Genomic DNA, 288,358 nt, shown 5'->3' on the forward strand with positions numbered 1-288,358 from the left:
GAAGATGAACATACCTAATATGTATGTCTCCTATTTCCCCTACAACAACAACCCTGTGAGGTGGGTTGAGTTGAGAGAGTGACAGGCTCAAAGTCACCCAGCTGGCTTCCATGCTTTCATGCTGGCTTTCATGCTACACAAAAATGGTTCTCTTACATCTCTTACTGATGTTTATCTCTTAAGGGGGTTTTTTTTAGTATCCTTATTTTCATTTCAGTATTGGAAATGACTTGTTTATGTTGAAGGAGGGGAAACTAAGCTTTAGTTGTTTGCTTGTTTCCATGGAATGTATGTTCTTAAAATATTATTGCAGAGACAAACTCTTTCTATTTAGTGGTTACCCAGCATTATAAGTTTGGCATACTCACTTTCTCTTAGTCCTAGACTGGAAAATTGGAAAATATCTATTTACCAATCTGCGCTGAAACAGCAGGGTAGATTATGGACCATAATCTTTAGTTATGAGGCCTTCCTTAATACTGTAATGTATTGATTAAGGTCATAATACTAATTTATTATTTATATTTCCAATACCATTGATGCAAACAATTACAAAAAAATATGTATTTTCAACAAGTTAGCCAAATATACATACAGCTAAGCCTTCATTCAGTATTTCATCAACAGTCTTTTGTGAGGGGCATGCTCAAAACAGCTAAAAGGCAGCTTGAAATTCCAATTTCCTGAGGTAAAATAAATTGCCTTGTTCAGTTATATAGACAATTTTGAGAAATATAATTAATGTAATTTAACATAATGAAGCCAAATGGAAAAGCAGTTCAAACACAATCAAATTAATAGAATTTTGTATTGTGATTTTCTAATACCCTTTCATCAAACATAGCATATCTTTGGCATACAGTAGCCTATTTCAATTATAATCACTTCTACAGATTGCTGTAGTATTTCAAGGCCTCTGAAGGCATCCAATATCAGCAATTCTATTAGAAAAGGAAAATGGGGTTGTATTTTGATTTTAATATTTAGTTTTGTAGAAAGCTATAAATCAATCACAATAATACTCTCAGTCCCAGAAAATCCTAAATCAAAGCTGAAAAAAAGCCCTTTATATTTCCACTGAATCTAAGATGAATGTCCACTCTTGTATTCTTCTAGATTGCTAGGAAGCTTTTTAAAATGTTATTAAAAATGAGCAATACCTGTTGGAACCTTTGGCAGAGATGCTACCATACTTCATCCTGGGTGAAATTCAGAAAAGAAAAATTCTGTACGATGGTTTTTTTTCTGTTAATCATGAAAGGCAGCAGATAGATTCCATAGCACCCAGCACTGTTACTAAACTCCTTTTGTTTATTTTTGTCTCTAGGCAACCAGTCCTGGAAGTAGGCAGGAAAGCTAAGAGCTCCTACCAAAGTATGAGTTACTATATATTTGCTTTTAATCCTGTGTTCTGCATTTTGCTCTTCTGGAGCTGGTACACTCTTCTGTAAGATAACACAGTTGCTTTCATCCATGAGGCTAGATAGGATCCAGCACCATTATATCACCCTAAATAATAGAGAAATGATTTGGAATTTTAGGAAGGAAATTCCTATGACCATCCTACTAAGCCATACTGCCAGAAACACCTTCTCTCTTTTTTTATAATAGAAACCTACCCAAATGGTTAGTTCTGTATTGGTTCCCTGCTTAACTAGGAAATATCATGCATTGTTGAGATTTGCAAGCATGGTATAAGCTAGCAAGAATAGTGCAAGTTTATGAACAGAATACTGTAGCCTCCTTTAAACAAGTGAATACATCTTCTTGTAATGGAGTGGGGGTTGTATTTGCGTGCATTTATCTCCTGTGCATTACTCCTGAAATTACATATTTATCTGGACAGGCTGGAAAAAAAGTTTTGCCACTGCTCCTACTGCAATAGCCCACTTAGGAAGTTCTAGTGAGTAGAGTAGCAGCCGATTATTCAATATACTGAAGATCAAACAGCTGTTGCTATTGCAACAGGCTTAGATGCAATAAAAACATGATTTCTGTTTTGCAGAAATCTAGCACAAATAGAAATAATAATTGGAAATAGTACAAACAATGTCCAGGGGTAGGTTATGAAATGGAGAGGAAAAAAAGGAAGTGCATCAAATTCTCATCTCTTTTTCAGTTGAATGCTTTGATTTGTACCAGCAGCCAAATTTTAGCGCTATCTTTATTCGTTATCAGTCTTCTCACTGTTATCAGGTTTCTTAAGAGAAGCATACAATACAGTTGTCCACACAGGTACTATTCTTTGCCTAGTGCAGAAGAAATTTGAAAATCAACAACAATTGCTGAGCTAGCCCTGTAAAAATTGCTGAGCCAGTTATTCTCAGTGATTAAAATGGCATGGATGAAGGGGGGAGGGAAAAGAATGTGGTAGTGGCTCAGAGTAGAATATTACACTGCCAAGAGCAAGGTGCAATAAAAAGGCAGCATGACATCATCAAGACTGTAAAATAGGAGAATAATGTTGATAGGATTGGTTAAAAAAACACCTTTGCATTTTGTAGGCTAGATCTCATCCCTTTAAAAGGGATGGAATGCATCAGCACCTGTAACTTAAAATTGCTGGGGATGTTCAGCTCTTACTTGACCAGAGGAATGAAGGTACAATAAGCTGATAGGCAACAGGGTATTGAAAAATAGATCTTTAGTCATTCTGAATGGGTCCTCATGCACTTAGCACAGTGTGAAAGAATGTATTTCTTTGGGTAAAGACGATAGTAATGAAATGTTAAAGAAGGAGAAACAACAACTCTGTCTTCAGAAAATTGAAAGCATGAGAAAGAAACTCAAAATAAGCCAATCCTACAACAATAAAGGATATGCTTGGAATCTTGCACCTTCTCTTTCTTAACCTTGCCTGTCTTGAAAGATTGGGATGGGGAGATGAGAGAGTGTGACGTTGGTAAGAACAAAAGCAAAAATAGGAGACCAGTCACTATGCTTTTGTGCTCACATCCAAGGTTCAGAGACAAGTCCAAGGACTACATCACCACTTAAAAATGGGGAAATGATTTAATTGTAGAAGTATTATTAATAGAGGACCTAACTGATTTTGCAGTAGCTGATCTTCTTTTTTAGCTAAATCTTACTTTGACTCTTCTATTTGTTCCTGAATGCTGGCTGTGTTTCTAGACGGAGATTTACTACAGTGACCTTGGTGAAGCTCTGACAACAGAGTTGGGACAGTTCCAAATCAGTGGTTGTGTGAGATGTTAGTTCTAATGTCTGGCAGCATTAGCTGCCCTTGGCTGACCTCAAAAAGGATCCAACATGATTCATACTTGGACCAAAGGAAACCAAAACGATGCTGGAAGAAAATAATGACAATGTCTTTCTGACAAGAAAAGTTCATGGCCATACCATGTACATTACAGATGAATTATTGTCATTTGTACTTCTATAACTGTCTGGTTTGGCACAGCAACCAAACAAGACAAATGGAGACTCCAACAGATAGGACTGCAGAAAAAATAATTATTATCCTTCCCATCTTCTTTATTACACCGTCTTATTGGTAACTTAAGGGACGCGGTGGCTCAGTGGGTTGGGACGCTGAGCTTGTTGATCAGAAGGTCGGCAGTTTGGCAAGTTGAATCCCGAGTGCCGCGTAGCAGAGTGAGCGCCTGTTACTCGTCCCAGCTTCTGCCAACCTAGCAGTTCGAAAGCACGTAAAAATGCAAGTAGAAAAATAGGGACCACTACAGTGGGAAGGTAACAGCATTCTATGCACCTTTGGCATCTAGTCATGCCAGCCACATGACCACGGAGACGTCCTCGGACAAGCACTGGCTCTTCGGCTTTGAAACGGAGATGAGCACCGGCCCCTAGAGTTGGAAACAACTAGCACGCATGTGCGGGGGAACCTTTACCTTTACCTTTATTGGTAACTTTATTATGATTATCATTACTCTGTTGCTTTCGATGTATACAGAGGGCTTTTGCAAATTCCTTCTGTGTCAAATCCCACTTGGACAATAAAGTAGTCTATTTTGTTTTGTTCTGTTCTATTCTAACCTAATCATCAGAAGCTCAGTTTGAGAGACAATTATTTTGCTTAATTATATTCAATTATATTCAAAAATTTGGAACAGGTATATTTCTGATAAACTTTTGATTTATTGTGCTTGGTCTCTTATCAAAAAAGTCATTATGTGTTCTTGGAAAGATACTTTTACACTAGATATCAAAGTCTGGCTTGATGCAATGTGCCATCTTTTTAGCCTTTGAGTTAGTATTTTATTGGTAAAAAAGAAAATACTGGACAATACACTTTCTGGTCATCAAAATTCAGTTTGTTTAAAAACTAATCTATAGCAATTTCTTTATAGTTACAATGGTTCTATTTGATTTAGTGTTTATTAGTTTATTTCTAAAAGGGAGATGGTGGCTCAGTGGGTTAGGATGCTGAGCTTGTCAATCAGATGGTCAGCAGTTTGGTGGGTCGAATCCCAAGTGCCGCGTAGCAGAGCGAGCGCCTGTTACTCGTCCCAGCTTCTGCCAACCTAGCAGTTCGAAAGCACGTAAAAATGCAAGTAGAAAAATAGGGACCACTACAGTGGGAAGGTAACAGTGTTCCGTGTGCCTTTGGCGTCTAGTCATGCCGGCCACATGACTACGGAGACATCCTCGGACAAGCGCTGGCTCTTCGGCTTTGAAACGGAGATGAGCACCGACCCCTAGAGTTGGAAACGACTAGCATGCATGGGCGGGGGAACCTTTACCTAGTTTATTTCTATTTTATTTCCTTAGTATCCTGTTTGTATTCCTGCTATGTTTGCACTCATATTTTTCCTTAATGTATATATATAAATTTAAAAAGCACAAATTAGTTATATTTTTAGCTTAACATGCTATGAAAACTTGCCTCTAATTAGTTTTGGAATCAAATGGAAGTAAGGCAAAACTGTCTTATCAGTTTCTGAAGTAGTGACTGTCTTCATTGGCTGAACTTCAACTCCCAGAATTCCCCAACCAGCCATATCCACCTGTCTTAAAGTTGCCAGGTTTGAGAAATCCAAGCCTAAAGATTGATTGATTGATTGATTGATTGAAAATTTCCTCAGCATGAAAAGACAATGTCTTCACTTTGGACTTTGTTGTGTGAACTGCTATCATGTTTCCCACATAGAAGCCAACCCTGGCCTTATTTGGAAAATCAAATAACTCAAAATTGCCTTCATTTCAGGAAGACTTACACTTATATGCTGGAGCTACCAAATCTAGACTGGAAAAATTCAGAGAACTGCTACATATCATCAAAGAGAAACACTGATAGTCATCATGTACACATAAGTCCCAAGAAGTCCCAGGTTAGAGTGCTCTTTGCCTAGAAAAGGGAAATCATAGGCTTGGTGAAGACTAAAGGAATTTTAATACCATTTACGGTACATCCCAGATTACAGCACTTTGACACTGGCAAGACACTATACTGGTCTGTATAATTTTAGTTTAACCTTTTCGGTGAACCCACTGGAAGTTGCAAATGTTCATGGAAACACAGTCAATTATGGCTTGTTCATCAAATCATTGCTAAAACATTGTATATCCAATGTATCAACTCACATATTTGCACCATACATTGTATGATGCTGAATTGCAATCTGTGGTTAAAAACAATGCCTGACTCCACACAGCATTATGGTTTAATGTGATGACTGGTTTGTATGTAATTTATTTGGTTTTAGCTTAGACATTGAAGTTAATCAGGTTTATGGTTTAACATATTGAAGAAACACAACTGTAATGCACCATTACAATACTGTAATGCAGTGGACACTACCAGAATATTTTCTTCTAGGCGTACCTGTAACTGGACTCACTAGATGCTGGTGCACTAAATGATTTGTTTGCTTTTCTTTAACATGCTGTATGAACTCAAAGATAGCTCAGAGATAGCCTGGACAAGTTGAAGCAGATGTTGCCTCCTCCTGTTTTACATATGTGATAAACATAGTATTTAAAAGCATCTGATGAATCTATAAAATGGGGATCCATGGGCACGTGGATCAGAAAATGAGTATGGATCTTCCCATTTGCCCAATATACTATTAGTACTGGAAAACTGCATGCTGACATTGAAACCATCATACATACTTTCCATTCTATTACAATTATTGAGACAAAAATTAGAAACTTGAAATAAAAAGTGGGAAGAGAAAAATTGGTTTTGGTTTTCTACACCAGGGCTTTTCAACCTTTTCACCCATTGTACCACTTTTAGTATATGGCAACATCCAAGTACCATCAGTCACCTAGCAAGGTGTCAATAACCTGACCAAAAAAAGGAAAAAAGTGATGAAGTACAGGTAGTCCTCGACTTACAACAGTTCACTTAGTGACTGTTCAAAGCTACAATGGCACTGAAAAAAGCACCCCCCAAACCACAGCCGAGCAAGACACCTGCCTGCCTGCCAGGTGGCGCTCTTCCTCTTGTCTGAGGTTTTCATTGTTGTGAGCATTTCTGTTGAGGATTGGCAATGGGGGTGGGGTGGGGTGGGGTGTTTGGTTCCCCCCATCTGCTGGGTGGTTGCAGCAGGTTTTGGTCACTTCACATGACCCTGGGACACTGTGACCATCATAAATTTATTTTTTATTTATTTTAATTCCATTTATATCCCGCCCTTCTCCGAAGACTCAGGGCGGCTTACAAGCTTAGCAGTAAATATGAATCAGTTGCTATGCATCTGAATGTAAATCACAAGACCCTGGAGATGCTGCAACATTCCAGATGATTGGTGCTTCTTCAGGGCTCAGCAGAAGCAGCAGTATCAGCACCGAGCACTAGCTGCAGCCTGGTGCTGATCCTGGCGCTTCCGCTGAGCCCTGACAGCCCTGCAGCTCCAGCCGTCTCTCGCTCAAGCTTGTGCGGTGCTGCAACCGGTTCAGCTCATTCCGCTCCCCTGCTACCACTTTTCTAGGATGGTCGCGTACCACCTGCCAGGTGCCAGTGTACCACAGGTGGTACCCGTACCACTGGTTGAAAAGCCCTACACATCCCTGTAAGCCTGGTAAGAGTATAAATAGAGCAACTCACATGCAGTCATATTTAAGCATTATCACAGGCTGAAGGCTAAACAATTACAAATAGAGTTTACATTTGGAATAAACATTTATTGGACTGACTTCAGTCCAGGCATGTGTAGGAAGCGGAATTTGATGAAGGCTAAATTCAAAACTCCATTCTGCTCATTTGAATCTTACATTATTTACATTAGTTATTACTGCAATGTGAAAGTAAACGAATTATCACAATTTTAAAGCAATAAGACAGGAAATATATAGCAACAGTTGTTCTTGTCCATGAGCCAAATCAATAAAATACCATCTGCTTCTTCAACTCCTACAAAAGCAAAAATGAGAACATTTTATGTTAATTTGCATGGCCTTACGTTCCGGGAAACAATGGATAATAAGTATTCTGGTTTGTTTCATGCTATTTTTTCACAATTTCTTTTTCCAGTTTTTCTTTCCTTCTCCCATTAGCACAGATAAAATTTGCTGATACCTTTTCATTCAAGACCCATCAGATCCCTATATACCTATACATATTCTTATTTTCCACCCCCATTCATTTGGAACAGTCAGCGTCTGTCTTTAAATTTCTTATATTTGTTTGTATTTAACATCTAAGATATAGTCCCTCTCCTTACTGCTCCTCCAACAAGTTCTCCATAATTACTCCTCCTGTTTGACTATTTATGTATGGTTTATTTTTCTAAAAATAGTGTTCTTGATTTTTCTAATTTTTGATCACTAATTCTGGTTTAATGAGTTTCTTTTCTTAATTGTCTGAATTCTGCAGCTATTTATACCATGACTCTAGGCTGTAGAGTTCAGTTTTTATCTTTGAATGTTGTAAAAGGGGACGAGATTGCTCAATCATTTGGAAGCCTGCAGATATTTATGTACAGCAATTTAAGATGTTTCCTGACTTCTACTGATTAAACATGCTCTCTTGAACATGCTCTAGTTAGTGATGATAATGGATTAGACTTGTTTTAGCAAAAAAAATGTTGAAGATGAAGAAACAAAAATCTCAGTTTAATTGTATGTTCAGACATCTTTTGCCTTTTCAGTATGGATTCCTAGGGAAAAGTAACTTATAGCTTACAAATTATTGGGTAAATAATTCCATTTGTGGTACTTTTTGATGGCTGTCTGTTAATAGAATTTTAGTAACTCCAGTAAAAGAATCAGTGAAATCTTCAAGGAATTGAAGATTTGAATGCATATTACATTTTTTAAATTACAATAAATACCGTAATTCAAGGAATACAAACATTCTTTTATACCTTAACTATGAAGTAGTTACCGGTAAGTGTTCAAGATGGAAACCTTTAATTCAAATCTATTTTAGTTATAGCTTGAAGATAACAATTTCTTATCCTCAATCCCTCTTCCCTTTTTAATATCTAATTTTGCTTTTTCTTTATTACTCTAAAGGTTAAGAAATATCCTTTGGCTGAGTTTGCACAGATACTTGATTAATTAAAATTTTAGGGGTTTTTTGAGTCTTATGTTTTTGACACTCAGTTCATGTAATTCGTCTGTGATTGTGCAATCATAGAAAATGTCTTACTCCAATAATCAAGTTAAACTTGCTGTGTAAGACTAGCCATTGTGAATTCATGCAGGGTAAAGTAAATAAACACATTATTTATGTTGAGCTTTTGGTGTTTATGTGAGATTAATTTTTTTAAAATTGAGATTCTGGAGCTCTGTGGCAGCCTTCCCAAACCTAACGTTTCCAAGTGTATTGGGACTGCTATCTGAGAAGGATAGTAAATTATAGGGAAGAATGATTTAAAAAAAACAAACTCATATTGCTATTGTGATTAGAATGTAATTTGTCACTCACACAATACAGGCTAAATTTACTTTCAAATAAGACCCTAGTATGACCAAGGCTACAAACCCATGGCTACATCCGAACTTTTTCTACCTATACAGTATCTATGCAAAAATCTAAAAGGCCACACAGAGTTGTCTTGGATGGTGAGATGGACAGCATATAAACTAAATAAATAAATGCAAAATAAAACAAAAACCTTATCTTATATAATAATAATAATAATAATAATAATAATAATAATAATAATAATAATAATAATAACAATAACAATAATAATAACAATAATAATAAATTTGGAAGGGACCTTGGAGGTCATCTAGTCCAACCCCCTGCTCAGGCAGGAAACCTTATACCAATTCAGGCAAATGGCTGTCCAGTCTCTTCTTAAAAACCTCCAGTGTTGGAGCATTCACCACCTCTGGAGGCAGGTTGTTCCACTGGTTAGTTGTTCTAACTGTCAGGAAGTTTCTCCATAGTTCTAGGTTGCTTCTCTCCTTGACTAGTTTCCATCCATTGCTTCTTGTCCTGCCTTCAGGTGCTTTGGAGAATAGCTTGCCTCCCTCTTCTTTGTGGCAGCCCCTGAGATATTGGAACACTGCTATCATGTCACCCCTCACCCTTCTCTTTGTTAAACTACACATACCCAATTCCAGCAACCGTTCCCTATATGTTTTAGCCTCCAGCCCCCTATTTCTTCATTTTATCATGATGTGATTCAGACTCAAATTAAATGAATAGAAATCTTTGGGAGTTTCCTACATTTTATGATGCATACGTGGGCCACCATGGGTACTGAGACATTTCTAATTTCTGTAACTTCTGTAAGGATTTTGCAGATAATGAAAATCTTTTCAGAAATAGCTAGGATTTCAAGAACATGATACAAATACCATTTTGCATAGATGTATTCCTAGACTATAGGAATCTCTCCGACCCTCTATCTAATTAGAAAAAGAATCAAACTACTTTGACAGATGGTAAGATGAAATCTTTTTATTTTTCAACACGTTCAAAACAAAAAGAACCAAAAAGGCAGTCCACATTAACTTTCAACATTAACATAGAATTGCTGCTGACTAACATCGAATCATTATCATACTTCATACTGCTGTGAATATTGATATATATAATTATGGTATCAGTTTATTAGCTGTCATGTTATTTATCTGATCAGCATTTTTTTTTACTTTAACTAAAGGAGGACTGAAGGTAGTATAGAATTTTCTTGTCAGAGTTTAATTTCTGCCAAAAGTTAAAATTACACACACACACAGACACACACATTGATTTTATTAACACATATTCTCAGGTTATTTCTTTTGATAATACAAGTTTAACTTTCATTCTGATTTGGCCTATATGTGGCTGAGCAATACTTTCTTAAGATTAGATATTCTCAGCTTTCCCCGGCCTCTTTCTTTCTGGATGTGTTGCATTTCAGTTTCAAAAATCACTAGTTAGCACATTTAAAGGCCTTTCTGCCAGGAAACTCTGGAAGCAGATCTAGCATATCTGCAGGGCAACAGATTGGGGAATTCTGGTTAAAATATGAAAATAATAATAAATGATGCCAAAGCATATCTTGCTGCTGAAGATACTACTTTTCTCACTGTGGATACAGCTTTGAAACTGTTTGTCAGTTAGTACATTCTGTTTTAAATTATCCTATATTGCTTTGGTATTAAGAACTCTATTCCTTTGGAATGAGAACTTTAACAATAATCACCACTGAGACATAAAATATGTACTTGAAAATTTTCTAACATGACAACATATTAGTATATTACAAATAACAAGGAATTAGGCAAAATTATTAAAATTTTGCTCATATGTAGTATGTTACTGCATTATAGTCATTAAGAAATATGGATAAAGAGATGCAGTTTATTTTATTTGTCATTTTTTAAAATTCACCCATCCTACCCAAAGTGACCCTGGGAGATGTACAGTAAAATCAAGAATTGAATCATTTTGCAAACCCATTAAAACAAGAAGTATGGATAAAAGAAAACCATGAGAAGAAGATGTATTACCAGCAGGCAGGCTCCCTATTACTAGGGAATCCCAAGTGTTGCTGAAAAAAAACCTGTATGTCCTGTATAATTTTGTACAATTTTATCCCATATAGGAAATTGGGCTGCAAAACAATGACAGGTCAGTCACCAAGTGAATTGTTATGGGTGAGTATGAATCTCTGGCTTTCATGAAATGTTGTGTGGTCCATGTCACTGCAGTAATATATATTGCCCAACAGACCACATTTAAAACATTCTGGCTAGTATCCTGTGCGAACATGCCCACCCCAAATCCCCTTTTGTTCTCAAGTATTTTCTAATCTCTGTAAAGTCAGGATTCAAATATATATACTTAAACTTAATTTTTATGGTATAAAAATAAAAAATAATGTTGTCTTAATGTGCTCATAGAAATTATTCTTAGATGCTTGAGAAATGGCTGTGGAAAGATGCTCTCTACATGGGGCTGCCCTTGAAGACCACCCGGAGGCTTCAGCTGGTGCAGAATGCGGCCGCGCGGGTAGTGATGGGAGCATCCCGATACTCCCATATTACACCCCTCCTGCGTGAGCTGCATTGGCTACCAGTTGTCTTCCGGGCGAGATTTAAGGTGCTGGTACTTACCTTTAAAGCCCTACATGGCTTAGGCCCGGGATATTTGCAGGACCGTCTGCTACCGGGGACGACTTCCCATCACCCAGTGCGATCACACAGAGAGGGCCTCCTCAGGGTGCCGTCGGCCAGACAATGTTGGCTGGCGACCCCCAGGGGGAGGGCCTTCTCTGTGGGAGCACCAGCCCTTTGGAACCAACTCCCCCTTGAGCTTCGGATGGCCCCGGACCTCCGGTCCTTTTGCCGCGACCTCAAAACTTTTTTCTTCCATCAGGCTGACCTGGATTGATGATGGATTTTTAAATATGTTTTAATTTTTAACTGTGTAGTTAATTTATTTTGGGGCTGTTATTTAATTCTTTTTTAATTTTTGTATTGTTGTTTTTTATTGTTGTTAGCCGCCCTGAGTCCTTCGGGAGATAGGGCGGCATATAAGTCCCAAAAATAAATAAATTAAATAAATAAATAAATCACAATGAAAGGAACTGGCTAGAAGACTAATTGGGCCCCTTTCCTTTTTCATGATAGAATATTGAAAACTTAATGCATATCTATTTATCTTTTGCTGCTTACCAATATGGCAAATACACCAACCAAATAAATAATATGGAGAGAAAAGAAGCTGGTCATAGTTGGGAAACTTCCAAAGAATTGTACTTAGAAAAGCCATAGCTAGGCTGTATATTCAGGCTCAGAACAGTTGATACCTGAAACCTATAATTGGTAATTCGGGCTGTGCTTGGTATTTTAAGCTGGTATTTGAAAATTTCTGTTTTCACATTGAGGAAGCTAATTGTATAGAGGAAAAATGACAATACATGAAGTAATAAGTCTGAAGATAAATTATATGGGCCTAGAACAGAGTGTTAGGAATAGAAATTGAATTTAGCAAGGGGAATGTTAAAAAAAGAGGAGCTTAAGATAATTTAAAATGCAAGATTCATAAGAATAAGGGGAAAGGAGGTGGTAACTGTCAGGCCTCAAAAACCACAAAAGACAAGTTGACAGTTATTTCTGAACAGTGTTCTTTATTGTTCTTTACCTGTAGACATAAATTTTGCCAAACTATTGATATACTCTAAGAATTGCTAGGGAGGAGCATTCTTAACCTTCTTCTCCCAAATAAATTCTCTAAACTCTGCTGTCTCTTTGCCCTCTAGAATACAGCTCTGAAGTCACTCACATGTAGCAATAAGAAACTGAAATCACTGTTGTTGTTGTTAGCTGCGAAGTCGTGTCCGACCCATCGCGACCCTATGGACAACATTCCTCCCGGCCCTGTCCTCTACCATCTTCTGGAGTCCATTTAAGCTCACGCCTACTGCTTTAGTGACTCCATCCAGCCACCTCATTCTCTGTCGTCCCCTTCTTCTATTGCCCTCGATCTTTCCCAGCATTAGGCTCTTCTCCAGTGAGTCCTTCCTTCTCATTAGGTGGCCAAAGTATTTGAGTTTTAGCTTCAAGATCTGGCCTTCTAAAGAGCAGTCGGGATTGATCTCCTCTAGGACTGACCGGTTTGATCGCCTTGCAGTCCAAGGGACTCGCAGGAGTCTTCTCCAGCACCATAGTTCAAAGGCCTCAATTCTTTGGCGCTCAGCCTTTCTTATGGTCCAACTTTCGCTGCCATACATTGCAACTTGGAAGACCATAGCCTTGACTATACGCACTTCTGTTGACAGGGTGATGTCTCTGCTTTTTAGTGTGCTGTCTAGATTTGCCATGGCTTTCCTCCCCAGGAGCAAGCGTCTTTTAATTTCTTGGCTACAGTCCCCATCTGCAGTGATCTTGGAGCCCAGGAAAATAAAATCTGTCACTACCTCCATTTCTTCCCCATCTATTTGCCAGGAATTGAGAGTGCCAGATGCCATGATCTTGGTTTTCTTAATGTTAAGTTTCAACCCAAGTTTTGCACTCTCCTTCTTAACCCGCAACAAGAGGCTCTTTGGTTCTTCTTCACTTTCTGCCATTAGAGTGGTATCATCTGCGTATCTTAGGTTGTTGATATTTCTTCCGGCAATCTTAATTCCAACTTTTGATTCATCTAGCCCTGCCTTTCTCATGATGTGCTCTGCATATAAGTTAAATAGGCAGGGCGACAGTATACAGCCTTGCCGGACTCCTTTCCCAATTTTGAACCAATCAGTGGTTCCATGTCCAGTTCTCACTGTTGCTTCTTGACTCGCATATAGGTTTCTCAAGAGACAAATAAGATGGTCTGGTATGCCCATCTCTTTAAGAACTTGCCACAGTTTGTTATGATCCACACAATCAAAGGCTTTAGCATAGTCAATGAAGCAGAAGTAGATGTTTTTCTGGAACTCCCTAGCTTTCTCCATGATCCAGCGTATGTTGGCAATTTGATCTCTAGTTCCTCTGCCTCTTCGAAATCCTGCCTATACTTCTGGTAGTTCTCGATCCACATACTGCTGAAGTCTAGCTTGTAGGATTTTAAGCATGACTTTACTAGCATGAGAAATGAGTGCAATAGTGCGATAGTTTGAACATTCTTTGGCACTGCCTTTCTTTGGAATTGGAATGTAAACTGATCTTTTCCAATCCTGTGGCCACTGTTGAGTTTTCCAAATTTGCTGGCAAATTGAGTGTAGCACTTTTACTGCATTGTCTTTTAAGATTTTGAATAGCTCAGCTGGAATACTGTCACCTCCACTAGCTTTGTTGTTGCTCAGCTTTTCTAAGGCCCACTTCACTTCACATTCTAGGATGTCTGGCTCGAGGTCAGTGACTACATGTGATCTAAGGTTACTGTTGCATTTATAAAAAACATAATACTCCACACGGAAACTTTATTTAACTTCATTTTCATTATTCTTCAATGAAATTTCATTTTAATATATGCCGATTAATGTACATTCAAAGTGACAATAAAGTTATTCTTCTTATTATTATTCTATTCTAAATTCCTAACAGGGAAAAGTAGCAAAAGAGAATAGAAGAAGGTACATAAAGACGTGTGTGTGTGTGTGTGTGTGTGTGTGTGTGTGTGTGTATGCTGCTGCAATAAAATAAAAAAGGCAAATATTGTTTATAGCTACATAAACACAGAAAATAAATAACCAAGCCAATTCAATACATTACCTCATTTACAGAAAAATGAAAACTGTAATAAAATTATCTCTATTTTGAACATTTTATGAACAGATGCTAAGCTAAGATAGTTCATTTTTATTGTTTTCAAAAAGAGATCACTTGGAAAATACCAGAATTTGATTTCACTATGTACAAAAGACAGTGAACAGACAAAATACTTATTTGATTTTTCTCTTCAGTTTTCTTCTCTTTGTTGCAAAATGGGTTTTAGCTGGAAAGTGAAGGTGGAAATATATGAACACTTTTGATCATAGTGTGTTCTCTCAGCTTTTAGAAATAAGTTAGACACAGAAACAATTTAAAAAGCAGCTTATTAAAAAGGATGAAAAAGATATTCTAAAATGGAAGCAAATAACTCATCCCAGAAAAAAAATATTATTATACACAGTCATTAAAACACTATCTACAGCAGACATGTCAAACTTGCGATGTCACGTGACGTCGTGAGACATATCGGGACTATTTCGCCATTGCTGGCAATGGGGTGAGCGAGGCTTCTGATCTATAGTTTCATTATTCATTACTCATTCACTCATTCAAATCAGGAAGGGAAAAAAATCCAATAGTTTTAATCTTGTGGGAATTCAATGTATCAAAATCCAATCTGAATTACCCATCTGTTTGCTTCAGAACTTAAATATATCACATTCAATTTGAAAGAATTAGGTTCAAGAAGAATAATATGTGGCTCTCTTAAGCCCAAACTAAGGCTTTAGGTACATGGTGCACAAAAATCCATCTGTCCAAAACACTCATCTAAATGAAAGGTGTATATTTAATATTGCTAACTAAAGTTCTATAAAAGTATGAACAATGGTTTCTGGTATATGGATAGATAGATTTATTCCTCTCTAAAAACAGAAAACAGCATCTTTCCAGATTTTGCAGTCAGCAAGAAAGACTTGAATTCAGATAAAGTGTGACTAACCTTGATCAAATCAGATAACTTTATTGTGGTCCTTAACCAGCAGAAGATCAACCCTGATTATCTAATTAGATGCAAAGAATGACCAAACTACAATTTGCCCTTGGATACCATGGCTCAAGATTGTAATCATGTGGATTATGTATACTAGATAGGCAGTTAGGTTCCATCTCAAGAATCATCCGGCTCAGCATACCATAAAAATAAATCCATTGATGATGACACTGGTAGAAAAGTATTTCTGATTAATTTTATTTTAAGATCATAAGACATCTTCTTGTACATCAGCTGAGGTCATGTTTCAGTCTGACAGGACATGGTCTCTTTAAAATGCAGTTAGCCATCCTTCTATGTCCTATTAGTAAGGTTGCATTAAAGGACTTGCAGTTTTTATTACTGTAGGAAGAGTATATTGTATAACCTCATTGCTGAAGGCAGTCTATGATACAAAAGCTCTTGGACAAGCAGCACATGTGGCTGAAAAGTCAGCTATGATAGGGCTTCTTATCACTTGAGATTTACAAAGATTGTTTGCCTGGAACTTTGCTCCCCAATATTTGCAAGTGAATCAGCAGGAATATCAGAAGTTAAAAAGACTAGGCTCCCTTTATGCAATGATGTTTGTATTATCTATGAATAGGCAGTGTAATTTTAGTTTAAATAAAAATTCTGAATTTTCTTCTCTTCCCCACCTTCCCGAAAATACAGAAGCTGACAGCTATAAGATTGTGATGTCTCATTTTTTTTGTATGACTCATTACTCAGAAATGTCATAGTAGTTGGCTGTAAGAGCAACAACATAATGCAACATTAAGTGCCTTTTGGGAATCGTGTAGCAGCCTTGCACCTACAGGAAAAGAGAAAGGATGGTTGGAGTGGAATGAGGGTGTCCTAAAAAAAACAACTCTCCTCTCCACTAAGTTCCAGTCCCCTCCCTTCCTGTTCCCAATCACTGTATTGCCAGATGGAAGGACTTGTAGCTGACGAACCAGCAAATGAGCTTATTCGCTTGTCAACTGCAGTCAATTTTGTATAGTCAGCTAGAAAGTCACCAGATTCTGGTTGTATTCACACAATATGTTCATCCATATTTAACTGAACCATGGTTTACTCAATCAGTTCCATGGGTCTGCACACATATTGAACACCAAATTAATTACATTGGCTGAATGAGCACAAAATACTGAAACACAATCTAGGCAAACATTTTAGTTTTCCATATTGTGCAAACCTTCATGCAAACAAAAGCCAATTAGGTTAAGTGAGCAAGCATACTCAGCAACCACAATTAAGCCTGCCAAGACCTATACCGGATCTATACAATACATTAAGCCCCTGGGGTTTAATTAATTATTCTATTTGCTGGATTTTCCCAACAGACTGAACCATAAAGCATAAACCAATGGCCTGGATCCTGCAAACACAGCTACTTGTCTACGTCTCAAAAAATATACTTTCCAGAGTGCTTGGCATGTTTTGATGCTAGAGGGGCAGAATTTGACCTCCTACTCAGTTCTAGCCTCATCAGCATAATGCCAGGATAAACTTTTTATATCTACACGTTGGTATTATGAGGTAGCATCCATCCCTAATAGGCCTTCTTGGACATTGGGTTTGTATGACATACATGACCACAAACAAGGCAACCATTTCATATTGAGCAGTGTGTTGGGACACAACCTGTGTGATTAGGTAATGGGTTAACCATGTGTTCTCCGAACTCAGGTAATTGCTTCAACAAATTGGTCATGACAAAGTTGTGTAAATGCTGCAAGGGTGATGAGCGCTACCGACTAAACCAGGGGTCTTCAAACTTGGCCCTTTTATGACTTGTGGACTTCAACTCCCAGAATTCCTCAGCCAGACAAGCTGGCTGAGGAATTCTGGGAATTGAAGTCCACAAGTCATAAAAGGGCCAAGTTTGAAGACCCCTGGACTAAACGAAAACCTAAAGATAAGGTTTCACAGTCAGGTTGACGCACGCTGCATTTACCTTTAATTTTCTACCGCCGCCTGGGAAAGCCAAGGGAAGTCATCAAAACAATTAAAAAACTAACGTTAGAATATTTCGGATATGCGATGGGACCCCCAGAAAAATACGGTACACTCCATTTAATCCTCGAAGGAAAGATCGAAGGCAAACGAAGCCCAGGCAGAAGAAGAACATCACGGCTTCCAAATCTTAAGGGACTGGTTTGGGCAAAAACTCAGCAGCCCTTTTTCGTGCGGCTGCTGCTAAAAACAGGCTCGCCAACCTCCGATAACGGAGACGGCGCAAGAAGCAGCCTTCTTCTGAAGCGCGCAAACAACTCGAAGAGGAACTTTTGCCAAGTCGTACAACTCCGAACTTACACCGCAAAGCACCGTTCTTCCACACCGATGACGTTTAGCTCTGCCTATTTTCTTAATACGCTATACCAGCGTTTCCCAACCTTAGGAACTTGAAGATGCGTGGACTTCAACTCCCAGAATTCCCCAGCCAGCTATGCTGGCTGGGGAATTCTGGGAGTTGAAGTCCACGCATCTTCAAGTTCCTAAGGTTGGGAAACGCTGCGCTATACTACTTACTCCGGTCCTGTTCTTTTTACGTGGGGGTGGGTGGGGTGGAGGAAGGATTTTTAACGCCGCCACACGGTCATCGTTTTTATTCTGCCCCACCCTTCCCCTGCAAAGCGAGTCTGCGCGGCCGGTGGAGACAGGCGACCTCCTCGAAGAGGAAAAAGTCAGGCGCGGCGGACCGAAACTTCGGTCGCGTTTTTTTTTTTTACTCTTCCTGCCATGCTCCACGCCGCGGCTCATCTCTTCGTCGCGGCCGACGCACCGAGAGCGGGAGCCCTCCGGCCGCCCAGCCCTTGAAGCGGCCGCCAGCTGCGATAGGGAACAAGTGCAGCCCCTTGCCTCGGGCCGACTGGGCTGAAGTCGCCGCCGCCGCCGCCGTGCGCGGCTGCTCTTCCTGCCTCCGCGCTTGCAGCGGCCACGGGCGGCTGGTTTGGTGGAAAAGGAGGAGGCGGAGGCGGAGGAGGAGAAGGGAGGGAGGCGGGGAGAAGAGAATGGCAGCAGCCAAGGAGCCCGGAGCGGCACCAGCAACAGGGAGCAAGGCCGGCGAGGGGGAGCCGCCGCCGCCGCCGTCGTCCTTCCAGAGCCGCCTGTGGAGGAGCCTGCAGCTGGGAGGCAAAGGCAAAGGCAAAGGCAGCGGCAAAGCGGGAGCCGAACGCCGCAGTGCGGAGACCTCGCCGTCGCTTCCTCGGAGCCACGCCATGGAGCAGCCGGCCAAGGCAGACTTGTTAACGGGCGGCGGCGGCGGCGCCGCCAGATGGGCCGGGTTGAGGCGTCGAAAGCACGTGCTGGACCGCGTCTTCTCGTCGTCTCAGCCCAACTTGTGCTGCTCTTCGGCCGAGCCCCTGGAGGCCGGGAGCGCCGAGGCCGGCTCTGCGCTGCGCCGCCTCCGCGAGCATCTCCTTCCCCATCCCCAAGGCAAAGGGGGTCAGCGGCCCGGCCGGGGGCCCGACGAGCCGGCCGCCTCTTCCTCGCCGCTCCCCTCGGCGGCTACCCCAGAAAAGGACAGGCTAGGCGGGGATGGAGCCCTCCGAGCCGAGGCGCGGGGGGAGCCTCCGCAGCAGCAGCAGCCCCGACTCGGGGCTCACCTGTCCCATCAGAAGAGCTCTTCTCTGCCCGGCAGCACCGCCTGTCTGGAGCAGTTGCTTCAAGATTCGTCCGCCAAGGGCAAAGCCAAAGGGCCGGAGGGCAGCGGCAGCCCGGCGGGGAGCCCTCGTTCTTCGAAGATATTACAGGCAGGTGCTTTACGGTGTTTCTTTTGCAGCGGGGGTGGGTGGGGTTGTTGAAGCAGTTATCTGGTTTCCTTTAGCTCAGTCTCAGCAGGTTTGAGATGTGTGGACCAGGCTGGCTGGGGAATTCTGGGAATGAAAGTGCCCACAACTTCTTAAAGTTGCTGACAGAGAATAGTTGTTTCCCCAAGTCTTTTGTGGGGGCAGGGGCGGGGTTGGGTGGGTGGGTGGGTGGGAAGAGGAATGGGATGCTAAGAAAAAAAAGATGGAAGTAGTACAGCTGGTCCTCGACTTACAACCACAATTAAGCCCAAAATTTCTGTTGCTAAGTGAAACATTTGTTAAGTGAATTTTGTCCAATTTTACATCTTTTCTTGCCACTGTTGTTAATAATAATAATAATAATAATAATAATAATAATAATAATAATAATAATAATAATAATAATAATAATAATAATAATAATAATTTTATTTATATACCGCCCTTCTCCCGAAGGACTCAGGGCGGTGAACAGGGCAAATATATAAAAATACAAAAATACAAAAGTTAAAAAAGAATTAAATACAATGCCCAAACTAAAACAGTAAATACATATATTAAAAAACAACAATAAAATCCCAAACCCATCCCCCCATCAGGCCAGGCCGGCTTGTTCGAATAAGTGCGTCTTCAGATCCCGTCGGAAGGAGCGAAGGTTGGGCGCCATCCGGAGCTCGACCGGCAACCGATTCCATAAATCCGGGGCGCCCACAGAGAAGGCCCTCCCCCTGGGGGCCACCAGACAACATTCTCTGACCGGTGGCACCCTGAGGAGGCCCTCTCTGTGGGAATGCACAGGGCGGACGGAAGTTGATGCCGGCAGCAGGTGATCCCTGAGGTACTCTGGACCCATGCCATGTAGGGCCTTGAACACCATTACCAGTGAATCACTGCAGTTCTTAAGTTAGTAATATGGTTGTTCGGTGAATCTGGCTTCCTCTTTGGCTTTGCCTGTCAGGTCACAAAAGGTGATCACGTAATCCCAGGAGCTTGCAACTCTCATAAATATGAGTCAGTTGTCAAGCATCTGAATTTTGATCATGTGACCGTGGGGATGGTGCAGTAAGTGTGAAAAACTGTCATGTCAATATTTTCAGTGCTGTTGTAATCTTAAATGGTCACTAAATGAACTGTTGTAAGTTAAAGACTACCTGTATTGAGAAAATATAGAGTTCCTAATAGAAAATCAGTTTGTTGACTGTCCCTTAAAAATGTTGTGAACTGCAACTATATTACAAGACTGCCCCCAAATAAGTTGTGTTAACTTTCCTGTTCTTTCTGTTCTTCCTGCCCTCCTCTGAATTATACACTTCAAGAAAACTGATGAGCAGCTGTCATTTACTTTTTCTAACGCAAAGGGAAGGATTTGTATGTTTGTTATTTCACTCCTGGTTCCATAAGACATTCCACACAGATCCAGGTTTTCTACCTGATATAGAGAAAAGGCTACCAATGGTTTTACTGCGTTTAATATAAGAGGCATTTTACCAGTGTGTTACAGTTGCTGCCTGTGAGTTTCCCCTGGGGTGTCTTGGTTGACTGATACAACAACTGAATGGTGACCTTATACCTGTCAAGCATGATAGTCCTTATATGTAGGATGTACAATTTGCTCTACTTTAAGTTTTAAAAAGGTTCAAAAATTCAACCTTGGCAAAGATATAATCTATAGTCTAATAAGAGTATGTACTTGGTTTGTGTATGTAACATTTAAGGGAAGTGATTAGGTAAATAACGTTTTAGAATTTGTGAAATATTTGTAAAAGCTCCCTTATTTAGCCAGAGTGTGTGGTAGTATGCCATATATCCTTCCGAGGTAGGTAAAATGAGGACCCAGATTGTTGGGGGCAATAAGCTGACTTTGTAATAATGCCGCTTGGGGGGGGGGGGCGAAAGCCCTAATAAGCAGGCATATACATAGAATGAAGGCTATTGCTAAGCACATTGATTTGTGCTTTTTAGATTGTAAGCCGCCCTGAGTCTTCGGAGAAGGGCGGGATATAAATGGGATTAAAATAAAAAAATAAAAATATGATCTATCCAAAGAACCAGTGGTAGTTTACAGGTGACTTAGCATGCTCATGTTTCCTGTGAGTGAGATGAAACATTGCACACCTAGAATTCTTGGCACACGCTTCAATTGATTCCCCCCCCCCCAGCAGTGTAGTATCTAAAGTAGCCATCAGAAAGCATAATTTTCTGTTGCTTTGTAATCTAAGTACAGGTAGTCCTCAACTTACAACAGTTCACTTAATGACAGTTCAAAGTTACAGCAGCACTGAAAAAAGTGACTTATGACTTTTTCACATTTATGACCATTGTAGCATCCCCGTGGTCCCGTGATTTACATTTGGATGGGTTGAAGGAAAAGTCTTAATCATGGTTCAGTCCAAGCTGGGAATAAACATGGCGACTGCTTTAGAAAGAAGGTTGCAGTTTATTGAAGAGGAGAGCCAGACAGAAAGATGGCTCTGGAAGAAAAGAAAAAGAGCACATGTAGGGAGTGGGTTTATATACTCTCTGGGGCTCTTGAGGTTGTTTCCTGTTCCTGTTTGAGGCTTTGTATTTCCTGTGTCATATACCGGTAGTTTGACCTGAGTCTGAGTGTGTCTTTCTGGTATTCTGATGGTGGTGGGTTAATCCTATTATGTCCGAAAGGTCAATCCTGCTTCCCTGGGGTTGTGGCTGATGACTCTTAGATTTTTTGTCTTGATTCTAGGGATCTTTCTTCCTAATCCTAGTTTCCTGACTCCAGTCTTTTTGACAAGATTATCTCATCTGCAATTCTGCAGACTTGGTTTCTGTTTGGGACAGAGAGACTTGGGGGCAGGGTTGGTTTCTGCTTTTAAAATCCTTTAGGGAAATATATTCTGCCTTTTAAATATTTCCAAAAATATTTCTTTCTCTGGGAGGGGGGCTGACTTCCCACAGATGCTTCACAACTAACTGACATGTATGACAATTACAGTGTCTCAGGGTCATGTGATCATCTTTTGCAACTTCTACAAGCAAAGTCATTGGGATAACCAGATTCACTTAACAACCATGTTACTAATTTAACAACTGCAGTGATTCACTTAACAATTGCGGCAAGAAAAGTTGTCACAAATTTCTCACTTAGCAACATAAATTTTGGGGTCAGTTGTGGCTGTAGGTTGAGGACTACCTGTATAGACATTTTGTCTTGCCCTTCGCGATCGAACTACAGCTGAACGTTTAGGTTTCTTGACTGGGTATTGATTTTTAACTTATTTGGAAGCAACAAGATGGAAATCCATCTTAGTTGCTTAGTTTAGTTGCCCTTGCTGGTGAAAAGGCCCAGCTGGAAATGATTGGGCAATCTGTGCCAGTCTTCAGTCAGCATTCCTAGACTGTTCATAAGACAAGCACCGAATAAAGAAAATAGGTTTATATAATACCTGAGCCAAATCAAATCCATGCCTCTGCGAAATGTGCAGACGTAGTCTCAGTGTTGTTCAGAGTGCGGCAAAGTATTTTTATGTAAGTGCTAACAAATTGCCTAAGTAAAATTTAAATCTGTAGATGCCCTCGGATAAACTGTATTTCAGATGAATGTACTTCATCCTTACAACCTTAAATCTACATATTTATTACTGATAATGTAGCAGTGCCCAGGGTTGTTGGAAGACTTTGGATGGTAGCTGCAAGGTTCCTTTCTGACAGCATGATTAGTCATGCCCTATTTCTTAGCACATTGTCTTGGAAGTGAGCCCAGTTGATTGCAGAGCACCCGCCTGTAGACATAAATAAGGTTATAGCTATACTTTGTGGCATTGTTTTGTTTATGTTGTTACCCTTTAAGAATTAAGTTTTATTTGTGGATCTAGCCATGTATAGTTTACAACCATATTTCTCTGCATTACTTGATTTAGCCTACTTGGTATAATTAAAAAGAAAGCAAATGTCCAAGGTTTTAGCATTTTTTTAAAAAGCTGGACCTATAAGATGGATGGCAAAAAAGAGTCAAATGAGACAGCAGCATAAGACTGCCTTGACATTGTATGATAAAGGTATACTTTTTAAATAAATGGTACTAGTACTACCAGCAGTATGTGGATCGAGAACTACCAGAAGTACAGGCAGGATTTCGAAGAGGCAGAGGAACTAGAGATCAAATTGCTAACATATGCTGGATCATGGAGAAAGCTAGAGAGTTCCAGAAAAACATCTACTTCTGCTTCATTGACTATGCTAAAGCCTTTGATTGTGTGGATCATAACAAACTGTGGCAAGTTCTTAAAGAGATGGGCGTACCAGACCATCTTATTTGTCTCTTGAGAAACCTATATGTGGGCCAAGAAGCAACAGTGAGAACTGGACACGGAACCACGGATTGGTTCAAAATTGGGAAAGGAGTCCGGCAAGGCTGTATACTGTCACCCTTCTTATTTAACTTATATGCAGAGCACATCATGAGAAAGGCAGGGCTAGATGAATCAAAAGTTGGAATTGAGATTGCCAGAAGAAATATCAACAACCTAAGATATGCAGATGATACCACTCTAATGGCAGAAAGTGAAGAGGAACTAAAGAGCCTCTTGTGGCAAGTGAAGAAGGAGAGTGCAAAACTTGGGTTGAAACTAAACATTAAGAAAACCAAGATCATGGCATCCGGCCCTCTCAATTCCTGGCAAATAGATGGGGAAGAAATGGAGATAGTGACAGATTTTATTTTCCTGGGCTCCAAGATCACTGCAGATGGGGACTGCAGCCAAGAAATTAAAAGACGCTTGCTCCTTGGGAGGAAAGCCATGGCAAATCTAGACAGCACACTAAAAAGCAGAGATATCACCCTGTCAACAAAAGTGCGTATAGTCAAGGCTATGGTCTTCCCAGTTGCAATGTATGGCAGTGAAAGTTGGACCGTAAAAAAGGCTGAGCACCAAAGAATTGAGGCCTTTGAACTGTGGTGCTGGAGAAGACTCTTGTGAGTCCCTCGGACTGCAAGGCGATCAAACCGGTCAGTCCTAGAGGAGATCAACCCTGTCTGCTCTTTAGAAGGCCAGATCCTGAAGCTAAAACTCAAATACTTTGGCCACCTAATGAGAAGGAAGGACTCACTGGAGAAGAGCCTAATGCTGGGAAAGATTGAGGGCAATAGAAGAAGGGGACGACAGAGAATGAGGTGGCTGGATGGAGTCACTGAAGCAGTAGGCGTGAGCTTTAATGGACTCCAGAAGATGGTAGAGGACAGGAAGGCCTGGAGGAACGTTGTCCATAGGGTCGCAATGGGTCGGACATGACTTCGCAGCTAACAACAACAACAACTAGTTGCATTGCCGTTTTTTTAAAATTCCTCATTCTCTCAAACATAATTTATTAGCCCTTTTGCTTTTTCCTAATACCTGTGTGGTTACAAAAATCAATTATAGCAACTGCATTTGTGCACTTTTTATTTTTGTGGAGATAACTTGATAGCTGAATGCATAAACATTTTGCAAGTCTTTGTTGAAAGTTTTGTAGGCATTGTCAAAGCAATGGGAGTTGAATTTCAAGTATTAGTTCTCTAAAGTAATAAAAAGGTTGAGAGAATTGCAAGTCTGTTACATATGTAATTTACTCAGTTTTAATAGGTGTACAAAGATGATATTAATTACATGGCTATAAATTAAGAGACTTTGGATGATAATTATAAGGGGAAAGGAACTCTAAATTGTTCTGTTTTTGACACTACATAGTAACAGGTATAATATATAACATGGGATAAAACCCAGTAATATAACTACGCATGGAATATGGGAGCAACATACATGAAATAACATGCATCAAGAATAAAAATTGAATTTATAGAGTAACACTTCACTTTCAATATTTTCAAATAATTATTTTTACCATTTGTGAAAGGACATAATTATACAACTTCTATAAAAATGATGCAAATTAAATAAAAGGTCAAATAAAAATGGACACAAATCGCATAATTTGACTTTCTTCATTAATAATTGTTTTTAGAAACTAGGACTACAGATTTCAAAGTTGAAGCAATTGGTTTGGTGAGCTCTAGTTCTTTTGAGTTCAAAGTTTAATGGAGTGGTATTTTAAATTCATTATTTATTGTTTTTAAATATGCCTTTCTACTTGATTGGACAGTAAACATAATGAGTAATTAAAATATATAGAAAAGATTTTTTTAAAATTGAAATGAATGGTAAAGTTAGCTGTTAAAAGTCTCCTCTTTTGCAAAGGAGAAATACAGTTTCAAAAGAAGTATATTTCACAGACTTAGTGCAGCAGAAAAAGGTGCTCTTCTAAGCAGCAGATAAAGAACCCTAATTGGGAGAGGCATTTTCAATTTTGCCCCTTTTTGAATATTAGCAACCAAATGTGCTTGCAATGGATTGGTCGGTCATACAGTTGGACCTTTAGTTATTTAAAATTTAAATAATTAAATGATATAACTTAAAGTATATTCTACCCATCATTCAACTTCATTGTCCTCATATTTAGAGACTAGTAACTTTCTTAATTTTAATATGAAGTTAAGAGAGTGGCTGGCCTCTTTAAATTAAATTTGGAAGATGGGGCAACCCTTTCCTTATATTTTTGTTTAGTATATTTGGATTTTATCTTGGTAATTGAAACACCAAATATAACCACCCCCCTCATCTTTGAACTTGGGCTTTTTTTTAAGCTGAAAGATAAGGGAATATGGGGGTTACCAATTTAAAAGAGGTAAGTGAAGCTCTGCAGAAAATAATGCTATCTTGGAATAAGAAGCTAAATTTGCAGGAGACATTGCATGCATAGTCTTGCATAAGACTGATGGAAGAACCAGAAAACATGGTTTTGTCATTTGGCATACAGATCTGGCGAGGTTGATGGAGAGCCTGCTAAGTGGATGTATTTTTAGGAAGATGAATGGTGCTCTTCTGTTGTTCATGTTTTTATGATTTCAGTAGTTTCATTTTTAATTATTTTTGTGGTTATGTTTGGCAAATTTTGTATTTTCTGGATTTTTAACTTTGTAAGTTGCCCAGGGTCATGGTAGGGAGATGGGCAGCTATATAAATTTAATAAATAACTTTGCCAAATAAAAATTTTACTATATGATTGGCTTTCTTTTTCTGTATCAATTTTAATCAGCATGAATAACAAGACAAATCTATGAAACAACTTGAACATAACAATTTTTACAGTCTATTTTCAGGGTTCCTTTTCAATTTGCTGTTGCATGCAAAATGTTGCAGTTATAAATAGGCTTACTCACAAACAGTAATTACAGTACAGATGTGCTATTCATTTCATATGAGCAGATAAACTTGGAACTGAATTCTCCCACTAGGGCAGGGGTAGGCAACCTCGGCTCTTTTATGACTCATGGACTTCAACTCCCAGAATTCCTGAGTCAGCATAGCTGACTCAGGAATTCTGGGAGTTGAAGTCCATGAGTCATAAAAGAGCCGAGGTTGCCTACCCCTGTACTAGGGTAATCAAACTTGATATTCTGCACATAACTAATATACAAGAAAGTACTTATTTTCTTTCTGGAATATATTCATGTTAGATAGGTTCATTAGCAATGAATGAAAAGGATGTATTTTTGAGAAAGAAAAAACAGTGACAGAGCATTATATTGTTGCTCTTCCATTCTGTAGCACAGAATTCTATTGTTACTGACACACATTTTGATACGGAGTGGGTTTGTTTATTTTCTGTGTAGTTGTAAATTTGTAATTGGTTTTTATTATGATCATGAACTTGAGGTGGGAAACAAAATCCAGTAAAAGCAATAAAATTGTGTAAAATTTCAACATAGGCAAAATCAGAACACCAAGATAGCAATAACAAAATACAGATTCAGTCTTAGGTGTTGAAACTTTATAAACATGTGTTTTAAAAGTTACTTGGAAGTAAGATCTGTTAATACTAGTGAGACTTTATAATAAACAGGATAGGATTGACAAATTCAAGGACTTAGGGAGTGTAGACAACAGAGTTATTAGTATGGATAGATATAAAAATAACTGCCATGGGTGAAACTTTGAACCAGATTTCTCATAAAAGACAATATGGTGATGTATTTTTTCACAGTACAATCTGTATGCATGTGCTAACATTGCAAACAGACTGGTGGTGATAGGCGATTTCTCAAAACTTAAATGAGTTAACTTTGTTTTTTTTCCCTTAAGAATTCTTGGCTCTTAAAAATCACATCAATTTTGAATGGAGTTGAATGGAATTTGTTTAACACAAATTCCAATGATAGAGCTGAGCTGAAATGTTTAGCAATCTTTAGAAAAATCTTCTTTGGAAAAAGAAAAAAGGAAAGCTTTTGTATAGCGGCTCCTAGAAATGCATAATATTTTCCCTATTTTAGAAAGTATGTCCGATTGATTGCATTTTGTGATGTAATTCACAGCTCAACAGTTGTGCATAAAATATATACGATATCAATAAGACGGCAGGACAATAATAGCAAAACAGATCAACATTACCCTAAAAATACCTGTGATCATTAGTAGAGGAATTAGAAAGAGTATCTGGTACCCGTATATCTAGAGCAAAACAGTACCGTAATTAGAATTTTTTGACCCATGATCTCTTAATTGTAGCATTTGAATTAGATTTCTAGAATATCATTGACTGAAGTGATTGACTGAAATATCATTGACTGAAATGATAACCCTTCCGTATATAGTGAAAAAATTGTGCATGGATCACTTTATTATGATAGATTTCAACACAGCACTGATAGAGTTCCATGCATCTAACTCGGTTCAGATAAAAATGCATGTAAGTTTTGTAGCTTCCCCTTCATGCTTTTTTCAAATCAAAGGTTATATTATAGAGTTACAGCTGTTGAATCAGCCCAGATACAAAGCTAAAATAGCTAAATAAATTAAATTTAAAAATTAAAAATAAAATGAAGTAAAATAAAATATGCTAAGTAAATAGAAAGCATATATTTGTCCAGAGTACTTGTCAAAAACCTGGATTTTAAGAAACAAGATTTGTTCCCTAATTAATTTTACACATAATTGTTTTTTCTAAAAAAGCATGTAGCATCAAAGACAGATGCCTAAATTCAGAATAATATGTGATTATGTAAGATTAGAATGACAAAGGTAATAGAAATGTTACCTTTTGCATGTCAAATATTTGCAGAGAGAACAGTGGCTCATATGGGAATGATGTGTCATATCATTACTAAAAATATTTGAAGTCTACTCTTACTATAAGAACAAGTATGCTATAAATACAGTTGTAGAACTGTTACTGAAATGTTCTTCTGTGTGCAGCCTGAATGTCACCAAGAAATCTCTTTCATGTAATCCCAACCTCCCACTCCTGTTTTTTTATCAGCAACCAATCACAGATCCACTCAGCCATTCAAATCAAATGTATGCCCAGATGAAAATTTCAGTAGCAGTTGTACATTTACATTGCATGTAAAAACTGCATATGTTTTCTGATTATTTGGTTAAAAAGTCCTAGTTTATTTTTCATGTATGTCTTTCTTTTAGTCTAAGGAGCTTCCCATTGTAAATATATTTGAATCCTGATATCTTTAATAATATCATGCTGATTTCTAACAGCAGTGTAATTAGGATAACAGTCTCTAGCCAGATGCTGTTGAACAGATTTTTCTATTTTTTTTTTCATCCTAAGTCTGACAGGCTGCAATTTAAAGCTTAGGTTCTTGGCTCATGTCTAGCAATTTGCACTAAAACATCCTCTTGAACTTACTCAGTTCAGTAGAAAAAGCATCTGGTATGATTTTTAATTAAAATATTATATTTCCTGATGTTGGATTTATGATGATATGCATCTCAATAGTGATCAGGCATAGCTAGTTAACTATATTTTGGCTACTAAGGATAGCAAGCTGTGCTTAATTATGAACTGGTTGATGGGAGTGGTTGGGGTAGAAAAAAAGGACAATAAATAAAAATCTGCAGATCATGAAGGGAGATGGAAGTATTAGTCAGTGAAACCTGTTAAAGCAGTCATTGGGGGAAAAAAATCAAAGCATTGATTGATGATTAATTGATTGATTATGGCCCATCAAGTCATTGTCAACTTTAACAAACACATAGATTTTCTCCATGATGGAGAAAACTGGAACCATCAATTTTTCCAAAGCTGCATTTATTACTGCTGTAACTAAGTTTATCACCTTGCTGTTAGTTGTTCTTTCCTTTCCTTCCACCTTTCCCATCTAAAGCTTTGCATAATGTATTCCAGTTGGATAATGGGAGCCTGTTCATTTGTGCTTCAAGTGGATTGATTTGTTTGATGCTTGTTTTCTTTCATTGAATTCTCAGGAGCAGGGCTTTTTTTCTCATAGAACGCTCAGAATGGAGTTCCAGCACCTTTTTTGAATGGAACCTTGTAGGGTAGGCAAGGTGGGTTGTATGGCATGTGTGAGTTCCGGCACTTTTTTCTTTTACAAAAAAAGCACTGCTCAGGAGTGTTCTCAAATATCAAAGTTCAAAAATGTCAATACGTTTCCTATATTGTGTCTTCCAAGTCCAACTTTTGCTTCCATAGAGTGTCACAGGGAACACCATGTGTTTATAGGATTCTGATCTTTTAGGTATAGAGACATTATAGCCGTTAAATCAGTCAAGGAACTAAAAGATCACAGCATACTTACTCATAAAGTTTACCGCTTTTATTGTATACGCATTAATGCTCAGAATGAAAAATAAGAGGAGCTTCAATTTTACTGTAGATGAACAAATAGTATTAAATGAAGCCTGATGGAATGATTCCCATGTTAGGACTGCAATAGTGGAAAGAAGCAACACAAATCCTTTTATGCCGTCCTTGCTTTTATTTACTCCAGACTCCTATATGTATATTGCCTTTGTTGCTTAAATTACTCACTTCTCTTTTTTTATATTCATTATCCTCAACTTCATCCAACTTCAGCAACAAACCGGAGAGTCAGTTTGGTCTAGGTTAGAAAGCAAGACAGTTCAAATCCTGCCTTAGCCATGAAAGCTAGCTGGGAGACTATGGGCCAGTTACTGTCTCTCAGCCCAACTCTTCACAAGGTGGTTGTTGTGGGGAAAATAGGAAAAGGAAGGTTTGTTGGATATGTTCCACTGCCTTGAGTTATTTGTAAAAATAAAAAGGTGAGCAATTAATAAACTAACCAACTAAATTAGTCGCCTTCTTTTTGACCTTCCTTTTGATCTCCTACATACATACATTCATAAATAGAATGATCTATGAGATTTTCATTCATTCATTCATTCATTCAGTATGACCAAACCTCCTTGATGTACTTCTTTCATATTGGTCATTTCGCTTTTGTATTTAGTTCATATTCGTTCATGTACCATTCATTCTTGTCCCTATCATACTGTATATTGTTTTATCACACACAATTTCTAATTATCCCATCCCCATTCCTTAGATAACCTATTTCCTCTGTATTTAGTTAAGAATGCTTTTTCTGACATAGCCAACTTCCACATCTTTATAAAAAGCAGGCAGAGGCATGCTTGTGTATACAACCAATTTCACTTGTTTGGAAAATATTTAATTCTTCACAATAGACGATGTACTTTTCACTAACACTCTACCAGCATATGCATATGTTGTTTCCAGTTTTAGCATCTTTAGTAAATGTTCTACCAAGGTAACACAAATTCATCCATTTGGTCAATTTTTCACAATTTATGTGGAATGTGCAATTGTTTACTCGCTTTTTCTGGCAAATACAACTATTTAAGCCTTGGTGCATTAATTTTCGGATATGTAGTCCTGTTTGCATCATACATCATACATCTGATATAATATTACCCAATATTAAGCATAAGAATCCTTCTAGATCACCCTGCTGGATTAGACCATTAGCCCCTCTATTCCAGCAGTTTATTCGCATATTGGCCAACCATCTGAACAAGGAAGCCCACTCGTCTGCCAGCAGATGGCCTTCAAAAGCAGTCACCATCAAGGCTAATAGCATTTATTTTCATGACTGCCATTAATTATTCTGATCTTTCTTTTGAAGCCAGCCAAGGGGCGAGCCACACCATATTTCATGATAATATATGCAAGATGTTTATGTCCCCAGTTTAACACACATTTTGTATTAAAGCTAGGTTCTTGGACTAATAAGGATTCAAGTAAGCTGTTGAATAAGGTCCTTCTCATGCTCTGCATTGACATCAGTTCAACCCTTCAATGAAACTGTGTAACATAGTTCTTGTTGCTGTGTTCCAAGCCAGCCTCTTTCCTTATTTCCACTTTCCATTTACCGGTACTCTGCTGCAAGATTAATCTTGCCTCTTTTCCATATGTGAGCTGTACTTTCTTTTCTTTCAGTCATTCTGCTTTCATTCTTGTTTCTTTCAGTTTTTCCCTATTCTATCATGCCATCCTCCCGCCTTCATTTTGACACTTCAAAGAAACTGTTTCACATTCTGAGCCCCAATTGCCCTTTTATTCTTCACTAATTCTGTTTGTCTGGGTCACCTCAGATCCAAATCTATCCAATCATTGACTCTCAGCACAGTCACATTTCCCAGTTCAAGACTTGTGTACAGTCTGGGGTTCGCTTGGACTCTTAGCTCCTGCTTATAAAGCAGATGGCAGTTGTGGCCAAGAGGCCTTTGCACTGATACATCTTGTGTAGCAGATGCACCCTTTCCTGGACTGAGAAGCCCTTCAGGCAGTCACTCATACCCTACTAATTTCACAATTGGATTACTGTAACACATTCTACATGGGGCTATCCTTGAAGACCAGCCAGAAGTTGCAGCTGTTCCAGAAATGGCAGTGATTGGGACCTTGCTTTACAGATAGCCCTTGATTTACAATCACAATTGCGATTAGAATTTCTGTTGCTAATCAAGGCAGTTGTTAAGTGAATCATGCCCAATTTTACTATGTTTATTGTCACATTTTTTAAGTGAATCACTTCAGTTAAGTGAATGACACTGTTATTAAGCAAATCCAGCTTCCCCCATTGACTTTACTTTCTGGAAAGGTCACCAATGGCAATCACGTAATCCTGAAACCATTGTAAATACACATTGATTACTAACTGCCCAAATTTTGAGCCTGTAACCTATAGACGGTGTGTTGTAAATGCGGAGAGTTGCCATAAGTCACTTTTTTTCAGTGGCATTTCAACTTCAAATGGTCACTCAACAAATGGTTACAAGTCAAAGACTACCTGTACATCCATGTGACTCTCTGCTGGTTCATAAATTTCACTGGTGTCCATTTGGCTTCTGGATGCAGTTCAAAGTGCTGTTACCTTTAATGCATTTCCTGACATAAGCCCCGAGTAGCTTAGCTACTATTTATTTTTATCTCTGCCCCATTCGGTTTGGTACAGTTGGGGAGTACACTCTAGGCCAGCGATGGCGAACCTTTTAGAGACCGAGTGCTCAAACTGCAACCCAAAACCCACTTATGTATCGTCAGGTGCCGGGTGGGCGTGGCCCATTGGGTAGGCATGGCTGTGGTGGCAACGGCAGACTAGGTGGGACTAAAAAGTTCAATTAATCAGTTCCAACTTTGCGAGATCTTTTTTTTCCCCATGAGAATTTGAAATTGATTGATTGAACCTTTTTTTTTGCACATGGCAGCGGAGGCCTAAAGTGAAAAGGTTTTATAAAACCCAGCTGACAGCACGCGTGCCCACAGAGAGGGCTCTGCGTGCCACCTGTGGCACGTGTGCCATGGTTTGCCACCACGGCTCTAGGCCCTTTCAATTAAAGATTGCTATCTTGCAGGGCCCAAGAAGCATCCCTGCAGTGTTGCAATTCCTGCCTTCTGGAATGATCCTTCCCCTGAGTTTTGTATGACTCCCATCCTTATGTTCAAGGAATAGTTGAAGGTGGTTCTTCCGGGCCTTGGGATAGGTTGATGGTGAGCCCCTTTCAGTTTGGTTCAGTATATTTTATTTTAGCTTGATTGTATGTCTGTGATATTTTGCTCTTCTGATCTGTTGTATTGTCTTTTAATAACTTGGGTTTTAATTATAAGCTGCCCAAAGTTGTTTAGGAATTGGGCAGCCTACAAATGAAAAAAAAAAACAGTGAAATTTATCTTGTCCTTAATTTCCTTGCCTTGCCATAAATGCACTTCATTGTAAATGAAACAATTTGATTTTTTTTAAGCAAATACCCATCAACCAGGAAGATTTATTTAAAAGCTGGTTCTTAGAAAAGAATTAAGGTGTTTGATTACAGTTCCTAGTTTAAATGCTTTCTGGAGCAAAGGGAATATTGTAGAAAACGTCAGTCCATACGAACGATATCATAAGGAAGATTAATATTGTTTTCTTGACAGTGATCAGATATCAGTCACGTAATGTAGATGGTTATCTTCATGTAAACACTTCATAGTCTCATGATTTGCATTAATGCAACAAATGCAAGTTAAAATTGATATGGAATTCATTGCAGTCAAAATATTAACAAGTAAATTTACAGTAGGTTATTTGAACAGAACAGTTAAAGAAAAATCATTTTCAGAACACTGTTCAAAACAGTGCTATGAAGTCAAAGTATAATCACTTGAAAGGCCCCCCCAAAAAATTGAAACAAAACCAGAACTGTTTTGAACTCTGAATCAGAAATTGATCTTCCATACATATTTTTTATAAGAAAGAAAGGGAATGATATAATTGTCTTCCAATCATTTCTAAATATAACTATTCTGATAATTATAATGCCTTGGTAAGACCACATATGTTAGATACACATACAGTGTCTTGGTAATGCAATACATGTATTAAGATTTGCTTTTTTAAAAAAACACCTCTATTCCTATTTTCCCTGCTTTGATGTGACGATTGAATCAAAAATTATGAATACATGCTACTTCTAAAAAAAATCATGAAAAAAGATAACTTTCCTTTGCATTAAATATTAAGCACATTCAGAAGCCTGGTGTTAATTTTGATTTGTTTTGGAAATATTTGGAAGTTACTGGATGTAAAAACGCATTCATTAAGATAATCAGTCATATGCTTTAGAGATGTTCAGATGTCCAGAAACAGATTACCATTCATATCTTTGTGCACGGAAACATCTTTGCTTTATTATGAGAAAGAAAGAGGGAAATTTTGTACAAAACGTTTGTACATTTGGCTCCCATAAAGAAAAGCCTGAGAACACGAAGTATTTTATCTGAAATAAGATAAAACGTGACTGTCACTGCAGATAGAGGATGCCAATTACAGAAAAAGATAAAATACAGAAACTAGTGGTTAAAGTGCTGGTCTAGAGTTCTATGTCTCTTTTAGGTGGGAAAGCCAACTGGGTGACCTTGGGCTAGTCATACACACTCAGCTTTCAGAAGAAGGCAATGGGAAACCACTTCCAGAATCTGGTCAAGGAAACTTCAGGGACATGTCCAGGTACTCTCCAGGAGGAAGCACTGATTCAAAAAGGAAAAGGAAAAGGAAGGAGAAAACGGGAGGGAGGGAGGAAGGAACCTGTAAAAGATATGTTTGTATATTGTATATTTGTATAATGTCTAATGAACTTTTTAGGTCAGGGGTGTCAAACTCAATTTCATTGAGGGCCACATCAGCATTGCGGTTGCCCTCAAGGGGCCGCATGGGTACGGCCAGGGTGGGCGTAGCCTACTGGGTGGGCGTGGCTAGAGTGGGTGTGGCCTACTGGGTGGGCATGGCCAGCTCTACATCATTCGCATCAAGGGTGCCTATGGGGGCCTGGGCAGGAGTGGGACAGATCTGAGGGTCTCTGGCAGGAGGAGGGTCTCTGGGCCAGGGCCAAGGCAGTGGGGGCCGTTCCCTCACTGTTTCCAGGATGGGTTCGTGGGCCACATGAAACCACTTTGCGGGCCGGATCCGGCCCCCGGGCCTTGTGTTTGACATGTCTGTTTTAGGTGAAACAATTGTGGCAATGGATAACACTACACATAATTAAACTTTAGAATTTACTACCACAAGATGTGGTTTGGCTATTAGTTTGCCTGGTTTCAGAAAAGGATCGCACAATTCAAGAAAATCAGGGAATTAAGGCTTGTTTTATCCTATATAAGCTAGAGAGTGATGGATTTTAGAGTTTATAGTTGTTAGTATATGATTGTTTATGATTGCTTTTTATATATATACCGGTACCTTGTATTTAGCTCTGGGAAGTCGGGGGGGGGGAGGGGGGGAGGGGGGAGAGGTAGGGGGGGAGAAGGGAGTGGGAGGGGGGTTTTAAAGGAAAATTGTATGTTAAAACTTTTCAATAAAAAAAAAGAAAATCAGGGAATCATGGCTATTAGCTCTGATAGCCATTGACTGCCTTTGACAGAGGCCATCTGCTGAGAGTGGACCAGTGGATGTCCTTGTGCACTTGGCTGACTATTGTGAGAACAAACTGCTGGACTAGATGGGCTAAGAGTCTAATTCAGCGGGTCTCTGCACAGATTCTCGTTTGTTCTTGAAAATTATGCACTTGGTTTTCATCACAAAGTCTTCATTTCACTGGGTTTACCTTTTCTTTATAAAATGTTGCTTGCTTAATTTATATGAAATTAAATTAAATTGCATGGGGGATAAAGGAACAAATAACATTCTGGCAAAACCATGAGTTTTCAGAGAGTTTGTTAAAAAAAATAGGTTGATTCAGCATTATCTTCTTTCATGATTAATATTGGTTTGCCTAATTAAACAGTTTTGCAGGGGAAATCTTGTACAAGCTTAAATAGCAAATTCAGTTTAAATAATGGATTTATATGCAATAAATCCTGGGCCCTCCTTATCTTTTGTTTTCACAGCTGAATAAAATGCTAAATAGAATGAATAATTGTTTTCCTCAGTGCAGAATTAGTTGCATTATTATACAGTATTTGGTGCAATCTTTTCAGTGTATGTGATTTCTGTAGTCTTGCACTTTATTTATTTATTTATTTAATCCCATTTATATCCCGCCCTTCTCTGAAGACTCAGGGCGGCTTACAATCTAAAAAGCACAAATCAATGTGCTTAGCAATAGCCTTCATTCTATGTATATGCCTGCTTATTAGGGCTTTCTCCCCCCCCCCCCAAGCGGCATTTTTACAAAGTCAGCTTATTGCCCCCAACAATCTGGGTCCTCATTTCACCTACCTCAGAAGGATGGAAGGCTGAGTCAACCTTGAGCCTGGTGGGACTCGAACCTGCACTAATTGCAGGCAGCTGGTGTTACTTATTTTCATGAAGCATCTACAGCTATGGCCCCTTTATGACTTGTGGACTTCAACTCCCAGAATTCCTGAGCCAGCATGGTCAGTCCACAAGTCATAAAAAAGCCATAGTTCCCCACTCCTGTTCTATAGTAACACTACAGGTAGTCCTTGATTTAAAATTGTTTGTTTATTCAAAGTTACAACGTCACTGAAAAAAAGTGACTTATGACCGTTTTTCACACTTACAATCATTTGTAATCGTATATAGTAATTATGTTCCAAAGTTTGCTCCCTGGCATGTCTTTTTTCTGTATTGCATTTTGCTGTAAGAGCTCAAGATCTGCACAGAGACCTTTTAGCTCAGACAAGCAGATGCCCCTCCCCCAGGGCACTCCACTGAGGAGAGCCTTAGGGTTCAATCCCTTTCTTCCACCACAGTGAAACAGTCCCCAGAAGAAGAAGAATTGCAACATCATAGCCCCTACTTCCATCTCCAAAAGGAATGCTGAGGGATGCTGTGATCTAGGTCAGGGGGGCCCATATTTTGCAACTTTAAGACTTGTGGACTTCAACTCCCCGAATTTCCCAAGTAACCATGCTGACTGGGGAATGAATTCTAAGAACTGAAACCCATAAGTCTTAAAAGTTGCCAAATTTGGAGACCCCTGATCTATATAGCATTGAAGATAGCTGAGAGATCTAGTTAGTAGCACCAGGAGGTAATTGAATTTACTGAACCCTGGAAGGAATGTCAACCGTATTGAAAATCGTCCACTGACTCCTTATGATTCTCAGATAAACTCTTCTCTCAGTAGTGGTGATAGCTTACATCAGTGCTTTTTTTCTTAAAAAAAAAAGGTGCCGGAACTCTCATCTTGTTAATCTTTTATTTATATAATTTTATTTATATATTTATTTATTTATATAATTAAAAATATATATTTACTGGTTATCTGGATTTTTGTCACACAGCCTGAGCTGCACAATCACTGGGAAGCGGGATGTATTAAAATATGACACAAATTCCACCCCTTACATCACAACACCAGTACAAAAGGGGGAAGCTTGTACTGTGGTAGTTTTATTGTATTATTACTGTATTCTGGAACTGAGTACTATAAACTACTATAGTACTTTAAAATCTACTTAATGCAAATGACTTTATAGTTTTCTTTCATTGCTCTGAGACTTTGTTGTGATTTGAATTTTTTTGTAGTATTGTAGCATGGATAGAAAAATATTTTTTTTATTTGAACAGCTTATAGAGCCAGTTCGGTATAGTGGTTAAGGCATCTGACTAGAAACTGGGAGACCAGGAGTTCTAATTCCACCTTTAGCACAAAACCAGCAGGTAACCTTGGACCACAAACTCAGCCCTGAGAAGTAGGCAATGCAGGGACTCATTTAGGCAGTTGCCAAGATTCAACATTGACTTGATGGCACCAGAAAAAAGAACAACCCTGCCCCATTCAGTCAACTCTGAATAAATTACCCCAAATCCATTTGTCTGGTTAAGATGAGAAAAATAGAAAAAAAGTCAATATTACATACATATGTCAATGCATAATCAAATAAGTCTAAAAATCACACATTATTTAACCATGACTACCAAAGTAAGAGAAGCAATCTCAGCAACTCTGCTTCCCAGACCTAATAAAAACAACCAACTTCTAAAAGTCAGGAAGGAGCTAGGCCACTCAAATATCTGGAGGCATACTGTTTCACAGGAGGGAGGCAACAATTTGAAAGGTGTTCTTTGGCAAGTATGGATCACAGTCTCTAAATGAGGGTACAGGTAGAAACTTATCTTATTGGATCTTGTCAAGCAGGCAGAAGACATTGGGAGAAGGTGTTCCCACTATATTCAGGCTCTGGACCATGAAGGGTTTTACATGTGGCAGTACCTTGAATAGCACATAACATACATAGGTTGCAATTATTGAATCATCTTTCCTGTTCACTACTCATTGTTTCTGAGGCAGTCATTAAAGTCTGACAGTACAATGTAGTCTTGTATATTATACTTAATTTAATTTCAGTTGATCAATGATTAATTTGGGTTCATATTTTTTAAAAAAATCTCAAGTATGATGTGTGCAAATGCTCATGGATTTGTTTTATTTATTATAGATATATTCTGTTTTTAAAAAACATTCCCAAGTTATATGTATATAATATAATATTAGCTTAGTGTAGTATAATAGCTTATAGGTCCCTTTCATTCAATTGTATTCATTTATTCATCTAATAAGGCTCCCATGGAAACCACAGAATGAAATGTATAATTCAAATCTAATATATAAAAGTATTTACAACATAGCTTAAAAATAGTAACAAATTATAAAAAGAATTTATAATAGCTACTAGGTTGAACTTATCTCCAAGATGCAACTTTAAAATAAAGATGATCAATAAGAGCTATGGAAAGTTGAATAGACTGAGATTTTAAAAATCCGTTGGGCCTGAAAAATCAATAACATAGATACCTGAAGAACTCACAGGAAAGGCATTCCAGAATTGTTAGTTAATCAATAAAAACCTTGCTCGTAGCTAGTTGAACATGATATCTCTACTGAATGTGAAGACTGTTTTTGGCAGGTCTTTTGTTTGTGGAGCATGAGTAGGAAAATATAGAAAACTATAGCCTTCGAATTTAGTTGCTTTAATTCATAAAGAACTTCACAAGTTAAAAGTAAAAGTTAGTCTTAGCCTGGACAGAGACGAGGAGTTATTGATGACTCTACAACAGGGGTGTCAAACACAATTTCACTGAGGGCCGCATCAGCATTGCGGTTGCCCTTGGGGCCAGGTGGGTATGGTCAGGGTGGGTGTGGCCTACTGGGTGGGCGTGGCTAGAGTGCGTATGGCCTACTTCAGGAGTGTCAAACTCAATTTCATTGAGGGCCGCATCAGCATTGCGGTTGCCCTCAAGGGGCCGGGTGGGTATGGCCAGGGTGGGCGTGGCCTACTTGGTGGGCGTGGCTAGAGTACGTATGGCCTACTGGGTGGGCATGGCCAGCTCTACATCGTTTGCATCAAGGGTGCCTATGGGGGCCCAGGCAGGAGTGGGACAGATCTGAGGGTCTCTGGCAGAAGGAGGGTCTCTGGGCCAGGGCCAAGGCAGTGGGGGACGTTCCCTCACTGTTTCCAGGATGGCTTCGTGGGCCACATGAAACCACTTCGCGGGCCGGATCTGGCCCCTGGGCCTTGTGTTTGACATGTCTGGCCTACTTGGTGGGCATGGCCAGCTCTACATCATTTGCATCAAGGGTGCCTATGGGGGCCTGGGCAGGAGTGGGACAGATCTGAGGGTCTCTGGCAGAAGGAGGGTCTCTGGGCCAGGGCCAAGGCAGTGGGGGCCGTTTCCTCACTGTTTCCAGGATGGCTTCGCAGGCCACATGAAACCACTTTGCGGGCCGCATCCGGCCCCCGGGCCTTGTGTTTGACATGTCTGCTCTACAATAATGATGAGATGTTTGCAATACCTAAAGTCTACTTATGCATCTTCTGCTGATTAAAGTTTTATAACTTCTTAGTTTCACCCACCAGAAAGTTATCCACGATCCTCCAATAGCCAACAATTTCTTATATTCTGTGTGTATCAAATATTATTTACTTTACCTTTTAATATTTTACCATTTATAATTTATAGAAGTTAAAATTAAGGTGACAGTTGTACTAGATCTTTATGCTTTCTGGCTGTTTTTGTGAGAAAAGTGTAAGTCTTTCGAGCTTTAAGATTCTTCTGAGATCATTTTTTTTTCATTTTAGGAAAACAAATAATTGTTGAGCTAATGATTCATCATAGCTAGAGTTTGAATAAAAATTGAACCAGTTTTCAAATTAGTACTTATGATTAATGATTCAATATTAGTACACAAATAAGCTAAGAATATTTATGACTTATTTTAATGCAAAGGCTTCTTACTTTGGTACCTTATAATCTACATTATAAATAAACTTGCCAAGCCACAATGTAACATTTTGAAGTCAATGAAGATGTTTTTAACCTCCTGGAATTTTAAAACCTAAAATTCCTTGGATTGTCTATTTCTCTCTATAAGCTATAGTGTTATATTTTACTTGCTTAACTTTTTAATGACTTTAGAGCATTGCATTATTTGAATGCTATCTTGTAAGTATTTGTGCTAAAAATGTATATTTCACAAACCAATTCTCAGACTTGGAATATGACTCTTTAATAGAAGAAGTATCTAATACTTTGTTTATACTATGTTTTCCCAAAAATAAGACCCGGTTTTTTGTTTTTTGTTTGCCTTCCAAAGAGGCACCTTGTGGCGCCAGCCCACTTCATTCTGCAACTGAGAATGGAGCTCAGGCCTGCATTTCACAGTCAGAGGCCTTTCTGGAAGGCCTGTGCAGCCGAGAACTGAGCTACGGATTGAATCCATAGATGAAGATGTTTAAGAAGATATTGGGCAACCATTTATCTGAAATTGTATAGGGTTTCCAGCTGGAGCAGCGGGTTGGACTTGACCCCCAAGGTCCCTTCCAACTCTGTTATTATTTTAAATTGTGCTCACAAGTTGAGGTCTACTTATAATGTGATGGGAAAGGGATACATACCACATTAGGATCCTGAAAGAAGATATATCATGATTTGTGAGGCAATAATTGATTTTCTTATTGAAAACTTTAAAGATTTTGTTTCTCAGTTAATGGAATAGGTTTTCTCTCTAATAATGAGTGTCTTTTTTTTGGTTCTCATATTAATTTAACACAATTATTTAAGCTGCTCAGTTACTAATGATAAAAAGGTTCCCCCGCACACGTGTGCTAGTTGTTTCCAACTCTAGGGGCCGGTACTCATCTCCATTTCAAAGCCAAAGAGCTAGTGCTTGTCTGAGGACGTCTCCATGGTCATGTGGCCGGCATGACTAGACGCCAAAGGCGCACGGAACGCCGTTAACTTTCCCACCGTAGTGGTCCCTATTTTTCTACTTGCATTTTTACGTGCTTTTGAACTGCACGTTACTTGCTGGGACAAGTAACAGGTGCTCACTCTTGTTACGCGGCACCTGGGATTCGACCCACCAAACTGCCGACCTTCTGATTGACAAGCTCAGCGTCCTAACCCACTGAGCCACCGCATCCCTTGTTACTAATGATACATTACTATAATTATTGAAAATGTTCAAAATAAAAATCTTAACATAATAGGATGCTGATATTCACAATAGTATTAAAAAACCCCTAACCCCAAGGCCATGAAGCAAAATCCAAATCCAAATAGGCAGTAATTTCATTTGGTCAATTGCATTTTGCAAAACCATTGAGATTTTTCCAGAGTCAAGAAATTTGACAAAGACATTGTTATAAAAGTGGAAGCAAAGAAAAATGTATTAATGACAAACTGCTGTTAACACTGCTTATTAAACTATATAAATGTGTGATCACTAGACTTTCTGTATTACCTGTTTAAGTTTTTTATTTCTGTTCTGTTGATCATTGTTCTAACTGTCAAAACAGGAAAAGTAAATTGTAGAACAAGTTGTTACCTATAGAATACAACTGATCTTTTGTGAGAAGGTAATAATTTGCTTCCATCATTTTTATCTCATTTTTATGTACCTGCTGAAAATTCTTAATATTTATAAATAGGAAGAGAATTGTTAAAAACTGTTACTGTCAGTCAGTGATGTTATTATCTAATGTTCTACAGTTGTTATGAGAATAAGGAATTTTAGTTTCCAAACAAGGTAATTGAGAAAATACTAAGGATGTTTTAATATTTTCTTTATGCTTTTTAGAGATTTGGTCTTGCTGGGACAAGTAATGTAGAATTGCCACCTGCTGAACCAGGAATGTACCAATTGGATATTACATTAAGACGAGGTACTAACTTGGCAGCTCGTGATCGAAGAGGTAAGAGTATGCCTCCAAAAATGTTCTAATATAGCCAGTTTCCTAAAGACTGAGATGAGTTTGATAAATAGTAATACCACTATTACATTAGTTTATATATTTTGTAATGATAACTTTCCCCTTAACATAAGGATTTTGTTGGCTTTAAAATGTTTTTTAGCAACTTATAAAATAGACAGCTAGAGCGGATAGTAAATTTGTATCAAACATATTTTGCTTATATCTGGGTTTTTCAAATTTTAGAAGGCAATGAACTTTTTTTTCCCCAGACTTTTTTTTTTGGCCCCAGGATGTAAAGACATATTTTTAAAAACATGAGCAAAAGAATACATATTCACTCTCTGACTTGGTCCTGGATTCGGAACCATGCATTGTTAATTGGACTGTAATCCCAGGTAAAGGGCAGAAGAATCAGTATTGGCTGCCAGTTAACTGTTGAGTATGTTCAAGTAATTGTTTTGCGACTAGATGCATACACACTTTTGATGATGTGTTGGTATCTATTGTGTTGGAATATGTTATATTTCGATAGTTGAATATAGGTCAGATTTGTGATAAATGGAGCTTAGAAACAGAATAGTTTACCACTGAAGCAGTCATTCCTTTTTAGATCACTGTGTGCTTTGTCAGTTTAATACCAATTGTTATTGGTAATACTGTGAGTCTTCAAATGGATATGGGAAGAATAGAATCAAAGAGACAAAATATGAGAAGAATTTTTAGGCAGCATTTGTCTGGTGGTTATAATTGAAAGTCAAGTATTATTTTTTTAAGAAATATTGCATTTAGCCTTTTTTATTCTTAACTCTTAAAGCTGCTGTGATAAAATGGAAAAGCCTTTAATGTGATTGTAGTTTAATATTATAGATATCATAGGCACATACAAAGATTAGTTGTTAATATACTCGGGTTTTTTATATTAATTGACATCTCTGACAAAAGCAAGCATCTCTCTTTGGTAGTTTTAATCCTAGTTCGTTTTATGCTTTGGGAATATATAAGAAGCAGTTCAATGAGATACAATAGTCTGCTCCCTCTAACAAATTTAACACATTTTAAATCACGTTATTTACTTTTCAGTAGATAATTATCTCAGATACTTTCACAGCTGACTTAGAGTAAATGGTATTTGAAAAGGTTTGCTTTGTGAATTCTAAAAGGATAGGGCTTTCAAACAGGGCTTAAAACTAACTATGGATGTGAAAATACTGTAATATACCGTATATACTTGAGTATAAACCGAATTTTTCAGCCCACTTTTCGGGCTGAAAAAATCCACTTCGGCTTATACTCCAGTGAACAAAAAAAAGAACTGTCCCTTCGTTCAGAACAGGCTGCTGAGAGAAGGGAGCGGCAGAGCCTTGCAGAGCTGGTGGCAGTCCAGCGTTGTTTCTCCCCCTCGTGCGTGCGTGTGTGTGTCAGACCCATGGGAATGGCTGGTAGGGAAGCGGCATTCCGGCATTCCCCTCCTTCCTGTGTGTTGAGCCCATGGGGCTTGACACACAGAAACGCAAATGCCGGACTGCCGCCACCTTTACTAGCCATTCCTGCGGGTCTGACACACACACACACACACACACACACACACACACACATGCACGAGGGGGAGAAACAACGCTGGACTGCCACCACCTCTGCCAGCCCTGCAAGCCTCTGTCGCCCCGGCGTTGGTGGTCGAGCTCTTCGGAGCCGGCAGAGAATCTCCCGCAGGAGGAGGTCGCGGCTTTCTCTCTTGCTTCGGACTGCAAGGATTTAAACTCCAGGAACAAATCCCGATGGAAGTTTTTTTTAAAAAATACTCCTCCGGGTCGGACAGGGGACCCAGGCTGAGGTCTAGGGGTAGTGGGGGGGGCTCGCGGACATAGATGGGCTCAAGTGGAAGCCAAGCAGCCCTCCCGAATCTGGGCTTCTGGACGGAGCAGCCGGTGGTGTGTTTCAAAAAGCAGAAAAGTTGGATTTTGAACATTTCAGCAGCGCATCTGCACCCGCTGCTTTTAGAAAGTACGAGGACCGGCAACTCCACTTCTCGGCTGATGCAGCGGGAGGCCGTGGGTCAAGCAGGCTACGCTTCCTCAGGTGCTGCAACGGCACCCGTTTTCCCCGGCGAGTTTTCACTACCTGGCCCCTGCAGAATCGCGGCGGTGCCCCCGGAGGAGCCTACCCCGAGGCTGCGGCTGATTTTTCCTTCTCCAGGCCTCTGCCGCCCAGAGCGTTGTTTCTCCCCCTCGTCTGTGTGTGTGTGTGTGTGTGTGTGTGTGTGTGTCAGACCCACGGGAATGGCTGGTAGGGAAGCGGCATTCCGGCATTCCCCCCCTTCCTGTGTGTCGGGCCCACGGGGCTTGACACACAGAGAAACACAAATGCCGGACTGCCGCCACCTTTACTAGCCATTCCTGCGGGTCTGACACACACACACACACACACACACACACACACACACACACACGAGGGGGAGAAACAACGCTGGACTGCCGCCACCTCTGCCAGCCCTGCAAGCCTCTGCCGCCCCGGCGTTGGTGGTCGAGCTCTTCGGAGCCGGCAGAGAATCTCCTGCAGGAGGAGGTCGCGGCTTTCTCTCTTGCTTCGGACTGCAAGGATTTAAACTCCAGGAACAAATCCCGATGGAAGTTTTTTTTAAAAAAATACTCCTCCGGGTCGGACAGGGGACCCAGGCTGAGGTCTAGGGGTAGTGGGGGGGGCTCGTGGACATAGATGGGCTCAAGTGGAAGCCAAGCAGCCCTCCCGAATCTGGGCTTCTGGACGGAGCAGCCGGTGGTGCGTTTCAAAAAGCAGAAAAGTTGGATTTTGAACATTTCAGCAGCGCATCTGCACCTGCTGCTTTTAGAAAGTACGAGGACCGGCAACTCCACTTCTCAGCTGATGCAGCGGGAGGCCGTGGGTCAAGCAGGCTACGCTTCCCCAGGCGCTGCAACGGCACCCGTTTTCCCCGGCGAGTTTTCACTACCTGGCCCCTGCAGAATTGCGGCGGCGCCCCCGGAGAAGCCTACCCCGAGGCTGCGGCCGATTTTTCCTTCTCCAGGCCTCTGCCGCCCGTTTCTGTCTGACACACATACACACACACACACACGCACGAGGGGGAGAAACAACGCTCTGGGCGGCAGAGGCCTGGAGAAGGAAAAATCGGCCGCAGCCTCGGGGTAGGCTTCTCCAGGGGCGCCACCGCGATTCTGCAGGGGCCAGGTAGTGAAAACTCGCCGGGGAAAACGGGTGCCGTTGCAGCGCCCGGGGAAGCATAGCCTGCTTGACCCACGGCCGGCGGGGGAGACCGGTGCAGGGACACGCCGGGGAGCCTCCGCCGTGGGGAGGTGCCGCCACTGCCTTTCGCTCCTCCACGACTGCGGAGGCTTCCCGGCAGCGACGAGAGCCGCAAAGCAGGAGCGCCCGCAGGACGGGTCGCGGCTGGAGGGCCGACCTTTTTCCTTCCGTGTACGGAGCGAAGCGCTTCGACTGCGTCGTGGAAGCGCCACCCGAGAGTCTTTCGGGTGGCGGATCCAGCCCCGCCACGGGTACTGAGTTTGAAGAGAGGCTGGGCCTCCCGCTGCATCAGCCGAGAAGTGGAGTTGCCGGTCCTCGTACTTTCTAAAAGCAGCGGGTGCAGATGTGCTGCTGAAATGTTCAAAATCCAACTTTTCTGCTTTTTGAAACGCACCACCGGCTGCTCCGTCCAGAAGCCCAGATTCGGGAGGGCTGCTTGGCTTCTACTTGAGCCCATCTATGTCCGCGAGCCCCCCCCCACTACCCCTAGACCTCAGCCTGGGTCCCCTGTCCGACCCGGAGGAGTATTTTTTTAAAAAAACTTCCATCGGGATTTGTTCCTGGAGTTTAAATCCTTGCAGTCCGAAGCAAGAGAGAAAGCCGCGACCTCCTCCTGCGGGAGATTCTCTGCCGGCTCCGAAGAGCTCGACCACCAACGCCGGGGCGGCAGAGGCTTGCAGGGCTGGCAGAGGTGGCGGCAGTCCAGCGTTGTTTCTCCCCCTCGTGCGTGTGTGTGTGTGTGTGTGTGTGTGTGTCAGACCCGCAGGAATGGCTAGTAAAGGTGGCGGCAGTCCGGCATTTGCGTTTCTCTGTGTGTCAAGCCCCGTGGGCCCGACACACAGGAAGGGGGGGAATGCCGGAATGCCGCTTCCCTACCAGCCATTCCCGTGGGTCTGACACACACACACACACACACACACACACACACACACACAGACGAGGGGGAGAAACAACGCTCTGGGCGGCAGAGGCCTGGAGAAGGAAAAATCAGCCGCAGCCTCGGGGTAGGCTCCTCCGGGGGCACCGCCGCGATTCTGCAGGGGCCAGGTAGTGAAAACTCGCCGGGGAAAACGGGTGCCATTGCAGCGCCTGAGGAAGCGTAGCCTGCTTGACCCACGGCCTCCCGCTGCATCAGCCGAGAAGTGGAGTTGCCGGTCCTCGTACTTTCTAAAAGCAGCGGGTGCAGATGCGCTGCTGAAATGTTCAAAATCCAACTTTTCTGCTTTTTGAAACACACCACCGGCTGCTCCGTCCAGAAGCCCAGATTCGGGAGGGCTGCTTGGCTTCCACTTGAGCCCATCTATGTCCGCGAGCCCCCCCCCACTACCCCTAGACCTCAGCCTGGGTCCCCTGTCCGACCCGGAGGAGTATTTTTTTTAAAAAAACTTCCATCGGGATTTGTTCCTGGAGTTTAAATCCTTGCAGTCCGAAGCAAGAGAGAAAGCCGCGACCTCCTCCTGCGGGAGATTCTCTGCCGGCTCCGAAGAGCTCGACCACCAACGCCGGGGCGGCAGAGGCTTGCAGGGCTGGCAGAGGTGGTGGCAGTCCAGCGTTGTTTCTCCCCCTCGTGCGAGTGTGTGTGTGTGTGTGTGTGTGTCAGACCCGCAGGAATGGCTAGTAAAGGTGGCGGCAGTCTGGCATTTGTGTTTCTCTGTGTGTCAAGCCCCGTGGGCCCGACACACAGGAGGGGGGGAACGCCGCTTCCTTACCAGCCATTCCCGCGGGTCTGACACACGCACGCATGCATGAGGGGGGGAAACGCCGGACTGCCGCCACCTCTACCAGCCGTTCCCGCAGGTCTCACACATACACACACACACACACACACACACACACGCACGAGGAGGGAAACAACGCTTGGCTGCCGCCTCCCTAGCAGACCTTCCCTGCGGGGATGTGCTGCCAGGAAGCCTGGCAGCCTGATGAGCGGACCCTGCGAACCGCGGCCGAGCCAGCTCCGGGATGCTGCCAGAGTCAACGAGCGGCTCGTCGTGGCACAGAATATAGATATGTTGCTAAGAAGGGGCCAAGCTTATACTTGACATACGACCGACAATCTTTGCTGGCATGGCGAGTTTCTAGTTGTTTTGGAACTGTTGGTGAGACCGTTAAAAGTCATTGGCGCTGTTTGAATTTGTTCTACCAGCAGCAAGATCTGACTGCTGGCCCAGTGATGGATTCTATTGCAAATCAGGGCTGTTTCCAGAGGAGGCAGAGGAGGAGAGGACCTGGAGCTTATGGAGCGAAGGAACTGGATGAGTTCCTTATACTTATACTCGGCTTATACTCAATAACTTTTCCCAGTTTTTGGGGTAAAATTAGGGGTCTCGGCTTATACTTGAGTCGGCTTATACTCAAGTATATACGGTAATAAGTATTTGCTAAGCTTAGTTTTCTATTCTTTTTGGCTTGTGTTTACAGTATGTGGACAGAACTTCAGCCATACCTTTCCTATTGGTTAAATCTGTCAGATATAGTTAAAGGTGAAGATCAGGTTTTTGAAAAGATGTGTTTCATTAACCAATAGGCTGATGTTCTACAATCCTTATTTAAAAGCTTGATTTGCCATTTTTGAACACTGCATGTTCTATTATAAACAAACCTTTAAGATCTAGAGAAGGGATGTTTACAAAGATAGGTCTGCTAGCACAGACATGACTTCCCCAGATATTGTTTCCCACCTTGCTAGGAAGTTATTTTTGGTCTCTACTTAGTATTTAGGAAATCTCTAATGATACATCTTTAATGTTAATGTTAATTGTATTTATCATTAATCTTTGGAATTGTGTTTAATTTTGCTTGCCACATTGAGTGATTATCTGAGCGAAAATATGTGAGTTTAAATGAAATATATAAATTATGTGAAATGAAAATAACTCACTGCTTTATTAGGTAATTACTTTTGCATGACTATTTTAATTCTTGAGTCCTTTCAGCTGAATTACAGTTACAATTCATGTGTTATATTTATTGACTGACTGAAAATTGTATTTAATTCACTTTATTTACTGAATGATCACTTTGTGTGCAACATTTTATAGAATACAAGAGAGGTAATTATGCACAGATGAAGGGGAAAGTTTCTATTTTTCTGTTACCTTTTTCTTTTTCTGTACTTTTTCATTTTTTTCTTTTATAAAAGTGTTTTTCATTCTATAGGTGTGTTTGGTTTACTTATGTATATAGTATAAACTTTAATAAAATTGATGGAAAAAAGAGGGATAACTGTGACTTCATAAACTGACTTCACATGAGAAAAAACTGGAATATGAATCTTAAAATGTGTTAGAGACTCATAATTAGCATTCTTGTGTTCTTTTGAAGTTTCTGGATGTCATTGAGAGTTTATACAAATGAAAAGTCAGATTATATATGTAATAATAATGTCATCTAAGCAAAATTATCCTGCAATTTATGTGATAAATTATGATTAAATTATAAATCAGCACTCTAATTCACCCATTTCTTATGAATGAAATTTGCTGTTTTAATCTGTAGTCTTGTGAATTGGTTGTTGGAGAGGATCTGGACATATAATTATGAATAAGCTAAAATTTTGCTCAGTAACATTGTCAGAGTGATAGTTCTGAGAATCAAATGATTCAATGTATTACATTGAGTACTGTATATAAAAACTTAGAATTATTAATAGAAGAAATTGAGACAATTATGGCAACATGTTTTCATTCAACAAGGTTAATAATCAGTAATATGCTTTCTCTTGAAGAATGAACTGTACAACAAGATGCTATAAAGACCATTTTTAAACATAGACTACAAAGTAAGGTTACAAACTAGTGAATATTTTAACTCTATATAAAAGGTAGATTTGTTGTTTCAAAAACTTTATACAAAAATTATTTCAACAGAATTCAGCAAGATAGTGGTCATATAATACCTTGGACAGAAGTGATGTAGTCTAAATAGTTTCTCAAAATAATTGACCTGTTATTTGTTTATTTCTTTTCTGTTTTTCATAGAAATTGATACGTAAAGTGACAGAGCATTTGATTCCTATATATTGAAGAGAAAGTTCAGTAACTGCCATCAGTGGAAGTGTACAAATGGTGTAGGCAAAGCTGAAAAAAATTAGCTGGTGCTGCTTATAATGCTTCAAGGTTCTTATTGAACAATAATTATCCCCATTATTTATCTCATTCATTGATTTGACACATAACACTTACAATAAATAATATTGTTGTAAATAATATTGTGGTAAATGAAGGATTACCTGTTGCAACCTAACCAATTCTCCTGGATTTTCATGTTGTTGTTGTTGTTAGTTGCAAAGTCACGTTCGACCCATCGTGACCCCATGGACAACGTTCCTCCAGGCCTTCCTGTCCTCTACCATCTTCTGGAGTCCGTCTAGACTCACGCCTACTGTTTCAGTGACTCCATCCAGCCACCTCATTCTCTGTTGTCCCATTCTTTTCTTGCCCTCAACCTTTCCCAGTATTAGGCTCTTCTCCAGTGAGTCTTTCATTCTCATTAGGTGGCCAAAGTATCTGAGTTTCAACTTCAGGATGTGGCCTTCTAAATAGCAGTCAGGGTTGATCTCCTCTAGGACTGACCGGTTTGATCGCCTTGCAGTCCAAGGGACTCGCAGGAGTCATCTCCAGCACCATAGTTCAAAAGCCTCAATTCCTTGGTGCTCAGCCTTTCTTATGGTCCAACTTTCACTGCCATACATTGCAACTGGGAAGACCATAGCCTTGACTATACGCACTTTTGTTGTCAGGGTGATGTCTTTGCTTTTTAGTGTGCTGTCTAGATTTGCCATGGCTTTCCTCCCCAGGAGCAAGCGTCTTTTAATTTCTTGGCTGCAGTCCCCATCTGCAGTGATCTTGAAGCCCAGGAAAATAAAATCTGTCTGTTATGTATTGGACTCACTTGTAATACCACGTGGTAAGCTGGAGCAGCTAACGGCTCTCCAGCAACTCAGACTCCCCATCTCCAGTATGGCTATTGGCTGCCCCTAGGCGGCAATGGGTTGCTTCAAACCTATTGGCTGCCGCCTAGGGGCCAGGCTATAAATTGCTGCAAGCTGCAGCCCAATTCTCAGTTCAGATCCTGTAAGCAATAAACCATGAGCTTTGCTGAACTCACTTGCCTCGTCTCCTTTCCTGCACAACGAACCCACTACACAACACTGTCACTACCTCCATTTCTTCCCCGTCTATTTGCCAGGAATTGAGAGGGCCGGATGCCATGATCTTAGTTTTCTTAATGTTAAGTTTCAACCCAACTTTATAAATAAATTTGGTTGGGTTTTTTCCAGCCTGTTGAGTATAAAAAGGGGTTGTCCCTGACATTCAAACAGGGCCAGTCGTAGGCTGGAACAGAACAACTATGTGCTCTGCAGCCAAAGATGGAGAAGCTCTATACAGTCAGTAAAAACAAGACCAGGAGCTGACTGTGGCTCAGACCATGAGCTTCTCGTTGCAAAATTTAGGCTTAAACTGAAGAAAGTAGGGAAAAGCACTAGGCCACTCAGATATGAACTAAATCATATCCCTGACAAATATACAGTAGAGGTGACAAATAGATTTAAGGAATTAGATCTGATAGACAGAGTGCCTGAAGAACTATGGACAGAGGTTCGCAACATTGTACAAGAGGTAGCAACTAAAACCATCCCAAAGAAAAAGAAATGCAAGAAAGCAAAATGGCTATCTGAGGAAGCTTTGCAAATAGCTGAGGAAAGGAGGGAAGCGAAAGGCAAGGGAGAAAAAGAAAGATACACCCAATTGAATGCAGAATTCCAGAGAATAGCTAGAAGAGATAAGAATGCCTTCTTAAATGAACAGTGCAAAGAAATAGAAGAAAACAATAGAATAGGGAGGACCAGAGATCTCTTCAAGAAAATTGGAGAAATGAAGGGAACGTTTAATGCAAAAATGGGCATGATAAAGGACCAAAATGGCAGGGACCTAACAGAGGCAGAAGAGGTTAAGAAGAGGTGGCAAAATTACACAGAAGAACTATACAAGAATGAGCTTAACGTCCCTGATAACCACGATGGGGTGATCACTGACCTCGAGCCAGACATCCTAGAATGAGAAGTGAAGTGGGCCTTAGAAAAGCTGAGCAACAACAAAGCTAGTGGAGGTGACAGTATTCCAGCTGAGCTATTCAAAATCTTAAAAGACGATGCAGTAAAAATGCTACACTCAATTTGCCAGCAAATTTGGAAAACTCAACAGTGGCCACAGGATTGAAAAAGATCAGTTTACATTCCAATTCCAAAGAAAGGCAGTGCCAAAGAATGTTCAAACTATCTCACCATTGCACTCATTTCTCATGCTAGTAAAGTTATGCTTAAAATCCTACAAGCTAGACTCCAGCAGTATGTGGATCGAGAACTACCAGAAGTACAGGCAGGATTTCAAAGAGGCAGAGGAACTAGAAATCAAATTGCCAACATACGCTGGATCATGGAGAAAGCTAGGGTCCAGAAAAACATCTACTTTTGCTTCATTGACTATGCTAAAGCATTGGATTGTGTGGATCCCTGAATAGATCCAGCTGTGAATCCTCTATGTCCAATACCTCGTGTTCGCACGGCTGAGTCTGATGAGGAACATGACAGGAGGGGCCAGGCTGAGAGTCCTGCAGTGCATCAGAGCATCCCTCTGACACCAAAGGCTCTCCAAACCCCTTCTCCTCCTCCTCTTCAGAATCATCAGACTCAGCTGCCGGTATCACAGGCTGACGCTCAATCACAACAATAAATTTGATTTCTGTGTTGACCGTCTGGTGATGTCCCTGTGTAGAGCCATCTCGGGTTGTTGGAAAAGAGTGTTTGCTATGATCATCGTATTTTCTTGACAAAATTCTATCAGCCTGTGCCCTGCTTCATTTTGTAATCCAAGGCCAAACTTGCCTGTTATTCCGGTTAACTTTTGGCTTCCTACTTTAGCATTCCAATCTCCCATGATGATAAGGACATCACTTTTTGGTGTTATTTCTATAAGGTGCTGTAGGGCTTCATAGAACCAGTCAATTTGATCCTCTTCAGCACTGGTGGCTGGGGCATAGACTTGGACTAGTGTGATATTGAATGGTTTGCCTTGGATTCGAACTGAGATCATTTTGTCATTTTGGGGAGTGTATCCCAGTATTGCTTTTCCTACTCTTTTATTGACTATTAAGGCTACTCCATTTCTTCTGAAGGATTCTTGCCCGCAGTAGTATATCTGATGGTCATCTGAATTAAATTCACCCATTCCTGTCCATTTTAGTTCGCTGATTCCTAAGATGTCGATGTTTAGTCTTGTCATCTCTTGTTTGACCACGTCCAGCTTTCCTTGATTCATGGATCTTACATTCCAGGTTCCTATGGAGAAAAAAATCTTTACAGCATCGGCCTTTCCTTTCACCACCAGATATATCCACAGCTGAGCTTTTAGCTTTGGCCCAGTCACTTCATTCTTTCTGGCGCTACTAGTACTAGCCCTCTGCTCTTCCCCAGTAGCATATTGGACACCTTCCGACCTGAGGGGCTCATCTTCCAGCATCATATCTTTTTGCTTTTTGGTACTGTCCATGGGGTTTTCATGGCAAAGATACTGGAGTGGGTTGCCATTTCCTTCTCCAGTGGATCAGGTTTTGTCAAAACACTCTGCTATGATTGGGTGGCCCTGCACGGCATAGCTCATAGCTTCATTGAATTACGCAAGCCCCTTCACCACGACAAGGCAGTAATCCACGAAGGGGTGGATTTTCATAACGGTTTCAAATTCTCCCACTCTTCTTAACCTTCCTCCTTCATTCTTAAGATCATTCTTAAGATCAAATTTTATTCTTCCATCAATTTGTAAATACATCAACCATGGTATATTTCAGCTTACGCTGAATAATTCTTGCTAATGTGTTTAATCCATGATTTATGGACAGCAGTTAACAGGACTGGGTCTAATATTGACTACAGGATTCTGTTTTATGAGCCCATGATTTGTGTAGGTTTATAACTGAGCCTCAAAAGAAAGATTTTTGCTGTCATACTGCCACCATGTGTTCAGCAAGGGCTGTTGCTGTTATAATTGCTTTTGGGCTTTTTTAAATAGTGAGACTAAAAATATTTAATATTTTTAAGCTTGTAAGCTGCCCTGAGTCTTCGGAGAAGGGTGGGATATAAATGGAATTAAAATAAAATAAATAAAAAATAAAATAAATAAAGTAATAATTGTCATATTAGAATGTAGGATAAAAAAGCCTTAAATATTTCAATAAATATTAGAAGTCTGCTTGAAACATTGTTTACTAGGACAACTGACTTGGCATATTTGCGTTTTTAATTAAAATTAATGAAATATGTTAAAACACAGGTTATATTTGTTATGGACAAACCTATTCAGCTTTATATTTACATGGCATGATACATTTAATAGTAAATATTGATCAAATCACATCAGTGTAATTTTGTTTTTAAATTTCATTTACCTTCTAAATTATGCATTCAAATGCATGTCTATACACTTTTGCTCATGTGGACATTTTATTGCAGGATTAAATCTTATAATTGGCTATTTATATTCTATGATAAATTCTGAATCCAGACAGAATATTTTAAAGAGTGTATTGAGATATTTCCATGTAAAGTTATTCAGAGATCAGGGGATAATTTAACAGATGGCGAATATACACACAGTTTTAAATTCAGTGTAGAACAATTTCAAATATTAAACTATCGCTTCCATGTTTTTTTATTGTTTGATCTGGAATTTATCTCAAATATTTGTTTGTTTCTGTTGCATAATGTTTACAGTCTTTTTAGTTATTGAGAAAGAGGTTAATAAAGGATATTTCTAGTGTTTGGCAAGATAGAGCATTAGTCTGAATTTGACTTTGTTTTTACTTAACCTTATTATACACTGGAAGATAATTTTGCCTTGTCATTGCCTGATGAAATATTACAAATATATAAACTGTATTTATGGAATGATTTTGAATAAATGAAAATGCATTCCATGTTGCTCTTATTCACAGTAATGTGCAGTATGCATGCACTACTTTAAAGTAAAATAGAAATAAAAGCTCTTCTGAATGTCATCTTTACAACCATGAAAAACTATTTAATATAAAACAGTAGATGTTTTATTGTAGGAATTGCACATTTTGCTTTAAGAATTAATATATGAGGTCTTACTTTATTCTCTTTGTCAGGGGTATTTTTAATTGCTAATTTTAAAGAAACTATATAAAAGCAATGATATAGTTTCATAATCCACCATATATAGAACCTACATATATAACAAAGCAAGGAAAATAATAATAAATAAATAATATACATATGGTAGTAACCAACCAACAACCTTCCTGTCACATGTTAGAATTACCAAATCTTGAGTTTCAAAGAAAATAAATGTAGAATTGATCCAATCTCACTCTTATTTTAATCTTTTAAAAACATTTGTTACTCCCGTCATCTAAAAAGAGAAAACTAGCTGCTTATTGTTGTTTTACTTTAAATTTATGAGCTCCCAAGAACATCTAGTTTTCATATATAACCTTAACTTTTGCTTCAGGAACAAGTGATCCATATGTCAAGTTTAAACTTGGTGGAAAAGAAATCTTTAGAAGTAAAACAATCAGTAAGAATCTTAATCCTGTTTGGGAGGAAAGAACTTCCATTCTTATTGAGCACTTAAGGGAACAACTGTATATAAAGGTAAGTCACATCCAGTTCTCCTTAAAAATAGCAATAATAGTACATCTTACTGATCTCAGAGCTTAATCTTAACAGAAATATTATTAAAGGGCACAATACAACATCCTTATTAAAATTGCAATATTCATCAAAATATTCCAGAACACAGCAAAATAAAGTCTTCATAACTTTGATTAATGTTTGAGAAATTATGCCAGCCAGAAAAAGAAATAGTAAAAGAGAACTTTACATATGTATTTTATAAAAATGAGTACATGAACTTTGGGACCAATTAGTTTGCAGTATCATCTAATAATTGCATGCCTCATGTATCTATTTGTGTAAACATTGAGTTAAGTTTATGAAATCTGTTTTTATTAATAAATGTTATTTGTTCATCTTAGGTTTTTGATTATGATTTTGGACTTCAAGATGATTTTATGGGGTCAGCTTTTTTGGACCTGAATTCCCTAGAACAAAATAGGTATCATTTTATGAAACTCAATGAATTTCATGATGTATTTCTTTCTATTTCAATGTGACTAGGGATACAGAGAAATAAAAAAAGAAGTTGAATGCTACACTACCAATACTAGTTAAAATAAAAATACTAGAGTTGAATTATCACAAATTTATGAAAAGAGAACTAGGAAGCATTGTCTTCCCTTCCCTTCCTCATCTACTTTTCTTTCTGTTTTACATCTTTTAAACTACTTTGGGACCATTTCAAACTGGAAGGGTATAATGTTTGAACTTAGATGATCAGCTATAGTGGGGTCTCCATATTTGTGATGGTATGTGTCCATCATATTCTCATCCAAATGGTCCCAGATATTTCCTACATATGTCTGAACACTGGCAGAGATATAGGAAACAGGCTATTGTGGGGAGTTGAAGTGAAGGTAGTTCCTTAGCTTGAAACAACAGGGCTTTGGGTTGGGAAGGACCAAGCTGGGAATGGCTTGGATCATGTTGGGTCCTTGGCTAATGATCAGTAGAATTCAATTAAGAGAATTGCTGGGATTGCCATTGTTAAGTAATGCAGTCACATGATGTCATGCTTTGTGACAGCATCACTTAGTGACAGAAATTCTGGTCCCAGTTGCCACTGTAACTCAACAACTACCTGTAATATTTACATTGCTTTTAGTAAATATTGAAAGTTTGGATATGAAAAAATATCCAAACTTTCAAGTGTTTATTAAAAGTTTGTACAGAACAAAGCTTTGTATCCACGATAATGTGAACATTGTGTTCTTGTCATTTTAAGATGTCAGACAGTCCTTGGTGTATATTAAAAGCCTTATCCATAAGTTTACAAAAATTCCTGGACTTGTTCTTGCTTTACATTCTCATTGTTTATTTGATGAAGGTGATAGAAAGCAAAACATAACTCATGAGTTATTAAACTCTTTGTCCTGAGGCAGGCAGTCTGTAGAAGCATAATTTTAGTGTTTTCATTTTTCTATTGACCTATTTTTCTAGGCCTGTTGATGTTATATTGAGTCTGAAGGACCCACATTATCCAGACCAAGATCTTGGGACTATATTATTAAACGTGTTGCTGACCCCAAAAGAGCAACAGACGGAAGGGGTAAGTCTATGCTAAATGTCATATAAGCAAAACGTTTCTGACTGGCCTATAAATGTCTGAACTTGTCAGAGAAGATAATTCAAAAAGACTATTTTTTGAGTGTGTATGTATATGAATATATGCATTTGAACACCACACATCTACATTCTAAACATTTACAGCTAGTGATGAGCTTTTGTGATGGATTTGACTACAACATAATTGTAATGAGATGTTGATAGAACAGAATATATAATTAGTATAGAATGTATTTCATACAAATTTTATCAAATTTGTCAAATTTGCCCAAGTCAATTTTAAGATTTTGCTTTCAAGGTCAACTTACAGTGAAACTTGCCATTAAAGAAACAAATACTGAACAATTTCAGAAAAAGAATAAAATGCCTCACCATTTCTTGAATGTACTGTAACATCCCAAAAAAAGAGGCCAGAAGCAAGAATTGCTTTATTAAGAATTGGTAACAACCTAATCCCATGCTTGGAATAAAAAAAAATAACACCAAATTTTCCTTGTTCGAGTATTCGTAAGTAAGTACCTTTAAACTGGTATGTCAGAAAAACATTATTTGGAAATATGAGCAACTATTCTCTTCCTAGTTAATATTATTTAATATTTTTATTACTTTTCCAGGAGAAAGAACTAACAAAAGTCTGAGGCACGGCCCTGAAAAATTTCCAAAAGTTGTTACCAAATTAAAATCTGTAATATAACAGAATGAGGGGAAGATATTAAATATGTAACTGAGTTACATTTAAATGGAATCAGATTTCTACTCTGCCTCACCCACAGTTTTTTCTAATGAGGCATGAAAATGCTAAGCTCAGCCCTTCATCAAGATTCAAGGCAATTCTGTCTACTATTCTGTTTCACTCCCACAATCATAAAGATACAGGATTAATTAGATTGAGAGATAATGACCAGCTCAAAGCCACCTACTGAGGCTATGTACTTGAATGTGGAGTCTGGGTCATCCTAATCATAATTCAGTGTCCTAACTTCTGTACCATTGTATCACTCTCACAATTGTGAATAGAATATAGAATAATAAATTTATTGTCACTTTCAATGTACACTAATCGGCCATTTTTTTAAAAAAATTCCAAGTTTGTTAAATGCTTTCAATCATGCCTCTGTAAAAAGGGGCCAGGACAGAAGGAGAAAGATGTGTTCTCCTCATCCAATGCAGGAAATGCAGACACTGGTTTGCACGCTTCACTAAGGAGAGACCAATTCAGATTGTTAATTATCTGCACCCCCTAGATATTTAATACTGTTGACCATCTCTACAGCTGCATTTTTGATACTGAGTGAAGTATGACTGTGCTGGCTCTTTCTAAAATCTACAATGATCTCCTTTGTTTTATCAACATTTAGAATTTTAGAAAAGAAAAAATGGTTATCGAATGTCATTCATTGTTATCTGTGATATAATTAGTAGATTTCTACCATTATATACTTCATATAATTATACTTTTCAAATTAGTCAGCTTTTTTGTTACAGTAATTTGGAATTAAAAAGTTACAGTATGGAAGCATTTCCATCAGATATTTAACCTATATGACACATTGTCAAAACAAATTATATTTTAATTACCTTATACCAACTATCCAGTCATACTGTAATGGTAACTTGAAAAGTATCAGAGATAGGATAAAAATATTAAATTAAATTGTGAGTTTGTAATGCTTTAAAAATATGTGGAATGGAAAGGCATTTCATTTCATGTTTTTGTTATGTATAGTATATGCTTTTAATAACGTGCATCTCATAATGTAAAATGCCTAGTAGCCAATACATGGTTGCCTGGGACATAAAGAATCTTGATGTAGACCATATTATGATGCATAAGATGATAGAATGGCTAAATGCTAATTTATTGTTGGGTTAAAAGTAGCTTTCATTGAAAAAGGGTTAATTATAAATTAATATGCTCTGTATATGTTCATAGAGACACATTGATTAAAATTGATTTAAGTGTAAGTGTTCATGAATTAATGAAACTTCAAATGGATTAACTTCAAAAATACATGTTTAAGTATTTTGGAAAATTGCAATATCAAGAACATGTTACAGATAATGTTTTTTATGAGTATGTCTCTGGTCATAAAAGCAAACGAGTAAGACTTTCAATTAAAGGGAATGGAATGGGATTGTTGATGTGTTTGATTAGGAATTAGGAATTGTTAATGATGGAGTTTTAATGAGTACTAAAAAGGACAGCAGAAACATTCTATTTGGCTAATGGAGTAGCTGAAAAAAAACTATTTTGTTTGCTCTACACCAATAGTACTTTAATTCTCATAGTTTGAGACGTAACATGCTTTCAAAATGTTTTTAATTTATTTTAACAATTAAAAATAATTTAAAAGTTTTCTATATTTGGGGACATATGCTTAGATTCTTCATGTGCTCTCCATGATTCACATATATCTTGAGAAGATGGAATCTTCTAGAACTTACAGAATTTATTGGTGTGAAATCTTCATAGCATGGATGGCTACACGCAATTCTTGTTGAATCTCTTCAGTTTGTTTCAATTTCTGCAGGGAATACATATAGCACATTCATTCTCACAGCTGGTCAATCCTTCTAGAATTCTCATTTCTCTTTACCTTGTTCTACTTTAATTTTAATTTAATGTTTAAAGAAACCTTTGATCTTCCAGATTTTAATGCAAGAGGCTTCATGTACCTCTTCATGTCCTTTGTAATTTACACTACTTGTGTAATGATGTTGTGATCACAATTACACAAATGATATGATTTGCATCAGTTTATATAATTTGCAGAGTAGCATTAGTAAAATGATGTTTTAGTGTAATACCAGCATTATGCTGCCTTCTGTTATTTTCCTCATGATATCATCAAGTGATATAATCCATTTCATTTGTGTACTGTCATATAAATTAAGTAAGTGATATGATTTGCATTACTATGATAATGTAGGTTTTCAATTTATTCAACTTATTTCCAAAACTTCTCCCAATTTGTTAAAACTGGCATTTTTTCATGCATGAGCAATTTTTGGTCAAAGGCCACAAACCCTTGTACGGATAATTCTTGCTTAACATTCACCCATTCAGAATTATGACCATTCTGAACAAAGAGTATTTACAACTAGTCAGGGCTTTTATTCTCATAGAATGCTCAGAACGGAGTTCCAGTACCTTTTTTGGATGGAACCTTGTAGGGTAGGCAAGGCAGGTTGTATGATGTGTGAGTTCCGGCACCTTTTTCTTTCACAAAAAAAGCACTGCAACTAGTACTTCTAGTAGTAGCCATGGTAGCATCCCTGCAGTCACATGTTCATGATTCAGGTGCCTGGCAACCGGCTCCTAATTATGACTTTTCAACATCTTGCAGCACACGATTGCATTTGTAACCTTAACTACAACTTCCAACAAGCAAAATCAAAAGGAAACTGGCAGAAGATTGTAGGTGATGATTATGTGATCATGAGATGCTGTGAGCCTGTGAGATTTACCTAATGAGCACAACTGCAACTTCTGGAAGTGCTATCATATATCAGTACAGTTACATGACACTTTATGATCACATTGCTTCACAGTAGTTCCCAATCCCAATTACCATTGTTGAGTGAGGACTACCTGTATATCCTTTTTTTAAAAAAAACTTTGTTTCTATTTCTCTGAAGGCTTCTGCTGTACTAAATTTCACATAGTTGGATAGGCACAGCTATTGCTTTACTAGCATTGTGAGAGGACTTATAAAAATCTTTTGTAAGCACCAATATAATTTCTCTTTTTGCCTATGAATTTTCCCTTGGAGCCAAACAGTGGTGGGAAATGCTGAAGTTATAATGGTGTCTTGTCATGAGGTGTTTCATCAACCCTCCTTAGATCAGGAAGAAGCTTTGCAGAGGTAGATCTGGTATTGCAAATGCTGAACAAAGAAATACAGAGAGCAACCAACTATATCCCGCTCCTATGTCTTTGACTTAAAGCCTCCTCCACTCAACCCTCAAAGATCCAGGTGTCAGACAAGGTAACAACCAAAGACATAATTGCAGAGGAATTCTGAGATAGGATAGCAAGATTAATCTGTGAGAAAACTAGATCAGACAAGGACTATCAAGGTTACAGTATATAAAAGTTTGGTTCATTTAAGTGCTGCTAGAACACCAATGTAGTTGTGATAATCTTTTGTCATTTCCTTCTGTGAAGATTTCTGTTTTTATTGCTGCCTTAAATTCTGATGTCTTTGTGTTTGGGTTACATTCTCTTGCTGCTTACCCTTATGTACAATAAATCTGTCTGATCAAAATGTTACAAGTTTGGGCTGGATTTAGGATTTTGAAGAATAGCCTATTGTTCTAATTGTTCACATGTACTAATGCTTGTTGCAAAACCAGGATGCTCTTTTCCTCATCCAACATTTCTACAATGTTTCAAAAGTGGCTGGGGGCTTCTGGTGCATCCTTTGGGAATTCCCTGGGTTCTGCAATTTTGTTGTTGGCACAAGGAAAAAACCTTTGTAAATCATCAATGTTTGCTAAATTTGCTAACACACACATCCCACCAAAAACTATGGCCAAGATTAAATAAGAAAACAAAAAGACGTCTGCTCCAAATACTGGGCCCTGTATTTGTGGATCTTTTACCCTGCCAGTTTCCTCCATCTTCAATTCTGCCTACAATTCTATTGTCCACACAGATTTGGGTCTCAATTTTAAAATAAGAAATTTGTAATTGAAGTCTACCAAGATCTTGTTCTCTACACCAGAAACAAAGCTCTTCTCTTCCTCCATCTCAGGATTTTAGTGGTAAAAGGAGAGAAATCCATTATGTTGATCCTGCTTTTGGGAAATAACAGTCCCTAGTTTCTCTTGGTTCCATGACCTCTTGTTAACTGTTGCTTTCTACCATGGCTGAACATTGTCCTACACATGAAGCCTTTATTGGTCTTGATTAATACACATCAGCTCACTGGAGTAGTCCTTTCTACTGTAATACTAAAAAAAAATGCAAGTTCAGATATCAACTCTGATTTTTACTTGTTCTTCATCTAGGCTTCATGACTATAATCTTAACTACAGTTGTTATTTGTAAGAAAAACTCCCTAAATCAAGAGACTCCTGTAGTATCACTTTGGTATATCTCTTTGATTTTGGGATATTTTTCAGTGTAGCTTTCACACCTGAGTTCCACTGTGTGCATAGCTTTGGCTAAGATCATTCTCCACTATCAGGAAATCATTCTTCTATCTTCAGATACTGTTCAACATTCAATCTTCCAAGTGCTCTAATTTTTGGGATGCTACTCGGGGAACCTAGTTGATATTAGGTGCATAGCAACATATCATCAAAGTGGAACTTTCGGTAGTTTGGGCCTTTGAAAATCAATGCCATGGTGGTTTGTTATATTCACAAAAAAAAGGTGGTACCAAGTCTCTTCTGCTTTTACGCCTCCACTGAAATTTTCATATTGTAATAGGAATGCCAAAAGACAGCTGTGTCCATGAAGTCTTTCAGACCTGACTATTAAATTAGTGCTAAGGCATTTTCTAAAAAAAAATCATTTTTAAAAAATTAAGCATAACAAAATAGTGCCTGAATTTTTAAAATTGTTTTTTAAATAATCTAATGCAAATAAACACACCAACCTTTCTCGGTTGGCGGACTGGAGGGAAAGGGAGGGGGAAGCATTTTAAACGTCAACCTTAAGCTGATCAGAATAGAAGGAATTAAACTAATAATGTCAGCAGAGTTAGTCTGCAATACTGTGTTCTAACCACTGCGCCATCACAGCTCATATCTGTTCAGAACTGACCTTTTCTTGTCTGTGGATGCCTATCATAAGTACTTGTTATATTGGAGATTCCTCTCTCATATTGCTGAGTGAGATCTTGAATTTCTATATATCTTGTGCTCTGTGAAAGAGTAGCTTGAACTAGGATGTTCCTACTTCCAGATAATTTTCATTTCTTGCTCTTTTTGAGATGTTCAATACATCATTAGGTTATCATATAAAATTTCTTTTCTTCATTAAATAATTGGAGCTTAAATCATAATTGTGTTTCAGTGTGAACGTTTGTGGCTGTTTGATTTCTGTCTTTAATTATTTGAAACTTGTCTGATGTTTTGTCATGTACATTACTTATTTAGAAGACAGTTGGCCTCTATATGAACAAGTAAAAGGTGATTAAAATGATCTATTTTATTTGCAGACAATGCTAATGAGGAAGAGTTGGAAAAGAACAAGTAAGGTAATTCTTGACATGTAGCCTTGAAATAACTGATATTTTATAATATCTCACGTTGAACTTCAGGCTGTGACATGTAGCTTATTCTCTGTAACTTTTATTATTCTCTGTTGTATAATCATGACAATGGAATGGTTCTTTAATTACTAAAAAAATCTTTTATATATACTTTAGTAAAAGCTGACATATAGAGCTAGGTTGGTCCAGTAGTTAAGGCTAGAAACCTAATGCCTTTGAGTTTTAGTCCTGCCTTAAGCAGGACTTTGGGCCAGTCACACTCTCTTGGCCCAACTCACCTCACAGGGTGTTGTGAGGAAAATAGGACGGGGAACGAGTATTAGGTATGTTCGCCACCTTGAGATATTTAGAAAAATAATAAAGGTAGAAATGCATTCAGAACATTTGAATGCACCTAAATGTAGTCAAGACAGAGTATATATCAGTATCTATTCATATATTATACATATGTACATAATTTCTATTTATATATTATATATATGTATGTAATTCCTTTATATTATATATATAAAATCATTATGACAATGTGGCAGACAAATCTAAAAAATGTGAAGTATAACTATAAAATAAAGACTTTCTTAAGCAAGAATATGAATATATGAATATATACATACTTTGGTCACTGGCTTTGCTTCCTGTAGTTTTGGGAATGACAAAAGACACTACTTTAATAGGTAATATGAATGTTTCTATTTTGAGAAATATAATATTTCTATTCCTCTTTTTTAAAATGCTGATATGCATGCAACTTTTGTTGCATATAATTTAAAAGCAGATAAGAAGTATAGAATGGAGCTTTGTTCTCATTGCTTGTTACATGCTCCAAGATGATTTATATCCATTTGTCACTGTATTCATTATCTACCTCATATACTTCAATAGTTTTTTTTTAAACATATAAAATATCTATCCTAAGGTTGTTTTTTATAGTAAAATGCCTCCCTCAATAGTGCTGTAGCTTCTTTTTAAGTTCACTATGCCTCATAAGATATTATTGCCTCCTCATTGTTATAGTGCTTCACTATATTTTCCCTCCTTTAAATCATAAACTGAACTAAATACGCAACAAAAAGTTTTCTGACACTAATATGATAAATAAACTGTTAATCACTTTAGAAACAATTGCTATTTTCAACCTGTAGAGATACATAAGGTTATGTTCTAGAACATTTTGCTTCTAGAATTCATAAATTCCATGCTAAAAATAAGGAACAAAAATCTAACACTGATTGTTGTTTGTTATCATTTGGTATAAGTTTATGTTGGAGTTCTTGTCTGTTAGCAATCCTATGCCATTTGGTCCTCTTTGTGTATGTACCTATGAATAAGATAGCTTTTGCCTCTCTAGATATAGCTGTATTGAGACGGTGTGACTGAGGTATCTGACAATTGTTCCTAGATAGTTGCTACTTCTTACCATTCCTTCTGATTATTTAATTTTTATTTGAGATCAAATTCTGGTGGTGACCACCCAGTAATTGTTGTCATTATTGAATTTGTAGAGGTTTTTCTGCTTTTACATCTGATGCATAGTCTTTCTTGAAATAAGAATAATAAAATACATGTTTGTTTTCAGCATTAGAAAAAAGATTCATAGCTAATTATCTGTGAATAATTGTGCTGGGTCATACTTGGGTCATGAATGAGAGTAGCTGTGTGATTTAATACATTTAAGAAGGAATTTTCTTGTTCTTAAATTCAGTTTGCAGTTTCAACAGCTCTTTCTGCTTCTGCATTGACTTGTGAATAGTATGTGCTCTTTATAATATTGCTAAAGTTATACTTCTTTGGAAAGAGTATAAAATGTTTCCTTGACAGTTATGCTGCATTATCAATTTAGGAATTCATCAGGATATCATCATGTACTTGTATTTTTTGAGCAAGTAATAAGACTTGGTAGATTACAATCTTGAGATAACCTGCAAAAATAATTTATGGCAGCTAAATATTTATGCATTTGAACTTCACAAATATCATTTCCAACATCTCAGAGGATTTATTTTGAACCATGTTTTGTTTTGCGGAAAGTCACCTTTTCACAAAAGTCTTTCTTTTTACAATTTTTTGTTTGTTTGTTTCAAGTCTGTGTAGATTCCATTTTTCTTATGTACTGGATTTACTGTCAGGCTTCTTTTTTTGTCTAATATTCAATTCAATATTCAATATCAGATTACTTAGAATTTTAGCATCTGCCTGATTACTTTTATTTATTTAAATTGTTTATGGTTGCCCCCTCCAAAAGATTCTGGATAGTGTACAAAGTCAGATAATAATAATAATAATAATAATAATAATAATAATAATAATAATAATAATAATAATAATAATAACAACAACAACAACAACAACAACAACAACAACAACAACAAATAATTATAAATAATAATAAATAATAAAAAAACATAAAACAACACAGCCAGCCCAGAGTATATGGTCATAATAGCAACAGGAAGTGATCACAGCAGACCGAAAAGTACATTAATCTAGGCCTGGAAACAAATCCAGCTTTCCCAGAAGAGAAGGCAGAGTCCATATCTCCAGAAGGGTGCTGTTCCAAAAGGAGGGGGCAGTTACACTTCTTGGCAAATGTACTATCTGTTCTTTGAACAATAGCTGCAAGTCGAGAACTCCAAGTTGCACAATGGTTTCAAATGGGAGAGTACTGCCCCATCCAAAATCAAGAGGAGTAACATGCCCGGTCTTGGTGGACCAAACAACTATAGCTAGTCACTCTTGTCAGGACTGAGTAAAGTATGTTTCACACCATCCAAACCTGAACAGCCTCCAAACACTGGGTCAGTACATCAACAACTTCAATAAAGGAGAAAATTTGTAGCTTAGGGTTGAAATGAGAGGTCCTTGGTGCTCTCTGAGCTTGGTTGTTTTCTTGCAGATGTTTCATTACCCAAACTATATAACTTCATCAGGGCTTATGATAGTGAAGTCACCCAGTTTGGGTAATGAAACATCTGCAAGAAAACAACCAAGCTCAGAGAGCACCGAGTACTCCTCATCAACAATTTCACCTGTGCAGTTTGGATTTGATACATAAAGCTGGATTTCATCAGCATACTGATGATACCTAAGCCTTAATTAATGTGTGATTTCACCCAGCAGTTTCATATAGATGTGAAATAGGAGAGATGAGAGCATCAAACCCCCCCAAGTGAAAAGGCACAAACATGATCTCTCCGCACAGTAACACTGACTGAAACTGACTCTTGAGGAAGGAGGGTAATCAGTGCCACACAGTGAGTCCTAAGTATAGTATCAAAAATTGTTTGAGAGATCAAAGAGCACCAAGATGGATGCACCCATCCCTTGTCACAAAATATTTTGAACTGATGCTTATTTAGATAAAAGATGAGAAAATAAATCTTAAGATTTATTTGTATTAATTAATTATTTCTTAATTAAGAAATAATTCAAATTAGAGATTGTAACAAGAAGACAATTATTAACAAATATGATTTCTCAAATGGACGAGAAGAAAAATAGAAAGAGTTGATCCTAAAATGGGCCTCTATTCACCTAATGTTTATGCTTTTTACTTTTCCTTATATTATCCTGCATAGGAATAAATGTTCAAGAGGCAGTAGGGACAGTGAGGATTTGGGTAATCCTGTTCATGAATATCAAATATGTTTCATTCACACAATCAAGATTTAAGGCATTGTTTTCAGATATTATGGATATTTTGTTCTTAATTATTTGTCCTGGAATCTTGTTGTAGATAGTTGCATACCTCTTAGGCTAAATGCTGGTGCTAATTTGTAAACATTCTTTTCAGCCAGTTAAATGAAAATTTTGTTCAAAAGGTTTTATTTTAATTTTCAATGTATGCCCAGAAGATTCCCCAGATATGTACAAACCACTATTTTATATAATATCTATTTTATTTATTGTCATATTTTCTTTCAAACTATATAGTATCAAGGTAGTTTTTAAATTCAGCTCATTCTTTGCTTGCAATCGTTTTAAAAAAGAAACTCTTGGTGTTTTCTTTATTTTTATTTTTTAACTTCAAAAGTACTTTGTAGTTTTTCTTAACTACCTTGACATGCTTTGAGTAACTGTTGGATATAAATTATAGTGACAATAAGACTTAGGGGTAATTGCAAGCAAAGCAATATTATAAATTATTCTTCATTATAAGAAAGATAACAAAAGTACTAGATTTTCTGAATATGGTGTATTTGAAAAGTTGAGAGGCTACTAAACAGATTTATAAAAGATTAGGGTGTGCATTTTTATTGCAAGTCAAGTACATTGTAGCTGCTAGTTACAAACATCATCTAAGAACTTTCAAATAATTCTTTGTTTGCCAGAGAACAAATTGCCCACTAACCAAAGACTTCCTATATATATAATCACCATTCCATTTTTTCCATTTTTTTCAAAAGCGGAGTAATACTAAAGAATAAGATGCAGTTGTTTCTTGCTATTCTAAAATCTTGTTTTCATCAAGATTTTATCAAAAAGATTCATCAAAGAAGTTTCCTAAACATTAAGAAATGTTTCTACCTTTCCTAAATATTTTCTTAAAATAGCCATTCTGTTTTAAAAACAAATTACAAAGTTATTGTTTGCTTCTGATTTAGTAAATGAGAGTTCTCTCTGCACCTGAAGTTTCAGACCCAGAGTATACGTCTGTCAGACCTGCACAGAAAATCTCAGCTATGGAGAGGAATAGTCAGTATCATTTTAATTGAAGGTCGTGGACTCAAAGCCATGGACTCAAATGGACTGAGTGATCCATATGTGAAATTTCGGCTGGGACATCAGAAGTACAAGAGTAAGGTAACTTTTGACTTTCTTAAACTATTTATTAGAGACTGTGGTAGAATTTTTTAAATGTAACTTCAGCACTTTTTTGTTGAAATTGCTGTTTGACTATTATGGTTCATTGCAAACTGGATTTGACATTTTTATCCACCTATTGAGTCCTTCCTAAGGACCTGGGATAGACAAATATGGATATTTGATGGTGTTACAGATATTGTCACAGGATGTAAGCTGTTCTGAGTAAGGCCACCTTTTGCAATTGACTGATGATGATTTTGTCAATGTCAAATATGTTCAAGTGGTGCTCCAGTTGTTTTGGAATTGCACTCAAGGCACTTATTGCTATTGGTACTACCTTTGCTTTTTTGCCAGTCGTTGTATTTCTATTTGCAGGTCTTGATTATTATATTATTATGCTACTGAAATAGTGAAGTGTCGATTAGCCTTAATACTATGCAATGTTGGAACTTTAGATTTAAAGCTAGTGACTTACTAAATCAAATCTCCAAATACAATTATATGATTTTAGACCTCGGCTTAATCAGATACTTGAGCATTAGGCTATATTCCACAAAATACAGATAAATGTTGGATTCCGCAACAAGAAGTACAGGAAGGATGTTGAATAAATGGAAAAAGTGCAGAGGAGAACACCAACAGTGATGTAAAGTTTGGATAGTAAACCTTGTGAAGAATGATTAAAACAGGGGTGTCAAACTGCCAGTCTGCGGGCTGGATGCGTCATGCCAAAACTGCACCTATCCCATTGCCGACAATGGTAAAAAAGTCACGATACGTCGTGATACGTCATGTGATGTTGCGAGTTTGACACCCCTGGATTAAAAGAACTATATGTTCGGATTTTAGAATATAAAGCTAAAAGCAGTGCTTTTTTTGTAAAAGAAAAAGGTGCCGGAACTCACACATGTCATACAACCCACCTTGCCCTACCCTATAAGGCTCTATCCAAAAAAGGTGCCGGAACTCCATTCTGAGCATTTTATGACAAAAAAAGCCCTGGCTAAAAGGATACCTAATGGTAGTCTTCTAATATTTGAAAGGCCATCACAGAGAAAAGCATGTAGATTTGCTCTCCCTAAGTGTGAAGGTAGGATAACAATCAAATAGGTGGAAGCTTTACAGAGAGAAATCCAAACTCAAAGAAGAATTTGTTAATAATCAGTTAATAAACAGTGAAACATCTTGCCCTCCAGAATAATGAGTACTCTGTCATTACAGATCTTCAAACGAACATTGGATAATTTTTGGAATGGCCTTAAGATTTCTGCTTTGGGAAGGGGATGGGTCTAGAAGACCTCAAAGATTAATCCCATGAGTTACTGGCTTTTAATTTGAAAAAGAATATAGGTAATTCTCTATTTACAACCACAATGGGGTCTAGAATCTCAGTTTTGAGCAAAGTGATCATTAAGGGAGACACGGTGTGACTGCTTCACTCAACAGTAGCAATCCTAGACCTTCCAGTTGCAGTCATTAAGCAGCCACATAGGTCATTAAGCAGAGCACCAGGAAGAGGGTCTGGGCCTCCCAGGCATGGTGAGGCACAGAGAGGACCTGGCATTCCCACTCTACTGGGGAGTCCTGGGCCCTCTCCCCACTGACCAAGGAGAACAATTGTGAGAACGATGGTATTTGCTTTTTTTTTTTTGCTAGATTTGGAAAACCCTTAATGCCCTGGTGAAGCAGATCTCAAATCTGGTGAAAATACTATAAATGTCAGTGTTCTGGAAATCTCACTAGCATTTTTCCAAGATTTGAGGACTGTTCCTCCAGCATGCAGGAGGATTCTTACTTCCCTACATAGAGGGGAGAGGAAATTCCTTGGTGTGCTGGGTAAATAAACCTCAAACTCCAACATTCCCATCTACTTCAACCTCCTCTGCTGTTTTCCTCATTAACTTTCTGAGGAAGGCAGCAGAGAAATTGCAAATTGTGACCACATGATTGCAAAGTACTTGGCAACTGATCATAAATGCAAACAGGTTGCCAATGTTTCAAAATGAAGTCATGTGACAGGGTCTGAACTGTGTTCCTGTCTCAGATACTATTTTGGTCAGGAATAAAACTCTTATGCAATAAATTAAATGATACATTTTATGTAGTTTTTGAGAATTGGATGAGGAATGTCCTATTTTATTTTTTATGTAATGTTTGTTTTTAATAATTCAGCTCTTTTTATTATAGGTTTTTTTAAAGGAAAGAAAAATGCTGAGAAAAGAAATTAATTTTTTATGAATGTCAGATTGAAAAAAGGTGTAACATCTGTTTCATCTTTCTGTGTCTCTAAGCAAGAAAAAAGTTAATCTATTTTAAGAGTTTGAAGGAGAAACAAACTAGAAACTCGGTATATCATTTCTTTTGTGATGTAAAAGGCGAATGTGCTAAAGCAATAAATAATATGCTGTTATAATTTTCATACTTCTTTGTGTGTTTTGAGAAAATTTTTACATGTTTCTCATTGACCATTTTAATAAATGTGGATAAATGTTATATTTCCTGCTATCCAGAAGAGAAATATTATTTAAATCCAAAACTAAGTAGGTAAATATATACCTATTAAAATAGTCAAAATACTATTTTTCTTGGAGATAAAAAGCATCATAACTCAGAAATATTTTTTTTATTTTTTCCTCTAGATAATGTCAAAAACTTTGAATCCCAGGTGGAGGGAACAATTTGACTTACATCTTTATGAGGAACGAGGTGGAATTATTGATATTACAGTATGGGACAGAGATACTGGCAAAAAGGATGATTTTATGGGCAGGTTTGTCTACAAATAACTTATAGTATGAGAATGAGCTTTGAAGAAGAGAACATATAATTTTGAATTGCTTGAAGTCATTTTTTGTATTTAAAAGAAGAAATAACATTTAGAAATTGCCTAATTCTGTAGGAAAATAGTTTTTTTTAAATTTGATGGAAGATCTTATTAGTTAAAATCATCCCTTTTCAAAATTATATTTCAAAAGAATTAGGTTGCAAAATTAGGGTTCTGTTGATAATATTTGATAATTAACTCAGTTATTGGCTGTACAGTACTTTCTATCTATCTGACATATATATTACATTGGAAGTTGTAATATGATCTTTGAAATAATATGGGCAGCTATAGGTTTTAAATAAGCAGACAGCAATAACAATAGCACTTAGACTTACATACTGCCCCATAGTGCTTTATAGGACTCTCTGGGCAGTTTACAATGTCAGCATATTTTCCCCAACAATCTGGGTCTTCATTTTAGTGACCTTGGAAGGATGGAAAGGTGAGTCAACCTTGAACCCCATCAGGATCAAACTACAGGCTATGGGCAGCTCACCTGCAATACTGCATTCTAATCACTGCACCATCAAGGCTCCTCGGATAGATGTAGTTCTTGAAGGGAGTCTATCTGTTTGTTTGGGGTTTTTTTATTCTTAGACAACTTTTAAAATTAAATTGGAGGTAATAGTTCTTGTAAACCTTGCCTGTTATCTGTTTTCATGCTTAGGTTAGGGCTTTGCCTATTAACAGTTCATTATCAGCAAGGAATTTGCCGCACAGGAATTGTAAATAATGTGCAAAGATAGGTTTATTTCTTCACCCACCTCCATGTCCAGATTATGAAGTTCATATGATGCTGATTTCTGGAGCACAAAATCTGCTTATCCTTTTCCTTTCTGACTTACTAGGCACTAGTTGGGAAGTACTTCTAAAATTCTGTCTCTTTCCCCATCTCCATAGGTGGAGGTATATCATTATAAATTGTGTTTCCAGAAAAAAGTGTTGAATGTGTGGCCAAACATTATGTGTTGCACTCTGAACCAAGGTGGATAGATTTCATTTACATCTCTGGTTAAATGCCAATATTACATATGTTGAAATCTGACCAATAAAACTTTTAATCTCCATGTTTCCCTCCCAAATCAAGATCTCCCCCATCTAAAGTAGTTTTTAGACCATGCAATCAGAGGCTGTAGTGAACAGGGGAACTTCATTCTTTGCTGCTCGGTCAACAAAAGGAGTTCGGTCAACATTAGCAGTTGACCTCTGCCCGCCAGGTTTCCAGGTGCTGCACCAGCCTCGGGCTCACGGGAGGGGCGGGGGAGTGGCAGTTATCATCAGGGAATCCCTTAGCCCGCGAGAGACCACCGTCCCTCAGATGGTCGGGTGTGAGTCTCTCCTACTGAGATACGGCCCAGGGGCGCAGTTGGGCCTGCTGCTGGCGTACCTACCACCTAATCGTGCAGCGGCGGCCCTGCCCGAGCTACTCGATGCCCTCTCAGGGTTGGTGGTTGAATTCCCAAGACTCATGGTCTTGGGCGACTTTAATCTACCGTCCCTGGGAGGATCGTCCGAACTGGCTCGGGAGTTCATGGCTTCCATGGCGGCCATGGACCTGTCGCAAATAATTTCTGGACCGACTCATGAGAGAGGCCACACCCCAGACTTGGTGTTCTTGTCTGGACGGTGGCGTGATGATATCGGTGGGGGTACCACAACTGTTGCGCCCCTGTCATGGACCGATCACCACCTCCTGCGGCTAGACTTCCCCCTTGCCACCCCCCACCGTGGGTGCACGGTGCGAGTCAGATGGTACCGCCCTAGGCGCCTAATGGACCCTGATAAGTTCCAGGCAGTGCTTAGGGACACGCATGCACTCCCTGCTCACAGCTCGGCGGATGCCTTAGTGGAAGCCTGGGAAAAGGCAGCCACGGAGGCTCTGGACCGAGTTGTACCCTTGCGGCCTCTGACCCGGCGCAGATCCCAGCGAGCCCCATGGTTCACCGAGGAGCTCCGGGAGATGAAGCGTCGGAGACGGGGCCTAGAGAGCCGTTGGAGATTCAGTCGATCCGAATCCGACCGATTGCGACTAAGAATCCTCACCAGGTCTTATCTCGCTGCGATAAGGGTGGCAAAATCCAACTATTTTTCCACCCTCATCGCGTCCGCAGATAATCGCCCGGCTGCCTTGTTCAGGGTGACTCGCTCCCTATTAAACCAAGAGGTGAGGGAGGAACCCTTGCAGGGTCGAGCCGAGGAATTCGGTCAATATCTGCTGGATAAAATTGCTCGGATTCGAACTGGCCTGGACTCCAACTGGGCTGAGATGGAAGAACAAGACATGGACAGTCTTGTCGACGTCATCTGGGAAGAATTTGATCCTGTAACTCCTAAGGAAGTGGACAGGATTATGAGAAGGTTGAGCTCCTCCACATGCTTACTGGACCCGTGCCCTTCCTGGCTGGCCTATGCAGCTCGAGAGGGGACACGAGGCTGGTTCCTAGCGGTCATCTCTGCTTCTCTGAGTGAGGGTCACTTCCCCACCGCCTTGAAGGAGGCGGTGGTGAGACCTCTCCTCAAGAAGCCCACCTTAGACCCATCCTCTTTGAATAACTTTCGTCCAGTCTCCAATCTTCGCTTCCTTGCGAAGGTTGTTGAGAGCGTGGTGGCGCACCAACTTCCTCAGATCCTGGATGAAGCGGTTTATCTAGACCCGTACCAATCGGGTTTCAGGCCGGGCTACAGCACGGAGACGGCATTGGTCGCTCTGATGAATGATCTCTGGAGAGCCCGGGACAGGGGCCATTCCTCTGTCCTAGTCTTATTAGACCTCTCGGCGGCTTTCGATACCATCGACCATGGTATCTTGCTGCGACGCCTCAGGGGACTGGGAGTGGGAGGCACGGTTCTGCGTTGGTTCTCCTCCTTTCTCCAGGGTCGCTCACAGTCGGTGCTGACAGGGGGACAGAGGTCGACCCCGAGGCCTCTCGCTTGCGGAGTCCCTCAGGGGTCGGTCCTCTCGCCTCTCCTGTTCAACATCTACATGAAACCGCTGGGTGAGATCATTCGCAGTTTTGGAGTAGGGTACCATCAGTATGCTGATGACACCCAGCTTTTTATCTCAACTCCAAACAATATCAGTGATGCCCTAGACGTGATGTCCCGCTGCCTGAAAGCGGTCCGGGAATGGATGGGGAGGAACAGGCTTCAACTGAACCCGGACAAGACTGAATGGCTGTACGTTCCGGCAAGCCAGGATATTCAGAACGTCCCATTGCTTAACATCGGGGACAAGTTACTACCCCCGGTTGATAGGGCCCGCAACCTGGGTGTCCTCCTAGACTCGCAGCTCTCCCTAGAAGACCACATAGGAGCTGTGACCAAGGGGGCCTTCTCCCGGGTTCGACTAGTTCGCCAACTACGGCCTTATCTGGACCTGGATTCCTTACGTACAGTCACCCATGCCCTTGTGACCTCTCGCCTAGACTATTGTAACGCTCTCTACATGGGGCTGCCCTTGAGATCCACTCGGAAGCTTCAACTGGTGCAAAGTGCAGCGGCACGGACACTCTTGGGAGCCTCCCGATACTCCCATATCACACCTCTCCTCCGTGCGCTGCACTGGCTTCCGGTTGCCTTCCGTGTGAAGTTCAAGGTGCTAACAATGACATACAAAGCCCTACATGGCATGGGTCCGGACTACCTACGGGAGCACCTTCTGCCAATGTCAGCACCCCACCGTCCTGTGCGCTCCCACAGAGAGGGCCTCCTCAGGGTGCCACCGCTCAAGGAATGTCGGCTGGTGGCCCCCAGGGGGAGGGCATTCTCAGTGGGTGCGCCAGCCCTCTGGAACAGCTTACCAACCGAAATCCGGATGGCCCCCGACCTCCGTACCTTCCGACGCGACTTAAAAACTTTCCTGTTCCAGCAGTCCGGCCTGGCATGATAGCGTTAATTGGGATCCCAGTTTGTTTTCACTATTGTTTTTTATTATTTTTATTGGTCATCTGTATACCTTCCTTCCTCTGTACACCGCCCCGAGTCCCTCGGGAGAAGGGCGGTTTATAAAAACTAATAAATAAATAAATAAATAAATAAATAAATAAATATTGGATTCCCTGCTATGAATTTTTAAAAGTTATACAAGGAAGTTAAAAGTACATTTCATTTCTATTACTCTGTTTTCTAGCATTTCAACTTCATAGGCAGGAATATGATACTATAAAATATCTGTTTTGCTGAATGACAAAATAGATGAATTTGAAGATTTCATCCTGAAAACAAGAAGTAAATATAATATGATTCATTATATGTAACTGAGTTCACAGTATTTCATAGCATTGTTGTAAACGTAATGACATGTTAATCAAAATGTTTGTTTCTAGGTGCCAGGTTGACCTGTCAACTCTAAGCAAAGAGCACACTCATAAGCTAGAGCTGCCTCTGGAAGAAGGCGAAGGGCATCTGGTACTGCTGGTTACATTGACTGCTTCAGCCGCGGTCAGCATCTCTGACCTCTCAATGAATGCCTTGGAAGACCCAAAGGAACAGAAAGAAATCCTAAAAAGATATGTATGCAGCATCTTTTTCTCTTTTTTTGCATAAGACTACAGTGATAAACAGTGAAATGTAAAAGGAAAACTTACTTACTTACTTACTTTTTTACTTGCTTACTTGCATACTCATTTATTTGGCTTATATGCTGCCATAATAGTCCAGCTCCCATTAGCTAACAGTAAAACTATACAATACAGTTTTACCAAATGGTAAAAATAGGGGATGAGATCCTTCTGGTCACAATTTCCACCACTTACAGTAGTCTGGTGTCCAAAAGAGCCCAGAAGTCAGAGTTCTTCTAGATAACCCCCCCACCCCACCCCAAGAGAATGGTTAAGAAACCAACATAATAAGTACTAAAAAATTGTTGAAGTCTCTTTTCTTAGAATGTCAGTTTAGTATGGCAGCCATAGTTGTCTCTTCTTCCCATCAACCTGTTGCTCACTCAGGACTATATATAGTAACTCATCTGTACTAACTTGTGGGTAGCTTTCTCCAGTTTATGGTGATAAAAGGTTATTCTGTTTATTTTTAATAAATAAATATAATTTAACTTGATTTTATTTTTTCACTGAAATGTTAACTTCTTGTTATAATTAAGACATTTCCTTACTGAACATTGCCAACAAATAATGTCTTTAAGTAGCTGAAGAATTGGATTTTATATATGGATCAACTTTGTTGTTATTTAAAAAAAGTCTTTCCTTCAAGGATTTGTTCTATTAGAATCAGATATTTTAGTAGTTTAGAAATATAACATAAAGATATAATAAGGATACTGAATGTTTAAAATCTGGATTGAACATTTTGAAAAATATCCTGTCCTTGTATCAATTGTGTAGTTTTAGTAAAGGAACAGCAAGGGGAGCTCTTACTCCAGCTTTTATTAATATTGGATTCACTAAAACTGACTTAACTAAACACAAAGAAGAAAAGCTATCTCCCCTAAAATTACAAAGCTTTTATTGTATAGGTTTGCCAGGTGTTTAAAAGTTATCTCTAGACACTGCATTAAGCTAAATTCTGACTAACAAAGGGCTGTTTAATTTTTTTGTTTGTTTTTGTTTTAAAATATTCCTGTTCTATAGTTGACATCCTCACAATAAGTGAATTTAATAAAGATGTACCTTATCAGGCTGTGCAGATAATATGAAGTGCTAGTACTATTGCTGTACAATATTCTTCAAACAGATTAGCAGGATGTGTGCTTCAGCAAATTTATTTTACCTATCTCCACTGAATCAGCTGCTTGCAAGTACTTGTACACATCATACACCAATAGAATTATAAACACCATTTAATAGAGGTGACTTAGCCAGGCTAACCATTATATTTTTAAAATCAAGTAAGAACTAAGAAATGTACTAAACAATCTAAAAATGGTAATGGTAATGATTGCCAGTATTATTTCAGATTTTTGAATCAACTAAGGCAAGCTGATCTGTCAGACTATCTTGGGAGATAAATGCATTTCTCAGATATTAATTTTAATGAAATATGCATTTTGGTCTCTAGTATATCAGAAAAATATGAAGCAAAGGATGTTCATTGTTGTGATTATCTTATAATAATAAGCAAATAGCCAGTAAATCACAACTCTTGGACCTACATCTCTTTTCCCCCAGTTTTTTATTAGTTTAAGCAAATTTTAATAGAAAATAGAAACATCATTTTTTAAAAAAAGTATGACATTGAAAAACTCTGATTATCAATATGTTTATTTCAGACATTACATTGTTTACTTACAAGCTGAATAACTTGGTTCATCAACATGAGCCATACATAGCTGCAATAATTCTGGATTCGTAGTATACTATATATATAGCCATGTCCAACATATTTTTGTAGCAAATCTTTATCCCTACATATTTTACAGGAAATCTTCAATATTAGTGTTGTTATTCTTCACTAAATCTGAAGTAAACATTATGGGGTAACTGACAAATTCATGATCTTTTTTACTCTAAAACTATTTATAAAGTTTTATTTTTTATTTTTTTAAGTATTTAGAAGGAGGTCTTTCTATTTAAAAATGTATTTTGCGCTGTTTTTGAGACTGAAAAGAGTAAATGCACTGACCCTGCCATCAGATCAAATAGTCTTGGAAAATGACTCTATTACTGTCATTTAACCATTTGTAGCAGAACATCAGAGCCCTACAAATTAAAGAGGCATTACTGTTTGAACCATTTTATCACAATTGTATGAAAAGATTAATTCCTTTTGGGATGGGAGGAGGGCCATAATGGGTAGCAGACCAAAAGAGAGATTCTGTGACCTTTTCAGAAAGGGTATGCTGAACCCCTGCTCCCCCTTGTCACAGTTTAAAAACCAGAGAAGCTAGTTTAGTGAAGAAGTTGTTAGCATTCCATTTTTATTATGACATTTCACAGTCATCCGATTTAATGTCCCTTGACCGGATTGTCCACTGTGAGACGATGGGCTTGAAATGTTATTTAGAGCATTGATAAAAGGTGAGCAGTTATAAGATGACAGCGAGTCATAAGGCTGGTGCTGTGACATTAATTTTCTCCATAACAGAGATGGAATAAGACGTCATGGTGACAAGCTGTCAATCAGTGCTGGCCCCTCAGTGTATCTTGATGCCATAGGATGGGGTATTGGTTCTCCCATAATAGAGCTGAACTGAGATGCTCTCGCTGACAGCTGCTGCAGCTATACAGAAAATATATTATACAGCCTTTCATTAAAAAAATAAAGAGGACTCATCTCCAGAGCATTTCAATCTTTTCCCATCTATTGAGGGCTGAAAGGATTCACAGCAAATCATAGATTTCTGTGCTATGGAAATTTGAAGCCTCCAATACCATCTGGGTTTTGAGGCCTCCAACAGTCTTCATAAATAAGATGACTGATAATCATCTCATAAATCATTACTTTAAGTTGCATGCTTAAAGTAATGTATTAAAGTCATTTGCTTTTCACAAAACCCTACAATAATCTGCAGTATGTCATTGGCTAAGATTGTCAGAAACGCAGTAAATTGCTTTAAATCAGCTGACTAGCAAAATCTAAAAGTTCAAACTATAATTATCCCACTGGCAAATAATAGTGGGCGAAATATTGCTAGATCTTTTTAAATGAACGGAATGTGCTTAAGGTGAAAAAGTCGACTTTTGCTTTTGTTCTGTGTTAACAGGAAATGCAAGACAAATGCACTTTCAAAGCAACAAAAAAGACTTTTAATTTCACCATGCCTGCCTTCCTACCTCCCTTGTTCAACATAGTAAGGAACTGTAAAATATCTATATTAAAATGCTAGGATTGACAAAAAGAAGCCCCCAGACCTTTTTGAGAACTATAATAGTGTAAATGATAAGTAATGACAAACAGCATTTTTCTGTTGCTTTCTTTAAGAACCAGTTTTAAACCACATCAGGAAAACAAAGGGAGGGGGGAAGGAGAGGTTGTCTCCCTGATTAAGCAAATTTCTAATAGGCAAATATTGTGAAATTAAAAGTTAACAGTTATAGTATTAGTGATCTTATAGAATGCTAGAGCTATCTGAATATTGATGTGCTATATAAACTATATTGTCTCTCATCTGTGAGATGTATATTGTGGGCTTTTTGTCTCATTCTTATTTATAAATGGGTCTGTCTAATACATGGTTAAAATTTCAACTTTTTTCAAGCAGAAAACATTTTTGTTAAGCAGAATACGATTAAGAATTTAAATTTTGCACCATAATGGAAAAGAGCATTAATTCAGGCTTTTGCTAAAATCCAGATTTGCTACTTTAATGGGATTTAACCTGTTAAGATGTTTAGAAATTCATTCGTTACTTCTTGTTTCCTGATTTTTTTAAAAAAATACTATTTTTAAAAGACAACACTTTTATAAAATATTTTAATTATACTTTATAAATTAATGATTATATAGTAGTAATTATACTTTATAAATTAATGATTATATAGTAGTAATTATAAATCTATACAGTAAATATAGTTTTATACCATAATAATATATGAAATTTGAACACATGCTGTCTTTACGCAATTAAAGCTTATAAACAAATTAAAATAATTACTATTTTATAAAGAATATGAGGAAGCTGTAGGGAATAAAGCTAAGTGGTATAGAAATATATTTCTGTATTTTCATGTTTGCATAATTTTAGTTTTGTTACAGATATCTCATAAAAACACTCCAGTTTCTAAATTATATCTCAAGAACCTGCTAAATCTCTGGTTTGTAGAATAGAAATACCTTATGACCAAGGTGTCATCATTTAATATAATTCTGGGCACTATTCCAATTAAATAATGATTTAAAATAATCAGCAAACATTAAATATCATCTTTTTAAATTAGACTTGTTAAATTATGTATTTGGAATAGAACCGAATATTTTCTCTATTGAGTGTCAACTAATGTTAAGGAATAAAAGTGGTATGACAGGAACCAGTGGTTTCCATGCCAGTGGGGAACTAGATGAACATAGTTCAAGTGCCTTCCAAGGCTATCAAGAGTTCAGTCAAATACCTGCTGACTGAGGAAACTTGGAGAAAAAAAGCCTAGAAATCGAAACCAGAATCCATACATATATAAAAACTTTGACATCTCCGTACTATAGTGGAGACATATCTATATGTTTCTTTCTGAATTCTTTCTTTTTGACTACAATCAAAACTAATGCTGCCAAGCTTGTCCATGAGCCTTCTGCCAAGTAAGCCAGTCCAGAATAAAGGGCTGAGTCAGGCCTAAGTGCACAGTTAGGATATATTAGGAACATATGTAATGAAAGCCATTAGGACAACTTAGAACAGGCATGTCAAATTCACGACGTCACGTGATGTCGCATGACATATCACAACTTTTTCCCCATTGCCGGCAACGGGGAGGGCGAGGTTTCAGCGTGATGCATCCAGCCCGCGGGCTGGCAGTTTGACATGCCTGACTTAGAACATTCAAGAAGGAACTGTTTCTTCATATTTTGCTTTATTTATGACTTCACGGTATCTTCCCAAATTTTGTGTATGTTTCTAGAACCTAATGCAGATGTTTCAAAATATAAAGGATGTGGGATTTCTCCAGGTGAAGGTCATCAGAGCAGAAGGTTTGATGGCAGCTGATGTTACAGGCAAGAACTATTACCATTTTTATGCTAATCAGTAGCTACTGACTAATTTTATAACATTACACTTTACAAAACCAAAAGTATAGCAAATAAAACTGAAGTTTGCTAGGTTTTCTTCTATTCTTGCTTCATGATGAATCTTTTAAAAACATTTCACAAATAAATTTGTATTTGGGCTTTTGAGAACTCAAATTCTTACTTGACAGAAAAGATGAAACAAAGCAATCACATGGCTGCCAAAATATTTTATTCTGAGAGCCTTCAACAAATTACTGTATTTACAACATAATTACATGAAATGAGTTAAATCTTTATCATGCTTCCATGTCCACATCCCTTCCTCCCTTTGGGGACCAAGCCCTCTGGGACTATATCCACTCTTTTTCTCAAAATGTGTCCTCCATTTCCCAAGTTGTCCAGGCCCTCTATCATCTGGGATTGGATAACCCGCTGCATTCCTTCCTTCCTGGTGACTGGGTGCTCATGAAATCCTGGACTGACTCCGGTCCCCTGGCTGAACAGTGGAAAGGACCCTTCCTCGTCCTTCTCATGACCCATATGGCTGTCAAAGTTGCTGGCATTTGTGCCTGGATTCACCACTTCTGTCTCAAGACCTCTGATCCTCTCGAGAACTCTGATTATCATTGGACTGTAGCCCCTGATGCTTCAGTTGCATGCCAAAATACCAGAATGGTGGCTAGTTTACCAACAGCCACTCAGTGATTCGTCATAAGCACTCTGTCTTTTTCCACCATGTGACTTGATATACAAAGAGGCGGCCAGGAAGATATAGTGAAGGAAGCAAAATTTGAAGCTCATAGAGGGTCAGTCTATAAGGAAGACCTTCCAGCAAACGCCACCCAGTACAACCAGGGTGTGCAAAAACCTTGTAACATGAAGGTACCACCCCACCCCAAAACAAATGGAGGGTCCATTTTGGGAGGTCTGGAGTACCAACACACACATTCAGAATATCCAGACCTGGACAAAACTGTTAAATGTTACCAATTACTGGATCTGTGCACACTATCCCTGACTGGCACTCAAGTTGGTCATCGAAGGAGTGCTATTGGAAGCCCACTGCTACCAAATCACAAATTTTACGTGTCCCAAATCACAAATGTTGGAAGACGTCTGTTCTCCATAATAAAAAACAAAGTTGTGCAAAGTTGTGCAACCCCTACCTGGCTGGGGTTGGTTCCTGGATATTTTTTTTTGTTATCCTTTTTGTCATCTTACTTTCTTCTTCTGCTGTTGCATACATTGTCTTCCTCTGATCATGTCTGCCTGACCTAACACCTGGCTCATTAGACATCAGAAGTGTGATTCATATGCTGTCTCTGTCTTTGCTAATCATACCTCTACGTGCTGCTCAAAATAAGAAGGGATTATATTGATCAGAATTCTTATAACTATAATGATTGGTTAAAAGGTTCTTGTGTTGGAATGGCAGAAATAAGGTTTAGGCCTTATCAGGCTCTTGGCATTGTGGAAAGTTCCATAAGAAACCACAAGCATGTGAGCTAAGACACATGCATTTTTGTAACTGCTGTACCTTGTCTACTGTATGCCCATTTCCTATTATATCAGGGGGCCCCAACCCCCAGTCCATGGACTGACATTGGTCTGCAGCATGCCAGCATCTGGGCCACGCAACTAAATGAAGCCCTATCCATGGGATGCAAGCAGCACGCAAAATCATGCCCCTCCGGTCTGTGGAAAAAACTTTCTCCATGGAACCAGTTCCTATTGGCCAAAAGGTTGGGGGCCACTGTGCTATATAACTAACAGGAAGTCAGCAAGAAATAAGAAATCTATATATACTTCCTTCAAACAACCTTCAGGGTTTTCCCAAACTTATGGGAGGACCTGTCTTTATTCAGCTGAATAAACACGTATTTTTAAAGAGAGATAACCTGGACTCTGTCTCTTTGGTTGCATCAAGACACACCTGATTTCTGCTTGACAATACCATGCTAGTTGTAAGTATGAGGGCTGGTTGTAACTACTACTAATTTGGCACTGTTAAAAGTTGAACTGTTGCTGAATGAATGTTTGTTAAACAAGGACCACCTTTAAACTATTTTCATAATACTTTTGGATATCTGTATGTGTGTATGCCTTAAAGTCAGCTTTGACTTCTCGTGATCTCCTGAACAAGTTACTGCAGGTTTCTTAGCAATGTTTTTGGAAATGGTTTACCATTGCCTCCTTCCTAGTCCTGAGAAAATGAATGACTGGCCCAAGATCACCCAGATGGCTTTGTATCTATGGTGGAACTAGAACTCACAGTCTCCTGGTTTCTAGCCTGTTGCCTTAACCAAAACACCAGACTGACTCTTTTTCCTAAGACTGGGCCTGGTGAAATTATGGACCTCAGATCACCACAGAGATTATCAGTTAAGGAAACTTGTAGATGGTTTACAGCTAATTTCTGTAGACTTGCAGGAATAATGTTTTCTAAAAACCTATCTAAAATTGCAAAGTGGTTATTGTATAATGATCTCTGTTGGATCTTTGGTAAAAAGAAGCTTAACCTCACTCTAGGGAACAGATAACAGTGTCTCCACTAATTTATTTATTTATTTCGATTTACATACCACCCTTTTCCCGAGGGACTCAGGGTGGTTTACAGGGCAAATTAAAACAGTACAATATATACAGGTTAAAATTAAATTAAATTAAATAGCCCCAAAATAATTAAAAATTAAAACCTTAACCCAAAACCCTCAGTCCAGGCCGGCAAACTCGAATAGCCAAGTTTTTAGGTCCCGGTAAAACGAGCAAAGGTCGGGGGCCATCCGGAGTTCCACAGGCAGCTGATTCCAAAGGGCAGGCGTGCCCACCGAGAACGCTCTCCCCCTGGGGGTCTCCAGCCGGCACTCCCTGACTGGCGGCACCCTGAGGAGGCCCTCCCTGTGGGAGCACACAGGACGATGGGAAGTTGATGCTGGCAGCAGGTGCTCCCGAAGTTAGTCCGGACCCATGCCATTTAGGGCTCTATAGGTCATCACCAGCACCTTGAATCTTACCCAGAGGGCAACTGGAAGCCAGTGCAGCTCGTGGAGAAGAGGCGTTACATGGGAGTATCGGGGAAAACCCCATGACAATGGAAAAAAATATTTTGAGATTTGAAGGAGGGGGAAAAGTTTTACTTTTTCTTCATTACCTTTACATTTATAACCCAAAAAGGAATGGAAGAAGTTACAATTGGGTTAACCTAATCTTAACTGGATTAAGATTGGACTGTTTTTTCCTACTCCCAGCAGAAAGCAATATGCGTATATACACACACACACATATACAGATGTATATACATACACACATATGCATACACATACACATACAAACATTCAAGGATATATTTTGATCTCCAACAACACATTATACACATTATACCTTTGTTTAAGTAAATATATCTGTGTCACAATCTATTACTAGTTAAAAATACCAGACACAGGACGCATTTATTTCTGAAGCTAAGATATATCATATGAATGGAGCTAACCATCTACCCATGGCTTTATGCTTCTCTACAAGTTGCCTTTTTCAGCTGTGAGATGTGACCTGATGGTGATTGTTGAAAACTGATGGTCAATTTCCCTCTAATTTTGAGTTGGGATTCACTGTTAAAAAAAACAAAACCCAATTCTCTCCAGAACATTGCTCTGCACATATGTAAGATATGATTTGAGCCTTCAACTTTTACCAAAATATGAAGAGCACTCCTTTCCCACCAAGTATTGCCCTAAGCAATCATACTCAGGTTGTAGTGGTTAATAGTTCACTGATATTATACACACAAACACATATACAGAGTCTAATGTAAGAAAACAGCAAAGTAAAAACTATTCCAGCTTTTAATCTAGTCTCTGAAATAATTAAAATATATGTGGGACATAACTATTACAACTTTTCTCATGATCTAAAGAAAAACCTAGTGATCTGGAACAGTAGTTTTCAGTTACTGTGCCATGGTACATTTGTGTACTGAGAAAAATCCACAGGTGTGCTCCATTGGTGAGTCACAAGTGAATGATGAAAACCCCTTCTCCAGGGCTAAAGTGTCTTCATTTCTTCTCCCTTGTCCCTGTGAAGTTGCAAGAACTTTAGTTTCATGAACCAGCTTTGAGAAGTTAGCACTTTTTCAGTGTGCCACGGAATGAAAAAAGGCTGAAAATCACTGATTTAGAAGGAACATGTGTTTAATGGCTGAGGGAATTAATTGAGACACTCTGATCTATACGCAATCTGGTTTGAAAATATTTTAGAAAAAGTATTTGGGTCTTTCAGACAGTTTTCAGACTTTCCAGAAATTGTTTGTGAAATGATATCTATGCTTGTCATGTAAAGTTCTACAGAAAGAGAAAACAGTGTTTCATGATAAAATATTTTTGATTTTTCATATATTGTTTTATATCCCACAAGGCTTCTTGTAATTGATAAACGTGGCTGGTCATTTTTATTGTTAGATTGCTTTCTGTATTTAGATCTCTAAGCTTTGAATTTAATATTTATAATATCTTAGTTCATGACTCAGCTGGTAGGAGCACCTGGTTGACCTATTCTCGGTTGGAGAATTAAACAAGGTCATATCTGGTTTTTACATGGTTAGGAAAATTTCACGGAAAACCAGATTAATAGACAAAGCTACAGTGTTAAAAAAAATTGTCCCTGAAATCTCCAAGAGTCAATCCTGACTCAAAGGAGAGTTTACTTTTTAATACTATTGACACTATCAGTGAAAGAGACTGATATAAATATAATTCATAGACATGAATGCACAAATACTGTGCTGTAATAGTAAAAAGATTTGTATGTGCGTGTATGCCTATCATTATATGACCACATAAATTATACTAAGACCTACTGATAATCAGCAAGTCTTATTCTGAATTAACCATGTTCGGTATTGCTGTAAGACGTATTTATATTTGATTTTTTGTTACTTTTATTATATGCTATTAATTGGTAGCTATTATTAACATTTCAAAGGAAGGTATTTATGACTTCCAGTATTCTATTCCAGTATCGACATAACAGTAATGACTGGAGTAATGATACACTTTATGGAAACTTCCTGATTCTTTTTACTATAATATTGTAGCATAGCTTGTATGACTGACATTCCCAAAATAAAGTTCTATCCCTTAAATATTTTTCAGATATATTTTTAGACATGGCACCATCATGTAATAAAAGTTGTGGTATCTTTCAGTAAAAGCAATTCTATAGGAACCTTCTCTTTGATTTTATTAATAATAATATTTATTCTCTTCCCAGTGAAAGAATGAATCTTGGTAACCAATGAGATGTAAAATAAATGAATCTCATTCATTAGATTAATGGGAAAGAAAGTTACAGGGTATTTTTGTTTGTTTACTAAAACAGTATTTTTGAGTCAGTTAAAATGGATACTATCCTGAGAAAAATTGAAAATTATGGGATCCAATTTGCCATAGAGCTATCAGAAAAAAGAGCTTTTTTCTTCTTTGCTTTTTTCTCTTTGTGATTGATATTTTCCATGGAGATCTATAACTTTTAAATGAAGGCCACTACTAAATAATAATTAATAGACATCATCACTGAAAATATCTACAGATTTTATTCAGACAAACCCACATCTTAAGATGTTTAAGAAGTAGCATCTTAAATTATTTTAAAAACAGAGTATTAAATATAAAATACAACAAAAATGTTTTTATAAAACATTTTAATAATGGCTGATTATCGTATGTGAAATAATTCTTTAACTCTCTATTCTTTGTATGTTTAATAATAGCTTGTTGATTTAGTGTTTTCATGCAGTGTTCATACGTTTTAATTAATATGGTTGGTGAAAGATTATTGCAAAAACAACAGGAAAATGATGTCGAATCCTTCTTTTTACTACTACTAACTGAGTCTTACTTTTGTTAAAAAATTAAAACACTGAAACTCATTAGTGGAACCTGCATTTGACAGGCTGCCTAGAAAACAGTTTATTTTTTGCTATCTCTGGGTTTTAATTAAGATGTGTTCAATTATAGTCTCATACACACACTGCCCCTGCTTGCTATGTCATAGATGGGTGATCAGGGTGCTTTCAGATGGTCCAGCCCATGACTTTGACCTTCTGCGCAGTCCAGTGTTCCCTGGGGAACCGTTCAGCTCATGAGGTCTGATTTCACACTTCCAGGATGCCTCAGCTCTCTTAACAATGACAGGGAGACAAAGCCCTTTAGAACATGCCGCACTGGGACTTGTTTAAATTGGAAACTAGAGAGGAGTCAAGGAACGAGGTTATGGACTACAGAATAGTGCTTTTAATAAAGAGCTCACAGCTCTGGTTCAGCTCAACGAGGGTTACTTCTGTACAATTAATTGAGTCATTTATCTAAACCATCTTAGGTGTCTGATTTCTCACAGAAAGATGCAGATGAGATATGCACAGAATGAATTTTAACACTGACTGCTGTGGGAGTTTTAGTTTGCATTAAACCGTGTATTTGGTTTTTTTCCCCCCCATGGTCTTAATTGTATATGATTTTTTAAAAAAAATTAAAACGGTTATTGGCATTAGGGAAAAAGAAATACAGCTGGAAAGATAGATCCATTCTCAATGCAAGCAAAATTTCTAGAAAATAGTGCTCTTTTGTTAATGTTTAGCAATCATATTCTTATTCATCATGCTATGCTCTTGAGGTTAGCAGCTGCATAATGCATCTCAGACAATCTCCATTCATGCCCCAACTTTAGTCAATAGGTAGCATCATGTTTAGCTGAGTCAGAGGAGTAGAACGTTTCATATTAAGGACTGGAGGTAGCCCGTAAAAAGCTTGTAGGCAGGTTGTCAGCAAAGTAAGTAGTCAGCTTGACGGCCTTGAAGACATTCAGATAGCTCCATGGAAAATACACCTACTGTATTATTGCAAGAAAATTCAAAGCCTTTATTTGAATCCTGTGCAGATCTGATTTTATGTAATCCTGCTGTCTGAAATTTGGAATGAAGGTAATTAAAAATAAATTAAATCATAATTGAGTAATTGATTTCAACTGCCTCTTCTGTCAAGTTTTTAAGAGAGACCTACTCTTGGTCACCTTCTACTGTAGATGATTCTGAGTCTTCAGTGGAATAATATAATGGTGAATTTTTTGTTTGGAACTTGACCATACTCACATTTTAAATAGATCTTTGGGGTATTCTGTGTAGAGAAAGTGCAGTCCACCTTTGATAACAGATTCTGTAACCTTGAAATGGTCAACCCTGTGCTTGACCAATCCATTTGGTCCATTTCATCTTGTTGCTGGTGGTGGAGCATGATTTGGATGAATCAGAGGAAAAAAATTGTTATCACATTTTTTAAAGCCCCTTTAGGGATGCATTTTAAAAAGAGCTTTGTTGCTGTGATGCTACCAGCCCCTACACACAGACACACACACACACACACACACACACACACACACACATACACACCCTTTTATTTTTTAATTCTTATCTCCAGGAGTTTTCAGTAGAAATCCAAATAAAACATTCTCTGTACCTTTAGAGCAAAATTGTATACTTGTTTCATCTCAACATCATGCAAGCCTGTTGCTACAATTCTCTAAAGAATGAGAATGTTATGGTCATGTGCATTGGGAGCAAAGGAAGAATGATATATTCTTCTCCCTGCCAGTCTCTACTGGCAAATCGCTGGGAGTCTATTGCAGTATACAAAATAAATAGATCTCACACCCTGTGTTTCCAAGGCTTTATTGTAACTCATTGGATCTGAGAAGATTCTTCAGAGGTTTGTCATGGCTGCTTGGGTTTTTGTCTCCAGACCTCATCACATGCTTTTTTAGGTCATTCTGCAGCATTCCCAAACTCCTAATAATCCTTTGGATTCAATTTGATGAGAACAGCTTTACATCTTCTCACTTTCTCTGCCATCCACTGAATGCCGAAAAGGTCGCCATCTATCCAATATTAATATAATAAGATGTTGTGATTGATAGAATGGTCTTAAGGATCACTTTGGAGTGATTGATGGGGTTGATCTTTCTTTATTTCTTCTATAGATGTTGTAGATATGTTCTTAGTTTTATATACTCTAAGCTCCTATATTTGGGAGTGTGGTGGCTCACCTGATTAGAAGGTTGGGTTGACAATCAACAAGCTCACATTCAAAACCTGAGTCCTGCTGTGTGGCAGGGCAAGTTCCTGTCAATCTCTTCAGCTTCTGTTCACCTAGCTATTTGAAAGTGTGCAAACACGAGTAGTTAAATAGGTACCACTTTGGTGGGCACATTAATGGTGACCTGAAAGGAGCCCCCAACCAGGTGTCCCCCAGGCAACAGTGATGTCATCAGCTAATCCTTTCAACCTGGAAGCACCTCTGTGTTTTGGGAACGAAAGCAGCAGCAGCTTCTATATTCGTATGAGTAGGCAGCATACAAACGTGTACAAAGAAATAAACATTGGTAATTTGGGATCTGATAAATTTTTTAATGCAATCTTTACTCAAAAATGTGCACAGTATGTGAATAAATGAAGTAATTGAATGCAAGCATGCATTTTTAGAAAATATATACAATTATGAGTCTATATATGAGTCTACAATGCGGACTGGAAACTCAATGGAATTATGAGTACATGCAAAACTTGACTGATTTACTCATCTCTTCTGATGACATTTGCTTCTACCTCGCTGCTTCAAAACAGCTTAAAGGATATTCTCATGTGGACTTTTTTTTTCTTTTGAAGCTCAACATGTTCAAAACCAACTGCTCTTTCCTTTAAAGGTTTTTTTTTTCTTGTGCACTTCCCATCTGCTTTGTGTAACAAGTGCAGAGCTTTCCTCTTTGCTTTTTATGTTCAATCTGTAAATATTCTGTTGCTACTTCCATTTTAATATTGAAAAAAATGAATCCTTTTATCCAGGTGAAAACTCACTGATGTCCTGATAACCTCATACCATCTCTGCTCTTGTTTTATTGCTTAACCTTGGTCATTTTTCACTTTATCCTTATCCACAACTAACAGGTAGTGGGGGAAATCTCTTATTACTCTGGGAATGTAAACTCAATAAATTCCAACACTATTCAGTAACATGAGATGTTTGTCTTCACTACCAAAGTTCTTAGAGCATTATCCCCTTATCTCTTTGCTTTAGTATTGCAATGATTCCTGATCTTGATCTATTCTCATCAAAAATCATCAAGTTCTTTTTTCAGTAATCTATTTTTCTGTCCATTGTATAGATTCTGAAAAATGTTGTATATGGTGTGCCTTATATTAACATGAAACTTTTGGTAACATTTGAGTGCTATCAGGGACCAGATCTTATGATTGTATTAAAATAATGCTTTTGCAGCTGCTTTGCTCATTAAGTATTTCTGGGCTCAGTTTAAAATTACCGGTATACTGTTTATACAAATTTTCATAGTTGGTTAGAAGCATTGCCTGCATCTACATGTGGATCTCTACATTGTGTCTTCATCTCAATCTATTTCACAAATGATTCTTAAATTTAGAGCTTAGGTAACTATTTTTCGTTAGATAAAAAAAATTCTCTAGAAGGATGAAAGGACAAGAGGCATTCCTTAGCTTAATCAGTTTTTCCCCTTTAAGCTTCCTTGATTTTATGAGTTCTTTCTACAACCAGTTACATTTTTTTATCCTTGTGAAAGATTTCCACAGAAATGGTGCTACATATCAAACTATATTTTTAAAGCCTCTGGCTCATCTTTATAATTTTCATTTTCGAACATAAATAAAGTGATAGTGAAATCTGAGAATATCTATATAGTATGACACTTCCTAGAAAGTATGTTTAGAATAGGAATGTCTGTGTATGAATTGTTATGTGCCTTGATCAACTAGCTTCCAATCATCTGTGTTGGTATTGAAAATACTTGTGTTATGGGCAAAAATGTTTGGAGGAGGGGAAGAAGGAAAAAGCTAAGGCCATCAGTGCTGCCAATAAAGGGAGGTAAGGAAAGGAAGGCACTGAGAACACTGGAGAAATTAGGATGGGCCAGTTGTTTATCTATCACCCATGTGCTGTGTCTTCAAGCACAGTACATTCAACCAGTATTCCTGCTGCTAATCTTCCTGGGGCCTCACAGATGCTTTCTCTATTGTGTCCTTGGCTTCCAGCTCTGTCAGAAGGTGAACAAGGAAGAGGAAGTACTACATGCACAAAAAATCACTGTACTTCTGTCAACCAGAGTGACTTTTATTCTTACGGTGCAAATAAAGTGAATAATTTCTGCTTATATTTCTAAAATACAGTGTTATACATAAAATAATATGCAGGAATATATAGAGCTTCTTGCAATTCTGCAGCAATTCCAATTGGTCATTGCTTTGTTATGTTAATTTCTTTAGGTAGCTGGGCAGTACTTTCCCTTCTTAAGCTTAGCTTTGAGAGGAGAAGATAATAATAATGATGATAATAATAATAATAATAATAATAATAATAATAATAACAACAACAACAACAACAAAACAACAACAACAACAACAACAACAACAACAATAATAATAATAATAATAATAATAATAAGTTGGAAGGTATCTTGGAGGTCATCTAGTCCAACCCCCTGCTCAGGCAGGAAACCCTATACCATTTCAGACAAATGGCTGGCCAGTCTCTTCTTAAAAACCTCCAGTGTTGGAGCATTCACCACTTCTGGAGGCAGGTTGTTCCACTGGTTAATTGTTCTAACTGTCAGGAAGTTTCTCCTTAGTTCTAGGTTGCTTCTCTCCTTGACTAGTTTCCATTAGTTGAAACAAATTACAAATTACCATTTAATGTGGTATATTTGAGGTCCTAAATTTGTGATATGTCATTACAGAATATTTTATAAAAAAATTGTTGCCCAGTGTGCTATATTTTACACTATGATCTATCTTGAGCAACATCAGTCTAATAGCGTATTTTAGTGGGAAACATTTGCTACTCCATTTCTCTCTTGCTTTTGTTGCAGTTAATTTTCATTTAATAAAATAGCCTTATCACGACATAGATTATTTGGAAAAGTATACTGAGTATTCTTGAGTATACTGAGTATTCTTGAGTCAAAAATCCATTTTGTTATCACATAACTGTAATGTATGAAAATAGTGAATTTTGTCATCACACACTGTCTTGCACTATATCCTGAAATTTCAGTAAGATTCTCTCTGAAATATTAAATTTGGCAATATATTTTAATCTAAATAGCGCTACAAATGTAGGCAAATGTTAAAGTTTATGACATATAGTAATCTTCAAGAAATTTTAAAAATTAAATGGTAGATAAACTGTTATCTATTTTTTCTAGTATATCATCCTTAAAATTAAACTTAAATGCTATTATGAGATCTATGTAATATGTGGAACTTCTGTTAATAGAAATCTATTCATTTGTAATTTTCTATGTTTTAGACATCGGAATATATTTAACATGAGCAGTGTTTTATATAATAAAAATGCACTATACATCAGGGCTCTGTCTTTAAAATTGGAAGGCAAAATACTGCTAAGGCATGAAAATTGCTGTTTGCAACACTTTTTACAGTATCACATAACTGTATCTCTCATACAGTTCTGTGAAAAGGCATGTTTAATCCCAAACTAATATCCACACTCCATCATCTTTGCCTTTAATCCAGAGTATTCCACTGCAATACTTTTATAATTTACCACACAACATTACTAATAACCAATTTTAAGATTATTTGGTTTTTAGAGTATGAATTGTTAATTACATAGAATGCCAAGATAATTTTAGGTTGCAAATTCATAAATGTCTCTAAAACTTTTTGCAGGTAAAAGTGATCCATTTTGTGTAATTGAATTGAACAACGATAGATTGTTGACCCACACAATATATAAGAACCTTAATCCCGAGTGGAACAAAATCTTCACTTTGTAAGTCTTACCATACTTTTTAAAATTTCATTTACAAGTTTGATTGTGGCTTTCAAAATTATCAGAAATAAATTGCTCTAATTTCTTAAGCACAACAAATAAATGTCTTTGGAATAAATAGTACCCAAGATAGTGAAGTACCTATAAGCAAATGTTTTTTGTGTTTTGGTAATCTATTTTTATTGGTGATCTTCAGTATGTTCCAAAACATTTTAAAACTTAATCTGGCAAAGTAACGAAATGTATTGCTGCTAAGATGCTGGAAGAGATATCTTATACATTGGAAACTTTTAAAAAATGCCTTGCATCATGTAGGAAGTTTGAACTATTTAGTTTAGGAGTAATTAGATCAAGCTTCATAAACTTTGGAATAGCTGAAGAAGGTGGAATTGGAGTTCATCTAAGGTGCAATAAATCAGAAAAATGCTGGCCCCAAAGTAACTGGCAAAGGACCTGAAGGATTTCAGATGTATTTTTCCCATAATACTTGGTGATATCAAAGACTGAATCTGGGAGCTGATAGTAAGTATTATATACTTATTTTTGTTCACTTATTTAGGACTTTAAAATCTAGAATCTAAAAATCATAGGAGCTTGCATCTGGATATCCAAACCAACTCCTGTTTTGAGGGCTTCTGAAGAGCTTCAAAGCCATGGCTGTCCCAGAAAGCATTTGGGAATAGTGAGGATTAAAATGTACTCATTGGGTAGTACTATTAGAGGATATTGTTGCTATTTTAATGTTTTTGTTACTTGATGAAAGTAGCTCAGAGTCATTTTTAATTGAGCAGCAAACAAGCTATAATAAAAACGGAACTAAGTTTCTTTGTATTGCTTTTTTTGTAAAGAATGGATTTAGGATTATTACAGCACATGGATCAATCATGTTTAGCCCTCTAGAATAACAATTTGTGCACCCCCAATACCCCAACACCCTCTGAAATTCAGTGCATGATTTAGAGCAATTTATCATGAGTTGCTTGGCTAAAGTGGGGAAACAGAAGCTTTTCCTAATCCAACCCTAAACCATCTTCCCCAAAATATCTTTCAAGTGATACTACCAAACACTCTTCTGCAGCCCCTTTAAAGGTCAGGAGGCTAAGAAAGTTTAACACCTAAGACATGCCGATTCCTGTTATAAAGGACAGCCAAAGCTTAGTGATAAATCAGCTGTCAAAGGAGTAGGCTGAATAATTTGCTGAATTGGACATTAGTAACACAGTACTTTCTAACTAGTTATTGTGATTCTTCATTTAATAAAAGTGAGTTAACTATAGGAAGGAATGTAAAAAGGCTTTGTAATACCTGTATTTTAATATAAGAAAACTGATCTATTGGAGATGAATTGGTAGATAAAAAGTTATAGAGAATTGGAGTAGATCTTACAAGTTTACCAATGGAAATATTTGATTTTTTGAATTTGAAGAATGAAGGATCATCTTTTTATTGTAATTTCTCCTAATTATATTACAAGAAAAACAAATCTGTTTCATGTTCTTTACAGTTTAATAATCCCCTGAACTTTTCTGGTTAGGGCTTTATTTTTGTTGTTTCTTCTTGTTCTTGTTTATATTTTATATTTATTAAATTTTTATACCGCCCTTCTCCCGAAGGACTCAGGGCGGTGTACAGGGCAATAAACATTAAAAAACAAAGTAAAAAAGTTAAAAACAATTAAATGATTTATGCCCGATATATACAATAGTTAAAACCATATTAAAACCCAACCCCAAACCCATCAGACCAGGCCGGCTTGCTCAAATAAATAGGTTTTTAGATCCCGCTGGAAGGAGCGAAGGTCAGGGGCAATCCAGAGCTCAACCGGCAAGCGGTTCCACAGGTCTGGCGCACCCACAGAGAACGCCCTCCCCCTGGGGGCCACCAGTAGACATTCTCTGATCGGAGGCACCCTGAGGAGGCCCTCTCTGTGGGAGCGCACTGGACGGAGGGAAGTTGCTGCCGTAGGTAATCCGGACCCATGCCATGTAGGTCTTTGTAGGTCATTACCAGCACCTTGAATCTCACCCGGAGGGCAACCAGCAGCCAATGCAGCTTGCGGAGCAAAGGTGTAACATGGGAGTATCGGGAGACTCGATTCAAGCCAAAACCCCCAAAAGATTAGTGTAAGAACATTATATGATCGGCTTTCTAGTCCTACAAGTCCAACTTTCATACCAAGCTTTTTTGGGAGAATGGGGGTAGAGTGCTTGCAACTTCAGGTCCTCTGTAACAGTCGTGACTTTATTTCAATCTGTTAATGGATGGATAGCATCAGTCATACCTTTAATTAATTTTGCTTCAGGTTGAGCAATAGTCTGAACATGATGTGAAATGCTACATTGAATATCTGCTTATGATCAGACATGTACTTTCAGGCTTGCAAGATTCTGTTCGTGTAACTTTTCAATAAAGTAAAATATGTTTATCTGGTTATGCTCTGTCTCACAAAGCTTAACCACCTAGATAATGGCAACCTAGCTACAATTGTTCAAATATAGTAACCCTTACGTTTGGATTACATGATGCACTCAGTGTGGGGCTGCCCTTACTTATTTAAAAAATCTCATTTGGTGGAAAATGCTGGGAACAAGTTGCTAAGCAAAACACTTGGCCATGTTCATGTTACATGTTGTGAAAACAATTGAATCAGCTGCCTATTAGCTAATAAAGCAAGTTCAGATTGTACTGATGTAGAACTTGGAACCAGTTCAAATTTCAGATTAAGATTATTAGGGGAGAGCATTATGTGTGAAGCAGGAGTGACATTTTACACATTTTCTGTAATATGCCTGCATTCTGAAATGTTCTACCTTAACATTTGTGAAGTGTCTGCCATTACAACTTTTATTTTCCTTTTCATACAAGCCTTCACCACTAATTTCTGATTTGTTCTCTTTTTCCCTATTTTTAGATTGAGCATTATTTTAGTACTACTCTAACATACTTTATATTTTAATTCCATTATAAACCACCTTGAGATTTTAAATAAAATATTAGTTATAGACAGATGTATTTATTAATGTATGTGTATTATATAAACATATACTTTATATTACATAAATATAGTAATATATTAAAATGATTATGTCCTTAATATGTAATTTAATAATTGTAATAATTATTTTTTAAAAAATGATATCTATTTGGCTAGTTGGAAAAAAACAGGAGAAAAGACTGACAGTTGTACAAGGTCCTGCTCTGTTCAAGTGTGTTTATAAGTGATATAACAGAAAGATTGCTAGATAAGGTTTGTCTTTTTGATGATGACATAAAGGTGTAGAATAGAGTTGATGTTCCTGGGAGTATTCGTAACATGGAAAACAGTTTGGCATTGCTGCAAGTTTGGTCAAAAATGTGAAAACTGCAGTTCAATGTTTCCAAATGTAAGATCATGCACTTAGGAAAACAGAATCATCTGGCAGGATATAGTATTGGGGGTACAATGTTAGACAGAACAACAGAAGAACAGGATTTGTGTGTGCTTATAGCTGATGACTACAGAACGAGCAAACAGTGTGGCCAGGTAGCTGTGAAGGCAAACAAAAAGGTCCTAATCCCACTATTTAGATCTTTAGTTAGCCCTCCTTTGGAATACTGTGTTCTGAAGACCCCACTTAAAAAAGATATTGGTAAGATTTAACGAGTCCAGAGATGAGCAACAAAAATGGTGCAAGGTCTGAGGGACTAAACATTAGAGAGATTGGAGGAAGTGAATTCATACAGCTTGGTGGACAAAAAGGAATGAAACCTTTAAATATATTAAGGATGTGAATAAGGTTCTAGAAGGCAGTATTTTCCATATAAAACAAAAATCAAGAATACGGGCTTAACCTCAAACTAACAGGAGGGAAGTTCAAAAATAATGTTAGAAAGTATTACTTCACAGAATGAGCTTGGAACCAACTTCCAGTAGAGGGAGCTGGGTCAATCCTCAGCGACTGAGTTTAAATATGCTTGGGATAAATACATGTCCATCTGCCAACAACATTTTTTTTAAATAAAATCTAATAACAAACCAACCAACAAACCAACAAACAAAAAACAAAGTCAAAAGGACTACTAGAGGGGTTTTTGCCATCGGTTTTTTATATGGCTATGGTCTTCCCAGTTGCAATGTATAGCTGTGAAAGTTGGACCATAACAAAGGCTGAGTGCCAAAGAATTGAGGCCTTTGAACTATGGTGCTGGAGAAGACTCCTGCGAGTCCCTTGGACTGCAAGGCGATCAAACCGGTCAGTCCTAGAGGAGATCAACCCTGACTGCTCTTTAGAAGGCCAGATCCTGAAGCTAAAACTCAAATACTTTGGCCACCTAATGAGAAGGAAGGACTCACTGGAGAAGAGCCTAATGCTGGGTAAGATTGAGGGCAAGAGAAGAATGGGACGACAGAGAATGAGGTGGCTGGATGGGGTCACTGAAGCAGTAGGCATGAGCTTAAGTGGACTCCAGAAGATGGTAGAGGACAGGAAGGCCTGGAGGAACGTTGTCCATGGGGTTGTGATGGGTCAGACACGACTTCACAACTAACAACGACAACAAATGTTTCTTATTTGCTCGATATGTTGGATCCCAATATCTCACTATAAAAAGAGATGGATAGAAGTTTTCATCCCACCCCTTCTTCCCCATCCTCTAGACCTAAAACAACTAAAAATGATACCCTGTTCTTACAATCCTGTTCAAGATAGAGGGAATGGAAGTTAATGGAAAATTGAATTGAATCTAAAAGTTGTTTAATTTTATTCAGTTTCTCAGTGGTAAATTGGCTCTGCTTTACTTCACCAATACTCATAAATGTTTTCACAAGTTTTATTTCTTATTACTCCTAGCATTTATTTTTACAAGTGATTTCCTCTAATATGATTCTTTTTCTTATGTACTATGTTGCAAACTTTTATTTTCAAGATCCTCAAATTCAGTAAATATACATTTCCAGTTTTCCTTTATATGATGAAAGCCTTTTTTTTCCTATACAAGAGGAAAGAAACAGGCTGAGAAGGGCTAGCAGAGGATTAGGGATTTGCCCTATATGTGGAGGCTATGCAGAATGGTCTTTTCTCAAAGCTCCAGCTTTGACATTAAAATTCATTCTGGATAAATGGTGTCTAATTTAAAACTGAAGCAAAAACTTAACTTCCAGCAACCATGAGACCATGATAGTCTTAAAAGAGTGATTATTTAAGTGCCTTCAACTGCCAATTCTTGCAGGAGGTCTAGAAGAACAATGTGATCAATAGTTTCAACTTTGCCAAGAGATCTAGGAAGACAAGGATGGTTGTTCTCCCTTCTCTCAAGTCCTGCCACAAGTGATCCACAACAACCAGTCTGGTTTCCATTACATGGTCCTCTAGTGCTCCCTGAAATTTTAATTCCGTTATTTTCTCAACATCCTTGGTGGAGCAGTGGGCTAATGCCTCCTTAAGTAACACCAGCTGCCTGCAATTTAGTGCAGGTTCGCATCCCACCAGGCTCAAGGTTGACTCAGCCTTCCATCCTTCTGAGGTAGGTAAAATGAGGACCCAGATTGTTGGGGGCAATTAAGCTGACTTTGTAATAATGCCGCTTTGGGGTGTGTGTGAAAGCCCTAATAAGCAGGCATATACATAGAATGAAGGCTACTGCTAAGCTTGTAAGCCGCCCTGAATCTTCGGAGAAGGGCGGGATATAAATGGAATTAAAATAAAAAAAAAATCCTTTCCAAAAAGGAGAGGTTGGAGTTAGAGGAAAGGCTGTTCGCGATTGCTGGTTCCACAGCCATTTCTCAAAGAGTGAGCAGGCTAGGACTTCTTTAAAAGCTGCTCAGTAGTCCTTTCCCTCAAAGAAGAATTGATGACTGCCAGAGTCCGACTGCCATTTCCCTTTCTAGATGCTTTAGCCAGACAGATGTGTCAAGTAGAAATACTAATATTATAGAAAACTTTCTCTACTAACTTGAGCTTATGAGGCTCAGAAACTTACTAGGTAACGTCACAAGTTGATACTTCTATAACTTCAAAAGATTCCATCCATCTGGCTTCCAACTCAGAGCAAATTCAAGTGATTTTATCGATAAAATGCTCAGCCAAACGATCACAACTTACACTAATTGGTTCTTCCGGCCCATCTTTGCCTAATAGGGTCTGGGACACTCTAAACAGTGCAGCTGGCAGACATTCCACAGACACAATAAGGGCAGGGAAGTATGTAATTGCCAAATGCTCAGTATTATGCCTGAGTTGTATTCCTATTTAAATTGGTCTTCTTTTAGCCCTCCTTTTCAGGTTTATACTTTCAAAAATACATGTACTGTTTGTTTTTGGGGGGGACTTAGTGGTGCATTTTTGTTGACAACCAATTCAGTGACTTTGCACCTCTTTCTGCCTCACCCTTTTTAGCAATATTAAAGATATACACTCAGTTCTTGAAGTGACAGTTTATGATGAAGATCGTGATCGGAGTGCAGACTTCCTAGGCAAAGTGGTTATTCCATTATTGTATGTAAGTTGATATTGTTATTGTTATTATTATCATCATTGCCATCGTCATCTGCTCTGAATTTCTTTATGCTCATGGAAACAATCAGTACAGGCTGTCATTTCTCAACCCAGGTCTGTAATAGGAATACTGAAAAAAATTTAACATACTCAATTCACGGCCATGTTGAATCCCATGATAGTTAATTTTTCCTGACAGACTTGGTCCTGGTAATGAACAGGTACTTGTCAGAATTGCCACAGTTGTTTTGGGTTCTCTGTCAGTTTCAGCAGCTGGGGGTCAAAGGTCATGGAGGGAGTGTATTCAGTAGAGACTGTGAGACAGACGGCTGTCATGTCCTTTTCCTGCAGATTCAAAATGGTGAACAGAAAGCCTACGTTTTGAAAAACAAGCAGCTGACAGGACCAACAAAGGGGGTCATCTATCTTGAAATGGATGTGATTTTTAATGCTGTAAGTCTTAACTTTGGCTTTTTTGTACTGCTAAAGAGTTCAGTTTCATGAAAGCTTTTGTTCCTGATTTGTAGAGAATTTCTGTCATTCCTCATTTTCTCTAAACTTTGATATATGCTGCAGAATACTCTTCCGCCACTGCCTGAGACAGTCACACTTTATCACCTCACTGCTATTGCTGTAATATATACACAAGCATGAGCTGCTGTGCTTCATATTTCTAGCTTATAATCTTGGTCTTGCGATTTTGAAATGCTGTGATAATGGTTCTAAATAATACGTGTATAAGTGCCTAAATATCACGATATTCTGATGTTTAGGTGAAAGCCAGCATCCAAACATTAATGCCCAAAGAACAGAAATATATTGAAGAAGAAAACAGACTATCTAAACAGGTAAAGATTTAGAATTGCAATATTATTGTGCAATTTGGGGTGGGGGTTTTTGGGGCGGGGGGAATAAGCATTTAAAGCACTTTTTGATTTATAACAAGTTTATCTGGACATGTGAGTGTGTGTGTGTGTGCGCGCGCACACACACACACACACACACACACACACACACACACACACACAGAGGTGCCCCACTGCAAGCAAAAACTGAGCTTTAGAAAAGTGCCATGAGAATCACAATAAAGTCATCAGTTTTCCCCTGTGTATCGGGTAATGGCACAGGTGGCTGTAAACTTAGTCTACCATACATTTTGTGGCTAATTTGACCTACAGGAACTCTCATATTATTGTGGATTAGAGAATCTATCAGTCTTTTGTTCTCCTAGTTGTAATACTGTGGTCCTTATTAGACTCTTAAGGCAACAGACTTTTGACTCTTCAAAGACTGACAATTATATTTTTTCTGGTTGTGTGTTTACTCTTACTAGCTGAAATATTTACTTATGAATAGTGACTATTTTAAAATTTTCATTTTGTTGAAGAATTGGTTAAATTAATATTAAAATCAAATTTATTCTATATTTTTATTATTACAACTATAGTAACTAAATAAGCTCTAAATTAATCTGTTTTTCCAGAACTGATTCATAAACTGACTAGTATTTGTATACTTCTTACTTAAAATATAGAGTTACTTTCAGTAAGGACTTTTTATAAGCAATCATTATTTACATAAGCAATCATTATTTACATAATCATAAAATAAGCAAGTACTCTTTTGTAATACACAAAACTAAATATTTTCTGTACAGTTTTCCCAGATGTTTAGAAATTAGTGGGCACATTTGCAGACAATGGATGGATAATCTTTATCACATAGTTTGAACTTAAAATTTCTCATTAAAGAAATCTTGTTTTAAATAAAAACAGGTACAGTATTATGCTTTAGAATGCAACAAGTTAGCAAGTTCTTTGAAGTGAATTTTTTGAATAAATTCAAGGTAATATCTTTCCAAGTACTGGTAAAAAGGTCTTCATAGTTTTAAAAAAGAAATGCATGGTTTTTTATGTCCTTTTAATGTTTTGTCATATCTTAAATGGAAAAACAAGTAAAATTGCCTGAGAATTACTGCATATGTCATTTCTTATAGCTAGTATAACATTTTGTTTAAAAAAATCTAGATTAATTTAGTAAATCTTTGAACCTCAGTGCTTGGAGCATAGTTACATATTCATAATGAAAGCTTAGTGAGTACAGCAGCATTGTCATTTCTTCTATTGTGCTGCAGAGTAAAATGATACAGCCTTTTATATTTTGCAATTACTGATAAACCTGTGGATACCTATTGACAATTCCTTTTTCATTTTTCAGTAATAGCACTTTTAGTTTATACAGTGTATCCTTTTAAGATAAAGTGTGAAACACGGTCAGAATATATTCACCAGCACAAAAGAAGCTAACACATGCTCTGTGTTTCTTACCTCTAGGTTCTTCTAAGGAACTTTATCCGTGTGAAACATTGTGTCATGGTCATTATAAATGCTGCCTACTTTATAAATGGCTGTTTTGAGTGGGAGTCACCACCAAGAAGTCTGGCTGCTTTTGTGGTATGATATTTTTAATTTATTCAACACATTATTAATCATTTATGGCATGTTTAATGGTAAACAATTATTAATTTTGCACACAAGCTTAACAACTCCCATTTGTCACTAAGGTCAGTAGGAATGGCTAAACAAACCATAGAAGAATTTTCTGAGGTTTATTTAACCCCTTCTACTGGCAGGAGAAGCAAACCAGGAGCAGTCAAGTAGGATACATCAGCAGGTTACTTTTTCACAATAAGCCAAAACTGAATGTGCAAACACAGATAATACTTAATAGTCTCACATTTGGAACACACTGTTATCAACTATTCACCAAGTAAGCAATAATATTGGACAAATCAGTAGTTTTAGATTGCACCCTGAATTATTGAGCTCTTAAAAAAATGATTTACTTATCATCAGGATTAGGAAGATTAATGCAGTCAGTGGAATCTTTATTATGTCATTCTTGATGAATTAGATTCCTGGTCATCAAAGACAACTTGTGATACGGTTTTGTTGTTTCCTAATCTTAATGTATAATCTGCAGCATTCTTCTGGTAAAAGGTTTTTTTGCTGTGTGGGTAGATTTCTACCACTGTTTATACAATAAATGATACTAATGTTGAAGATATTGTATATAAAGGTTGTTTTCTATATTTCCTATATAGCACTACTATGTTATTAAGTACAAGAAACTGAAATTGTGTTTTGTATGGTGTTCAGACAACTGTTTAACCCAAGAAATTAAAGAGCAGATAACGTCAGGCTGTCTCAGGGTTGCAATGATGTTTTGTTGGCTTTTCATACCTTCCCTCCCGAAAGCTGAGATAAAACAGTTGCCGGAGGCGCAGTCCTTTCTTCTCCCTCCCTTCTAGCTGACATCAAGGGGAAAGATAGTTCACAGAGGAAGTATGCAGAAGCAGCAAAGTGTTACAATGTAGTGATAGAGGAAAACAGAGCAATAACCCGCAATGCATTTCCCCCCTCCCCTCCAGGAGTATGGCAGATCCCAGAAGTATAGAAAGAGTAGGCTTAGAATTAAAAGTAGAAAAGGGGCCCCTTAGAATATGGTTTCTGACATCCTGCCTCCCTTAAAAAAAGAGAGATCCACCTGTGGAGACATAGAGACAAATATGCCCTACGCACAGTCATTCATGCGCTCGTGACCTCTCGGATAGACTACTGCAACGCTCTCTACATGGGGCTGCCCTTGAATACCACTCGGAGGCTCCAGCTGATGCAGAATGCGGCCGTGCAAGTTGTGATGGGGGTTTCCCGATACTCCCATGTAACACCTCTGCTCCACAAGCTGCATTGGCTTCCAGTTGTCTTCCAGGTGAGATTCAAGGTGCTGGTGATGACCTATAAAGCCCTAAATGGCATGGGTCCGGGTTATTTACGGGAGCACCTTTTGCCGGCGTTAACTTCCCATCGCCCTGTGCGCTCCCACAGAGAGGGCCTCCTCAGGGTGCCGTCAGTCAGGGAATGTTGACCGTCGGTCCCCAGGGGGAGAGCATTCTCTGTGGGCGCGCCTGCCCTCTGGAATCAGCTTCCGGTTGAGCTCTGGATGGCTCCCGACCTTCGCTCGTTTCGCCGCGATCTGAAGTCTTGGCTATTTGAACTTGCTGGCCTGGACTGAGGGACTGGGATTTTAGATCTTAAATTTTAAAAATTTTAAATTTTAGCATGTGTTTATTGTTTAGGGCTATTTGATTAAATTTCATTTTAATTTTTATACATTATGTGTTGTTTATAGTGTTTTAATTGCACTGTACACCGCCCCGAGTCCCTTCGGAGAGGGGCGGTATATAAATCCAAATAAATAAATAAATAAATAAATAAATAGGTTAATCAGATTTGTTCGGGTATTCAATGTGGAATTTTTAAAGTAATTTAGGGGCTTTAATATGGCATTTGTGGACCCATTCATTTCAGGAGGATGGGAGGTGTTTCTACACCACTAAGTATTGAGTGGAACCATGGTAGTTCCTGGAGTCTAAAATTTCTTTAATTTCGGAATGTTGTTCCCCTTCTACCATAACGGGAGGAGGGGCGGAGCAACAGCTGGTCTTAATGGTGACTGTTGCTCGTGTTTTAGAAGGCTGCAGTGGAAGATTGGGTGGATTTGCCTGAGGGATTTTGGGAGCTCCAATTCCACTGTTACTGGGTTTATAATTTTGATAATGGGGAATGGTCCTACATATTTGGGTCCAGGTTTTTTATATGATTGTAAGGATTTTAGGTACTTGGTGGATAGGTAAACCATTTCCCCCACAGTAAAAGGTTTTGGCTCAATTCTCTTTTTATCTACTTGAATCTTATATGCTTGCCTAGCCTCCTCCAATGCTTTCCTAACCACTGGCCAAGTGTTCTTTAGTTGTGCAATCCACTCCTTTAACAAAGGGATGGCTGGTTCTGCAGGGGAGAGTTCTGGCATTGGGTTAAAGCTTTGCCCTGTGGCTACTTGGAATGGAGTGTAGCCCGTGCTGGAGTGAACGGCATTGTTGTAAGCAACCTCAGCGAATGCGAGTAGGTCGGTCCAGTTGGTCTGCTGGTAATTAATAAAGCATCTTAAGATATAGTTCTAGTACTGAATTCAACCGTTCAGTCCCACCATTCGTTTGCGGATGATGACTAGATGACAGCCTCTGGGTGGTCCCTAACAGAATCAAAAACTCCTTCCAGAATTCTGATGTGAATTGCACTCCTCTATCTGATATGATGCACTGTGGGGCTCCATGCAGTCGATATATGTGCTGAACAAACAATTTCACCAGTGTTTTTGCTGTAGGAATTTTTGAGCAGGGGATAAAATGCACTTGTTTGGAAAAAGGTCCATTACAACCAGATGACTGTATTTCCATTGCTCTCTGGTAGCTCTACTATCAAGTCCATAGAGATGTCCTTTCAAGGTGCCGAGAGGGTTGCTACTGGCTGTAGTAGCCCAGGTGATTTTCCTTGTAATCTTTTTGCAGACACATGAATTGGGCAGCTGCCTAAGTAGCTTTCAATGTCCTTCTTTATTGATGACCACCAGAATTGCCTTTTAACTAGGTGTAATGTCTTCACAAACCCTGCTGATTTTGAATTGTGGCAAAGTTGCATGAACTTTGACTTTTGGGTATGTATAATTTTTCTCCCACCCAGGGTAGCCCATCTGTGATAGTGCATAGGTTCTTGTCACTTAGGAACCATTCGTCAGTTTTTAGTGCTTTTCTTAATTCAATTCCTGCCTGGCTCGCTAACAGTTTTTGGAGTTTGGCTTGTACTTGGGTAGTTTCTTTTGCTGCCAGTTGCATTTCTGGCATGAGTGGTTTTGTTATACTAGCCCGAATGCTATTGTGGCATTTAGATAATGCGTCTGCCAGGAAGTCCCCTCCCCCCGGCTGATGTTTTAGTGTGGAATTGGACTGGTGGAAATGTTGTGACTCCCGTGCTTGCTTAGGGGTAAATTTCCTGGATGTCTTAAGTGCTTCCAGGTTCTCATGGTTGGTCCTCTCTTGGAAAGGAATTTTGTTCCCCTCCAAAAAATGCCACCATGTGAGAAGACCCCATCGCACTGCATATGCCTCCTATTCCCAGACTGCTCACCTCTGTTTCAGTGAGCTTTCTCAATGTGTATGCACAGGGCTGTAATGCCCCTTTGTTGTTCTCTTGTAATGATACAGCCCCCACTACTACATCGCTGGGGTCTGCCTGAATTACAAAAGGCTTGTTGGTGTTGGGGTGCCTTAGAACTGATTCTATGGAAAACAGATTTTTCAGCCTCTCAAATGTGGCTTGGCATTCTACTGTCCATTTTAATGGCTGGCTTGGCTTGGGTTTTCCCTTCCCTCTCGTTTTAAGTAAGTTCGTGATTGGTAAGGTTATTTGGGCAAAAGAGGTAATAAATTGCTGGTAGCAGTTGGCGAATCCAAGGAAGCTCTGCAATTGCTTCCTTGTGTGGGGTGGCACCCATTCTAGTACCACCCGGACTTTCTCAGGGCCCATTTCTATGCCCTTTGGGGATATATGGTATCCCAGATAATCTATTTTATCCTTTTGAAATTCACACTTAGAAAGCTTGGCATAGAGGTGGGCTGCCCATAGTTTGTTTAGGATTGCCCTGACCAGTTTGACATGTTCATCCATGGTCTCTGTGAATATAAGTATGTCATCCAGGGACTTCCGGTGGCGACGCGACGCCGAAGACAGCCGTTTTCGGGCTGCCCGCTCCGCAGCTGTGTTTTTCCATCGTAAACAGCGCCGATCAGCTGTTTAGATGGATTTGAAGCCCCCTCCTCGGGAGAAGAGGAGGGGGTGAGGCCCCAGGTAGGGGTTGAGCTCTCTGGGGCCGCCTGAGCTGAGAGCTTGGGCGGCTGAAGGATGAGCCCCCCCGAAGCCTGGGTTGCTCCGAGCTGCGCAGCGCCTCTGCTCTGGGATTATTGGAGCAGAGCCAGGCGTTAGCAACCACCCCTGCCAAAAGGAAATAACTTTGATTATCAAGATGCAGGCAGAGCGGTACAGGAGGTCAAGGTGAAGTGGACTCTTTATTTTTACTCTCTAGCTCAATGGATTTTATAGCTTCAAAGTGAAAGTGCGTAATAAGTGAAAGTGGGAGAAGATGGCGGCTAAAACTTCTAAAGCTCTCCGGAATGCGGGGTCTTCCCTGGTGCAAGAGACCTCATTGCAAGCTTTGCTTCCTCCTGCATCTCTCCCGGCATTGACGCTTAAGGATTTACAAGGCGCTTTTGGAAAGCATGCACAATTGATGTCTGATATGATGGATGAAAAGTTGAAAAAGCTGGAGGAGAAAATGGAGGAGAAAATGGAGAAATTGGAGAAGAAGATAGAAGAGAAGCTGAGAGCAATGAGGGTGGACATTTTGTCTAAGGTTGAATCCGTAGCTGAATGTGTGCTACAGCTGGATATAAAAGTGGAGGATCTCAGTCAAAAGAACTCTATATTAGAAGCAAAAGTATTAGAAAATGAAAATATAAGGGATACGATGGACGGAGATTTGAGCCTTGTTCAGTATAATCAATGCAGTATGCTATTATAATTAGGGGTTTAAAGGAGAATGGTAAAGAAGATTTAAAGCAGCTGATTTCTGAGGCTCTGGAAGGGGTACTGGGCCAGTCAGCATCTGAAATTGAGGGAAATATGGATAAAGTTTTTCGTGTAAATTCATGGATTGCAAGACAGAGGAAGTTACCCAGAGATGTGGTGGTCTATTTTACAAAGAGAGTAATGAGAGATGAAGTCATTCAAGCTGCTTATGATACTAATTTGGTAGTGGCTGAGCAAGAAGTTTTGGTTTTAAAAGAGATCCCTCCGAAGATCCTAAGGAGAAGGAAAGATTTTGCATTTTTGGTACAGGAACTTAAGAAACGTGATATTAAGTTTAGATGGGAGATTCCAGTTGGATTGGTGGCGACGCATGAAGGTAAAAGACATCGTTTGGTTACTGTGGCTCAGGCACGTGATTTTTATAGTAATGTGTTAAAAGCAACCCCCCTATCATTTTTGGAAGCTGCAAAAGGATACGGTGGGGGAAAGCCTCAAGACGTTACAGATAGACAGACAGAGGACAATGGTGTTGGAGGGGATCAAGTCACAGTTTCATCGGTTGCTGCAGGAGGCCAGAAAATGACGCGTGCCGCCCTAAGAAGAGCGAGACGAGAGCAAGAGCAAGACCAGCAGAAAGTTATGGAATTTTCAAAGTGTGCTTACAGTGAAGAGTGGTCTAAAGAAGTTTTGGGGGTCATGACAGAGGTGCTCCAAAAGTTTTGGGGCGTTAAGATTGCTGATTAATTTTTAGATTAGAATGTCAATGGAGTAAAATTATTATAGAGGAGAAAGAAGGTTTTTTTTTCTTTTTTTTCTTTTTGTTAATATTTTACACAATTTAAGATTGCTTGCTAGAAAAGTATATTAGGGTTATGGACTTAAAGTATGTGTTGAACTAAGAATGGGTATGTAAGCTCCTAATTAACAACAAGTTGTTTTAGAGATTGCCTAAATCTTTTTTTTATATATTCTTTGTATTTGAACTTTTATTTGAACTTAAGGATGATTTGGAATTGCGAGACATTTGGCGTGATACATGCAAGAACTATTTTTGATCGTAGTTTAGTTTGGTTGGAGATTATTAAGATTAACAGAGATAGGCGCTTTTGGCGTGTAACTGAGAATTTGTTTGGAAATTAGAGAAAGGTGGGAGAATGCAAATAGCAGGTGAAAGTTTTTTTCTTTTTTTTTCTTTTCTTTTTTCTTTTTTTTTGAAATTAATATGAATAAGGACTGGGATTAAGAAAATTTATTTTGAGTAAAGCTCTTTTTTGTTTTCCTCTTTTTTTCTCTACTTTATTTGTAATGTTAATATTGTTTGTATTCATTTTATATGAGCTAGAGAGAGATAGAATTTATAGTTTATTGTTGATAACATAGGGGTGTTTATGTTTGTTTTTTGATTTTATGCCCTGTATTTAGCTCTGGGAAGTCGGGGGGGGAGGGAGTGGGGGAGAGGGATAGGGAGGGTTGGATAGGGTTGGGGGAGGGGGGGATTAAAGTCAAAATGTATTGTAAAACTTTTTAAATAATAAAAAAAAGGATGTCATCCAGGTAAATGAGTATGCCCTTGTATAGGTGCTTCCTTAGTATGTCATTTATCAGCTGCATGAATACAGCAGGAACTCCCTGTAGCCCAAAAGGTAGGATTCTTAATTGGTAACATCCTAAAGGACAATTAAAGGCAGTTTTCCACTCGTCTCCTTATTTAATTCTAATTCGATAGTACGCTTCCCTTAGGTCTAGCTTGGTGAAAATCTTCCCCTTGAAAGGTGAGATAGCACATCCTTTGTGAGGGGGAGAGGGTATAGATTGATTTCGCTTATTGCGTTCAAAGCCCTATAATCCACACAGAGGCGAAGAGTTCCATCTTTCTTTTCTCGGAATAGTACAGGGGTGGCCATCTTTGACTTTGCTGGCTGAATGAAACCCCTTTCTATATTTTGTCTATGAAATTCTGCATTTTTTCCAAATCCTCTGGGCTCATAGAGTATAGTCTAGGCTTTGGAATCTTTGCTCCGGGCATGATTTCTGTTGCACAGTCCGTGGGCCGATGCAGTGGCCGCTCATCAGACCTCTCTTCACTGAATACTTCAGCTAGGTCTGTATACTCTGGTATTTTGGGTATTTCCTTTTCTCTCCCTATTGCAGCTTTCTAGGTCGGGGTTCCCCCTGATTGGGGCTGGGCTGGTGCCTTGGCTGATTCCCCTTTTGGGAACCTAAGTTCTGCCATTCTGCAGTCCATTTGGCTAGCCATGCCATGCGTAGGGATTATGGGACATACCATACCAGGGGTTACCACGAACGTTATAGTCTTTATGTGGTCCCCTAGGGTGAGTTGAAGTGCTAGGGTGGTGGGCATCCCCCCTGCTATGGACCCATCTAATTGACCGAATGAAATCGGTTTCTTCAGCCTCCTCACCGGTATTCCTAGATTCCCCATTAGTGTTCGGCTGATAAGGCAGTGGGTGCAACTGTAATCAATTAATGCCCTGACTTCTACAGCTTCAGGCATGGTCAGGGCTAGCAAAGTTACTGTCCTGGTGAGGGGTGCAATGGGTCCACTTACCAGGGGTTCGTCCTTGGAGTTATCATCAGATGAGTTGGATGCTCCCGCTGTGTGGGCCGGAGTTGCCTTTCCTCTCTGAGCTTAGGGGGGGGGAACTCAATGGTCTCCATGTCTTTCATGGATGCCTCCTGTGGCTTCGCTTGTGGTTTTCTGGACTTCCTGGCCGGGGTCCGGTCTGATTTTCCAGTTGGGGTGCGAGAATGGCATTCAGTGGTGTGATGTCCTTCCTTGCCACATTTGAAACACCCAGTGGTTCTTTTAGAGGTAGATGGCTGCTTTGCTGTCTCACAGGTTGGCTACAGTGGTGATTTCCCCATGGTCTTCCTCCTCTGTGTTGCCTCTTGGCTAGGTTGATCTAGGCTTCCTCGGCTAGAACGTACCAATCTTGCAGTCAATGAGGATCTCCCCAAGGGATGGAGACATCATAGAGTTCGTAGTTTAAGCCATCTTTGAAATGGCTGAGCAGGATGTCCTCCGGCCAGTTCAGTTTGCTGGCCAGGGTTCAGAATTCTTGGTTGTATTCCGCCACCAACTATCTGCCTTGCTTCACCGTCTTTATTCATTCCTGGGCTTTCCAGTTGGCCAAAGGATCTTCAAACCTGCTCCTGAGGGAGACCATGAAGTGGTTGAAATTCAGTAGCTCTGGAGCATCAGAGTCGTGGAGGACTACAACCCAGTCTGCTGCAATGCCATCCAAGGCAGTGGGGAGGAGTCCTGGCCGTACTCCTCCATATACTTTAGTACTTGGGTTAGGAAGAATCTCATGTGCCGCGGCTTCCCACGGAACTTCATATTTAATGGAGGGAACTTCTGGATGGACCGTTGTCTCTTCTTCCATTTGTGTCATCTTCCTTCTCTGTGGCTTCCACGTGATGACGGGTGGCTGCAGCATTGGCGACTGCGGCGGGTTCGTTGGCTCCATCAGATGGGTCTGGGGCCTCGGGTTCAGGCTCCCCTTCATTTCCTCTCCTGCTGGATCCCAGGCAAATGGTGAATCAGTAGGATTCGGCTTTCTCCTCCTTCAGGGAGTTGAGGGCTATCTTCATCATGCTCATTGCCTGTTCCAGTAACCGGCTGGAGTGCTCCTGGCGATTGTCTTCGATGAGATGGAGGTACCGTTCCATCTCCTCCTTCAAGCCTGGTTGATGACTGCCCTGTCTGAGCGTCACCTTTCTGGCCTTCTTCTCCCAGTCATCCTTCTTCCCAACGCCCATTGACCACCTAGGCTTGTGGTGGCATTCTGTCACCACCTCCTCTTCCGAAGAGCTTGAGGATTCAGAACTGGAATATTTACAGGGGTCTGCTTGATGGGAGGTTCCCCCCCATAGCATGTTCCTCTCTATTACATTGTCTGACATGATTTGTCAAGTCCCCTGCTAAGGGCTTTCCTTCGGGGCTGACTATTACTGCAGATCCTGTCTAATGTCAGGGCCCACTTCAAAACCTCATCCTAAGAAAGCAAAACTTGTGGAAGCATTTTCTTCCAAAAGGAACTTTTATTAGGAGAAGCTGATAGCAGGCATAATAGACAGGATCTGAGGGTTTCCCGCTCAGATCAATAGGTTAAAAGTGTCCCAAGCAAACCCCACCCCAAAGTACATCCAGTCAGTTCAAATGGGCCAATCCCCAGGTGTTAAGTCCGTTGTGGGAAAGAGCAGATAATGCCAGGCTGTCTCAGGGTTGCAGTGGTGTTTTGTTGGCTCTTCACACCTTCCATTCTGAAAATGGAGATAAACCAGTTGCCAGAGGCACATTCCTTTCCTCTCCCCTCCTTCTAGCTGACACCAGGGGGAAAGATAGTTCACAGAGGAAGTATGCAGAAGCAGCAAAGTGTTACAGTGTAGTGATAGAGAAAAACAGAGCAATAACCCGCAATGCATTTCCCCCCTCCCCTACAGGAATATGGAAGAACCCAGAAGTATAGAAAGAGTAGGCTTAGAATTAAAGGTAGAAAAGGGGCCCCTTAGAATATGGGTTCTGATAGAGTAACAGGTTTTAAGAAAGAATCAAAATATAGAATCTTAACATTTTTAAATAATATGACTGACTTCTCATAAGGGAACACCTGCTGCCGGCATCAAATGCCCTTCGCCCAGTGCGCTCCCACAGGGAGGGTCTGCTCAGGGTTCTGCCGGTGAGAGATTGCCGGCGGGTGACACCCAGGGATAGGGCCTTCTCAGTGGGAGCGCCTGCCCTCTGGAACCAGCTGCCGGTGGAGCTGAGAACTGCCCCCGACCTCCGATCATTCCGCCGGGGCCTGAAGACCTGGCTCTTTGAGCTCTCGGGCCCAGGCTGAGGAGAAATTTTTAACTGGGGTTTTAATTGTGTACAGGGTCAATTTAATATTTTTTAATTTGGTTTTAACTTTTGTATGTTGGATTTTTAATTTCCTGTAAACCGCCCTGAGTCCTCAGGGAAAGGGCGGTATATAAATGTAACTAAATAAATAATTAAATAAATAAATAACCTATCCTACTGTCAAAGAGCCACAGTAAATACATAGCTTTTTATTATGGTTCATTTTTAATAGCAATTATATCTCTGAGTCTTAACATATTTACTGATTATAGTATTGCAACCTACATCCACTGTTCTGCAAAATTTAAACTATTTAAAATACCTTTGAATAGTAAGATTTAAACAGTTCTAACAAATTGGAGAGCAAATGAGCAACACTTGAAATAATCAGATAGAAGCAAAGTTGTCCAAAGTGGAATCCCATTTGTTTTTCTTACAGATGCTTGAGAGGAGAGGATTATCAAATAGCATATTCCTTAAGTCACAGCAGGTGCCAGCACCTAGACATTCTTAAAAAACTAAATATCAGACATGATTAAAACTTGGAAAGAGAGACAGCACAAAATTCCAGGATGACAGTCTAGACTGAAAAGTCAAATGTCCTGAACAAAGGAAATGATAAATCATGTTCATTCAGTTTTCTGGAACACAACACAACATGGATATATTCATGTAGTCAATGTCCACTCAAGGGACATTTTATTACTTAACTTCCTCTAATGGAAATTTTGTGAATTTTGTTCCAACAACTGTGAAGTGTTCAGTTCAGATAACATGTTCCAAAGCTTAGAATTTAAATAATATAGATACAAATTATTTAGTTTTCCCTCCAATAGGTGTTGTTCTCCCAATTAGTATATTGATCATAACTAAGCATTCAGTTTACAAAACTAATAGATTTTTTTAAACATTAGCTTTTTTATTAAAGTTTAAATTAATTCTATATAATTTTAACATGCAATTATTCAAAATACTTTTTATTTATACTTAATATGTGAAAGTAACTTCTAACTAGAAATTAGAAGAATTATGTCTGCAATAGCCTAGTATCAATATCAAAATGTCTTCCAATTTGGGTTTAATTCTCTTTAGCTCTTAACCACACATTCCTGTACTTACGGCAGATAAGGATGTATGCAACCTTTTTCCTCCACTGTCATATTACTTAATGGGCTGAAAAATAATTGGATGTGTGATTTAAGTAAAAAGAGGTACTTCAAAATGAATCAGTGAATTATTTTGGCAGACAAATTTTACTTTGTAAATAGGTTTGTGGATAATTTGTGGTACTTTGGACTATTTTGAATTGTTTTAGCCTTTTCAGTTGTTATACATTAAGTGTTGCTATGTTAACATTAACATTTGATATTTTACACATTTATTTCCTCCATTGCTGTGTGGTCTTTGGGGAAATGTGCTCTAATGCTACATGAAAGAGACAAAATATTGATCAGGTAACATTTCAGTTACACTTATGTATGTTGCAAAATTAATGAAAATGCCAGGCAAAAATGTCAGAGTGCACAAAAAGGTAGGGTTTGAATTTGGACAATTTAATGAAAAGTTTAAGATTTATGCTACCATATGTTCTTTTAGCCTGCATTATAGCAGTCATAATAAAATAATTGCTGCATTACTTAAAGGAATACTAAGCCTTAAAAATGGCCAATCCTCAAAATTAGTGATATTCTCAAATTACTTAATTTAACTTTATTGGTATAAATAGTCAAATCTTGATCTAAATAATAACAATTCATTCATATAAGAAAGATACAAATGTGCCACATTTTTGCAGGAGCTTGGAAGACTTTGTAGTCTTCTTTCTATTTTAGCTAACATTCATCTGCAACCTGTTTTAGATTTTTAAAGTAAATTTAAAGCAGTTCTGGTTCTATTTTCCTGTTTTAGTACTCAGATTTATTTAGCTTAGGTTTGTACATATTTATGTAAACCATTTCTATGTTTAGCCATCACACATGAAAAACTAGAGGTCCATCTTGAAATGATTAAGGTCTTAAATTGTCATTACAAGTTTACGATTAATAGGGGATTTGTGGGATAACAATATAATGGAGAAACATGAACATTATTTAATAATTAATTTTTGGTAAATGTGCTTTTATATAAAACCAAAAAATTAAGAAATAATTTATGTAGTAGAAATATTTTGAAAATAATTCTGAAAACTTATTTATGAAGCTGCCTAAATAAAGAGGTATTGTCATTTTTATTCAGTTAGTTATATTATTATACATTCCAACTTTTCTCTAGGAGTTCAGGATGCTATACATAGAATTCCCTCTCCTACTTTTCTGCAATAACCCTTGTATTGGAGGTAGAGAGTGACTGTCCTAAAGTCATCACTTCCAACGGATGACTTTGTATTTGATTCTAGGCCTCCATAGTTAGAATCCAGTAATAACTATTACACAAAATGATTTTTATTTCAGTAATAAATAAATAACTAGGAAAAAAGGACTATAGAATCAGCGCTTAGATGTTTTTGTTTTTTACCGTGTAATCAAAACATTGCATTTCTCCACATATTTTTTTACTATATATATATATATATATATATATATTATTTAATATTGTTTTCTCATAGAGGTTGTAAGAGGAACTTTCCTTGAAATAAGACGGTAGCAGTTGAACATCTTCTGGACCATAAACCTAGGCAGATGGCATACATCTGTTATTACCATAAAAGTGTACTGAGATTTTCCACAGTTACAGAACATGTTCACATTGAATGACTGTGACAATTTCAGTCTGTGTACTTTGAGAGAATAACATTTATTGTTAAATTCAGAAGCCTGCATGTAGCATTTAACCATAGTCTTTTGATCCTCATTTTCTCTCTTTGGAGCCTTTGGTGCAGATCCCACCAAAACAGCTGCTTCTCTGGACCTGAGGTTTGGCAGGGCTTCATCAATTCCACATAGGGGAAATAGTTTGGGACTAAAGGAGGTGGTGAGACACATAAAATTACATGGAAGTACATTTCATATCTATGCCAAGTAATTTGATTTAAATTGTTTCTTTAAAAGACAATAACATTGATTTATTTTGTATCCGTATTTAAATATTCAATTTAATAATTAGGCATACAACCATAGAATCTTCTTACTACCACAAATTACTATTCTCTTTGGGTGGGATAGGGGAGTGATTAGATCAGTTCTCATACAGTAAGAAAAATAGTTAATCTGATGATGAAAAATCTCAGGCTATCTAATTCATAAATAAATATCTTGATATCCCCTCCCCCCAGGTTATGGTTTTATTTCTATTCTTTTTCATATCCAGTTCCATTTGTTGAAATAATGCTTAGCTCGTTTTGCCTTCTTTGTTGTATATCTCAAATGTCCATAGTTATCTACTTCATTTGTTTTTAGTCTGAGACTGTTTTTGAATTTCCAGGTATAAGGTGAAATTTTAAGTAACAAACCTTCATTAACAACTTTCCTTAAGTTCCTTTAAATAAGTTCCTTATTTAAATATAAATTTAGCAAACTTCTAAGGAAAAAACCCATATACTATGAGCAGTGTTTTTATTATAGAAATTCAGCATGAGCAAAATTATAAATTTGGATTCCGATTTGTACTTAAATAACATTTTAGTGCATTTTATCTCTGGGCAGAAATTTATTTCTTGCAAAACCCTAAGACAGATATTGTGGAATAGGGATCTGATTGAAATCACCTTTCTGAAAATAATGGACCTCTTAATTTATGTGGAAGGAACAGGAAATTGTAAAATATTCTATTTGAAATACAGAATTGTGTTTGAGAAATACTTTCTTAAAGATGAAATTAAAGAAAAAGCTATTTAAAACTTTATTTTTTTAATAAATGTTTTATTAATTTTCTATTTTTACAATCATGAGTACTTAATAAACAACGTGTTGTCTAGGTCTATTGGTAATTCAGTGGTTCGTATTAACTTTCTCAGTCTAGTTCCAATATTACACCATCCAGTGCTTCCTTGGTCCTTTCTTCTTCCACTGGTATGCATTTTTCCACACTGGGCAAATACAATTCTTGTTACTGTTAGTACATATTACAATTAAATATAGACATCTTCTTTACATTTTTCTGGAATTATACATACTATTGATAGTGTCAGTTTGTAATATCTTTTCTAGCCAGAACATATCTCAATTGCATTTGCACTTAAAATCTATTTGCTCAATCAATATCCTGTTTTTCCCGCTTTTTTAAAATTTTAATTTCTCATCAATGTTCAAAATATCTCTATTGCTTATAATTTTCTCATAATAAATTATATTTGGGTAACCAAAAGCTTCCCTTATTCAAACCGTTTTAAAATTTTCATATTTCCCATCTCATAGCAAAGTATAATATTCTAATTAGGGTTATTTAAAACTTTATTGATAAGGAAGAGAGGGAAAAAAGTCATTTTGTAACAGTTGTCAGGGCGGTCCACAACAATCCTACTATCCTCAGTTTTTTAAAAACAATCTCAGAAAATTTCTGTTAAAAAACTGACAATTATAATTCCTAGCTCATCAAAATAAAAAGAAAGTAAAAAATACATTTTTAAAAAAAGTACTAACAATAAATTATTCTGAAAAAAAATGAAGCTGCTTTTAAAGGCCAACACAGAATTAGAATATATTGAAAATGCAATTAATGTCAACCACATAGTAGCCTTCATTACTCTCAGAACCATATAGGCAACATGAATACCATGTCTCCATTCACATTATAATGGTCACCTTCCTTAACTAGAAATGACTCGTTAATGGGCCAATTCAGGTTATTCTCTACCTCATTAAAATGATAAAGCCAAAAAGAAGAAAAAAGGCTAATCTAACATTAGTTGATCACTGTCTAAAAACTAAAATCTGTGGCAAGTGAAACTTGACTCTTGGTGACTTCATGGTCATGCATACTTACTACTTACTGTTGATGTTATAGTATAAATAATTGCTCATGTGGAAGTAATACATGCAATATGCTATTAAATGTGCTTTAATTTAAAAATAAACTATAATATTTGTTGAATCTCTTATGACCATCTTTACATCTGTCTGCATAAACACACTAAATAAACATTTAAAAATATATCCCTCTGAAAACTGCATATCCTTTCGGTCACCCTGGATCCTTATCATTTTTGTTTTAGAATACTTTGTATGCAGCAATAAACAATATTCTTCCTCTTACTTTTCTGTAAGATTGTCACCTAGTCAGTGTTTTGTCCTGTAATGAAATCAGTGTGTGTGGGCAGCGTCTCTCTCTTTCTTCCCTTCCTGTTTATAATGGGTGAGATGGGGGAAAGGACTCCTCTCTTTCATTTCATGTAGTGTTTAATCCTAGTGATTCTCTCCATATCATCCCTACCAGGGTGGTTTAGCTAGAAGCATTTCATGTGCCTCCCCCTCCTGTCTTTGCTGCCATAAAGCTTTTGCAACTCCCATCCTTCATTCCTAAGCTCTTTGTTTACAGCATTTTCCTTCTCTACGCTGTTCTACTTGCTGTGCAGATCAAGGCAGAACAAGCAGACTAGAGTGTTTTCTGGGCTGGGCTGAGATGAGATAGCACGAACCAGTTGACGGGAGGCGTGTATACCTACTTATCTTACCTCTGAAAGGCAAATGCACAGGGCTTCAGTATGAATTAAAAGCTAAACAGGAATTACGCTGTTTAATTTAATTCTAAATTAAATTGAAGTTCTAACCAACGAATGTTTGAATCCTTCACGAACAAGTGTTCTATTGGAATTATAAAAATGATTAGTGAATTATTTTGGGTGCAGTTCACAATATCCCAAACTTTGTATTTTTTAAAAGCTGGAAGGCAGTCTGTGAAGTTAGTAATATTTCAGGAATATAAACTTTTGCAACTAAAATTAGTAACTATCAAAATATTCTTACGGGACAGTTTTTCACTGAAGTGGTATTTGTATCTCTACTTCGGTGCTGAGTGTGGATTTGTATATCTTCTTTCTTTAAGCAGATATAATATGTATCCATTTCAGTGTCTGAGCATTTGAGTGCACCAATGCAAGTCATAGCTGATAACTCGGGCAGCCCATCTCGTACTTCTGTAGAACCATATCACTGAACGGTCTGGAGTTACCTACACAAGAAACAATTACTCTATTAGGGTCAAATACCCTTTCACCTTTCTACCTGAACACCTGCAAATTGAGCTGTATCACATTCAGAATTTTAAGAACAGAGCCATTGTAAAGGGGTGGTTTGTTTCTGGGAGAAACCTACGCCAGTTCTCTCTTAAATGAAAGACAAGTCTGTTGTTACTTAAGGGATATTAGGCTTCACTGCATTTTTGAGGAAAACAAATTTGCTGTAACTTTATCTGTAATGTAGTATTGAATGGGTGCAAATAGACTCGATAGCATGTATAGCAGAGCAAGAAAAATAAGAGTTTGTTAAAGTGATGAAAGGGATTTCTAACCCTTATATTTCTAAGGGATACCATATCAGAATCAAGGGTTGGAAGGGAAAATGTCTTAGTTTCAGCATGAACATTAAATACCTGCACAGTAATTTACCCAAAAGTATCATCAAAGAAGGATGTTTTATCTATTCTAAACTCACAGTGAACTTATACATTTCCTGAAAGTAAGATTGATGGTCTTTGAATTAGAGGTTAGCAAAGAGGTAACTGCCAAACTATGTGAATTTTCATTGTGGTAATGCCTTGTACATTCATTTGCTAATTTCATTATTTTATCTTTTATTTCAAATATAACTAAGATATATAAGTACATGTTTCTTCTTCATTTTCCTTTGTTATTGATAATTTGCAAAGCAAATTATCGTCTGCTATTTTTATTAGGAATTTGAGGTTTTGGCCAAAAATTTGAAAGACATTATGGAAAAAAGGCATGTGTTATCATTATTAAAAATTTATCTCATTGTGAAATGAACTTTAAGATATACAAACAAAAATATGTAGTTGAATTAGGTTTTAAATTGAAATAAATATATTAAACTGGTATACTCTACAACTCCTTTTAATACTATACTATACAACTCCATTTAAATTTGGTAGAAGTTGTCCCATAGAAATTTATATAGGATTCCTGTCTTATTGTTGTATTTCAAAAGTGCCAGTGCATATGGCCTACATATAAGATGTATAATTGCCAATTTAATTGAAAAAGTGTTACATTCTCATAAAGGATTTTGTGACATAGATGGTTTCATTATATAATGTTTCACTAGATTTTTTTCACTTATTCATCTCATTTGAATGTTTACTGGGGTTTTTTTTGCATTTGAACTTTTTAAAAAATTTACCATAACAATGAGATCTTACAGAATAAAAGAATATTTATATAAATTATATCTCATATTTTAATGTATGAATAACTTTGGTAGCAAAAAATGAAAGTAAATGATTTGGCTATCTGGTTTTCTTTAAAAATATTTTAATGAATTCTGTATGAAACAAAATTTACTAGTATTAAAGTACATATTGAGAAAAATATTTCCAAATCATGAAGGGAGCATTAATGTTCCCATGTTGCGGCTCACCAAGATTGCAAATTACACACATCAGAGAGAAACTGGAGCAGTGAAATTATATGTGATATATCCATCAAAGGTGAGATAAATGACCTGAGTATTTGTGGGTTTTCTAATTCCTATATTCTGGTAATAAATTATTCAAATTAAATATTTCAAGAAATATGATGTAACTGATTTAGAGATGCCAGAGATAAATAGATTTCAAAAAAGAACCTACATGTCTTCTAAAAAAATCTGAAACTCTGGTGTTATATGCATTTAACTGGAATAAGCCCATTTTATGTAGTTGAAGCTTATCTATGCAGTTTTACACTGATATAAATCTCACTAAATAATTGTTTTTGTGTAATTATAAAGCTGTAATCCTTTGTGTAATACACAAATTGTGTAATACACAAATTCATGGACATAAAATCTATTGCAAGTATGATTTCTGAATAAACATAGAATTGGGCGTTAAAATGCAGACCAGAGTCAATATAAGTTAGATTTCAGTAGAATGAGAGACAATAAAATGTTTGTTGCCTTGGAAGAATCATGCGTGTCTCTCATATTTTCCATTCCTGTTTTATCAATGGCAAAATGCAAACTGTGTTCCTGGATGACAGAACAGATCAATTTTTACATGAGATTTATATTATTTTAACATATCTACTTTAATATATAGTTTGTACTAAGGAAGTTGAAAAGTTTGATTTAACCGAAGTATGACTGATCTTTTAGAGAATCATTCTGTCCAAAATGAATAAGATAAAATTTTAATACTGTCTAAAGTTTAAAGCATTATAGCCACAGCCAAGAGTTTGATTAGAATTATTATATCAAAGTTTTTCTTTTACTTAATGCTTGTCTTTGGTAAAGCCTTTTTAAACTTCTTTCTAACAGTAACCTTGACTGCCGCCCAAATGAAATATCAAATCTACAAAGCTTTATAAATTAATGACAAGTCATGAATCTTAGAGTTTAATGCACCATCTTATGTCTTATAATTGACAGTTATGTATCTTTTATAGATGTTAAGAAAGCAGAAACATTTCATAAAAGTCCTACCCTAAAATATTTTTCTTGATGTACATTTCTTCCCTCCTTTCAAGAAACATGAGGTTTTTTTTGTTTGTTTGAAGATAATTATGCTTATTGTTAAAAAAATTGTAAGGGGAATAGTCAGTGCAAATAAGAACATGCTTTTCTCTATTATACATTCAATAAACATATACCTGTTTGAAGTGTAAAATTATAGCATGGATAACAGCAGAGTATATAATACTGAAGAAATATCTAAAAATTTGTACAAGAATATATATTTGTGTGTGAAATACAATTTTAATATATAAACTTACATTTTATTCCTAGAATTTAATTTTATGGTCACCATTAAATATGAGATTGTGTGTTGGAATCAAGTTTAATAATTTCACTAATAAAACTGGACTATTTTGTACTTAGTTGTTTCATTTTTTACAGATGAAAGTATTGTCAGATTTATTGTTAAATTGTTTTTAACAATATGTCTTTTTCCTAAATCTACTATTTGTTGTAAAAACATACACTTTGAACAGAAGTAAAACAAAATATGTAATGTCTTAAAGGACACAGAATTATTTTAATGTCAGATTTTTAAATTAATATCCTGCATAGAAGTTACAAAGCAGTTTAGAAATAAAGTGTAGTTAATGTTAAAAAATACTTTTAAAATTTCATTATCCTAATTTGATTTAATTAGATTCAACAGTTTAAATGTATGCCTGAGGGTTATCCTTACTTACCTATAATTTAATAAAATATAGGGAGAAGTTGCAAAAAAGTTGTTTTTTTAGATTATGAAAATTAATGAATGGAATTGACCTATTAAATATAAATATATAGACTGAAATATTACACATATACCAAGTTATGCTATTACTTTTGAAAGATTTTTAAAACAGGTGGTTAATAGTTGTCATGCAGAAAAACATAATTATTTAAAGTGTATTAAGGAATAAAGCTGCTACTGCATAAATGTTTCATCCACTCTAGGAAATAACATTTAGAAGTAAGCTAGCCTGATTTAAAGATGTTTTCTCCAGCAGCAGAAGCACAAATAATGTCTCTTGTATCAGTGTTAGTTGCTTTTACTGTAATATTAGAAACAGCTCTTTGTCAATGTGCTTCAGTGGCAAAGTCATCTAGAAAAGGTATTTAAACAAACCTACTGATTAGAACATTAGGTCATTTGCAGTAAGCAATATTTGTAAAGTTTCAACATTTTCCCTCATCGTTAAGCTTATTATTTCACATTTCTTTGTTTTTTGTTTTATTTTAGCTCAGTTTTTAAAAAGCTCAATAAATGTCATTCTTTAAAAGGAGTTTCACTAGCATTGCATTAACAGAAACTTAAGCAAGCAGAGGCAAGAATGGACAATTTTAAATTTAGGTAAAAGCAGAAGACATTCTTCAGATATCTGATATCACAGTATTTTTATGTTTTTGCTAATTTATAAAACTTCTGATTCCTCCTTTTAGCAAATTAATAATAAATGAATGTTGTTCTGCATTTGAACCCCTAGGTAGCACTATTGTCTCACAAAACCAGTGACATCTCAAGACAAGGATTTATTTATTTATTTATTTATTTATTTATTTATTTATTATTCCTTATAAACCAACTCTAACTAGCACTACATTTGTATAATTCTCAAATTTAATGATGATCTTATGGCGAGTGGCCTAAATATGCTCTGAGATTTTCTCTTTCCCTAAATGATCTGGTGGAGGAAAAACACAGTGACAAAATTCAAATTATTAGTTGAAATCCAAGAATTATTTTGGTGAGATGTGCAAAAAATATATATTTTAATGTGTTGCTTTTCAGCTATCAATACATCTGTGAGGTTCTGACCGACTATATTCTATTTCCTTTATTCAAAACACTATTCAGCACTCGCTTTATTTTCAAGTCACTAATGAGGTAAATGAAGTCTCAATCTCTTAATCTTGCTTTTCATCTTTAAACAGGGCCACCTACATGATTTCCAGTTAGCTATGTGAGAGAAATGCATTGGTTCTTATGAGGCTGGCGAGGAGCAGTAGTAAGCAAAGTCTTGTGCACTGCTTTTACCCCATTTATTAAGTAGCACTCTAAAGATAAGCAGCATGTATGAACATCTATTGCTGTTTCAGGGTTCCTTGGAAAGTGCAGTTAATAAACAGTGTAGAACAAAATATTATAGATGGATTTTTTTCATTGTCCTAGAAAGGGATCCCTTGCTTCAATGGTTAGTGAATTGCTACTAAAATAGACCCCTCTGGTTTACATGACTTGGTACTTTGAATCATCCCAGCAATAATGTTTTTACCAGATAGATTTTCCTTCCCCTTAAGGCAACTTCTTCTTAGTAGTTTTATTCTTATAATAAGTATATATTATGGAAGAAGGCTAAATTATTATTCTGATCTGCGTTCATGGCCTGTTTGAGTCAAATTTTGGAGCTTCATTCTATTTTATTGATAACAAAGCAGATAAAAATATTATTTTGAAGTTATTCCTTGCTCTAAGAAATATAGACTTCAATGATTACAATAGTTTTCTTTTATTCATTTCTCTCCCCCCCCCCAACCTTTGGTTAACATAAGACAGCTGTGAGTGCAAAATTCATTGAGATTCACTAAGTGGGATTAAAAAAAACCTACAAAGGCCTATTAATGTGCATCTTTATTATTCCTTTGTCAGCGTGCTGCACCATGGGAGACTTGAAAAGGGAACACTACAGCTTTCTATGAACAAGCTGTTTTCTAATCATATTATCTGCGCATTCGTGCGTATACTAGAACATGCAAAGTCAAATGCAGGTGGGAGGGAGCCACCCTTTGACTCACAGTAGTAGCAAAAATATTTCAGGCTATCAGCATGAGAGTTTTCAGCTTTTCATTGTCTCAATAAAAAGAGGTATCGTTATCTTGAAGGCAAAGAACACAAATAGATCCCCAATGTGTTTGCATGAATTCTTTAAAAAAAACAACCTTGCAATTAAAAATAAAATAGTGAGGGAATTCTAATACAAAAGAAACTGAAAAGTATTATGATGAAATCCATTTGGAGTGAATTCAATAAAGTTAAAAAATGGGAGCCTCTTTCTTCCTCTCTTTCCCTCCACCTTAAATTTCTGTGGTCACTAGCCAAGTTAGAACAAATGGTCCTTACAAAATGGTTCATAGTTTGATTTGTCAAAGAAGAGACGCTATTTCCATGGTATATCCCAAAAGGGAGCTTTTTGAATGCATGAACAGAAATGCAGATTGATGCAAAGGAATCTTCTGTCTGGGCAACCTTTTTACAATGGCTAATGTACTAGTTTGCACAGTTTAGTTACCAAATCGTTATATTTTATGTCATGTATTTTATTGATTTTTTAAAAACATAAATCATTTAATAGTTGCTAAACAATGTGTTTGCTGGGTTTACATTTGTAAAGAAAAATCATTAACAGTTCGTTTCTATAATCCATAATCCACATAGTACATTTAGTTGATTTCCACTTTTCCCCAAAATGTCTTATTTGCAAACCTTGAAATAATACAGTTCTTACAGTTACATACATGATTTTTCCCAATATTCCTAGAAATAATTTATTTTTATTTTTATTTATTTTATTGCATTTATATACCGCCCTTTCCCTGAGGACTCAGGGCGGTTTACATATAGATGTTGAACAGGAGAGGCGAGAGAACCGACCCCTGAGGGACTCCACAAATGAGAGGCCTCGGGGCGGATCTCTGCCCTCCCGTCAACACCAACTGCGAGCGGCCCTGGAGGTAGGAGGAGAACCACCGTAAAACGGTGCCTCCCACTCCCAACCCCCTGAGACGCCGCAGCAGGATACCATGGTCGATGGTATCGAAAGCCGCTGAGAGATCTAATAGGACCAGGACAGAGGAGCAACCCCTGTCCCTTGCCCTCCAGAGATCATTCACCAGCGCGACCAATGCCGTCTCCGTGCTGTGTCCAGGCGTGAAACCCGATTGGTACGGGTCCAGATAATCAGTTTCCTCCAGGAACAGAGGGAGCTGATGCGCCACCACACTCTCAACAACCTTCGCCAGAAAGCGAAGGTTGGAGACTGGACGGTAGTTGTCTAAAGCAGCGGGTCCAAAGCAGGCTTCTTGAGAAGGGGTCTCACCACCGCCTCCTTCAAGGCAGCAGGGAAGACACCCTCCTTCAAAGAAGCAGTTATTACTGCATGAAACCAGCCTCGTGTTCCCTCCCGAGCCGCATAAGCTAGCCAGGAGGGGCACGGATCCAACAAACAGGTGGTGGTGCTCAGTCTCCCCATGATCCTGTCCACATCATCAGGGGAAACAGGGTCGAACTCAGTCCAGATAACGTGCTCAAGACCGCCTGATTCCTCCACATCAGACTCTGCCCAGTCAGACTCCAGGCCGGTCCGGATCCAAGCGATTTAGTCCGCCAGATGATGACTAAACTCCTCGGCTCGTCCCTGCAAGGGATCCTCTCTCACCTCCTGGTTAAGGAGGGAGCGAGTCACCCTAAACAGGGCGGCCGGGCAATTATCTGCGGACGCGATAAGGGCGGTAAAGTAGTTAGACTTCGCCGTCCTTATCGCCGCAAGATAAGACCTTATAAAGGTTCTTAACTGCAATCGGTCGTATTCGGATCGGCTGGATCTCCAACCGCTCTCTAGACCTCGTCTCCGACGCTTCATCTCCCGGAGCTCCACAGAGAACCATGGGGCCCAACGGGATCTGCGCTGGGTCAGAGGTCGCGTGGGTACAACGCAGTCAAGTGCCCTGGTGGCAGCCGTTTCCCAGGCCTCCACCAGAGCATCGACTGGGCTGTGGGTAAGGGTGATAGGTATAGGCCCAAGCGCCCTCTGGAACCGATCCGGGTCCATTAGGCGCCTGGGGCGGAACCACCTGGTCGGTTCTGCCGCCCAGCGGCGGGGGGTGGCATGACGGAAAACCAGCCTCAGGAGGTGGTGATCTGACCATGACAGAGGGGTGATGGACGGGGAGCCCCCTCCCAGATCATCCAACCACTGTCCAGACAGGAATACCAGGTCGAGAGTATGATCCCCCACATGAGTTGGGCCCTCAATAACCTGGGTCAGGCCCATGGCTGTCATGGAAGCCATGAACTCCCGAGCTAACTCCGACGACCCTCCCAGTGACGGCAGGTTGAAGTCACCCAGGACTATAAGCCTGGGGAACTCCACCGCCAACCCTGAGAGGGTGTCGAGCAGCTCAGGCAGGGCTGTTGCCACACAGCTGGGCGCCAGGTATGTAAGCAAAAAACCCAACTGAACCCGAGAACCACATCTCAAGAGGAGGGATTCACTCCCGGCCATCTGGACAATGGTGGCCTCCCGGGGACACAAAGTCTCCCAAATAACCACTGCCACCCCACCACCCCTGCCCTGAGCCCGTGGCTGGTGCAGCACCCAGAAACCTGGCGGGCATAACTCGGTGAGAGGCACCCCTCCCTCCGAACCCAACCAAGTTTCCGTGATGCATGCTAGATCCGCACCTTCCTCCTCGATCAGATCATGGATGAGGGGAGCTTTGTTAACTACGGATCTAGCGTTAAAATAGACCAACCTGAGCTCAGGGGCCTGATCACCCTCATCCCCGGGTAAGAGGGTGCTAACCGGAGGGTCGGAGCGCGCCACCGCTTGGAGATAGCGGGGGCGCGATCCCAGGTGTTGATATGGCCCTCCGCGCAAACACCTGCTGCCATTCCCTATCGCCGTGGGGATTTGAAACCCCACCCCCACATTCCCAGAACCAGCAGCCACCTCCCCCGACCCCGTCCCGTCAGGACCTCTAACAGGTCCAGACTGAGTGCCGGTTAAAGATTCCCTCCCTACCCTCCCCTCCCTCCCCCTCCCTAACCTTTTAAAATAACCGGCTAAAAATTTTATCAGGGGCCTCTTAGCGCGTCTCCACTCGAGGCCCCTAGTTAAGCCCAGCCACTTCTCGGAACCCCAGCAATTGGGTCCGTCATCAAGGGGAATGTTAGAAAAGAAGGCTGGTCGTATCCAGGAAGGAGAAACCCCTCTGAGGGCGCACAAGTCCGATCCAGAGTACTGTATGCGAGCCATGAGATGGAACTGTCCATATGAGCCATTGTTCACAAATGGGGTCAGAAGTTATTAGCTGATGAGATGTTAGTTCAGATGTAAAAAACATTAAGTCCGGAACGTGTCTTCATTCAGCAGTCTGCCAATCCGGCTCTGCTCTCACCTGAGCCGGTCCAGACAAGAGCCCATGACTGTCCTCTCACCTAGCCATGAAATCCAGCCTGGGATGGATAAGGGCAGCGTTGCTGGGGAAGCAAAAGTCCACCTTGCTAGTCTCTCACACCAGCAGGGGATTGATAGCCAGTCCAGAGCCGCCCTCTCACCACGGCCTGTCCTAGACTCCTTCCGGAACATCATAGGGAGGTCACGGGAACAGGAGAAAAAATGTCCCAAATCCTGTTCCAGCATCCAGTCCATCTTAGAAAGTAGCAAGCAGACCATCCAGCACACTAAATCCATTTCTAGGGCTGCAGGGGGCTCAGTTATAAATGTCAAATGCTCAGATTCAAGCAGCCAAATCTCCATCGTCCTCTGAGAAAAAGGAGACAGAAAAGTCTCCCCCATAGCCTCCACGCCGAGACGGGAATCCGCAGCCATTTTATAAGCGGAAAGGCCAGGAGCAACAGACAGGAACAGAGAGATCCACACGGCTGCAGACGGCGCCCTCCAACCGAGTTCAGGCGCCTGATGATCCATCCAGAGGTCTGCAGCAGGATCCTAGGCTACCGAAGTCATCTCAGTCTGAGAAAGCTTCCCCAACGCCCGAGGAAGGGAGAGCGAGCGATCAGTTCTAGCCAGCACAGCGCCTGACAGCTGATCCAGAGCACCAGCTGATCGGCGGCAAGCTACAGGCCGCCCGGCCGCTGCCGCTGCCGCTTCTACTTCTCTGGGGGGGGGGGAAAGGCTCCACACCGCGAAACGGTGCTAGCCTGCTGTTCCTACACCCCCCCTCCGAATATGCCCTTCGGCTGGGCTTTCGTGAACCTCAACAGTCCCCCATTGTGTAGGCTCACAGCAGAGCCCAACGAACGCCGCCCGTGGTTGCCGCCATCTCTATCTGTCTGCTGTGCTAAATAGCCAGCTTCTGGTATAGCCCATCAAGAAGGGGTGAGCCTGCCTCCTCACAAGTAATGATCGCATAAATATAATATTTCTTTTCTATCTAATCATTCTGGTTGCTTCATCTTATATCATGTTACAGTCCTTATTTAGATTTGTTTCTCCCATAAAGTTTGAAGTATTCTTGCTGGTTAAGATTTTCTCAACAGTTAATTACATTTAAAGATTTAAATCCATTTTTCCCACATAAACCATCTCAACACTTTTACATTTCTTAAAGAATAGGTAAAAAGAGAGAGCAAGAGTAAAGAAACATAAAAAGAAAAATACTACTTAAAATATATATTCCTCCTAAGCTAATATTTATTTATTCCCAAAAATTCTTACTCTTTTTAACCATGATTAAAAATATATTTAATCTTTAAATATTCCATTTAATGTGCCTAGTCATCTAATCCTTTAACACTTATTCAAAACACTTTTTTCTTTTTTATACATTATAATTTTCCTAAATTCAGACACATTTAATTATCTAAAACATTTCCTTCATCTAGGCCATTTCAGCAGTATTATATTACTTATATCAGACATGTCAAACACAAGGCCCGGGGGCCAGATGCGGCCCGCAAAGTGGTTTCATGTGGCCCGCGAAGCCATCCTGGAAACAGTGAGGGAACGGCCCCCACTGCCTTGGCCCTGGCCCAGAGACCCTCCTTCTGCCAGACCCCCTCAGATCTGTCCCACTCCTGCCCAGGCCCCCATAGGCATCCTTGATGTGAACGATGTAGAGCTGGCCACGCCCACACAGTAGGCCATACGCACTCTAGACACGCCCACCCAGCAGGCCACGCCCAGCCTGGCCATACCCACCCGACCCCCTGAGGGCAATTGCAATGCTGATGCGTCCCTCAATGAAATTGAGTTTGACACCCCTGACTTATATCAAGAAATAAAATGAGGGGGGGAAGCATATAATATTATTTAAGGAATTCATGTCTCCTAGAATGATATATGTATTCAGAATATTTTCTATTTCTTTAACCGTATTCAAACAAATGTTTCTTTTTAAAATATTCTCTCTGTAGATCCCATCATCTATTTTCTTAATTTTCACTTTGATCTTTTTCCTTTGACCAGTATCTTTCTTGATCAATGTGTTTTGCTGAATCAAAAAGGTTTTCCATATATTCATGACTATTGCTGTAGTTATAAGAACTAAATTGAATAAAGTGTCTTTATGTGAGGCTTTTGCTTTTTCATGTTTCTTGAAAATGTTTTTCTCTTTCTCCTTCTTTGCTTCTCTTACCACTTCCTTTCTCTCTGATGTTTGCAACATCTCTACATTCCATTTTATCCAATCTGTTTTTTGTCCTCAGATTTATTTTGTAGTCTTAAGGGATGAGTTGTTTTTTCCATTTCTGGTATATTCCGCCCCCCCACTAGGATTAAATCATGTTTTCTTGCTTTGTTAAGTTCCATCTTTGATTCTTTATTTTCAATTGTATGTCCACTTATTTGTTTTGTCTGCTCCTTCTCTGTTGTTGTTTCCTGAAAGTTTTTTTGTTGTAAAGTTTTTTATTTTTTATTTTATTTTAATTCCATTTATATCCCGCCCTTCTCCGAAGACTCAGGGCGGCTTACAAGCTTAGCAGTAGCCTTCATTCTATGTATATTCCTGCTTATTAGGGCTTTCACACACACCCCCAAGCGGCATTATTACAAAGTCAGCTTAATTGCCCCCAACAATCTGGGTCCTCATTTTACCTACCTCGGAAGGATGGAAGGCTGAGTCAACCTTGAGCTTGGTGGGATGCGAACCTGCACTAATTGCAGGCAGCTGGTGTTACTTAAGGAGTTAACTTAAAGATAGATTGGTTTGTATTTTCAAAGTTATTTTGGATTTCTTTGTGATCTCCTCCTGATGGGTATTTATGTTTTCCTGGTGTGTCCTGTCTACATGTCTCTGATCCATGATGGCCAAAATTTGGAGTTTACCTTCTTATCTGCAAATAGCTTTAGAGTCCTGGTTAAATAGATGTTTGTAATCCAAAGAGTTCAAAAAAGATTTTTTTCCTAAAGTTTATAATTCTCTTTGTCTGCAGCCCAGATTGTTGTCTTTTTTTGTCACAGCTGTTCTTTATTATTAAAGCTTTGAAGGTCACAAACATAGATTAGCTTTTCTCAGGTTTTGGCAAGTTCTCTATGGAAATCATAGCTATCATAATCTTCATCCACCACTAGGTGTCAGCATCTATTTACTTTTTCAATATGAACAATGGTCTTTAAAATGAGAGTCTTAACCATTCAACAGTCTTAAACTTGTCCAAAGTTAAACTTTAGCTTTGAAGTTTATAAATTTATTTCACTACCATATATTTTGATCCTTCATAGAAATTTTAATTCACCACTTCTGTTAGTATAGGGATGTGGTGGAAGTCCCCCTTCTTCACTTTTGGAGGTATTTTGCTTCTTGGGGATCTTTTCCAGGAAATTAAGTGTAGAATAGAAAAGGGAGAATCAGATTCCTCACCCAGTTTCAAGCACGCTGTTTACTGTAGTGCTGGTTAGTTCTTTTGGACTCTGGTTGCAAGTAGCTTGAGCTGATCAATGAAATACAGCCTTTCTCCTGTCGGGTTAGAAGGCTTTCCCCAAGACAAATGGAATGACCACTGTCATTCCAGAGTCGCCAGGGCACCCTGCTTTCTTTGCCGCCTCTCCGGAGCCACTTAGAGTCTCCAAGCAGAACGAAAGTTGGCTGTGGGGGTGTGGTGGTCCGCAAGCCCACGACCAGTCGCTACTGCGCAGGACCGGAAGTCTCTATATTTTAATTATGATAAATAATCATTTTGAAAGTATGTTTAGAACCATGACTAAAATTTTGGGGAAATGGGAACAATCTGCTCATAGTCATAAATATTATTTAGATTTAGAATCCATAAGCACTTTTGCCAATACAGGTAGTCCTCAGTTTATGACTACAATTGAGCCCAACATTTCTTTTGCTAAACAAGATGTTTGTTAAATGAATCTCCCCATATTTTACAACCTTCCTTGCCACAGTTGTTAACTGAATCACTGCATTTGTTAAGTTAGTAAAACAGTTGTTACGTGAATCTGGATTCCCTATTGACTTTGCTTGTCAAAAGGTCACAGAAGGATCACATGACCTTTGGACACCGTGACCATCATAAATATGAGTCAGTTGCAAAGTGTCTGAATTTTGATTCTATGACCATGGGGATGCTGCAATAGTCATAAATGTGAAAAATAGCCATAAGTCACTTTTTTCAATGTCATTGTAACTTTGAATGGCAGTGTTGTAAGTCGAGGACTACCTGTACTGCAGGAGTACCTATTTTCCTCTTTAAATGTAACTTGTTGTTATGCAATAGATACAATCCTAGAGAATCCTTCAACCATCTTTTCAGTAAGGAAGGATGCGGGATTGAGAAATTCTTGGGTATTAATTAGTTTGTACAATATTTAGAATCTGATTTAATTTACAGTATTGTAATATACATTTGATTTGTTCATACATCACTTGACTAAATTAACCAAGTCTTACAAAAGTTTAATGATTAAGCAATTGATTATAGTCTAAGCCAGGGGCGTCAAACTCAATTTCATTGAGGGCCGCATCAGCATTGCGGTTGCCCTCAGCGGGCCGGGTGGGTATGGCCAGGTTGGGCGTGGCCTACTGGGTGGGTGTGGCTAGAGTGTGTATGGCCTACTGGGTGGGCGTGGCCAGCTCTACATTGTTCGCATCAAGGGTGCCTATGGGGCCTGGGCAGGAGTGGGACAGATCTGAGGGTCTCTGGCAGAAGGAGGGTCTCTGGGCCAGGGCCAAGGCAGTGGGGGCCATTCCCTCACTGTTTCCAGGATGGCTTCGCGGGCCGCATGAAACCACTTTGCGGGCCGGATCCGGCCCCCAGGCCTTGTGTTTGACATGTCTGGTCTAAGCTTACGATTCCAACATGTTCCCTGGAGGCACTATTGTTCCTGCGGGGACATGCAAAAGTATTGTCCATATTGATTCTCCATTTATTTTATTGAAAAAGTAAGATACCTACCTAGTTGAAGGTGTGTGTATGTAATTTTCTTGTTCCACTAAGGGCTATCCCTTAACTATGGTCCTTGTAATATCTGAGCTTCAGTACTTAAAAATAAATCTGCATGTGCCTTTAGATCCCTCATCTTTTTAACTAGAATTTCTTCATGATGCATTTATGTATTACCCTCGGTTCAAAAGTGTGTGTGTGAGGGGGGGGGGCAATATGCAAATCAGCTATGATTTGATTTGAAGATTCAATTCAAAATTCTAATTTAGTAAGTCAGCTTAATTCAATGTGAAAAACTGGTTGGAATCAGTTCCAGGACTTGGCTCAATACAAATGTTTGTGCATGTACAAAATCCATCAAATGTCTTAATCTGATATGAATGCATCTGATTCGATATGATGATTCAGTTCAAAGGGGTGATTTGGTTGACATTCTGAACTGAAATTTTGTATATCCTTTTTGATATATAAAGGAAAAATGGTAGTCAGTGTGGTTATATGACAGTGAAATAGAAATAGAAATGATTATACTCCCCCTGTGATTTGTGTTTCATAAAATATAAAATATATGAGACAGTTTGGTCTAGTGCAGGGGTAGGCAACCTCGGCTCTTTTATGACTCATGGACTTCAACTCCCAGAATTCCTGAGTCAGCATAGCATTTTTCAGGGATTCACTATAGTAGTCCTAATCGCATAAGGTGTGCTGCTGCAAAAGATGCAATAAAGGGGAATGCTGCTCTGAAGTTCAATCAGAATAGAGTTGGAAGGGACCTTGGAGGTCTTCTAGTCCAGGGGTAGGCAACCTCGGCTCTTTTATGACTCATGGACTTCAACTCCCAGAATTCCTGAGTCAGCATAGCTGACTCAGGAATTTTGGGAGTTGAAGTCCATGAGTCATAAAAGAGCTGAGGTTGCCTACCCCTGGTCGAGTGGGTAAAGCACCAAGCTACAAACCTGGCTGACCTTGAGGCAGTCTCTTCCTCTCAGCTCAACCATCTTCACAGGGTTGTTGTTGTGTGAAATATAGGACAAGGAGTAAAGGAGTATAAAGGTATGTTCACTGCCTGGAGTTATTTACAAAGTAATAAAGACAGGATAAAGAATTCTAATAAAATAAATAAAAATATGTTCAAAATTAATAAAAATGCTTCAAAGCTCCTCATTGGTTTTGCTGCAAGAAAATAATGAGGCCGCCCACATCAGTCAGCAGACTGGAACCATTAGAAAGCTTTTCATTTCCTATATTTACAATAAGTATGGATATAAAGCATATAATTTACTTGAAGTCACATTAAACACAAAATCAAACAGTTTGATACTAGGGATTCAGAATATCAGTAATAGCTGCTCTTTTTCCAATAACTTTTCCCAAGAACTTGGCCACTATAAGCAAAGTTAGTTCTGTAAATAGGCATGCCCCATTGAGTCAACTATAAAATGTTGGGTATGCTCTCATTTCCTGAATAATGAATGTATAGATATTCCATTAGTCTACAATATCTGTTGACATTCATATAGACATTAAAACATTCTCCATACACTAACACTAACACAAGATTCTGGCTCATATGGAAGCTCCTGTGCAGTCACCTGTACATGCGAAGGATTTCATCTGCAGAGATAGAAACTAACATCCTTGGAGCCGGCTTAACGATTGTGGATGTCTTATTAGGAATATACACATTTTGAGCATCTGGCTAACATAACATGAAGGAAAACATGAAAGAGGTTAATGTCATACTGATTTCTGACAGGGCTGTATGCTTAAAGTTTCTAATGTATTCAAGGCAGAGGAAAAACAAAAAAATGGCAGCAGGGAACTAAGGATGACTAAATTACTGGTCTTATACAGCTTGACAGACATTGATGAGTAACATAATTGTGTCTAGAAGATATGTTAATAATAATAATAAGTTGGAAGGGACCTTGGAGGTCATCTAGTCCAACCCCCTGCTCAGGCAGGAAACCCTATACCATTTCAGGCAAATGGCTGTCCAGTCTCTTCTTAAAAACTTCCAGTGTTGGAGCATTCACCACTTCTGTTGGGTTCTACCTTTAATGATGTGGAAGACTCTAATGAGAAAGTTATGTTCAGATAATGTGAAGGCAATTTTTGTGCTTCTAAGTCCAGTACTGAGTTCTATGTTTACCGTAGTAAGTGCCAATAAATTATTTATCAAGCTTCTAAGAACACTTAGATTAGGTAGGATTGTACCTGTAGAAGCAATTTAAGTTTTTTTTTTAAAGCAGGCATCTCTAATCTGGGAGCATTTTATCATTTTCTTATGAGCTGCTCACCTAGTTGTATTTGTCGATGTATGTTGATATTGCATATTTTTGTAGAACATATTAAACTATAATGATTTGTAATTATTGGTTTTATCTTGATTTTTCTCTTATTTTTGTATATATGTTTGTATTTATATGTGTTTGTATATAACCTGTGTGTGTGTGTGTGCACGCACACACACATTATTGTTTTCCACATTTTATAAATACTCTGAAATCTTAATGGAAGTGTTTCTAACAACGTTAAACTCAAAGTTAATTAACTAAAATATTGATTGTGTTATGGCATGTGCAAGGTTTTGGTTAACATTTCCCCTTGTTGTAGAGTTTGAGTTTATTTTCATGTTTTGAAGCAAATTCTCATGATATCTGTAAATTATCTCCTTGGGGGTGTTTTTTTCCTGAGATAATCTGACAGAATTTTCCTGCAAGGTATGCCCATCAATTCTTCACATATAGCACCTCTGTGCTTCAGGCTGTATGCAAATTTAATGCCCATCTCATTTCTGTTTCTCTTACATGGATGACAGACATTGCAACAATAACCTACACATTTTCCTATGGGGATTTATATAGGCTTTCCTTATATATAAGAACATACCTCTATTTCTGATTTTTCCTGTGTCTTTCCATATAATACTATATATACAAAAAATATAGGAAATTTATGAGATACATAGATTAAATGCATGTACCAATATATGTCTCTCTGTCCTACAGAGACTAATCATTACTAGAAAAATAGATGTGATAAGCTAAAGTGAAACAAGAGTAATATATATTGAAAAAATATTTCTAATATTTGAGAGTTTCTGCCTTTATAAGCAAAACAAAAGCTATAACATAAGAAATGAGTTTTTGTTTTTCCAAAATGAGCACTGTGAGTATAAATAATGTAGTTGAATTTAGAAGCAACCTTTTAAATATAGGTCAGGCTTTTCATTATAAATAGCTTAAAGGAATTGTGGTGTACGTCAGTGGCCCCCAACCTTTTGGGCTGTGGGAACCAATTCTGTGGAGAGAGATTTTTCTGCAGACTAGAGGGGGCATGGTTTCATGTGCTTCTTGCATTCTGCAGATCGGACTTCACTTGTTTGCATGGCCTGGTTTCTGGCATGCCTGAGATTGGTACTGGTCCACAGACCAGGGATTGGAGACCCCTAGTTTATATGTTAACACTATCCTTGTATTTTCCAAGGAAAATTGAAACATATAGTACATCATCCTAAATGTGAGTGGAGTAACTTGTGTTGCTGAATGCTTGAGAGCAATAGAATTATTTTCTGTTTGAGAGTTTCTTTGCAGTTCCTCACCTCAGGAGAATGCAGAATGAACTTGCTGCTAAAAACTAGGCCATGTCTGTACAAAACAAGTAACAAGTATACTACAATCTTGGGCACAGCTTTGTTTCCAGATATGAGCAGGACATGATTATGAGCAAGTCATAGTATTTGAGAATTGTTAAAGACTGCAGAGCTATTTTTTTTCTACACTGGTATTTCATGCAGTGTACTGGCTTAGGAATTATTTTTTAAGAGAAAAAAAATGATATCCTGGATAAAATGGAGATAGGAGCCATGTGCCTCCCAGTGGGTTCCTATTCCTACTTTTATACCAACCCATTCCACCCAAACTTAAACTTGCAAAAAATGGCCCTTCTAGTAACTTTGTAATTCCCCTGATATTCACCTACAGCAATCTAGAACTTTGGGGATCTTGAGTTACAATCCTGACCCCTGAACTAGTAGAGGCGAATATATGCTATCCCTCAAAAATTGCTTACCTCTGAACCAGTAGAGGCGAATATATGCTATCCATAGGTGTTATTCTAGGTCTTTTTTGATGGGTTGCAAAAAACAAACTCTTTTACTTTGTATTTTGTGAATATTTAAATCTGCATCAATACCTTTTATATCTTGAGAGGTTTTGAACATCATATAACCCACCAGGGCCTACCATAGTGATTGGAATTCTATAATTTGATATATCACTTCTTGTAATATTACAATTTATTAGCATCATTCCTCACCCCACCCCTTGGTAATTGGTGAAAATGGAAACTCCACTTGGAGCCTTGCTGCCATTTACACAGCAGTACCTTTGCCAATTCCTTTTAGAAATCAGCAGCTTCATTAGGAAATAAAATGGCAGCTCTCAGCACCAGTTGGAATTTACACTGCTCAATAGGGTAATAAGAAATGTAGATCTAATTGATAAGCAGCAAAGGACTAATGATAATACAGGAGAAAGCAATAAGTGCACTTTTATAAAAGTAATAATTATTAATTTATTTTATTTATTTATTTTAATTCCATTTATATCCCGCCCTTCTCCGAAGACTCAGGGCGGCTTACAAGCTTAGCAGTCGCCTTCATTCTATGTATATGCCTGCTTATTAGGGCTTTCACACACATGATTTTATTGATTTTTAAAGTTTACTATTAACATTTTTAAAAAGTGTTTATGAATACAGAATATTTATAAACTAAATAGCTTTCTGGTTTGTCTATATTACTATTCAATAAAGGATTGTGAACTTTAAAAGAAGAAACGTACATTATAGATACAGTAAAACTGCATGGTGAAAATAAAAAGAGAGAAAACCCTACACTAAATTGCCTATGAAGGGAAAAACATATATTTAGAAACTTTAACAAACAAAAAGAGGGGGCAAAGAAAAAAGCTAAACAAAACAGAAAACAAAACTAAATTACATATATAAAAAGAAAATATCACATTATTAAAATGATATAACTTTTTTGTATTTATCTTGGGATTCAGTTTTTCAACATTGAATTATAACTTGGCCGTATAGAATCATATTGACCATCTTGCCTCTCTCAGCATAAATCTGAGATTTCATATTCTGATACACAGTAAATTTTGCAATGTCCCTTCTTGATGTTTTAGATAAAAAGTTACTCATAAGTCCATACAGGGGGTGTGTTTTGTGTATGTGTATGTGTAAAAAGTAGCAGTTGTAAACAAACTATGACAGCTGAACATTTTGCTTGCTAAAATTTATAAAGGGCATTTTAATTAGGGTTAAATGTTTGTAAATGTGCTCAGTGTTGATGGAATTACAGTAGTTTATCACAATATGCCAGGAATGGTAAACTATGTTTTCAGAACTATCCTTTCTGAGATCAACAATTATGAAAGTGTGAGTATGTAGATTTTATAATAAAGGGAACATCACTCTGTTTAAGAGTTCAACCTTGAGAATGGTCAGCTGAGCTGAATGGTGTTTGAGAAACAGTATATTCAGCATAAAAATGCACCATCATTTGGCTTTTTTAAAAGAAAAAGAAAAAATGTTTGACTTTATGTCTTGATCCAAGATGTCCATATTACTGGAAGAAAAAAAAATCCATACTTTCTGTATTACACTGCAACAAAAACAAGCAATAAACCTGCCACAGAATTATAGCAAAAAGGAACAGTAGTCCAGTTTCCCTGGCAAGTGGCATGTATTCCTTATCCTGTAACACATTAAGAATGAGATCAATGTGACTTTCCTTGCCCTCGGCAATATCAGTATTTTGCCAGATCTGATTGACTGTCAGGTCATAGTTAAGTTTATTAGGTGTACTAAATCAGCAACAAAAAGAGAATAATGTGTCCGTAAAGATGTGGCTCTTAAACACAGATAGAGAAGTTAATTTCAAGGGTTGCAAGTGGTATGAAATCTATGCAGTTGTTTACCAAACAAAAAAGGAATGAGAGCCAATTTGGTGTAGTGATTAAGTCATCAAGCTAGAAACTGGGAAGTCATAAGTTTTAGTCTGCCTTTAGTACAAAATCACCTGGGTGACCTTGGGCCAGTTAATCTCTCTCAGCCATAGGAAGGAAGCAGTGGCAAACCAATTTTGGAAGTGCCAAGAAAAAAATACTCAAAATTAACAATACAGTATATTTAATAAAATAGTTGCAAGCTTTTACATTTCTGAAAACTTTGGTTTTTTTCTCCTTCCCATCTATTGTTTTCTAGTTTTTTATGTATTGCCCTGTTCACCGCCCTGAGTCCCTAGGGAGAAGGGCGGTATATAAATTAATTAAATAAATAAATAAATAAATAAATAAATAAATAAATAAATAAATAAATATTGTTACTTTAATGTTTAGCTCTCTTCTCTAATGTAAGTTCTTCACAAAAAAAACCTTTCAGTTAACCTTAACAAAATTATTGATTCATTATAAGTTCTTTTTTCCTTCTTTTGCATTGAATACTATATAACAAAGAATTGGAAAGATAGTAAAAGAAAGAGTTGGAATATACTTATCTATTACCTTATCGTGAAGCTATTGTGTTGCTTCCAAACTTCATGTGATGAAGCAAAATTTATTTTATATTCATTTATGCAAACATACTTATGCAGCTTGGAATGAATTCTGAACTAACTCCAGATTCACATAATACTTGGCTTATGTATAAAGCATCTTGTTATTATTACATAAGGAGGAATGTACATTGAAGTATTAATATGATCACATGAACTGTCATTTAAATATTTTTGGGAGTAGCTTATTTTGTCCTTTCAAGGATGCTAAGATTAGGGATGAATTTGTATGTATAAGAAACAAGAAAGCTTTATTTCCATTGGTGAAACTCCTTTATTTAAAATTGAAAGCTTAAGGCTGTCCTTCAAAAACACAGTCCTATTGATCACTTTGAAGTGAATCTATCTCTGTTACAATCATACTGGCTTTTTGTTTGCGCAAATGTGCTTAAAATAGCTAGATAATAGATTTCTCAGTTTTAAGAATTTAAATAGTGCCTTATACTAGCCTAGATTTCTACATTTTGCCTTCCATATTTCTATTGGTTTTATTTTCTATTGGAAAATAGATATCACACATACTTACTGGCAATTTCTCAGAAAATTAAATGTAAGGTGACAAAGTTCTATTGGAATTCGGCTTATGTAATGGTTAAAAGGTTCAAAAATTAAATGTAAAGTTTAAATTAAAAACTTAAAGGGCACTTTCATCAAAATGCCTAACCTTTAACCGATTGTAATATTGCTTTATCTCTTTGTGTTGCTGATCTGGCAAAATAATCTTTGAACAATATCAATAACTGATTACACTCTGAGTTTTTAAAGATTGATCAAATCTCCAGAAACCGCCTATGAATGAAAGGAGACCTCCAGGAAAAAAAAAACATTTGTTAGATGGTGCACGTGTCACAACAAAGCCATGAATTGGCAAACATCACCTAAGAGCTGCCCTTTCCTATTTAGAGAGGAGAAAGAATTCTTGCCTGTTGTTTTGAAGGTGTATTTGAAGAAGTGTTCAAAAATAATTATTTTAATTGGGAGTTATCAAAATAAATTCATATAATCTAATTATTCTTTCATCTATAATAATATAAAATGAACACCTTTGTAATAGAGCCTTGGTGGAGCAGTGGGCTAATGCCTCCTTAAGTAACACCAGCTGCCTGCAATTAGTGCAGGTTCGCATCCCACCAGGCTCAAGGTTGACTCAGCCTTCCATCCAGGTAGGTAAAATGAGGACCCAGATTGTTGGGGGCAATAAGCTGACTTTGTAATAATGCCGCTTGGGGGGGGCGAAAGCCCTAATAAGCAGGCATATACATAGAATGAAGGCTATTGCTAAGCACATTGGTTTGTGCTTAGATTGTAAGCCGCCCTGAGTCTTCGGAGAAGGGCGGGATATAAATGGGATTAAAATAAAAAAAATAAAATAAAATATATAAAAACTGGAATTTGAAAGTGCAGTTCAGTTCTTAAGATATACTTTCCTTCCAATCCCAGCAGTAGACTCAAGTTCCTTTTGTTGATAGTATCATAAAAATACATTGCCAAAATATATTTCTAAATAAGACTGTTCATTTGGAATATTTTTGTTAGGGATATCTATATCCCTATAGATCCCTATATCTGCCCTTTTAATTGTGACTTCCCTGCAAATGATGCCATTTAAGTCAACTACATAATATAAAAATGGAAGAACTTCGACACAAATGATATAAATTTTAACATGTTCAGATTTAAGAGATACCTCTTCCCCTGAATATTCCATTAAATTGAGATTTTATTCTATTTAGCCGAGCAGTTAAAAATAACTGTGATTGGGAGATTTGAAATATCTGTTTTCTTCCATGTTTTATACTTTAAAGGAGGAATTAAGTAGTTTATTTCTGTGAATGAAGCTTTTAACACCATTGTAAGTGAATATATAATTCTTCTTCTTTCATTCTTGTACTTTCTCCACATCATCAAAATTCCCCAATTCGCTGAAACAGGAAGCTGCACAATTATGAATATCAAGGGAAGCTTCCCTGGTATGTATTCCATTGCAGGATATCTGAAGATAAATAATCTTTTTCTTGGTTCCAGCTTTTCCTTATTGGAACATGGAATTTTGAGCTGTACATGATTCCACTGGTCTTGTTGCTGCTGTTGGTGTGGAATTACCTCTTGATCTTATCAGGAAAAGATAATCGGCCACATGATACTGTAAGTTTTTTTGAAGCATATGTGTATTTGTTAACAAAAAAATCTTGAGAGTAGAATGTTTTTTTCAAGGTCTTATCCCAGTGTCTGAAGATATAGAGGTCTGGATGGGCAGGCTTAAACTCAACAGTAACAAGATTGTGGCTTAAAGATCAAGTAGCAGCTATAGCCAGGAGGGCTTTTGCACAGATTCATCTCATGCATCAATTACGAATGTTGCTGGACCAAGAACCCCTTCTTAGGAACATTCATGCCTTGGTTATCTCATTTGTGAATTACTGCAATGCATTACTCTACATGGGGCCGGTCTTGAACACCATTTGGAAGTTTCACTATGCAGAATGTGGTAGCATGTTCAGTTTTAGCGAGTCAGCTGCTCTGGGTTTCATCCATTAAACAATGTCATCTGACGAGATGCAAGAAACATGCCTTCTCTATTGTATACCTACCCTCTGGAACAGTATCCCTTCAGAATACTACTGCTGCCCTGCTTTCCTTTTGGGTTATGGGCACCTTTTGTAAGGAGTTTTGTCTGTTCCACCAGGATAACATCTTTCTTTTTTGTTATTTAGTATTGTTCTTAGATACAAGAGTGCCTTTTCAGATATATTTTAGGAGAAGACCCTTGGGGCTCATGCAGTTCTCTGTTTAATGTAAACACGATGGCAGAAGATGTCCAACGAGGAGAGCCTAAGGTTTTGAATGTGGAAATAACATTCAGAAATAACCAGAATTTTTTTTTAAATCCCCAAGAAACTCTCAAAATATTTTATACTGTTGTGATGAACAAGATGTGTTACAGATATCTACCCTTAGTACTACTTAAAAAGAAACAAGAGTAGTACTGTACTTGAGGAAGATGGTATAGAATCTGGCAACCTAGCTGTATAACTTCAGTGATATTAATAGTAGAACTTAGATTGCACTTCTTTTTTCTTACAAACAGAAAGAAGGAACTAAACATGGTGGCTCCATATGATGAAATCATTATGAATTATATTGCATTTTACCATTTTATGGAGGAGGAACACTGTTTTTCTTAACGATTATCCTACATTATTGAATTGTCTGCTTGTTTTTGCAATGTGGTCATTTGGTCCATATACAAAAACTTATCTGGCAAGCCTTACCAACCATAGCTTCACAGAACACAATGAAAGACTCTCAGATCTCCATGATTCAAAGAAACCCAAGAACTAATTGGTGGAAGAGAGGCATTTCATGATGGTTGATAATTACCTGATAATGGGCAATTTCCTGCTGAAAGGAACTAAGACTTCACAGTCTGGAAGTGAATAGGATGATCTGTCAAGGTGGTACCACTGAGAAAGATTTATGTTTTTTGATCATGGGCTGTGCTGCCACACAAAGACCTTCTGCCAAGAGGCAAGCTACAAAGATGGATATTTTTGGCACCTCACTGAATCCATCAAGAACACATTAAACCAGAATGAAAGAACTTTTACAAAAGTCAAGAACTGAATACACTTCCCAGGAACAGGGGCAACAATACAAGAAATAAAGGGAGAAGCAGAGAGGCAGAGAGGGCTCATTGGCTGGAAACTATGTAATAAAGCGAGCAGGAGTACTGCCACAATTTCAGATGTTTCTATAGCAATGAATACAGTGTGTGGCAAATAAAGAGAATTTGGAACCCTAAGAAAGGAGGATATGACTATGTTGTCCTTGAAATAGTGATATCAAGGGGAGAGGAAATAGAGAAGAGTCAGATTTGTGCATTGAATTTCAACAGATCAGATTGTAATGAACTCAGAGCCAATGGCGTGAAATACTAAAGAAGTACAGGAATAGATGAGGATATAAAATTATTTGAAAGAAGATTCTGAAAGTGCATGAACAAATAATATGGAATTAAAAAGGGAAATGTATGAAGAAAGCTGCATGGAAACCCACAGTTTGCTAAAATCCTGAAAAACGAAACAAAACAAAAATGGTAGGAGAGGAACATAACCAAAAGAGGAATATAAAGCAATTATCAGAAACTACACAGTTTGTGTCAGCAAAATAGAAAGGCTAGAATATGCAGAAGCTTGGAAAAATATCCCAAATAATAAAAAGGACTTTCCTGGGTGTACAGCAGAAACAACAGAAGAGTAAAACAGGCTGTAAATCTATTACAGAGAGGAAGGGAGAAATATTTTAATTTGTCTTTTACATTTGTCTTCTCTCAGAAGCAAAGCTCTAGAAGGCAATCATTGGGTGGTACAAGTCAGAATACGTAAGAAGAAAGAAAAAGAACAGTTAGGCAAACTTGCATTAAGTAAGGGCTAGTTAACCTCTTAGGTCTTTTCCAAATCTGTGATTCTGTACAAACAATGACCTTACTAATTAAATTCCTGTGTAATTATGGCAGGTACACCCTGTTTGATTTCATTCACTCTTTACACATACATTGTGCCACTCTATAGCATATTCTGAAGTCCCTGTCCATGCACTGTATCTCAGCACTACATGTCAAATAGATTGCTTCATTTACATACATTAATCTACACACCAGAAATGATGTTCCGCTGGAACAGTGGGAAAAAAACCCTTCTGATTCTCCAGAAGTCAGACTGCAGTTCATATCATCCCCACTCAGGAAGTGTTGGGGATGTTGATAGGGTTGATCGTTAAAAAGAGGTCATAGATTCCACTTCTAGCCATAGAGCAAGATCTTATCTGAGAGGCCTGATGTTTTGTTCATGATTGACAGATCAAATATGACCTTCACATTATGCCACTGGGAAAACACAAGATGCCTCACGTAGCTGTACAGTTGCAAAATATTTGGGCTCATCATAAAAAGTTTTGTTCACTAGCCTTTATGACAATCAGACAACCTCTTTCTGTCATTATGAACTTAAATACCAAGGTACCAGATATTTTTATGTTAAATTTATAGTGGTAACAAAGTAAATAACATCTTTTCAAAGCTTTGTATGAGAAATATATTCAACTGATTAAATCAAAGTTTCTACTGAAGTATTTAAATTTCAGGTTAGGATTTTACTTAGCATTTATTTTTAATCTAAAGGTTAAATAAATATGAATCTTGAGAATTATTCCTGCAAAGGTTTTAAAACTCTTAGACAGACTCAAAGTTTAAGTATTTAATTATCTATGTAAGGCTTCATTTAAATGCAATAGAATCTAGGCTGATTAAAAAGCAGGTAGGTAGGTAGGTAGATAGATAATTATTTTTATTAAATGTAATAATATGCATGTTTGTGTCCTTACCAGCTACTCATTCAGTGACCAAGTTACAATGGTGCTGGAAAAAAATTACCTAATGGCTAATTTCTGAACATACCAAGATACTTCCCTCAGTCATGTGTTTGCATTATAATCAGTATACATTGACCTATGCCTGACGTGTTTTTTTTGTTCTCCCCCCCAAAAAAAATTCTTGCCTCCCCACCAAGCATGGAGATTGTAAAGTGATTTCAAAAGAGCAAGCTGTTTGCTCTTCTAGACATAGAAAGCAATGCAATCGCACTGGCAGCAGGGAAAGGGTCAGGCAAAAAAAGTGCTTGCTTTTTTTCTTTTTCCATCCTCCCAGAGCAGAGAGACTGGAGAGGAAGATATTTCAAGAAAGTATTGTAAGCTGTTTGTGTAGCACACCCATGTATCCCAGTCCCAGGCTGTGAGTTCAATCATATTGCTTTTGATGTGCACAAGAGCAAAACCTTACTCTCTTGCAATCCCCTTCCAATATCTCAGCTTTCTGCATGGAAGGGAATGGCAAAGGGGAGATTGCTTACAGAATTCATTTGATTTTTTCCCCTCTCTCCCCTCCCCCTTCTGCAGAGCAGAGAGGTTGTGGAAGGGATTTCAAGAGAGTACTGTAAGCTGTTTGGGTAGTGCACCTGCAGCTCCCAGTCCCCGGCTGCTGGTGCAATTGGATTGCTTTCAATGTGTACAGGTCAGTAAGTAGGGGCTTGAACATTCCAAAGATTGGAGCAGTTGAAGCTGAAGGTGTGAAACTGAATAGTCTTATCTCTTTTCAGCAGGAGCGCACAGTCACAAATCCCTTATTTCCCACTTAGTGACTGCTTGGCTTAGAGGCAGAGTTGTCACACTCATTTAGGATAATCAAGCAAGGGCTACTTGTATATGATTTGTAATGAATGAAATACATTATTAGGCTCGTGAAAGAACCATTTCCTTTTAAGTGTTTGGTTAAAATTGAAGAATTTGTGAATTACATGACCTAATTTAGAAAGCACTCTGTTCGTAAAAAATCAGTTGAAACCTCTAAGAAGTGGGGAGCCAAACTCCCTTTCTCTTTTCTTTGATTTTTTTTCCTATTCAGATGAATGCTGTTCAAGTAATAAGTTGTATAGAAACTTTACATCATGGTGTTTGCATTTTAAGGGTCCATTTTATTCTATAGTTACTTGAACTTGAACTATTAAGAATTGTTTTCAAATTATTGCTGGCCATTCTTAGTTTTGTAGATTGTCAAGTGTCATAACTTTTGAATAATATACAACTGGCTAAGTTTTCAGAAATGTTTAAACTTGTATTTTTGGATGGCTGTGTTGTGAAAATGACCATATAGACCAGGCATGTCAAACTGCCAGCCCACGGGCTGGATGTGTCACTCCGAAAATACGTCCAACCCCACTGCCGGCAGTGGGGGAAAAGTTGCGATACGTCACGTGATGTCATGTGACACTGCAAATTTGACATGCCTGATATAATCAATGTATTTCAATGGGCATGTTAATTGTGGGAATATTCAGTTTGACCTCAACTACTTTCTCATGATCTAAAGTCATCTGAGTTTTATATACTGTATTCTGTTTAAACTGTGCACATTTAATCATTTTATTTTATAATTACACACAAGCCCTGTAAATCAACTGATATGGCAAACACATATTATGCTTTGATTGTACAGAGACAAATGGGAAGAATATGAATCAACTCCAGATTCACCCAAATGCCTTTAGTAGCTTAGAGTGAAGATGTTGATTTGGGATGCAGTTCTGTTCTTATTGTTGATTCAAAGAATAGGAGAAAGAAGGAGAGAAAGGAAAGGAGGCATCAACTCTACTTATAAGTTATGTTACCAGATGCCTAATCTGTATTTTTGTTATATGAAAATAGCTTGATTGAAAGTTTGGGGGAGGTTAAAACTATAAAATAAATAGTTTTGTAAATACAGTGCAATTCATGAATTACAGTGTGTAATGTGAGATTAAACAGAAATCATAATAAAGTGTTTGTGTGTGTATGTATACACACACACACACACACACACACACACACACTCACACTATACTGTATGGAGTCAACTTTCACAGACTCCTCTAATTGTCATCTGTATTCATATATTAAACATGGATCTATCCCTGAAATCAGGTCGTTAAGTAGCTTCCCTTCTTATGTGGCATATACAGCATATACAGCTGTGACAAGTGACATTACAGAAGGTCATGTCACTTTTAACTGCTTGCATCTGATTTCCCTGGTGCTTTCCTTTGTTTGATTAATACTATTAGTTTGTGAAATGCAGACAGCAATTTTTTAATGGAAGATATCTAGCCATTTTCTGAAAGTTTATCTTGTTATATATTTTTATGAATTATTCCAATGTTATGTTACATGATATATCCAAAAGACTAAGAATGGCCAACAAAAATTGGAAAACAAATCTAAATAGACCAAGCAACTATGGAATAAAATAGACACTTAACATGCAAATACTGTGATGTAAAACTTCCACATGATTGTTATCTATAGCACACACATTATTTGAACAGAAAGTAGAACCAAAGATAACAGAAGGGGATATTGGGTTCTCACATAATAGAATAGGTTTTAAGTTACTGCGTGTATTAGACAGCTTCCTAACTGAAGCCCTGGGATTCATGAAGCATTTCCAGATTCTGCTTTAGTATTTATAGTAAAAATATAAATATTTCATTCCTGTTCCAACATTACCACCACTAGGAGCTACATTAAAATCTATATCTATGGTAAACCTATGGAGCCTTTTGAATTTCTAAGGGAAGTATTGTGGAATATTGGAAAAACATTGCTAGAATGAAAGTATAATTTTAATTAATATATCAGGATATGTTTTAACACAATGTATTAGACTGCCAAAATGTACATGAAAAGCTAATATATCAGGGTTTCTTTTGTACCCACTGGCTTTTTTCTGTAGAACGTTTAGGAGTACAAGCATGTGAGTAGATCTTGTATCTGCAGTGTATTCTCACTGTACCTTAAAATCAACCCCCATTTACCCCCATTTTGTCCTTTCCATTTGCAACAAAAATACACTCAGTATGGGTAGTCCTTATTTAGTGACTCTGTCATACAATGAACAATCACACTTAGGATGGTGATAAAAAGTAATTTTACAACAGATCCTTGCATGCAGGCCTGCAAAGCAAAGCAAAGGTGAAGTAAGTAAATATAGTTGTGGCTTCAGTTAGTGTCCACTTAATGACCAAGTTGCCAGTATCAGTTGTAGTTGTTAAATGAGGACTACCTGTAATTTTTTACCATAGCTGGGTGTAAAGAATGCTGGCACATTAAGTGGCATGGCTTCATATCAGCAGAGCTGCATTCCATTGCTTTCCCAGAGCTAGGCCATTTGAAAAGACAAACTGGGAGATGCAAGCAAGTCAGGCTATCCCCAATGAAAAAACCAACATCTGCAAGTGCACACACGTTGTGTTGTGTTGCACACACATTGAAAATTGCAATTATCCATCAGCAATCTTGCCATTTTGCATAACAAAAGAAAACAATGTATACAATACATGCAACAACATTTAAGGGTTCATAAACCTCAAAATGATTAGGCATAACTTTAAAAAAAGTGTAAAAGCAGGGAGGCTGAAATAAAAAGAACAACTCCAAGCATTTCAATAATATTTCTTAAGTTCCTTTTTCCTTGCTGTGTTGTTGGAAAAATATATTCAAATGTTAACAAACAAATACCAGCATTCTATTGCTGCAAATCAAACATTGTAGTAGATTTTTCCTTCCAAGTTTGTACAGCAATCCTTTTAGCCAATCTCCATGATCCACAAATCCACAGTTCCTGATATTTTAATAATAGGATATTGCAAAGAAAATGTATGTCTCCTTAACATAAAATAGATAATGGATTCAGAGCTGTATGACTAACCTTGTTGATGTCAGCTCAGAACAAGACTTCAATAGGGCAAGACAAAATTATATGGGTTAATACTCTAATTCCTGAGTTATGTCTCTATCACCAGGGTGATTGTAACTAACCCTTACTGAAAATTCTCTAGACAATCAATGTGCCTGAAAGAAATGTATTGTTAAATTAATTTCAAGAAAATAGGAAATTAATTTCATTTATTCCGAAGACAAAGTTAACTTTTTTATATCAATGTCATCAGTTTACATCACCTTCCTCTAAAGGTTTATTGGCTTTTAGGACTGGCTTTCTCCTGGCCTGAAGTCCATTCAGATGCATCCTTTCCTCGGGAAGGAGGAGTGGTCTTGACACACTTACACATTTGAACAGGGCTACCATATCCCCTCCCCAGTCTTTTCCTTTCCTTCCATCTCTTTTGGTTGCTACTTTTCTGGACAATTCTGTTCCTCAGCCCCATTCCCTTTGCAATTTGCTTAAAATGTGCCCACAGGAGGATTAGTTTTTCAGAGTAGTGCCACGTTAAGTGCATCACCAGCTTTCCCCTCATCTGCCAGTTGCCTTTTCTTAATACAATCCGTTAAGAATCCGCAATCCAATTCTGCTCTTGCTCAGCTTGGGAGCTCCATTAGCCTTCTGTTCATAAGAGAGTGACGGGGCCATGCTTTAATTATCCTGTCCCCAAGGCTGGGTGGGTGCCTGCCTGGAATGCATCCCTCAGCCCTCCTTCTCTCTGCTTTGGTAACCCCTGGCAGGCAGCCATCTGGGGACGGTCTACCCCATGATGATGCTTGGATGTTGCCACTCAGCTGTCCCATAGGTTGAGGAGACTTGGGTGATTCAACAGCAGGTGTAGCTGAGACTGCATTGAGCAACAGGCAGCTGTAATTAGAGGGGGGGTTCGCCAGCCCAAATCCTTCATGGGAAACTAACGGCCTGCCTGTTAGGAAGTAAGAAGGTACAGCTGTTCTCTGCAAGGCCATTAAGGGGGATTTGGCCAGGCCTTGGGGGGGAGGCACCTCAGCTTTGCATTAAAGTTGGCATTAAATTAAGAAAGAGTGGGAAATTAAATAATGGAATGACTGCAGAAAAGAGCAACAAAGATTATTAGGGGGCTAGAGGCTAAAACATATGAAGAACCGTTGCAGGAATTAAATATGTCTAGTTTAGTGACCAGGGGTGACATATAGCAGTGTTTGAGTATTTGAGGGGCTGCCACAAAGAAGAAGCAGTCAAGCTATTCTCCAAAGCACCTGAAGGCAGGACAAGAAGCAATAGATGGAAACTAATTAAGGAGAAAACCAACCTAGAACTAAGGAGAAATTTTCTAACAGTGAGAACAGTTAACCAGCAGAACTGCTTGCCTTCAGAAGTTGTGGGTGCTCCATCATTGGAGGCTTTTCATAAGAGACTGGTTAGCCACTTTTCTGGAATGGTCTAGAGTAGACTCTAGGGTCTCCTGCTTGAACAGATTGTTGGACTAGGGGACCTCCGAGGTCCCTTCCCTGCTCCTGATTTCAAAAGTTACAACTGCATCTGGCTGAAATAAATCCAGTAACAAATGTTTAGGTTTGCTCTGAATATAAACTGATAAAATATGCAGAGGTGTTAATAGGGAGGGAAAGGAGGAACAAACAACAAAAGACGTCATGACACAACTCTAGGATTCGTGTACCTGTATCCTGGATTGATGCAAATACAAAAGCCTGAGGTTTTGAAACATGAGATCATAAATTGTTTCAGCATTTTTTGCAACATTAATTGTTTTCCTGCAAAATTAAAAAAGAATTAAGAAGAGAGCTTCTAAACTTCTCGTTCCTGCTTACCTCCTTTTGTACAGCCAGGATGATAAGTTTAGAAACTCTCAAATCTCTGCTTTTGATTAATCATAGATTGTAAGGTAGGAATTGTAAGGACTATTAAGATAGGAATTGTGTTTAATTGGAACAAAGATTACATTATTTTGAGTAATTACAGTTAAAATTTGATATTCTTTGATATAATCAGTTGGTAGCAGCCAGGAGGGTTAAAAACATAGCTATCTACTTTTGTACATGCTTCATAATATGTTATATAGTATGTAGTATAAATAGTATATTAAAGCTTTGTTTCTAGCTCAACTATGTGTTGTAACTTTTTTTGCACATTAAAAAAACCTTACTACAAAAAGGTTAAAGAAACAAATATTTCCTTTTTAAACTCTTGATTATTGCTACTCTTTATGCCTGGAGGTGATGGAGGACATGCTACAGGACGAGGAAGAAGAGGATGACAGAGATGACAAGGTAATTATCTTTCCTGGCACTTGATACCTAGGGATGGCAGAATGTAGACACAACTCTGCTTTTGCAGACAGTTAAAAAGGAATGGGAGTGTTTTGTGATACAGAGCTGTTTATCATCTTAACAATACCATGGTGTGTTATAGAAAGTATTAGAGATCTATAAACCTTTCCTTCCCTTTCCCTCCCCTCCTCCCCCACCACATCATGTTTTTGTCCAGAGCTGGCCCATTTTTTCCTCTTTCTTTCAAGAACAAATATATTTCAGCCTGTCTGGAACTTGATAGCTGTTGTGAAGAAAAGTGCAGTGAAAATTGTTTTTGAAGGACAAAAATGTGTCCTCTCTGGAGTATTTCAAATAGGACTGTACCTCCGGGTGGGAGGAGTGTTGTAAAAATAGAAATACCATACTGTTTGAAGGTAGTCTATTGCCATCTGTAATTTTCTGAGAATTACTTGGTAGAAGAGTGGTGTGTGTGTGTTGCACTCTGTAAGATATTTAAATAATCACAATTCTCATCTGCCTCTTATCGATAGATTTGGGATTGGCATTGTGTGGCCCAGCATCAGTCTAAGGGACTGGTTGCTCTTTCAGCCATTGAGAATATTGCTCAGTTCCTAGGTTGCTGTATGGGCTGAGAATTTCCACCACAGTAAATAACAGTGAGTTAATACTGGTTATTGAAGCAAGCAATAGGACTGCAAGGCTGTCCCTGGAGAAGAAGGAAGACGCATAGAGAGGAAATTAGAATGACCTTGTAAGAAAGAGACTGTGATGGTAGCTGGCAGGGCTGGTTTATGGGGAAAAAAGTGCAGCAAGATAAATGTCTTTTAAGAACTTTTAAAATGAAGATATTGAGGGAATGAAATATTCAGATTATTTTAACGTGTTCCATTTAAATGCAGAAAATGCTGACCTTCATAAATGTTCACGTACTCTTTTAATAAACCATCAACGGTTTTTTGAACAGCAGTGAAAAAAAACCCCTAACTTAATATATGCCTTTGACCTTTGTTGCTAGTAGAGACGTACAGTTCTATATCACTACAGGAATTTTAGGCTGGCAGCCAGAAAACATTTGACATGTAGGAAAATTTACTGTGATTAGTTTACTCAGAACAATTAAGGTACATGTTTTGAAAGATGAACCTCTGAATATCTTTATTATTCCACATTCAGCAAATACATGATGCTACTTTTTTCTCTATGTATTTTAATGATTTTGATAACAGCTGCAATCATGAAATAATGTCACACCTAAATGTCTCCCATGCAAAGCCATATGTGCTGTTTTCAGTACAAAATGCTTAGCAATAGAACACATGATTTATCACGAAGGTCAGCCCTATAGCATAGTGGCTTTAACACAAAAACATTTTTCCTCTGATAAATGTCCGTCTGCTATCAATTTGGAAGGGTTTTTTTTAGCACCTGGGGGTATTTCATTATCATTTTTTTGTATTTTTAGAAAAGTTTATAACTAAAATCTCTTTAAACTAGACAACCTACCTATTCTTCTCTCTGATTAGTATTTATATGTGTGGATGTATTTGCATGTAAGTGTGTGTGTGTGTGTATATTCTTAATTTACTTTTGCTTAAGAAAACCCTGATAGTATTTAAAGGAGTTGCCTATTTGGTTAGTAAATAATAAACCAACATCTTTTACTGTTTGTATAAAAATGAGGATAATAATTTAAATAAAAACTAACATCTGGAATTATATCAATATTTAATATTGGCAATCTGAATCACTTTCTAAAATTCCAAACACTTTTAAATTGAACTATTGATGCCAAACAAATATGGGTGATTATCTACAATAAATAAGTATATTTTTAACATGGAAACTGAATGTTCATGAATAATTTCTATATAAAATGATTATATGTCCATAGATATGTAGCACAATATTTAATGGAAAGATTTATAATGAATAGTTTGGCAATGGGTTGTTTTTCAAAGTAGACTTAACAATATTTTTTGAAGAGAACATTCTCAGTTGAGTGCTTTCTGTATATTGTAAACTAGACTAAATCATAAGTGATTTAACTACTTCCATTTTAAATGAATATATAATTTGAGTTTTGAGAGAAAACAAATGTAAATTCTGCTGTGGTTGACCTCTAGATCTCAATATTGTTCTGTTTTCTCATTTGGTAAAATAGTAAAGTGAGGTCAGTGGGTCCTTTTATAGAATAAACATAAAAAAATTAATAAATGTGCCAAAACCTCACTTTAATTGAAACTGAAGCATATACTGCAAGGATATAAAATATGTCCCAGATGTTTAGCCACACGAAGTAACTTAGTTTTCCCCGATTACCACAAGGCAACTATTAATTCAGTAACCTTTTGACTTGGGGGTAAATGGGGCATTATAAGGCTGAGAACTACAGCACCTGTTTTCTATTTGATAAAGACCTCTGCACACTTTCCCTTAGCTGCTTCATGTGTTTTTGCTTAGCATATTGTTAGGTGATTATGATAAGGCTCTTTCCTCAGAATTGGTGTAGAGATTAGACACTTAAGCAAAATGAGTAGGTAACTTATTTGCTACTCAACCAAGTCTGTGTGGGCATTCAGAGAAGTATTTTTTTTTTAAGCTGGAATAGGATTGTGGGTTTTGATAGTTCCGACTAAAGTTGCAGGATCATAGCTACAATCAACCCCAATGTCTGTTATCAGTCTTGTCTTGTATAAGGAGTTTCATCGAATTTATGCAGAGTGGTTCTGATTAAAAATCTTTCTTATTCATATATGATTTTAGTATTAGATATGCTATGTTATTCGGACTTGCTGTTCAGTTAATATAAAGTCATATTTTATGTGAATATTATTTCTGTATATAAGAAATGTTCATTTTCAGATAAGATAATATATATAAGACCGGGTCTTATTTTCAGGGAAAAAGGTAGTAGCGAAAGTATATGTTACATTATGGAAAAAAATAAGATTGTTGGTTCAGTTCAGAAAAAAATCACCATTGCTTGCAAGATTGCATCATTTAATGACAGAAAAAGATGATAATTGTATCTAACTTCTATTATTAAAATTAAAGCAAGCTATTTAGTAGATGAATGCATCTTCAAACAGCTGCTTAAATGTTATAACACTGGCAATTACATGAAATTAAGCCACTCTTTAAGAAACTTTGTCCAACTGAACATTTAGGAGGTTATATAATATATTCCTCACCCAAATGTGCCATATTTCTTTCAGTAGCTACAATGTAAATATATTGCATTTCTTTATTAAACAAAACTGCCTTCTCTGTCACAGTGTCTGCTCTATTGAAGTGTTCCATGATGATTTGGATGACCCAACCCTGTTTACATTTCATAGGGCATCAAAGTTCAGGATAGTCTCTCAGGAAGTTTAAACCAACCCTAACTAGTTCATTGATTTCATTGACTTAAACAGAATAATCTTTAGATCCCAGGCATATTATTTTGGATGTTTATTGATAATTGATAATTTTTTTTGGTTTCAACCTCTTGAGCACTTCCTAGTCATTGTTGTGATATAGCTATATAAATATGTAGAAATAAATATATGAGTAAAAATTGAGAGCTTATTAATGTGATAATATATGTTAGCACTGATGGTGAATCATTATCTGAAAATGAGTGGTACTAAGAGATATATTAATCACATTTCTGAAAAGCCTTTATTTCCAGCCTTCATTTGCCCTTCTCCAAATAAGCCTCCAATGACAAAAAAAGTACTTAATTATATTAATCCATGGAAGCAAGAAAGGATGGTAAACAGAACTCATAACTGGATGATCACAATCACTTTGTTAGCACCAATTAAATTCACACAAACATATATTCAAACTTTTGAGATCCCTAGAACTGTTTTGCATGTCTTTTAACATGCAGCCATGTTCAATTTCAGTTGTATTTCTCCTTTCCATTATCTGGAAAGGAGATAATGTTTTTTGTAATTTCTTGCCTAAGGAAGAGATCTGCAGAACTGAAACATTTGTGCATACTTTTCTGATATTTTATGTAGTCTTTCTGGTCAGAGTCTATAGTTTTCAGAGAAGGTATTAACAGAGGGATAGAACCAAGAGCACATGAAGTGTTAGCACCACACTAGTTACCTTGGAAAGACCACACTTGGAATACTGCATCCAGTTTTGGTCACCATGTGTAAAAAAGATGTTGAGATTCTATAAAGAGTGCAGAGAAGAGCAGCAAAAATGATTAGAGGACTGGAGACTAAAACATATAAAGAACAGTTGCAGGAATTAGATATGTCTAGTTTAATGAAGAGAAAGACTGGGGTGACATAATAGCAGGCTTTCAATATCTAAGAGCTTGCCACAAAGAAGAGGGGGTCAGTCTATTCTCCAAAGCATCCGAAGGCAGAACAAGAAACAATGAATGGAAACTAATCAAGAAGAGATCCAGGCTGATGATGATGATGATGATGATGATATACTACTACTGCTAATAATAATAATAATGATGATGATGTTGGAAGGGACCTTGGAGGTCATCTAGTCCAACCCCCTGCTCAGGCAGGAAACCCTATACCATTTCAAACAAATGGCTGTTCAGTCTCGTCTTAAAAACTTCCAGTGTTGGAGCATTAACTGCTTCTGGAGGCAGGTTGTTCCATTGGTTAATTGTTCTGTCAGGAAGTTTCTCCTTAGTTCTAGGTTGCTTCTCTCCTAGAACTAAGGAGGAATTTCCTGACAGAATGATTAATCAGTGGAACAACTTGCCTTCAGAAGTTGTGGTTGCTCCACCACTGGAAGTTTTTAAGGAGAGATTGGACAACCATTTGTCTGAAATAATATAGGGTCTCCTGTTTGAGCAGGGAGTTTAGTCCAAGGTCTCTTCCAACTCTGTTATTGATTTTACATACTTGGAACCTATTTATTGTAACAACACCCAGGGAGGTAGTTGTTATTGCAGTTGTGTCATTTCTTTATATAATATATAAATATATTTTTATATACCAGTTTTCTTCAGTGAGCTTATAACACACAATATTTTGATCTTGCCTTTCATTTTAATTTCACAAATAACTTGTGAAATGATTTAGTGTGTGAAGTTTTTTGAGAGAGCAAGCAATTGAAGATGATTCTCTTGGAGGAAAAAGCTACCTAAACAGATGTTGTCAATTAGTTTGGAATTAAAGTCAGATGTGGGATTGCATCCTGTTCTAATCCTGATCCAGACTTGGGCTCTACAATCAAGGAGGTGGAGCACTTGCTGTAGCAAAAATGATATGTCACTAGGACATTTCTCGGTTTAACTACCTATTCCCTTCTCCATCTGACTTTAATTTTTTAAATATCCCTTTAATTAAAACTAACTACGAAGCTAGCACGCAGCAAAGTAAATGTATTATCTTCTGTAGCAACTTTATATGAATGTCAGTGTTTTCTATAAAGGGTCCTTGGTACATGTGTAGGAGGTCAAGAGTAAATTTGTTTAAACCTTAGATAATCTTATCTAACGAAAACCTTTGCTAAATTAGATTCACAATGTCATGAGATCATTTGCTGGCCTAGCTTGTGAGGATTTGCTCCTTGGTTTTAGAAACCTTTCAGTGTTTCTAAACCTTTCAGTGTTTCTAAATTGCTGTTTTAAATTAAATTATTTCTTCATTCTCTGTACTGGCACTCTTTTATACTCTGCGCCTGTTTCCTTATGCATTGGCACTGTGTATTACCAAATAGGCCAAGAACAAGTGTTAGAAAATTAACAATACATTCTTAAATCAGTAAGTATTGATGATGTAATATTTGGGCTTTTATGGCACATATTTTTTTTAGCAAAACAAATAAATAAATCTGAATCATTATTGGTAATTTCTGAGTTTAGGCTTGCCATTTATTCCCTCTGTCTGCCCGAAAGATTTTTTCCCCCTTTGTAGACTGTTTTTAGTAACAATGCATTGTGGCAGGCACTAGGATTAAGTCTGGGTAGTTACTGCATTTTTGTACCATTGTAGTAAATTATTTAGTCTTTTCATACATCTCATTGTAACTCCAGGCATTTTTACATGAAAAACAGGGGAGTCTTACTTTAAGTTAAACTGCTGAAGTAATTTTCCCCAAACAACAAATAGGATTTATTAAGTGTGTCATTCAGTAATGCTATAAAAGTTTTGATTGGAAGGAAATAGTCAGCCTTTCTTTTTATTGTAAAATGTGTTCTCAATCTATATTTATTTTATTATTTATTTTAATTCCATTTATATCCCACCCTTCTCCGAAGACTCAGGGCGGCTTACAAGAGCTCATCCTATCTCACTAACTGTTGCAATTATTTCGTTTGATCCAAAGGTAGCACATAAATCATCTGTTAACATAGCTCCCTTAAAAATGAGTTATATCTGCTGTAACAAAAATAACTTTAGTCACTATTGAACTGAAAAAGGAAATGATCCAGAAAATGTAACAGTTTAATTCCTTGCTTTAATTCTTGTTATTTATACGATCCTCTCTGCCTAATTGACAGATGTACTACCAGACAAATGATTCTATTTTTTTCTAAAAAAAGAATGAAACACACCAACTTGAAGATTTGTTTTTTAGTATTCTATACCTAGGTGTGTCAAGTACCATTATTTCATTACTGTCTTTTCTTCACCAGGCTAAACCTAACAGTGCCACACATTTAGTAATTTGTGGAAGAGGGGTGGGGAAAGCAAATACTTAAAAGTTTTAGGATAGTCTTAACTGGAACATTAACAAAAATGAATAGTATCTATTTCAACAGGGACAAATGCAATTGGATAGGACAAATCAGAGGCATGAGATAGGTCTGTTCTGGGCAACAGTATACATAAAAAGAATCTGGATGTTTTGGTAAAATCATAAGTTGAATTTGAGCCAACCTCTGAAAAAAAAGCAAATGTAATCTTTGGTTGCATCTGTGGAAGTACAGGTAATCCCCAAGTTATGAGCATTCCCTTAGTGAACGTTTAAAATTACATGATAAGCGCCCCTAGTGTTTACAAACAAGTCCCAAAATTACGAATGTTGCAGCACAATGACAGTTGTTCACCCTTACAAACAACCGCAGAGGCACTACAACATTCACCCTGGCTATTCCCTCCCCCCCACCTGCCGGGTCTCCATAGGCACTAGACCTGTGGATACTCACTTGTGAAGCTCTAGAGAGCCTTCACTTTCTTGGCCTGTTTCACTGCTTCAGGCCTTTGGTGCTTTCGCAGAGGCATAAAGTACCGTAAGATCATTCAAGATCAATAGTGTGTGATACCATGCTACTTATCTCGTGTGATCTCATGGTACTTTTGGCCTCTGTTCTTTGCAAATAGAGGCATGGACGAGATCTGCGGCAAAAGGCTTTGAAAATGGAGGGAAGGCCTGAAACATCAAAGCCTTGCCTTCATTTGCACAGCCTTTTGCCACCTTTGCAAAAAGCTTTTGCTACTGAGAACAGAGCCCCAGATTGACATTGCCCCCAGCCTCCTTTTCGCCAGCAGAGGGCTTTCCTGAAGGCCTCTCTACCGGTGGAAACAGAGCTGTGGGATGATGTGCATGTCACTCTGGGCCTCCTTTATGCTAGCAGAAGCCTTTCTTGAAGGGCTCTGCGGGCAAAAATGGAAGCTGGGGGCGATGCACGCATTGCTCCAGGCCTCCTTTTGCCAGCAGAGGCCTTTCCTGAAGGGCTCTGCCAGTGGAAAGGAGGCTGGGGGGCAATGCACGTGTTGCCCTGCGGCTCCATTTCTACCAACATAGAACTTCAGGAAAGGCCTCTGCTGGCAAAAAGGTGGTGGTGGGCAATGCATGCGTCACCCTGCGGCTCCATTTTCTCCGGCAGAGGCCTCAAGGAGGCCTTTGCTGCTGAGAACAGAGGCCCAAAGTGACACGCGTTACTGTGCAGGCTTCCATTCTCAGTGGCAAAGGCCTCCTCAAGCCCTATGGGGCTTTTCGAAGCAGTGCCCCATAGGCACATACAGTTTTCAGCCAGAGGCCGAAAACGTCAGGCCATGATCTCATGCGACTTAAGGCACCCATCCACTTTTGCAGAGGATAGGCGCCTGACTTCCCAGGAGATCAGGGCATCCAGAAGCTTTCAGTCTCTGTGCGAAAAGTGTTTGCATGCCAACGGGAGGCTTGAGGCAACATGTTTTCACTTCCCCAAACCTTTTTTCAGCGTACAAACATTTTTCTGCCCTAAGCCTGGAAGCCTTTGAAGAGACTCACCGAGGCTGCCTGCCATTCCAGAAGGGGCAGACAGCCCGGTGAATCAGAGAAGCTGAGCAGGGCATGCTCGTCCTATTCTCCCTTTGCTTTCACTACTCGCCAGGAGCAGGCAAAGAAACAGAGAGACTGGAGAGGAGACAGATCTTCACAAGGTAAGTGACCCAGCGTGGCAGGATGGGGGGGAGTAATTGTGGGGACCCCAGGGGACCCCAAGGCCTCGGTGGAGGCCTTGGGTTGCCTCCCCTACCCTGAGATACCTCATATGTGCTTAATGAACCACACATTTGATTAGTGAATGCGTTGGCAAAAGCGGGGAGTGATTGCATTCAAGGTACAAGATTCATTCCTACGAGCCTTCAAGTTACGAATGGAATGGGCAGGCTCCATTATATTTGTAACTCGAGGACTACCTGTATACCATCAAGATCAAGACAAATCATTATTTTCTATTTTGCTTCAGACCATATCTATAACATTACATCCAATTCTGGGTATTACATTATAGGAAAAACAAAAAAAGAGATCAACAATCAATATGGTAAAGGACCTGGAAGGAAAAACTTTAAAACAATGGTGGGTGGCACTAGTAGGTTTAGTATGGTGAAGGGAAAACTGTAATGAAACAATGGTGTATGAAGAACTTCATGTAAAAGTCAGGAAAGAATTGTTCATACTGTTCCAGAAGGTAGGGCAAGAAACAATGGGTTGGAATTAAAAGGACAGAGATTCGGTTTGGAGATCAGGAAAAAAAAATGTTAGTAGCAGGACCTGTTTAACAATGGAGCAGATTGCCTTAGGGAGGTGATGGACTCAGTGTCATTAGGGGTGTTTAAAGAAAAGCTGGACTGCTGTCTTTCAGGAGTACTGTAGTAGTGAGTTTCCTGCACTGATCTGGAAACTGGACTGGACAATCTCCAAATCCTTGAGAGAGAATTATTCCTTTATTATTTTGCCCATCCTATAACTGCAGAACTCGCCAACTTGAGATAAGTCCTTCTATTAAGACTAAGAAAGGTGAGTTAATCTTTTTTTTATTCCTCCCCCCCCATATCACAGGGAGCTATATTGCATTCAAGAAGGATGTCATTTGGTCTGTTCTCACTCTTGTCTATTTGCACAAAATCTTTTTCTTTAATCTTCCAGAAATGTGGCGTAGATATTTCTTATGTTTGAAATCATTTTAATTACAAATTTCAATATATTTTGTTTCAAGACAAAAAGATATAAAAACAGAAATTTAAAAATAATTAGAAGTTCCCTATGCATTTATCAATGAAAGGAGGCAGATTTATCTTCCAAGAGCAAACTGATTTTCCTATATTTTGTTGTATTTGGAAGGGAGGAAAAAAAATTAACAAAGGAAGAAGAAAAAGAAGTTAATGAACCCTAGTGAGTCATCTTCAGTTACTACTCTACCATTTTTTATTTTAAAAAGTGTTCATAATAGCAATGAAACATATTAAAAATATTGGTGCCAATAATATGTATTACTCATTTACCTGTTCCATATACAGTGGTGCTTAAAAATTAGTGAACCCTTTTGAATTCTCAATATTTCTACATAAATATGATCTGTACAATGAATACAGACCATCATTTTCCTTAATAAACAAATGAACAAGTATAATGCTGTTTGAGGGCTAGTTTGGTGAAGTGGTTAAGGCATTGGGCTAGAAACCAAGAGAGTGATTTCTATTTTCACATTAGGCACAAAGCCAGCTGGGTGACCTTAGGCCATTCACACATACTCAGTCCTAGAAAGAAGGCAGTAGCAAACAACTTCTAAAATCTAAAACTGCCAGGATCCTAATAATGATAATAATATAACAAATGAATAATCCATTCCCAACAGAATTGGCAGTTTGTTTATTTATTTATTGATTGATTTATTGATTGATTGATTGATTGATTGATTGATGGGATTTATTGATGGGCGGCTAACAACAAAACATATAATAAGTACAGAAATTAAGATATAAATAAAATTAAAATCATCTGTGCAATAAATTAAAATTAAAAACTAAAAATAAATTAAAAATTGTAAATATAATTAATTAAAATGCCTGTCAGTCCAGGTCAGCCTGGTGGAAAAGGAGTGTTTTGAGGCCGTGGCGAAAGGATTGGAGATTTTGGGCCATCCGAAGCTCAGGGGGGAGCTGATTCCATAGGACTGGCGTTCCCACAGAGAAGGCCCTCCCCCTGGGGGTCTCCAGCCGACATTGCCTAGCTGACGGTACCCTGAGGAGGCCTCCTCTGTGTGAGCGTACTGGGCGATGGGAATTTGTTCCCGGCAGCAGATGGTCCTGCAAGTAACCCGGGCCTAAGCCATGTAGGGCTTTAAAGGTAAGTACCAGCACCTTAAATCTCACCCGGAGGGCAACCGGTAGCCAATGCAGCTCACGCAGGAGGGGTGTAATATGGGAGTATCGGGGTGCTCCGATCACTACCCGTGCAGCTGCACTCTGCACCAGCTGAAGCCTCCGGGTGGTCTTCAAGGGCAGCCCCATGTAGAGAGCATTACAGTAGTCTATACGGGAGGTAACGAGTGCGTGGGTGACTGTACGTAGGGCATCTTGGTCCAGAGCAAATCAGCTTGAATCAATCACAAATAATGAAAAATGTGACAAAGAAAAAGCCCTAAAGTTTTGGACAAGCAACAGGAGTCACAATAGGAATGCAACATGGAGCTAGTTGAAAATGCAGTGAAATTACCCAGCATGGAGAAATTTCAGGTAGACTTTGACTTACAACCATTTGATCAATAACCTTTTGAAATTATGATAGTGCTATCCTTTCGGTTGCTCTGAACTGTGTACCTTGGTTGTAGTATCCGGTTTGAGACTCAGTGTCTGTAGCAGTCTCAGCCAGCTACTACTAGCCCCAGGCCCTATTTCAGCCCCAGTTTCTGCCTCTGAGAAATGCTGCCTCAAGCCCCACTCCATGGGGGCAACCTCCCCCAGTAACATTGTGCAAAGCTCCAGTTGCCCCCATCACCCTGTGCTTCATGGGCTCTGCTGTAAATATGTTCTATTTTATTCTTTATGTAAGCAATGGCTTTCAAGAGCAATCTGATGTTTGCAGATGTAGAGGAGGCTTTGGCTGAAGAGCCGAGTTAAGAAATGTCTCCCTTTAATACAGAGGTACTATATCCAATTTGCCTCAGTTATAATGCCTTGAATATATAACATTAGATCAGGGTGTCAAACTGCCGGCCTGTGGGCCGATTGCATCATGCAGAGGCTGCACCCACCCGAGCTCCAGCAATGCGAAAAAAGTCATGAGACGTCACGTGACGCGGCGAGTTTGATACCCATGCATTAGATCATAACCTGACTTTTACAAGGCTTGGCTTAAATATACTATACTTATACTATGTCTTTGACAGTCATTAGTGGTGTGTCTGGGTACTTTCCATCATACCATCATAGCAAAAGGAAGCCAGATCATGGTGTAATAGAATGCACTTGGCAATCCCATCAGCAGTAATTGGCAATACCCTTAACTTAAGGACCATAATGGATCCTGCCCATTATGTTCATATTGTTCTGAACCAGCCCTCTTCTGGCCTTGTAGTAAGGCAAACCCCTATTCAGAAAGAAGAGACTGGAGAGCGTCCAAGGCTAAAAGGCATCTGCCAAGATTTATTACTCAATTAACAAAAACACTAGAGCTTGACTCCTCAAGCGGAAGAGTTGCTTTCAGCAACCAGCCCCTCCCCAAACACTCCTTTTATTGAGAGCTCAGGGCGTGGTCTCCCTGTGCCTCCTCCCGAGGAGTCCCACAGCCTTTCTTTGTTTGTTCCTGCTCGACTGCCTCCTGCGTCGGGCGTCCTTGAACAGGGCCAGCTGTGGGTCATCATCCTCTGCACTATCGGGCTCACGCAGCTGAGAAGAGGTCCCCGGCTGAGGGCTCTGCAAAGCCTCCAAACCATCATCAGCCGGTTCGTCTCCCTCCTCCCCCTCATCTGAGTCATCCGATACATCGGAGCCGGCTGTCGGACCCACAGGCTGGCCCTGAGTCACAACACATATGTTGTGATGGTTGTAGAGCAGGTCACCCACACAGCTGACCCAATTTTACTATCTTTCTTTGTGGCACTTATTAAGTGAACCCATTTTTGCTATGGGGTGTTTTTTGCCAAAAACTGAAAGTAAATGCCGGTTTTCAGCAAAAACATCATAAAATGTAACCATGTGACCATGAGATTCTGCAAATGGTTGAAAATATGGGCTAGTTGGCAAACATCTGAAATGTGGTCATGTGACCTTGGGGGCGGCTGATCTTCAGAGCTAGATTGTAAGTACCTTTTGGTGGGTGATGTGTCTCAACTTTGGCTGCAAGTCAAGTACTTGTATTGATTGAAATGGGAAAGGGGATCAATTCACTTCCTGTGTAGTTCTAAAGTGATATCTGGTAATACATTAGGAATGGTAGTTCACTTGGTAGAATGATAGAATAGGAACTAAAGCCTTCAACAGCTTCTTCCACAGTGAATACAAATAAACTATAGTTAAACTTTGGTCCAGTTGCCATGATTTAACCTTTTAATATACTTTTGGCTTGGCTAATTGAATCTCCATTTACATGTTGCTTTTCATTTTGGGGAGAAACCCGCTGCAGTCTGTATGGCAAGAGCTAGTTCTTTCCAATGACTTACCCAAATCTGTCTACCCAAATTTTCATTTTTACTGAAGAAGTTACTTGGATGAGTAACGAAACATCTCAGTTTTAATAAACTTTGGTCCAGTTGCCATGATTTAACCTTTTAAGACACTTTTGGCCTGGAAGATTGAATCTTAAGTTTTCAAAAAGTACCGGTATACTTTCTAGTTTCTGTTTCTCTCTCTCTCTCTCTCTCTCTCTCTCTCTCTCTCTCTCTCTCTCTCTCTCTCTCTCTCTCTCTCTGTGTGTGTGTGTGTGTGTGTGTGTGTGTGTGTGTGCATGCAGTGGTGGGATTCAAATACCGTATGTGAACAACCGGTTCTCTGTGTAGATGCCGCTTCCGGAAGTCCATTCTGGGCCTGGGCAACAAAAAATTTGCTACCAGTTCTGTGCGAACTGGCTGACTCCCACCACTGTGTGTTTTTGTGTGTTTGTGTATCTACACCTATCTTTTTCCTTTTGTATTTGTAAACTGCATCTCTATTCCCTGCATTTACTGGTTTACTGAAATCCCATTTAGAGGGGAAAAAGAGGAGTTTCTTTTTGTCTTTTTCCTTTCTTCTCTGAAAAATCTTTCAATAAGAAATGCTATTCTTTTTCTTTGTAGAGTGATTTCAGACAAGAGAGAAACTATGTCCAATAAAGATTAGCTATCTCTTGTTACCAAGGGAACTTTTTTACATTCCTATCATTTTAACATCATAATAAAGGCATTTTATGTTTCTTTGTAGCAGTTTGGTGAAACTGCATTTCACATTACGATTTTAACATTTGTTTTCTTGTGTTTTGGTTAAGACTTGGCAGTGATCTATTAATTTTCCAATAAAGTAAATTTATCAGTTCATGGAACTATAGTAAAATACTTACATAGATGAAACTTGAAGAAGAATAAATATCCACTGCTTAGAATATACTATGGTATCCAGCATTATTTGGGCATATGAGGATGGATTGGGGTTGATAAATCCTACTTCACCCTGAATCACTTTCAAGTAGAAATGGAACTATTCTTAAAACTTTTTTTTAGTAAGAACAACCAAAATGTGTGAGATTGAATATCAGTATAACATTCTGGAATCAAAAGTGCTTTGAACAATAAATATTGCCCTGTTACCCTGTGGTAAGACAGGTGGCCAAATTAAACAAACAAAAAAGCAAATAAATATTGAAGATAATTTTATTTAGTTTTTATGGTTGGTTAGTAGGGTCTTTTTCTGAATCTCTCTAGTACAGCTAAAATGATTATCTGAACTATAAATTTAAATTTGGTAATTTATGTTTCAGACTTAAGTAGAACTTATCTGTCAGTAAGTAGTTATTTGATCCAGTATTGATTTGTAGTGCTAGATTTAGATTTTTTTTCTCTTGCCCCAGACTACCTGTCAGCACCTCCAAAATGGATTAATATCTTCTGTTGCTGTTTTCTTAGGGGACTCTGATCATTCAGAAATTACATTTATCAGGAATATTTAATGCTTCCGCAGTTGGTCATTTTTGTGGAGCTGTCCCATGAAATTTCAGAAATAAAAGGGAAGAGAGTATTTGCTATGTTAGGTCTTTCTAAATATAAAAATAATATTTTCAGTAAAATCTCACTGGTTATAGCTTGTAAAATAGATTCTTGTGTACTAATTTCATATGATTGCAAACCTTGCTCTTTCTGGGCTGACTTGTATATTCATGTTAATTTTTTTGGTGTGTGTAACAATAATTTGAATTACTCTGAGCCTACATAGATCTTGATAAAAATTGAATATTACCAGTTATGTCTTTTTGAGAGCTGTTGTCATTTTGACTGCTATTTATTCAGCTTAGATTAATCAAATTTGAACATTTGCTTATCCCTAAATAAGTGAAAGTTGACTAGAAGATAAATTTGTCTAAAGTTGAGGAATGGAATAAGAAGCATGCAGGAAGCTGAATGTGTTCTATTTTCCTCTTCTAAGGATCATAAAATTTTTACAATCCCCATCCCTGTTTACTTAGTGTTGCTCTGTCCTAGATCTGACAGTGTATACCTCCAGTAACATAATGAAATCCATGGAAAGTAGGAACAAAGAATAGAGGAGGGAAAGACATCAAATAATGGCAGCTTTTATTCCTCACTGTTGAACTGAAAATAGATAGTTTGCAACCAAGGCTAAAAAAACATTTAAAGCTTATTTACAAGACAATAAATAATACAAAACCTACCTGACAAATATTGGAGATAAACGCTGTCATTGAATTCTTCTATTGTAAATGCCAATGTTTCCTTTGTTAGATTCACTACAATAAGCAGGAAGATAGGAAACATTTTTCATAGGTCTAAAGAGTCCCAATCTCTACACTCCTTGAAAAATGCTACATTTTCTCATATTTATTAGACTTAGATTAATTGCTGCATTTTAAAAAGACATTGAAATCCAAAAATCCCCCTGAAATAACATTGTGATCTTTATACTGAGTTTAGCCTGATGCTTCTTTCAAACATTGCTGCCTTAGGACTTTATATTGAAATCTATAGGTATTAACCTATAAAGCCTAGAAGGCCTTAGGACTATATTACTGGAAGGAGAACTCCTCCTGTATTTCCTAACTAGACACAACTACCCTTATCAGAGATCCACCTCTAGATTTCCTTGCACAGAAAGCAGCTGGAGAAATGAGGAAGGTGTATAAATTTGCCTGAAATTGCACCATCCTTCTAACAACAAGTAAAAGACCTTTTTATTGTCATAGACCTTCTGGAATCATTGGTTTTAGTGAGATACTAGACAATCTATGACCCACTGGGTCATTCTTCCTTCCATATGTAGCGTTATCCCCTCAAGGGCCGCCAAAGCCCAGGCCCTCCTAGCCTTCTCCCTTCAGTCTTGCTCACAGCCGCACTCTCAAACATTGGCAACAATCTCCTTTTAGTGGCAGCTCATGCAGAGTGGAGGGATGACAGGTTCTCGTTGGCGAGGGACTCCCAGGAACAAAGATGACGCACCTAACCACAACAGTCAGTGCATGACAGTACTTAGCAGCCCCAGGCAGTTGTGGCAATAATAGTCAGCAGTTTGCAGTAGCCATTTGGGATGCAAAACGGGTGGGGAAATCCTCCGGCTCTAGGCAACAACGGGGAACATGAACAAAAATGTTTGACGCTCTGCAGCCACAGCTCGCTTTGCAGAGGCAGCTCTCCACAATGTCCACACTCATACCAGTAATAGTAAGCAAAGTTCAGATGGCTGCTGGTCTCCGAAACCACAGCGACCAGCCTCTCCTTTCCTTCTGTCGATGCTCGTAGTCCCAGGTCTCTCTATGGCCATTCCCCTTCCCTTTATTGTTAAAATCTGAATCTAAAACTCCAGCAAACTTTCTCTCTGCTCACTGTCTCTCTTCCCTCCACTCAGGGTATCCCCCCCCCGTGAAAGAAGCAATAAAACCCTGCTTTCTCACTTTCCTTCCTTCTCCTTTAGAGAGAGGGAATCAGCTAAAACCCTCAAACTCCTCTTCAGCTTCACCTGGTCTCTTCCCGACTACAGCAACAGCTATCCCCACCCTCTTTCTCCTTTTCCTTTTCTCTTCTTCTGCCCAATCCACACATGCCATGCCCAAACCGGCCACAGCTCTCTGAGCTTCCACTTCCCTTTTTCCAGCCAGGCACCAGCAAAGCCTCTCAGCCAACTCCACTACACATACATAATATAGGTTTGCTCTATTTTTCTCTCCACCTCCTGATCTTCAGGGACAACCACAGTGAAGCCTCCTCCTCCTCCATCCCCTCTGCTGAGCTGCATAACTGCCTGCTGTTTTGCAGAGAGAGGGGAAAAAAGGGAATGGAGGATGATGAGAAAAGCTGTACCCTACCTCCCCATTCCAGCATGGCCCAAGGGCTCCTTCCCTCCAGGAAGGAAGAGGACTCATCCATTGCTGGAATCCACCAGCTAGCAATGTCTTTTCCCACATTTTTTATTTTATTATTTTATATTTATTACTTTTATTACATTAAATTTATATGTCACTCTTCTAGCTATCCAGAGCGACTCTGGGTGGCTTATGATATAGGCTTGCACCATTTTCCCTCCCCTCACAATTTTCAACAGAGCTACAGCGAAACCACCACCACCTTCTCTTCCTCCTCCTCCTCCTCCTCCTCCTCCTCCTCCTCCTCCTCCCCCCCTCCACTAATTACAGAACTACCTGCCACTTTGCTAGGAGGAGGAGAATAATGGAAGTTGTGGGCCATGAGGAAAACTGCACCCCTGTTCTCTATTCCAGAATGCCCGCAAAGACGTCTTCTCTCCAGGGAGCAAGGGGGCTCATCCATCAACTGCCAGCTTTAGCTTACTGAGAGGCATCTGAGTAGCTCCCTTGTCCTTGCCTCACTTATCCTTGTTAAGAGATTTCATATCTTGATCTATGGCTGCTTGTCCATTGGGCCTTGCTACCAGCCAATTGGGTGTAGGGGTCAGAGGGAGGTGGGAAAATGGTATGTATGTGCCCCTCCCATATTTCCTTACAATCTATGGGTTTCTGGGAAGTGTAGTCGAAAGGTGTAGTGGTGCTGGAACAACTACAAATTTCCCATTTTTTTCCCACAGGAATCATAGGCCATGTATAAGTTAGTCTATTTGAGTTACCGTCATTCAGTTGTTGCACTATATTTCCAATTTCATCTTATGAAACGTAACCAGCATGAGAGTTTTAGTAGGATAGTTCCTGATAGTCTATTATTGCTTTGGGTAATGGTGCCAGCTTTTTGTTTGCTATTTTATGATCTATTTGATATTGTTAAATATTTTATAATACAGTATTTCTAGATAATTTATTTTATTTATACTTTCTTTCATTACAACTGTAGTTAATGGCCAAAAAAGAAATAATGACAGTGACAGAAAAATTGAAAGAAAAATGTCACTTCAGAACTTGTTAGTACAGCCTTATAAAATATTGTATACAAGTATTGATGTCATAGAAGTGCTTTTGCATGAACACCTTTGTAACTTTTGCATTTGTTAAATTGACTTTAAAATTTTCTACATTGAATTGGATTAAAATACTAATATTTCATTACACTCTTGTATTGTCATTTTGAATTGTCTCAAATCACACTTAGATATGGAAACTTTCTTTTCTGAAAAACTGTATTACAATGTGCACCGCATTTTCTAGTAGCAAACTCAAGTGATGAGTGCAACTGGATCAAAACCAAAAAAGAAATAAAAGAAGGTATAGTAGATGATTTGTCCAGCTTTTGACAAAAGTGTTATTGGCAACTTCTGGGTATTGTGGGTTTGCTTTGGTTGTCTTGTCTGTCTTCAGAATTGTTGGTTCCCGTCAACTTCAACCCTTAAACCTGTTTTAGTTAGGGGCTGAAACAAAGTGGAGAGTGAATTAGTGCCTCCCAGCATTCTTAGCTTTACCTCCAGTTTATATTGCTCCCCATCACCCATCCTAAATGATTTTACAAAATGCTATGGCTATTTTATTTATTTTACCAGATTAAAAATGTATTTTGTTTTATGAAACAGATCAGTAAGTTAATGTTTTAGTCTTCTTGTGACTCTCTCCATGAGATATAGAAATCTAAACTGTTTGTAAAGAAGTATTAGTATTTCTCATCACCACCCTTTTAGTTCACACAATAATCTCAAAACCTATCTCACACTATTTTGTTACAAATATTCCTTTTTATAGAGGTCCATTTTGCTGCAAATTGCATTATGTTTAGATTCAAAACAATAGTGCATATTTTTATGAAAATTAGAATCTAAAAGTGTTTAATTTAAAAACAGCATTGATTTCTATGAAATACTGAAGTTTCACTGTAAAACAAAATATTTGCATTTTTAAATATCAACCTTTTAAAGACTTTAGCTCAAAATGTCTGTATCCATAACTATATTTGGTGTAGCTGTTCCATATGTAAAGATGTTTCCCCAAATTTCACCCCAATCTGATGAAACAAAAACAAAGTTACCGTATTTAATATTTTTATATATGGAAATGTAAAAAAAAATATGATAAAGAATGAGTAGAATGTTAAGATTACATATTTGTGCTCTAGAAATGGAAGTTAGTTGTATGGCAAGCTGTCCAAGGCAATTTGGGCTGTGTTCCAAATCTGAGAATTCAGCCATAAAGAAATTTCATAGATAGCATGGACAAACCTATGTAAAAGTTAAAATAACTAATTCTTAACATATATATATATATTGTGTTATGGGAGTTTTGTAGGTAAAATGGATTTCATATGAAGGATGCAATCTAAGAAGAAAATTAAAGCTGAACTTCTTGGGATATATAAACTGAAAGTGCCCATTCATGTTCTTTAACTTATTACCATATAAATATTGTTTGTCTTACTCAGGCCTGTAGATAACACATATGTTCTTCTGTTCAGGTTTGTACATAGTGTATCAGTGAAAAATGTATCATTCTGTGAATCTTGGCGTGTTTCGTTCTCATTGGCATTCATTTATTGTAGACAAAATGCATAATCAGTCTTACTCATCTTCTGTAATCCTGCTAGCAAAGAACTAATGTATTCCAGTTATTGTTATAGTCCTTATTACCATCGTATCTCTTTTGAGTTGCACAATAACCTCATTTTTATGTCACATTCAGTTTGTACAAACTGTGCTCTTTTAGAAAATGAGTTCAATTTCATATTTATTTTTCAATCATTAAATTTTTAACCTCTCTTTTATTATTAAGAAAATATCCCAAAGTAAATATCATAGACACCATTTTTCCCCCTTGATATTTGAAACAAGAAATTGTTTCCTGCTCTAGGTCAAAAATGACCTTATTTTGAAATATGCAATAAAATACTTGTTTCTCTGTGCTAATCCATAATATCAGATTAATCTGATGTCATATTTACCATGCAGTAGATAGGGAGGTAAAAAAATAAATCAGCAAATTATGTGGTGTATTTGGTGATGTGGTCTCAAGGGCTGCTTTTGCTGTGAAGTATTTGCTGCCCACTTCTGCCTGAAGCGATTTGTTGTTTTCCCAGACTGGTGCCCCCAGATATATTGGGACTGCCACTTACAAAATCCCTAGCAAATTACTGAATGCTGACAATTCTGACAGCTGTAGTCTTAATTAATCTGGAAAACAACAAGTTGTGAAAGACTGGCTGTTCAAACTGTTTGCAAGGCAGCCACTGTCATTGTTTTTTATTTTGTTTAGATATAAATTTTATTGCGATTGTCATAATATAAAATACAAATAAAGGTAATAGGGAAATGGCGAGGAGAAAAAGAAGAGTGGGATAAAGGAAAAGAAAAAAAAAGCATTGACTTCCAACTTTTTTCACTGAAGTAAAAAATAGAATTATAGCCTTAACATTTTACTTTTATGTACTAAATTCTAGCCATTTCTATCACAACATACTAATCTAATCAGCAAAACCCACAGTCAAAATTTTGTTTTTTTTCCTGCCTGAAGCAGAAAAAGCAGTTCCCAATAGAAACACAAGTAGATACATTCTTTTCTCTGAGTAAAACAGTAAATTTTGTCATCTCTGCTAGCTCCATAACTTTTTCCATCCAGTCTTCCATAGGGGTGATTAAGGTATCTTTCCATTTTGCTCATAAAGAACTTTTGCTGCATACAATTAAAAAAAAATTCTTTTTTTAAGCTCCTTATCCACTAGTCCTAAAATCAAAGCTTTTCAATCAAAGGTTTCAATTTTATATTCATTTTAAGAATCTTCTGGATTAAAGCATGAATCTGGCCCCAATATTTCTTTGCTTTATCACAAGTCTACCAAAGATGAAAAAAGTTCCTTCTTTACAATTACATTTCCAACATACAATTGAGACACCTTTATAAGAGGCCCCTGATACATTTTTAGCTGGGTATTTTTAAGGGTTAGGGAGGGGGAGGGATAGTAGGGTGGGGATGGAATTTTTAACCGGTACTCAGTCTGGGCCTATTAGGGGTCCTGGCGGGATGGGGTTGGGGGTGGAGGCTGCTGGTTCTGTGTATGCTGGGGTGGGGTTTCAAATCCCCACGATAATAGGAAATGGCGGCAGGTGGTTGCACGGAGGGTCGCATCAACATCTGGGATCGCGCCCCCGCTGTCTTCACACAGTGGCGCGCTCCGACCCTCCGGTTAGCACCCTTTTGCCCAGGGATGAATGTGATCAGGTCCCTGAGCTTAGGCTGGTTTATCTTAATGCCAGATCCGTTGTTAATAAGGCTCCCCTCATTCATGACTTGATCGAGGAGGAATGCACGGATCTGGCATGCATTACAGAAACTTGGTTGGGCTCGGAGGGAGGGGTTCCTCTGACCGAGTTATACCCCCCAGGTTTCCGTGTGCTACACCGACCACGGGCTCAGGGTAGGGGTGGAGGGGTGGCGGTGGTTATTCGGGAGACTGTCCACGGGAGACCACCATTGTCCAGATTGGCGGGAGTGAGTCCCTCCTCCTGAGATGCGGCCCCTGGGTTCAGATGGGCTTGTTGCTCACATACCTGGTGCCCAGCTGTGTGGCAACAGCCTTGCCCGGGCTGCTCGACACCCTCTCAGGGTTGGTGGTGGAGTTCCCCAGGCTTATAGTTCTGGGTGACTTCAACCTGCCTTCCCTGGGAGGGTCGTCAGGAGTTAGCCCGGGAGTTCATGGCTTCCATGACGGCCATGGACCTGACCCAGGTAATTCAAGGCCTGACTCATGTGGGGGGTCACACTCTCGACCTGGTGTTCCTGTCTGGACAGTGGTTGGATGATCTGGGAGGGGGTTCGCCAGTCTTTGTCCCCCTGTCATGGTCCGATCATCATCTCCTGCTGCTGGTTTTCCGTTATGCCACCCCCTGCCGCTGGGCTGCAGAGCCGACCAGGTGGTTCTGCCCCAGGAGCCTAATGGACCCAGAACGGTTCCAGATGGTGCTTGGGTCTATATCCATCGCCCTCACTCACAGCCCAGTTGATGCCTTGGTGGGTGCCTGGGAAAGGGCGGCCACTGAGGCACTCGACCGTGTTGTACCCTTGTGACCCCTGACCCAGCGCAGATCCCGCTGGGCTCCATGGTTTTCTGTGGAGCTCCGGGAGATGAAGCATCGGAGACGGGGTCTAGAGAGCGGTTGGAGGTCCAGCCATTCCGAATTTGACCGATTACAGTTAAGAACCTTTATAAGGTCATATCTTGCAGCGATGAGGATGGCGAAGGCTAATTACTTCACTGCCCTCATCGCGTCCACAGATAATCGCCCGGCCGCCCTGTTTAGGGTGACTCGCTCCCTTCTTAACCAGGAGGTGAGGGAGGATCCCTTACAGGGTCGGGCTGAGGAGTTTAGTCATCATCTGATGGACAAAATTGCTCGGATCCGGGCCGGTTTGGACTCTGACTGGGCAGAGTCTGATGTGAAGGAATCGGATGGTCTTGAGCATGTTATCTGGACTGAGTTCGACCGTGTTTCCCCTGATGATGTGGACAGGATTATGGGGAGGCTGAGCTCCACCACCTGTTTATTGGACCCGTGCCCCTCCTGGCTGGTTTATGCGGCCCAGGAGGAGACACGAGGCTGGTTCCAGGCAGTAATAACTGCTTCCTTGAAGGAGGGTATCTTCCCCGCCGCCTTGAAGGAGGCGGTGGTGAGACCCCTCCTCAAGAAGCCTGCCCTGGACCCGGCTGTTTTATATAACTATCGTCCGGTCTCCAACCTTCACTTTTTGGCAAAGGTTGTTGAGAGTGTGGTGGCGCATCAGCTTCCTCTGTTCCTGGAGGAAACTGATTATCTGGACCCGTACCAATTGGGTTTCAGGCCCGGGCACAGCATGGAGATGGCATTGGTCACGCTGGTGAATGATCTCTGGCGGGCTCGGGACAGGGGTTGTTCCTCTGTCCTAGTCCTATTAGATCTCTCAGCGGCTTTTGATACCATCGACCATGGTATCCTACTGCGGCGTCTCAGGGGGTTGGGAGTGGGAGGCACCGTTTTATGGTGATTCCCCTATCTCCTGGGCCGCTCGCAGTTGGTGTTGACGGGAGGGCAGAGATCCGCCCTGAGGCCTCTCGTTTGTGGAGTCCCTCAGGGGCCGGTTCTCTCTCCCCTCCTGTTCAACATCTATATGAAGCCCCTGGGCGAGATCATTCATGGTTTTGGGGTGGAGTATCATCAGTATGCTGATGATACCCAACTTTTTTTCTCCACCCAGAACCAACCCAGTGATGCCCTCGCTGTGATGTCTCGTTGCCTGGAGGTGGTCCAGGTCTGGATGGGGAGAAACAGGCTTCATCTCAATCCTGCCAAGACTGGCTGTGTATACCGGCATCTCGGGTTAACCAAACTATTCCATCTTTAACAATGGGGGGTGAAGTGTTACCCCCCGTTCATAGGGCCCGCAACTTGGGCATCCTCCTGGATTCACGGCTCAGTTTTGAAAATCACATAGGAGCCGTGACCAGGGGGACTTTTGCCCAGGTTCGCCTGGTGCGCCAGTTGCGACCCTACCTGGACCGAGATGCCCTACGCACAGTCACTCATGCGCTCATGATCTCCCCTTTAGACTACTGCATCGCTGTCTACATGGGGCTGCCCTTGAGGACCACTCGGAGGCTTCAGCTGGTGCAGAATGCGGTCGCGCGAGTTGTGATGGGGGTTCCCCAATACTCCCATGTAACACCTCTACTCCACGAGCTGCATTGGCTTCCGGTTGCCCTCTGGGTGAGATTCAAGGTGCTGGTGATGACCTATAAAGCCCTAAATGGCTTGGGTCCGGGATATCTGAGGGAACACCTACTGCCGGCATCAAGTTCCCTTTGTCCTGTGCACTCCCACAGGGAGGGCCTTCTCAGGGTGCCGCCGGTAAAAGATTGCCGGCAGATAACACCCAGGGAGAGGGCCTTCACTGTGGGTGCACCTGCCCTCTGGAACCAGCTGCCTGTGGAGCTTAGGGCTGCCCCTGACTTTCGTTCATTTCGCCGGGACCTGAAGACCTGGCTCTTTGAGCTTTCCGGCCCAGGCTGAGAGTTTTAATTGGGGTTTTTTATTTCTTCAGGGATTTAATTTAATCTTTTTAATTGTTTTTAATTTTTGTATCATTGTATTAAGTACCCTGTAAACTGCCCTGAGTCCTTCGGGAAAGGGCGGTATATAAATTCAATAAAATTCAAATTCAAATACATCTTTGATAATTTGTCAGGCATTTAGTACCAGTGATGCATCATTTTGTAAAAGTTTTCTTTCAGATTATAGTTCAGTGTAAATTTCAAATCATTTGTCCACATTGCTCAAGCATTATATCCAAACAAATATTCCTCATTGAATCATACAGTATTAAACATACTCATTTTCCAGTTCAGTTTCAAAAATATTTTGCAATTACATGCTCATCATTAGCACACAATACAATTTTAAATTCATTTTTTACAGATTCAAAACGATAATATTTCTTGTCTAAATTAAAGCTTTCTTTCAGTTGTACGTATGTGAGCCAGTGACAGATACGCTCTTTTGATTTCAATTCTGCTTTTGATTTGAGGTTATGTTCGGTTTGATTAAAAGATATTTCACCATAAGTCCACCAGTTTGGTCTCATCATTTCTTTTCTTTAAAAAACACTTCCTGTTGTCTTCATAATTTTATTACATTTTATAAGGTGAAGATATAAAAAAGCAACATAAACTAACAAGAGAAAACATGAGTGAAAAAGAGAATAGGGATAGAAGTGCAAAGCGGTATTAAAAAAGAAAGGAAAACAAATATATATACAAAGAATGACCTCTGACTACTTTTTTCAAGGATATAAAGTACACTTACATTCAACTGTTAGTTTAAGACTATAATGTCCATTTCCCCCACCCGAAAGAAAGGGGAAATTTTTTTCTTTTTTTTTCTTAAATTTTAACAATCATCAAATCAATATGACAGAATTTGACTTTTTTCCACCTTTTGCAAAATGTCCACAAATTACTTCCAATCATAGATGAATTTCTTTGCTGATTTCTTTTAAAAGAGCTGTTACCTCTATTACATAACTTGAAAATTCTGCATTGATTTCTATGAAATTTGACATGTTTTATTTCTTCATAATAGATTGTTTTTTACATTTCATATAGTTCTGATGAAAAGCATACAGTAATAACCCAGATTATAAAGGTGTAAAATTCCAAATTCTATGAAATTTGGAATTTTATTTTCTTCTAATGATCAAAGTTGCCAGCAAAGTTTGTCCCACTCTGAAGGGAAGAAGAGCTAGTCTATTAGTTTATTTATTATTAGAATGCACTTTTATATACCTTAAGTAGATTTTTGTGGTAATTGAATATGTTAAAATTGTTCCTCTATTTTTGACTCAAAGAATACATATGGTTAAAAATAATTTGGGTTTATTAGGAATTTAGAATTGTTATTAATTGTGATACTTTTACAAAGAAAAACCCACTTGTATTACACTTTTATTTGTTTAACATGTGGTTATTTAAATCTGAATCTGTCAGAGTCAACAGAACCTGTTAGTTTCAACTCAGGATCTGACTATTTTTCAGGTTGTTGGGGGAAAAAATGGTGAAATGCTTTCTAAAGCCTTTACAACACATTAAACACAAAACTTTTTTTTAGTACAGGTAGTCCTCACTTAACAAAAATTTGTTATAAGTTCCAGTGGCGCTGAACGAATGATAGTTACAGCCGGCCATCCTTTATTGCAGCACCCCAAAGTCACATGATCCAAATTTGGTTGCTTGGCAGCCCACCTTCATTCATAATCATAGCATGTGCTTCATCTTACCCCAATGCCTATCTCCCCCATCTCTGCCCTTGTAGCCATTCACAGATGACCAAATTGATTCCTGTAACAGCCCATCTTTGTTTTGAGAGGAAATACTAAAAATATTTGAAAATGGAATATTAGGAACGTTGGTTTGCTGAAACTGGCTCATATGTTCTGTGCTAACACAGCACCTTGCTGGGAAAAAGTGCAGCTTTTCACTAGCCTGGAATATTTTCTCTGCAAATCTTTAGAACAGGAAATAAAAAACAGCTAAGGTTTCATGGGGCATGTGGCATTAGTTTAGGAAAAGCTGAACCCTTATCCTTCTGTCTGCCTCTTTTTTCCCATGCTGTTTTGTCTATGCCTGCTTTCGAATATGTCAACAAATTTTCTTTATGCTCCAAAGTGGAGAATGCAATAGGTCTGAGGAGAATAGTGGCCCTTTCCCTTTAGAAAGAAAATGTAGAACAGATGTGAATTCAAGAAGGTACAAGTTGAACTTGTTAAAATATTTGTAAAGAAAAATAGCTTCAGGATCTTCCAAAGTAAATCTCTTGAGCTCTAGAGACAGAAGAAAGGGGAACGTGTTTTGTTATTCTGATAGCATTCTTTCCGTACAAGAACTGATGATGAATCAAGATATGCTTCGATCTAGGAATCTAAATTGATGAATTATAACTATGAACAGAAAGAAGTTATGACTTGAGGCTGGATTACTGTTGTTTTTAGTAATTCTTAAGCAGAGTGATAGTTTCATGGTCATCCTTATTTACTGAACAGAATACTGTTGCAGCAACACAGCTAGTTCAAATAAAATCCTATATATAGCTAGGATTACAACTGTGTATCTAGGCTGTGAAAAATGAGACAATTTGGAGTTGTCCAGATGTTTGCAACTCATATGATTGCTTAAAAAAATCCTAACTTTATTATAAAATCATATGTGGCATGCATGAATGATATTTTTCCCCTTCCGAAATAAACACTGACAAAATCTTAGTTATTTAAATAGGTTGTTGCATGTATGTTAGCCATATTTTAAGATTTATTAAGGAGATTTTTGTTAAACTGTTACTTTCTTAACTTACAACCATTTATTCATCAACTGTTCAAATTACGATGACCCTGAACAAATGGTGTTTACAATCTGTCCTCAGAGCTCCAGCTGTCCCACTGGCATGCACTTATGACTGGTTGCAGTACTCTGTAATCATGTGATTGCTGTTTGTAAGCCTCTCCATTGGCTCCTTCAGAAAGTTACTGGGGATGCTGGCAGAGAAGGTCAAAAATAATTCTTCCTTACCTGCATACCCATTCCCATTCCCAGTCCCTCTGCTAGTCATTTGTGCATCCTCCCCATCTTTTGCCATGTCTCTCTTGGACTTTCCCTCACCCTCCCTAAGGCTTGCTTGCACACCCACGCACTCTTCCTGATCTTTGCTAATCTCCCTTGTGTACCCTCACAGATGCTTTCAAGCCTCACCATGCCTATCTTGCATTCTCATGACACCCTTGTGCCCTCCTTCATGTGTCAGTAGCCACTAACCTACCTGATAGCCTGCTTGGGACTATTCCGGTCCTAATTTCCATTGTAAGTTGAGGATCACCTGTACTTTATTGAGGAAGGCAGCATGACTTGAATCAAAGGATTACTGTAAGATGGAGTTTTATCATAATTGATAAAAAGTATGGTTGCACTTTTTAAAAAATGTTTTTATCCCATCTTTATTATCTATAACTCAAGGCAGCCAACATATCTATTCTATATCCTTCTTCTTTCTATTTTCCCACAACAATAAGCCTGTGAGATGAGTTGAGCTGAGAGAGAGCGACTGGCCCAAAGTCACCCAGCTGATTTTTCATGCCTAAGGTGGTACTAAAACTCACAATCTACTAATCTCTACCTTGTAACCTTAACCACTATACCAAAAATTATATATTTATAACCAAATTGACTATATAATCCATATAAAAACAACGGTGATGAATGTAACTACAGGTGAAACTCGAAAAATTAGAATATCGTGTAAAAGTTCATTTATTTCAGTAATACAACTTAAAAGGGGAAACTAACATATGAGATAGACTCATTACATGCAAAGCAAGATAGTTCAAGCCGTGATTTGTCATAATTGTGATGATTATGGCGTACAGCTCATGAAAACCCCAAATCCACAATCTCAGAAAATTAGAATATTACATGCAATCAATAAAACAAGGAGTGTACATAGAACAATATCGGACCTCTGAAAAGTATAAGCATGCATATGTACTCAGTACTTGGTTTGGGCCCCTTTTGCAGCAATTACTGCCTCAATGCGGCGTGGCATGGAACCTATCAGCTTGTGGCACTGCTGAGGTGTTATGGAAGACCAGGATGCTTCAATAGCGGCCTTCAGCTCTTCTGCATTGTTCGGTCTCATGTCTCTCATCTTTCTCTTGGCAATGCCCCATAGATTCTCTATGGGGTTCAGGTCAGGCGAGTTTTGCTGGCCAATCAAGCACGGTAATCCCACGGTCATTGAACCAGGTTTTGGTGCTTTTGGCAGTGTGGGCAGGTGCCAAGTCCTGCTAGAAAATGAAGTCAGCATCCCCATAAAGCTCGTCTGCAGAAGGAAGCATGAAGTGCTCCAAAATCTCCTGGTAGACAGCTGTGTTGACCCTGGACTTAATAAAGCACAGTGGACCAACACCAGCAGATGACATGGCTCCCCAAATCAACACAGACTGTGGAAACTTCACACTGGACTTGAAGCATCTTGCAGTGTGTGCCTCTCCATTCTTCCTCCAGACTCTGGGTCCTTGGTTTCCAAATGAGATGCAAAAGTTGCTCTCATCAGAAAAGAGGACTTTGGACCACTGAGCAACAGACCAGGTCTGTTTTTCTTTAGCCCAGGTAAGACGCTTCTGACGTTTGTTGTTCAGGAGCGGCTTGACAAGAGGAATACGACATTTGAAGCCCATGTCCAGGATCCGTCTCTGTGTGGTGGCTCTTGATGCACTGACTCCAGCCTCAGTCCACTCCTTGTGAAAGTCCCCAACACTTTTGAATGGCCTTTTCCTGACAATCCTCTCCAGGCTGCGGTCATCCCTGCTGCTTGTGCACCTTTTTCTTCCACACTTTTCCCTTCCACATAACTTTCTATTAATGTGCTTTGGTACAGCACTTTGGGAACATCCAACTTCTTTTGCAATTACCTTTTGAGGCTTTCCCTCCTTATGGAGGGTGTCAATGATGGTTTTCTGCACAACTGTCAGGTCAGCAGTCTTCCCCATGATTGTGATTCCTACTGAACTAGACTGAGAGACCATTTAAAGGCTCAGGAACCCTTTGCAGGTGTTATGGCTTAATTAGCTGATTAGTGTGGGACACTTTGAGCCTAGAATATTGCACCTTTTCACAATATTCTAATTTTCTGAGATTCTGGATTTGGGGTTTTCATGAGCTGTACGCCATAATCATCACAATTATGACAAATCACGGCTTGAACTATCTTGCTTTGCATGTAATGAGTCTATCTCATATATTAGTTTCCCCTTTTAAGTTGCATTACTGAAATAAATGAACGTTTGCACAATATTCTAATTTTTCGAGTTTCACCTGTAGTCCTTTTTTGTAACCGGGTCCTTAAAGCATTTATAACAGATTGTTTCTCAACCAATATTGTTAACAGAACTTAACTGCCATCTAGGTAACTCCTTTACTTAGAACAACCAAGACTGTTTTTAATGAGATATTAAGGAGTAGTCAGGATTATAAAGACATTGGTATAGAACATAATTTCTCATACTCCTTCATTTAAAATGTACTGAATATATTTTGTAAGGCTGCAAACATTTTTAAAATGATTCCGAAGTACTTAGGACCTGATGTAAGGGCACCCATAGCTTCTCTCTATTACTTTTTCAAGTATGCAAGCCTGAAAAATGATGCCACTGCTTTAATAGTCACATTGAAGACACGCTATTGTAATTATTAGATTTGATAGAACAGCATTGCCTGTTTTTCAGGCTTATGTATTCATTTGTACTTGGAGAATACTGTTGTTCAAAGCAGAAAAAAATGAAAGCTTTCTTAATGTGTTCAATTTAAAAATATGCTATTTAAGTGTTTTACTGGGGACAACTGTAATCAATTTACCAATAATTGTTGATTGATCCTCTTTCTCATAATCCTTAGGACAGTGAAAAGAAAGGATTTATGAATAAACTCTATGCCATTCAGGAAGTGTGTATCAGCGGTCAGAACGTCCTTGATGAGGTAGCTTCTCTTGGAGAAAGGACTAAGAAGTAAGTAATGGATCCTTAGCTGTTCTCAGCTTATGTTCATATATGTGTATTCCCATTTCAGTTACAAAATGTTACATATTTTGAACAGAGGACAAAAATGTTACTACAAAAATCACATCATTCTTATTTAGTCATTAAAGGTCTATTAATTTAGTCATTAAAGAACAGAAACAGAAGAAAGCATACCTTAAAGCAGAGGGACGTAATTCCTTCTTTTATTAATAGCCTATCTTGATAACCAAATATGAGAAAAAGCCTAGGATAGATAATCTTAGAGGGAACTGTTTAAACGTCAGCTTTTCCATTTTTTATTCTTTTATTTATTATTAAATTTGTAAGTTACCTGACTCTCAAAGACTCTGAGATTCAAATACAAACATTAAAACAGAATACAATCAGAAACCAAAATAAGGAATAAAGATGACAAAAATTGGACTTGGAACAGAAAAAAAATCTAAGGGATCTTAATTCACTGTCCTAAAGGCCCGGGAGAAGAGCTGGGTCTTCAGGCCCCTTTGAAATACCATACAGTAGGATCCATCCAGATCTAGAGGAGACGCTCATTCCAGAGGGCTGGCACTATTACAGAGAAGGTACTATAGATGATATTATTTAATTAAAAGTACCTGGGTTGCACCAACACTGCCGGATTAATCAACCATACAATACTATGGGAAGGATTTGTGTACTTCCCTTTAAAGCCAAGAGACACAGTATCAGGGAGGAGATTTGGAGAAAATTTTAGAAAAAATTGTATAAAGTTCAGTTTCTACAAAGCGTAAATATGTACTTTCATAGAGTGTAGAGCAATTTTTAGGTCCAAAATTGCTTTTTAGAGTTTGGGTCCAAAGCACCAACACATGGCATATTTTATACTCATGTATATTCAAAAACATATTGGTTCTTTCACTGAAAATTAATCTTGTTCCATTTAAAGATCTTTATTCTACCTGCTGCTGCTTGGTTTTTTTATTTTATTTTTTCTGTGATGCTATTGTATTTCTGATTTGTTAATTTTTCATTCAGTATATTCAACTGGACTATTCCATTCTTAAGCTGGCTGGCCATTGTTGCCCTCTGTGTGTTCACAGTCATCCTGTATTTCATTCCACTGAGATACATTGTCCTTGTCTGGGGTAAGTAAAGTCTTTCCCCCTCCAGAATTCTCTGTAGAACATAGAACAAATAGCTTTAAATTTACAAGATGTATTTTCTCTAATGAATATCTGATAGTGGATGGAGAATGTCCTCTCTAAATTCACAATGATGCTCTGAATGTATCAGATGGACGTTTATACCAATAAAATTGAATAAGATTGCCGTTCCTCTTCTTCCTCATACACATTTTCTTAATATGTACTTTTTATAAATACAAACGTTGAGCCAGTATTTTTTTTAAAAATGGGTATATTGGCACATTGGCATTCATGTTTTTGAATATATTGAGTCTGTATTAGCAGTTATCATTTTGGCATTCAAAAGCCCAATTTGGCACTGCTCATCTATGGCTTTTTGCCAAGTAAAATTATTTTCTTGATAGAGATTATGTCAAAACCAGGAGTTCCTTTTTTCAAGGAAAAAAATATGAAGCACTAATCAAGAACGGATGTACTAATTAAGAATGCCTATGCAATTAATTTTACAATGACATTAAAACACCAGTACTGATCTATGTGAACTGTTGCTTTGTTCAGGCATCAACAAATTTACAAAGAAACTCCGAAGTCCATATGCAATTGATAACAACGAACTACTTGATTTTCTTTCCAGAGTCCCTTCAGATGTGCAAGTGGTCTGTATATATCTTTGATGTTAAACTTGAAGATATATTATTTTGGGGGGGATTAATTTTCTACTTAAATTGTGAAAAAATAGTGAGTAAATATAAGTTCTATTACACAGCTTCAGAGATATAATTTGACGAGAGCAGAAAACATCACTGTAAAAAAACAAATCATTTCACTCAGTCCGCTGAAATATGAAGCAGGCCACGTGAGGATGCTGTGATGGCAACCCTTTAAAAGGTCCTCATTTAATGGAAGCATTTACATTAGCTGAAAACTGCCGCATTATTGCTCAAGAATACTATGCTAAGCATATTTCTACTGACACCTATTTGTTCCTAGATTGTACAGTTATAATTGTAGCTACCTTTGTAATAGAGCTCCGAATTGTCCTAACTTTAAAAATGCTATTTTAAAAAATTTCTGGCTTTTAAAAAAGTTGTTATTGGGCTTCTAAAAAGTTATTCCTTATGAAAGTGGGGTAGGAGAAGGCTTTACTGAAATGTTTACTGTCATGGTCTCTTTTCCAACATACTCATTGTGTTATTGTTATTTTTGTTTTCCTTCTTCCCCTTGAATTAATTCCCCTTAATTTGCCATCGTTTGCATTTTAGGAAAGGTGCCCGTGTTGCATTTCGTCTGGACAATATTGCTTCCTTCCCTAAATATTTCTAGCCCCATTGTGTAGTTGTCTTTTTTAGAAAAAATCTTTGCTTTACTAAGTTGAAATTCATGTCTGAACTCTTATGTTTAAACAGGTGCAATATCAAGCACTGAAACAAGACCCTTCTCACAGTCCAAGTAAGAGGAAGAAAAATAACCTTGGTTAGTCAATTCCATGTGCTGGGCAGATCAGCATCTGAACAAGGCGTCATACCACCTGAGCAGGATTTCTTCTCTTTCTAATTTTTTGTTTATTTTCTTTTGGGTTGTGATTTTTTTTTAAAAAAATTGGTAATCTTAATGAGAAATGTGTAAATATTGTACAGAGAGATTTAGCAGGGAAAATATTCTTTCCGTTATACAGAACTACAGTGAAAGTTTGAAATTTAGCTTATGCTCCTGCTTTGTAGATGAGAAAAGCCATCAATAGCATGAATATAGAATGTTATGTGATAAGCACATACAAAGGGATATGGATGTGCTAAATGTAATTTAATTCATGCTAATTAATGTTAAGAAACCAAATAACTGATCTTTTTGTCCCAAAAAGGATGTTCACTTTAAAGTTCCATGTTATACATATTACTAGAGAAGCAGAGAAAAGCAAATTCATTTATTTTATCCACCACTATCCTTGCCTGCTGCAAATAACCAGACCTTATAAGTTAATCAGGGCTTGCTGGAAGTAAATGAGTTACATGCAACATGCAAATGTCTTAATGGATCTCCAAAGATTTAAATAATTTCTTGATACTTTTATCATTCTACTACAAAGTTTCGAAAAAAATATTCCTATATCTAAAATTACTGCCAGATTTATAACTGATTCCATATCTAACTTTTATAAAAAAATAATAATCTTGATTTGTACTTGTTAGCCTCATGAACAACTTGCATATATTTCATAAACAAAATAAGTTTTAAGCACATTGCTTCAGATGTAAAAAACAAAGTAAAGATTACTTTGTGACCTCAGGGGGAAAAAGTTTCTATGCTTTTCATTTAGAATATTTTTCTTGAAATTTCCCGATTCTATTGCCTATTTATACAATCTGCTAGAAAGAATACTAAACTGCAGAGAAAGCTAACCCTGAACATGTTTTCTTGAGTAGCCAGGTAGTTTTGATATGCATATGTATAAAGGAATTTTCTGGTTGCTTATTATTGATGGGCAATATTTAATTAATGGAAGGAAACACAAACTTTTATTGACATGAATATTGGGAAAGAGAATATAACTCTAGAGCATTACGCTAATTTAAACACTTGTTGCAAAGTATGTGAAAGGTTTTTCCCTGTGATGTCCTCCTTTATTATTACCTTGTGGTCATACATTTCCTGAACAAAATACTTATTTATGCCATTAAATATGATGATAAAAAGTTTGGCTGTTCCATGTGAACTACATAAGAATAAGCATGCATCTCTCTCTCGTCTGTGCGTCCCTTTTTTTTTTTGCATAGGAATGTCAGGGAACGTATCCTGACTGTTATTTTTCAGTTCTGGGCTCTAGCAACAGCTTAACTTTAGATAATTGTTTGCCTGAAAACAATTACAAGTGGTACTGGACTGCCTCCTAAATCTTCCTTCCTGGTTAAGGAAGGACAAAGCTGTCAGTTTCACAATCTCCCATACTGCATTTTAATTCTCAAATTCCCTGTTACCTACATGAAGAAATGTGTGAACAGAGATAACCAAACTAAACAAAATCTTAATTTTCACTTCTGTGCATCCAAGCCTTTTGCCAAGCAACTCAAGCTTCCTTTTCAACCTAGTAAATGTCTTGTGTTCTTCTGCACTTCCTGCTTGAAAACACTCTAGCTCCCTTTTTTTCCACTTGAAGGAAATTCACCCAGTGAATACCATAAAACTTGCTATTTGAAAAGTTCTTAATATTGAAAAAAAGTAATTATGAACTAAGGCGTGACCAAGCCTCATGTCTATGTATCCATATAGGCTACATTAAGACTGTGAACTTAATTGGAATCTTTCAACTCCAAACCACTCACTCACCATCCAGCCACAAAAACCTCAGCCTTTAGTCTTTTTACGAGGAGCAGTTGTCCAGAATACATCTGGGTGATCTCACAATCTCTCTTTTCTCTGAAGAGATTTTGCCAGCTAGGTCTGCTTTCTGGTCAGTGATGTCCGTCATAATGCTGTTTCCACACCTTCAGCTCCATCTAGGTCTTCATTGGAAATCTTCCCACATAAACAGATATTTTTTCCCCAAGGCAATCAATCCCTAACCTGTTCTTTCAAGTCTCCCAAGGAAATACACTTATCACCATTGTAACTGAGTCCATCAGCCTTGCTGCTGGTCACGTTCTTCTCTTTCTTTCTGTCTTTCCCAGTATTATAGCTTTTTTGGAGAGCTGTGTCTTTGCATAATACACAGAGATGATTTTCTGATTTTCTGATGTAAAACTTTAGTTCAAACCTGATTTGGGGATCTGGAAAACATCAATTGTAGAAAAAAAAACTGGGAATAGGTCTGGCCAGCTTAGGGCCAAATCCGAAGTGAACTTCTCAATTCCAAAGCTCTTGTCTCCCATTGATTAGCATGGAAAAATTCACATCCATCCGTGACTTTTAAAAACGTTTAAGGAGAGCACAATGCCATATTAATTAATAGAGAACAGGTGGTCCTTGTTTAACAACTATTTGTTCAGTGACTTTGAACTTACAAGGTGTTGAATGATGGGTAGTTGCAATTGAACCTTGTATATAGGACTGGTGCAGCATCCCCTCAGGCATATTATTGCTGGTTGCAACTTTCTTTGCTGGCTTTCTAAAAGCAGTCAATGGAATAACCAGCAGCTTACAGATGGTGACCATGTGCCATCTTTACTTAATGACCCATATGATTTAGTTAACAATGGCAACTGGAAGTGCCAGAATTTCTCTAGTTAATTGGTATGGTCATGTGACTTTGTGCTTTATGATCACATTGCTTATTGTTGCTAAGTGAGGAGTAGTTGTATCTGATAACATGGAGTCTTCTAAAACTAGAGGTGGGTGGTTGGGATTTGATTTGAAAAGTATTCTTCAAAATTAAAGAATAACTATTTGTTTATTGGTCTTTTTTCCTTGCATAAAGCCTGAACTATTATAGTTGCAAGAGTTTTTATGCCAAGGAGCTTTTACAGTTGTAAGGTGATGAATATGCCTTCCTCAGTTCTTGGGAGAGGGAACTTATCTAGGGAATAAAAATAGGGTCATTGTAGAGGTTGCCTATGTAAGAAACCAGCATCAACTACATGATCAATTTTAATGTAGCTGGAAATAGAAGAAAAGCTTAACAATGGATTATGCAACAAATGGCAAAGGAGTAACTTTGATACATAAATTAGGAACTTATTTCAGAAGAACAGGATGAAGGAATTATTCCAAGCCTGATTGATCCTCTTAGCATGTCCACATCTACTTTTAATTAGCCATTCAGTTTTAATTGTAGGTAAAAGAAGTCCTAACTTCCTTAATGAACATATGTAATAAGACAGTTTTTAGGCTATGTTCTACTGTAGACTTTTCTGAGCAAGTAAAAAAAATAGAAAAGAATTGTAATCTTTCAGCCCTGACAGAAAGTTTAACTTGATTTTGAGGAAGAAAATGTAACACATTGAGTCTGTTCACATAACAGCAGGAGATGATTCACATTTTGCAGAGGGTGGAAAATGTTTGCATGCAATTTAAAATTAATAACATTAGATGAGACAGTTCTCATGGTTATATTTATATATCATTTACATCTATTCAATATAATTTTAGAAGACATGGCATAGCCTGTTCTAGAAAGAGTAAGAACTTTGTTAATAATTGGAACTTGTTGAAAGAAAATCACTAGAAATTTTTCAAATACTTATTTTCTAGATTTTTTTTTTAGATTGGTACCCATGCTGTCAAAAGCATTTTTACAAATTTATCAAGGCAAAAAACCCCATTGAGCTTAATATAATGCTGAGTCTGAATTCTCTTCAAATATGTCCATAGCAGAACTTTCAGAAGTGGACTCAGGACTGGTAATACTCAGTTACTGACTGTAACTATAACTAGAACTCTATCACTAAGTGATGTGTCATAAAGCAAAAAAATATCATGCCAAGTTATGATGGCAGTTCTGATTGCAGTTGTTAAGCAAAGTATTTGGCTATTCCTGCCAGCTTGGTGTCATCTGCAAATTTGATGAGTTCCCCATCTATCTACTCATCCAAATTGTTGATGAAGATGTTGAAGAGCACTGGGCCCAGAACAGAGCCCTGGGGCACCCCACTACACACTTCCTTCCATGTAGATGCAGTTCCATTGAGGACCACACGCTGAGTACGGCCTGTCAGCCAGCTGCAAATCCATCTGGTGGTGATGCTATCTAACCCACATTTTTCTATCTTATCAAGTAGTTGGTTGTGATCTACTTTATCAAATGCCTTACTGAAGTCCAAGTAAATTTTATCTACAGCATTCCTCTGGTCCACTAATTTTGTCACTTGGTCAAAGAATGCAATGAGATTTGTCTGGCATGATCTGTTTTTGACAAACCCATGTTGACATTTAGTGATGACTTTGTTTGCATCAAGGTGTTCGCTGATTTGTTGTTTATCTTTTCCAGAATCTTCCCAGGTATTGAGGTCAGGCTGATAGGTCTGTAGTTTCCTGGATCTATTTTTTCCCCTTTTTTGAAGATGGAAACTACATCAGCTCTTTTCCAGTCTTCTGGTAGTTCCCCAGTGCTCCAGGATCTTTGAAAAATATAGTTCAGTGGTTCTGAGATCACGTCTGCCAGTTCCTTGAGAACTTTGGGGTGTAATCCATCTGGTCCTGGTGATTTGAACTTGTCTAGGCTGGACAGGTGCTCACTTACTATTTTCTTGCCTAACATAACTTGCGTTTCTATTTGTTTTTTTATAGCACTGGTTTTGGTAGGTTGAACTGTTTTTTCCCTTTGTGTAAAGACAGATGCAAAAAACGAGTTAAATAGTATTTATAAAAAGTTAATAAATATTGGACTTTGGATCTGTTTTCAGCAGAGTTGACAACTGTGGTGAAATTGGAAGCCAGCAAACAGATTAAAGTGTCAAATTTCCTCTCTGGATAAAAGGGAGGAGCTGAGATTGCCCATAAAAATTCCATACAGTCTGCCAGTGGAAAGACTGTAAAACAGTGGTCTCCAGCAGGATTTAGAGCTCTGAGAGCTGAGGGAAAGTCAGTTTTGCCCAAGCTGCAGTTCAGAACCTTCAAACAGTACTGGATTTCCCCACTTCCTTTCTTAATTACTTTGGGAACTTGCTTGTTAACTGCTTTTTGAATATCAAAAACCTTCAGAATGACAAGTTTCATTCTACTGGGCAATTCTTCAATATTCAGTGAAAGAAGTTTCATGTAAGTTTAAGAACTTTAAAAATATTTGAAATAAACAGCAAAAGGGAGAATATAATGTTGATTTTGAAAAGTTATACATGGACTAAGGGGCCCTAGAGATTGTAAATAAGATTTTGAAATTATAAGAATCATTCCTATGGGTTGTTTAAAATCCTGTTAAAATGCATGGAGATTTCTCTAAGAAATCATGCTGTTGAAAAATATTGGGGGATATGAAAAAACATGAGAATATTTTGAAGGCTGGACACTAGAAGAAACCAGAAATTAATTATAATTAAAAGAGAAAAGACCCACCAATACAAAATAAAGTATTTTAATTTTGGCAAAATTTAAGAATATTTGGGAACAAATTTCTATAGTCTGCTATCATTGTATTAGATAATCATATCCACAGTTATAACTGTTTATTGTTTTTAAAACATACTTATTTTTCTATTGCATTTTTATTTATTTTTAAGAACATGTATTTTTCTGATAATGTATATATTTTTTAACTTTTCAAAATCAACATTATAATCTCCCTTTTGCTGTTTATTTCAGAATATTTTTTGAAGTTCTGATAGTCATATTACCATGATTTGGTTTGGTTTGGCTTCTTTTTCTTTTTTGATAATTTAAAAAAGATTGTCTGCTACTATAAAATGGGTTTAAAAGAGGAGATAGAAGAGGATGCAACTGAGATCAGATTGTTTTGGATTTCAATTTAAAAATGACATGTTACAAGAGGAAAAAGATTATACACTGAATTTACTAATAAAACTGACATGTTTTAATAACTAATAGGACACAATAATAAGTTACTTGGACAACTTTCATCTCTTAAACTTATAAAAGAGATGTGTTATATTTATAAATCACTTCTGAGAAAGGGCAAAATGAAATAAACTGTTGGGACAGTTTAAAGAGGATAAACATCAAGATTTTTAAAAGCAAAAAGGAATATTAAGTTGGCCTATTTGATTAAGGTAAATAAATTTGATTAAGGTTTTCTAGTAGTTCTTAATACATAGGTCTTTCTCAGCAAAGTCTGACAGAGCTTTAAAGATTTGTTTATAGGTAAAATATGGGAATAAAGGATTTTTAATTTCATTTTTAGAGAAACTGTTTAGAATATGATTAATTCAACTATTGAGAAAATAGCATGTTTGTAACTAGTGGAAAGTTTATTTGAGTAGTATTAGCAAACCATCATAAGCCTTTTTTGAACTGGGATTCACCTTCTATTGATTTGCTATGCATTTAAATTCTATGTGACTGTAAATTATATAATCTCTGATTCTTCTCTAACATTCCTGATTACAGTATTAATACACAATGTTCATTTATATTTTAGCAACTAGTCTGTAAAGGCCAGTTTGGAGTAGTGTTTAAGGCTCCAGGTTACAAACCAGGAGACCATGAATTCTAGTCCTGCTTAGGCATGAAGTCAGCTGGGTGATTTTGGTCCAATCACTTTCTCAGTCTTAGGAAGAGGGCAGGGGGCAAACCACTCCTGAAAAATAGTGCATGGACTTGGCAGGCAGGCACCAAGTATCAACACTCACTCAAAGGTATTCATCTCCATTTTTTAAAAACCCACTATTTTTGTACTGTTTTACTGACTTGTAGACTGTTAGTTTCTTATTGTGGAAGAAGCTGTCTAGGTAACGTAAGAACACAATTAGCTGAATAACTATACTTCATTTTTATTTAGTTAATAAATTTATATCCCACCTTTCTGTTTATTCCAACACTCAAGGGGCTTACATTTTTGTACCGTAAAATGTATAAAATGAAACAAAATTATTTAAAAGCTTGGCAAAGTGTTTGTGTCTGTTTGTTCCCCATCTTCATGAATGTTGGGAGAGTGGAAGCTAAATGCACTTTCTTAAATAGAAAAAGCACTGAAATAGATCAAGATAACTACTGCTAAATCTAACTAGCTCAGAAAGGTTACAGTTGGTACACTAATATAACTGTGTAATTACAAAAATATGCCATCTACAAATGCAATGACAAGGCAAAATTACTTCCAAATGGCAAATCTGCTCTTTCTGCAGGAATTAACCACATCCAAATCAAGTTTCATCTTAGTCCAATCCCATTCTTTACCAACAGCATTTTCACCTTTATTTTAGCTTGTCCTCCTTCATCTGGCGTTATTGAGATTAGTGGTATTCAAGGGTACTGAGGTTTGGATGGATGGATGAAAAATAGATGATAGATAGATGACAGATTATAGCAACATGAGTCCATTATGCCCAGCATCATTTTAGGGTACATCCCAACAGGAAAGATAAATGGCAAAACAAAACCATTCCTCCAATGCTTAACTCTGCCAGAGGGACCAGATAAAGGGCTGATGGTATTAAAAACATCCAAGTGTAATCTCCCAGCATGACCTAATAGGTCTCAGATAAAACCCCAATTTATGATTGCAGAAAATCTGTTTCACCCAGATGGAACTGGAGCTGGAAAACACCATTTTAAAAATCACCTTATCCAAGAACAGAATATTTAACTGACCTATAATTGAAATAATGTTCTGGATCAAGGAAAAGCTTTTTCAGTAAAGGTCTTATGTAGGACATAACACTCTTCACAGGAAGATATTGATCATCACCCAACTTCACCTGACTGATTTAATCAGTCAGAAAGGGCAAGGATTGAGCAAAGTCCTTGTATCTGTCTTCATCTTTCTGAGTTCCAAGATGAAGAATATTCATATGACCCTGCCAAACGGTTGCCAAGGTTACCTTCCTGTGACCTACCCTAATACTGGAATCCAAATTGAGGGGAATGCAATAGATTTTGCAAATAACAATGAAACAGCTCATTCTTCTGGCTTCCCTCACCCCACATCACAATGGAGGATTTCTGCCTAGCACAGAAAAGTATCACTGCCCCATTTTTGTGCAGGTGCAATGGAAAGAGCTCATGGATCAGGCAGGGCTCTAATGATAGGACAGATTTATCTACTTATTTATAAAATAAATGTTGAGGCCCACATGACTCCACAATGTCACTGTGGTTTAGAAATTTTAAAAGGCAAGAAACATGCTCCATAATACATCTAATCTAAAAGGGCCTGACAACCTCCAAAGACTGGAGAAGAGCCAAGTTTCTAAGGCTCAATGAAAGATAGGAGGCGTTTCAAAATTATGGGGGGAAATTATTCTAGACAGCAGGGGCTCCAGCAGAGAAGGCATTAGATGACATTCCATTAGATGACATTGTTTAATTGGACTTGGAGCATGCCATATGTGACCATACAGGGCAGATAGAAACCAAAGGAGACAAGTGACCCTTCAGATAATCAAGGCCTAGGCCATATAAGGCTTTATAGGTAACAAACCAGTACTTTGAATTGCACCTAGAAACGTATTGATCATCGTTGAAATGATCAAAGAGGCATTTCATGAGCATTAACAAAACCTGATCATGACAGCTTACACCACTGCTTCCATGTAGATCTTAACCAGGATGGGGTAAATCCTGAAACAAGCCCCCTTTCTGAGATTATTCTTTGACCTCTGATATGCTCCCTCTCCCTCTCTAGTCTGCACAGTTGGTCCAGAAAAATATACTGATCAATGATACAGAAGGTCCTTGAGAGAGAGCAGAGGACCATCGAATACCAGCATTATCAACCAGCACAAAAAATTTCATCTCAGCTTTATGCCCTTGCTTTGAAATAAAACTGGGAAAAAAGTTGAATAAATTCAGGCATAAAAACTGCCTGGAGATGGGTTTTTTGTTTTTTTTTAAAAAGTACACACCAACTTCATTGCAAAATCTGAATCCCATTAAGTTTTGAGGAGGATTTTCATGGGTAGGCAACTTTGTCTGATAAATTAATCTTGACAGGAAGGTGAGATTCCTTTGTACCTTGAGACCTGTGTAGAGGCTAGAAGGAACAAGAAGAATGTGTTAAGACCCAGCAAGACTGTTTTCTTTGAAGGGTGAAGCAGGAGGAGTTTTGTTACTAGAAAAAAGTATGTGAGAACAATCTTTCTGTGGGGATCATAACACTGAAAGTTCTTCTTTGTCCCTTTCAAGAAAGGGAAGAGAGGTAGACTTATTGGGAAAAATATCCATGCTCTGGTATTTCGTAGCAGCAGAGATGGAATCTTACTTTCCTGTACCATCCTTTTTCAAAGGAAAAACACTTCTTTCATTCAATATACTTGACTCATTTGAACATTTGAACACAAAATATTAATCGCTTAGTAACACTTGGCAGCAATTAAAGTAGCAGAAATGCAAATATTCAAGGCAATACATTTAAAAATGAAGTACAAATGTTTAAAAGGGTTTGGGACATTTATTTTTCTAAAAGGTATATGCAAGATATTACATAAAATGACTTGTTATATTTAGTATTAACAACAATATAAAGGAATATATACATCATCACAAAAAATTATTATTATTATTATTATTATTATTATTATTATTATTATTATTCAAACTTACAGACTGGCGTTCTGAAAACCCATCAGTGTAGCAATCAAACCATCATTGTATAACAATAATTTGAAAATTAACTGAATTAATGCAGGGCAGTTGTTTTAGCCCACTTGTGTATTGTAACAAAATTCACACAAATATAACTGCCATTTGTTTGATATGTGAAGGAACCACATTGGGTCTCAGACTAACATTTTATCAACCCATTCAAAGAATTAGAAATTTGCAAGAAACTAGTTTATTCATTATTAAAAAGCAAGAATCATACTGAGTTGTCTAATCCTGACATATTCTAAAGCTAGCGTAAACTGCAGTTCCGGAACTAAGGAATAACTGAGAACTATATAGTTAGGGTAAAAGTAGAAATATCTTCAACTACTCCACAAAAGAGAGGAGACCTTAGTGGATGATCATAATAGTTTGTATATTAGGGTTCTCTAATATGGCTTTCAACTAAGCCAGTCTTCAACCTTTCATACGTTGGGACAAAACACAACTTTTCATGTGTTTCACTTATCCAAGCAAAAATTGCCACATTGTTAGTTATGTATTTTAGGCAAGTCACACTAACTTTGAGGTTTGTTAGCTAAATGTGAACCAGACATCTGAACTGTAATTATAATTTGCTGTAACATTGTGAAAAAAGCTTGTTTTTGTTCTCCTGGGTCATTTTTAATATCCTCAATAGTTTGCTGAAGATATTCTGGGAGTTTCTGAAAAGTTTCAAGCTCTCTAAAATAAAGATCTATTAACCAATGATTAGAAGAGTTCATATTAAGTTTATAACAGTCATCTGTCGCCAGGAGTGGATCTGAGCAACCAAGATTTTTAAAGGTAATAGGAAAAGGTTTAAATAAGTCATATACAGAACAAAGATTTAACAACATCTTGCAAAATAAGATTATCCATAATTCTTTGCGTTGATTATAGAAATTACTTCGTACTTGAGCATGAAATTCCTCAACTCTCTGTTCTGGCTTCACAATATTCAAAAGATGTTGCTTAGTTGCTGGACATTTTATGTAATCAAGTGGTAACTTTCCTTTAGAATCTATTTGTTGCAGCAATATTGATCCTGCAGGAGACAAAACATCAGTCAGAAAATATGCACACATATGTAGACAGAAAGTGCCTAAGAAATAGCTGGACTCTCTATGAATCTTAAAGATGGGCAACACAACAAAATCAGATTTTAAAAAACTAGATAAATAGCATAATTTAAATCAAGATTAGATGATGTTTTACAGTGTGATTTTAGCCTATTGAAACTAAAATCTTAACAGTAACTGTTACTGCAAGATTTATATCTTTTTTTGGAGGAGATGCTTCACTGTACTCCCTAGAACCTCATAATCATATACAAAGTTTTTTTTTCCAAAATTGAGGGCTCCTGTTGTTTTAAGTGGCACACAATTTATTCCTTAAAACTTGTCAGCAACCAGGCTTGATATGGACTCCAGCTAGTGATCCAACTCTCCCCTCAAAAAAACTTTTATCTGTTGTACATAGTTGTATGTACAAAAATAGGCTACAATTCTAAGCATATTTTCAATTGTTTGCAAAAATGTAAGCATCCTGATAGAATTGTAGTCAATGATCTGAAACATGCCTCCAATTCAAACATGTAAAAATTACAAGAAAGAAAAATATTGGTTTTGGAATGGGCTTCACAGTCCTCTAGAGCTGAACATTATTGAAAGTAATCTCAAATATGTAGACAGACCCAAGAATATTTCTGCTATCGAAGTGTTCTGCATAGAAAAGTAGGAAAAAAAAATGAACAAAAATCCTAATTTTACTTCCATGCACTCAAGCCTTTAACCAAGCAATTCAAGCTTCCTGTTTCAACCTTACATTTTTGAAATGATGCTACCCATTCCTGCACTTTCCCCAACTCTGCTTTTCATTTTGTGTTTAGAAAGTTACATGACTACTCCAAACATACTACTCCAGCTGTAGATTCACATAAAGGCCCAAACAGCATTCTGAAGGCCCAAGAACGACTGAGTTGTCTGTCCCAATTGTGGTTAGTAAACAAGGACTACCTGTAAGCCATATTAGTTCAATGAAATGTCTTCTGACTAGACACATGGAATGCAATAGGGATGCAATGGGGCATACACATCCAAAACTATTGTTACTTGGTTTTCATCAGCTTATATTACAACAGGGCATCCCCGGAGCAATGGTGATGTCACCGGCTGACATCACCATGAAGCACTTTGGTGTTTCCGACACAGAAGTATAGGATATTACAATATAATCCAGTATATTTCCTTGCTGTGTTTGAAATAAAGCTTCCAGAAATCCCAACTAACAATAATCATGAAAGCTAAAATTCTAGGTAAATCCCACTAAGCTGGAGAAATCTGATTACATAGAAGGAAGTGGGGTTTGCTCTCATTTTATATACTAAGGCCTTGTCCTGTCGGTGTTGCTGGGAGTGATCTTGGTGGTTCTTAGGCTGTTGTCTACAGTTAGCTTATTTATCTTTATTAGTGGTTCCTTGGTTGGGGTATTGTTTAGTTCTTGATTGTTGCGCTAATGTTTAATTTTAGTATTACTCTCTGCTATTCTAGGTGTTGATTCCTGGTGAGAAGATGTTTTGGTCTTTTTATTTCCTTTTTGGCTTTTTGACTGACTTTCTTGAATGGTATGTAGACGTTGTTAAACTTTACCAACTCCTACCAACACTAACAGGGCAAACAATAGCATATAAAATGGAGAAAACCCCACTCCCTTCTAGCATTGATGATGTTACCTAGTTTGGTAATAAAATGTCTGCAAGAAAACAACGAAGCTCAGAGAGCACCAAGGACCTCACAGTTGAACCCTAAACTACAAATAGTCACTTCTATCAGTAAATCTGATTACAGTATTCATTCTGGTTTTTAAGTATACTTTGTCTATTTTTCATTAAACTTTCTGTATGTAATTATGATCTATGTAAATATACTTCTGCAACATCTTTTGCAACAGAAATAACAGATTAAGATAAAAGTTTATTAATCAGGTTTTTGTAGACATCTCATAATCTGAGTTATCATATCAGATAATAACAGTCTCCATGACAAAATAATTCAGAATTGGGCTAGCAGATTGTGCTTTCCAGATTTTTATTTCAAATGTTTCAACCAGCTGCATAAATACTCATATATTTTTGAGAGCACATTGTCGCTGCTATATTGGATTTAAAAAAAAAACAACTGACAAAATTCTTCCCTTTTATTCTAGAAAACAATCTGGTTCAGGCTGCAGCCTAACTATGCCGTAAAAGGGATGTGTTTCTGTACTTCTGTTTCCTCTAGGATTCTCTCTATCCACCACGGCAACTCATGTCTGTATAGGCCAGAAATTTGGACAATGATGTAAACATCTGCGATGGCTTTCCATTATGTTCTTACTTTGTAGAAAGTCATGGAAATCACGCTAATATAAAAGCCTTTGATATGATAAAATCTTTATATTGTCAAGGAACATATGATTTTTTTTGCTTCCACATGTCTACACTGAGTAGCTTGCCTAGAAAGCATTTACCCTAATTCAGCAAGTGTGCAGAGTTTGTAAAAGTCCACATTAATCAATGATTAACAGCGTGCATCCAGGACTTACTAGAAAGTAAAAGAGAGTGAGTGAAGTAGGGATCTTTTGTTTCTTCTTAACAATGATCACTGTTCATATTTTGTTTTGTTAGGATAGGGAAAAAATTTATTACTATGTAACCCACTGCCATATAGACATTATTCCATTTAGGAAAAACATCTCATCAAGTTAGATTTTGCAGGATTGCAAACCACAGGATAAGAAATATTTTTTTTTTGAAATTGGCAAATAACATGGGCGGTCATGAAGAATCTTGTTATCTACATTTAACTGGAATGCCCTTTTCTGCCTAAAAATTGTTATGCTAAAACTAATACAGTACATTGAGGTAAGAAAAATGTCGTTGGATAATCCTGGCCAAATTATCATCTTTCAAAGTAACCTGTTTCATAGGATTGTTGTGAGAATTAAAAGATGTGCAGAATATGCGGCACTAACATAAACAGATTAATATTAGTATAACTGTGGTGAAAGTTTATAGATGAAATTAGCTGTAGTAAAGAGAAATGTCACGACTCTAAAAGATAGATGTTGCATTATAGTTACTTAAAAAAATAAAAGGCACAAGGATGAAGAGTGAAAGTTTTGAACGGTTCTGAAGAATAAGAAATGTGAGTAATTCTACTCTGAATATGCAACACAGAGTTCTTGTCAAGCTCTTGTCAAAATCTCTGACAGGCCAAAGCCTGGCAACTGACAGCAAAGATAAGTCTGAGCACACAGCCTGTAAAGTTGCCAGAAGACCTTGATGAATGAAAGAGCAAGTAGATCTTCTCCCTTAGGACAAGGGGATCATCCAGTGGCCATCCTTCATTGACACACAGGAAAAATGCACATCTGTCAGTGGAATGCCACATTCAATTGAGGACTTGGACTTGCTGTAATATTGGGTCTTGCATCACTTAGACCGATTGAAGAGAAGCCAGGTATTGGCTGGGCCTGTCATCTGCATGGTGCAGTAGATAAATAAAACACCTGGGAGATTATGTTACTGTTCTGGAAAATATACACTGAGAGGGAAGAACAGGGATATATTGATTGGGAAAGAATGTCAAACAGAGATCAAGCTAACAGCCTTTAGGGGGCAGGAGACATCTGCAAATACAAAGGAACCTTCCAGGGCAAATAAAAAACAGAATTAATTTGTAATTTGGGGTAAGTTCAGCTAAAAAACTAAGTACGGCACTTTTTTTTTTACTCTACACAACTGAGTTATATAAATCTAGAAACAAGATAAAAAATGAAATCAGATCGACACATGGCATAATAAAGATTACAAACTATGCTACGCGTCTACAGATATAAAATGCTCATGCATATGTTTGTGTAAACTGTTATACAACGTAAGTAAGGCACAAAAGGTCGTATAAGTGGCATCTACAGTGGTTTTTAGTGTTTTGTTATTAAAATAAGAGACCTTTTTCAGAAGAAAGAACAAATATTTGTTTAATGTAAATAAAAGCACATTGTTACTAAGTGGCACAAAGCAATCAGCCTAAGCATACTGAAGTTCATTGTACTATAATGTAAAATCAAGTTTTGGGATAGTATGAAATGCAATCTATACTATTGTTTGTTAATATAATCTTTAAAGCAAATCTGCAATTCAGCAAATATAAAAAAACAGCCACAAATAATTTAACTGACAAGATGAATGAGTATAAATATGGCAAGATACACATCAATATTTATGAAAACCTCCAGCTTTCAAAATGACATTCCAAACAGCCTCCAATTTTAATACTCTGCAATTTTTAGAGATTCAAATTTCTCTAAGCTTATTTAGCATAAATGCACTCACCGCCATGCTGAAGTAGAAGCTCAGCAATCGCTACATGTCCGTTTGACAGTGCATCATGCAAGGGAGTCACCCCATCCACTTGATTGAATAGGTTTACCTCTGGACAATGCTGCAAAATTTCACGGACGCACACTGTGCTACCATGGTTACAGGCTTCATGCAAAGGTGTCCAACCAGCATAATCTGAATTATAAATTATGAGGAGTTTGAGGAAACAGCAAAATCCATATTGGGATGTTCATAAAAATGAAATTCAAATTTCTAAAAAAATAACACATTTCTACACAAACTTCAGTAAAAAAATCACATATAATTTGGTACTTTAACTTGATTTGAAAAGAAAGAAGTATTCCATTGCAATTTTGCAATAATCTAAAAATATGTTTTCCGTAAAGCAAATTTATATTACTAATATTATTAAAATTAAGATTTTTTTAGAAGTCAAAATGGTGCCGGTCTACTAGAATTTAAATAAAATTCTTATCCAGGAGATAAGGCTATTTACCGATTTGAATTTATAATTATAAAATGGCTAGGTAGGAGTAATTTTAAATAATTACTGTGCTTAATTAAAAACCCCAAGAATTATATGGAACAAATGACTGGTTCTACAACCTTTCGTTCCAAGCTACCACTCAAGTCTTGCTTTTAATGTATTTTTATGGGTAAGAAAATCATTGTGAAGAACGTTACAGAGACATACCTTTCATAATTATTTGGAAGGCTTATGATACCTATTCAATACAAAAAAAATTCTACCACTTACCTTTAACATTAATATCTATTCCTGGTACGGTCAGAAGACGAACCAATTTCTTCACATTGTTGCTTTTGCAAGCAATATGCAGAGCTGTCTCCCCTAGCATGCAAAATTCATAGAGTGTAAACAAAACAGAAAATCAAGGCAATAAGCAAAGCAAAAGGAATTAAGAGTGCTATTTGTCAGAACATTCATTCATAAAAAAGTTCCTCCTCTGCTCAGTGCAAATATATTTAAAGAACATTAAAAAACCCACCAAGCTTGTCTTCAGTCACAGATCCAGCAAAGGTTGCACCACTAAAGGGTTAACCTAGGAATTATCTCCCCCCCCCACCCCCACTAGTTGTAAAATGCTTCAGTCACATTATAAAAGCACCAAATGATCACAGAATACATGGACAAAAATGCTTGGATTTGAAGCCGCAAAAGTTTAGAATGCAGTTGCCCTCCCTTAATTATATTCACGAACCCACATTAAGTGCATGGCTTTTTTTGATACAGCGTTTGTAGCGTAATTCAAATGGATGTTTCTGTCCAAGCACGAGTGCCTCTACACACTCAACTATAATATGAAACTTCAAATCTGGTAACAGATGGTTTACTGTTTCTCAAAAGGCTGTCTGGCTCGTGTACAGTACTGGAGTGAAAAGTGGGGGATGGGTGAAATGGAAGAGATTGAAACGAATGGAACAATCTTTATTTTTTCTTAAAAACCACCCCACACATGCAACCTCATTTAGAACTAGAAAAAAAAAGATTAAACAACAAAATCTGCCACTGAAATATGAATTGCAAACTTCTAGGTAGTGGTGTAATTGCAGCAGGCTAGGTAAAAACTATTAATTTACAATATTTTGATGAACTGACTATATCAGAATAAAAGCATATGGAAAACATGTTGCCCAACATAAATAATGGAACACTTTAAAAAAAAAACTTTTGTGCCATTGGATTGGGTCATTATTTACCTACATGTAGGAAAGGTAAAGTCAAGCCCTTGATTGGAAAGCATACTGCGCACGGCTGAATCTATTAAGCCACTTTACCAGACCTTGCTTTATATTCAGAACATTAGATTTATGCAAAGAATATTTGGTTGTTTGTTATAAGAAAGTACAATATCCTACCTTCAAATATTTCTGTATTAAATGATAATTATATGCCAATTTATATTACTGTATAATCTCATTAATCAAAGAAAAAGTTATAAACTTTAAGTAATTGTTTCTCCGTTCTTGAAACATTGGCACAGGCTGAGAATATAAAAAAACATACCATTTTTTTTTAAAAAAAAAATCCCTTTATTTCAGGCAATATAAGAGGAAGACCTTGTTAATCGGATCGCTCTTACCTTTCCTAATAAATGTCAAGCTTAAATTCATCACAGTTTTGTCAGAGATCCTATCACAATTGTACCATAGTGCATTTCACTGAATTTGTGTTTTAAGTAGAACTTGGGCAAATTACAAACTGATTATTTAAACTTTCAATATTTATATTCCAATATAATGAACAGTAAAACTGCCTTGCATAGCTTGGGCTGAACGCTGAGAAAAACAAAATGCTCCATATGCTTAATAAAGATATGTAACACAGCATACCCTTCTGCCTTTGTTCACAAAATGTTTAGGAGTGGAGGAGAGCAAGAGAATTATACTTTCAAATCAAAAGATAATGCTGATCCTTTCCAAGCACAAATTGGGGTGGATTAGTGAAGTAAGACAGTCAGGATCCAAATGGATTTATTTAAGGTATACTCTCAATTTTAAAACTTGGTGTGTTTGGCACATCCAGGTAAGAAGGGGGAATCCTGCAAAAAAGGGTCTACATATGACTTCCCATACTTAAGTATCTGGCGGTGTGCAATATGTAAAGCAGGGAGGTGCTGGCTTATGTAATTATGATACTACTTTACTGCAAATCTTTCATATTTTTAGCATGTTAGAAATGCACAATACCTTTAAGGTTAATCTTATGAACATTCATATGGTTAGCTGAAGAATGGCAATTTTCTTTGCCATGCAATATGGTAGGCTTGGTTTTTCTTTCGATATATTTTGGTAGTTGAGCAAAGTTATCCTTGGTTTGTACACTGCAAATAAGCAAGCATCGAAAAGAGGGCATTACATGATATGCTCACATCAAGCAATACTACTGTGTGTTACAATAATAAAGTATTCACAATTCTGGCTGCTCGCAATTAAAACAGAAACAGCAACATTTAACACAGCAGCATGTATCTATCCCCACAATTCAATAAAATAAGAATAATCAGTATATAGAATACGTGTACATGGAAAGATACACACACCCTTGTACACACAAAAAACAAACAAACGTGCCCGTCACTGAAACAGCAAGCACAATAATTTGCAGACATCATAGGTCACTTAGAGTTCAAGAAATGGGTCAGGTCAGAAGCTGTCCCTCAAAGCAGAATCCTAGTGGTGGTGTAGATGTTACTTACGGTACATCGGGCAGGACATTGGTTTGGTTCTGCTTATCGCCACTTAGCATCAGTAATGCCCTCTGAGACTCAGAGCATGGCCATTGCCCTATTTTATTTCTCTTTTCTTTCTGCATCTTCCCTTTCTCACACACTCCAGCTTGTAAAGTAGGTAGATAGCAAGAAACCTGTTGCAAGAGCGACATTTTAGTCTGAGCAAGTTGAAAGATTATAATAGCACTACCAGTCTTTTCTTGCATTTAAAGCCCACATCTTTAAATAATATCTTTCAGGTGAACATGCTCTGAGTTTACACAACAGGTTTTCATCATTATTAATGCCAAAGTAATTCCCATGAAACACATTTCTTCGGCTTTGATACACATTACTGGGAATTCAAAACGACTCAACCTGCTATAGCAGAAAAAAATACAAGGGAAAAAAGTAGCATGAGAAATTTACACAGTCCTCTCTTTCAATGATTATGACAACATTGTACTGTATCTATATACCATAATGTAGCCTTCGATCTATTGCATTGTTCTTCAAACAGGACTGAATCTAGCCTTTTTACTGATTTTTTGCTACACTTTCTTCAAGAAGGTGAAAAAACGTGTGATTTAGCAAGACCCATCTTGAAAAATTAATAAACTTTTTTTTTAATACCTTCAGTATGTTCTGTCCACAGGCCTTTTGATTCAATGGAGATTGATCTGATCAGGACTAAGAAAAAGGATGGTTTTTATTTCCATCTTTCGTTCTTTAACTCTGTCATGCTTCCCTCCCTTCAATTTGTCCCACAATACACAGGACATGGTAGGAAAATGGCAGAAAAGAACAAATTGAAAATGTCTACCGTGGCCTCATTTGAACCAGACCCTCCCCAAGCCTTCTATTGACAGGAAGGACACAATAGATGCAACTGATATATATAAGCTGAAGAAAAGAAGGAAAGTGCTTGTCTACTGATACCTTCTCTGCTGGCATTTCTACCATGATGTTTATCTTACTGAAAGATGCCTAAACTAGGTGGGGAAAAAAATCCTTTCACTCAAATATACAAAGTGATTATTTGCTCAGCTGGAGCAAAGAAATGCAACGTTACTTTCCTCTGCCTGCCCGTAGTCCAGGATTATTAGCTAAACTTCACTACGTCAATAACAACTGTTGGAAACTCTTTTTCATATATTCTAGTTTTAAGAACAATGGTAAGGAAGGTCACTATCTTTTGTCAAATTAAAAATTGTGAACTATTGTTCCACTAGTTCAGAGCAAAATATGAAATACTGTATGTCAGAAGTATGGGCATTTGCAGAAAAGGTGTAAGCAATGACAACACAAGCCATGCATCTGCATTGCATACTTCATTCTTTTATACATATGTAGCATATAATGACTGCACATAAACAGAAAATATGTTCTCATATTTGAAGCAAGCTTTGTGTTTGATTTTGTACCTTGGGTGCTGAGGTTATATTAGCTTTTGGTCCCCCAGGAAACACACAGTTTGACCTGAAGTGCCTAAACTTTCACATGGAACTATAATTATTTGGCCCCTTTCCAGGGTCCTACTTAAATAAAGGCCACAGCAGACAAGAGTCCGAGCAAATGAAATGGCTTAGATAAGAGAAAAAAACTGTAAGAAACACAGTTTCAGATAAGGAAATCTGAAGGTGCAACAGAAAACTAAGTCGCTAACATGAAAAAGAGATCTTAAATTTCCTCTCGGAAATCTTTTGAATTTTTATCCCAGTCCTTCTTCCCGTTTCACAGAGGAGGGGGCTCGACCATCATTGCCTTCCAGGCATTGCCTCACTAGTGCGTGAAAGAGACTGACTCGTCCACTGTGCTGCCTTTTTCATGGTTAAAAAATGTAAAAAAGTATAGTAATTTCCATTGTGCAAACTCATGGCTGAGCAGATGGTTTGGCCTTCCTTCTCTTTAACAAACAGAATCAAACTTTATTTAAAGAGAAAGCATAATTTCCTTTTTAATTTCATGTATTAATATACAAATAGTCAGTGTTTTTACAGTACAGGTAAATGATACTGGTGTTCACATCAGAATACCTGCTATCTCAAAAGGAAAATTCCAAAAGAAAATGTAATGTTCTAGGTAGACCACAAGATGGGAATGATCTGATACATATACAAAGTTTTTGGGTGGAATTTTAAGAGAGAGACACTGCAGGGATTTCAGTGTATTATGAATCATAAGAATGTGAAGATATGCAAAATAGGAAAGTTTGCAAAATGTAAATAGTATTATCATATTCAGTTGGATATTAGCTTTTCAGTGCAGCCCAGGTCAAGATACAGACTGCACAAATAATTTTCTTGATAATAGGGTATAGTAACAGGATTTTGAAAGCTTGACAGCATTTTTCCTTCCTCCCTCCCTCATATACTCAGGAATTAAGTCAAAGCAAGTTTTGAGTTTCTTTCTAATATTTTCTTAAATCAGGAATCTCCAAACTTGGCAACTTTTAAGACTTGTGGATTTCAACTCCCAGAATTCTTCAGCTAGCATAGGAGTTGAAGTCCACAAGTCTTAAAGTTGCCAAGTTTGGAGTTCCCTGTCTTAAATAATTTCTTTAATTATGGGCATGAATCATGTTTTGCTAATTGCTATCATACTGTTTCTCCAAGATCATGTTTGTGGATCTTCACATTATTCTTTATGTACTATATATGACAGAGAGCATGTTTTCCTTGAGAAGATGGGGGTTGGACACTTCTACAATCCACACACTTCTGATAAACAGGCAGACTGACAACAAGAGAGAGAAAGAGAGAGAGAGGGAGGAGGCCAAAAGTAAAGGACAGGTCAGAATAAGATTAAATGAGCAAATGGCACTTACCATTTTTTGAAGTGAAAGCAGTTCATTAGAAAGAAGAGTGCTGTTTTGGAAATACAGATTTTTAAACACAGCTTCCGCAACAAACATTTCAAGCCACAGAGATGGGATAGAAGAAATGAATACTTTTAATTCTTCATATGAAAAATCTAAAAATAAGGGGAGCAAGCATTAAATCTTAGACCAGTAATCTGGAAAAAAATCCCTTGTAATATTTGCTAAACCTTACATTTTTTGTAGTATTAATAAATTATAAATAGTAATTATTGTTAATTTAATTGTCTGAAATAACTGATTAAATTAATAAAAAGAGCAACAATTTTCAACACAATCTTTATCAGGTTTTCACGCTTAAATTAAAAGCTACATATCTCTAAACAAAATCTGTATCTCTACTATGTTTTTAAGTAAAACTCAGATTCAGAAAAAACAATGAGTCAAGTTGGCATTTAGAGAAAAAAATAGGCAATATTTTTATTAATACAAATGAAATTGTTACAATTTTAATCAGAATCTCAAAACCTGTACTAGGAGAGCCATTGCCAATATGCCTGTACGTACTTTGATTTACATTATGTCTATTGAAATCTAATATATGGCATAAGCTATTAGTGGTGTATACAATTTCCTATCTCAAAATGTGGATGTAGCAAATAGAATCTGTTGTAGTTCTATACAGTCAGTTGGAAACGGATACCAGAATATAGCTCTGAATTACAAGCTCTATCATCTACCTATGGAGGCCAATTTTAAGGACGTATGACTTAAATATTTTTAGCCTTATATTCACGATATACTTTACAAAAATTCAAAATAATTCATTAGGAAAGTATGAATGAGAAGTTCATTCTAGAAATTTTGACAGGTACATAAAATTTTTGGTGGAGTATATATAATCAATTTATATTCTGCATACTATGCAGCCAGTGTGGTATAGTGGTTAGGATATCAAGCTAGAAACCAGGAGATTGTGAGTTCTAGTGCTGCCTTAGGCAAGAGCAAGTGGGTAATCTTGAGCCAGTCACTCATTCTCAGTGCCAGGAAACCAGCAATAGCAAATCACTTCTGCAATCTTGCCAAAAAGACTGCAAGGCTCATTTAGTCACCAAGAGTCAACACTGACTTAAAACAACAATAACACCTAAATAAAAAATGCATACTAAAATGAAAAAAGAGGAAGGTGTATGTTTCATCAGTGTGTACAAAACACACAGTGCCAAACTACATTTTATTTTTCATAGTCTGCTCTTTGGTTAATATTAATAATCCATGTGGCTTTTGTCACCTTGGCCAATTTGTGATATTAAGGCATTCAGAATGTCTTAGAGTGACAATGATTAATCTCATTTAAATTAGCTTATATAAATTATATAATTTATATAAATTAGCTTATATAAATTATATAATTTATATCATACATTAAACAATCTTCACTTTTTTTCTGAATACTGCCTACTGTTATAGTTGGTGACAGCACTCGACTTGACTGGTACTGAGAAAGAAAAGCAGGATGGTGAGAGACCACCAGGAATCTCAGGTCTGTAAAGTAGGCGAAGAAATTAATAAAACCTTCCCCCAAACATCCAGTGGTATACCATCTCCATACTGTTTTGAACAAAACAATATTTGACAAGGGAGATTTCAGTTTACTATGACTCCTAACCAATTTGGCCTTTTCTATGTATACAGGTAATCCTTGCTTAATGACTGTTATGGTGCTGAAAAAGTAACTTTATGACTGGTCCTCACATTTACGACTGCCTCAGGATCCTGAGGGCTACATGATCAGCATTCAGATTGCAAAACCCCATGGTACAATTTGTGCATTTCACAGCTACTTTTTGACAAGCAGAGTTAATGGAGAAGCCAGAAGTAAAATAATAAGTTCTGATCACATGATGTTGTTTAAATAGTATGCTTAACAAACATAGCAGAAGTGAGGTCTAAGTCTGTTGTGGTCAGATGATTTCTCACTTAGTTTGTAGAAAGTTTGGGGGTAAGAGTGGAGGTGGGAAGCCCACAGCTGCATAACAGACAAAGAAACTCAGAAAAGATCATGTCATGTCAGGTTGTAAAAGGAGACAGAGGAAGATTTGTACTTTCAGACCTGAAACATTTTGTTAAATGCCTTATAATAAACTAGAATTAACTCATTTGGTCATGTTTCCTGTCTGATTTGCCTGGGGAAGGCTAGAGACAAAGTTGCTGGTCCCAATTGAGGCCATTAAGCAAGAACTATTTGTAATCAATACCTTAAGTTACAGTATAAAAAATAAAGAATTAGTGTAATGCTCCACAAAATCAAGGCACATGACATGGGTAGCTTAACAATGTCAATCACTGGATTCTGAGATTTTTTTAAAAAAAAACCTTGAGAAGAAGGAGCGTCAAGAACAGTTGCAGAGAATTAATTGTAGATGTAGGCTCTACATACTCAAACAGTAAAACAAATTCTTCATTTATATATAATAAAGGCTATAAATAACAAGGCCTATAATTCTGGACTCTTAATTAATAATTATTAACATTACCATCACACGAAATGGCAATATAAGAAGCAAGGTCATCCGCTACAGAATGCAACATATTTCTGTCCATTATGAAGCCTGAAAGAATCCAATATTCCACAACAGCTCCCAAAACTGAATTTAATATCTCAGCTATTTCATGTTTGAAGACCTGAAAAAGAGGACAAGTTCTATATTGTTATTTACTAACATACACTCATTTTAGTCTCTATATTATTTCATTTTCAATAAATAAAAATGTTTTCTAAGTTGCTAGGAGAATACAGAAATTAGTGATTCAAGACGGTGGGCCCAATCTGAAGCTACAGAAACTGTCTGATCTAATCTAAGTCCAGCATGAGCTGGCCATCAGATGGCAAGAACAACGCTCACAGGTATGGGCACACATGGCCAGCTGCAATCATATGTTCGACCTTGCAGGTGTAGAGACCATTGCCCAGGATACCACCAAGGGCAGCTGTCTACTCAAGGAGGCTTGGTTGTCGGACGGGCACTCGATTAACTGCCACATAGACTTACTGCCTGCCTGCCAGGCACTAAGGGAGTGGGAAGTACGTTACAACTCACAGTGAGTGCGAGCCCCGCCCATGCAGGATCAGAAATGTGGGCCCACACGACAAAGAACTACAACCTTCGAAAGGGAGGAATCCCCAATGCATCCTGTACAAGAACCAAGGATGGGTGCCTGGGCACAGCAAAAAGGGTGGCGGTGGCCGAAAAACAAGAGCCGTTAGGGAACCAACCTACAGGCATTCGGACACGAGCCAGGCAGACAAGGAAAGAGACCATGAAGAAATGATTCCAGAGCCTAGAAACACACAGACCGATGCGGGACAGCTAGAAATAATAGTCAATTGGGGCAGGTAGACCGGTAACCCACTCAATGAGCAGGGCACAAAAACAACCGGCCTTATAAGCAAGCTCCCAGAACTCTAGCATTTTACTCTGACATCGGCAGCCAACGAAAGCTAAGTGTATTAAACAGTTTTGTTTGTATTTTATCCTGGTGTTCGATCGTTCTTTTAGATTTGTGTGTGTGTGTGTGTGTGTGTTGCAGTTATTGAGATACCATTCATAGTAACATGCAAGAGCACTGAACAAGGCCATATCTTTGTTGAGGCAAAAGAACAGAATGGAGCCCAAAAGAAACCTCTTCCTGCAGAAGATGCTACCATGAACTCTATAGATCTACCTCTCAGGTACACTGTTTTTGTATGAATAATTTTGAATACACTAGAATTAATCATGTCAAGCCTCTATTTTTATAATTCTGAATAAACTTCATCTGTTTCATCTAGTTTGCATCAGAATTAAGACCTGGTTAACAGCACTACAGGCAGCCTTTGAGTTATGAGAGTTGGGACTTGGCCAGCTATCACTGTTGTAACTCCAAGATGCACAGGTTGTTAAGTGGGAAGTGGCGGGAGTGCCAAGTAGAAAGCACAGGAATATCACAGGATGGCTTGGGTGCAAGCATACAAGTAGAGGGAGACTGAGTGAAAGAGGGCTTGGATATATGCATGTAAGTGTGGAGAAGTCAAGGGAAGGACTGGGTGCATGTGTGCGAATGCAAGGAGACTGAGGGAAGGAGGACACGGCACGGTGCATAGGAAGGCAGGAAAGAATTGTCAGATCAACTTGTGACTTTCCCTGCCAGCTATCTCACCGACTGAGAAAAAAAGCTGTCTATACTGTTGCCAAGAAACAGTCACTAGATGTATATTTAATATACAAGAATTTATATAATCTGTACCACGCTACAAAATATTAAGTATGTATTACATTGAAGGAATGCAACAACAAATATTTATTAACAGAGTCTTTCTGAGAGAAAGTGGAACATCTAAAAATATTATTTCTCCTTCTTTATATTTGTATTAGGTAAATCACTTACATCAATTGTCCTGTACTTTTCTCTATATGAATATATGACCCAGTCTATCAGAATATTTATTTGTTTGTTGAAAAGCACTGAATCATTTTTTAACCAAAAGGTGCTCAAAAGAACTGTCTGTGGCATCACTAGCGGATTATGTGAGTCACTTTCTTCATAAAGCCTGTAAAAAGAAAAAAAATCATTTCTGGATTTAACTACTTAATTTATTAGAGTTCATATGTCAAAATCTGCAGAATTTAACAGCATAACAAAGAATCTATAATGTGTGATAAACAATGGAGTGATGCTTTAGGCCTCATTTAAACCATATAAAATGTAGAAGCTTGCTGTCTTGTCTTTTAGAGGCAGCTTCTTGAAGAACAAAATATTTTAACCCATCTGTTATTTCAAACAAAGGACTATAATAGCTGAAGTTCAATAGTTCAACCACAGCATACAATAAATATGAGTATCAAGACTGCCTATTAGCAAGACCTGTTAATTCTCAAGCAACAAAGAAAATGATACAATTCACAATTTCTGGAGGATACCAGGCAATAATGGACTCTCATCCCACAAATATGAGCTTAAAAGTTGTGGGGAAAATTATGACTCATTATATAGTAATGAAGATAAGGATTTTATATTCCACAGGAAGGAACTGCATTCTGGAAATTTAGCGTAATATATAATTTCTGTCTCTTAATTTCCAGTATGGTTTACTGTGTATTATAGCAAATTGTGACCTTTTGTGTAAAATAATTTTAATTTGCTGCAGTTAAAGAATGCACAAAACTTCAAATAAAACAGAACATCTTTAATAGCTAAAATTATTATTTTTTAAAATCCTTTCAATACACGTCACAAAATAGTTAATTATTGTAATAGGGCTGTACACCTCATTGGGTTTGAAAGCAAGAAGGTGCTTTGGAGCATATGTGGACACAAATGTAGGCCCTCGCCTGAAACTCTTTTAAAAATCAAACATGTCTTTCTTAGGTCAAATGACAGTGTGCTTGGCAGCTGCACAATTCTAGTAAAAGGCACAGCTGTTTTAAGTTTTATAAACTCAAAGCACCTTTTTTGCTGAATTGAAAGTGATGCACAGCCCTAATGTTTAATGTACACCTTTCTAAGGACAGCCTATCTCTGAAACAGAGAACACATTTACTGTATAACAAAATCCACCTTCAAAGTATAAATAGGAAGGCTAAAAGGAAAAAAAAATACCTTCTTGTTAATGCCAACACTTCAGCATCAAACAAATTCATAACAAATGTCAGCAATTTTTTGTGAAATGTTCTGTCCACATTTGTAGTTTTTGGGTCCGTGACTGAATGACAAATATTATTGTGATGAAGACAAGACCTGCAGAGGAACCCCCACACATACACAATAATTAAGATTTCACCAATTTCACAAGGTGCTTGAGAGATATGTTTGGATGACCTATTGCTCTACAATTACTGGCTCCAATTATTATTGTGCGGTTTTAAAAAATAATCTCTGTATCTTTGTACGCAGTTGAACCATCACTTTTGACAGTTTTAAATTCCTTAAAAATAATTTTGTTTATGAACCTCTGCATTCTAGAAAATGTGCATCTGTTATTAAAGTAATTAAACTTTTTGCTAGCTTTTATTGCACTCAAGGCTTTTCAAAACTTCTTTTTCATTCAGAATAATCATCTCAAAGATGTCTGTTTAACATAAACTTGGCATTTTTCTGCCATTCATGCAACAAAATCTCTTATCAGAAAGTTGAAATGCTGCAAGTTTGAAATATGTTTACTATCGTAGTGCATGGGAAGCTGCAATTGTGCAACAGAATCTTCATAAAAGGAAGCAGGCAAAAACTAAATAGAGAAAAAGCATCAAATGACAGGTTGGAGGCCGTGCTGCATGAATTAACACTGAGTAATAATTTGAGTAATAATAATTTGAATAGATTCTGAAGTTTCTTTAATCTGACCCAACTATATCACAGCACAATCTCAAATGAACACAGACTCCCTAGTTTTTGAATTATTATTTAAAAGATTTGTAACAAAGGTAAACTCATTACAGTAAACTGAACAAGACCAACTGGATACTGTTAAGATCTTTCATGGGGTTAGAGCTGAAAACATAAAAGCTTAGACCTGGCAGAGGAGAAAATTCAGGCCAAAGCTTTACTGTTAGGAAAAGATCAAGGCAAATGATGATGGGCAGGTGGCAAAAAGCTGCCTTAAGTCATGGATGACAGCACAATGCAGGGGTGTCAAACTGGCGGCCTGCGGGTCGCATGTGTCATGCACAGGCCACGCCCACCCCAGCTCTGCAAAGGCAAAAAACATCGTGATGCGTCATGTGACGTGATCCGAGTTTGACACCTGTGCCATTGTGTAAATATTTGTCCTGGTTCTGACAGATGGAACTCTTCAAAGAACTTTGAGGCACTGTTTACCTTAAAGAATCTTTGAGTAGTGTAACATCGGCACTAACATAATCGAAACAAAAAACCGAATTCCCCTCCCCTGGTCACATAGTATCAAAGCACAATTCCCTCCTCTAATTAACAGTCATAAATCACATTCCCCAATTAGCTTGGGCTTTCTTCCAATTCTGTACTGGTTTCTTTAATCTTGATTCTAACACCAAGCTCATTGTTGTTATGTCTAGCTGAACTCTCATTCACCTCCCCGCTCCCAGCATCATCTAACTCTAAAAGTGAAAGGAAAAAGATGGCTACATTTTCATCTGTTGTCAATGCAAAAACATCTGATGTTGGCAGCATTGACGTCATTGCCATTATCAGGTTATTATAACACTGATTTGCAGATATTTTGTTGCTATGTATATCATGTATATTACATCATGAGTGTAGATGAAAATACTAATGGGCCTAGGCTGGGAGGTAGCTGTTTAAACATGCACCCTCAGATATTTCAAAGAAATCTTCTGCTTTGAAATCTCAACTATTGCATAGCTCTAACATGTAGACGAGACCTACATAAAGCAGACACAAAGGACAAAGGATTTGGTCTGGCAGATTTTATCTTACGCAACATGAGAAAAAAAACACCAGAGTGAAGACATGTAAGAGACTCAACAAGAAACAGCCCAAGACAAAGACTAATTTGCAAAGTCTGAGATGGCTTCCATATGAACTGGATAAAGTATTAATATGGAAAAATACCAAGATGAGATAGTATTTATTTTATTTATTTATTTTTATTACATTTATATCCTGCCCTTCTCCGAAGACTCAGGGCGGCTTACAAGCTTAGCAGTAAAGTTATATTATGATTAAGATTGATTTTGGTGCTATTGTATATAATGGAGTATTAATTGAAACTTAAGTCTGACCAGCCAGACTCAAAATTTGGGTATTCATGGATGTATGTGTATGAAAATAAATGAAAGATTTAAAACTTGTACTGCAGAAAGTACATAAAAGTAGCTGTATCATCTCTGGAAATACTGTAGTATCAATAGCTTCTTTACAATCTTCTGTCTGATTGGTCTGTGGAAAAGATATAATCAGAGCTGAAAGAGATCTGGTATCTAATTAAATCTAAAATTAAAAATCTGATTAAATATAAAATTAAAAAGTATGCCATCTATTTTGGTCTTTCTGGTTATGATGGATTTTAAGGAAAAGTAAAAGGTCACTTGTTAACAATGAATCTTAACCTCTCCCAGAAGGGAATTGTCCTAGATCAATATTCTAGATCAAAATCTTCCTCAATTAATCCAGTGCCTCTATATTAGAAGAAATATAGATTTATTAATAATAGCTGTTCAACAGCTTAACATTCACTTCATGTGAAAATCAAAAACCAAAATTTTATTTGCTGTAATAATTCCATAAGGGGTTTACCTGACAAGCATGTCCATCAGAGACCATGTTCCATTCTTACAAACAGGACACTGAAGAATTTCAAGATAATACTTTAGCATAGAAGGTGATTTCCAAGGAGGATTACGTTCGAGGAGAGTATACATTATATGAAAAAATTGAACAGAAAGTGTAGGGTCTGAATTGCCCTGTAAACAAGCATGAATGTGTATCAGTTTCATGTTTTGCTCCAAACTTCATTTGATTATTATTTTAGTTTAAAACTGAATGTCTTACATTCTTTCTATTTTTCTGTATTTTCCCAAATCATACTCTTACTTTTTGGGGATCTGTTATTTAAACAGAGTCTTTACTTCACTGCAATCCACTTTCTTCATAACAAAGTTGAAGGTAAGTAGATTTTGACAAAGTTAAAAACTCTTAACCCTAACCCAAATACCATCTTCTCAGGAAAAAAATGAAGCACTGGCTTAGCTAAATGGTATCAAATGGCCAACTATCCTATTACAAAAATACTTTCTCAAAAAATAATACTGTCTGCTAAGCCATGTAACATTTATTTTATTTTATTTTATTTATTTAATTAGTTTTCTATACTGCCCTATTCCCGAAGGACTCAGGGCGGTTTACAGGGCAATATTTAAAAGACAATATAAAATTAAGATAAAAATAGAATTAAAAAGAATTAAATTAATAATAGCCCAACAATAAAACAATGTTAAAAACTTAAAACTAAAAACCCCCTCAGTCCAGGCCAGATAGATCGAAAAGCCAGGTTTTCAGGTCCCGGCGAAACGAGCGCAGGTCGGGGGCGAAGGAATGCTAATAAGCTGCAAAGTTACTGGAAGGTGAGCAAAACTCTGGGAAAGCAAAGGAAACTAACTCCCTAGACCAGGGATCGGCAACCTCGGCTCTTTTATGACTCGTGGACTTCAACTCCCAGAATTCCTGAGCCAGCTGTGCTGGCTCAGGAATTCTGGGAGTTGAAGTCCACGAGTCATAAAAGAGCCGAGGTTGCCGACCCCTGCCCTAGACTATGTTCATTAAATACTGCCTCTTTCTTCTTTCAAAACACCACTATCTTTGTAGTCCTGGCCCCATTATCTCAGTTACATCCTAATAGTCTCACTGATGTCACTAAGCACATGAGATTTTATATCCAATGAAATGTCTGGCTATTGAAGCCAATCGAGTGTATAGTTTAATTTGCTTCTTTAGGCCTCTCTTTGGCTCTGTCTCTGTCAATAAACCAATTTATGCTTAATGTAACATGTCTTAGTCTTTGGCCTAAATGTACATCTAAAAATTATATCACAGTGTTCAAAAGTACAAAGATTACCACACAATCTTAATTTTCACAATCTCAAAATAAATAATAATTTAGAGTTACACTGTGGTTAACACTTATAATTTCAAGATGTGATTATTTTGTGTGTCAACTACAATAACAAGTCAGATGTTGTTCTCACCTGTAGAATATGCTCTAAAAGAGAATGAATTAGTTTAGCAGGAGGAATACAATCTTTTCCAAAGAAAAATTCTGTGACTGCAATTGGGAAAAAATTATCATCCACTAGTTCTTCCAATATCTTGTTTCCCCTGGAACAGGAAGCATTTTCAAGCTAAGAAGTAAAACTTTTAAGAATTATTATTAACATTCTTTTATTAGGTGTTAACAAACATAAATAAAATCTTTCTGAATTCATAATAAGAATTTGTTAACGAATCAATTATATTTCCATATGAACATAACAACATAAAGAAAAACTTGTAATTTGGGTGATTGAGAAAACAAATTATATTTTGACTGGTTGATAATCGGGTTTCCACAATTTTACAAGAATCTTTATTAACATTTGTTTTTATCTTGTACTTGATTATAAGCAAAATAAATTAATCTAAATTTTCAGACTATACTGTTTTTAAGACTTCACTTTCAAAAAAAGAAAGTCTTACAGATATACTCTATTTAGATTAAAAAATTTAAACTGTGAATATATCAGTATTTTCAGCTGTCCAAAAAATATTCCCACAAGAATGCTAGTACCTGCGTTTTCCTGAAAATAAGACCGGGTCTTTTTTTTGCCTCCAAGAGGCATTAGGCTTATTTTCGGGGGATGTCTTACTCACCTTCAGTACCGACAGCCTTGAGCAGGTCTAGTTCTTTTGGAGCCGAAGGAGCAGCTGCATTCTGCAGCTGCATTTCGGCCTGCATTTTGCAGTCAGGCCTTTCCAGAAGGCCTATGCAGCCGAGTACTGAGCTATGGATTCAATCCATAGCTCGGTTCTTGGTTGCGCAGGCCTTCCGGAAAGGCCTGTGACTGAGAAATGCAGCCTGGCTGCAGAAGACGCCTCAGAAGAACTGGGCTGGGGAGGAGAGACCTGGTTGCAAGGTAAGTGGGTGCGGGGTGCGTGGGGCAATCCACACCCATACCCCTGCCCTAGCTTGATTTTTAAGTGTGTGCCTCACCCCCAAACTAGGACTTATTTTCAGGGTAGGCCTTACTTTTGGGGAAACACGGTACTGAAACTCCAAAACATCTGAGATGACACGACATTGTTTCATATCACTATATTTTAACCAGGGGGTTATGTTCAGTCAATATTAGTTCACGGAGTTATCTAATGTTATCATTAATAGCACCCTAAAGAAATGTTCAATTACTGCGAAAATATGCATTGTATTGAGATATTCCTGTCAATATTTCAATAGTCATAAAAGACAGGTTTATAATAATATTCAAGTGTACTTAACTACTCCACAGTAGAGCTTTCGAGGTGATCCAGAAAATTAAAATACAGAATTTTGTGGATATTTTTTTGTACATGTAGGCTCTTAAATAGTTTGGATTGCAATTACTATTATTGTTGCTAAGCTTAAACAGTTATAACCCACGAAGAATTAGTTCACATTTTTATAATAACAAAGTTTATTATTCCTTCAAGAATATGTTTTTAAAAATAATGTGGTCAAATTAAACTAGATTTTAAAAAAAATTAGGAGCAAGCAGTTGCATTTCCATACTCAATTAAGCTAAAACCTATGGCTGTCACTAAACAATATTATAATATATGCATAGTATCTCGGGGGGAAAAAGAACCTGTTAAAATCCAATCCTTCCAGATTAGCATTTAAAGGGAAACAAGAGAAGAAAAATATGTGAATGGATACACTTTGTATGTCACTTCTAAGCATCCTTCCAACTTCACTGTTTCAGATTCTTACCTCTTTGTTGCATTCCATCTTCTCACCCATTTGAGTGTACTTGCTTAGCACTGCCTGTCAGTTAAAAATGAATTGTTCTTGTTATATTTAATTTGTAAATTGTGATGCCTAGAAATATTACATGACACATTAAATAGGCATAGGCATAATATTGTTATCAGTCCTGCTAATTTCTAATAAGAATACTGATAATTATAGTCAAATTCATTTAAAAGACTTTGCAGCCCTCTAAACCAGAGGTCCCCAACTTATGGGCTGCGGCCCATTACCAGGCTATAGCCTCTTGGCCGCCGGGCCACCTGAGTAGCTGGGCATTGCACACCCGTGTGTGCCTGCTCACCCCCCGTGCCACTGTTGCCGTGATTGTTGTGTGGGAGGTGGCAGCGTTGCTACTATCACCTGGCAGCAGTGCCATAAGCAGGTGAGTGGCAGCGTGTCACACACAGGTGGTGGCATTGCCACAAACCTTGTGCAGGTGGCAGCACCGCCACAAGCGGCAGGTGGGCCGCAACGCGATCCTCACGCTGGGTGGCGGCATGAACCGCACACCAGGGCGGCATTGCTGCAGGCCGTGGCATGATCCTCGTGCGGGGTTGGTGACATGATCCTTGCATCGGGGGTGGCATTGCTGCGGGCCACAGTGCAAGCCTCGCACTGGTGGTAGCATCACCGTGAGCCTGGCGGCAGTGGTGCCACAAGCCTCACACAGGCGGCGTCACCGAGAGCCTTGCGTGCATGCTCGCAGCTCGATTTGCGTGGTGCACATGCACAGCCTGTTTGTACGCGTGCACATTTGGCCACATTCACATTTGCGCATGCATGCATAAGGCGCCTGCCCTACCCTCTCCCACCGGGCCACCAATCCAAAAAGGTTGGAGACCCCTGCTCTAAATGGGTAAGCAGCCTCTGATATGTAGAATGTCAGATAAATTATAGTGTTACATTTATATTAGATTGATGCTTTTTAAGATTCATTTCTATAAAAATACTTCCAGAATTTTTTTGTACAATTCTTAGAAAATTTACCCTCCAAAATAGCTCAAATTGCTCAAAAAGGCCCCCAACAACCTGAAAAGACTTTGGAGTATTCCAAAGGAGATAACGTTTATCAGGTTTCCATTATTTAAAGTAGGTATCAAAATACCTGAACTAACAAGTGTAAGACTGAAGCAACTTTTACTACAGCAAGAAGCTTATAAAGATTAGTGCTTACCTGTTGATAATATATATGCTTGATAAGGGCATTTTTTATTTCATCAAATTGTATATCAACCATTGTTCCTCTCAATTTTTGCTCATATTTAACGTTTTTCTTCTGGTATTCTTCAACATTGCTTATAATTTCATTCTAAGTATTACATATAATACATTATTTTTTGTATTATGCAAGGTGTTAGCCAACAGAATAGTATGAAGTCAAAAAATTATAGTTGAAATATAGTTAGAGCAGAAATATATAGCTTAATATAAAATAGTACTGTTTATATTAAAGCAATTGTGAGTCAGAGGGAATAATTTTGAAAAGAACCTTCTTAAACAATCAACGTTTAGAGTAGGTTTCAAATATCTATACATAATTATACATGATTGTACTCAACATTATAACCATCAATCATTTCAATTACATACTATACAGTAGTGTGTATAGTATATGGGGATTGAATGAGAAAATCTAGGCATTAACATATATCACTCTTAACCAGAATTAAGCCATGATACATGAAAGAACATAGCCCATCTGAATATATTTTACCCTTCTAATTACATATATGAAAATTTCCAGAAATGAATTTATCATAGCTTTCCATTTGCTAATAAACAAGCTATTCTCTGAGCTAATAAACAAGCCAAGAACTATGGATAAATACTTAATCCTTGATATAAAACTGGTTTCTAATTCTGCTGCTTCTAGAAGCAATTTGGTAGAATTCTGGATTTTCTTGGTCTTACAATCACAGGGTTTTTGGTGTTGTTCACTGGCTAATAGGGTATGAACACTTTAGATCAGCTTTTTGCCAGTCATTTTTTTTCAAAACCATGAGATACTGCAGGGAGTTTGCCTTGTCTAAAATTGGGAAATGGTTACATTCAATTAAAACATCTTTTAATTTTGCAATCTGGTCTAGCTATATTCACAGCAATTATCATTCCTGGATTATTAGCATTGAAAAATGCTTTGGATAGTTTTGAATACATATTTTTAAAAAGACAATTAAAAACATTAAGATTAATATGGATTAAGAAGTTTCAAATAAAGAACTGGAAAACGTGACATTAGCAAGTTAATAGTTATGAGTCAAATAGTAATAAATATGTTTCATGTGTTCCACATTAGAATGCTAGGGAAAGGCTGGTGTTCAATTTCATTATGCTCCAAGTATAAAATCATGGAGGGAATTCTTACATGTATATGGACCTATCCTACCTACACAAATATCCACAAATTTGTTAATATGGTTTTAAGAAGAATAACATGTTAATTTTGAAAGCCAGTTTGGTCTAGTGATTAAGAGAAGCCAGGAGATCATGAATTCTAGGAGGATGTGCTGGATATGTTTGCTTCTCTATCTGTAAACGTAATAAAGGTGTAATATAAATAACTTTATACAAATAAATAAAATAAAGAATGTAATGTTAATGGAAACAGAGACCCACCATACTTGATTCAGTGATATGTGTTCATTCTGTTGTGAGTAAAAAGAGTATTAAATTATTTCATATGATTTAAGGTTTAATACTCTGGTCAAATACTGAACTGCTTTCTCTGTGTATTCTGATGTGTTTATATCTCCTTTCTCCTTTTCTTTCATTCTTCTGTAAAGCAAAGTAAATAAAAACAAAAAGCCATAGACCCTAATTTGTCTGTAACAGACAACTGTGACTTAGTGTATCTTTTGAATTTATGTGCTGCTAACATGAAGGAAAAAGTAAAAACAACTGTGTTTGTGTGTGTGTATGCCAACTGCATACACATATTTAACAAGTTACTATTTAATTGGGCTGAAGCTATAACAACTCTTTCCTCTGGTTGAGCAATTCTTGACAGCCGGGATTGGCTAATCTCAAACATACAAAATCACAGGCATGCCCTGAATGGTGTCATATTTGATTCAACATAAGCAAAATAACGAATGTAATGATATCTAAATGATTCTCACTTTAGAACTATATCTACTATTTTTTTATGCAAAGTTCAGAAACTAATGATACAGTTGGAACTGTTTTACAGTGATAATTTAACTTAGAACTAGTTGATCACAACTCATCAGCTCTGTTTAAAGATGAATTTTGCTTATATACTTGCCTCTAAAAGATAAGTTCCTAAATAACGAATTGGATAGCACGGAGCCCCAAAGAGATCTTTCAGTTTCCCTTGATTTAATGTTGTATTATTAGTTAAAACATGGGTAATATCCTTTGGTGTATTTAGTGCTGCATAAATATTGGCTTTCCCAGCTTTTAGAACTCTGAAAAAAATGGAAAGATAAATATTTCAAATGCAAATAAGATTCTATTTCAAAACTTAAATTTATAAAAATAACTTTTTCCCATAGTCTTTTCCACAATCACAGAATGGATATATGTACATATGTGTTTGTGAATATAGGTGCTTGTATATATATGTAAATCTCTCTAACAATACTCCATTACCTAAAAAAACTTCCTATCTATTATTATTACTACCATAAGAGAATGTCATTGTTCAAGTTCTATTAACTGTTCCAGGTAGAAATGAGGCTAACGGAAGAAATAATACCAAAGAATAAAACACTGAATGCTAAATAATTAAAACAACAATAAAACTGAGACATTTTCTACTGTTAAATTTAAGTGGTATCAACCTATTCCCAAGTTGACAGAAAACTACCGTATATACTTGAGTATAAGCCGACTCGAGTATAAGCCGAGACCCCCAATTTCACCCCCAAAAACTGGAAAAAGTTATTGACTCGAGTATAAGCCGATCCGCCGTTCTGCAAGCCTCTGCCGCCAGCAGAGGCTCGATCCGCCATTTTGCAAGCCTGAATACACAGGAATACCCTGTGTGGCCGCGGCTCTCGGGGAAGCCCTGGCTGTCCGCTTCCTCGCTCCACGCTGCCATTCGGGGCCCGCGCGTTCCCCGGGCAAATCGCGGCGCCCAGCAGGCGAGGAAACACGCCCGCTCCAGTCGCCCCCCCTTCCCTCAGGAGACGCGAAGCAAGTGACCGCCCGGAGCTTACCGAGGACTTTTGCGCGGCCGAGGCTTCGGTGCTTCCAGGATCGCGCGCAACTCTCCCAAGCCGCCGCCGTCCGGAGACCTGCCGAAGTTTGGGGAGGTTTGGGGAGGTGCGCGCGCACCTCCCCAAACCTCCCCAAACGTCGGCAGGTCTCCGTTCCTCCGCGCAGACCTGCTGACGTTTGGGGAGGTTTGGGCGCCTCCCCAAACCTCCCCAAATGTCGGCAGGTCTCCGTTCCTCCTGCCGACGTTTGGGGAGGTTTGGGCGCCTCCCCAAACCTCCCCAAACGTCGGCAGGTCTCCGTTCCTCCTGCCGACGTTTGGGGAGGTTTGGGCGCCTCCCCAAACCTCCCCAAACGTCGGCAGGTCTCCGTTCCTCCGCGCAGACCTGCCGACGTTTGGGGAGGTTTGGGCGCCTCCCCAAACGTCGGCAGGTCTCCGTTCCTCCTGCCGACGTTTGGGGAGGTTTGGGCGCCTCCCCAAACCTCCCCAAATGTCGGCAGGTCTCCGTTCCTCCTGCCGACGTTTGGGGAGGTTTGGGCGCCTCCCCAAACCTCGGCAGGTCTCCGTTCCTCCGCGCAGACCTGCCGACGTTTGGGGAGGTTTGGGCGCCTCCCCAAACGTCGGCAGGTCTCCGTTCCTCCTGCCGACGTTTGGGGAGGTTTGGGCGCCTCCCCAAACCTCCCCAAACATCGGCAGGTCTCCGTTCCTCCGCGCAGACCTGCCGACGTTTGGGGAGGTTTGGGCGCCTCCCCAAACCTCCCCAAATGTCGGCAGGTCTCCGTTCCTCCTGCCGACGTTTGGGGAGGTTTGGGCGCCTCCCCAAACCTCGGCAGGTCTCCGTTCCTCCGTGCAGACCTGCCGACGTTTGGGGAGGTTTGGGCGCCTCCCCAAACCTCCCCAAACGTCGGCAGGTCTCCGTTCCTCCTGCCGACGTTTGGGGAGGTTTGGGCGCCTCCCCAAACCTCCCCAAACGTCGGCAGGTCTCCGTTCCTCCGCGCAGACCTGCCGACGTTTGGGGAGGTTTGGGCGCCTCCCCAAACCTCCCCAAACGTCGGCAGGTCTCCGTTCCTCCTGCCGACGTTTGGAGAGGTTTGGGCGCCTCCCCAAACGTCGGCAGGTCTCCGTTCCTCCGCACAGACCTGCCGACGTTTGGGGAGGTTTGGGGAGGCGCCCAAACCTCCCCAAACGTCGGCAGGTCTGCGCGGAGGAACGGAGACCTGCCGACATTTGGGGAGGCGCCCAAACCTCCCCAAACGTTGGCAGGAGGAACGGAGACCTGCCCACGTTTGGGGAGGTTTGGGGAGGCGCCCAAACCTCCCCAAACGTCGGCAGGTCTGCGTGGAGGAACGGAGACCTGCCGACGTTTGGGGAGGCGCCCAAACCTCCCCAAACGTCGGCAGGAGGAACGGAGACCTGCTGACGCTTGGGGAGGTTTGGGGAGGCGCCCAAACCTCCCCAAACGTCGGCAGGTCTCCGTTCCTCCGCGCCCTGCCTGCCTGCTTCTTTCCGCTGCGGAAAGAAGCAGGCAGGCAAGGCGCGGAGGTCCGGAGACCTGCCGACGTTTGGGGAGGTTTGGGGAGGTGCACGCGCACCTCCCCAAACCTCCCCAAACTTCGGCAGGTCTCCGGATGGCGGTGGCTTGGGAGAGGTGCGCGCGATCCCGGAAGCACCAAAGCCTCGGCCGCGCACAAGTCCTCGGTAAGTTTTTTTGTTGACTGGAGTATAAGCCGAAGTGGAATTTTTCAGCCCAAAAAGTGGGCTGAGAAATTCGGCTTATACTCAAGTATATACGGTATTTCAGCTTAAAATTTGCTTTCCCCATAACCAATTTTTATCCTCTTTTGCCTATTTGGAATCATTGAAGTTATTTGATTTTCTTCATCAGTAAAGAGTGACAAAATCAATCAGATTTTTATATCTTGGATGTTGCAGTTGGAATGGTATCAGAACAAACAGGAAAATATTGCTTTAATATCAGTACATCTAAAGATAACTTATTTCTATCTCATGGATGGGACTGAGACAAATATAACATGACAGAAAAATGTTGCCCTGGTAAATTTGTGACATGGTTTGATGTAAATGGGGAAAGATTCTTAAAATAAAAGATTGGTATACATGCATGTGTGTTTATATACATTTGTATACCATCCCATCTAGGATTTATCATATTTACATCCTACAGTGCACATCTCGCACCCTATCTCTGAACTGCACATCTCTCATGCACTACCTCACACACCATGTCCGGACCCCACCTCTTGCACACACATCTTGACTCTCCCACACACCTTTGTATTTCCTCCCTGTAATAACATGTGGGAATAGAATAAGGGTGGGTGGTTGGGAGATATGCTCAGAGAAGAGAGGGCACACCCACAGATGCACAAGAAGGAGAGAAAGACACAGAAAGGAACTAATTTCTCAGGCTGTAAAAGAGATGGTGGGAGATTTGTACCACCAGACTTGGAAGAGTCTGTAAATATAGCCTTACAATAAGTAAGGTAGAATTAGCTTATCTGGTCATGTGTCCAGTCTAGTCCACTTGAGAAGTTGACACTCCCCCACCAAGCTGCAGCCATTTACAATTGCCTAGGGCTTGTGATTTCTTGCTGGCCCTGCCAGCGACTTTGGTTTGGGAAACTGGCAAGACGTTGCCTCAGCTATTGACTGTGGGATTCACTTAAAAATAGCAACTGGAACTACAGGGATTGCCATTGCTAAGCAATGCAGCCCTGCTTTATAATCACTTTGCTTAGAGACTGAGATGCCATTCCCAATTGCCATCTAAATCAAGGGCCACCTGTACAAAAACAGAATTTTGTTCCACTGCTTTGTGCACTAAAAATATACTCATAATTAATGATGCTTAATTACAGAGATTAACTCATATTAAGAACATATCAGATAAAGAATACTACAAAAGATCTGATATCACGCTTAGTAACAAGAAAAAAAACACAATTATTTTCTAATGACTTAATCATTCATTAGATAAAATTTAAGCTCTTGTCCCTACCTTATCAAAGAATCTTCTCGTTTATCACCACTTATAATAAACAGAACAACATTCCATCTGTGGAAGGCTCCTGCAGCACCAGAACGACTGAGCTTTTCACGCCATCTTTTAGGTGCAGATTGCATTTGAGGTGAATAAAGAGAATCGTTTTTAATTTTATAACCCCATTCATAAGTTGTTTCATCAAGCCATCTGCCACTTTCGGCACTATTAATTATGTAGTCCTTAGTTAGTACCCATTTTCCTGAAAAACAAATGAAGTGTCAACCACCCAATTTTTGTGTAAACAAAATGCTGTCAAACAAAGGTCAAATATAAAAATAAGCAAAAATTCTTAAGACAAAACAATTAGAGAGTAAATGATATTTTACATTACTATATCTAACCATTTATAGAATTATTTTTTTGAATGTATATTTTTCCTGGGCATCATTAAATCCTGTTCTTAGCTTAAGACCTATATATATATTTAGTGGCATATTATATTATAATAAATACTGTAATCCTATGGAAATATAGTCACAGGTAACACATTGCCTATTTTTTTGTTATTTATTCATATCAGTGGCAGCAATACCACGCCTTTTACATAAAAACCAACTTTAACTTCTTTCATATTTTGATTCCAATCAGTTTCATTGGAGAGCAAAGCAGATTGTGCCACTGCATAGTAGTATTTTACCAGATGGTATTTCTATAGGTGCTAGTTTTGGATGCCAGCAATCATCTCATGAAAAGGTACTCTCAGCCTCTTTGGGACAAGCTATTATATTATGCTATAATACAGAATTCTCTGACTGAAATATATGTTATAGCATATTTTAAGGGAATTGATAAAAATAATAGTGGTGGCTTGAATGAAATCATAATTATCAGATAGTTAAATGCTATAACTACATCAAGTACAGATAATAGTAATTCAAATTTCATTTATTATACATGTTATTAAAAATTCAGAACCAAATGAGAGACATTTGTGTCCAATCCAGATAGGAATATTGTGAAAATATGTGGTCATCCTTAAGGGGGACATTTTAGGAAATCTTGAATTTGTTAAGTACCATTTCTAATACCGGTGTAATAAATTACTGCCAAAGTGCATTCTCTTTCTGTCTAAACTCTGATTAGACAATTTTCTCACTAAGAGACTGTAATTTTAATATTTGAACAGTTAATAACTATTAATGATAGAGATGAGAAATGGAACTTGTGTTCGTTATTTTTGCACAAGCATGATTGGAAACAAATAGACAAAGTCCATTTAAACATAAACAACACTAATATAAGATATTCTGTTCACATATACTCAAAGACTATGTATTGGATTTCTAGAAGAAATATGAGAAACATCAAATAATCTAAATATAAACAGTAATAACAATTATACCTTGGCCGAGTCACAACAGAGAAGAAAAGGAACAAGCTAGCAGATTTCAAAAGATTACTAATTCACAAATATTCTTACACAATTAGTACTTTTTATAGTACAGGCACTGAAAGAAGTTATGATCATTTTGTACCCTTACAACCATTGCAGCATTCCCATGATCATGTGATCAAAATTCAGATGCTTGACAACTGACTCATATTTATGACGCTTGCTGTGTCCGGGGGTCAGGTGATCAGCTTTTGTGACTTTCTGACAAGCAAAATCAATGAGGAAGCCAGATTCACTTAACAATGGTGTTACTAACAACTGCAGTGATTCACTGCAGTTCAGAACAACTGCGGCAAGAAAGGCCATAAAATGGGGCAAAATTCACTTGTCTTACTTAACAACCGAAACTTTGGGCTCAATTGTGCTTGTAAGTCGAGGACCACTTGTAATGACTAACACAGAGGGAAACGGTGTAACAAATAATCCAAACTGTCTTAATGAAGGTTATATGCCGCTTGGGTGTGTGTGTGAAAGCCCTAATAAGCAGGCATATACATAGAATGAAGGCTACTGCTAAGCTTGTAAGCCGCCCTGAGTCTTTGGAGAAGGGCGGGATATAAATGGAATTAAAATAAATAAATAAATATACAACTCAATTTCTATTCAGAGTTGGGAAGAGTTAACTTCATGCAGTTAATTCTCCTCTGCGCTGAAAGAACAGAACCTTTTCCCAAAAGGGGAAACAGCAGCACTTCCATCCCTCCATAGGGGAATATGCTAGTGAACAGCAGCATTTCCACTCTTCTGGAGGGGAAATGTTAGTGAAGCCCAGTGTTCTGAAAGATTCAGAATGGTGGCTTTTATAGTATTTTCCCCTCTGGAGGAAATCCGTCTGTGCGCTGAAGGAATGGATCTCAAATCAGGCAAAAATGCTACCAAATGCCACAATTTTTGCAAATGTCCTCCCCAATGAGGCAAGAACCCAGGCTTCCCAAGTAGGGCAAGAGACTCATGGCCTTTCCTTGCCCCACCATTCATTGAAGCGGTCATATGGTATCTTGCTTTACGTCAGCTTCAAAATCAACGACCAAGATTCCGGTACCAATTGGGGTTCTAGATGGAGGGCTATCTACATTCACCTTGTATCCTCACACCCTCAGGTTGGTCACTGTCTTGGCAATCTCCAAATTAATTAGAATATCAGGATTTCCTGATCACAAATGCCTATATATTTCAAAGAATTAAATCCCAAATAAGTATGCTATGTTAAAAACTGGGAAGCCAATATTACTGAGTATAATTAATTTAATGCAATAGAATGATTACGTTAAGAAGGAAAACTTATGTACATTTAGCTTATTTTTATTTATTTATTTTGGAGCTGCCTGATTCCTTAAAAACTCCTAGTTTTTACAATTAATAATTAGAAACAATTTACCCTTTGAACAGTGGCAGCAGCAAAATTTCACAAAGTGACTGTAACTCATGATCGAGTTGCCAAAATTATTCATTTGAAACTTTGACAGAGATTTGGATCCGTAAAAACTATGGGACCATCAAGTTGGTAAGATTTTCAAAAATGAGTAGGTAAGATCTTACAGGATTTTAAGATTCAAACAGACAACCAACTTATTTATAACATGTCTAATATAAGAAGAAACTCTGCTTCATTGATGTTCCTATATCAGGTGATACTAGGATTAAGGGGAAAAACAGTGTAAAAAATTATGAACTACCGGGACTTAAATATGACATCAAAGTTGAACACTTAATGAAAATGAAATCCATTGTTATACCAATCTTGACTTAAGGCCTCGTAGTGATAATTAAGGGACTTCCTGAATATCTGGACATACTGAATTTACCAGACTTGAACACCTTATTTTTACAATAAAATTTTCTAATGCCTCTGACAAAGCCAAACTCCCTATCAGTTTGGTGGGATACATTCCTCTTACTAGGATAAACTCAATTGGAGGCAAATCATTATGTACTTATATTAATGGAGATTATTAGACATATTACCAAAAGATATATTTGGAGAAAAAATAATCAAACAGCTTCAAAGGTAATAGAATATAAAAATAAAATAAGTTCAACAAAGTTTTGTATTTCCAAATATGGAGAAAGAATATCATTGAGCCAAATACAAGTAGCCCTCGACTTACACCATTTGTTTCATGATCGTTTGAAGTTATAACAGCACTGAAAAAAGTGATCCGTTACCATTTTTCACATGACTTTTGCAACATCTCTGTGGTCACATGATCAAAATTTGGGGGTTTGGCAACTGGCATGTGTTTATGACAAGCAAAGTCAAAGGGGAAGCCAGATCCACTTAACAACCATGTTACTATCTTAACAACTGCAGTGATTCACTTACACCAAACTTACTTTTGTAAGTCAAGTTATAGATAATGCATTTTATAAAATTACAAGGTAATGTTATGCGTGGATGACACAAAAATTAAGCATTGGATATACCGGAAGTTCAATTTCTCCAGTATTAAATCATTTGGAACAAAAGCCACTACAAGCCTAACAGCTGGTTCTAGGAGGACTTTACTATGCATTAACAGGGTTTCCACCTAATACTGCCATTCATGTTTAGGAATGGTAGTGAGAATGGTTTGAAAGCTAAGGAGAGGAATAATGAATGTGTTAACATAAACTATTTCTTGAATTTTGGCCTTTAATTCATTCAGCTTAGCATTTTTACTTCCATTTCTGCACTTTGCATAATGGTGCTTGCTCTCAATGCATGATGATGTGGATGTATATAAAGAATAAAAAAGTATGTTTTTTTTACTCAGACATTTCAAATTCTATTCTTCTTTGTACTGCAGCACAGTAATCCATGTCACGGTTTCTACTATATTTTCATGTACCATTCTTTTCCAAAGCATCATTATATAATTGGTCACTGTATCATCTGAAATAACTAAACTATATTATATTTACCTGCTGCACATGCTGCTAGAAACTTTTCACTCTTGCAGGGCCTTTTTGCTATAAGATGAGTACAATTTTTATACTGCTAAAGAAAAAAAGAATTATTTAACAATTAGCAGGCATCTTTACTGTGGATCAGCACATTCCATTAACAAGTAACTCTTAGTGGGATTCACACAATAGTATGGCTGCACAGAATATTCTAGGTTACATAAAATGGTATGAGCATATTTGGAGTAAACCTGAGCTTTAGTTGTACTTGTGGAAATATGATCAAAATGTGCCAAAATGACTTATTGTGCCCTGTTAATAAGGAATACTGCAAGAGCTAGAGGCATGACTAAAACTGGTAAATTAGGTTATCCCTTATCTTACTGAAAAAATTATGTGAAAAAGTCTAATGATCAAAGCCATAAGAGTCATAGGTTAATACCTATGAGTCCATTTGGTACTGTGCTTCCTTTTATCTCATGCCTTAATTTCTTACTTTTTTCCATTCTGCAAATGATACTTATCCTGAAAGAAAATAATATATGTATATATGTATCCATTTATACCAAGACAAGAAACTGAGTTCAGTTTCCAATCAGAAACTCTTTCCAATAAACCTGCTGCAGGCCCATAATTACCTTATGTATTTTTATCAAGTACTATTACTTACCTCACTGTTAAGGAAAACACAGTCTAATTTCAGAAGCAATTGGATTAGAATCGCCTTTTCTTCATTCTGAAATCCAGTTAACTGAATCTGTGGTTTCTCAACGACCCCTTCCATCTATTTAAAATAGTTACATGAACAAAAAAAGTATGACTGAAACTTCAATTACCGTATATTGAGATCAACAAGTTTCTGTTCAAATTCTGGTAACATTATATATAGATAAAAAGGGTCAGCAACAGGGACATTGCTTCGTCTCTTTTAACCAGACAACATATACTCAGTTTTGACTAATAGCTGCCTTGAGACTGCAGGTATGGAAATGAAGCACATTTTCATCTCATGAGTGGCCAGAAGATTAATGGTCATCAAGTACTTCTCAAGTAAGAAAGCCAGCAAAAGATGTTCCTATTGGATATAATCACCTTTGCAATTAGGAATTTATGAGGCAGTGTAGGGTGAACTGCCTACCCACTTATTTTCATACATACCCAGTGTATGTGCCCAGGGCAGTTCTACTAAACAACACATCTTTGGGGTCTGGTAATTTTGCTCTTGCTAGCTGAAGATTCCTGATAAGCAACAATTAAGGAGTTCAATGCCTATGGAGTGGCATTGTTCCTAGTCAGATCCCCAATAGCAGAACCTGGGGGCAAGCAGACATCTGACTGGGAGCAAATAGTGACTGGGGAATGTAAAAATGGCATGGTAGTACCTTAATTTTCCCCCAACACTTTATCCAGATGAAAAGCTACCCACGATGATTTTGAATGCTTTCTTCATGGTAGACAGTCAAGCAACCATTCTTTCACAAAAACCCTCCAAGGTCAGTTCTGGTGAATGTGGCTGCTTTCACAGGGCTATTAAATCAGCCCTCCCATTTAATTTCTCTGATGCCTACTCTCCATTCTTAGTAACCCATCAGCACCAGATGACTGATAATTATATAGCTGACATAAATGCTAGCTGTCTACATGGGGCTGCCCTTGAGGACCACTCGGAGGCTTCAACAGAATGCGGCCGCACGAGTTGTGATGGGGGGTTCCCGATACTCCCATGTAACACCTCTACTCCGTGAGCTGCACTGGCTTCCGGTTGCCCTCCGGGTGAGATTCAAGGTGCTGGTAATGACCTATAAAGCCCTAAATGGCTTGGGTCCGGGATATTTGAGGGAACACCTGCTGCCAGCATCAAGCTCCCTTCGTCCAGTGCGCTCGCAGAGAGAGGGTCTTCTCAGGGTGCCGCCGGTAAAAGATTGCCGGCGGATAACACCCAGGGGGAGGGCCTTTTCTGTGGGTGCGCCTGCCCTCTGGAACCAGCTGCCCGTGGAGCTCAGGACTACCCCTGACCTACGTTCATTCCGCCGAGACCGGAAGACTTGGCTCTTTGAGCTCTCTGACCCAGGCTGAGAATTTTAACTGGGTTTTATTTTCAGGGATAATTTAATCTTTTATTTGTCTTTTAACTTTGTATTTTGTATTGGTATGATTTTAAAATGCCCTGTAAACCGCCCTGAGTCCTTCGGGAAAGGGCGGTATATAAATCTAATAAAATCTAAATCTAAAATCTAAATCTAACTGCCAGCGCTTGTACTTTACTTTGTCAGCCTGATGGGAAGTCCTGTCTACTTTGCTACCTAACTCCAGGAAAACTAAATTAGCCAACCAGTAATGCAATAACTAATTATTTCATATGATGCCAGTATTCTTTCTACAGTTATGGGATTTATGTTTATGTCCACAGTTAAACTAAATATTGGGCTGTAATCCAGGCATCCCACTCAAGTGAAGATGATGTAAAGGGTCACGCAAAACTTTTTATCCGCAATAATTTCGGCGTGACTAGCTGAAATAAAACTAAAGCAGGACCTCAACTATTGCGACCAACAGAACAAATCTTTAATCCTATGTAAAAAAAACACACAACACCACTAAACTAAACTCAACCTAAGCATGCATTGGCTCAGATTCCAAGCCATCGATCAGTGAAGAGAGATTAGCCAATTTGTTAAGGATCTCGCTCTCCTCAAGACATTTCAAATCCAACAGCAATAACTATAGAAAGAAAGAAAGAAAGAAAGAAAGAAAGAAAGAAAGAAAGAAAGAAAGAAAGGAAGGAAGAAACGAAGAAAGAAACGAAGAAAGAAAGGAAGAAAGGAAGAAAGGAAGGAAGAAAGAAAGAAAGAAAGAAAGGAAGGAAGAAACGAAGAAAGAAACGAAGAAAGGAAGAAAGGAAGAAAGGAAGAAAGAAAGAAAGAAAGAAAGAAAGGAAGAAAGGAAGAAAGGAAGAAAGAAAGAAAGAAAGAGAAAAGGGAGAGGGAGAGAAAGAAAGAGTGAGACAGAGAAAGAGAGCAAAAGACAGAATGAGAGAGAAAGAAAGAAGAAAGAAAGAAAGAAAGAAAGAAAGAAAGAAAGAAAGAAAGAAAGAAAGAAAGAAAGAAAGAAAGAAAGAAAGACTCAGACTTCACAACCATTTATACCTGGAGATGAAAAGATCAGCTCCTAACCTCAAGGGCCGCAATCTTCACCTTCTTGGCGCAGTTACGTATCCTGTTACGCCAGAAGCGTAAAGAAAACAAATCGCTTTGGGACGGGTGGGAAGAAAGATAAGGGAAATCGCTATCTAAGAGCCCCTGAAGCGAGTGCGCATCTGCTCAAGACCGCCGTGGTTCTTTACACGGCGATTTCCCACCCCCGGGTATTAACTTGCCACCCCACCAAAGCTTCCAAAGTGGAAAGCCTTCTGACCACCGAGTCCAAAAAGCCCCTGAGGAAAAGCCGCCACCCGTCTGTCCCCTCTTAACGCTCAGCCCATCGCTACCCAAAACGGAGCCATTACCGCGAAAAGTTCCTTCCGGGCCCCGGCGGCTTCTACAATCTCCTTCTTTCTCGTTCCCGCGCGCGGTTCAGGCTGACTGGCTCCTCCCCCGGATGTTGGAGCCGTTCCGGGCCGTAGCTACTAACGCTGGTTGGTCTCCGGGGTTACCAGGCTCGGAACGCAGGGGCGGCTGGCCTACCTGGTAAGTGACGTCGGAATACGTCTTCCTCGCGGTGAGGGGGCCTCAGGTGATGATACCTCTTAATCAGGGGTCTTCAAACTCGGCCCTTTTATGACTTGTGGACTTCAACTCCCAGAATTCCTCAGCCAGCTTTGCTGGCTGAGGAATTCTGGGAGTTGAAGTCCACAAGTCATAAAAGGGCCAAGTTTGAAGACCCCTGCTCTTAATGCTCCTCCGCGCCCCTCCCTGAGATTCAGGTTCTTGACCTGCTGTAAAAAAAAACAAAAAAACGTGGCGGCATTTTGAAAACTCTCCCACGTATTTATCTTTGCGGAGGGTTTCATCTTCCTTCCCTGCAGTTGACGAAGCCGATCCTGATCCAGGATGTGTTAGCTTTAAAGATGTCTCAAAGGTTAACCTTGCATCCAGAGTTAAGAGACACCGCTCGCGTGGGCGTGTTGACATTGTGGCTCGTGCCCGTGTACTCGCCGTTTTGCGTTGCCTTGCCTCCTTCGTTGCTCGTCCGAGATAACGGACCGAATGCAACGGGGTTTATTTTTCAGGAGCGTGCAAGCTCGTGTATTTTTTTTAATAGGTCTTTATTGTAACTATCTAGAGAAGAATTGGATTCAATATAAGATGGGCAGCTATAAAAGTGTTTTAAATAGATAAAATAAATAGACGTATAATGTGATCAAAATACAGTTGGGTAGTTAGTATTGATTCACTGTCGTGTGAACTCTAGAAATAGAGCTAGTTTACTAAACTACAGATTACATGCGTACATAGTTTTGATTGATGTATAACAAAGTTAATATGAGATGCTCTTGCCTTACAAACTATTTTTGCTTCTTTCAACACTCATTCTTCACACTAGCCTATACGCTGCCCACTACTTTATTATCAGCATATGCACACCTTTTTTTATTAAGATGCATTCATTTATCTACTTACACTGTTCTTTTGTTAGCTGTGTATAATTTACAATCATTCATTCTATTTTATTTGTCAGACAAAACTGTTTTCATCCTTAATTCCTTAATTTTAAGTTTCAGACTAACATTCACTGAGTTTATTCAGGTTTTCATTCCATCAGTTATACTGAAAACTACATGTAGATTCATATCCCCAACTAAAAGCTCTAATATCAGCACAGCATTCCCTATATATTTATAATTATGTACTGTAAAACCACCAAGGAAGCATCACAAATTCATGTCTTACCTTATACTCGATGTACAAACATCCATTAAACTTTATTTTCTTGCATACTTTGTTTCTATCACATGCATTTATTTCTATCCTGCCTTTATTATTTTTACAAATAAAGGAGCAAACATATCCAACACACCTTCCTCTTATTTTCCCCACAACAACCTCATGAGGTGGGTAGGGGCTATCCCTAGCTCACCCAGATGGCTCACCCAGGGTCTCCAGTTTCTAGCCTGGTGCCTTAACCACTAGATCAGGGGTGTCAAACTCAATTTCATTGAGGGCTGTATCAGCATTGCAGTTGCCCTCAGGGGGCCGGGTGGGTATGGCCAGAGTGGGCGTGGCCTACTGGGTGGGCATGGCTAGAGTACATATAGCCTACTGGGTGGGCATGGCCAACTCTACATCATTTGCATCAAGGGTGCCTATGGAGGCCTGGGCAGGAGTGGGACAGATCTGAGGGTCTCTGGCAGAAGGAGGGTCTCTGGACCAGGGCCAAGGCAGTGGGGGCCGTTCCCTCACTGTTTCCAGGATGGCTTCGCGGGCCACATGAAACCACTTTGCGGGCCGGATCCGGCCCCCGGGCCTTGTGTTTGATGTGTCTGCACTAGATGAAACTGAATATAATAGAATAGAGCTGGAAGGGACCTTGGAGGTCTCCTAGTCCAACCCTCTGCTCAAACCAGATACCTATATCATTTCAGACAAGTGACGTCTAATCTCTTCTTAAAAATCTCCAGTGACAGAGCGCCCACGATTTCTGAAGGCAAGCTGTTCCACTGGTTAATTGTCCTCACTGTTAGGAAGTTTCTCCTTAATTCCAGATTGCTTCTCTCTTTGATCAGTTTCCAACCATTGTTTCTTGTTCTGCCCTCTGGTGTTATACAATTCAGTAATCAACTATTAATTCCGCATTTGCACAAAATCCCATAATTGGACCTACTTATATGTTTTACCTGAATCAGCAAAGATAAACATTCTCACATTGACAGATATTTCAATGAGATATTGAAGAACATTGTAGAATGTTAAAAAAAATTATGTTACAAAGAAACACCTCATTTATGATTAAGGAACCAGGTTGACTCTCCCACCCTTTTCCTCCAATCCTGGCTGCATCTGATGTGCCCTTCACTTCTGCAATGTTACAATTCTAACACACCTTCATATCTGGCTTTTTTATCACTACTGCTTTTCTTCATCTGTGCAGAAAACATACGCTTCACTTGCGGACTTCTATGTGGATTGGTCTGCCAGTGCTTATTTTTCCTTTTTAGGAGTTGTTCTGTGGAAAGCAGGGCTTTTTTTGTCATAGAACGCTCAGAACGGAATTCCGGCACCTTTTTTGGATGGAACCTTGTAGGGTAGGCAAGGTGGGTTGTATGACGTGTGAGTTCCGGCACCTTTTTCTTTTACAAAAAAAACACTGGTGGAAAGTATTTTATTTTGGGGAAAAAATGAATAATTTGTAGCCCAGGATGGAAATAGGGGTCTTTGGTGCTTTCTCAGCTTGTTTGTTTTCTTACAGACATTTCATTACCCAGACTAGTAACATCATCAGACACCAACATCATGGTGATGTCACCTAGTTTGGGCAATGAAATGTCTGTGAGAAAACAACCGAGCTCAGAGAGCACCAAGGACCCTTCCCTTCAGTATTTTATTTTAATAATCAAGAATAATCATAGGAGATTCTTTATTCCAAATTAAATTTGGAATTTATTTCTCTCATTGTCTCAGCTATCCTTTAATTTTAATACTGAATCACCGAGACTGGAAACTATGGAAAATACATTGTGACAATAGATTGCTAATCTGCATCCTGCTAAGCTATCAACTGACAACCAAGTACCTAGGGAAGAATAATTAACCAGACAAATACCTTGTTCAGTCACATTTCCCTGTATCTGCAATTAGGGTGCCCAGACACCATCTATACAATGAAAGGCAGGAAGGACAATTAAGATTGACCTGGTGACAGTCGTATACTAGAACCAACACATAGGCAACCCATGTCTCCCCAAGCCCAAAGGACTACTCCCACTATAAAAAGTTTTGGAACTCCATTTTTCTCTGTAATCCCCCAAAACTAACCCCTTGTAATGGGGAAATAAACGGATCAACTTCTAGCAGTGTGCCTTGTGTCTTATTTCCCTGCATTCTCCCATTTTGAAGAAAGGAACCCAGGAAAATCCTTCTAATACTTAACATCTGGCAAAAACCTGCTTACCACCAACTTTCAAATTGCAAATTTGTGTAGTAGCCAATGCAGTCAAACAGCATCTAGTTGAAAACAAGCTCCTTCCAACTGAGCAGAAATTTTGGCTGCACAAGACCAAACCTTAAAAACAAACGCATACAGAATGCAGTAGTTATGTGCACTCCTAGAATGGTGCATTTTACACTTTTGTTCTACAAGGTTCTCAAGGCTCCAAAGTGTTGGTTTTGATCTCTAAAGCCTTCATAGCATGGGACCAGCTTAACTGAAGGTTGTCTCTCCCTAGGTACATTAGTGCACTCCATTAGATCTGCCAGAGAATGCAGGCTAGGATACCATCAGCTAGGGACTTATGTTTGGTGGGTACCAGGAGACATACAGTACCTTCTTTGGTGTGTTGCTTGCTTTCTGGAATGTTCTTCCCCCCAAAACTATATCATCTGTATCCTTTTGATATTTCAGAAAACCTTAAGATCTGGTTATATTACGCCTGGGGCTCCTAGAAAGCTGGAGAGATGCTTAGATGGTTCCATTACTAAGCTGTTTATTGTTACTTCATCACCTAGAATTTGTATCTCTGTTAATGTGATGTGACACACACACACACATGTGGCTTTTAATATGTGGTACCACTGCTTGTTCATCATGAATCACCTTTGGCGAGTTGGGTAGCCATGTAAACTTGATTAATAAAAAAATGATAAAATAAAATGTGCATTTAATGTATATGTTCTTTATGGTTGAATATTGGGTTCCAAAGGAAAAGATATATTAAATATCTATATGGGAATTGCTAATAACCAACATTTAGTGCTTTTTGGTATTGGGGCCCCCATATACTGTCTTTATGTGACAGCTTAACATTTTACTGTATGTAAAAGAGCCTTGGTGGAGCAGTGGGCTAATGCCTCCTTAAGTAACACCAGCTGCCTGCAATTAGTGCAGGTTCGCATCCCACCAGGCTCAAGGTTGACTCAGCCTTCCATCCTTCCGAGGTAGGTAAAATGAGGACCCAGATTGTTGGGGGCAATTAAGCTGACTTTGTAATAATGCCGCTTGGGGGGTGTATGAAAGCCCTAATAAGCAGGCATATACATAGAATGAAGGCTACTGCTAAGCTTGTAAGCCGCCCTGAGTCTTCGGAGAAGGGCGGGATATAAATGGAATTAAAATTAAAAAAAGTCTCATAAATGGCAACATCTATATAATTGATGCTAAAGTTGACAAGATCATGTTTTCTTTCCTAATATAAGTATCTGTCTCTTTTTAAGACAGCTAAGCTTACAACTGTATAATATATGTGAATCATAGCAGTCATGAAACTATTGGCCACTTATCCATAACAGTAGTCTCCAAGTGACCGTAGAAACATGAATGATGTTTTCTACCAAGTATTGTACCTTTTCTTTGATATGTTAAAAAAATGGCTGCATTTGCTAGAATTCCTGAGAACAACAGTTCTGTGTAATTATGGTTTATTATCAGAAAAGGATATTTCTGTTCCAAAGCCCAGCTCCTTAATATTCTGAATGGGAATCTGCAGAGATGCAGAACCCAGTTATGTGAATTCACATGTGACTGCTAAAAATATTCTGGAGTTATAGGTAAGCAACCTGTTTTTTCTGGTTGTAGACAGATAGAATAGATGCTGCCAACACCTCCCTCCCAAAAGAAATAAACCACAAACCATTGAGGGAAAGAAAAAAAGAAGGTATTGTCATGTTTTTTTTATTTGCTAGCAATTTTACAATCAGGTTTTTATACCCTTGTCAGCAATCAAAAGGAATTGGACATTTTATTTTCTATATTTATTTAGAAATGGAGTGGAAAGATGATTTTTCTCTTGATTCTTTGAACTTGGATTGTTTGCTAAGCACATTTCCTGGAAATCTGGAGGTTCAACAGGTACTTGGTGACATTGATGAGAAACTAAAGAAAAATACTTCATGGTAAGCTGTTTTGTTTTTTCAATATTGTATATAATCCAGTGACGAGATATCTGAATGGTTTTTCAATTACTGTATTTATATAATTCTTCTATCAGTATATAGTTTGACTACTAAAGTGCTGCTTATTCATTTATGAATTTTACAAAACAGTTTGCAATATGGAAGAACACAAATGATACATCTCTTTTCAAATAGTTAGAACAGTCAAATTTGTGCAAGGCTTACATGGCTGCTTTAGAAACTTCCTGGCTATCTTTGCAGAGGTGTGCAAGCAGTCTTTTTGATTCAAGTCAGAGTAGCTTCTGAAGCATGACAGATTAGCACAGATATCACAGCCCAATAAGCTAGTATTATACAAGCATTATAATTAACTTTATTTATTTGAAATATGGGTACTGCATTTTCTGACTTTCTGGAATGAAATAAGCCCCTGGGTATGGTAACTATGGTGGTGCTATTCTAACCCATACTACCTTTATATGCAAATATTTCCTTATAATATTCATAAACAAACATTACTTACATTGGTTTTCCCAAACTAATGGCCAAATTGGATTCTGGGAGTTGAAACTCAGACATTTTGAAGGTGCCCAAGTGGGAATAAAGCCAGTTGCTTTGAAAATTATAAAGTGATGACATTAGTTTTGTTTTATGACAAATTAAGTAACAAAATTACAGGGTGACATAAAATGTTGACATTCTGCAAAAAATAGATAATATACTAAAAATAGTGAAAATACTTCTTTTTCTTTTTGATTTAGTGTGGATCAATGCCTTAAGGAACTAAAATTGGAATTAAATGAAACTTGTTCTGATGAGTTGCTGCAGGACACAACAAGTTACCTTCACTGGCTAAATAACCATGATTTCAGTTCAACCAAATTCTCTTCAGCCCATCAAGGGGAATTAATCAAGTTCCTCCAAACATTGGTGAAAATGCTACTTTTAATGTTATGATAGTTAATAGTTTTATAGCACTCTTGTTCTTTTGGAATTTAGTTGCTATTTGCTAGTGCAAAATGCAGTTAAATTTAAAAATTGCAATATTTCGTATGTTTCACAAAACACTGAATTTTGGATAATAATGTCTGGTTTACAAGGTTTTCAACCTTAGGGGCACATTTTAGAGTCGTGTAGATTTTTCAGTTCAGTACTTATGTCTTGAGAGTAGATCAACACTGTTTGATACAATCAGTTGCATCCAGGCTGCACATGTATTACACCTGTTCTTAGATAAAATTAAATTTGTAATTAGTTAAGAACATAATGCTAATGATACTTAAACTTGTATGGACAAATGACCTGTTTCACTGGCTTCATATGGAGGTAAATAGGAATGAGTTGAGCCTGGGGAACCTTGTAAATCAGGCAACTTATGGGTAGATTCTCCCCCTCCCCTGACTAAAATTAACTTCGGAGGAAGGATGAGAACCTATGAAGCATAATGCTTCTCATTCCCAACCCTCTAAGCCAGTTGAGAATTATGCTGTAGTTGATGGCATTGAAAGCAGTCATTAAATCACCACCAGAGCTCATCCACAATGGCAGTTTACAGTAATCCAGTAACACATATCGCTCATTAAAATGTAAACTTTATTAAAGTAAAAAATGTATACAACGTAGAATAATAATAATGAAAAAACAACTAACCAATACAAGAAAAATGCAGCATATCAGTTAAATTGAAGTTTAAAAAGTGACAACCTGTGACCCAATGCTCCATGGACAACTTTGATCTTAATTAGCTTCCAGAATATTATTTATTATATTTTTATCTACCCTTATTACTTTATAAGTAACTCAAGGCAGTAAATATTCCTAGTATTCCTTCCTCTTCCTATTTTTTTCCACAACAACAATGCTGGGAGGTGAGTTGAATTGAGAGTGACTGGCCCAAAGGTACCCAGTTGGGATTCATACCTAAGGTTGGACTAGAACTCACAGTCTACTGGTTTCTAGGCCAGTACCTTAACCACTACCCCAAACTGCTTTAAGGACTTAGTTCCCAAGAGAGGATATTCCAAGAAGCCAAAGCACTAGTTAAAAAACATTGCCTCTTGGCTGCCATTCTCCTTATCTCAGAAAGGTATCATACAACTCAAAGTTCTCACGAAAAGAACATACCAGTTGAGCTGATTTAGATAGATGAGAGGAATTTGTTTTTCTTACAAATATGCACTGAAAAGACCTGGAAGTTTTTAATATGGAATGTATAATTAATATACCACACACGCACACATGCACACACACACACACAGACACACACAGAGGTTTGTTTAAACTGGCAAAATGAAAATGAAATGTATATATTTGAAAAAAAGTCTAGATTTTAAGAGATGATGAAACTTTATTTTGAAGATAAATATTATTTACTTTAGTTATTCATGTAAGTTGATACCTTAATATATCATTTGTCATTTATCCTTTCAAGCAAAAATTACTGAAGAATGAACAAAATCAAGAAGAAACAATTCTTCACTTTCTCCTTGAACTCTCCAATCAGTGTGGTGTCTTATTTCCCTGTACTCCAAGTGGAGCATCTTTTGAATTCATATCCAGTAGTTCCATTCATGGTATTGAAGATGATACAGCAGTAGATGTTCACTGTATTTGGGATGATATAAGATTACACCTTCGACGCTACTTAGTACATCAATTGCAGATTAATCAAGAAACAAAAACTGGTACTTTACAACATCAACTGCAATTTAAAACTCAATGCCTGCAGCACCTCTTGTTTCTTTATCCTGAATCTGAAGTTCTTGTCAAGTATCAAAAAATGCAGAAAAAATTGGTTAGTAATCTTTTGCAGGAATATGCTCAGGATAAGAGTGATGAAATGACTTTTGAAAACATTGTTCATAATTACAAAAGTTCAATGCCTGCCTTCTGTGCACTGATAAAAGAAGATTTATATATACTAAGTGGAATTACTGATTCTTCTTCTCTACTGAAATTTATTAATGAAACTTATTTGGATACCTTTACTGAAGAAACCACTATTGTTCTTCACATGCTTCGTGAGCTTCAACTTAAAGGAAAGGCACTACATGCTATAAAGACCAGCAAAAACTCAAAGAAAAACAGACGAATGGTTCAAATTGGGGGTTAGTGGCATTTTCTTTATGTTCATTAATTGTTTTCTCTTTTATTATTTCTGATACAAATTTTAACTGATTCAGCAAAAGATTTAAGTGCAAGAATGTAATTAATGTCAGGTTATATATGGTATACTGTCATGTATACCTAAAGAAATACAGTCCTAACTTCAGGATTACAGTTCTCCCCAACCCTGGAAAGATTAGGCGGGATAACCTTGCTTGCCTGCATTAACAAAAAAGAAACAACTTTCCCATTTTAAAGGTAAATTTAGTGTGGAGGTTGGGGAATTAGCTTTTATTTTAAGTTCAGTGCTTTTATTATCTGCAAAAATTGTATAGATTGGCAGAAGTTTAATTTCTGTATTCTCTAACTGCCATATATGTATAAGAAGACTGGACTTATTTTGATTTTTACCCACTAATTACATCCAGATTGAAGTAACATATTTATTAAAATTATTATATGTAATTATTTATATGGATTATATTACTCTTAAACTACAACATTCATCATATTGTTTGAGCATACATAATTTGAAAAGAGTCATATGCATTTGAAATAAAAATAGAAATCTATTTCTGAAACCTGGAGACATTGCTCAATATTGTTAAAATAATTAGCATTTCTTATTTAATTGCCAAAGTAATATAAACCCTTATCAAATTATCTTATTAATTGTATAATATGAGAATATGTTTGAACAGAACATGGGCTGCATAAATGGCCTGTCTCAGATTCTTATTTTTACTGCTGTTTCAAATTCCAATCTCTGTCGCCACAATTTTATAATGGAAATGGCATGTATAGAGATGCTGCTTGAGTATCCTTATCCCAGCACAATTGGGATCTGGCAGCTCACCAGATAACTGGTTAGTTTCTTGACAGTCCTAGTGGGGTAAATAATGCAACATATTGTTTTCTTCATTTCAATCATGCATTCTACCACATTTTGTTGACTGGCAGAGGAGACAGATTGGAGCATAGGGAAGGGAGGTACAAATTTTCCTCTTTCTGTATGGTGAGCTGTATGCACAGATAAAGAAAGGAAAAAAGACACATCAGCTATTTTTAGATGGGAGGATATTACTTTAAATGAATATTCAGTTGGTGCTGTTATCATATAAATGAAAAGTTTTCCATGTGTGTTCTTGGAGTACATCATCTGTAATAATCCTAATGTGTGAAATAAATCGGCAGAGGATACTTCTAGAACTTTATAAGGAAAAATGGGTTCTGTTTCTAAAAAAATAAAAGTTATAAATTAAAGTAACCTTTTCAAATATATTTTACATAAGTAAATACTATTGAGTTGCAATAATTTTTGACTAGCTTGTGAATTTTATCTAACTGGAAAAAATAAGTGAGAAATATAATCTTTGTATTATAATTGTATGGAAGAAAATTTTACAATCACTTCAGTTTGATTTTTTGGGGGGTAGGGAGAGATTTTAAGTGACTAGACATTTGCATGTATGTGTATCCTTGAGTTGTTTCTTGGAAGCAATATGGGGAGATACTGCCAGACATAAAGTATATTCTTATAAATGGTATTTACCTATGAGCATGGATTTATAACAATTAATGAATGATCCATAATGGCTTAATTTGAACATAATCTGTATTTAGGTATACAGCCAAAACATGCATCCTAATATAATCAACTTAATAGCAGACTACATTATGATCTCATTCTGCAGAAACAATGCTAGAATAATCAGGAATATCAATTATTTTACCCTTGTCTATTTCAATCAAGAATAAAACCATTAAGCATATATGATAATGATCATAGTTGAATTTACTGGATAGGAGGAATATAGGGGAAAATGAAAATACAGTAGGATATAAAAATCATAAAGTTATCCAAACTTAACAATAACTTGAATCACATTTTTGCATATTCAGCATATTATGCTTAATAGCATTAAAATAATGAATGAACTGCATCTTGGGATTGGTTCAGAGTAAACTGATGAATAAAGAGGAAAGATGGAAAGCATAACATTTGGGAATTAAAACAGCCCTGTGATGATAATCACTGCAAAGATTGGAAATGCTATGGTTGGTTACATGGTCAGTCAAATATTTAGACTGAATTTGGCATTTTTATCCACCTATTTCTCCAGTTCTTTCTCTTCTATTCACTTGTCTCCATGTAATGCAATGTACAGACCTTTTGTCTTTCTTATTGACGGTTGTTAAGTATGAAGTGTCAGGTGTTAGGTGTTTGTCTGTTTGAAGTCCCAGAGCACTTTTAACTTCTTCATTTTCTATTACTTTGTCTATTTTGTAGTCCCACCAATTCTTGCTTGCAGACAAATGGTATTTCTTGCAGACATTCCAATACACCTTTATCATACCATAGTTTGTAGTCAGTCTGGGCGACCTTCTTGCAGCAGCTAACCAGGTGGTCCACTGTTTCTTCAGCTTCTTTGCATAGGTAGCACTTACTGTCTGTTGCTGTTTTCTCAATTCTGGCTTTGTATATTTATTCTTGAGGCTTAGTCTTGTGCAGGCAGAACTAGCCACTTCTGTCTCCTTCTTCTTTCTTTAAGTTTCTTGCTTTTAACCATTGTCAGATCATGTTATTATCTGTTTTCCCTGATATTTTTTTTTAATGTGCAGCCATGCAATGCTTCCTCTTCCCATGGATCTTTTTTGTTCTTCATTTGGTGTTTCTCCTAGGCCAGTTTGGTCTCTCAAATACTCAGTAAGCATTCCTGGCATACTAGCTTTAGTATATACTCTTCACTATCCTTCAGATATTCTTCCTTTGTCCTTTTTTTCTTCTTCAGTTGTCTGATGCACTACAACTTTCCATGCCCACTATTCTCCTTGGTAAATGTCAGCATCACTGTGAGGATGAAGGGCGTGATTCAATGTCATTATTTTTCTGGTCTTCCTATCCATGGCCTTAAGTTCTGCTTGAGTCCAGTCCACTACTCCACCTGTGTATCTAATGACTGAAATTGCCCAGGTATTGATTGCCTTCATGGTATTTCTTCCACTGAGTTTGGACTTTAAGATCTTCTTTACTCTCTTGATGTATTCACTTCTAACCTTTTTCTTGACTACAGTGTGCTTTTTGTGGTCAGCTTGAAGGATGCTAAGGTTTTTGTAGTGATCATCTTCATCCAGAATTTTGATGGTATTTCCATAGAATATCTTGATTCTTTAAGTGTTCACTGTTTTTCCTATTTGATCATGAGCGTGGCACACTTCTATTGCAATATCTTGACTGGATATACAGACAATGTTGAGCAGCGATTTTATTTCAGATGGTGTTTTTCCATACAGCTTCAAATTATCCACGTAAAGGAGGTGGGATAGACTGGCAGATGTTTTTCATGTTTGATAGCTATGACCTGAGTTATTCAATATTGTAGACAAAGGAGTCATGCACTGATGAACAGTTGTGGTGATAGTGAACCTCTTTGAAAGATTTCTCCTTGATATTAACCTCTCCCAATCTATGACCACCGACCAACAACCATTTCTTTCATATTGTTATTTTTTAATCCCTGTGCTAAGTGTTTCTTTGGAACAAGCTTCAAGGCAGGCAATCTTCTCTTGGTGTTTTTGTGCTATTCTACATGCTTAGTGATTCTTTGTTTCAATTCTTCTTTAATTAGAGAGTTTTGTTCTTTCTGAGGCAGAGGAGACGGTGCCTGATTTTGCAATGAAAACTGTTCTGCTGTCCCTTATTGCCAACTTCCCCGGATTTGCCTCTATAATCTGAATTACTTCTGGCAAAGCTTTCTTTTCTTTTCCCTGAGTAGATCTTCGCAATTCTTCCAATTCTGCTGCTTCTTGTTGGGCTTGATATGTAACAATAGATCATTATTTCTTTCTTTTATATCTCTGTTTATTTTTGATGGGTAAACCAGCTTCTGGTGCTGATTGCTCAGCCAACAACTTTGATTCCTATAGACCATTCTTGACTGGATATCCAAGAATTCCAACACCTAAAAGTGTTCTTGTTGACTTTCTATGGGCGATGGCCAAGCCAGTATGTGTCTCCATTTCTGTTGTGATTCCGTGTCAGCCTGTACTCCCAGCAGCTGAGTCTGAGGGATCTGAGGAGGAGGAGGAGGAGGAGGAGGAGGGGTTTGGAGAGCCTTCAGTGTTGAAGGGAGGCTCTGATGCATTACAGGACTCTCAGTCAGAGGAAGAGCCAGGCCCCTCCAATCGTGTTCTTTATGAGGCTCGGCTGTGTGAGGAGGAGGATTCGGACTCTGAGGCTTCACAGATGAATCTGTTTAGAGACGCTCGAAGTAGAAGGCAGTTTAGCAGAGCAGACCAGAGAAAGTCTATGAGGCAACCCACAAAAGGAGGAGAAGACATTGAGAAGCCACACCTTGGGGCTGCTAAGAAAAGGGGAAGGTGTGGGCGGCTGAAGGCAACCATTCGTAGAACTCCAAAGGAAATCCTGGTCTGTTTATGTTCTTGCTGATCTGCTTGTTTGACTCTTGTTTGCTGTTTGAACCATTTATTTTGCTAAGGAAAATATTCTGCTGCTTTCTGTTTTAAGGACTAATTATTTTGAACTGTATATAAATAAAAGGGTTGGGTTTTTTCCAGCCTATTGATTTAAAAAGAAAAGGGGTTGTCCCTGACACGCAAACAGGGACGGTCGTAGGCTGGAACAGAACTATTTCACCATATTTTTTGTGGGCGAGACAGTCTTTGTCTGACTTCTGACAAAATCTGTCCAGTATGGTTGAACCTCTGGCATAGCTCTCATCTTCCTCAGAGCACATAAGCCCAACAATCATGTAAAGTTAGTGCCTCATTGAGGGTAGCCATTCTTCTTCAAGATAAACTTTGTTTCTCCTCTCAACATAACTTAAACTGGTTCTCCTAATTTTAACTATTAATATAAACGTATTGAAATAGAACTACGGTAATTGTTTTCAGAGAAAATTGTTACCAACATGTTATGACTTGGAAGCAGTTCTCATGGAAAATGTATTGAAAATCGTCATCTAAGTATAGTTGATAAATCATTGTTGTTACACTGAGTTTGGCAAATTTCCTTCATGCATTTTAAGGGGAAGTTTGCCCTGACCAATATTTGGTTGGAATTTTCGTTGTTTATCTGATGATTTGTTTTTGCTTTTTGTGGTGTATTTTAATACATGCACAAACTTGATTCAGGAACATAATGAATGGCTTATAAAGATAAGATGGACCTTAAATATATTCTGCTATTTGATTTTTTTCAGTGACCTTTGATACCATTGACTATAGATTACTCGTAACTCTTCCAAAACACCTGAATCAAGAGAGACTGTACATGTCCTGACTCAAAATCTAAATGCAGTGATGGAATGAATAAAGATCGATAAACTGGAAATGAATGAAAAGGCAAAGAGTGGAGCAGGTGGTTATCTGCATTATAGGAGATGGGAGTGAATGGGTTGCATATTCTGAATGCTATTGCATTCTTTCAGAAAAAATATTTACATATTTTGAGAGAGCTTCCAGAACTGTAACTGTCCTTGGAAATTTTAAGTGATTACAATGTCCAAGAGTGCATATTATCACTATGCCCTTTCCTGGACACTACAGCTACAGTTATCCATGCACTGTTAGGTTACACTAGCTAGTATAATGTCTTCTATGGGAGCTACTTTTCCACTTGGTACAAAAGGTGCAAATAGGTAGGATGTGGTACCAAGATTGCCAACAGGACATTTAGCTATCCTGAAGCCACACTTCCTTTGAAACAACTGCAGTGACCAATTGGCTATTGAGCCAGATTTGGTTGAACAGGCTATATAACTGACTTTCTTCTCCATTGCAATCTGGTTAATTATTAAGATCGTTAGGGAATGTGCCAAGAATTGCACAATGCCACCTGGTGGTTACGGATAAGTGGGTCTTTCCCATAGGAGCACCTTGATTCTGGAAGGCTTTTTCCTCTGAAATTGCTGAAGTGCCTATTATAAAGTCGTTACCTTTTTTGTCAACTTTTTAATCATTATGGTTTATGTTGCTTTATTATTGTATGTTATATTTTCAAAATGGCGTATTGATGTATTTGCATCGGAAGCAGTATAAATTGGTGCGATAAAGAATGAAAGAAAAACTTCAAGGTCTTAACCAACTATAAAAAGATTACAAATATTTTTCTTGATTACGTGACTTAAACTTTGAGAAAGAATTAAGGATAGTGCCCAATCTTTCATTATGTCAATGGAAAATTTCTGTTACTTTATTAGAAAGGAAAGAAGGGTTATTCTTCCCCAGGGCTTTTTTTGTCATAGAACGCCCAGAACGGAGTTCTGGCACCTTTTTTGGATGGAACCTTGTAGGGTAAGCAAGGCGGGTTGTATGACGTGTGTGAGTTCTGGCACTTTTTTTTGTTGTTTACAAAAAAGCACTGTCCCCTCACCTTAGAAACTGATATATGCTTTGAAAATGAGAAGTGGAGATTTTATAGACTCTTACGAACAGAATTATGTTTCTGTTTCATTATGTTCATACGGTTGAAATGCTTCCTTTTTTTCCAACTTAGAAGATAAAATGTTTTTAAACTATTTTTGCTGAAAGAATTTTGAGGCTGATGCTATGAATATCTTACTATTCAAATCATTTATTAATGCCATTATATGAAAAGGTAATCTTATTACTGTATTTAGGACATCGTTATTCTTGGATAGGTTTACTTCATTAAAAAAAAAGTTATACATAGTTTATATGTCTTATGTTTAAAACTGTATTATAATTTTCTTTTTTTTAACGTATATTGTCCAATAATATTTTGTTCAATGTAACATTTAATTTGCAAACAAAACAAAATTTGGTCATTTTATCTCAATTTTTCCAGTTAGAAACACTGTTTTCATCTCAAAGCCTCTTTTGCACACCTGGGTGTTCTTCTTATGGTTAGAAAAAAAAAGATAACTCACCATGCCCCCTAATTATTGCATTTTCCTCCCAAGCTTAAAAGATAAAAATGATTTAATCTTTGGTATGATTTCTCTTGTGCGGTCTGGACTCAATGTGAGATTTATGTATTAGAGTACCTTCTTTAATAAAAAGGAGTGTGATAAAGAAGTTGAGAGACAATTATTAAGTTACATTTTCTTAAAAACATACTGTAGTGTGTAAAGGAAACCATACATGCCTATGAGGCTTAAAAGAAGAAGGACTTCTAAAAGGTCTCTTGAAGAGGTTCCTAAGGCAGTTACACTATTGTTTGAGGAAAAAAATGTTACATGCCTGTTTATTAGACTCTTTTCAACACATATCAAGTGTCTCCTGAGCAGAACTTAATTAAGTGCTCCTTGCTGAGATCCTGTTAAGCTGTATGGCATTGTGCATATTTTCAGTAATATAAAGTTTGGTTAGCTATAGATTTTCTTTTTTGAAAAATAATCTCATTAAAATGGGGCACATAAAGTTAGCATCTGTGAGAAAGATATTTAAAATCTGAATATTATTTTCCTGATAATTCAGATTAAATTTTAAAACAATGGATTTGAGGGATCAATTCCCAGCTTCAGGTAACTATTGTCATACTGACCTAGATGTGAATTTTAAGTTTATCTTTTACAGCCGAATAATTTATTCCTTTTTTTCCTAACAAAGGATCTAATTCATTTCCTCTTTTCAAATCCCAGTTCCCCTCCACTGTATATTTTGCTAGGTATGTAAATATGTACCTGGATCTTCACACAATGATGGGCTTTATGAGCTTTTCAGAAATCTGAACTGAAGGAAGGCAGACAGGCATGGATTTGTGAATTTATTTTGAATATGTCTATTTTGAAATATTACTAAAATGCAAAGAGTCACTTCTTTATATTGCAGTATGTTTACCAGATGTCAGTCATTGGGATAAAAAAAATGTCTACAGATTTGGAATCCTAGTAAAATCAGGGTTTAGAATGTTGTCATAAGATTGTCCAGCCTTATAATTGAAAATAACTATGGTTGTTTTATATATACATACATATACATACACATATATAATTTAGAATGTATTTTTCCTTTTATATGTGTAAATTTTATCTGTACACAATTTAGGTTACAATTCATACATCTTGTCCTATAAGCGGTAAATATTAAATATAAATTTTGGTATTGAAGCTCTGTGACAAATGAAGCTAGGATATGGTACAGCTTGAGGATTTCTAGTTAACTTTTATACTCAGATATGTTGTTGGAAATAAGGGAGGACATTGCTTGTGGGAAAAATGAAATACTTTCCTTTCATCTTCACCAACATCTTTTATTCAGTGATTTAGCTGGAGTATTTAGAATGTCCTAATAAAATCATTTAGTAAAATAGTTTTGTTAATCTACTGTTAAGGAATGCCATGATTTTATAATAAATTGTGGGTTTAACATTTATCTCTACCCTATCTTCTAAAGTAGCTCTGGAAGTAATTTTCACCATTGATTTCTCTTCACCATAGAAGAGTCAGAAAAGACAAATATAAAATTATGATTGTATTTCCCAGAATTTGATTATTTTGTACTAAAACCTGATTTTGATGGCGGTATATCCAGTACTGATATTAATGACAGCAGCGTCAATTTTCAAATCAATCTTTGCAGTAAGAAAATTGAATTTTATGGATCCCAGTTATATAGATACTGCCTCATAGTCCTTTATACCAAGTGTTGTGTTTTAAATTATAATATGGTTTCTTTATTACATTGAGGTATTCTAAATGACTGGATAGTTTACATTTCTTCCCATAAAGAAAGACATGTCCAGTGAGATTGTATTTTTCTTTGAATATAAAGACCATATTACATAAGAACCTGCTTTTTGAAGTCCCTGTGCTTCAAAACTGATTTACCATGTGGCATGGCAGCTGCTATTCAAGAAACACATGCTCAAAGCTCTCTAGTGTATGTGGAACTAATTGTACTGCTTTTTGGATCCCAGCCCATACTTTCACTCTGTTGAATTGACTTTACGGAGCATGGTTTGTGAATGCTTTGCTAAAAATCCTTTTCAATGTGATTATATAATCTCATCATGGGATTTTCCATATAATGATGTGCTACAGAATACTCTTGAATTTTTTTGCAGAGGTTGAAAATATTTTTCATGCAATATAGAACTATTATAGACAAATACCTACTTACTGGTAGAAGTATAATACAGTTTTCATTTTGAGAAGAATGATTGTGCTAAATAGCTCAGAATATTGTTGGCTCACATAAGTGTATTTTTTGTCCTCTAAAACATATTTTTAATATTAACAGATTTCAGTGATTCTAAAAAGAACTGAAAACAGCAGAATATTAAAGATTAAATACTATGGTAATGATTTACATCAGTGTTGTTTCTTTTAGCACCTTGACATTTTTTATGATTCCATTTTTTTCAAGCAGCAGAGAATACTTACGATCAGTATATCTGATAAACTTGTCAATGCCTGTTTAAAACAGAATCACCCAGTCTGCTCTATTCATTCCCCACCCTCTTACATCATTTCAAGTATAATCTTGATAAGACAGAGATATGTCCTGGGCAGCTGTGTATAGCAAGCTCAGACGACAACTAATTTGTGAAGGAAAAAATTAAATCAGGAGGTAAATTATTTCATGATTGCTCATTCCCAACAGACCTGGGCATCATTCTGAAGAAAATATCAAATAATTGGTTTCAGACCGTGTCACACACATGCAATTCCCTTCGCTAATGGCTGTGTGAGGTAGCACTAGGCCTCAGGGGTCATGAAAGAACTGAAAATAGCTGACTGCCAGGCACAGCAATAGAGAGACAGTGCAAGTAGGAAATGAAGTGGCAATAAGTGCAATTCATAGGGGAAATGTGCTTCACTTGGAGTTTAATATATTGGTTTGGAATCTGGCAGTAAGCCATGCAACAATTGTTTACCTTTTCGTCCACATCTGCATCTGTTCTGTTTGGTGTGTAGCACTTAAATCCCTGCCCACAAACACTAAGATCAATATCTATTAGGGGGTCTTCTTTCTTTTTCATATTTTATAACAGATGCAGTCTGTGAACAATGTTTGCATTAGATTAACAAAGTCAGAAGGATTTGCTTGAAAACACTTAGTAGTTTTATGGATAGACTGTACAGTCCAATCATTCTGTGATTCAAAATCCAGTTGCTTTTTCAAATCCAGCGTCTTATAAAAATGCTAGCTTTTAAATTCTAATGATTAAAATTGATGTGAATTTTTAAACCACTGCATCAAGTTATATATGGAAGACTGTTACCATTGTCCCTAGCACTTTAACTTGAAACAGTGCTATAGCAACTATTCCAAAATATGAAATTGCATAATTTATTAGGCAGCAATACATAGGTTGTTAAATCTAGCTAAGTTGTTTGTGCATGTAACAAAATAATTTTAATTCTTTATCTACTCTTTCATTAACAATATTTTTTAGCTTAAAATGGATGATAGGTGAACATGCTTAGTATATATAAATACAGGATTTTGGAAAAAATGGGGATTAATTATAAAGTAGCTATTTGATATGAATAGATGAAAAAAGTGATAAGTGCAAGACAATAAACTTAACAGAGATTTTAGAAGTTGAATTATATTTAAAGATTTTAGAAAGCAAATGGTGGCTTTAATCATAATATATGCTGTCCACATTGTGAGGTGTATATACTGAAAAGAATCCATATGAGTCAGACAAGACATTGAGGTTGCTTCACTCTGTCTTTTCCCAGCGGTAGAGCCCAAACCAAGGCAAATCTGGTTAACTTAATCTTCAAAGAATTATACAAATTGCTAATAGGAAGTCTCCAGCTTTTCTAGCTTTCCTTTTCCAGTATCTTATGGAGGAATTACTATACAGTACAGAAAATTGTTGCTGGCTGGTTATTGGCAATCACAATGGAGACACAGGAAGAACAAAAGGACGGAAGAGTTTTGTTTTTATGTTCAAGTCAAATTTCTGTGGAGATTCTCACCCATCCCTGTCATGGTTGTCCCAAAGGTGTGTTTTCAGGAGGCAACTGGACTTTCTTGTTTTTCTTTTTGGGTCAAGATCAAAACACAGGAATTGGAAGCATTTACCAAACATATCAACTCCATGGACACATACATCAAATTCACGTGGGAAGACGTTAAGGAAAATAGTCTAGCCTTCCTGGACTGTGCAGTATGCATTAACGAAGACAGAAGTCTTAACACTGAAGTTTACAGAAATCCCCCCCCACAGATCAATATTTACAGTTTGATACTCACCACCCACTGGAGCACAAAATGGGAGTTATCAGAACCCTACATCACTGAGCTGAAGACCTGCCTGCCAGCAAAGATGGGAAAGAAAAAGAACTAAAACACATCAAGGAAGTCCTCAATGCATGGCTATCCCAAGTGGGCCTTCATCAAATCCCCCAAAAGATCCAGTAGGAGCTTCTCCATAAAGAACAGTAAAGGCTCCACACCCATTTGCACTACTCGGTGATCCTGATGATTCAGATAAACCTCCAAGTGGCCTCAACGACTCTATTCTATTCCCCAATCTCCCATTTTTCTAACACATTTCATAAGACTTGGCAACAATTAATTGTTATTTCCGCTGTTAGGAGTTCCATTTTTCCCCAATATTTATTTGTGGGGATAAACAGTTTTAGAACACAATAAAAATTTCTTCAAATTATCTACCTCTAATGAATTCTTCCTCATCCTCTTCATTAATTAATGCTTATTAGTTGGTAATATTAAACATCAAATTCACTAGTAAATAAAAATAAATATAATTGAAGTTAGAATGTGTCCTAATAAAATCAATTCAGTATAATGAAAAATCTTACACTGTACAAATTATACATTTTCTGCCAGGTATCAAATTCATAGGCTTTTGTGCTATATGTAGCACACTTACCTTTATAAGCTACAGTGAATTTTTAGATTGATAGGAAGGGAGGTATATGGTTCATGGATTCAATTCCAAGTAGAGGGGTTGAAACACATAATTTTTAATTAGCTAGGATGGTTGTGTGTGACTGATAAGTCCCAATAAAGATGAAACCAGTAGTACACTGCCTCCCAGTGTTTAATGAATGTATAACAACTATAGGAATATGTACTGAAATATTTCTCTCCTGGGAGTTGAGGATGGAATCATGAAATCTCCGGTTTGAGACATGTCATAATGAAAGCTTTATCTCTCTAGTCTAGTCTGAAAGTACATATAAAAGAAGTCGTTTACTGTACATAGATGTTTAATACGGAAATAATGTCATTGACAGCTTACAAGTAACTAAGACACAAAATCGCAATTAGTCAGACCAGAATAAAAAAGGCTTAAACAAGGCTGAGTCAAGTCATATTAAGGCAGAATCAAAAAACAGATTTATATAAATGTGAAAGGAGAATCAATCTATACACAGTATCATTTTCAAAGAGGCAGGAAATAATTTTGATAAGGATAAGACCAAAAACTAAATATACAGAGATTCCAGACAATAAATTGATGTTACCACAGTGAAATAAGGATTTGTATTTCCTTTTATAATTTTGATTTTTGTTTTGCAAGGCATTAGAAGAATAAAGATTTCTGTTTGAAGTCTTCATTTTTACTGATTTTACTGATTACATTGCTAAATGCTGTTTATATTTTTGGCATTTAAAATTGTTTTTGACATTATTTTCTCTGTTCTTACTGATCCAGGATATACAGCAATTTAAAAATAGTAACTAACATATTGTATTCAACTGTGACCAAAGCCTGGCATCCAATATGAGAAAAAAAAACCAAAGTTTGAATGTCCTCCAAATTATTTGTCTGATAAGGAAGCAAGCCACTGTATTTTGCAATTTTTCAAGGCTGAATTCTTATAGAATGTATTTCCACAACAGCTATTCAAGGATGCTTAGTAACGGCTTATGATTGCCATTATTATCAGTACTACAAAGGATCTCAGATGATACAATCAGGTGTTCTCGATACAAGTCACTACTGGTTCAGTCCTCCACATGAGTTTTAAATAGACCCTGCTGGTTGCAGATTATTATTTGCGGTAATGCAACAGTAGGCATTTTTTTCCAAACCAAAAAGCTATCCAAAAGCATTGTCTTTATCTTCTATAGATTTTGTCTCTTTTACTAAATTAGAGAGCATCTTAATATTTTTAAAATAATAAAATTAACCAGATGTCCTTAACATACTATTATACTTGTAAATAATCCCTTAAAATATTGTGAATGAGCTATATCCTTTTTAGAGTTTATTGTCATAAACCTGAGAAATAGCTCTAATTTCTGGACATTCCTACATAAGAAACTAAACATTTTTTTTCACAAATGTTAGAACAGCTTTCTGTTTTATTCATATGTACATAAAACATGTACATATTCTTTCTCTGATTTTTAGAAATAATCAGAAAAATTAATTGCAACATATAGCATTTAATGATATAGGCTTTTGTGTAACCCAAAATGACCGCATTTCCATTGCTAAAATAGCCTTTTAATCCTATCAGAAGGAAAACAGTGAAAAAGATCTCAGCTAAAAGTTCATCTAGGAAGCAAATGTGACACATGAATCTGATTTTCTTTTTCCTTATTTATAGCTGCTGAGGAACATTCCAGAAAAGGAATGAACCAGTGTTTAACATTACATCAACTCAAGTGCCTTTCCCAGCTTATAAAATCATTTTTGTTGATGGAAGAAAATATTGAAGAACTATCTTCAGGATTACTGTTAACATGTATGTCTGAGAAAAAAAGCACTCAAGGTAATGTATGGTTATATTTTCCATATATTGTTTTCTTCAAATAATTGATTTGTAGAATTTCAATACATATAATAAGGGAAACAAAACAATAACATATTCTCATTGGTCCTATAATGTCAACTTACTTTTGATACGGTCATTTGAAGTATTTTGTTCTTGGTGGCTTATTTTCCTTTCTGATTGCTAGAATTATGCTGCCTAAAAACATATGAGATAGTCATATAAATTATATAAATAAATATATTGTCATGTGATCCATTATGAAAAGAACACCTGATATGGACTTCCAAAGGAAAAAAATGGCAAACTGAAGATGGCTTTGCAAAATGTAGAGCCAACAATTGCAGCGAACCAGTGAGTAGATTGGCTCTTCAGAACCTCACTGGATAAAGAAAGCTATGTGATCACTCACATGTGCTCTAAAGAATTGCTTCTTGCAAAATTGTAAGACAGTTGTTCCTGTCTGGTTTTCAGCACCAGGAGACAATGAGAATAGCCATCTTGTTGACAACCATGGTTGATGCCTTTTAAAGGATATTAAGTTTGTAAACTTCTCTTTCTAATTATTACAAATTTATTGTCAACTATTTTTAAGGTATTAGAGTCCATTGAATTGACAACTGGGTTAGTTTGCTTTCAGTCCTCAATGACATAAAATTTTATTCATAACCTTTAATTTTTTTTAATGACATAAATAGCAAAAAGCTAAATAAGACCGTGATCCTACAAAAGTATAAATGAAGTAAGGATCCAGTTAAATTTGGAATAAGATTTTGGAATTATTTATAAATGATTCTTCATAGTTAATTCCAAAATCTTATTCCAAATTTATCTGGACCCTTAATCCACTTATAATTTTCTAAGATGAAAGTCTTATCTTGCTTTTTGCTATTTATTGACAGTTAATTAACTGGGACCTTTGAAATGACACAAAACATAACACTAAAAAAAATGAACACTTTTAAGAATTCAGAAATTAATATCAACTATGTGAATAGCAATGTTTGCTTCTATGGACAGTTCAAACAATGTTATAGAAGAAATGGCAGATGAGGAACAAATTTTATTTGACAGTATAAAGATGGCATTAAAAGCAGATCTACAAATGACAGGCCATGAGGATGACATGGAAAAACATGTCTCATTGGCCATACAAAATAAACCCAATGATACTTCAAAAATCAAAAGGGAAATACAAATAATAAATCAAGAAAGTGAACTGGATGATTTTTTTATATTGGATTTATACAAGAGGTTTATTAAAGATTTGAAGGATTTTGTAAGAAGGGACAACGAAGAATGAAATTAAATTCTATGACATTACTTGAATGGATTACATACAGATTAAGATTGTAAGAAGTAAATCAAAGGAATATAGAATTGGTTTATTTGATCAAGATTAAAACTATATATTGTTATTTTTAGTAATCCTTAATAGACTTTCTGTTGACATGAGGATTAAAAATATGATGCCTTTTGGATTTGCCTATAGATAAGGAGTGAGATATTGGATGAAGTGATCATTGGTTGTGTAAATAAGAGGGTGAAAAGTCGCAAAAATTGTTTACATTTGTGATGAAAGTTGGAACTCACTTCTTTGCATATTGTTTCCTCTTTACTATATCTTTTTCTTTTCTTTTATTGTTCTTCTTTTGTCTTTGGACCTTGTACTCTTTCTTTCTATTCTTTCTTTGACTTTTTATTAGATTTTACTATTGTAATTAAAATCTTTAATAGGTAAATGAAAAATTACCTGATAGATAACTCATTGATTACTCAGAGAAACATGAGTTGAAAACATGTTTTAAAAATAATCAGTCCATAGGAAAAGGAAATAGAGTAGCAAAATTTTGGTAGCTGACAAATGGGAATATAAATTGGTGGTACAAAATTCTAGCTATTTTGATTACACCATGACATTTCTATGCATGTTTAAATGTTTTAAATGAGTTAATTAAATACTGAATAAAATAGAAATAGATGATAAGGAGATCTATATGAAAATTATGCTACTGGGCTGATTTTTTGCTGACGGGATAAAAGTTAAATTTCCGCCCTCTAGTTGTGATAAAAAATTAACAAAAGAAACTTCAAACTCTTATTTCTTTCTCTTTCTGTTCTCTCCCCCTTTGCAAATTGTTTTCCCATTTCCCTCTGGCGTTCCTTTGCTCCAACCATTCCTAGGCTAATACATAATCCAAAATGATCATATTTCCACAGCCAAAATAATCTTTTAATCCTATCAGAAAGAAAACAATGAAAAAGATCTCAGCTAAAAGTTCATCTAGGAAGCAACCTCAATGAGGAAGCTTTGTTTACTAGATGAGAAATGAAAGTATGCCATTCTAATCAAGCACATGTTTGCTTATTTCAATATTCTATCAATACTGGAATCCGTAGCTAGGCTGTCTTGTCACGGCTTTGCTTTATAATAATAAAAAAATACATTTTGTTCAAACACATCTCACTTGCTTGTTCTTGAATCAGATCCTTTAGAAATCTCATCTCTCAGTCCCAAAGTATATAAGAATCATTGTCTTTCTATTGTTCAAGTTCCCTCCTTCTTGGAAAGCAGGTAGGTACCCGATGATCATTGAATAAAATTTGGCAATTTCTCCTCAGTGTCGTGCTCCTTTCTTTAGTCAAAACTTCCAGGACATTAGTATCGAAACAAATTGGATTGGTAGATAAATTTTACATCAGTATTGGTGATGGGGTAATGCCATTTCCCAGAACTGAAAGGTGCAGGCTATTTTTACAGGTTTCAGTCAACAGACAGATTGTATGATACACATAGCTCTGTCTTCCTATTGGTAATAAGGATCATTGGGTTGGAGAAGAAGGCCCAAGGAACCTTTTTGTATCTGTCATCTTTATGGAATTGCCTCACTGTACTTCATTTTGCTTTCTACTGCCAGTTAGTTTACTAAAAAAGAAAAAGAAAATGGTATTGTTTAGCTGTTCTCTGTTTGGATTATTGTATTAATATATTTGATTTGATGTGCAAAATGTTTGTAAAATTTCATTTAAAAACCTAAAATTTTCTTTTAAAAATTCCTTATCTTTCATTTTAGTTTTGCTAAAGTAATGTCTGGTTTTTAGCTATACCAGAAGTTTCCTTGGCCATCATTTTTCTCTAGATCAAATGATGACAAAGAGCAATGGCTGCATAAATTGGATGTAAGAAGAACACTTAGGGTTTATTTAAAAAAAAATCAAAGATGTCAGATCTTCTGACAGATTGTTTGTAGTCCTAGAAGGTCTTAAGAGGGGTCAGGTAACTTTCAAGATTTCCTTAGCTGGATGATTATGGAACTGTATTAGGGAGGTGTACATAGTTAAGGCTAAAGTGGCTCCCAGGGTTTGTAAAGCTCATTACACTAGAACTGTAGCTGCTGCTTGGGCGGAGAGGTCGAAGGCTTCCATGTTGGAAATCTACAAGGTGACCACCTGGGTTTCTCTTCATATGTTTTCATAGTGTTACAACTTGGATGTAACCTCTTCTTTTGGTAGGAAGTTACTTATGAACCGGAAAAAGAGAGAGAGAACTTTGAAGAAAAGAGATACCCTTAGCATACACTGTTTGGAGCTACCATTAGACAAGTTCTTTGACAGCTTGCACAGTGGAAAGCTGTGAAAGTCAATTTAGATAGATGAAAATAAAAGTTACAGCTCAAGCTACTAATCCTCTCTGATGGTAATCCCACAGTAAATGACAGCGTTATAAGATATACGATATACAAAAAAAATGCAAACACATGTGAAATATTTTTTAGTTTTATAAAAATTATAAATTCCTTTGGTAACTTTATCATTTAAAAAGTCTATTTTGATTCTGTTGTTATAAACATTTAGTTTACGAGAATAGTATTTAGAAAAGTATTTCATTTCAAAATGTTCATTTGACTTCTATATATTTATAGTTCTAGAGTAGTTTTCACTACAGACTACATTCATGTGCAATATCAAATATTAAACTAATAAAAATATAAACCACTGGAGGTTACTTTGCGCCAGTTATTCTTTCTGCCCAACACACCTCACAGCTGTTGGAAAAGTAGAAAAAAGGAGTATTGGTTTGTTTGCTATATATGGTGGAGCAGTGGGCTAATGCCTCCTTAAGTAACACCAGCTGCCTGCAATTAGTGCAGGTTCGCATCCCACCAGGCTCAAGGTTGACTCAGCCTTCCATCCTTCTGAGGTAGGTAAAATGAGGACCCAGATTGTTGGGGGCAATTAAGCTGACTTTGTAATAATGCCGCTTGGGGTGTGTGTGAAAGCCCTAATAAGCAGGCATATACATAGAATGAAGGCTACTGCTAAGCTTGTAAGCCGTCCTGAGTCTTCGGAGAAGGGCGGGATATAAATGGAATTAAAATAAAATAAAAATAAAAATGTAAAAACATCAAAAATTAATCTGAAAAATATGATCAGTTATGTAAACATGAATATGCTTGATTAGGTGAATCAATGAACCTCAGAAAATAATAAAGTTTCTCAAATGGTAAGCTAGTTGATTGAATTAACAATAAAGTAAAAATAATTCATCTTGAGAGCAGCATTGCTCAAAAATTTTGTATTTGTCATTTGCACAAAGATTTGGGAGATATTTCTAAGAAAGGAAGGGTAGGTCTTGATTTCCTGATTCTCCTTTCCTAGAACTAGCAGATAATGGAAGAAAATATGACTGGTAAATTAGATTTGGTCACCACTGAGAAAGAAGAATGCTTCCTTTTAATTGCTGATCCATTGTTCTCCTAAATTTACATTGCAATTAAATTATTGGAATGTTTTACCTTACCTAGTACAATCTTTATAATTGGAGATAAGATCCTTTGCAGGTACTTGGAACATTTAGTAGAAATCAAGAATAAAGCAGAACATCTGTATTAAAAATGAGGAATATTTGACTAAATAATGTTTTTCCTGCCTTCTTGTATGCTTTCTCATTTCTCTGATATTTCAGAGGTCTCTTGTTAAGATTTTCAAAAACATCTAACGTACTTTTCATCTCCCTCTTACTTTTCTCCCCCATTTGTTTGAGAAAGGTGAACTTTAGACAGATCTGATAATGAGCTCCAAGAATAGCTTTTTCCACTCGAGTTCTTTGAAATCATCTTGGGCAAACTTCTCAAGATGAGTTTTCAAGCTTTGCTTCAGGAAAATAGAAAGATTTGCAACAGTCTTTTCTTTATATTTTAAGAAGAAATCTGTTATTGTATATAAATCAATTGTTAAACATAACACAGTTAGATGTATTAATTGCTTTAATTCCTTCAGCTGAAGCCAGTTTAACATTTAGAATCTGTCTGGATCCTAAAAACAATACTGTAGCAAATAAATATTATTTTTTAGGAAACATGGTAATGGAGGAATAAAACATTTACTCAGAACATAGCAATCAGACATTGTTTAATAGGCTTGCTAGAATTTTTCTACAGAACCAAACCATAGGAAAGAATGTAGGTTTACAATCAAGTGATTATGTTATACGAACTTATACTTCCTGGAAGCTTCTTATTTCTAAAATATCGTATTCATAATTTTTTTTTATTGTGGAAGAAATGTCGCGTTAAATACCCAATAATGATAAAAACAGTGACTGCAAGATTAGACCTGTAGTTACAAACCGTATTATTTTCAGGGCAATAGAGAGTTTCTTTTAGGTTTCTATGGGGAAAAAGAACTATTTCAATCCAGAATGGTTGTCCCTTATGTTCTTTACCCCAGGTGGGAGTCATTTTTAATCTGAGGAGGATGCATTTCTTCAGAAAAAAATATTTTGCATAATGAATTCATGGTGCTGGAAAGCTGACATTCCTATTCATTTTCTTCCAACTATCTTTTCTAAATTTGCTTTCTTCCTCACTCTTTCTTCATTTCTGCCCCTGCTGAAAACCTTTAATTAGATTGGGAGATAGGGTGGGGAAGGAGGAACACTTTCAATTTGTGCAAATTCTATAGAGTATTCATATTGTGTGGGTGGAAGGGAGAGAACTTCAGTATCAATATCTTCCCAAACACCAATAGAATCTCCTATTGAAGAGGCTTGGGTACACTCAAGATTGTTTGAGAGCCTATTTAGTAGGACTTCGGATTCTGTTGCCTTTGAGTGTTCAGTAAGCATTCATATCATGCCACAAGTGTTTGCTGTGAATTGGTTGGTAGATGACTGAGGATCTTGCAAAATCCTTAGATAAATAAGTTGTAGCAAGAACCCAGATAGATAAATAATAGCCAGAAACACCAACAGAAAAGGAGAATCATATTCTAAATATTGCTAGTTACTTTCTTTGGACATCGGGACATGGTCTAGGAAAGAGAGAGCTAGCTTGAAATCCATGTTTTGTGAAGAAAGCACTTCCCACAATATGAAATCTGCCTGCTAAATTGATAGTTAGTCTCAAACATCAAGGATTGGCAGAAAACCCATTTTGCATCCCTAGCAATCCCTGGTAACAGGGCCTTCTCCTGTATGCAGAGGCCATTTTAGTATTTGTTTTACTAACAGCTGTCAATTAAATTCAAAACATCTTTATAGATCATATTAACCTTTCAAAAAGTTTGTAAGTTAGAAGTTTTTTTCTCAAAATTAATCTTATATTTTACCAATATTTTGCAGGAGTTCTGGAAAAAACTTGTGGGGAGTTTTTTACAGGGGACAGGAGAGAAAATGAATCCAGCGAATTTCCTGAGCATATCTTCAAGGTTAAAAAGGTGCATTAAATAAAAATTAAAAACACTTTAATTCTGAGAGATAGTTTTCCTCTGTATACATCAGTATAGAATAACATATTCATTAGAAATCACTTGTATGTAGATGTTAATATCAGCACAATAAATAATTTAAGCTCGAGTGAGAATAGGAATTTTGAGAATATATAACAATTTGCTGAGCCATTTTAGCCCTACTAGATTACATGCAGAAATGTTTTCCCATGTTTTTGTTAATTTTTAAGAAATTAACAAAAAAGACTTTAAGAAGTATGTTATTTTGTTACTTTGGGATAGTTCTTTCCTATTTGCACAATTTATACTAATGTACAGCTTATTGTCCTACATATAAAAGATACTTGTATATATTTCTTGTGGTTGGCACAAAAACAAACTTCTGGTATTAGTGCTACCACAAGATAAAGCTGGTGGAAAAGGGCAATTGTTTGCTAACTTTGCTTTGAACACATAAAAGTGTTGATAAAATAATGGGCCTCCCCTCAATTCCATACACCAAATTTTGGGGTATAGGAATAACCATCTTACTTAATCAGATCTGTCACATTTAGGAAAATATTAAATAAATTTCAAAAACTTTAATAAAAATTTTGTATGGTTATAGAAATAATAATTATAAGCTATAATTCATATAGCTTAGTCTATAGATAAAGATTTTAGATTTTTAAGGATGAAAATTTGAACCTTGTTATGTATCCAAGTTTGAATACTATTGTAACATATGGTATTTATAATAGTATGTGATACTTGTTAAAGGATCAAATGTATTGAGTTTTGATAAAACATCTTTTACCATTAACAAAATGAATTTCATGGTTGAGAAAAAATTAAGGGTGTTCAGATGTGTTGTCTTTGAATGACAGAATGATATGCTAATTACAATATGCTGCTAAAAGTCTCACCCTTTTAAAATTAATTGGTTATTTCAGATACAAAGCTCAAAACTAGCTTTAGTGGTTTGAATCTCACCCAATATTATTTATTGATTTTAATTTACTGCATCCTCTCTTGATTGTTTAATAATTATTCATATATCTATGATTTGGTTGATACAGTCTATGTACACACTGCAACAGTCTCCATCTTCAACTTTATCTTTGTTCAACATCAGTATCATATAGACTGTACTTGGCTTACACATTAGAAAACTCTTCACTCTAGGCCAGGGGTGTCAAACTGCTGGCCTGCTGGCATGTTTCATCATACCAAAGCTGCGAAATTTCATGTGACGTGGCGAGTTTGACACCCATGCTCTAGGCCAAGGGTAGGCAACCTTGGCTCTTTTATGACTCGTGGACTTCAACTCCCAGAATTCCTGAGCCAGCCATGCTAGCTCAGGAAATCTGGGAGTTGAAGTCCACGAGTCATAAAAGAGCCAAGGTTGCCTACCCCTGCTCTAGGCCCAGGTTAACTAGATATGTTCCAGCTTAATTTGAATGAAAGCAGCTACAGTAGATGATAATGGCTAAAATACATTTCAACTGAAACAGCTCATATAATCTGTGTGAATGTCAGCAAAGCAATTTTACTGCATGGAATGAAATATAGAAGAAAAACAATTAAGGAGTCAATTCTAATGTCAAACAAATACTATGAAAAGTAATTAGCTTTCTAAAGTTTTGCATTCCAAACTTTAGAAAGCTAGTTACTTTCCATACTGTATCCAAAGGAATGCAATTACACATTACTCAGATTAATCCAGTCATTATCCTTTCCTTTTCAAAGGTTGCGTGGGATGTGGGTATGGCCATTGGATATTAAAGTATGCCTATGTTGTCTAATAAACTGAACACATAAAACAATTAAAAATTGCCATATTATATTTTAATGTTTCAACTTAACTCTGATTTTTCTTTTCCTTCTCCAAGCCAGGTCCAACATTTATCTGAACAATATTGAGACTTGACCTCTGTCAAGTTCCCAGGAATAAGTTTTGTTGTGGGTAGGGAAAATACAAAAGTAATTTCTTATTTGTTGATGCTGTCATTTCCCTTCAGATAATCCAGATAGATGTTTAAAACTGTCACAGATACTTGAAACTGTACATTTGTATGTCAAATATTTATTGTATAAATTTATATTTCAGTCTACCATGCTAGAGTTTGGATGGAGGAATGTTTTCAAAGACCTGTCCTCTTCAATAGCACACAGTATAATAATTGCAGTTGAAGATTTTTCTGGTAAAATTCTTGAACGTGAACAAAATGAACAATCTTCAGCTACCTATTATATGATGTGTCTTGTAAATGTACAAAACATGAATGAATCCTGGAGAATCATCCATGAGAAAGAGCAACCAAAACAGATTTCAAAGGCATGTATCCAAAAATATGAAAGTTTGAAATTCTATAGCATGTTATATTTGTTGGAAATACCTATAAAGTCAATAATACCCACAAATACCATAATTGCTCTTGTTTATTTAACAGTAAATTAATTGGAAGTGTAAGTTGTAAGTTACAACTGCAAGCATCTTAGAGTATGCTGGAGTTGCTTGATCATTGTAATAGATTCTGCTTTGAATGGAGTGAATTGAGATTTAAAAGATGCGCCATATTTACCCTCTTCCCAAATAACTAGATGTAAATTGAGGAGTTTTATTCACAGTGACAGAAAACAAAAAACAAAACAAAGAATGGGTGAGGAATGCTACTATAAAACTGCTGCTGAAAAGCTGGATGCATTTGAAGATTATTCCTGTCTTGATAAAGGCCACAGCATGTTGAATTTAATTTTTTCATGGTGCTTAAATATATCTTTTTTGTCTTTATTTCTTTCAGTGGCCAGTTACCTCTCTCTTGCCTCATTTATGTCTATCTTTTCTTTTCTTCCCAGCCATGTATGTATGCATGTATGTACATGCATACATACACACATGAATGTATCATATATAATCATTTGAGGAGGAAAAATTGCTAAGATTTGTTTCAAGTGGAAGTTGTATTTTTTATAAGTTTGGAGAAATTGCTACTATATATATATATATGTGTGTGTGTGTGTGTATATATATATATATATTTCAAATGTTAACTATTTAGATTACCTTGCTAGGCCCCAAACATGGGGCAAATCTTTATTTCCTGTTTTCAGCCTATCTTGAAGGCTATCAAACAGGCAGTAGTCACACCGGACAATTCATATATTTGTGTAAATTACTAACAAAGAATTAAAGGGAAACTGAGATGCATTTCTGACTCCTTAGTCGTCCTCAGTCAGCTATACCCTTCTGAGATTCGAACCTGGGCTGATTGCATACAAGGCAGTGTTATTTGCCTCTAAGCCACAAGGTCCCTCTCGCTCTGTTAGCTTTTTTCTGCAAGGGAAGATATGTTTCAAATGTTAACTATTTAGATTACCTTGCTAGGCCCCAAACATGGGGCAAATCTTTATTTCCTGTTTTCAGCCTATCTTGAAGGCTATCAAACAGGCAGTAGTCACACCGGACAATTCATATATTTGTGTAAATTACTAACAAAGAATTAAAGGGAAACTGAGATGCATTTCTGACTCCTTAGTCGTCCTCAGTTATTAGTTCCCTTGCAGAAAAAAGCTAACAGCGAGAGGGACCTTGTGGCTTAGAGGCAAATAACACTGCCTTGTATGCAATCAGCCCAGGTTCGAATCTCAGAAGGGTATAGCTGACTGAGGACGACTAAGGAGTCAGAAATGCATCTCAGTTTCCCTTTAATTCTTTGTTAGTAATTTACACACACACACACATACATATATATATATATATATATATATATATATATATACACACACACACACACACACACACATACATACATACATATATATATGTGTGTGTAAGTGTGTATGTGTATATATATATATGTGTGTGTGTATGTGTGTAAATTATTCAAATTGCTAATAAAGAATTTGGGAGGCACTTTATTAGCAATTTGAATAATTTACACAAATAATGAGCTGTCATAAATTGACTATATCCTGTGGATAAGCCTTGAGTCAGGCCAAAGCAGGAAAGAAAGAGTTAATTAGCAAGGTGCATTCAAAAAGCCTTGACAAATTCTTCACACACACACACACACACACACACACACACACACACACATATATATATATATAAATTTTTTGGATTTTTTTTGGATTTGAGTTGTCGCAGTGGTGACTACAGCTTGTTGATGGCCTTAGGTTTGCCACAGGTGATATGACTTGAATTCTTGAATACATCCCAGTTTTTTTTAATGTGCTTAATATCTACAAGTTATATTTCTTTACACTTCATCCTTCGCCTTTTAGTGCCAGAAAATAAAATGATTTCTGAATTAATTTGTTTTCATGTCAAGTATACATTAAATGCCCTGTGTATCATTGAAAATCTTTGGAATAAAAAATAACCGAATGCTAACATTTATCTTTTTTAGTTTTGTTCTGACATCATGGAAATACTTGAAATGTTGCTCCCATTGGCTCTGGCATGCACAGTTGAATTTCTAAAGGAAATTAAGGCAAACTTTATAGAGGCTTGCAGCAAAGTGGCAACAGCAATCTTGACCAGACTGGAAGAAAGAAGTAAAGATGTTCCTACAACAGCTCCACTTCAGAACTTATATACCATTCTTTCCACAGCAGTACATGTTTATCAGCATTTTAAAAAGTATCAAAATGTAATGAAAGTGGACTGTGGAAAGTAAGTCTCTTTTCTGTGATAACAATGTGTTCTCCTTATTTTTTTTTCTTTCAACTTCCTTTATGATCTTTCCTGGTTAATTTTTTTATATTTGCTGCTAAAACTGAGAGTTGATATTTAAATGTAAAGTATTCTTCCTACTTACATCTATTCATCCCATCAGATCAAGCAGGAGAAGCATATTATAGGTCCCTTCTATTAAGAAATGTCAGCTGACAAGTTTAACTCTATGTAACTAATTTTCTATGCAAAGGAGGGGTCACTGTTGTCCTATCCAATCAGTTTTTCTCTTGTAATTTCCTTTGATATGTTAATTATAAAAGGGACTGAAAGCTCAGTTTTGAGGTTGCCTTTTTGAATGAGATAGTGTGTGTTTATATATACTGTATATACTTATATCACATGCATGGACATGCATTTTCCTGACAGAACAATTAATCAGTGGAACAACTGGCCTTCAGAAGTTCCAAAACTGGAAGCTTTTAAGAAGAGACTAGGCAACCATTTGTCTGAAATGGTATAGGGGTAGGCAACCTCGGCTCTTTTATGACTCATGGACTTCAACTCCCAGAATTCCTGAGCCAGCTTGGCTGGCTCAGGAATTCTGGGAGTTGAAGTCCATGAGTCATAAAAGAGCCGAGGTTGCCTGCCCCTGGTATAGGATTTCCTGCCTGAGTAGGGAGTTGGACTAGAAGACCTCCAGTGTCTCTTCCAACTCTTATTCTGTTATTCTGATTGTGTCTATGTGTGTCTCTCTGTGTGTATGTGTGTTCCAATGTTAATATTTTAATTTTAAATTCACTTTAGTGTAAAACTAACATTTTGTCATTCTGAATAAAAATGAATTCTACATTCGTAACCCTGTTATTTAGAGGTAGCAGGTAAAATAATAGACTGCCTTTTAATAACAGCAAAATGGATATCTGATTATTTAGTTAAGTACTTTTTTCTTTATTAAGTCTTTGTCTAACCTTATAAATAGTATAGTTTTGTAAAATTACATGTACTTTCAAAAGAGCATATGTAATGAAAACCAGATTTTAAAGTTAATGTGGAATTAATGGATAATTGCTTATTTAATAATCCAAACCATTTGTAGAATTGTAAATTGCTGTCTCCTTATAGCAGGGTTCTTAAATCTTTCCCTGTGATCTTTGCATTTGAACAGGCCCTTATTTTTAGCACTTCTTCAGCAATATAAGGAACTGATCAGCATTCTTCAGTTTCAAGTTACAAGCTATTGCATACAAGTGTGTGTTACAAGCATTTTACAGGATGCTGAGAGTCATTACTGGGATGACAATAAAGCTTTTTATGAGGTACAAAAGTAACTTTATTATCCTTCATTTTTATACAAATGTAGTTTATTTTTCTTTTATCTTTGACTGATTTGAAAAATAGATGCAAAACAATATTAATTTAAAATGAGGTTTTAAGATTGTATCCACTCATCTAATTGCCTGCCTGATGCATCTTTTAAATTTAATAAATAATAATAATAATAATAATAATAATAATAATAATAATAATAATAATAATAATAATAATAATAATGGTTCTAAAACACCAGTAAACTTCCTCTTATCCCAGATATCCTGTTATGTCTCTGCATTAGGTGTGATTCTACTGTTTCTAATATGAATTCCACCAGGTTAAAAAGGGAATAGTATAATATATGTATGTATAATATAATATATGTATGTATGCAGTGCTTTTTTTGTAAAAGAAAAAGGTGCCGGAACTCACACATGTCATACAACCCGCCTTGCCTACCCTACAAGGTTCCATCCAAAAAAGGTGCCGGAACTCCGTTCTGAGCGTTCTATGACAAAAAAAGCCCTGTATGTATGTATAATTGCTAGGAATACTGTTTACTAATCATTTCCCCATCTTAATGAGTTATCTGAACCACCTAATTCATAGTTCAATAATTGAAGTGAATAAGAATCCATAATTTGGAAGTAAGTGGCTTAGGAAAACCGGAATACCTAAAGATATATTAAGTTCTTAACAGATGCACTGAAAATTATTCTCAGTAACAAAAACATAAATAGGAACATCTATCCCATAGCTCCTACTTTTTACAGGGAAATTTACTTTCATCTCTGCAGAATTGGTGTATGGACACATTTTAACCACTGCAAATTTAGTACTGGCAATCTATTTTAAATTTGGAAAAAATTGTTTTACAGTAGCTCAAATTTCTATTATTTGGATTAATGTAAAATGTTGACTTCTAACTAATAAAAGTATACGCTTGGGTTTTTAAAAGTCAAAATCTGTTTTAAATATTGTGAGGAGTTTAACGCAGCATCTTTTGTTCTTCAGCAGATTTTTTTCAGTCTGAATGCATTTTATTGAGAGAATCCAAACTCATATTGAGGAAAATAGGTTTCTATTGTTTAATCTTTGGTTGTTTTGCAGGGAGAAAGATGTTCATTCTCTATTCATATGTGGCATTATTTCTGCTGTGCTCTTCAACACGACTTATGGACTGTTCTACCTCCCGTATTAGCTCAGGAGATTCTAACAGAAGTGCTGGAAGAATCATTAGCACTTTTGGCTTGCAGATATTTTCAGGCCCAGCCCAGTTACAAAAGGACACCACAAATAAGGTAATAATTTAGCAAAATTATGTACTTTGAATGAGATTATAAGAAGCAACAGTAGCATGTTCTTAACCAAAAACAGCTCTTAGAAATGAAAGAGCAGTGTTACACTTAAAATATTAAAATCATATTTTTTAAAAAATATATATAATTTAAAGGCAATTGATTTAAAGATTAAAACAAAACACATTAAAATCCTGTTGAAATCAAAACGTATAAAAGAAAGTAGCCAAATGTTTGATCATATGTTTGATAGAAGGTTATTTTACCTTATTTATTTCTATTTTATTAAATTTTGAGGGTGTCCAACTTGAGATGACTTTGGGTGGCTTATTTTTATTTTTTAACATTAGCGATTGTTTAAAAATAAAGACAATTAACAAAGAAAAATATGAAGGAACAAGTACAAAAAAAATCCTCCTCAAAATAATGATAGGGACTTAGCAGCTACCATTCAACCAGGCCTAGGAGTAAAGCTAAGCTTTCAACAACCTTTGGAATATCATCAGAGTAGGAGTTGTATGGATCTCTGGTGGATGCTATTCCAGAAGGCAGGCACCACAACAGGGAAAGTGCATTTCTATAACATGACATTGATTAATTGAAAAGACCTGCCCATTATGTCTGATCATAATGGATGGGCAGAAACTATTAGAGATAAGTGGTCCTTGACATACGAAGGGCTTTATGGGCGATAACCAGAACCTGGAATTGCATCTAGAAATCAACTGGCAATCAGTGCAATTAATGTTGTTGCAGTACTATAGACCTCAGTCCTGAATAATATGAGTCCAGATAATCTACTTCATCCAGGGCATGCCACAGCTGGAAGCCTTCTTCCCTTTCAGCAACCTTCCCAAAACAGCAAAAGCTGGAGACTGGATGGAAGTTATCCAAATCTTGCTCATGGTCACTCATGCCTTAGTCACCTCCCAGTTGGATTATTGTAGTACACAATAAAATAGAGCTCCGTTTGAAGACCATCCAGAAGCTGCAACTGGTCCAGAATGCAGCAGCATGTGCAGTTGTGGGTAATTTGTTTGCCCAAATTACAACACTATTACATGAGCAGCACTAGCTCCTGTCATGGGGCAGAAATCAGGAGTTCAGACAGTCCAAATGATATATAAATTTACTGTATGCTAAAGATGAGCAGCATGGTGACCTAGAGATGAAGACGCTTGCCTTCGACTTGGAAGGTTGAGAGTTCAATCCTAGGCAGCAGCAGATGTTTCTCTATCAGGGCACATATTATGGCCACTCAGTCTTTTTAAAGACATGGTTCTAAATATGTACTTTTGCTCTCATGTTTGCAGTTTTGAAATAAGACCTTTGCCAGTGAGATACAAACTGTATATCAGTGAGATACAGTTTGTCATCTAAATATATGGTCTGACTGTTTTTTAATTGCAATTGTGGCAGTCAGATGTGGGCATCCTAACATAGTACTGTGTTTTATGGAGAACTGGATAAGATTGAAAGAAGAGGGAAATAGAAGAAGGAAAAAATGCATTTGAAACTATATAAAATTTTTTTTGAGTGTTTAAAATCACAAAGCAAACAGAATTAAATAATTTATAATCTATAGCTGAGATAGATGAATATTATGTATCATATTTATACCTAGTATTGACTTTGAAATTTTTAAGAGAAAGTAATAAGAATTGTCATCCATTGCTGAACAGATTTAAAATGTAAATAACTGTTGATTGCATTCATTGCAACAGCTTCAGCTGCCAACAAAGATATGCAACAGGCAAATTAAATTATATTGTTGAATGTATGTTTTTAAAATAAAAACTAAATTTTACCCAATAAATGTTAGCAAATAATAATTCTGATCCAGAATTCAGTATGTATACAAGAAAATTGCTTTCCTTTTCATCTTTATGAAGTAAGGTGATCCATGTGTGTAAAACAAATATCAGAGGCTATATTAATTAAATTTCGCTAGTGAATTGTTTGAAGTAAGCCTGGGTATGATTCTAGTTCTTTTTTTTCTGGGAGTGTTGCTTTATAAGCTGGGTTTCTTCTCCTATATTATTCTACAGCTAGACTTCAACTTACGACCACAAGTGAGCTCAAAATTTGCCTTGCTAAGCAAGGCAGTTGTTAAATGAGTTTTGCCAGTCACCAAACATCTGAGTTTTGATCATCTGTCATAAGTGTGAAAAACTGTCAGAAGCGACTTTTTCCAATGGTGTTGCAACTTTGGTCACTAAACAAATGTTTGTAAGTCAAGGGCTACTTATAATCATTTTCTTTACTTTTGCCTAAGAATCCCGATAATTTTAAGAATAAAAAGTACATCTTTTGTAATATGGCAAATAAGTCATGATAAACGGAGATGAGCACCGGCCCCTAGAGTTGGAAACGACTAGCACACATGTGCGGGGGAACCTTTACCTTTACCTTTACTATGGATTGTATTATATTGTTAGATTATTTCCAGAGTTTTTATTTTATCTCTTACAGAACAGATGTCATAGCAATCCTGATGACCTGTGAAAACCTGCTGTGGTCAGTTTGTGGTTCCATGCAAGAACTTTTAGATTCACATAAAGACAGAAATCCTCGTATTTATAATATCCACAGATATTGCAATAATTTACTTGCAGCTGCTCTTTTTTTAACTTCACCGCTAGAGAATTTGTACAAGTAAGTATGATGCTTCAAGACTAACATACATTTAGCCTATAATAGGAGTGACAATTGTGGAGTGCCACAAGAAAACGTGGAAATTGTGGTGGGGAGAATAGGGAAGTTTCTTAAGAGTCAAGGAGTAACAATTAAAGTAAAAATGAACAGGAAATAGATAAGAAAGTAAAGAAAGGTATAGTAAAAACTAGATTTCTACATGTTTGTGAATAGAATAAAAGAGTAAAACTAAACCTAAAGAAAGACAAGATAAATTTAAAAAAGAAAAGAAAAATATAAATCCTAGAAATCTTGAGACAAGGTATAAAAATATAACAAGTAAGATTTCATATTACTATTTGTGTAAAATAAACTTATATCAACAGTAGCCAAATATATCTGGCCAGATCTGTACTATCCTTAAAAGAACATATGACTCCCTCTCCCTCTCATTTATATGTTGTAGTATATTACATATACAGTTCTTATGGTCCTCCTCTGTTGCAGTGCAGGAAAAAAAATTTTTTCTTTTAAGTTGCATGAAGCCAAGTTGCAGCATTTCCTTCGAAACTAGGATGAACAAGATAACATGCCTGTTTCTAAACTTAAATCCAATGGATATTACTTTTTTGCAACTGTTACTATTGATTAATAAATACTTGCACAAATAATACATCTAACATCCTGTTACGCATGCTTTTGATAGCCAGTTTCCATTCCTCAGAGAATTGAGGCATGTTTTGCCACAATCAATAAATAATGTAAGAATGTGACCAGTTTGGCTCTAATTCATTTTTGAAGCCTGTCAAGCTACAGAATTTTCTGTGATTCTTCTAGACAAAAAATTCCTTTTATTAGTAGAGGGCCATAATATAAGAGGATAAAGGAAAAGAAACTATTGATAAAACTTTTTAAAAATTGACATATTGTACTTTGCTTAACATTACTATCAGGGAATATCAAATATTAGCTAATGGTTAAATAATATAATTGTTCTTTTCTGACTGATAAAAATACTAATGGAATAGTGTATTTACTGATTTCTATAAAATTTTCACATTAGTTTTCTTGTGTATTCATGAATAAGTTAACTTATTTTAGTTAAATGCAATTTACTTGAGAATAATATATGAACATTTTGGATGAAAGTATCAGCCTTCTTGTCAACAAAAGTGTGTATAGTCAAGGCTATGGTCTTCCCAGTTGCAATGTATGGCAGTGAAAGCTGGACCATAAGAAAGGCTGAGTGCCAAAGAATTGAAGCCTTTGAACTATGGTGCTGGAGAAGACTCCTGCGAGTCCCTTGGACTGCAAGGCGATCAAACCGGTCAGTCCTAGAGGAGATCAACCCTGACTGCTCTTTAGAAGGCCAGATCCTGAAGCTAAAACTCAAGTACTTTGGCCATCTAATGAGAAGGAAGGACTCACTAGAGAAGAGCCTAATGCTGGGAAAGATCGAGGGCAATAGAAGAAGGGGACGACAGAATGAGGTGGCTGGATGGAGTCACTGAAGCAGTAGGTGTGAGCTTAAATGGACTCCAGAAGCTGGTAGAGGACAGGAAGGCCTGGAGGAACATTGTCCATAGGGTCGCGATGGGTCGGACACGACTTCGCAACTAACAACAACAAATCAGCCTTCTTTAACTAAAATAAGTTAACTTATTCAGCAGAAAAATATAGCTGACTTCATTGTTCATTTTGTTGCCTTGGTATGACTTGATAGAAGAATTAGAGACACAGCTCAGCTAATTTAGAATCCTTATTGTAGACAAGATGAAGCCATATAAAACAGTTGATGGTTGATGAGAAGACGGAAATGTTATATCCTCAGGGATTTACACTTCGGGCTTCTTCTGGTCACTCTTCAAATTAATGGATAATTGATATGGAAATTTGGGAGCCTTAAAGAGGAGTTGGATTGCTTCATTTGTTCAAGTGTGAACCATTAGCTGTCAAACTTTAACTTAAAGAAAGGAAATGGTAGTGAACCAGCCTGTGCAATTTATTGCATCCACAAAGACTTTATATATTGTGATCAAATTGAGTGTTTACATAGCCAAAGACATTCAGCATTTTGCATACAGAAATGTTGCTTATTGAGTATGACATATTCTATTTTATTTTTAAAGTCTGGGTATGCTTCAGGTGTTGTTTCTAAAGATTTATTGTATTTTTGGCAAAATAGGGGGGCTCTTCCTAAATTTTAGTGGGGGTTTTTTGACACTCAATCACTTCATGATTCACAAAATATGATAATTTGCATATGAAAATAAGCCATCTGAATCAAATGGCACCCGGACTTCCTTGGCTTTTTCCTTCAAATGTTTCACTTCTCATCGAAGAAGCTTCTTCAGTTCTGATTGAGAATCTCTATAGTTATTTCAATCAAATAGGTGCTGTACTGTTCTTTTTCTGTGGGAATATTTCATCTCACATGAAAAGAATGGGAGGATATATGAAACTGCAAGGGTTTTAATTTTTTGTGGGATACGTGGTCAATCATAATAAAGAAACCAGCCAACACTTCAAGCAGCTACTGGGCTGCAAGTAATCCTCCAGTTGCATTTCTTCTTTCAGGTGACCAAATAAGGCATCAGTGCTACTAAAAATATAGAAGATAAAGAATATATGTGATCTTAATGAGAAGTAAAAGAATGTTAACAACTGTATCTCTATCCAGAATAACATTTATACAAAAGTATTCATTCAGGGAAAAATAGAGTAATAATAGCTAAGCAACTGTGATCAATTTTACTAAACTGAATTTATTAGATGCCTTATTTGTTCAACTGAAAGAAGAAATGCAGTTGGACAGCTAGCAGCAGGCAAGTAACTGCTAGAAGTATTAGCTGATTTTGTTATTATTATCATAGACTAATAAATTCACTAGAATGTCAGTGATGCTATTTGTTTAATTGTATCTGATTCTCAGCAGTTCAATGAATCAGTTTTCTGCACATTTTCTTTTAGTTGTTTTAGTTCTGAAATGAATGCTTAATTGTAATATTTTCAAGGTTTTTTTCTCAAAGCTCTTTTCTCCACACTTTTTGTTGCTGTTGTTGTTGTTGTTAGCTGCGAAGTCGTGTCCAACCCATCGCGACCCTATGGACAATGTTCCTCCAGGCCTTCCTGTCCTATACCATCTTCTGGAGTCTATTTAAGCTCACACCTACTGCTTCAGTGACTCCATCCAGCCACCTCATTCTCTGTCGTCCCCTTCTTCTCTTGCCCTCAATCTTTCCCAGCATTAGGCTCTTCTCCAGTGAGTCCTTCCTTCTCATTAGGTGGCCAAAGTATTTGAGTTTCAACTTCAGGATCTGGCCTTCTAAAGAGCAGTCAGGGTTGATCTCCTCTAGGACTGACCGGTTTGATCGCCTTGAGGTCCAAGGGACTCGCAGGAGTCTTCTCCAGCACCATAGCTCAAAGGCCTTGACTATACGCACTTTTGTTGACAGGGTGATGTCTCTGCTTTTTAGTGTGCTGTCTAGATTTGTCATGGCTTTCCTCCCGAGGAGCAAGCATCTTTTAATTTCTTGGCTACAGTCTCCATCTGCAGTGATCTTGGAGCCCAGGAAAATAAAATCTGTCACTACCTCCATTTCTTCCCCATCTATTTGCCAGGAATTGAGAGCGCCGGATGCCATGATCTTAGTTTTCCTAATGTTTAGTTTCAACCCAAGTTTTGCACTCTCCTTCTTCACCCGCAACAGGAGGCTCTTTAGTTCTTCTTCACTTTCTGCTATTAGAATGGTATCATCTGCATATCTTAGGTTGTTGATATTTCTTCTGGCAATCTTAATTCTAACTTTTGATTCATCTAGCCCTGCCTTTCTCATGATGCGCTCTGCATATAAGTTAAATAGGCAGGGCGACAGTACACAGCCTTGCCAGACTGCTTTCCCAATTTTGAACCAATCAGTGGTTCCGTGTCCAGGTCTCACTGTTGCTTCTTGGCCCACATATAGGTTTCTCAAGAGACAAATAAGATGGTCTGGTATGCCCATCTCTTTAAGAACTTGCCACAGTTTGTTATGATCCACACAATCAAAGGCTTTAGCACAGTCAATGAAGCAGAAGTAGATGTTTTTCTGGAACTCTCTAGCTTTCTCCATGACCCAGCGTATGTTGGCAATATGATCTCTAGTTCCTCTGCCTCTTTGAAATCCTGCCTGTACTTCTGGTAGTTCTCGATCCACATACTGCTGGAGTCTAGCTTGTAGGATTTTAAGCATAACTTTACTAGCATGAGAAATGAGTGCAATGGTGCGATAGTTTGAACATTCTTTGGCACTGTCTTTCTTTGGAATTGGAATGTAAACTGATCTTTTCCAATCCTGTGGCCACTGTTGAGGTTTCCAAATTTGCTGGCAAATTGAGTGTAGCACTTTTACTGCATCATCTTTTAAGATTTTGAATAGCTCAACTGGAATACTGTCACCTCCACTAGCTTTGTTGTTGCTCAGCCTTTCTAAGGCCCACTTCACTTCACATTCTAGGATGTCTGGCTCGAGGTCAGTGACCACCTCATTGTGATTATCAGGGACGTTAAGCTCATTCTTGTATAGTTCTTCTGTATAATTTTGCTACCTCTTCTTAATCTCTTCTGCCTCTGTTAGGTCCCTGCCATTTTGGTCCTTTATCATGCCCATTTTTGCATTAAACGTTCCCTTCATCTCTCCAATTTTCTTGAAAAGATCTCTGGTCCTCCCTATTCTATTGTTTTCTTCTATTTCTTTGCACTGTTCATTTAAGAAGGCATTCTTATCTCTGCTAGCTATTCTCTGGAATTCTGCATTCAATTGGGCGTATCTTTCTTTTTCTCCCTTGCCTTTCGCTTCCCTCCTTTCCTCAGCTATTTGCAATGCTTCCTCAGACAGCCATTTTGCTTTCTTGCATTTCTTTTTCTTTGGGATGGTTTTGGATGCTACCTCTTGTAAAATGTTGCGAACCTCTGTCCATAGTTCTTCAGGCACTTTGTCTATCAAATCTAATTCCTTAAATCTATTTGTCACCTCTACTGCATATTCAACAGGGATATGATTTAATTCTTACCTGAGAGGCCTAGTGCTTTTCCCTACTTTCTTCAGTTTAAGCCTAAACTTTGCAATGAGAAGCTCATGGTCTGAGCCACAGTCAGCTCCTGGTCTTGTTTTTACTGACTGTATAGAGCTTCTCCATCTTTGGCTACAGAGCACATAGTCAAATCTGATTTCTGTGTTGACCATCTGGTGATGTCCATGTGTAGAGCCGTCTCTTGGGTTGTTGGAAAAGAGTGTTTGCTATGACCATCGTATTCTCTTGACAAAATTCTATTAGCCTGTGCCCTGCTTCATTTTGTACTCCAAGGCCAAACTTGCCTGTTATTCCAGTTATCTTTTGGCTTCCTACTTTAGCATTCCAATCCCCCATGATGATAAGGACATCAGTTTTTGGTGTTAGTTCTATAAGGTGCTGTAGGGCTTCATAGAACCGGTCAATTTCATCCTCTTCAGCACTGGTGGTTGGGGCATAGACTTGGACTACTGTAATATTGAATGGTTTGCTTTGGATTCGAACTGAGATCATTCTGTCATTTTGAGGATTGTGTCCCAGTATTGCTTTTCTTACTCTTTTATTGACTATGAAGGCTACTCCATTTCTTCCGAGGGATTCTTCCCCGCAGTAGTATACCTGATGGTCCTCTGAATTAAATTCACCCATTCCTGTCCATTTTAGTTCACTGATACCTAAGATGTCGATGTTCAGTCTTGTCATCTCTTGTTTGACCACATCCATCTTTCCTTGATTCATGGATCTTACATTCCAGGTTCCTATGGAGAAAAAATCTTTACTGCATCGGACTTTCCTTTCACCATCAGATACATCCACAACGGAGCGTCCTTTCGGCTTTGGCCCAGTCGCTTCATTCTTTCTGGCGCTACTAGTACTCGCCCTCTGCTCTTTCCCAGTAGCAAATTGGACGCCTTCCGACCTGAGGAGCTCATCTTCCAGCGTCATATGGTTTTGCCTTTTGGTACTGTCCATAGGGTTTTCATGGCAAAGATACTGGAGTGGGTTGCCATTTCCTTCTCCAGTGGATCACGTTTTGTCAGAACTCTCTGCTATGACCTGTCCATCTTGGGTGGCCCTGCATGGCATAGCTCATAGCTTCATTGAATTACGCAAGCCCCTTTGCCACGACAAGGCAGTAATCCATGAAGTGGTCCACACTTTTAAGTTCTACCAAATAAGATGAACGTTAATTTTCCAGTGTATTGCTACACTAATCTAGATTTAAATTGATTAAATCAATTTCTTATGCTACCTCAGTATGTTTTAGGAGAAATGGGAAGCTAACCAATAGGATTCATTGTCAACTAGATAATTTCCCTAATTTCTTTAATTTGTTTAGAAAGATTTCTTGGGAATTATACTGTAGGAGGAATTGTAATAAAATCTGTGACCTAATATTTAAGGTAAGGCAAGACTACCTCATCCCCACTCCCTCTCAATGAAAATCAAATAATTTTCTCTCTGGTGGAGAAGCATTTAGCTGTTCCCTGTGCCCTAAAGTTGGTTTAAATATCAGTCTGCTAATACAGATAGTCCTTGACTTATGACCACAACTGAGTCCAAAATTTCTGTTAAGTGAGACATTTGTTAATTGAGTTTTGCCTCATTTTATTTCTTGTCACTCTTCTTAAGTGAATCGCTGCAGTTGTTAAGTTAGTAACACAGTTGTTAAGTAAATCTAGCTTCCCCATTGACTTGGCTTGTCAGAAGGTTACAAAAGGTGATCCTATGACCCCAGGATACTGCAACTGTCATAAGTCAATTGCCAATTGGTTGAATGTTGATCAGGTGACCGTGAGGATGCTGCAGTGATCATAAGTGTGGAAAATGATCATAAGTCATTTTTTTCACTGCTAGTGTATCTTTGAATGGTCACTAAATAGACTGTTGTAAGTCAAGAATTACCTGTACTTCAGATGGAACACTTATTTTAGTATCACATCAAATATAAGGGAATTTAGGGTTTCTAACCAGCTGTCCATTTTTGTACCATTCTGCTCACTTTGCAGTCTCTCATTCACAAAATAGTTTCCTTCAGAAGATTAAGTCCCCTTACCCCAGAGCACTGGAAAACAGGATAGATAACTGTGCCAAAAATACTCACTTTGCAGTATTTCTTTATTATTTCAAAGAAAACAAATGAGACGTCTATGAAGTCACCAGGAGTCAGGTTCAGTAAAAGGAAACTTTTTTTATTTAGACCATATATTAAATATAGTATCTTTCCTGTTGAAAAAAAATTGCAATCTTAGTATTAAAAGTATTTTGTGAGTTTTAAAAAATAGTCCAAATTCTTGAATCTTGATACCACGTGTAATTTAAGAAGATTTTCAACAATTTAAATTTTATGAGGCCTCTATTAGATCATTATTTAGGCAACTCATAATTTCACACCAGTGCTGAAACTTACAAGATCGCTTCTCACCTTGTCACATAATACCGAAGAATAACACCATTCTAATATGGATTTTTTTTCCTTGATATCAGATACTTTCACAGATGCTTCCCCCAGCTTTGAGACATGAGGCAGCTGCTATAGCATATATTATATATAAAGAACATCTACTAACTAAAGTAATGCATTATCCATCAGCAGAGAAGGAAAATGAAACCAGATGAGCCAGTGAGGCACTAGAGATGGGTATAGAAGGTGAATCCCCTAAAAGAGTCTCTCCCTTGATTTACTCATTGAGCACTGTCCCTGCTACTGGTAACTACCTAAATTCTGATCACACAGAAGTATTCTTTTTGGGATGCACTTCGTCATTTGGTCTGGCTGCTGGACTCCCTGATCAGTCTAGCTGGAATGTAACAGGGGGGAAAAGAATGAAGCAATAAAAACAAACAAAAACAAAACAGAGCCAAGTCTGTCTTTTTTCTTTCGCTTTTAGTCTGGCTGTAAGAATTGCACTCAGAGTTCTTATGCAACAAGTGTTATATCTTTTTCTATAGGGCCCTGGGGTCCATAAAAGCCATTATTTACCTTGGTTGGTGCTCTGATGTTCTACAGCATGCAGACTGGGAGAGTGAATTGAATTGAATTGAAATGCAATACCATGGCAGTAAGCCCAAATATTTCCATTAAACATGAAGCTGTTACCTATTTTCTCTCCATTGCCTCTCAAAGGAATATGATAAATTGTGATTTTGAATTGCTTTTTTTTTCCAGAACAGTTCAAAGCATTTTTGATGACTTGTCTTCAGATATTTTGGACCAAGCTGTTTACCAACCATTGCACTGGCTATCTGGCATGTCAGAGTTTTCTTCTTCATTGTTAAAGTAAGTATCTTTGTAATACAGATAAGACTTGAATCCATGTCTGTGTTCCATATTGTTGCTTTCACTGATAAATTGAAATGAATTATACCACTTTGAAGCATTTTATTAAAGTATATATTTCATTGTCTAGTTTCTTTAAAAACTTGTTCTTGGCAAATTTTATACGGCAGTTGTTTTTATATTTATTTTTTTGTACTCGATTTAACTTTGAAAAAGTAGCAGTCTTGGGAATTGGTGAAGCTACTAAAGCTTAGATATATTGCTTTGTTCGTATTTGGTATTTTTAGAAAATGGCATGTTTAAAAGCAAGTGCATAATTTTCTTGCTGTTTCAGTAAGTGTAATAACAATTTACATATGAGACATATGCTACCAGCTGTACTGCCATTTCTTTTCTAACTTTGGATCAAAGTCCTCTCACATCTATTTCAAAATCTGTTTGGACTTCTCACAATATTTTGTGTCTCTTCCTAATAATCTTTAATTTCTAATTCAATACTAGATTTTTTTCATTTGTATTATGAAAGAAAAAAGATGTTTAGCTTTATTATTCACGTTTTCTAGTTGTGATTTTTAGTTTTTTTCGCTCCTGCTTTATACAACTGCATTGCTCTAAAAGAAAACCTCAGTAATTATATTATGTAGTTTAATAAAGCCCCAATTTGGGATTAGGTAATTCTGCTTAGCTAAATCATCATCATCGTTTTGTAAAGAGTATATAGAAGATGTTCATGCTGCCAGAAGTTTTTGTATGTGGCACTATGAGCTAGTTTTCAACTGCAACAATGTTTTATTCCGATGGATGCAAACCATAATTTTCCTGCCTACCAGAATTGTTTATTCATGTCATATTTTATATGTAATCGATTGCTCTGTGTGGGAGTGGCTAGTGTTATATTTGTGGCTATATGAGCTTGGAAGGTGAAGTAACATGTTTCTCCATATGATCAGTGAAAAGGTTTTCTGTAGTTTAACTAGTACTAACACAGTGACTGACTGAACATTTCAATTTGCGCTGTGCTTTAAGACTAGAGTAATTAATAAATACTTGAAAGTAACACTCCATTTGGTTAGATGTAATAAAAATTTGTATGAACTCCATGTTACAAACATCCTGCTCTTTACACATTAATAAATATAAGGTCAATTTGCTGTTAAGTTGTATTTTATGATAGATATTGAATTATAAATAGGTGTTTAAGCATTGTTATAATGTTAAATTATTCATTTTCTTAATATCTAAGTAAAGGTATATGAAAAATATGTATTGTGATATGAAGCAGCTGTCTAATAAATAGCTTTTGTATTGAATATATTTTGCAAATGTTCAGTGCAGAATGATCTGTTAGGATAATTGTATGTTTAACTGTAAGATATGCTAAAAGGTTACAGTTAATAGTTTTGTATTATATAGTACAATTTATTTCTAACCAAGAAATTAAAATCCTAAAACGAGGCCAAAAAAAGTTCATTTAAAATTGTAACCAACCATTTCTTTCCATTATATCTGAAGAACTTACTCAGGAACTCAGTCTATTGGGAATTTCACTTACATAAACCTTGTTTAAATAAATTACAACTCTTTATTTATTTGCTTTATTGTAGAGAATTTCTATATGCGTTCATCCAATATTGCAGGACATACCGTAGCTGAAGATAAAATATCCCCAAATATGCTCCATGAAGCATTCTTATTGTAGAGGCAGATGTCTATTAAACACATGTCTTTTATAGCTTCTTCTAATACTGAAAATAGATATTTTAGATAAGTACTTCTTTGTATGACTAAATATATAATTATGCTGTAATTCTGCTTTAATTATGACTTTAGACTTCATTTCAAATATTTATGGCAATAATTCTAAACAAAAATAACACTGAATTATACTAAAAGATCTCTTATTTATAGAAGCATCAAAGCAATGTTTGGCTCATGAAACAAGAGAATTAATAGTACCAATAAAGAAAGTAAGTGAGGTTGCCTTGTAACTGTTATAGATTTATTATTAATTTGGCAAATGTTAACCTGCTTTTAGCTAGTTAAGATAAATGTAATTCCTTCCCCCAACAGCCTTATAGTAAGCAGACTTGAGGAATTAGAGTTTAAAGAAATTAGCATTAACCTATGCTTTAAGGCTGTTGATTTCACAGGTAAATTAAATATTCTGTATGTATCTTTCATTTTGAAAGAACAACATCAGCTGGAGAAATGACAACTCAGGGTCATCTGAAGCTACTATTATCCCAGCCATATTGTAACTGGAACTTGCTTTTGCGAACACTGCTACATCATGATTGCCTGTTAGTGAAAATTTTACTGAGAAGTTTTAGTAAGTATTGATTTTATCATGTTTCTAATAATGTAAATGTGCAAACATAATTATATTTTTCATAGTTTTAACCCTAAGCCTTTAAATTAATTGAATATTAATAGGAGAATTTTATGATATTGTGGAATCAAAATAACAAATAATCAAAGCTGCATTGTTTATTAGACAGTTTGTACTAGAGGGGTCTCTTCTAAAACTATTGTGAAAGACCCTCCTGCACACAAAGAGATGCATATTTATACATTTCAGAATGAGGCAAAAATGATGCAGGCACATGTATACATATGTAATAGAAGATATAAAATATATATTTATATATTTTAAATGCTGCTCATCTCACCTACTCTCACCCACCAGCAACAATATTTATGTCACCTATCTGTGACACAAATCTTCAATCCATGAAGATTTTAGCTGGACCCAGCCTCAGAGCCACTTACCTTCAAGAAGTTGAGCACCCTTTATCATGTTTATGAAAAATCTATGTTTTCTTTCTGCATCTTTCTTCAAATTATTTTGTTGGGGACATTTCCTAGAGGAAGCAGTACTAATTATTTTTGACTCTAGTTATTTGGAAGGAAGACAATTGCCACGAAGAAACAAGCCTAACTTACAACTGCCTTCTTTTTGAAGATAAAATCATTAGAATAGTTTGGCAGCTTTTCCTTTGGAAAAAAAGGAATATGATTGCTCATATTCTTCCAGATAAATTAGAAGTTATAAGTATTTTGTCTCTAAAGTGTATGCATAAGTAGTATTTGAATGAACAAAATATTAGGGTAACCATATATTTAACCTGAATCCTTTACATTGTGCTTGCATGAATTACTTAATTTATGAAATCAACACATGAAACCCAAGCTTATAATAGAATATTTGTCCTTTGAAAGTGAAAGTTTAGCATCTGAAAAGATTTAATTTTTTAAAATTTTATTAGATTTATATACCGCCCTTTCCCGAAGGACTCAGGGCGGTTTACAGGGCATTTTAAAATCACACCAATACAAAATACAAAAATTAAAAGACAATTAAAAAGATTAAATTATCCCTGAAAATAAAAACCCCTGTTAAAAATTCTCAGCCTGGGCCAGAGAGCTCAAAGAGCCAAGTCTTCAGGTCCCGGCGGAATGAACGCAGGTCAGGGGCAGTCCTGAGCTCCACAGGCAGCTGGTTCCAGAGGGCAGGCACACCCACAGAGAAGGCCCTCCCCCTGGGTGTTATCCGCCGGCAATCTTTTACAGTTTGCAGTTCCCAGCAAGTGTTCAAAACAGTAATAAAATCTAACACTTTATTAACCATTATTTTATCAGCACAATGAGTGTTCATGGACTTTCATGGCTTGAATTCATTCACAGAGATCAAGAAATCCCAATTTGAAAGGTGGCAAATTGACTATAAGAAGCTGCAACCAATGTAAATGTGAGTTAGTTGCCAAGCGCCCAAATTGCAATCATGTGATTGCAGACTGAAGTCAGTTTAAACATTTGATTACCTTCTGACCTTTAAAGCTGTTGCCCATATATATTCTCCTGAATGTACTGTAAACGCCGTGTCCTTTTCTCCTATCCTTGTGATGTATTTGTGGGCATCCTGCTTTCCTGTTCTTATTCTATCTTAGGTAGCTATTGGCTACTTACATGTTCAGCATCTCTGCCTTGGAAAATTTTAGCTCAGTGTATTTTCCACAGGTAACCCAATTCACTAGGCTTTGCTTACTGATCTAGTTCCTTAGGTTTAATTCTCATATGCTGCTAGCTGTCATCTGAGATATGTGTGGGAGTTGGAATGTGTGAGAGTTTCTCAGCTTTGGATACATGTTTACAGTCTGCTGCTGCTTTATATTCTGCCCAATATTCCACCCAGTCGTTATGAATACCTCAACAATTGGTCTGAGTGTTCGCTCAGGACCTCTCCAGGTAACCATCTCCTGAAATCCTTGTGCACAGACTTGCCTCTTAATTTTACAAAATTGATTGTGGTTTGTAGAATGGCTGTCTTGTTTTTTCAGAACTGGCCTTTCATACCATGTTCTTCAGTTTTTGAGCAACAGTATCATAATATATCAGTAAGCAAGATGGAACATATTTGTGATTTTTATCTAAACTTGTCTCTGCAACTTTGAGATAGGTGCATCCCTTACTGTATTTGTGTACAATAGTTTATATTTCAGGAGCAGATACAAATGTTGCAGACTTCTTCTCAAATATGACTTTACATCAGACAAATGAAAATACCATATGATAATATGTTCTATGTTTATAATATGGAATTGTCCGGCAATTGATATTTTTGCATTGGTGGACAGTAGCAACTGCTATTGTTTTCGTGCAGGTCTGGCATCTCATGAACTGCCTTTTTACTGCATCAGTGGGTTAGGACGCTGAGCTTGTCGATCAGAAGGTCGGCAGTTTGGCGGGTTGAATCCCGAGTGCCACGTAACAGAGTGAGTGCCTGTTACTCGTCCCAGCTTCTGCCAACCTAGCAGTTCAAAAGCATGTAAAAATGCAGGTAGAAAAATAGGGACTAGTACGGTGGGAAGGTAACAGTGTTCCGTGTGCCTTTGGCATCTAGTCATGCCGGCCACATGACCACGGAGACATCCTTGGACAAGCGCTGGCTCTTCAGCTTTGAAACGGAGATGAGCACCGGCCCCTAGAGACGGATACGACTAGCATGCATGTGTGGGGGAACCTTTACCTTTACCTTTATAGAACTCCTGCTTTGTGCACTCCCTCTGTATCTACTTTTTACCCAGTTCTTAACTTTATCAGGAAGAATCAGTATACAATTTGGTTACTCCCTGGTTGCTTAGACAAATATGTTCTTCACTCCTTTGTAAGCAGCCATTAGTCATTGTAACTGCTGTTCACAGAATGCCAGCTTCCTAAAGGTAGACCATACTGGCTTCCAATCCCTGCATCTCACCAGTTTTCAGAATTATTGGCTGCTCTGAGGTTGCCATTATTCTTTCTATGTTGCAAAATGGGACAAGTACATCTTTGAACATAGAACCTTGTCTTTTATAATAGATATTTCAGTATTCTCTTTGTGATCCTGGGGCTTGGATGTTTGTCAGTACAGATTAACTTAACTGCCATTTCAGAATTGCAACGATTGTTTTATTTTTTCCCCCTTTTCATTCATTCATGAAACATTTCCTTAAAGGGTTATCTGACGTTTGCTTCCCATAAAGCCGAATGCATAACGTTGTCTCATTCTTATTCCTCAACAATCCTTTTAAATCAGGATTTCATTTGCGTTAAGGTGGCTTTTACTCGTGGTTCCTGCTTTGGCCAACAGGTCTAGTGTATATTTTATGCTTTTGATGTGATCATTTATTTTCTTGAATGATGAGAAAGATATACTATAGCAAATTATCTCCTTCATGGTAAAGGTGATATCTGATTCTCATATTAAATAATATTTAATATTTGTTAATTTTACCCATTACCCAGCTATGCCATTAGAATCTTCTCTCCATATACTGCAGGGGTGTCAAACTCAATTTCATTGAGGGCCGCATTAGCATTGCGGTTGCCCTCAGGGGGCTGGGTGGGTGTGGCCTCCTGGGTGGGCATAGCCAGCTCTACATTGTTTGCATCAAGGGTGCCTATGGGGGCCTGGGCAGGAGTGGGACAGATCTGAGGATCTCTGGCAGAAGGAGGGTCTCTGGGCCAGAGCCAAGGCAGTGCGGCCGTTCCCTCACTGTTTTCAGGATGGCTTTGTGGGCCACATGAAACTACTTCGTGGGCCGGATCCGGCCCCCCAGGCCTTGTGTTTGACATGTCTGATATACTGGATGTCCACAGGACCTTATCATTTAATATCTAAAACTAAGCCCTTTTCCAGGATTCTGCATCTATTTATTGATTACTAGGATTGGAATAAAAACCTTGCAGTCTCAATCTGTAGCATGGTTAGCATTCCTTTCCCTGTAAAGCAGCAACCTAGAGATAATCTTCCGCTTTCATCCAGGATATTAGTATTCCATTTTCATCCAAAACTACCTAGCCAGGAGAGATACTATGTTTAGCTGTCTTTATGTAAAATGATACCTTTCTTTATACCGGTATGTGTATATAAGACCTTTCATTTATGTACACAGCCAGCAGGAGGCTATATGGAATTATAGCAATTTATACAGTGGTCACCTATTTCCAAGTCTCTTGAAATAAGAGGATTTAAAATACTGTAAAATAGTTTGTGAATCTGGGGACCTTAGATCTTAACATGCAATATTCCAAGACAGCAGCATTACAGAGGTTTTTTTTCCCTTAGTCACCTCCTCTGTAGATGATGGAGAGTCGTGTAAAGCCATAGTAGGGAGCAAATAGAAGTTGTTATGAAGAGCAGGCAACTGGGTAAATGTATAGTGAGCAGCTAGACATCTAAGCATATTTTATGTAAGCTGTATGTCAGTTTCAGTCATTAACAAAATCAGTCCATTTGGTGCTTTTGTGATGGTGCAACAAGCTCGACGGGATGTAGTCATCAGCAACTGAGGTACAAATAACATTGTTCTCTGATAAATTGGAGCAAGAAGTAGAAGACTACCTTAAAGTCACCAAGGAAGGACTATTGTTATCACCAAGGTGTTATGCAGTGACTAGATTCGGGGAAGGCAGTCCAACCCTCTTTGGGGGAATTGTACATGAATAGCACAATTTAAGCTCAGTCTGCTTTGTAATTATACTGTGGACATTTGCACATAATGAATGCCCTGATATTGATTTGTGAATCATTCAAATGGGCATGCAGGTTAGGCATAGCGGTCTTCTACTGTTACAAGCTGGAAAACTAGTATTCTCATCAACATCTCATCAATATCTCTAATAGCTCTTTGTGCTTTATAGGAATCAAGTCCTAATTGTTCTGCTTATAACTGTGGCTGCCATGAGGGATTTTTAATTGTCTAAAAATATATTTTATGAATGATGGGGAAGGAATTGCATCAACTTTGATGTTATCAGCAGAGCCTTTCTGGCTAGAGCTTGGCCTTGAATAAGAATGGCCACTATGGATACTTGATTGTTGCCTAGCAGCCTTGCAGAGTCATTTGCTTTTATCTTGCATGCTCTTTCCATTCCGCTTTTATCTTTCTAGCTTCCAACAAGGAAAAAATACCAATGTCCTTGAAAACACAAAAAGGTGTATTATGGAACCTTCCCAGATAAACCCTCATTCTCAAGAACATTAAGGGAAATGTGGCATATTTGAAGGTAAGGCTTGTCCTTGTAATTTAGCATAGCTAGTTGGCCACTCATTGAATTTGCTACAAGAAACGCATGTCTTCTTAGTAGCAGTATGATGCTCCATTAGAACATTTTGTGGAATTGCCCCACTGTTGACATTGATGAATCAGGGGAACTTTCTATTGTTGTATACATAACTTGCTGTATGAGAGTTATGGCTTTTAATGTAACCATTAACAGTTGATCATACATGGATATTGTTAGTGCAGTCTTGAGGAAATTATTGACCACCACATCCATATCAAGGATTTAGAATCTGATTTTATTTTCCTATCTTCAGTTGGAACTTATCTTCCAAAATTGTTAACTCTCTCAATCAAGTAAGGTATGATTACTGGTTGAACAAGCAGTTGACTTAAATGGTGGGATATTGCTGTTGATATTGTTCTTACTAGAACACAGGAGACTTTCACAAATAAAGGTGAATGTATGTGTCCTGGGATAATGTTGCATGATCCAGTCTGAGTCGGTCACTGGAACCAGAGGTTTTGTCTTCCGAGCTTTTGGACTCTTGCTGGATTCCATCTTCAGGGAACTTTTTTCTAGCAAAGTCTGGTATTTATAGTGCCTGTTGTAAGTGGCTTTTTAGATGTTGATTGGGGTGTGTTGATGGCTGGCTTTTAAGTCATTAGGTGTCGTTTGCTTGTGCTGCTCAATCCTAATCTTCTAAGTACTGGTGGTGGTAAATCAGGACTCCTGTTGATTGATGATGGGCCTGTTTTCTAGGCTTCAGTCACTTCCCTGGCTATTTTTGTGTCTGCTTGTCCAACAGTCTTAGTAGCTTCAAAATAAAATGTGTGTCCTTGTTCATTGCAGTGTGAGGCTAACAATGGATTCGTTTGTCCTCATCTGATGCTCACTTGTGTTCTTGCAATCTGGTGATTAGCTTCCTCCCCGTCTGTCCTACATAGTCACAGGGCCAATCCATGCAGTGAATTTGGTAGATTACATTGGAAGTAATCAATTTTTACAATACACAATTTGTCCTTGTATGGTAGCCTCTGGGTGGTATGCGATGCCCACTTTCAGATCTCAGAAGCTGCATTCTACAGCTTCTGAAATGTTTTTGATGTATGGCAGGGTATGCCATGTAGTTGGCCTTGTACCTTGTTTCTACCTTTTTCTCTTGCAATCCCTTTCTCTCCAGTTTTTCTGCTTGCGGGGTGGTTAGGAAAAAAGCAAATTCTGTAGGTATTTTCTCCTTTACTTGACCCCCTCATTGCCCCTCCCCCAGCGGAGAGATTAGAAAGGAAGAGATTTCAAGAGAGTAAGTTTTGTCCAATGCAATAATGCCAGTGGTGGGACATGATCAGGCAATGGAGATATTGCTTATAGAAATTACTTGTTTTTGTTCTCTCGGCCTCCCTCACAGAGCAGAGAGATAGAGACAAAGGGATTTCAAGAGAGTAAGGTATTTGCATAACTCACTTGTGGCTCCCAACCTTGGCCTGGGGTGTAATTGCATTGTTTTCAATGTGTGCAATCAGACACTCAAGCCTTCCAAAGGTTGGAGGAGTGGTTAGGAAGCAAACAAAACTAGAGATGTGAAACTAGCTAGCCTTGTCTCTTTCCAGCTAGAAAGCACAGTTGCAATCATGTGATTTCCCATTTAATGACTGCTTTGCATAGCGGCAGAGTTGCCCCTCCCAGTTGGGGTCATTAAGCAATGGCTATCTGCATCAACTGATGCCTTTTTGTGGTAATCCTTTTTTTATTGCTAGCTTATTCAAAACTAACTGGGAACCACACCTATGAGCATTAGACCATGCTTCCTGCCAAATCTGCCTGCAGTTCTAAAAAAGCCTAATGCGAGCTTTGTGCAGAGACTTTCCTTGGCTCCTCCCCTTGTTGCTTCTACTTATAATATTTCTAGTCCGAGTAGAAGAAATAGTAATTGTACAATCTTACAGTATTTCAACTATGTGCACTTAGCCACCTAAACTAAGGTAAAGGAAGAACTATAAGGTACTAGAATTGGCCAAAGCAAGGGGGAAAAGTGGCCCCTTCTAAAAGCTCTTGAAAATGGCCCTGGAAAGGTAAAAAAAAAATCTTGCTTCAAGTGAACAGGCAATAGTGGAGAGAATATGTTATAGGCAGTTATTTCTCAATGTTAAGAATTATGGGTTCAGAGAAGGCAATTCATCTATTATACAGAGAAATTATCGGAGAATGTGAAAGAAGAAAGGATATGTTTTCCCTTTTCTATGCTCACCATACTACTACCCGCTAATGATATATTAAGGTGCCTTATACTACTCGGTTTGTTCATTTATCTGAGCTGTCTCTTCTTACTGATGGCAATTCACAAGAGTGTCAGGCAGCTACATCATCTATTATCTGATCCCTTTAAAGCAGTGATAAAAAACATTTTTTAGGAGACAAAAATCTGCTACAGCATTGGAGGTTGCCATTTCATGTACAGTATCTAGACATGACTAAATGCCTAGATTTTTCTAAATTTACAGACTGGTTAGCGGTTACTTTATTTTTAAAATTGTGTTAGACTTCCTTTTTGTTGGAGCTTCAAATCCAATGGCACTGATTCTTTAGCATGTTATCATCTATTGACTACAAGGGAAAACTGCGTGTAATTTAAGAGTTAAAGATTTCCTATGTGTACACACTTTCTGTATGACTGTGCCTGCTCTTGTCCACGGGATCCTTAACCTGAAGTCAATTCCTTCTTTCTTTATTTCCAGACACATACCAGATTAATAACGTGTTCTTTTGACTCTCTCCTGATAAATATAGTTGACTAGATGCTAAGCTTTGTATATTCATAAATTATATTCTGTCTAAATAAATCTCCTCTCTGGTTTAGTTCTTAAACCTGCCTGTTCATTTAACCAATTTCTAAGGCCACATTTAATCCTTGCTCAGATCAGATTCCTATTCTCAAGAATGCTCAAATTGCATACGCAGTACAGTTTCTGACTGTTCCTTACAGTTCCCTTACCATTTTTGTGTGATTTTTACCTCAAAATGAAATAATTTATTCTCAGTAATTATAGATAAAGGTTTCAGGAACCTCATAAAAGAAATCTGGAGGACCAGTTATTATTTTGAGGCTGCAGGTTGCCCATTTCAGGCAGGTGTATTGTTTTTGCCTGCAGCTCTGTCACGGAACTATTATCAGGCTCTTATTTCCGGACAACTAAAAGCTTGAACAGAACTATTTCTGTTACGATCTTTGAGCATACGCATACATACACACACACATACACAAACATAAAATGTATGTACATAAACACAGAAACATGCACAAAGTATATGTGTGACAAAGAATGCACACAATCTGAAAGTGGGTGGGTTGAACAAAAGCTAGTTTAATTTATTCCATTCCATTTTTAAAAAAAAATGAGCTATTTTACAGCTTCACTTTTGAAACAGCATATATAACTATATGAGTTTATATTTTATTATTTTATAATTTTAAACAATACAATATACTATACAGTTTGTTTATATTAATTTTTTTTATCCTGCCTTTTTTTGTTCAACTCAAGGAAATGAGTTTGGTTTTAATTCTGGCTTTAGTGGTATTTGAATAAATACTTAAAAAATAAATTGTATATTTAAAAACTATTAAAATTATTTAAAATATTTCAACATTTCAGAAATAATTCAATTTGTTGCATAGCAAATTTATTTTTGTGCAACCAGTGTTAATGATTTTTGTTCAACATGGTATCCACACAATTTTATCAATCCTGGACTATAGGTTGATAAATCTATAGATCCAATGCATAATTTGGCAGTTCTCCTAGATTTGTGACTCCTGTTCAAGGAGCAGGTGGCAGTTGTGGCTAGGAGAGACTTTTCAGAACTTTGTGTGCTGCACCTGTATCACAAAGCCCTGCACTCAGTCATTCATACTGTGATTATCTCATATCTGGATTATTGCAATAATAATGATACAAGAGCATTAGGAAGCTACAATTGGTCTGGAATGCAGTGGTGTGGACAGTTTTGGAGGCCCCTGAGGTGGCACAGGTAACACCATTGCTATGTGAGCTGCACTGGCTGCTGATCTGCTTCCAATTCAAGGTGTTGGTTATCACCTTTAAAGCCCTTTATGACATGGATCCAGTATATCTAGGAGAAGAGCCTTTTCTGCTATGGCCCCCTCCTCAGGCATATCCTGCCAAAGAAAATGAGGCTGGCCCCCACACTTCTGGCCTTCAGAAAGGTCCTTAAGACTTGGTTCTGCCAGTTGGCATTGACCCAATCAAGTTGGAAGTGATTGGTGCAGTGACAGAAGGTACTGCCCCCACTCCACATGAACCCTTGACTTCTTGCTTTTTTCTATTTAATTCTTGTAATTTTAAAAGCTTCCATATGTATAACTTTATTTTATGTTCTTATTGTATTGTATTGTAAGATGTCTACTGTAGAGTTGTGC

At 37.6% G+C, this 288,358-nt stretch overlaps 3 protein-coding genes across 3 annotated transcripts in view; 2 read left to right on the forward strand and 1 right to left on the reverse strand.

Moving 5' to 3' along the window:
* Positions 1-18,561: 18,561 nt before the first annotated feature.
* Positions 18,562-181,411, forward strand: MCTP1 (multiple C2 and transmembrane domain containing 1; the record flags this gene model as incomplete). Its single annotated transcript, XM_083353508.1, has 21 exons — positions 18,562-19,302; positions 42,225-42,339; positions 55,146-55,288; positions 55,672-55,751; positions 56,753-56,861; positions 63,049-63,087; positions 67,732-67,902; positions 70,545-70,675; positions 75,058-75,244; positions 80,239-80,332; positions 92,109-92,211; positions 98,586-98,688; positions 99,036-99,137; positions 99,458-99,532; positions 101,018-101,137; positions 139,405-139,524; positions 148,903-148,956; positions 178,688-178,797; positions 179,824-179,933; positions 180,492-180,589; positions 181,340-181,411. The coding sequence occupies 21 exons, from the start codon at positions 18,562-18,564 to the stop codon at positions 181,409-181,411; spliced, it is 2,877 nt and encodes a 958-aa protein (XP_083209634.1).
* A 9,398-nt stretch (positions 181,412-190,809) lies between these two features.
* Positions 190,810-229,110, reverse strand: SLF1 (SMC5-SMC6 complex localization factor 1). The gene is made up of 18 exons (XM_083354735.1): positions 228,715-229,110; positions 226,239-226,352; positions 225,587-225,662; positions 221,248-221,491; positions 217,314-217,476; positions 215,223-215,357; positions 214,010-214,063; positions 212,253-212,405; positions 210,805-210,971; positions 208,174-208,311; positions 206,962-207,124; positions 205,071-205,218; positions 202,543-202,688; positions 199,704-199,870; positions 199,195-199,328; positions 197,243-197,335; positions 196,477-196,659; positions 190,810-192,147 (listed from the first exon to the last, which is right to left on the reverse strand). Exons 2-18 carry the CDS (start codon positions 226,350-226,352, stop codon positions 191,639-191,641), a joined length of 2,787 nt encoding a protein of 928 aa, XP_083210861.1. The 5' UTR covers positions 228,715-229,110; the 3' UTR covers positions 190,810-191,638.
* A 5,258-nt stretch (positions 229,111-234,368) lies between these two features.
* KIAA0825 overlaps positions 234,369-288,358 on the forward strand; it is a 173,168-nt gene continuing 119,178 nt past the window's right edge. The window contains exons 1-12 of the mRNA XM_083354585.1: positions 234,369-234,612; positions 235,374-235,542; positions 237,044-237,719; positions 251,247-251,411; positions 258,034-258,128; positions 260,230-260,457; positions 262,532-262,797; positions 263,966-264,116; positions 265,222-265,412; positions 267,882-268,064; positions 276,265-276,375; positions 278,565-278,704. Of these exons, the coding sequence (XP_083210711.1) occupies positions 234,383-234,612; positions 235,374-235,542; positions 237,044-237,719; positions 251,247-251,411; positions 258,034-258,128; positions 260,230-260,457; positions 262,532-262,797; positions 263,966-264,116; positions 265,222-265,412; positions 267,882-268,064; positions 276,265-276,375; positions 278,565-278,704 (2,605 nt within the window). The 5' untranslated portion in view covers positions 234,369-234,382. The remainder of the gene's footprint in view (positions 234,613-235,373; positions 235,543-237,043; positions 237,720-251,246; positions 251,412-258,033; positions 258,129-260,229; positions 260,458-262,531; positions 262,798-263,965; positions 264,117-265,221; positions 265,413-267,881; positions 268,065-276,264; positions 276,376-278,564; positions 278,705-288,358) is intronic.

This window comes from Vipera ursinii, assembly GCF_947247035.1.
Source record: "Vipera ursinii genome assembly, chromosome: 2".
Lineage (NCBI taxonomy): Eukaryota > Metazoa > Chordata > Lepidosauria > Squamata > Viperidae > Vipera > Vipera ursinii.

Excerpts from the sequence above, each read along its gene's own strand:
- SLF1 (XM_083354735.1), bottom strand. The coding sequence starts at position 226,352 with ATGGAAGGGGTCGTTGAGAAACCACAGATTCAGTTAACTGGATTTCAG. Across the intron at positions 212,406-214,009 it reads AGATGGAATGCAACAAAGAG|CTTGAAAATGCTTCCTGTTC; the intron begins GTAAGAATCTGA and ends TTTACTTCTTAG. Across the intron at positions 205,219-206,961 it reads AAAAGTACAGGACAATTGAT|GTCTTCAAACATGAAATAGC; the intron begins GTAAGTGATTTA and ends CCTCTTTTTCAG.